This window comes from Anabrus simplex, chromosome 6, assembly GCF_040414725.1.
Source record: "Anabrus simplex isolate iqAnaSimp1 chromosome 6, ASM4041472v1, whole genome shotgun sequence".
Lineage (NCBI taxonomy): Eukaryota > Metazoa > Arthropoda > Insecta > Orthoptera > Tettigoniidae > Anabrus > Anabrus simplex.
In genome coordinates this window covers 245,674,099-245,962,456 of record NC_090270.1, presented here as the reverse complement: position 1 = coordinate 245,962,456, position 288,358 = coordinate 245,674,099, and the positions used below count along the sequence as shown (strand labels likewise).

The 288,358-nt window shown below is 40.6% G+C and overlaps 2 protein-coding genes across 3 annotated transcripts in view; one reads left to right on the top strand and one right to left on the bottom strand.

The window, feature by feature from the left end:
- Positions 1-21,790, bottom strand: part of LOC136875696 (QRFP-like peptide receptor) — a 146,513-nt gene extending 124,723 nt beyond the window's left edge. The window contains exons 1-2 of one of the 2 annotated variants that reach the window (XM_067149255.2): positions 21,440-21,790; positions 20,686-21,319 (exon numbers count right to left, since the gene is read on the bottom strand). In XM_067149255.2, the coding sequence (XP_067005356.2) occupies positions 20,686-21,006 (321 nt within the window). In that variant the 5' untranslated portion in view covers positions 21,007-21,319; positions 21,440-21,790. Of the gene's footprint in view, positions 1-20,685 lie in introns of both variants that reach the window. The other variant, XM_067149254.2, reaches the window with a different exon arrangement.
- A 56,823-nt stretch (positions 21,791-78,613) lies between these two features.
- On the top strand, positions 78,614-213,933 carry LOC136875694 (serine protease inhibitor 42Dd). The gene is made up of 8 exons (XM_067149253.2): positions 78,614-78,735; positions 139,340-139,452; positions 147,981-148,160; positions 155,533-155,746; positions 181,403-181,644; positions 190,514-190,699; positions 202,229-202,364; positions 213,692-213,933. The coding sequence occupies exons 1-8, from the start codon at positions 78,708-78,710 to the stop codon at positions 213,826-213,828; spliced, it is 1,236 nt and encodes a 411-aa protein (XP_067005354.2). The 5' UTR covers positions 78,614-78,707; the 3' UTR covers positions 213,829-213,933.
- Positions 213,934-288,358: the final 74,425 nt, after the last annotated feature.

Here is a 288,358-nt window from a genome sequence, read left to right as displayed (position 1 = left end):
CAGCTATTGAGCTCGGTGGTTTTAATAGTAGGAAGGATCATAAAATGAAGATAAAGTTGGAATTCAGGAGGACAACTTGGGACAAATAGACTATTCGTTTATAGGAAGAGAGAAGCCAGCGATTAGATTAATTTTCCAAGGGAGAATTTCGATTTCCAACTTCCTTAAAACCATTTTAAAAAAGCCTAGGCAAGCAAGTAATAGGGAATCTATCACCTCGCCGACAACCCTAAATGCAAATCAGTGGTGATTCAATGAATGAATGAATGAATGAATGAATGAATGAATGAATGAATGAATGAATGACTGATCCGCCTCTGTGGTGTAGTGGTTAGTGTGATTAGCTGCCACCCCCGGAGGTCCGGGTTAGATTCCCGGCTCTGCCACGAAATTTGAAAAGTGGTACGAGGGCTGGAACGGGGTCCACTCTGCCTCGGGAGGTCAACTGAGTAGAGGTAGGTTCGATTCCCACGTCAGCCATCCTGGAAGTGGTTTTCCGTGATTTCCTACTTCTCCTTCAGGCAAATGCCGGGATGGTACCTAACTTAAGGCCACGGCCGCTTCCTTCCCTCTTCCTTGTCTATCCCTTCCAATCTTCCCATCCCCCCGCAAGACCCCTGTTCAGCATAGCAGGTGAGGCCGCCTGGGCGAGGTACTGGTCATCCTCCACAGTTGTATCCCCTGACCCAGAGTCTGAAGCACCAGGACACTGCCCTTGAGGCGGTAGAGGTGGGATCCCTCGCTGAGTCCGAGGGAGAAACCGACCCGGGCGTGTAAGCAGATTAAGAAAGAATGAATGACTGAAAATGGCTGAAAACTCCGACACTGCTGGGAATCACAGCCGGGAAACTTTGAACCGCAATTTGACGATGAGCAATTTCCTCAGCTACTGATATCTTATGGATGCTCAGTGAGTAAAATCTTCCGGTTTCATTTAGAAATTGTCATTTGTATTTAAGTTTATTAGTCATTTAAAATGTATTTAACTCGTGGTACATTATTAATGTTTTCTTCTTCCAAAAAATATGGTGGGGGGGGGCACATTTCGTCCCCTATAAGGATTTCCAGTTTGCACTGTTGGTACCTAACGTTTAGCCGCACGCACACGCGCAGCCTCATCCGGCTGACCTGTGAGAGTGGATTGAGCGCACCACGTTTAATTTCCGTGTACAAGGAGGATTCATTTTTCATTCCGAGCTGAGTCAGTGCAGCATTCAAATTAAGATCCTGTTGCTGCTAGAGTGAGCACTGATATGTGTATGAAATACTGAATATATTTCAGTCGTGTGGTGTAGTTACTGGCATGTAATGGCTCCAATGAGGTGGCTGGCGTGAGTTACTGTAGCCGCCAGTGTAATAAATGTTCGTAATTACGTCCTCTTCATTTTATTTGTTATTTATGTTATTTTCAGACGGTAAAATGCAAGCAGTGGGATAAGGAGGCTATGAAAAACGCTATTAAGGCAGTGAAGGATAAGATAATGAGTAACGAAGGAGCAAGTAAAGCGTTAAATATCCCACGGCAACTCTGAAAGACTATGTTATAAAGAGTACCAAGAAAACATTTTTTATAAATGGCCTTCAAGTAGTTAATAATAAAGAAAGTGTTTGGTAAGGTTAGAAAGGAAAAATACATTAAAATTAATTATAATTTTCGTAAATTTTATAAGAGGCGAAATTACGAATACATTTTAGGCAGTTAAGTTTTTGTAGTGTTTATGCTTGGGCCTATGTCAAATATTGGCTACCTTTACCGCCTCAAGGCAGTGACCTGGAGCGTCAGACTCTCGGTGGGGGTTACAACTGGGGACGATGACCAGTATCTCGCCCAGACGGCCTCACCTGCTATGCTGAACAGGGGGCCTTGTTGGGAGATGGAAAGTTTGGAAGGGATGGACAAGGAAGAGGGAAGGAAGCTACCGTGGCCTTAAGTTAGGTACCATCCCGGCATTTGCCTGGAGGAGATGTGGGAAACCACGGAAAACCACTTCCAGGATGACTGAGGTGGGAATAAAACCCATCTCTACTCAGTTGACCTCCCGAGGCTGAGTGGACCCCTTTCCAGCCCTCGTACCACTTTTCAAATGTCGTGGCAGAGTCGGGAATCGAACCCGGCCCCCGGGGATGGCAGCTAATCACACTAACCACTACACCACAGAGGCGGACCCAAATTTTCTTATGGGACGAATTATTATTATTATTATTATTATTATTATTATTAGTATTATTATTATTATTATTATTATTATTATTATTATTATTATTATTATTATTTTCATATCGTTATGCCCAATTTAGGAGCAGGATTGAACTTATTTAACTGATGATTTTGCTTTCATCTCTTCCCAAAATCTCTTCATCCTCTCACTGAAATTCTTCTTACGTTCTTCTGATCAGATTTTATTAGTTCTGGCTTTTAGCTCCGCTCCAGATCGGTTCTTCACAGTTTCCTGATCTGATTCTATTTCATTTAGCCAGTTGTTCTTGACTTTCCGTGTGAGGGCAAGATTTACAATTTTTTGGTCAGTCTATCATTGTTCATTCTTCTTCTACCGGGCAAGTTGGCCGTGCGGTTAGGGGCGCACAGCTGTGAGCTTACATCCGGGAGACAGTGGTTCAAACCCCACTGCCGCCAGCCCTGAAAATAGTTTTCCGTGGTTTCCCATTTTCACACCAGGCGAATGCTGGGGCTGTACCTTAATTAAGGACGCGGCCGCTTCCTTCGCACCACTGGACCTTTCCTATCACATCGTCGCCATAAATCGGTGAGACGTAAAGCAACTAGCATTCTTATTCTTATTCATATTATTATGATTTTTATTATTTAGATACTTATGGCCACTAGAGGCCACAAGAAGCAACATTTACACATTTTTAGAAGATTTCTTTGCTGCCCAGTATCGTTGAATTCTCTCTCTGGCAGCCTGTCTCCTCTTTGCTTTTCACCCGCTGCTCTGCTGTTCTTCTTCATGAAAGCTCTTGAAGTTAATGATATAGTGTCAATATTTGGTTCTGTTAACAACCAAAACCAAACCAAACCCCATGGCACTACAACCCTTGAAGGGCCTTGGCCTACCAAGCGACCGCTGCTCTGCCCGAAGGCCTGCAGATTGCGAGGTGTCGTGTGGTCAGCACAACTTATCCTCTCGGCCGTTATTCTTGGCTTTCTAGACCGGGGCCCCTATCTCACCATCAGATAGCTCCTTAATTCTAAACACGTAGGCTGAGTGGACCTCGAACGAGCCCTCAGGTCCAGGTAAAAATCCTTGACCTGGCCGGGAATCGAACCCGGGGCCTCCGCGTAAGAGGCAGGCACGCTACCCCTACACCACGGGGCCGGCTCTGTTAACAATGTCTTCACGATTTAGTCCAATTTATTTTTAAGATCCTTCCTGGCCTCCCTGAACCACTTATCACGTCATGTGTTAGGTCTACTACCGAGGATGGTAAAAATGTTCTTAGTCAACCACTTGTCATCCATTCTAAACAGGTGGCTATAGAACTTGAATCATCGCTTCTTGATGGATTCCAATATTCGTTCGGTTTTCTGGTACAGTCCCTCTCGTCCTAGTAATCTGCATTGTCCAGCCACGATCTTTCGAAGGAGCTTCCTCTCAAACTTCTCATCTTCTCACAGACCAGCTTTTCCAGTAACTCGAGAGTTTTCACTTCCATAGAGACATTCGGTTTTAATCACCGTGTTGTAATGTTTGAGTTTAAGTTGCATTGAAATCGCCTTTCTCTTGTACAGGTCGTGTGTTCTGCGAAACGCTGCGGCTATCGTATCTCGTCTACTGCTGTTAACTTCTCTTTCGTTAGATCCCATCCGCACAATACTTCTTGAAGCTATTAACTCTTTCATTCTTACCATACCTTCTACTTAATTGTTGGGGAGCAGTGGGGATATTATTCCTGTGCGTGTATGCTTCTTCTTCTTCTTCTTCTTCTTCTTCTTATTATTATTATTATTATTAGTAGTAGTAGTAGTAGTAGTAGTAGTTGTAGTAATATTGGGGGGTACATTGTCACTCTTTGAGTTTCCATGATTGGTTTTCTACTATATCCATCTCTGCTAAAGACTCTGAACTTGGATATAGTGTAATAGTTTTTTCTTCAATGTATAGATTGCTCTACCATCGATATATAAGAGACCACTTGAGGGCAAAACCCTAATTAAACCTTAAGGGAAGTCTCTATCTCTATGTTGGTAAACTTGTTGGCATGCTGTTGTTATTATTTCTATTTCCGAAGTTGCACGTTCTTCCTTTACCACCTCTTCTAATTCTATCTGCCTGTCTTAGGTAGAATATCATATTTCTGACCAATCTGGGTCTTTCTTGGTTAATGGAAGCCGTCCAAACCAATCCTTGGATTGTAACCAACCAGATCTTTCGGGCGCTCTCTCTATATAAGCTGAGGCATTTTCACTCTCATTGTCTTGCATTGCTGTTGTAATTGTGTGCACGTAGTGTCGGAGGAGACATAGGGTTCCCCTCGGGGATATATATAGGCGGACGTTTCGCCCTGAAGGAATTCCCAACTAATAAGGTATGGCGGAAAGAATTGTGTAGCTTTCATTTGAATGGAACTGTTAGGGCTTTCTTTTCTATTTTTCTTTTCATTTAAAGCGGTCTCCGGACTTAAATAATTATTTCCCTTATGGGAAGTTGGTTGAAAGTAAAGGAGTATGAGTGGTTACCCTCGTAATCCTCTCATTCAAATTGAATTGGGTGAGTAGGCTTTTGTAGCTCTAAAATTGAACTCGTGTTTTTCGGCCAAAATGTTTCTCCTACTTAATCACCCCGTAGTATGGGATTATCCTTTGCTTCATCAGGCCATCAGTCCACTTACGGTTCGAATATTTTCATTTTTGAGTGCTTGATGTCCACCTCTTTTCAAATATAGTTATCGGCCATTTGTAAAGATTTCCTTTTCTAAATTCGTTTTGCCGTGGCCAAGTAGCATAGACCTTTGGCCTCTATATATAAGTTCCTCAAAGGGTAACCTTAGTAAGTTAGCTAGATCTGTGTGCTTCAACCTAATGGGTAAATTTGGTGTCACTAATGTAATTTTTAATACTGTATCAATAGCCCATTATGGGGCTGAAATTAGTTGTGACCCATGTTCGGAAGTGTAATAAAAGAGACCCGGTCTCTTTCTCAAATGTCAAGGCTAGCCTCTATTTGATTTGAGAATGTATCAAATCGACCTTATTAAGAGTGATCATGATCAATATCATGTTATTGTAAATGGGAGCTCAATCCTTTGGTAATTGTACCTGTTAGGAGCTAATAGGCTCATGTTGTAACGTTGTCAGAGCTTCTTAGCTCTTATTTTATTTTTTCGAGCAGACGAGTTCCAGTATTGTTTCAAAGTTGTGGCGGTTTATCGAGCAACCTTGCTCGTCAAAGTATTGCTGACTTCTTGTGATTAAACCAAAGTCTATTAGAGAAGAAAGAAATACAATTTATTGAATTTTGCTAGTTTAACAGAGGAATAGGAAGCGCCTGGGTTGCTAGTTGCTTTGCGTCGCACCGACACAGATAGGTCTTATGGCGACGATGGGACAGGGAAGGGCTAGGAGTGGGAAGGAAGTGGCCGTGGCCTTAATTAAGGTACAGCCCCAGCATTTGCCTGGTGTGAAAATGGGAAACCACGGAAAACCATTCTCAGGGCTGCCGACAGTGGGGTTCGAACCTACTATCTCCCTAATACTGGATACTGGTCGCACTTAAGCGACTGCAGCTATCGAGTTCGATGTGCCTGGTTTGAATGGGCAGACAAACAATATTCACAGTATAAGTTATAGGTTGAAAGTCGGTTTCGATTATTTTTATTATTATTATTATTATTATTATTATTATTATTATTATTATTATTATTATTATTATTATTATTATTATTTGGAGTAGTATTGGTTCTGTTCAAAATAAGTAAACACAGAAAATCAAATCGAGTTAGAGGCTAAGTGTCGCGTTTAGAAACTATAGCCTAATATTCAGTGACCTACTTGAGTTAAAATGGGAACGAGCGATTAGTCTATTACGTTTAAAATCAGTAAAAGCAATACCGTCCGCCTCTGTGGTGTAGTGGTTATTGTGATTAGCTGCCACCCCGGAGGCCCGAGTTCGATTCCCGGATCTGCCACGAAATTTGAAAAGTGGTACGAGGGCTGGAACGGTGTCTACTCAGCCTCGGGAGGTCAACTGAGTAGAGGCGGATTCGATTCCCTCCCCAGCCATCCTCGAAGTGGTTTCCCGTGGTTTCCCACTTCTGTTCCAAGTAAATGTCGGGATGGTACCTAACTTAAGGCCACGGCCACTTCTTTCCCTCTTCCTTGTCTATCCCTTCCAACCTTCCCATCTCCCAACAAGGCCCCTGTTCAGCATAGCAGGTGAGGCCACCTGGAGAGGTACTGGTCGTTCTCCGCAGTTGTATCCCTGACCCAAAGTCTCACGCTCTAGGACACTGCCCTTGAGGCGGTAGAGGTGGGATCCCTCGCTGAGTCCGAGGGAAAAACCAACCCTGGAGGGTAAACAGATTAAGAAGAAGAAGAAGAAAAACCCAGTACCAGTGACACTGACTGCGAAAAGGGCTAGGACTGACAAGATTGCAAAGATGGTGATTGTACCGGGTGGTACACCTCCACGCCGCTAATTTAAAAAGTGCGCCTTTTGAAACTCCTCTGCTGGAGGAACTCTGAACTTTATCTACGCTATTAATTCTCTACCTTCTCAGAAGATGTCACCACGTGGAAAATTTTGAGTTTTAGAACTGTGTCACTTTTGATGTGTTTTTGTTTCGCTTGAAGTAAGAAGTGTGAACCTTCTCTTCTAGAGGACTCTACTGATGATCAACAATAGTGCAACCTAGTGAGGAGTCAAAGAACTATTTTTTTTGGAGAAAATTTAATTTCAAGAGTTTGTTCTTTGTTAAATTGCTTTCTGTCTTTGTTTAAGTTGGCAATATTTACCCCTTTCTTCCCCTTGTTATGAATGTATCCAATCCCGAATTTCTTTATTTAATTTCTGACCAATCAGGGGTATCTTCCCCCAACTTGAATCTGTTGCGGGGTCCTATCCAATAAAAACGTTGTGGGCGGGTGTTTTCATTCCCCTAACGCCTAGAACCTTCCACGAGAGGTTATAAACTGCTGATTTTTGGGTCTCCGGGCCACTTTTGTTCCATCTTTCAGTGTGTTAAGTACATAGCAGGGGGCGGGAAGCGCCTCTTTCTTCGGCAGCGGTCAACAACAAGGTAATGGCCGATTAATAACTTCTTTCTTTGCTAGCTCAGCAGTTTAACTTTCGGGGCGGGTTCTAAGCGTTCTACCATGTAACCTTTTCCTAAAATGTAAAAACAACTGGTATCTATTCTATTTTCAAACGACATATCGGGATAGAGAGTGCTTAACCCTCTCGAGCTCCCACTCACATCGTCTTGAGGTGAACTTATTTTTCTCAACCAATTCTTCCGTAATATAATGTAAATTGCTATTAAGTCACCTCTGTAGTATGGGATTAGCCCTTGTATTAACGGCCTAGTGCCAAGTAGGTCTTAAGCAAGTGTATTAGGAGTGCAAGTTCGCCTCCTCTCAAATTGTATTTTAGAGGTCATGTATTAATCTTCTTGTTATTTAACAGACCTCAGTAGGTTGGGTATTTTGCCCCTGTGGATGTGTCCTTTGAGGACGGCTTAAAGGTGGAGTTCGGAGTGGCCTATGATAGGCTTGTATTTTAGGGGAAAGTTGCCCTTTTTGAAAATTGTGTTTCTGCCTCAAGGAGGCTTTTGGATGTAATTGGAAGCAGATGTTTCTGGCATGTTTGGGGGTTTTCGGCCCCTTTGTTGTATGGTGTTCATTGTAAGGTTGGGCTCATTGCTCAAGAATTATGTTTCTGACTTTTGAAGCCCCAAATGGGGTACCTATGTAAATGTATTTGTAAATCGTGTTTCGGCTACTAAGTACCTGTTCTATTTGTTGTTACCTAATTTTGAAAAGAAAATATAACCTTGTTAGATTTTAAAATTAATTTCACTTCAGTAGCTTGAGACCCGTTCACCACCCCCGCACCTTCTTTCACGCATAACTACCACCAAAAACACGGTAACAAGTGGTAGCAGAGCGTGGTTGAATGGGTCTCAATTTAGCCCCTTTTGACGGCTACACATTGTTTTGATCCGAACTCTAACCATTTTCTCAGTTGCTGGAATTTTTTGACCTTTTCAAAAGTGTTCTGTCATCATGCCAGGCCCTCGCGATGTTCTCCATCTTAATTATTTGCGCAAAGAGGAGTTGATCTATGAATTAACTATCAGAAATGTACAATCTGGAGGCACGGTTGCAGTAGACACAAATAAGCTTAGAGAGTCCCTAGATTTGCCTATTTCCATCCCCAATTTGGGAGAGAAAGAAATTGATGACTCTCTTTCCACGATCGTCGAGAATATTACTGGGCTAGCTTCTGTAGTTAGTTTTTTTGATGAAAATGATCCGTCTCCTAATCAAATTAAGCGTGTGCAAGGCAGGCTATATCATTTTTCGAATAGGGTTAACGATCTGTTGTCTCTAAGCTGAATGACGTTCAGAGGAAGGAAGCTAGTACGCTGCTTGAAAATATTTCTGATTTGTCTAGGAAGGTCACTCTATTGTTGACTGGGGAAGTTCCTCCCAAATCTGATCAACCCACCATAGTAAATGTAGGTAGTGAGGAAGCGCCTCCCAAGGGAGAAGTTAATAGGAAAACCATCGCTGCTCAAACTATCTCTGCCCCATTGGACAACGAGTCTGAACGCCGTGCATCGCTGAGTAACATTCGTTCTGAATTAACTTCTTTGCCATTGAAACCTTTACCTACTATGTCACCCGGGTTTAGCAGCTTGCCTCATCCATTGGCAATGTTGCTCAGAGGTATTTCTAAGTTTTCTGTTAATACCACCAGTGACGTAATTTCATTTTTAAGATTTCTAGTGGAATTTCAGGATCATGCCCTTGTGTTTTCTCTGTCTCCATGTCAAATTTTGCAAATTATCTATCCGTATGCTATTGGTATTCTCTCAGATAAAATTGTAAGAGCCATTGCCGAGCAATCATCTATTGAGGATTTCCATGCCCATTTGCTAGCTAATTTCATCCCGGCTAGGGCCAGGTCCTCCCTTATTCAGAAGTACTATTATCGTGTACAGCGCTTGGACGAAAACTTGGCTGATTTCATACAGGACATTAAGTTTTACACTAGAGTGTTTGCCCTTCATTTTCCTGAAGATCAGATTGTACAGGCTATTGTAGAAGGCATTTCACCATCTTATAGATCATACTTGTGTTTCGCGGCGTGCCCGCAAACCTTCTCTGAACTTGAAGCATTGGCCGTCTCAGCGGAAGGAGTTAGATACGCCGATTCTTTGCGTGTCGCGAAAGAACCCCCGCCTTCCTTTAGTAACACTCGGCCGCCACCTCGCCGACCAGTCAATCCCCGTAAATGTTATGCTTGCGGGTCGCCTGACCATCTGCGCAACAAGTGTCCGCTGATCAAGTCAAGTGGGACAAGGAATGGAGCCGGGTCATCACAAGGCTGTTTTAAATGTGGGGCTTTCTCACATATTGCCAAGAATTGTCCGAACTCAAATAGCACCCCCTCCTGCTCAACTTCTGGTGCAAATTCCATCTATGCCAATAATAAAAAGTGACTAGTGGCTTCGGCTGAGTCGACTAATCCATCTTCCCGAGACTCAGCCCCTGGTAAACAGGTTGTAAATTCAGAGGACGATCAGCCTTCAAATTCATCTTTTGAATGCCCTAAAGAATGTCTTAGGATTGCGGCGGATACCCCCGCACCTGTTCCTTTTCTTAAGATTGAGTTAAATAACGAGCCTATAACAGCTCTCTTAGATTCAGGCAGTGTTTGTTCGATTATTTCGGCTGAATGGTATTCTAAATTGAAAACGGTTTGTAAACTTCCTGACTATGTCTCTTCTCCTGTTCAATACGTTTCGGCTAATTCATCTCCATTAGAAATTCTAGGTTCCTTACTGGTCAAAATTCGTGTTTTTAAGTTTACATGGAAAGTTAAATTGTTTGTGGCCAAGCAATTGTCTAGCCCCATTATATTGGGAGCGGACTTTATTTCTCACACTGGTCTTGTGCTCGATCTCCAGTCTAGGTCGTGCACATTCAAATTTGCTTCTAATTGTAAAATACCACTATTAAAGTGTAATTCTGTGTCATGTTCTTCTATTTCGCCTACCCAGGATGAGATGTTGTTAGACCTTAGACATCTACCTGAGGAGCAGGCTAATAGTATTCGCAAACTGTGTCAGTCGTTTCCCGAGGTGTTCTCTGATACTCTTGGTGTTACTGACCTTATTGAATACAAAATTGAGGTCACGGATTCGATTCCTGTCCGTTTTCCACCTTATAGGCTATCTCCACCTAAAATGAAGGCTCTGAAAGAAATTATCGACCAGATGTTGAAGGATGGTATTATTAGGCCCTCTAAGTCGGCGTATTCATCGCCTATTTTTCTAGTCCCGAAACCCCAAGGAGGCTTCAGGCCTGTCATTGATTACAGGGCTCTCAATCGGAAGGTGGTGTTGCAATCTGTGCCCCTTCCTGACCTTCATTCTTGTTTTTCATGGTTTCGTAAGGCCAAGTTCTTCACCATCTTGGACTTGAATCAGGCCTATAATCAAATTCCCCTTGCCGAAGAGTCTAAACATCTTACAGCGTTTGCTACGGACTGGAATTTATACGAATACAACCGCGTGCCTTTCGGGCTCCCCACCGGAGCAGCTGTACTCACTAGGCTACTAGATAGGGTCTTCTCCGACATCAAATTCGAGTACTTATATCACTACTTAGATGATGTCGTCGTATTTTCAGAGACTTTTGAAGAACATCTAGATCATCTGCGAGAAGTTCTCGATCGCCTTCGTAAGGCTGGGTTAACTGTTAAGTTGTCCAAGGTTGCCTTTGCTAAGCCCTCTATGTCATTCCTAGGGCATATTGTGTCACCGGATGGGGTAGCAGTCGATCATTCTAGAACACAGGCCATCCGTGATTTTAAACCTCCCAAGGACATTAAAGGTATCGCCAGGTTCATTGGTATGGTGAATTTCTTCAGAAAGTTCATTCCTAACTTTGCTAATAGAGCCGCGCCCTTAAACCTTCTTCGTAGGAAAGGCATCAAATTTGAGTGGGGACCTTCTCAACAAGCCGCTTTTGAAGATCTGAAATTAGCTCTCTGTAATGCCCCTGTCCTTGCTATGCCTGATTTCTCAAAGAAATTCATCGTCCAAACGGACGCGTCATCGTCAGCTGTAGCTGCAGTCCTTCTTCAAGAGACTGAACTAGGGAGGCGACCCATCGCCTATGCATCTAGGACTCTATCGGCTCAAGAAGCCAAGTATTCCATCTATGAGCTCGAAGGGTTGGCAGTCTTATTTGCCTTAGAAAAGTTCCGTCTCTATCTGGAACATGTCAAATTCGACCTGGAAACAGATAATCAAGCCCTAAGCTGGGTCTTAGGTAGGCCGCGTCGTACTGGTCGTATAGCCCGTTGGGCCATCCGTATTTCTGCCTTCCAATTTGATGTCAGGCATATTAGAGGTACCGAAAATGTTGTTGCCGATGGACTCAGCCGTATGTTTTCAGACGACGTTGAGAACCATGAACAGGTCGACAGTTCATCACCCCCCGAGTCCATGCTATCTGGTGTTAATGCCATCTTAACAGATGCTCCCATGCTTTTTAGGGACATTGAGAAATACCAACGTGAAGATCCGACGCTGGCTCCGATAATGGAAACCCTTTCTTCTGGGGAACATGTTGTCCCTTATGTTCTGAGGAATGGTGTTTTATGTTGCCCTTCGAGGCAGGACAAGATGATGAAGGTTGTTGTTCCAGCGGTTCTTGTACCTATGATCTTCAAGTATTACCATGAGACCCCATTAGGAGGGCATCTTGGAATCTTTAAAACCCGTGAAAAGATTCGTGAAATGTTCATCTGGAAAGGTATGGACGGTGAAATCCGTGAACTAGTAAAGGCTTGTAAATCCTGTTTGATTAGTAAACCCACCATGTCCACCAAGGTAGGCCTCTTGTCTTCGCATCAAGCATCGCGCCCCATGGAACGCCTGTATATTGATTATGTAGGACCATTCCCCCAGTCAAAGGGTAATGCCAACAAGTTCATCTTTGTATGTGTAGATGGTTTTACCAGATTTTCCTGGTTATTTCCGACTAAGCTGGCTACCGCTCAGTCTACCATTACTTGCTTAAATTCTATTTTTGCTTCTTTTGGTCCGTGCCAATATATTGTATCTGATAATGCTAAGGCGTTCACATCAAATCTTTTTCGTAAATTCTGTTTTGACTTGTCCATCTCTCATGTAACCACTTCTGCTTATTACCCTCAACCATCTCTGGCTGAACGGGTTAATCGCAATCTCAGGTCCGCACTTATCGCCTATCATCATGAAGATCCTTCCAGGTGGGACACGTCCCTGCATTGGTTAGCTTTTGCTTTGAATTCGGCGGTTCATGAATCTCACAAGTTTACTCCAACTTCTTTGATGTTCAAGTTTGTTCCCAACTCGCCGCTCTCTAACCTCTGGTCTCTGAATGACATTCTACCCGAGACAATAGATCCGGATAACATTAAAGATCTTTGGAAGAAGGCTAAAGCTAATCTTAAGGTGTCTCATGAAAAGGTTAGGGAAAAGTATGATCGTGGACGGAGACCCACCACTTTGAAGGTAGGTGACCAGGTGATGGTCAAGAATTTTGTTCCCGCGGGCAAGCTTGCCCCCAGATTTCATGGGCCTTGTATCATTCTCGATTTTCTTACGCCAGTTACGTTGTTAGTAAGCAATCCGGCCACCGAGAGGATATTTAGGGTTCACCTGTCACAGGTGAAACCAGTGTAAATTTCGTGTTAACTTGCTTCATATAATTTGAAAGGAATATGAAGGTTATATTTTTTTTTTTTTTGAGTTCAACTTTTAAGGCTTTCTGCCCCTTCTATAATATTTTGGTCTTATATGTAAGCCTCTTGTAAAACCTTCCCCGATCCGTTAAACTGCCATTCTGTCCTTGCCTCGGCCATTACCACGCTCCCGTCTCCTGCTTCAATACACACTGTGGCTTAATTTGAGTAAATGCCATGGATATCTGCACGCCGCTGACCCCTCAACCTCCTCACCTAGCCTGTGCCCTCAAAGAAACATGATGGTCCAACACAATTCTGCCGCCGAGTTTTTATGTTTCAGTGCCCCCGCAGCCGCGCAGCGCCGTGCAACAACTGGGGAGGGGGATGGGCCCCCTCCTCTCCAGCGAGGACAACATGTGCACGGCGAGCCGGAGCTTTCCTCCCGGCCAAGGCTGATGTGCGGCGCACAACCTGCTACTTGCCCGCAGCCTGTATATGTTCACCGCGGGCGTGGCGTACTTCAACACCTCTGCTCCCCTCATAGTGCGGGCGAGCGGTATCTCAGGGTACTTGAGGGGTCCGAGCGGCCTCCTTTGGACGCAAGCTGCAACGGCCGGTCTGGCCATCCAACTTAGCCTACATCAACTACATGGACAGTCACTATAAGAGATGACTACACTTGGGAATTCAACAACAAATTTGGTGGACATTGCAAAATTTTTCATCACCTTTTAAAAGATTATCTTCAGAAATTCGCCTTCTACAAACATAAAAACCTTACGTTACCAATTACAACAAAAATTTTGGAACTGAATTAAGAATTTCTCAAATACTTCTGCAATTTATTTTAATATCAACATCAAAACTTGGACTTTGTTTTCAAACTATTTCATGTGTCACCCCTGGTGGAACTTTTGGGGGGGGAGGTCTGTACCGGGTGGTACACCTCCACGCCGCTAATTTAAAAAGTGCGCCTTTTGAAACTCCTCTGCTGGAGGAACTCTGAACTTTATCTACGCTATTAATTCTCTACCTTCTCAGAAGATGTCACCACGTGGAAAATTTTGAGTTTTAGAACTGTGTCACTTTTGATGTGTTTTTGTTTCGCTTGAAGTAAGAAGTGTGAACCTTCTCTTCTAGAGGACTCTACTGAAGATCAACAATAGTGCAACCTAGTGAGGAGTCAAAGAACTATTTTTTTTTGGAGAAAATTTAATTTCAAGAGTTTGTTCTTTGTTAAATTGCTTTCTGTCTTTGTTTAAGTTGGCAATATTTACCCCTTTCTTCCCCTTGTTATGAATGTATCCAATCCCGAATTTCTTTATTTAATTTCTGACCAATCAGGGGTATCTTCCCCCAACTTGAATCTGTTGCGGGGTCCTATCCAATAAAAACGTTGTGGGCGGGTGTTTTCATTCCCCTAACGCCTAGAACCTTCCACGAGAGGTTATAAACTGCTGATTTTTGGGTCTCTGGGCCACTTTTGTTCCATCTTTCAGTGTGTTAAGTACATAGCAGGGGGCGGGAAGCGCCTCTTTCTTCGGCAGCGGTCAACAACAAGGTAATGGCCGATTAATAACTTCTTTCTTTGCTAGCTCAGCAGTTTAACTTTCGGGGCGGGTTCTAAGCGTTCTACCATGTAACCTTTTCCTAAAATGTAAAAACAACTGGTATCTATTCTATTTTCAAACGACATATCGGGATAGAGAGTGCTTAACCCTCTCGAGCTCCCACTCACATCGTCTTGAGGTGAACTTATTTTTCTCAACCAATTCTTCCGTAATATAATGTAAATTGCTATTAAGTCACCTCTGTAGTATGGGATTAGCCCTTGTATTAACGGCCTAGTGCCAAGTAGGTCTTAAGCAAGTGTATTAGGAGTGCAAGTTCGCCTCCTCTCAAATTGTATTTTAGAGGTCATGTATTAATCTTCTTGTTATTTAACAGACCTCAGTAGGTTGGGTATTTTGCCCCTGTGGATGTGTCCTTTGAGGACGGCTTAAAGGTGGAGTTCGGAGTGGCCTATGATAGGCTTGTATTTTAGGGGAAAGTTGCCCTTTTTGAAAATTGTGTTTCTGCCTCAAGGAGGCTTTTGGATGTAATTGGAAGCAGATGTTTCTGGCATGTTTGGGGGTTTTCGGCCCCTTTGTTGTATGGTGTTCATTGTAAGGTTGGGCTCATTGCTCAAGAATTATGTTTCTGACTTTTGAAGCCCCAAATGGGGTACCTATGTAAATGTATTTGTAAATCGTGTTTCGGCTACTAAGTACCTGTTCTATTTGTTGTTACCTAATTTTGAAAAGAAAATATAACCTTGTTAGATTTTAAAATTAATTTCACTTCAGTAGCTTGAGACCCGTTCACCACCCCCGCACCTTCTTTCACGCATAACTACCACCAAAAACACGGTAACAGTGATAATTGCTGGTATTAACCTGCTCTATAAATAGGAAATACAGAAAGCTATCTTCAGGGCTGCCAGCAACAGAGTTCGAATACCCACCTTCCAAATACAAATTTACAGTTAGGCCTATACGACCCGAACCGTGTGGCTCACTGGCTCAGCATTTCGAGTCTGTCGGTCTTATAGAAAACACACCATCCTCCAATCGCTATGTATTAAATTCTTTGAACAGTATTCTGCTAGTTAGCATTCAAACCGCACGCGACAAAGTTTTTCAAATATTTCGATGACGCAAAACGACCTGTCAACAAGCTTCATAACCATTGACATGTGGCGGAACAGCAGGAGATGTGCTGGCATGCGATCAGCTCGGCCTCATTGTGTCAATTCAAATGAGCCTAGCAAAATACCATGTGCTGTACATTACGTCGTCTTACTCTGAAACTATTTGTTGTTTCTTGCCTGGTGTGGGGTATGGCTGACTATATGGCTCTATGTGCTGGGCTGGAAGACCCAAGCAGAAACAATGTTATTATTAATTGTTTTTTCTCGTGCATGTCGAGAGCTAAAGACACTACGGAAGGAAGTATCTTCTAAACAATAACATAATTTTCTGAGCTCTTTAGTACCGTTGAGGTTATTTTCTTAAATGGCTGAATGCCAACTGAAATATAAATATCAAATTTCTAAAAAGCTGTAAAAATATACAATTAAGAACGATAGAATGAAAACACGATAATTGGGAAGGAAGTATCAATTACGTGTTGACATCATATGGACAACAAGATCTGTGGAAACTGAAGGGAGGGAGGGGTGGATAACAGATTTTGTGCAGTCACCTATCTTCTGGTTTTCAACCTGGACGGCCGAGTTTTGAATCTCGAAGGGTACTACATAGCAACTCTCCATTCATTAGGAATAGCTCCTTCAAGCAAACAACAATATTTCTTAACGAACGTAGGTTTTCGTGGCTCATTGTATGAAAATAAATACATAAATATGATAACTGGATTAAAGCCACTTTTCTTTTACGAGACTAAACAAAGCCGACTCCTGTTAGCAGAGGGCCGTGTATAATATGGTCGTGACTTCCACGTTCTTTGAAGAATTCCTATACTCACTGTCAGAAGCGGACCTTCATATGCCCTGATGGAGGCTAGTGTAATTTTGCGGAAAGCTCAGCTTTGTTTATTCTCGTAAAATATAAGTGGCTTTAATCCAGTTATCATATTTATTTCTTCTTTTCAATTTGTTTACCCTCCCTCGGACTCAGAGAGGAATCTCACCTCTATTTCTTCAGGGCAGTGTCGTGAAGTGTGAGACTTTGGGCCGGGGTATACAACTGGGGAGGATGATCAGTATATCACCCAGACGGCCTTACTTGTTATGCTGAACAGAGGCCTTATGGGGGGATGGGAAAATTGGAAAGGATAGACAAGGAAAAGGGAAGGAAGCGGCTGTGGAGTTAAGTTAGGTACCAACCCGGCATTTACCTGGAAGAGAAGTGGGAAACCACGGAAAACCACTTCGAGGATAGGTGAGGTGGGACTCGATACCCCCCTCCCCCTTACTCAGTTGACCTCCGAGGCTGAGTGGACAATATTCCAGTCCTCGTATTACTTTTCAAATGTCGTGGTAGGGTCGGGAATTGAACCCAGGATTTTGGGAATGCCAGCTAATCACACTAACCACTACACCACACAGGCGGACGCAAACAATAATCACATATCAAAAATTGAGTTTCCGGAAGGAAACCGTAATTTAATTTCATCGATTGCAAATGTTAAAAACACTGGAGTTCTTTAGGCTTTGACGATCCTACAAATACGCACTTAAAATACGGTACTATTTTAAAAGTAATAATAATATTAAGTTTGAAATCAAGAGGACAAATTAGGGCAAATAATCTGTTATATAGAGAGGAATTAGGGACTGTAGAGATTTACCAAAGTAGATGTACAACTTCTTTGAAATCATTTAAGAAAAGACTATGTATAAACTGGCAGGGAATCTGCCACCTAGGCGACAGCCTTAAATGCAAATCAATGGTGACTGTTTGACTTAATGAATCTGGAATGGAATTTACACTTAAAAAAACAACTGTTTTCAAGGGCATCCAGCTTTCACATCCTACAATCAACCCGGTTAAGCAAAGAGATTAGTGAAGCGATTTACCTGCTAGTTTTACACCCACGTTTCCCACAACTAAGGTTCAAAGTTCTGCGGAATGGTGGAAACAATTCGCCTGAAATACCTTGTGGCTTCAGCAAGAGCATCCGACCTTAACCACCAACCAAAATGTTTAAAGGGCAACGAACCCAAGAACTGAAGAATGTTTCGTAGGCAGAGGGGTGCTGACGTAGTGTTCTTATATGTCAACTCCCACCTTCAGCGGCCCAGGTTTAACCCTGTCAGCGTGCGCGTAGAGGCGCGCGGCTGTGAGCTTGCATCCGGGACATAGTAGGTTCGAATCCCACTATCGGCAGCCCTGAAAATGGTTTTCCGTGGTTTCCCATTTTCGCACCAGGCAAATGCTGGAGCTGTACTTTAATTAAGGCCACGGCCGCTTCCATCCAACTCCTAGGCCTTTCCTATCCCATCGTCGCCATAAGACGTATCTGTGTCCGTGCGACGTAAAGCCCCTAGCAAAATAACCCTGTCAGCTTCGTAGTGTGGTGTGAATTGCTTTAAGAGGGCGCAGAATAAGGTAATCATCCCCTCTTTACATTAATCAGAAGGAAATTGAAACTGGTCCGACTTTTTCAGAATGAGGGTATCGGCAAAAGAAATGAAAGACTCCCTAGGTCTCACAAACCTAACAAAGCTTACACATAACTATCTATTCCGCTCCAACCATTTTTAATTACATGGCGCATACTGAAAATATGATGCTGACAGTCTATCTGTAGTCTGAAACCATACTGCTTTTCATTCAATTTACTCTCAACCACTGATCGCACCCTCCTTCCAAAATGTCAGTAAACATTTTGCCTGATATACTGATCAAGGAGGAGGTAACTTCAGTTCTGAGGTGAGCCGACACCCGGCCGCCTGTGCCTTCAGATATTAATCTGGCTTTTATTTTTGGGCTAGTCTGAATGAACCGGCCTCTTACCCGGAGTCTCCGTGTTCGGTTCCCGGCCAGATCAGGGATTTTTACCCATGTCGAGGTCTACTTAACGTACGTGATTACAAGTGAGGAGCCATCTGATGGTGAGATGGCGACCCCGGTCTAGAAAGCCAAGAACATCGGCCGAGAGGACCACACGACACGCCGTAATCTGCGGGACCTAAGACTGAGCAGCATTCTCTTGGTAGGCCATGGCCCTTCGGGGCCCTTGCACCTTCGTGCCTGAATGAATGAATACCAGAGTAATGTGCCACTCCAGACATTGAATTCTTCGATTTCTTTTTTCTTCTTTTGACGATGAATTGGACCTTCGTCCTTACAGATGAATTGAATTACCCCTTACGACTTCGGCACGGTGGAATGTAGAGAAAAAGGTGTTGGAATACATGGCGTACATTTTTAGGTATATATCCTTTCGAAACCCCTCCTTTATACGGGTTTCTTGTAGGAACATGTAATAAAAATTGCAAATATCTCAGTTTATATTGGGATTAAGGCCAAATGTTAAAGAATCATGTCTTATAGGTAATTCTCTTTTTTTGTTAGTGGCTTTATGTCGCACCGACACGAGACAGGTCTTATGGAGACGATAGGATAGGAAAGGCCTAGGAGTTGGAAGGAAGCGGCCGTGGCCTTAATTAAGGTACAACCCCAGCATTTGCCTGGTGTGAAAATGGGAAACCACGGAAAACCATCTTCAGGGTGCTGACAGTGGGATTCGAACCCACTATATCCCGCATGCAAGCTCACAGCCCCATGCCTCTAACCGCACGGCCAACTCGCCCGTAGGTAATTCTAAGAAACTACTATTCAGCATCAGATTTCGAAAGGATGAAGTTTTTGAATGTTGAGATTATCTCGAGACGATTAAAACGTGTAAATATTAGGTCCATGGAGGTAACTTAAACCGGCCCTTACCGAGCTCGATAGCTGCAGTCGCTTAAGTGTGGCCAGTATCCAGTAATCGGGAGATAGTGGGTTCGAGCCCCACTGTTGGCAGCCCTGAAGATGGTTTTCCGTGGTTTCCCATTTTCACACCAGGCAAATGCCGGGGCTGTACCTTAATTAAGGCCACGGCCGGTTCCTTCCACTTCCTAGGCCTTTCCTATCCCATCGTCGCCAAAAGACCTATCTGTGTCGGTGCGACGTAAAACAAATAGCAAAAAAAAATTTAAAAAATAAACCGGCCCTTCAACGACGAATGCGTCCTGCTTCTATTCTGTAAATCACTCCCCACCCCTCAAGTTACGCCAGTTACTCCAGCATACTCTCTATTATCCGGGCTGATCGCCGGACAAATTCGCACGGATAACAAGAAGTACGAATAACGAAACTTTCAATATTACAGACCATACAACACTGTTTGAAACTGCAATAATGTCAAACAATTAAGACGTTCGATAACCACATTTACCAATAAAGTAAAACCAAACCCAATCCCCATGGCACCACAGCCCTTGAAGGGCCTTGGCCTACCAATAAAGTAGGCCAATGAAATGAAATGGCGTATGGCTTTTAGTGCCGGGAGTGTCCGAGGACAAGTTCGGCTCGCCAGGTGCAGGTCTTTTGATTTGACCCCCGTAGGCGACCTGCGCGTCGTGATGAGGATGAAATGATGATAAAGACGACACATACGCCCAGCCCCAGTGCCAGCGAAATTAAGGTTAAAATTCCCGACCTTGCCTGGAATCGAACCCGGGACCCCTGTGACCAAAGGCCAGCACGCTAACCATTTAGCCATGGAGCCGGACAGTAGGCCAATATGAACATTGCTTACAACGCCTATTGTTGGTAGGTACAAAAACAAGTATACAAAACGTCGTTTGGCCGAAAATAATTAGTAATAATCTTTTCTATGTTTAATGTATTTAACTATCTGAACACCATCCCCATAATCATTCACTAATTTCTTTACTGATTCTCCTTTTTCTAAATTTCGAAGTTTTGTTTTAAAGTTAAAAACACTTTCACTTCGTAGCCATGGCTGCCATCACAGAACACCAACAAAGAACTGTTACATTGTACAGAGTTCAATTCTCGAACAAAGCATGCCGCCATCACGCTTGCTGTTGAGAGCGCGCTCGAATTTCAAGAGCTGTTCACATGTATCCAACATGCCATGACAAAAATAAAGGAAATAAATACAATAAACCTCGGGGGTGCACGGATAACCCGCAAACCTGATAATGCACACTCGGATAATCGGAAGTTTGCTGTATGTAACCTACCTTGACTGGAATACAGATGGTGATGAGCAGCAGATCGGCCGAGGCTAGGTTGGACAAGAATACGTTGGTGGTACTCTTCATTCGACGATACCGACAGATGGTGAAGATGATGAGAGTGTTACCAACAATTCCCAGCACCATGGTGAGACCATACACAGCCAGAGTGGGAATGAGTTCGGACCAGTTGAACTGGAACAGAGAATCCTCATAGTCGTACACGGGGATATACTCGTCTGAAGAAATATTGTAACTTAGACCTAAGTTCTCGTTATCCTTCTCCTCCGCCTTGAGCAGTTCCTGTACCATAGACGTCGCCTGCATGTTGTAAAACCACCTGTTCTCTGCTCTTCATAACAACTTGATCTAAATGTATTGAGCCGACAGCTTCATGCCACACATAGTGGACTAATAAAACACCAATAAGTCTTCTTCAATGGACCAACACGTGTTCAAAATACGTCGAGGAACAAGTTAAACAGGATTTATTATTTATTCTTCTTGATCATCTTATGATTCTCTCTCAGTTACATTACAATTATATTTACGCAGTGTCATATTATAATTATATCGCGTCCTCAAAAACGTTTGTATTTTCGGAATTTGTTCCACAATCTAATGCATACAGCTGGTATTTCTAAAATGCAAAAACCAATAGATTTGTCAGTATATTACTTTACTAATACTCTTCACCTGTGACTCTGCGTTTGCACTGATATTGATCAAATATAAGTTTATTGAATCAAGAATTATTTACTCTTTCTAATTACAACAGTTAAGCACAACGTGACAGCATGATTAGAAAATTAACGTATATCACATAATTAAGTCGGAAGGTATGAAGAACCTAATATTCTGAGATCGTAAAAATCACAAACACATTACGATCTTAGAACAACGCAATAATTGTATTGCTTTTTATGCTTTTCGTTTCGTAGAGTTCGAGATCGGACACCGGCACAAACGAGTGCTTGACAGAACTCAAAGCACTGGAGTAACGATGGTCTTCCTTGCCTAAGAAGAACGCGAAATTCACGATCTGTTTTTATGTTCCATTAGAACTGATGAAACCCGTTTGAGCACGCCCGAGGGTTATACAACGTCTCTACCAGGCGCCTCTTCTGGTTGTTATAATACATGCGTGACTGAAGAATGGTGTGGCACCAGGTGGCTAGGATGACACGCGATTGTCGTGGAGAGTGGGGTGGGGCACTCCCAACCAGTTGGACCACTTTTCGTATCTTCGTGAAGCAATCCAATTATTCCATTCTCCAATTGACCATTCATGCAACTTGATTTGAAATTTAGGTCACCAAATACTAACCAATAATATGGCATATTAGAATATAACTTATGTCAGCCTTACATTTCGGCCAGAAAATTAAAAGACATCCAATAATAATAATAATAATAATAATAATAATAATAATAATAATAATAATAATAATAATAATAATAATAATAATAATAATAATATCTTCCGGTGTTCAGTCTGGAAACCTATGTGAATTAATTAAACTCCTTCACAAGCACCTTTCTGCATTTAGCTCTGTAGCGCCGTCTACTGTTCTTACCAGGAAATCATAAAGAACTCAAGCTGCCTCTGTGGGTCAGTGGCAAAGTGTCGGCCTCCGGATTCAAAGATCGCGGGTTCAAAACCGGCAGTGGTAATCGCATATTTGAAGGGCGGAAAAAGATAGGCCATTCGACACTCTATGCCGTACGAAGTCAAGCATGTAAAAGATCTCTAGTAACACATTTGGTGTCTGCCGGGAAAAATTCATTAAAAACTCAGCCATAGACTCCCAAGAGAGATTCTGTTTGCTCTGCCATCTAATAGGACTGGAGTAAAACGGAACGTCGAAATTGAGGAGCAGACAGTGTTGAACGCCATGTGTTTTTTCGTCAGAGGTCAGCACAATCAGACTGCTACAGCCCCAGTGGAAGAGGGACAGAGTCACGCGCCTCACCGGCGTCAGTGAGTTCAGAGACTTGGACGAGCGTGGGTTATGGTATTGTGTTTGTGCGCTACAACATGGACCACGGCGTCCTAATGTATATTCTGTACAGTGTAAATAGTTTTGTGAATAAATGAAGTATGTAATGTACATTATGTTGGCCTTCCCTTTGCACTTAATGAAGAACATTTCGTGGACTGCGGGAAGAGCTCGGCCTCGTTCAACACGAGTAAGCAATTCGAAAACGAGACAGAACATTTTGGTCCTCCCGTGCCCGATGTGATTCAGTGACGATATTACATCTCATAATCTGCGCATTTAGGCCTATTAGTGATTGCTGTTTATTTACAAGTGTTTACATTTGTGAAGTACGAATGTGTTCGTTTTACCGCCAAACTTACAACCACCCACGTGCTAAGTACTGCGCAGTAAGGTAAAAATGAGTGACTTCAACTAACGTGCCGTGTATGTGATTCACAACCATTTTCTACATGAAACATTGTGACTTGTGATGTGATTAACTGAGTTCTAATACATTTCTCATTCATTTTAAACTTTGACATTGAAGCGTGTGTTGCCGCCATCTTGCGCGGACGAATACAGTCTTGCCAACCTTATTGGTGGAGATTCCAAGGAGTAGTAATCCAGATCCGTAGCAGTAGTTCCAGAAGTGACCACCAGAGTGCAGCCCAGCCGCGCAGTGTTCTTTGGTTTTCAGCCCTGCTGTGGAAGGATACATCCTCCTGATCTGTAAGTAGTCTGGCATTCCCAGTCCTTTATAATATCTCCATTATTTCTTGTTATCCTTCACCATGGATCCTGTCCAGCGAAAAGGTCTCATAAAAAAGAGAGCAGTTATTAAGTCTCGTATAAAGCGTATAGCTAGTTTTGTCAGTACATTTAATGAAGGCTCAAATCTTAATGATATTCGAGTTAGGCAAAGGCTGCTATGTGCAAGTAAGGAAGAATACAACGATGTTCAAACCCAGTTAGAAATTAGCGATACCGAAGAAGTTCATGATGCAGATAGGGAATCCACAGAAGAACTCATCCTAGAAATAGAATCTAATATGGAAACTCTGTTGAATGCAAATTCGAATGCAACTTCCCCCGCTACATCTAGTTCTTCAAATACAAGTAGCATGCATGAAATATAACTACCTACAATTTCACTGCCAAAATTTACAGGAATTATTTCTGAATTTATTCATTTTCGAGATACCTTCCAGAGCCTAGTAATTAATAATCATGCCTTAACAGACATACAGAGGTACTATTACCTACTATCATGCTTATCGGGAGAACCTCATAAATTAATTGAAAGCTTGCCTGTCACTGAAAGCAATTTCAAGGTAGCTTGGGAATTAATCTTTCAGAGATATAATAACCCCAAATTGATTGTAGACCTACACGTTAAGCAACTGCTAGATCTTCCGTCGGTTAAAACAGAATCAGCTAAGGATTTAAGAGTGTTGCTAAATCAACTGCTGAGCAACCTGAGTGCTATTGAAGTAATGGAAATAGATGTGCCTCTGCATGAAATTTTGTTATCTCGCTTAGTGCTAGATCGAATCAGCCTCGATCTAAGAAAACAGTGGGAAGTTAAATCCTCAGATAAGAAGTTCCCTCGCTTGAAGGAGTTAGTAGTTTTCTTGGAGAATAGTTGTCAAACTCTGGAGCTAATCAACTCCGAAAAACACCAAAGTGACAAGCAACAGGTCGTATCCAAACATGGTGGTGCAAATGCCCTACGTTTCGTGAAGCCAGCGTTGGAAATGGAATAGATTTCACCAAGAAGTGTAAACTTTGCTTTAACTGTCTGGGTGCTAATCATACTTCAAAGGAGTGTAGTTCAGGAAATTGTCGAATCTGCAATAATAGGCATCATACTCTGTTGCACAAGGAGCAGAGTACATCCTACAATGCTTCTACTACATCAGAAACCAACCAGACTCAGCAGCAAACCTACTGTGCTGTGAAGAGCAACTATACTCATGTAGACGTTTTATTGTCAACAGCTCTCGCAGTGGTCACAGACAAACGTGGGAATGCACATTAGTGCCGAGCTCTACTTGATAGTGCGTCTCAAATGCATTTCATGTCCAGGCGTTTGGCAGATCGCTTAGGGATTGAATTGAGTCGGCACTCAATGCCCATAAGGGGAATTAGTGATACTAAGGCAACTGAATCATCACATATTTGTCAAATCCAAGTTACATCTAGGGTCACAGACTACACTACCCCTATTGTTTGCGCTGTACTTCCTCGCATAACTGGTCAGCTCCCTACAGTACAGCTTGACACCTCTGACTGGCAGCTACCACAGGACATTCCCTTGGCGGATCCTCAATTTAGTACACCAGGTGAAGTTGATTTACTACTGGGGGCTTCTGTGTTTTTTGACATACTGCGTCGTGGTCAACTCACGAGAGAAAATCATCCTGTACTACAGGACACTGAATTTGGTTGGATCTTATCAGGCAAGATACCACCACACTCTCTAAAGTCTACCAGCAAGAAAGTAATGTCTTGCCTTGTGCGCGGCAATGAACTGCACGTACAGGTCGAACGATTTTGGCAACAAGAGGAAGTAAAGATGTCTCCCTCGCGTTCTAAGGAAGAAAGTCAGTGCGAAGAACACTTTGTGAACAACACTACTAGGGATAGCACCGGAAGATATGTTGTAAGACTGCCTATTAAACCACACCATGAATAACTTGGTGATTCATTTAAATACGCCACTCGTTGCCTCAGTCAAATTGAACAGCGGTTACATCGCCAACCAGACTTGAAGAAGGACTATGTTGAGTGCATGACAGAATATGCTGATCTTCATCACATGGAACTTGTGACAACGCAAACCAATAAGCCAACATATTACCTGCCACATCATGCTGTAATTAAGCAGTCCAGCACTACCATTAAGGTCAGAGTCGTCTTCAACGCCTCTGCTAAAACTACTAGTAACTACTCACTGAACGATGTCTTGATGGTTGGACCTACGGTGCAAGAAGACTTGTATTCTATCATCTTGAGATTTAGAACACATAAGTATGCCTTCACTGCAGATGTTACAAAAATGTACAGGCAAATTCTAGTTCATCCTGATGACCAAGATCTGCAACGCATTGTATGGCGTTCATCTCCGAATGAACCTATCCAGATTTATCGACTTTCCACTGTAACTTATGGTACCTCAGCAGCGCCTTTTTTAGCCACGAGATGACTGGAACAACTTGCCAGCGATGGTGCACTGCAATACCCAAGAGCGTCGGAGACATTACGAAGAGACTTCTATGTTGATGATGTTCTGAGTGGAGCAGATACCATTGGAGATGTACTCAGTCTGCAACAAGAGCTGATCGAACTACTCAGTAGCGCAGGCTTTCCTCTTCGTAAATTGTGTGCTAACCACCCCACTCTTTTAGAGCACATACCTCTTGAGCACCAAGAATCACAACTGCCCTGGAGTCTGGATGACAAGGAAGAGGGTACCATTAAGGCCTTGGGACTACTGTGGCATCCTCTAAAGGACATCTTCCAGTTTGTAGCTACCAGTCACACCCAGAAGACCACAACCTACAAAACGTAGTGTGTTATCCTGCATTTCATCCATTTTTGATCCTTTGGGCCTCTTAGGTCGAGTAATAATAAAAAGTAAAATTTTCTTGCAACACTTATAGCAGGCGAAAGTGGACTGGGATCAGAGTTTGCCTCCTGAGCTATTAACTACTTGGGAACAGTTTCATGCATATTTGCCATCACTCAACGACATTCGCATCCCTCGAAGAGTGACGGGAGACGGAGAGATTAAACAATATGAGTTACACGGATTCTCTGATGCTTCCGAATGGGCCTTTGGAGCATCTGTTTACTTACGGAGTATAGATGTCAAGGATAATGTAACAGTAGTGCTGTTAAGCTCCAAATCCAGAGTAGCACCACTGAAATAGATTTCCCTCCCTAGACTTGAACTATGTGGTGCATTACTCCTTGTAAAATTAATGGATAAGGTTAAAACAGCACTTAACCTCAAAATTGAACAAAACTTCTATTGGACTGATTCTACTATAGTACTAGCTTGACTTGCAGGAGAGCCCGCATCTTGGAAAACGTTTGTTGGTAACCGAGTGTCTGAGGTACAACAACTTTCATCTGTAGAACAATGGAACCATGTGGCGTCACAGGACAATCCAGTTGACATCATTTCGAGAGGGATTGAACCACATCTTCTTCAAGACAATCTGTTATGGTGGGCGGGACCATCCTGGCTCTACCAGCCACCGTCAACCTGGCCTGTCAGCGACATGAAGAAAACTTCCGAACTCACTGATGTACCAGAGCAACGGAAACCAGCTGTTTGCTTACTTGGTGTCAGTCATTTCCTTGAAAGTCCAACGCTTTTCTTCTTGGACACGGCTGGTGAGAGTCATGGCCTTCATACTGAGATACATGAACAACCTCAGGCTTGCTGCTTCAAGGAGACAGGTGGGAAGTCTGACTGTAGTAGAACTTCAAGAGGCATCGCACAGGATCATTCGTACTGCCCAAGAACGAGAATATGGTAAGCTTCAAGATCTGCGACTTGGCAGACCGATCGCAAAGGACAGCAAGTCTTCATCCGTTTGTAGATGCAAACCAGTTGCTTAGGATGGGCGGCAGATTGGAACAATCTCAAGCTCCGTACAGCCAGAAACATCCCATCATCCTACCACCTAATCATCATGTGACCAGGTTGTTAGTAATGTGTGAGCACATGCGACTTCTGCATGCTGGACCCCAACTTTTGCTTGCAACCATTAGACAACGATTTTGGATACCTAATGGTAAGTCTGTAATTAGGCACATAGCACACAAGTGTCTCCCTTGCTACAAGTTGAAGGCAAGTACATCAACTCAACTCATGGGCCAGCTCCCACACCACAGGGTAGAACCCAACAGACCATTTTTGAACTGCGGAGTTGACTATGGGGGTCCACTTTACATTAAGCAAGGGACTCGTAAGAGCAAAACAAAGCTAAAATGTTATATTGATCTATTCATGTGCATGGCTACCAAGGCGATCCATCTTGAACTTGTCTCTGACCTGTCTACTGATGCGTTCCTAGCTGCTCTGCGTAGATTTACATCGCGTCGGGGTATCTGCCAGAATATCTACAGCGACAATGGAAGTACTTTCGTGAGAGCAAGAAACGAGCTACGGGAGCTTCACACCCTCTTCAGATCTCAAGTACATCAGAGGAAGGTGGATGACTTTGCATCTCAATGTGGAATACAGTGGCATTTTATTCCACCCCATGCCCCTCATTTTGGTGGGCTGTGGGAGGCTGGCATAAAGTCTACTAAGTCCCATTTGAAGAAGGTTGCAGGAAATCTTGTACTGACTTTTGAAGAAATGTCCACGTTGTTAGTCCAGATTGAGGCATGCCTGAATTCGAGACCAATAACCAAATTGTCTGATAATCCTGATGACTATTCATTCCTGACTCCCGGTCACTTCCTGATTGGAGAACCTCTCACAACCATCCCAGAGCCAGATTTACTTACAGTTTCAGGTTCTCGTCTGTCCAGGTGGCAACTACTTCAGCGTTGCAGAAAGTACTTTTGGAAGCGGTGGTCAAGGGACTATCTATGTCAACTCCAGCAGCGGACTAAGTGGTCAACAGGAAGAGTCAACCCGGAACACTGGTTCTTCTCAAGGAAGACAACTTGCCACCTCTCGTGTGGCAGACAGGGATCGTGGTAGATACGCACGCAGGTGCTGACGGCTTGGTGCGAGTTGCCACTATTCGCACTCCCAAGGGGACCTTCAAACGCCCAATTGCAAAACTTTGTGTCTTCCCAGAAGAGGTTGAAACTATATATTGAAAAAGTGTAATTAGTGAAAAGGTGTAATCTCTTATGTGCTAAAACTTTGGTTTTTTCATTTGACTTTTTCAGTGTGAGTGCCAATTTTTATTGTTCTTAATAATATTTAAATTTGTAATTTATATATATAAATTAGGTGGGCGGTATGTTGAACGCCATGTGTTTTTTCGTCAGAGGTCAGCACAATCAGACTGCTACAGCCCCAGTGGAAGGGGGACAGAGTCACGCGCCTCACCGGCGTCAGTGAGTTCTGAGACTTGTACGAGCGTGGGTTATGGTATTGTGTTTGTGCGCTACAACATGGACCACAGCGTCCTAATGTACATTCTGTAAAGTGTAAATAGTTTTGTGAATAAATGAAGTATGTAATGTACATTATGTTGGCCTTCCCTTTGCACTTAATGAAGAACATTTCGTGGACTGCGGGAAGAGCTCGGCCTCGTTCAACACGAGTAAGCAATTCGAAAACGAGACCGAACAGACAGCAAGATGAAGTCAAATTTAAATTCCTGCACATTGTAGCTGAGACTATACGATTATTATTATTTATTATTATTGCACGCCTCTGTGGTGTAGTGTTTAGTGTGATCAACTGCCACCCATGGAGGCCCTGGTTCGATTCCCGGCTCTGCCACGAAATTTGAAAAGTTGTACGAGGATTCGAACTGGGTCCACTCAATTTCGGGAAGTCAACTGAGAAGAGGGAGTTCAATTCCCACGTCAGCTATTGTTTTCGTGGTTTTCCAAGTTGTTTATCTCGCTACTTCTTTAACGTTGCTCTAACTCATCGAAGGATTTCGATGACGGAAGATTGGAAAGGGATTTGAAGGGTAGCGGCCGTGGCCTTAATTAGGGGACAGCCCGAGCATTTCCCTGGTGTGAAAATGGTAAACCACAGAAAATCATCTTCAGGGCTGCCGACTACAACTATCTTTGCCAAATAGTTAAAAATAAATATGAAAGAAACGAAGGTATTAAAATTAGGACTATTAGGCAGTACCATATGACTGATAAAACAGGCATGAGGGAGTTTAAAAAAAGTAATTATGATCGCTGGAAAATGGTAAATAGAAATGTAAACAGACCCTGGGATGGGTTTAAAGCAATTGTTGAGGAATGTGAAAATAGGTTTGTTCCTTTAAAGGTGGTAAGGAATGATAAGGATCCACTATATTATAACAGAGAAGTAAAGAGACTTAGAAGGAGGTGAAGACTGGAAAGAAATAGAGTTAGAAATGGTTATGGAAGTAAGAAGAAATTGAAGGAACTTACTAGGAAATTGAATCTAGCAAAGAAGTCAGCTAAGGATAACATGATGGCAAGCATAATTGGTGGTCATACAAATTTTAGTGAAAAATCGAAGAGTATGTATAGGTATTTTTAGGCAGGAACGGGTTTAAAGAAGGACATTCCAGGAATCATTAACGAAAAAGGGGAGTGTGCATGCGAGGATCTTCAAAAGGCAGAAGTTTTCAGTCAGCAGTATGTAGAGATTGTTGGTTACAAGGCTAATGTCCAGATAGGGGATGCGAGTAATACTAAAGAAGTATTAAAATTTACCTATGATAAAAATGACATTTACATTAAGAGAAAAAAGTTGAAAACTAGAAAAGCAGCTGGAATTGATAAAATTTCTAGGGATATACTAAAGGCAATGGGTTGGGATGTAGTACCATATCTGAAATACTTCTTTGATTATTGTTTGGTTGAAGGAGCTATATCATATGAATGGAGAGTTGCTATAGTAGTATAAAGGAAAGGGTTATAGACATAAAGCAGAAAATTACAGGCCAGTCAGTTTGACATGCACTTCATATAAGCTTTGGGAAAGCATTCTTTCTGATTATATTAGACATGTTTGCGAAATTAATAACTGGTTTGATAGAAGGCAGTTTGGGTTTAGGAAAGGATATTCCACTGAAGCTCAGCTTGAAGGATTTCAGCAAGATATAGCAGATATCCTGGATTCAGGAGGCCAAATGGACTGTATTGCGATTGACCTATCTAAGGCATTTGATAGGGTAGATCATGGAAGACTACTGGCAAAAATCAACCCTGCAATAATTAAGAGGGGAATTCCTCCAGGCAGTATTATTGGACCTTTATGTTTTATTATATATATCAATGATATGTGTAAAGAAGTGGAATCAGAGATAAGGCTGTTTGTAGGTGATGTTATTCTGTACAGAGTAATAAATAAGTAACAAAATTGTGAGCGGCTGCAGGGTGACCTCGATAGTGTTGTGAGATGGACGGTGGACAATGGTATGATGATAAACGGGGTTAAAAGTCAGGTTGTGAGTTTCACAAATAGGAAAAGTCCTCTCAGTTTTAATTACTGCGTTGATGGGGTGAAAGTTCCTTTTGGGGATCATTGTAAGTACCTAGGTGTTAAAATAAGAAAATACCTTCATTGGGGTAATCACATAAATATGATTGTCAATAAAGGGTACAGATCTCTGCACATGGTTATGAGGGTATTTAGGGGTTGTAGTAAGGATGTAAAGGAGAGGGCATATAAGTCTCTGGCAAGACCCCAACTAGAGTATGGTTCCAGTGTATGGGACCCTCACCAGGATTACTTGATTCAAGAACTGGAAAAAATCCAAAGAAAAGCAGCTCGATTTATTCTGGGTGATTTCCGACAAAAGAGTAGCGTTACAAAAATGTTGCTAAGTTTGGGCTGGGAAGATTTGGGAGAAAGGAGAAGAGCTGCTCGATTAAATGGTATGTTCCGAGCTGTTCAGAGGAGAAATGGCGAGGGAGGACATCAGCAGAGGAATAAGTTTGAGCGGTGTCTTTAAAAGTAGGAAAGATCACAATATGAAGATAAAGTTGGAATTCAAGAGGACAAATTGGGGCAAATATTCGTTTATAGGAATTGGAGTTAGGGATTGGAATAACTTACCAAGGGAAATGTTCAATAATTTTCCAATTTCTTTGCGATCATTTCCTAGCCTTTTCTTAAATGATTGCAAAGAAATTGGAAATTTATTGAACATCCCCTTTGGTAAGTTATTCCAATCCCTAACTCCCCTTCCTATAAACGAACATTTGCCCCAATTTTTCCTCTTGAATTCCAACTTTATCATCATATTGTGATCTTTCCTACTTTTAAAGACACCATCCAAACTTATTCGTCTACTGATGTCCTCCCACGCCATCTCTCTACTGACAGCTCGGAACACACCACTTAGTCGAGCAGCTCGTCTCCTTTCTCCCAAGTCTTCCCAGCCCAAACTTGCAACATTTTTAACGCTACTCTTTTGTCGGAAATGGCCTAGCCAAATCGAGCTGCTTTTCTTTGTATATTTTCCAGTTCCTGAATCAAGTAATCCTGGCGAGGGTCCGATACACTGGAACCATACTCTAGTTGGGGTCTCACCAGAGACAAATATGCTCTCTCCTTCACATCCTTACTACAACCCCTAAATTCTCTCATAACCATGTGCAGAGATCTGTACCCTTTATTTACAATCATATTTATGTGATTACCCAAATGAAGATCTTTCCTTATATTTATACCCAGGTATTTACAATGATCCCCAAAGGGAACTTTCACCCAATCAACGCAGAATTAAAACTGAGAGTACTTTTCCTATTTGTGAAACTCACAACCTGACTTGTATCCCCGTTTATCATCATACCATTGCCTACTGTCCCTCTCACAACATTATCGAGGTCATTTTAGCAGTTCCTCACAATCTTTTAACTTATTTATTACTCTGTACAGATAACATCATCTGCGAAGAGCATTATTCTGATTCCAATTCTTTACACATATTATTGATATATATAAGAAAAAGGTCCAATAATACTGCCTTTAGGAATTCCCCTCTTAATTTTTACAGGGACAGATAAAGCTTCACGTACTCTAATTCTCTGAGTTCTATTTTCCAGAAACAGAGCCACCCATTCAGTCACTCTTTTGTCAAGTCCAATTGCACTCATTTTTGCCAGTAGTCTCCAATGATCTACCCTATCAAATGCCTTAGACAGGTCAATCGCAATACAGTCCAATTGACCTCCTGAATTCAGAATATCTGCTATACCTTGCTGGAATCCTACAAGCTGGGCTTCAGTGAAATATCCTTTCCCAAACCCAAACTGCCTTCTATCAAACCAGTTATTAATTTTGCACACATGTCTTATATAATCGGAAAGAATGCTTTCCCAAAGCTTACGTACAATGCATGCCAAACTGAATGGCCTGTAATTTTCAGCTGTATGTCTATCACCCTTTCCTTTATATACAGGGGCTACTATAACAATCTCCATTCATTTGGTAAAGTTCCTTTATGCAAACAATAATCAAACAAGTACTTAAGACATTGTACTATATCCCAACCCACTGTATTTAGTATATCCCCCGAAACCTTATCAATTCCAGCTGCTTTTCTAGTTTTCAACTTTTTATCTTACTGTGAATGTCATTGCTGTCATAGGTAAATTTTAATACTTCTTTAGTATTAGTCACCTCCTCTATCTGGACATTATTCTTGTAACCAACAATCTTTACATACTGCTGCCTTTTGAAGATCCTAGCATACACACTCCCCTTGTTCATTAATGATTCGTGGAATGTCCCTCTTGGAACCTTTTTCTTCCTTAAAGTACCTATACATACTCTTCCATTTTTCACTAAAATTAGTGTGGCTACCAATTATGCTTGTCATCAGGTTATCCTTAGCGGACTTCTTTGCTAGATTCAATGTCCTAGTAAGTTCCTTCAATTTCTCCTTACTTCCACAGCTGGAGAAAACCGTGGAAAAGCCGGAAGGGTTTTCCAAGGTTTCTCGGGAAAATAAGAAAGGAGATCAGCAGTTACAAATTTATTATATAAAAGATGTAGAAATAACAACAAGAATTAGGAAAATTTTAACAATGATTAAAATTTTAACGTTATATTTCAGCACTTGGCCTTGAGCTAAAAAGTTGCCACAGGCTGTGCGAATAAAAGATAAATAAGTAAGACTATTTTCTTACGACAGCTGCGAAAGTCAGAGTACAAAGTCTGAACAACTGAATTACTTTGAAGGCTGGTTAAAAACCAGACCGAATTAATTGAATAATTATGAACAATTAATAAGATTAAAGCTATCAAAATAACAAGGTTAAATGTAGCAAATTTTGAGAAAATTTTACGCTGTAGCGCAACAGTTCTTGAATTGAATTTTAGTACACAATTCTCCGCCGGGGAGTAATAAGTTCAAAGAAAAAGGGACCTTTTGTCCAGTAACTTCATTATTCATTAAAGAGCTGCAGTTAATAAGTTTTGTAGACGAACCAGCCGACATCTGGATAAAACGTGTCCATAGACACAATTAGCTAAAATGATCATTAAGAAAATTCAGTAGATCTTGGTGCAAAAAGACCAAACACTAGGCTGGTGTTGTTTTCACGACCAAGTGGAATGCACAAGGCCGACAGGGCCACATCAGTGCAGCTAGCTGGTTGACAGTCATGCATGGAGCGCACCACACATGAGCGAAGAAGGCGAGGTAAATGACCTCGAGTGGACTGCAGCGTGGTGCACGCTGACGAAAAGTCGCTAATCCATTATGCGTGCAGCGAGTATGTTGCTAATAAAAGTACAGCATAGGAGCTGCTGTAGAACACCAGCGGCGATTCCGGCCAGACCCGGAATGTGAAGGCGAAGCATTCCCGTAGGCTTGTCCCTTAAATAGCACTAAGGAAGATTCCAGAAGGGACGCAACATAGTGCTGCAAAACTAACAGAAGTGCATGGAAATCTTAACAAAAAATAACAAAATAGTAAGAAAAAGGGAGCCCAGAAAGAGTATCTTTAAAAATTTACAATTAATAAATATAACAAATACTAAATGCAAATAACGAAAGGGACCAATGAAAGGACAAGAAAGCCCGGAAGGATACACTTTCGGTACCAATCAAAAGAAAAGTTGCCAATGACGTAAGCAGTAATGTTAAAGTGCTGCAACCAATCAAAAACCAAGAAGGAATGACGTAGGGCAGCGCAAAAGTGAAGGAAAATATACGAACAGAGTTCGTTTAACCTGTGACATGATTGCACGTCGAAGGAAACTTGTAATCAATTAACGAAAAGTAGCCAGACCGAAAAAAGTAATTAAGGTAAGAACAACATGTAACACAGATTTAGAAAAATAGGAAAGGTACCGAAAACAGCGAAAGTTATCAACAAAGGGTACGTTCATGAACGCATGAACCAACAGCCATTTTTAACTCTATTTCTTTCCAGTCTTCACCTCCTTCTTAGTATCTTTACATCTTTGTTATAATATAGTGGATCTTTACCATTCCTTACCACCTATAAAGGGACAAACCTATTTTCACATTCCTCAACAATTGCTTTAAACCCATCCCAGAGTCTGTGTACATTTTTATTTACCGCTTTCCACCGATCATACTTATTATGAACTCCCTCATGCCAGTTTTATCAGCCATATGGTACTGCCTAACAGTCCTAACTTTAATCTCTTCCTTTCTTTCACATTTATTTTTAATTACCACAAAAACATCTTCGTGATCACTAATACCATCTATTACTTCGGTTTCTCTATAGAGCTCATCTGGTTTTACCAGCACCACATCCAGAATATTCTTCCCTCTTGTTGGTTCCATCACTTTCTGAATCAGGTGCCCTTATTTGCGCGATCAGATATAATCAGCACTCAGCCTTCGGGGAGCACATCTACGACTGTTCACACCATTTCACAGACATCAACACTGATCTAAAAATTTTACACTTCGAAAATAAAAGTAAATCTTTGAATATAAAAGAAGCAATAGAAATTTACATCGCAAAAAATGTTAATGCAAATAACCTGAATGAGCATACACATTTAAATAATTCCCCCCTATTTGCTCTACTCATATAATATCTGACAACACCTACTCATTAAATTGCTTCTACCGCAATAATAATAATAATAATAATAATAATAATAATAATAATAATAATAATAATAATAATAATAATAATAATAATAATAATAATAATACCGTTCCTTACTTTATTCACTTAAAATATTAATTTTCATTCATCCATATTACATAAAGGTAAAATTAACATGAAATAGGTCAATAACATCTTTCCCCTCTCCAATGCTGATGGAAGGTTCCACAGCGCTCCAGCCGCTCCACCCTACATCTCCCTCCCCTCTCCACTATATAGTCTACTCGATTTAATCATCCAATAGGAGAGATCCACATCGCTCTACAAGGCCCCTCCCTTTCTTGCCCTCCCCTGTCCACGCACAGCGTGACTCACCACAAACTTTCCATGACGACAGTCCTGAAATAGTGTTTGGTGATATCGGACTTAACGTAGGCAGTCTAGATAAATACGTAAGTTTTTCATTATATTAATAATTGTATATATATTTTATTTTTTGTCATTACTGTTTCATGTTATCACTACTCTCTCTATCATTGACAAGTTTACGCTACGTAAACAATACTGTACATATATAAGCTTGTTTTTAAGTGATTTGATAGAATCTGAGGATGTTCTTGTAGAACGAAACATGTCATTCTTTGTATGTTAGTGTGTGTTTTACAGATATGTTTATAGTGTTTTAATCTACATTGTATTTGCTGTGTGTTTGACAGACTGAAAAGCCTTTGTTACATTTAACTAAGTCAACACTGAAAAACATGGCTTCATTTTTAACAAATTATTCGGCCAGTCAGGCAAATTACGAAGCCAAAAAGCTCAAATCACTTAAAATTAAAATCATGAACATTGACAAATCAATTACATTTAATAAGAAATGTCTAGAATTAGAGCTCGTTTCTAAGTACATCCCCATAAAAGCTAAACCCACAACAACTTCGGCTAAAATATCAACATCTCAATCACAGTTAATATGGATCAGAAACGAAATCAAATTCACGTACATAAAGAAATAGCAAATCAATAAACAAATTCGACGCATCCATTTAAACCTAAGCAACTTCTGGCACCGCACAAAATGGACTTCCTATTCCAACTTTTTACACGATTACATTAAAAAGGAAGCAATCCGGAAACAGAAGGTCATTGACAATAAAATACGTAACCTAATGATTAAACAGAAAAGTCCAGAAAACGCTAAGCACAACAAACTCGCGAATTTTCACCCTAGATTAATTAACAGATCAGACACTACCTTTTCAAAGAATGAAATAAATCTGCTAGAGAAATGTCTCAAATTCAATTGCCAGGAACGTCATAACGAAAACAACATAAAACAGCTCATCACTGACATAGAAATTGCTTGCGACAAATTACCCTCTCCACAAAGAGAAATAATAAAAAACGTAGCCACCAACGAAGCCCTAATAAATAATCGCACATGAAAATTCCACTAAACAACCGAATTACGCCACTCAATACTCGGCATTGAAAACAGTTAAGAACAAAATTAAAAACGACAACCTTATCATCACGAAAGCGGATAAAGGTAACACAACAGTCGTAATGAAGAAAGACGATTACATAGAAAAAACAATAGAATTTATCAACAACAACGGTATTCAAGAATTACAACGCGACCCTACAAATAAATTTCAAAATCAAATAAAGCAAGCTATCAAGGAAACAGACTTAATTTTCAAAAAACAAGAAAAAGAAAGCCTCACCATCAAAAATCCTAAACTCCCCACACTAAGAGTCCTGCCCAAAATACACAAAGGGCTGTGTCCCATTAGACGAATAGTAAATTTTAAAGATGCGCCAAGTTACAATTTAAGCAAACAACTGAACATCATTCTAAAAGAGAAAATTTCACTAAAAGGAGACAGATCAATTAAAAACAGCCTAGAACTAATTAAAGAATTAAATAAACTTATTATAACAGAGAGCACACGTATGATATCCTTTGACATCACTAAAATGTACACCAACATACCAATAGATGAATCCATAAGAATTATCGAAAACCTTCTTAAAGAAGACACCTCTCTACAAGAAACCGAAGAAAGTATTAACCTCCTTAGAACAACACTACACCAAAATTGCTTTGCATTTAACGACAAAATCTATTGCAAAAATGAAGGGCTAGCCATGGGCTCACCGTTATCAGGTATAATAGCAAACATTTTTCTGAATAACTTCGAAAACATCTTATTAATGGGCCAGCTTTCAAAAGGAATCTTACAATGGAGCAGATTTGTGGATGACGTCATATGCATATATGATAATGACGTCACTAATGCAGACCAGTTATTAAACACTCTAAATTCTTTACACAAATCCATGAGCTTCACAATGGAGCCAGAAAATAACAAGAAAATAAACTATTTAGACATCACAATAAACAGGAATAATGACAACCTATCTTACAAAGTATACAGAAAGCCCACTCAGACGTCGCACACTATTGACAACAACTCGAGCCACCCATACACACACAAAATAGCAGGACTGAATACAATGATACATAGAGCTATTTCCATACCAATGAACACAACAGATTTCAATGAAGAGGTGCAAATCATTAAACAAATAGCGAAAGAAAACAACCATTCTCCAGGCACAGTGGATAAACTATTAAATAAACATAAGAAAAGTCGCCGGGAAGGCACCACACACGACAAAGAAAACTACGTGGTTCTCAACACATACAAAGTAGCTAACATTTTCAAGAAACAAGAAACAAGGCCTTTCGAACGAATAACTACAGAGACACTTCAGCAGGTGCAACCTAAACAAAAAGGACCCTTTCTCAAAGTCAGGAGTGTATGAACTCAAGTGCCAAGTACCTAACTGCAACGCCACATACATAGGTCAAACAAAACGTAATTTCCATACATGATACAAAGAACACAAAAACGAGATCAGATATAATCGGCATTCAGCCTTCGGGGAGCACATCGACGACTGTTCACACCATTTCACAGACATCAACACTGATCTAAAAATTGTACACTTCGAAAATAAAGGTAAATCTTTGAATATAAAAGAAGCAATAGAAATTTACATCGCAAAAAATGCTAATGCAAATAACCTGAATGAGCATACACATTTAAATAATTCCCCCTATTCGCTCTACTCACATAATATCTGACAACACCTACTCATTAAATTGCTTCAACCGTAATAATAATAATAATAATAATAATAATAATAATAATAATAATAATAATAATAATAATAATAATAATAATAATTTCCCTTACTTTATTTACCTAAAAAATATTTATTTGCATTCATCCATATTACATAAAGGTACATTTAACATGGAAAAGGTCAATAACATCTCTCCCCTCTCCAATGTTGATGGAAGGTAAATTGCTTTTTTCATAATAATAATAATAATAATAATAATAATAATAATAATACCGTTCCTTACTTTATTCACTTAAAAATATTAATTTTCATTCATCCATATTACATAAAGGTACAATTAACATGAAATAGGTCAATAACATCTTTCCCCTCTCCAATGCTGATGGAAGGTTCCACAGCGCTCCAGCCGCTCCGCCCTACATCTCCCTCCCCTCTCCACTCTATAGTCTACTCGATTTAATCATCCAATAGGAGAGATCCACATCGCTCTACAAGGCCCCTCCCTTTCTTGCCCTCCCCTGTCCACGCACAGCGCAGCTCACTACAAACTTTCCATGACGACAGTCCTGAAATAGTATTTGGTGATAACGGACTTAACGTCGGCAGTCTAGATAAATACGTAAGTTTTTCATTATATTAATAATTGTAAATATATTTTATTTTTTGTCATTACTGTTTTATGTTATCACTCATCTCTCTATCATTGACAAGTTTACGGTACGTAAACAATAGTGTACGTATATAAGCATGTTTTTTAAGTGATTTGATAGAATCTGAGGATGTTCTTGTAGAAAGAAACATGTCATTCTTTGTATGTTAGTGTGTGTTTTACAGATATGTTTATAGTGTTTTAATTTACATTGTATTTGCTGTGTGTTTGACAGACTGAAAAGCCTTTGTTACATTTGTTGGTCATGCTTCCTGTCGTTCGCATTACCTTCCCAATTGACATTTGGTAAATTTTGATCACCCGCTACGAACACCTTCCTTTCCTTATCGTTTCCCACATAGCTGATTATCTTATCAAATAATTCTGAATCAGCATCTGTACTACTCCAAAGACATTGAGTTGCCTATTATCCTTAGAAATGAGCCTTACCCCTAGAATTTTGTGCTTGTCATCTTTAACTTTTTCGTAGCTTACAAATTCTTATTTCACGAGAATACCATGGTATATTTCTACCATATACCCTCCAGTTCCGTGAGAAAATTTCTGCATCTATTATATCATTTCTCAGCCATGATTTAACTCCTATTACAATATCTGGTAAGTAAATATCTATTCAATTACTTAATTCTATTCCTTTCTTTATAATACTTCTACAGTTGGGCACTAACAGTTTTATGTCATCCCTACTTGATTTCCAGTTGCCTGTTCCCTTAACATCGCTCCCTAGGCCACCCTGTTTCCCTGAATGTACCTCCCTATAACCCTTCTAAACAAATTTCCTAACTTATATGTACCACTGCGGTTTAAGTGAAGGCCATCTGAGCACAGATCCCTATCTCCTACCCACCCATTAGGATCTAGAAATTTCACTCCCAGTTTCACACTTACCCACTCCATAGTCTCATTTAAATCCCCAATCACCTTCCAGTCAGTATCGCTCCTACACAGTATTCCACTTATAACAATCCCCGCTTCCTTGAACTTTACCCGTGCTGCATTTACCAGATCCCACACATCCCCAAGTATGTTGGTACTTATACCTGCTTGTCTTACGTTGTTAGTACCAACGTGAAACACTACCACCTTCTCCTTTCCCTCCTCCTTCTATTCTACTTTCCTCAACATCTGCCTTAACCTAATTCCTGGATAACACTCTACTCTGGTATAATTTCCCGACATGTCTAACGATAGAATCTCCCATGACCAGAGCCTCAACCCTACCCACCTCATTTGATCCCCTCCCCTCCTGGTCAGTCCTATTTTTCCTGACAGCTGCAGAAGCTACTTCCTCCTCCCTTTTCTCCATCTCATGACCCTGTTCCACCTGCCTTTTCCTATCCACTACTCCACATTTCCCTTTCCTACCTCTTCCCTTTGTCCTACTTCCAAACTTCTCGGCAACAATTCCCTGCTCCTCATCTTCCCACGGTTGTCCTACCTGCAGTGACTCGTATCGATTTCTCACCGACACCTGTCCTGTATTTTAATCCTGAATGGAGCCCTTAGCCTCCAATCTCCTTCCCCTTAAAACATTAAACTACCTGTCTTCTACAATTCCTCCCTTTCCTTCCAATCCCTCTATTACAACTACTGTATCCTGTACATTGTATGAAGTCCTACTTTCCTTCCTGTCCTCTGAGAGAATCCTAATTATCTCCCTCAAGCTCTCCAACTCCTCCCTCATACTCCTTAATGCCTGGCCACACCCACAGTTCCTACACTCGCACTGCTTAGCCATTTTTTACTAAATAATGAAAAGAAAAGGAAAAACAAGATAACTGAATAAGACTGGAACAACCTGGTCTGAAGACAGAAAGGAGGCCCACAGTAAAAGTATGACAGAAATATGGGCACAAATGAAAGCAAATGTACGCCTCTAAGTACTTTGCGTAGTCCTAATGGGCTTATTTATATAATAACGGAAAATCCCAGTCCCAAATATTTCGACTTCCTGACGAGGAATCAAACAAGCGTTATTCCGCGTGAACCGATCATGCCGTTTATACCCCCTCGCCAGGGCAGTCTCTCTAATAATGACAGTAATAATAATAATCTCAATGAGACCAGGAAAAGTTCCGAGGAACGCAAAATAGAGTGCAGACAAAATGAGGGATTACTGGGCAACAGAAAAGGTCAAAGTACAAAGCAGCAGCCAAACCTACTGTTAAGAACACCAGAAGCGGTAACCATAGAAAATAACAACAAAAAGACAGCTAAAGCACAAGCAATTTGGTCCTCAGGCGGCCCAAACGAACTCTAATAATAATAATAATAATAATAATAATAATAATAATAATAATAATAATAATAATAATAATAATAATAATAATAATAGTTTTACTACTCTTTCTTCTTCTTCTTCTTCTTCTTCTTTATCTGTTTACCCTCCAGGGTCGGTTTTTCTCTCGGACTCAGCGAGGGATTCCACCTCTACCGCCTCAAGGGCAGTGTCTTGGAGCTTCAGACTCTGGGTCGGAGGATACAACTGGGGAGGATTACCAGTACCTCGCCCAGGCCGTCTCACCTGCTATGCTGAACAGGGGCCTTGCGGGGGGATGGGAAGATTGGAAGGGATAGAGATGGAAGAGGGAAGGAAGCAGCCGTGGCCTTAAGTTATGTACCATCCTGGCATTTACCTCGAGTAGACGTGGGAAACCACGGAAAACCACTTCCAGTATGACTGAGGTGGGAATCGAACCCACCTATACTCAGTTGACCTCCCGAGGCTGAGTGGACCCCGTTATAGCCCTCGTACCACTTTTCAAATTTTGTGCAGAGCAGGAAATCGAACCCGCACCTTCGGGGAGTGGCAGCTAATCACACTAACCACTACCCCACAGAGGCGGACTTGATTTTACTTACCTCTAATTGTACAGGTTTCGGGGACAACGAATTTTGGGGAGTTTGTCCCGCAGGAGTTCTTTTACGTACCAGCGAATCTGTCGACATGGCACTGACTTATTTGAGCACTTTCTAACACCGACGGGAAGTATGGATTGAACCCATTGACGAGGATTCGAGAAGCGAGCGCTCTACCCTCTGAGCAATTCACCTTCTAGGGCAGTGGGTTCCCATCCGGCTTCTCACTTTCAACTTTCCTCAGAGAAAGAAATATGTATATAGCATCACTTGTAGGGTGGGGACGGAGCGGTTCGGTTCGGAACAAGTACTATGACGTCATTACTTGGTTAAACCGCGTACAGAACCGAGTATAACTTAATAACGGTGAATTTAAACTTCATATTGACCTTCTAAGCTACAGTTTACATATATAAAGAAGATTATAAATTATTATCAGTGGTTCTATGCTCCGTAATTTCTTCGGTTAATTGCACAATTTTTATAATGTAATATAAATTTAACAGATAACATAAAAACGGTGTAATTACAAATATGTGCTTAATATGAGGCATATCAAGTAGACATAAATAAATAATTAAACATACAAATGAATAAATAAACACACAAATAAATAAATAAATAAAATAAAATAAAATAAAAGTAAATATTAATGCGTATAGATAAACGTACCGTATCCCATAATGTGATAATTGACGAAACGAAATCAGGTTCTTTGAAATGCGCCTAAACTCACATAATGTCAAATATTTCATTGATAACTATGTGGTAATGAGTTAAATGACAAATCTGTTTAAGATAACATCAGTAATGGAAATAACTAAAGTATACAAATGAACTCAATTCTTCATCTTGTGACAAGCATTAACATCAGACACAACACGTTGTACACAGACAGTATGGTAAGTATACTGTGTTCTGTATTGCATGGAGCAGGTGTTATATAGGAGGAATTTCTGTTCAGAAATATCAGAGTTTCAGCTCGTTTTGCAGAATGCGACGAGCTTCGGTCTGAAATAATTTGTCCAGCACATGAAAACACTTCCTATGTGGGCACAGATGTAGCAGATACGTCAAGGTAAGCAAGAGCAAGTTCACTTAAGAGTCAATGAATATTGATTTTTCACGACCGCATTGTCATCGAAATCGACTTTCAACCTGTTACGTCGTGTTACGTACATGTAGTACGTGTTGAAGAGATGTTAAGTACAGAACGAAAATGGTCAACCGGACACCAGTGGGATCTGAACCCACACCTCCCGATTTCGCGTTCGTAGCTCTACCAATTGAGCTATGGTGGCCTTGCACATCTTTGTTCTGTTGGAAAGGATCTAAGCTACAGGTCTGGCTGTATCCTCCACAACCCTCAGTGGCTGCATGTCTTCGTATACAAAATAGCCATACTCCTATGCTACTTATTTTTTCCTGCACTGTTTCTTCCATTCGTAGGTAAGGAATTAACTTTGACAATGTGCAACTGCATCTTGTATCATGTCCTTACGATGCGCCCGTTTAATGTGATTCCATAAATTTGACGTTCCTCCACCTGTACAATAGATTTGATAACAAATGTTACAAGTAGCGGATTTTCTACCTGAACTGCTAGTAAAGTACTGCCATGCTAGGGAGGACTTTCGTGGCATTATTCAGTGGCGTATGCTGAGTCCAAGACATGGGCTACCACTAGACTTAAGTTACCATTTTGCGATGGTTGGTCTAGTGAATGTCAAGCCTTTTGAGCGTTTTGAGCTGCAACGAAGAACAGTTGCCTTATGGACAATACAGGATAAACAGGGGCATAATTACCCATACTACATGGCCTTAAGGGTAAAAGAGAGAAGGTTGCACATAAGCGGCCATTAACAAAAGGCAAGGAGGCGAAACTCCAACAATCCATATAGACATTACTAACAACCTAAGTGGGCTTACGGCCCACACATACAGACAGGGGTTAATCCCATACTACAAGAGGGTGATTAAAGAGGAACCTTTAAAGCCGAGACGAGATTTACAAAATTTACAGTTTGAAAACTTTAGTCACCCAGTTGCAAGATTGAATGGGAGACGGCAGAGGGTCACTCTTCTTTCCCTTACATTACATATTTTCCAGAAGGAAATAGAAACAGAGTCCTCAGACTTCGCCGAAAATTCTACATTTAAATCACCAGTTTACGAAATTACATTAAGAGAAAACGCCTAAAACCTTCCCCTCAAAATACCCGCAGGCGCTATCACATATTCAGGAAAATTCTGCCATTACCTTGTATCGCTGGATATTCTTCAAGCAGGTCGCGCTCCTGCCTCCTAGGCCTCCGTCAAGTAACACTCCCAGGCACTGGAGCAATTCAGGCAAGACAGCCCTAAAGTGTCCTGCTTATGTAGTTCCGTAAGGGGAAGCTTCCCGATTAAATAGAACCACACTTTGCTGATAGGCTGGATTCCTGTACACAAGCCCAGTTTTGATTGGCTAGAGAACATATTTTCAAGCATCTGATAGTTAGATTACAGTAGAGGAGGAACCAGCTGAAGTGTTTTTTCATCACAGCCAAGCCATCACTCCCAGTTTATGCTCTGAACAGGCAAGATCTGCAGAGGTCCCAGTCACCGAGCGCGCACCCCGTTAGCCGCCAGGTCGCTCACGTCTCCGGTCAACTGCTGTTTCTGCGGTACGCTAGTACCGCACCCTGCCGCCGATAGCGCTTCACCGGACTGCCTGCCAGTGCGAGCCCCGGCTCGCTCTCCGCCAGCTGCTTCAGAGTCGCCCGGCGACGGCCGCCATCTTTAAATTTCACAGCGCGGTCCGACTTCGTGGATATACTCTGGGAGGCCACCTTTCTGCGGTCTCTCATTTCCACACCAGCTACTCGACCGCCAACAAGTACCAGCTCAGCTGACTGGCCTTATTAGGCCAAATTAAAGCAAATTTGTTTGCGCTCAGTGTGTACCTGCTCGTGCCTTGTCCCGGCGCGATCCGTTAAAACTACACCTGGCACGACTGGTACCCCCTGAGTGCACCCTGGTCCTCCTCGGAGTTTGACCCTAGTGCTAGTTCCTGACCCACCTCCCAGCTCCCCCCCCCCACCCTATCTCTATTTCTATTGAATCTTCTTTTCTTTGCCCTCTCTTTTTTCTTCAACTTTTCTGACCACTGATATGGACACCCCCGGTGGACCGAGTAGCTGGGGCCCATACCATGACTTTAATCTTCCTCTCACCATTGAATTCTCAGATGCACCCACCCGTCCGCATGATAATTATCTGGTCATCCCCCCCCCCTGAAGATATTTCTTCGGCCAAGATAATTCTCCATAGAAGGCTAATTGCCTCTACTCTTCTTCCCCTCACCAAATTCATTCATCGGACATATGAAAATGATGACACTCATGTCATTTTCATCCTCCCGATAGTCCCTAAAGCCATCACCCCTCTATCTGACAAGCTCTCCAGTTGCAATATCCCTTTCTGCCCCGCCGACGAACTGCCTGGGTTTGACTGCGACGTCGTTGAAGAAATGGTGGAAGATGACCCCGGCGAAGCGGATGAAGAAGAAGAAGCCGTCGAAGTCTTCGTCGAGTCTGAAGAATCCCCATTCGAGCATCCCTTCCACTATGTCCATAAAAATTCACCTTTTCCAGTTGGACCTAAGAACAATTTTCTCATCATCCCTCTCACCAACCCTGGCCCCATCCCCCTCACTCGCAAATCTGTCATCGAAGCAATAGAACCAGCCCTTAGTAAGCACATAGCCACCATAGAGGAAACTCACAATAACCATCTCATCCTCACCCCCCTCCACAATAAATCTATTCCCGTTATCCTCCGCAAACTTCAATATGTAGACATCCCCACCCCCATGCTCATCAATCCAGTCACCAACACCTGCCAACCTGCCACTCTTGACCGATCCACTCAAGCCCCCTTCACAAAGCCTAAACTAACCCAGACCGACACTATTCCAAGCCAACCTCAAACCATCCAGACTGACACCGTCCCACCTCAAACCCAGGAAGCCCAAGTCCAACCTGACGAACCAACTTCTTCCCCTGAAACTACCCTGACTCTGACTCCTGACCTAAGCCATAACCCTGAACCAATATTCACCTCCAGTGCCACTCAGACCAGAAGAAGGAGAAGAAGAAGGAAACGCCGGTCATCAGCGCCTCAGACTTCTTCAAGCACCGAACCAGCCCCCCTGCCTCAACCCTCCCCCGCCCCCCACCCCTCCCTGGTCATCCAATGTTATAACTGCTTGCAGTTACACCACACAGCTGCGACGTGCACCAATTCCACCCGGTGCAATAGGTGTGGTGGTGATCATCACCACACTGACTGCGTGGTACCTCGTGCCCAGGCGAGGTGTGCGAATTGTCAAGGGAATCATGCGGCCTCTTTCCCTGGGTGCCCTTTCATGAAGAAGGCCATACGGTCTCACTACAAGAATGCCAGGCACCTCCGCAAGCCAAGTTCTCCACCACCACATTTCAATAGCTTCACTCCCCATCTCTCTCAACCAAGCAACAACAACCCTGCTCTATTCTATCTTCTACTCAACCTCCTCTCCTCCCAACTTACTCATCTCCCAGCCATGCCTCCCCGACAACTCATCGTACCCTAGTCCCCTTCCCACCAAGATAAATCGCCTTGCCCTCACTACTTGCCTTCTTCTTCTTGCAATTTATAATTACACTAACAACTTCTATCTCCTACCTTGCCTACTAGCACTAGCATACTTGATTTTTTAACAGCTGAGTGAAGAGGGGTTTTCAGCTCTGACATGGCGGACTTGCTCCGCCATAGACAGATAGATTTTGCCCCGCTAGCGCTACGCCGTGATGCTGATCCAACGTCGCTGACACAGATGAGTAGAGTGGCCGAAGTGCGCCACGGCACTCCCAACTACTTGAAAGCAACAAAAAAAAAAAAAAAAAAAAAAAAGCTGAAGTGTTGACAACTTCGGTACATTAAAAGAAGCAGTCTTCAGAAAAAAGGTTTACTAATAACCAAAATGAAATTTCATAAGTTCTAGGTTCGTTTTTAGTGCGTGACAGTGGGCTAGCAAATCGATGTTAGAGCCATCTAACTGTAGGAGACGAAATTCTTTGGGAGTTTACAAGTTTCATTTTCAAGCCCTTTATGGTGCTTGTATTTCTTTGGCCAATACATTCATTCTAAGCATTGTTGGACCTCTTCATATTTTGCTTAGGACGGTTGCCCAGTTATACTTCGCCTTGAGTCAGTAGAAACTTGGTAAAATGCATTCCTTCAGACGATTTACAAATGAAACTGACCAATTAAAGGATGATGTACATGAAATACAGGCATTAGTGTAAGTAACCACTAAACACACACTTTCCACTACTACTACTACTACTACTACTACTACTACTACTACTACTTAAATGCTTTCATTCTTCCCCAGAAGTGGGAGGTGGGCCTCTTAGACGGTGACGCCGTCTCTCAGGTAGGGAGATTTGTGACGGTGAAGGAGATGCTCGGAGATGGTGTGGGGGTTGGCGGCCGTGGTCTATACTAGGAACTGTCCCGGCATTCGCCTTAGTGCAGGAGAATGAAAAACCACGGAAAACCACTCTCAGGGCAGCCGGCGGTTGGGGCAACTGTCATGTCCAGCCCTGTCCCACCTCCCGAATGCAGAAGCGTAGAGCCACGGGAGAACCGTGGCCACCCCTCCTCAGCTCGGTTGGCCGGTCATAGTGCAGAGCTGTTGGACCACGGGCCAGCCGTGCCCACTTGAGGGCCGCGACCCACTTTACATCTACCGACGCACTTTTCCCGAAATACAGTATACTGATGATTCAAATTTTGCACTATGAATGATGATGACATTGCATAGATAATAATAGTTCGTATGTAGATACCATAATAAGCTTTTGGGCTTTTTTTTACAGAGAACATTGCTCTGCGTCTTCAAAAGATAATCTCGTTTCTTCACGAGCAAGACTTCTCTAAAAATGAATGAAGGTTTGAATCACTTGAACTTATGTCCCTGGTAAGACCCCAACTAGAGTATGGTTCCAGTGTATGGGACCCTCACCAGGATTACTTGATTCAAGAACTGGAGAAAATCCAAAGAAAAGCAGCTCGATTTGTTCTGGGTGATTTCCGACAAAAGAGTAGCGTTACAAAAATTTTGCAAAGTCTGGGCTGGGAAGAACTGGGAGAAAGAAGACGAGCTGCTCGACTAAGTGGTATGTTCCGAGCTGTCAGCGGGGAAATAGCGTGGAATGACATTAGTAGACGAATAAGTTTGAGTGGCGTCTTTAAAAGTAGGAAAGATCACAATATGAAGGTAAAGTTGGTAATCAAGAGGACAAATTGGGGCAAATATTCGTTTATAGGAAGGGGAGAGGGATTTGAATAACTAACGAAGGGAGATGTTCAATAAATTTCCAATGTCATTGAAATAATTTAGGAAAAGTCTAGGAAAACAACAGATACGGAATCTGCCACCTGGGCGACTGCCCTAATTGCAGATCAGTATTGATTGATTGATTGATTGATTGATTGATTGATTGATTGATTGATGAATCTTTACCATTGTCTATAGTAAGTGGTATGCCTTTGCTAGCAGGACCTAGTGTTTACAGTGCACTATGTCTTCTGGTATAGACTAGAGCAATTTTGTTACTTTCATTGATCTGTCTCTGCCTTATCCTTGGCTTTGACTATATGAAAGTGACTGAGGTATGAGCGATGCTAGTAATGCCATTCCTCCTGCAGCCAGTCCCTGCTATGAATGGTGTGAAAATGTTGCTCATAGGGTCAGTTGGTGCATGCATTTCAGTGGGGTTGGCAGACTGATATGTAATAGCAACTTCTGGCTCGGTGAGGAAAGCAACGGGAAACTAAATCTCTCCTCATTTCCCTAGAAGCCTCTTCAGTGATGCCTAGGCCATCTATGACAGCTGATGGCTGAGCTGTTGAGGATCCAACCGGCCTTTGGGCTGAAGACTGAACATACATACACATAGTAAGTGGGTCCCTGTGCGGAGTGTGAACTATTTCGTGATGAGAATACGAATTTGGAAAAATCGTAAAGACATAATAATAGTGAAAGGACAGGGAAGAGAACTACCTATATAAATCCTTAATGGCTGGCAACCACGTATTACTTAAGTGACAGAGAATGTCCCTGTTGAAATACGTATTCCCGTATAATCCCAGGCCTGTAGTGTTTAGTGTGGGTTAGAGCTCGAACATCTGGTCGGCGAATGCAGGATGAGTCTGGGCCCACAAGTGGCCACGGCTGGTCCGTGGTCCGACAGCTCAGCACTCCGACCGGCCAACTGAGCAGAGGAGGGATGGCCACGGCTCTACGTCTCTGAATTCGGGAGACGGAGAGGGGCGGGTTCCCACCTTCGGCTGTCTTGAGAGTGGTTTTCCGTAGCTTTCCATTCTCCTGCACTAAGGTGAATGCCGAGCTTCCTAGTATAGGCAACGAACGCCTACCCCTTCATTTTCTCCAAGTATCTGCTGGTCTGAGAGACGGCGTGACCGTCTAAGAGGCTCACCTCCCCCTTCAAGGAAGGAATGAAATCATGTTAGTAGTAGTCGAACATCTTGGAACGCGACATTGACCCGTTGATAGGACGTGCTCAGCTATTGCTGATTTGTCTGGCTGGTTGAGACGGATATTACGTTGGTGTTCCTTGATAAGAGTACCAATGGAATCAGAATGTTTGGCCAATGTATACCCTGCCGCAAGTACAGGGAATTTTGTACACCCTAGGGTGTACTTTGTACGGCTTATTACTAAGAGTGGTGCAGCCTTTCTAAGGTAGAACCTTCAACGATGACGGGCACCATGTGTTCTAAGTACAATGTACCTTTAACAAAATAAGGAAACAAGATCTTGCACGGAAAAACTTTATTGTACAGGCAGATAAAATAACACACGGTAGTACACATTGCTATTGAACATATTCACTATTCTTATCCAAGCTCTTGTTCCTCTACATCAAGACATCGATGTTGGCAAGACAGAAATCTGCTTCCAGTTTCTGAAGCCACGTCATGACGTTCATCCTCGTGCTTCATCAACGATCCGAAGAGATGGAAATCACTGGCGGCCTGGGCGGACGGTCATCGCTCAGCCCTCCAGTGATTTCGGGGGAGGGGTGCCGTGAGGCTCCGCCCCGCCTCACAGCCCGTGGTGACCTACCTGTTTGGACAAATGACCGACAAGTGAGTACTAACGCAGGAACATAGCCTAGTACAAGAGTACAGAATAACTTGAGGTGCAAAGGCTAGTCTTCTGCCAGCTACTTCCACCCCTCCGTAAAGGAGAAGTTATGAGAAACCTCCCTAAACCCACCAGGCAATCCCATATCTCCTTTCGGCACTGGTTACCCTGTCGCGGTCATACCAAGACATCCCCGGCGCTAGACCACTGCCGCTCAAGAGCCACTGTCACCCCCGGTCCATGGCCGCCTGCAAGGCTTTCAAGGTAGAAAATGGAGAAGATAATAAAATAAAAAAGAAACTTTGACGCGCGGTCGAGAGAGAATATAAACAAATAAAAAGCAGTCTTGCAAACGACCATGCGGATGGCCAGTAATGCGAAAGCTCTTCCGAAAGGAGCTACTTCGCATACCCCCTTCAAATTAGGATATTATTTCAGCAGCTACTTATAGAATTAAGGACGGACCGCATAGAGAATGTGGTGCCGCACCATTGTTGTCAGAGCGGTGGTGGTGGTGAGTATTGTTTTAAGAGGACGTACAACTGGGCAATCATCCTCCGATAACATTAATCGCGGAGAGGGGAGTAGAGAGGATCCAACCATTAGAAACATGAAGGTTTCGGCCAGAGAAAGACCAAGTCCACTACGGGCATGAAAATGAAAGGCTCCCTAGGCCTCGTGACCTAATACCGTCGGGGTCTGAAATGAACAAGATATGATCAGCTGAGGTCGGGTAGGACAGATGAAAGTGAGGAGCCTGGCACAAGTAATGCCAGGTCTCAGCTAAAGACCCCGTGATCGCCAACCCACGCTCCCAAGTTAAGAGTCCATGGAGCCCCTTTTAGTCACCTCTTACGACAGGCAGGAGATATCTTGGGTGTCATTCTACTGCCCCCACCCACAAAGCAAGTTAAAGTATATTAAAACTCCCACAAACTTTAAGTCAGGTAGAAGAGAAATAACATATGGCGAGCATCACATCTGGACTAGCATTCATCTCTGGGCTTCTGGGGGGTAATTCCCGTAATATTAACGTTGTTACTGCTGATTGTTTGGCTAGATACTAACGAAGAGCGGAAATTATATTAAGGAGGTTGTCAAGAAAGGTTACAGATTTCTCCACATGGTTATGAGAGTATTTACAGGTTGTAGTAAGGACGTAAGGAGAGGGCGTATAAGTCTCTGGTAGGACCTCAGTGTATGGGATCATCACCAGGAATACTTGATATAAGAACTGGAAATAATTCAAAGGAAAGCAGCACGATTTGTTCTGGGTGTTTTCCAACAAAGGTGTATTGTTACGAAAATGTTACAAACTTTGGGCTGTGAAGACTTGGGAGTAAGGAGACGAGATGCTCGACTATGTGGTATGTTTCGAGCTGTCAGGGAAGAATTCGCGTTGGGAAGTTTACATTATAATTGCAGGCCCCATTGCCTACTGCGTGGTCACAATCGATTTCGGGAGTTTTCGTTACAATGGCAGACCCCTTTCACTTCCAGACAGATAACAGTTGAAGAGTTTCTATTATAATGGCAGGCAACTACCCTGCTATCAGTCGAAATTGAGTTGTGAAGTTATCATTATAATGTCAGGCCCCTTTTCCTACTACCAGCCAGCGTACTGCCAGTCACACCAAGTTGGTGAGTTTCCATCAAAATAGCAGGCCACTATGCCTAATGCCAGTCACATTTTAGATGAGGACATTTGTTTATAATTGCGAGCACCCTTGCCTATTGCCAAACACAATCGGGTAGGGGTGTTTTAAACAAAACTGCATGCTCCCTTGCCTTCTGCAAGTCAAATCGAGAAGTGAACTATTCATTAAAATGATAGACCTTCCTTACTACTGCCAGTTACACAGGAGTTGGAGAAGGACCCCATCCCAGTCAAAGTCGGTGTGGGGAGTACTGATTACATTAGCAGACACACCCTTTCTCAATCGCTACAAATCGACATCAGTGAATATATATAGATCGACATACGAAAGTACATGCGTGTTTACAATATTACAGACCTTCATTTACAGATTAACTGCTGCTAAACGTACGTCAAGGGGCTGCCTGGCCGAGGCGGTAAAGGCGTGCTCGGTTCGCCCGGAAGGACGTGGGTTCGAATCCCCGTCAGGAAGCCGTAAAATTTAAGAAACGAAGGACGTGGGTTCGAACCCCACTGTCGGCAGCTCTGAAGATGGTTTTCCATGGTTTCCAATTTTCACACCAGGCAATGCCGGGGCTGTACCTTAAATAAGGCCACGGTCGCTTCCTTCCATTTCCTAGGCCCTTCCTATCCCGTCGTCGCCATAAAACATGTCTGTGTCGGTGCGACGTAAAGCAATAGCAAAGTGGAGGTGTTAGACTAAGGTTTAGCAAATTAAAGTCCGGCTTTGTGACTAAATGGATAGAATGCTTGTCTTTGGTCCGATAGCCGTGGTTCAGTTTTCAGAATCAACCCCCTCATACTGTTAATTCCCTTGGCTTGGGGACTGGGTATTTATGGTATCTTCGCCATTCATTTTATTCTCATTAGGTCACCACCAAGCCTATACAGATGCCATGCACCGTTATTATTATTATTATTATTATTATTATTATTATTATTATATGAAATAAACATGTAGAATTTTATAGTGGTCGTACCCATCGTTCACTGGTTAATTAGCTTCCTCGGGAGGTCGGTGGTGGAGTCCGACCCATGATCACGGATATCGATTCCAACCAACAAAAGATAACACTAAGCCTAAAAGAATGCATTTCATTTTAGCAGATCTACCTATAACAAGGAAACTATATTACTTGTATAACAGCAGCCCTGCAATGTCTTCCTTCCTACAAGAATGAGGAAGTGAACGGGAGTGAAATACCAGCGCTCTGTTAACTAGGAGTATGAGGTGAGGAAGTATGTACAATGAGTAACGCATGTTTGGTAGTTAGCAGTGGCGATCTGGCGGAACGAAGTCTAACACAGCTACCACTCCCGTTCCAGCACATGTCGGACATACGTCAGCAAGTCGCTTGAGGATGGCCGAGGGGAGAGTGACGAGAGTCTGGGCTGCAAAACCAGTCTCCGATGCCTTGCTCTCAGAAATACGTGCGACGTTTTTTCTCACTGCTTTCAAGTTTTTTTTTTTTTTTTTTAATGGAACAATCTGTCAGATGCTTACATTATAATGTGCTTTAGATTTCCATCATTCTGAATTGAGGTTTGGGCTTCACCCACAGCCTTGGTAGCCCTCAGTATACGCCACTGGAACAAACCAAAAGGACTGATATCTATCAAAAGTGAGAGACTGTTGAAGATATCGATCACATCTCAAATAACATTCACTGATCGTTATGATACTGTTGATCAGTTTTAGTGGCTGCAGACATTGTAGCCTATCACATTCAGCACTTCCTTATTTCGTGGTTGTCCATACGTCAAGGTAGCAATCAGGAAAAAAAAAAAAAAACAGACAAAACTCCATGAATATAGACAAGAACACAAGGCATAACCAGCTTACTGTACCTACACACACTGAAACCACGCCAGCCAGATGCGATTGTATTGCATTGGTTAGATTACAAGGCGAAGATCACTGTTTGACGTCGCATTGCGACCAACTAAATGGATTGCGCTTCTCCCATAGGGACAGGGTGAAACTCTGTGTCTGCACAAAGCCGACTCCTGTCGAATAACACCAAAGGATCTGCTCAAGGCTGAAAGTCTCGAACCAACGGACCAATCACCATCAACAGCGTCATATTCTCTTACTTCATTTGATCACTGCAGAGGTTCGGAATTGAATCCAGGATTCTGGTACGAAATCTAGTTGTTAGGAATTGTATACCACCACCTCTCCTGCCCTACCGGTCAACATTCAGATGCTGAATATTCGGCTAACCATAGTGTGACAGACTGTAATTACTTCATTCCTCAACGATAACGGTGGGCTTACGATTGCATTGGCTCTCCAACTGGTGATACAGTAGGTCTGATCCTTTATTCGCTAGAATTAAGTGGTAACCAAAATGGGTGCAACTTATTTTAAATTCTGAAGTAAAATTGAGAAATTCGATACGTTCGACATATAATGACAGTTATGCAACAGTCACATGATCATCAGGGCCAGGATTTTGTTGACCTAATAAATGCTGTTTAATGACCTATAAAATGTCCTAAAAACCTCAAAAATGACTTAAAATGAGAGAGAGAAAACCATCCAATAACCCGAAGGAAAATATACGTATCAAAAATTATAAATATGTGAAATGTCCACATTTCCTATACCTCGCAGTGGAGTGAATACAAATTAATAACTGCCAGCAAATAATAATAATAATAATAATAATAATAATAATAATAATAATAATAATAATAATAATAATAATAATAATAATAATAATAATAATAATAATAACAATAATAATAATAATAATAATAATTCTTTCGTAATCCGTTTACTCTCCAGGGTGGATTTTCCCTCGTACTCGGCGAGGGATCCCACCTCTACTGTCTCAAGGGCAGTGTCCCCGAGCGTAAGATTTTGGGTCGGAGGATATAGCTGGGGAGGAGGACCAGTGCCTAGCCCAGGCGGCCTCACCTGCTATGCTGAACAAGGGCCTTGTATTGGGGATGGGAAGATTGGAAGGAACAGACAAAGAAGAGGAAAGGAAGCGGCCGTGGCCATACGTAAGGTACGCATCCCGGCATTTGCCTGGAGGAGCAGTGGGAAACCACGGAAAATCACTTCGACGATGGCTGAGGTGGAAATCGAACCCCCCTTCTACTCACAATCAGTCAACCACCCGAGGTTAAGTGGACCCCGTTCCAGCCCTCGTACCACTTTTCAAATTTCGTGGCGGAGCCGGGAATCGAACCCGGTCCTCCAGGGGTGGCAGATAATCACACTAACCACTACACCACGGAGGTGGACATAATAATAATAATAATAATAATAATAATAATAATAATAATAAAAAATAGAAAAGCTACCTTGAATTCGCAGATGACCTCGCGACCCTGTTTAGAAACACGGGCACAGCTACAGAGCAGCTAAATATACTAATGCAGGAAGCAGATAAAAAAGGACTCCAAATTTCCTTTAAAAAAATTAACAAATATGTGACTAACATCAAAACAGCCCATCTTCACTGGATGACGGATCATGGTAAGATAGAAAGAGTTGACAGCTTGAAGCGCCCCGGAGAAATCGAACAGCTGACATTTCTTTTCCTTTTTTTTTTTTTTTTTTTTTTTTTTACAATTTGCTTTAAGTCGTATCGACACAGGCAGGTCTTATGGCGACGATGGGACAGGAAAGGGCTGGGAGTGGGATCGAAGTGACCATGGCCTTGATTTACCTACAACCCCAGCCAGCATTTGTTGGTGTGAAAATGGGAAACCATCTTAAGGGCTGTCTACAGTGGGGTTCGAACCCACTATCTCCCGAGTGCAAGCTCATAGTTCCGTGACCCAAACAACAACACAGCCACTTGCATGGTCACAGGTGAAAACTAGCACGAAAGAAGACAACTACACCAGGCGAGAGAACAAGGCCGCTGCTTTTCGCAGGACACATGCTTTATACACGAGAAAGGCCATCTCAGAGCGAGCTAAACTAAGAGACTACAACGTGGTGATTAAATCATAGCGTCTGTATACTAGTAAATGCCTCCGATTGACAGGAATGTCCGGATTAAGAGAAGCCGAGAAATTTGAGAGAATGATCCTCTGCAAGAGAATGGGTCTAAAATCGTGTGTATTGTTCTTTCCCAACAATGAGTCTATCAGTCTCATCCTTCAGCATATTCACTCTAAGTTGATATCCCTTCTTTACTTGCCCAACCCCATGGAAGAATTTTCTACCTTGTTTGTTTTCAAAATTCTTCTGCATTTCATCCACTCTCTTCCTTTCTTCTATTCTTTTCTTGTTCCTTATCAATGTCTTTGCTATTCTCCGTTTCTCTTTAAAAATTGCCATATTATTTCGAGTGGGTCTCTGTAGCATTCTTTGTTGGGCAAGATTTCTCTCTTCCAGAACCTTACCCACTTCTTCGTCAAACCATTTATTTCTACTCTGTTTCCGTCTCTCTCCAAGTACTTCCTGCGCCGTTGTATTTATTGCTAGCTTGGTTTCCTCCCACATTGTATTGATGTCCACATCTCCGTTTCTGCCCATCTGTAGCTTTCTTTGCAGCCGGTCTCTATACTCTTCCTCCTTCTTCCCATCCCGTAACAGTTCTACATTATAGATCTTGCTCTGCTCATCTCTGTCCCTGGGTTTAATTGCCAGTCTTTCTCGGAACTTGATCCTCACTAGTATGTGATATGAATCACTGTCTGCACCACGCATGCTTCTCACATCCATTATATTGGAGGCATGTCGCGCATCTATCAGCACATGGCCTATCTGGTTCTCTGTCAGACCATCCGGTGATATTCATGTCTCTTTATGGATCTCCTTATTAGGAAAACATGTGCTCTTAATCACCATCTCCTTGCTAAAGGCAAAGTCAATCAATTTCCACCCGTTTTCATTGGATTCTTGGTGTTTACTGTGATATCCTACCACTGGGTGGTTTTCTTTCTCTTTGCCTGCTTTGGCATTATAATCCCCTATGACAACTTTAACATCATACTTGGGCAACTTGTCATATACTTGCTCCATTTTTTCATAGAACTGTTCTTTCTCTTCCTCTTCGGCATCCTCTGTTGGGGCATGGACACTAATTAGTGATATGTTGGCAAATCCCCCTCTCAATCTTAACCGGCATAGTCTGGGGCTTATTGCTTCACATTCAATCACATTATGACTGACCGATTTCTTGACCATAAACCCTGTTCCTATTATATTTTCTTCCTCCCCACTATTGAACAAAATATAGTGCTGTAGATCTGTCACCTCGATTGTCTTCCATCGTATCTCCTGTAATGCTGCTACATTAATCTGATATTTAAGTAATTCCTCCTCCAATTTTCTACTAGCCCCAGCCTGAAAGATACTTCTCACATTCCATGTTCCAATATATCCGTATCGTTGCCATTTAGCGCGCTTTAGTCGTCGTAAGTTTGGGACCGTCCGGTTATGAGATGAAGAGAAATAATTTGGATGTACTTGGAATGTGTGAAGTGAGATGGGGTGGATGTGGAGAACTAGAAAGTGGTGACTTCCGAATGTACTATTCGGGTGAAGATAAAAATGGATTGCATGGAGTGGGAATACTGATTGGAAAACGACTGAAGAACAAAGTTATGAAGGTTGAATATATCAATGGAAGGATTATGATGATAAGACTGAAAGGGAAAAGAAAAGACTTAGTGATCATTCAAGTTTATATGCCGACCTGTACTCATTCTGATGAAGAGGTAGAAGAGTGTTATGAGAAGATGGATCAACTCGTTGAGAAAGAGGAAAAGAATGCATGTATTGTTGTAATGGGTGATTGGAATGCGGTTGTTGGTGAAGGATCAGATGGTAAGACCATTGGTGAATTTGGATTGGGAGACAGAAATGAGAGGGGAGAAAGGTTGATTGAATTCTGTAATGAAAGTTGCATGGTGGTTGGAAACACTTTGTTTGACAACCACAAGAGGAGAAGGTATACTTGGATATCTCGATTAGATGACAAGAAATATCAAATTGATTATATAATGATACAACAACGGTACAGAAACTGCCTAAACAATGCTAAATGTTACCCAGGAGCAGACATTTATTCTGACCATATATTAGTTGTAGCAGAGGTAATGATTAAATTGAAAATAGTATGGAAAGGAAAGAAGAGAGAAGAAATTAATATTGAGAAACTGAAAGATAAAGACAAGTGAAGAGAACTAGAGGATGAGTATTGTAACAATAATACATTAGGAAATAAAACAGAAAATGTAGAAAGGAGATGGGAAACTTTTAAAAATGGGATAAAAGAAGCAGCTAAGAAAACGCTTGGAGTCAAGGAGAGGAAAAGGGCAAAGAAGGAATGGATAACATCAGAAATGATAAGTAAAATGGAGGAACGCAGGAAATGGAAAACAGTAAATAAAGAAGAAGGAAAGCGTAACTACAGGAAGTTAAATAATGAATGAAGAAGAGAAACAGAAAAAGCAAAAAAGAAATGGTTGACAGAAAAGTGTGATGAGATAAAGCAACTGGAGAAAGAAGGGAAATATGACTTGATGTACAAAGAAGCAACAAATGTAGTATTCAGAGAAAAGAGAAGGAACAACATCAATAAGGAAATACAGGCTACAGATGGCACAATGATATATGAACCCCAAGAAATAATGAAAAGATGGGAAGAATACATAGAATGGCTATATGATCGGGACAATCGACCAAATGAAGAAGAACTTGAATTAGAGGAGGAAGATATGGTTAAAGAGGATGATAAAGGGGAAACCTTACTGAGAAGAGAGATCGAAGCATCACTGAACGAGTTGAAAAATAGAAAAGCAATGGGAATAGATGAGATTCCTGTTGAACTGTTAAAAGCGTTAAATAATGAAGGAAGAAAGGAGTTGGTTGGATTATGTAATGAAATATACATGACAGGAAAATGGCCAAGGGACTTTAGTGAAATCATCTTAATCCCTATGGAAAAGAAAAAGAACAGCAAAAAATGTGAAGAACATAGGACATTGAGTCTAATTTCACATGCAGCCAGTCTCACTGCGAACGTTCAACAGAAGGATATATGGAAAGCTGAATAACTTTATAGGTGAAAAACAGTTTGGTTTCAGGAGAGGAGTTGGAACAAGAGACGCCATTGGACTTCTGAGGGTGATATGAGAGAGGTATATAGAGAAAAACAGGAAGGTTTATGCTGTATTTATTAACCTTGAGAAGGCTTTTGACTGTGTCAGATGGGACAAATTGATGACAATACTGAAGAAACATGGAGTTGATTGGAGGGATAGAAGGCTATTAAAGAATTTGTATTTAAACCAGAGAGCAAGAGTGAGAATAGGAGATGAGTTGAGTGAAGAAATTGAATTAGGAAGAGGTGTAAGACAGGGCTGCTCTTTATCACCAACACTGTTCAACATCTATCTCGAAGAAATAATCAATGAAAGTTTTAATGGAAATAGTGGAGTTTGTGTTGGAGGTAGGAGAGTAAAATATAGGGTCTATAAGATTTGCAGATGATATGGTTGTGATGGGAGAAAGCGAACGTGAAATGATACAAATGTTAGATAAACTCAACATGAAACTAGAAGAATATGGAATGAGAATTAATAAGAAGACCAAAAGTATGATAATTGGAGGAAAAGGTAGTTGTCATATTAGTATAGGAGGAGAAGAAATAGAGCAAATCAGTAACTTCAAGTATTTGGGAAGTATGATCAGAGATGATATGTATTGCACAACAGAAATTAAGAAAAGAATTGCCATAGCAAAAGAAGGCTTTAGGAAAAAATCAAAATTATTTTGTGGACCACTAAACAAAGATTTGAGGAAAAGACTTGCTAAGTGTTACATTTGGAGCATAGCGCTGTATGGCGCAGAGACTTGGACATTGAGAAAGAAAGATGAGAGAAGATTGGAGGCACTAGAGATGTGGGTATGGAGGAGGATAGAACGAGTGAAATGGGAAGACCGGGTAAGGAATGAGGAGGTATTACGAAGAGTTGGAGAAGAACGAAGTATGTTACAAACCATTAGAAGGAGAAAAATGAACTGGATCGGACATTGTTTGAGGAGGGACTGTTTACTGAAAGAAGGAATAGAAGGAATGGTGAAAAGCAAACGAGGAAGAGGAAGGAAAAAATATCAAATGTTGGACAATATACAAGGAAATAAATATTCGGACATGAAAAACTTGGCGCAGGACAGGCAACAGTGGAAGAGGTTCATCCCATGAAAGACCTGCCATAAGGCAGAACACCTAGATAGATATAGATAGATAGGTTATCTTGCTTTGGTTTCTGAACAATATGTAGTTTTGTGGTAGTGGAGTTGTTAGCCCCACGTATCAACTCCCAACCTGGAGGACCAGGGTATCACTCTTATTCTGGATCATCACCTTAGACCTGTCCGGCTTGGGTGGCCCTACCAGGAGCATATGCTCCCGCCGGCATAGCTCTAAGGATCATTTGAATACGCAAGCCTCCAAAACACCCGGCAAAATGTATTTTGCCTTCGTCAAGGTGGTGATACCATCGGGAAGTTAGACGACGTATAGGGTTTGCCATAAAGCAAGTGCACTATTTTATTTTCTTATAAAATCGATTTAGATGAACTGTAGGAGTATACAGCAAGTGATTGAAAACTTTTACTTGAACTATCAGATTATTAATGGAAGTGTGTGTTAATATTATGTTTTAAAATCTTAAAAAAACTGTACGTTTGCATCACAAGTGATCGACTTGGGTTTTACGCAATTTGGTTAAATAACTATGTGCAAAGTGTTATTTTGGAATTTAAAGCTATATAAGAGAACCTAGATTAACTGTAGGGTGTTTATGATCTCAGAAAATTGGTATTCATTTTGGACATTTTTAACATCAAGTGGATGTCTCAAAATATAACAGCGTCGATATTTCATTTTTGCATTTTGAAAAGATTGACTGAACATTTAATTTTGACAATTCAACTCCAGGGTGATTTACATGAAAATTTCAATAAATATTGTCAAAACGATTTTATCATCTATTATTCGCCCTGCGAAAATATCTTTCTCTGTACCTGCTCCATTAAGTAACCGCACACTACCTGAGATCCTTCCCATGCTCTGGCCCCATAATGATTTCCCGGTACAATATATATATAGTGTGGTGGAATTATCGCAAAACGTAGGCACAGTTCTCACACGTTTAAACATTTTAAGAGGATTAATAAGGCTCATAGCGGATGAACCAGTACACACCCTCAAGTATACGCTCTGAGAGGGGAAAAATATTATCTTGTTATGTAAATTAGACGGATTCATTTCGTGAACTATGCCGCTCAAACTGCGGGCATTTATTATTATTATTATTATTATTATTATTATTATTATTATTATTATTGTACCGAGCGGTACACCTCCGCTCCGCTAATTCAAACATTGCGCCAGTTGAAACTCCTCTACTGGAGGAAGCCTGAAATTTAACTACAGTGTTAATTCTCAAGTTTCTCAGAAGATGTCCCTACTTGTAAATTTTGAAGTTTTCTGAACTGGGTCGTTTTCGATGTATCTTTGCTTTGCCTGTAGTAAGAAGTGTGGACATTCTCTTCTAGATGGCACAACTGAAGGACCACAATTATGCACCCTAGTGCGAAGTGAACGAACTGTGTTTTTGGAGAAATTTTGGGTTCATAAGTTTGTTCTTTGTTAAATTTCTTTCAGTCACTGTTTAAGTTGGCAATATTAACCCTTTCTTTCCGCCAGTTTTGAATTTGACCAATAAGGAATTTCTGTAATTAATTTTCCACCAATAAGGTGTTTCTTCTTCGTCTAGTGTAGTAGTTTTTGCCATTATCCAATAAAATGCTTGTGGGCGGATGTTATCATCCACGAAACGCCTCGAACTTTCCACGAGGGTATATAAACTGCTGATTTTCGGGTCTCCGGGCCACTTCAGTAACATCTATCATTGTGTAAATTATGTAGCAGGGGGCGGGAAGCGCCTCTTTCTTCGCGCAGCAGTTCAACCACCAGGTAATGGCCTTTTAATAACTTCTTTTCTTGCTAGCTCAGCAGTTTAACGCTCGGGGCAGGTCCGAAGCCTTTTACCATGTAACTTTCCTCTAAAATGTAAAGACACTTGGTATCAATTCTATTTTTTTAAACTACAAATTGGGATAGAGAGTGCTTAACCCTCTCGAGCTCCCACTCATATTGCTTTGAGGTGAACTTATTTTCACAACCGTTTCTTCCCTTCTTATGTAATGTAAATCAGTCACCTCTTTAGTATGAGATTAGCCCTTGCATTAGCGGCCTAGTGCCAAGTAGGTTTCAATAGGGTGTATTTGGAGTGCAGTTTTGCCTCCTCTCAAGTTGGTATTGTGGAGGCCATGTAATATTTCTGTTTCTTCACTGAATAGGCCTCAGTAGGTTGGGTAATTTTTACCCCTGTGTGGATGTCCTTGGAGGACAGCTTGAGCGTGGAGTTTGGTGTGGCCTTTGATAGGCTTGAACTTTAAGAGCGGGTTGCTCTTTCTTAAAATTTGTTTCCGCGTGCCTCGAGGAGGCTTTACGGTGTAATTGGGAGCAAGAGCTCCTGGGCATGATTGGGGTCTTCTGCCCCTTTGTTGAATCTTGTATATCGTAAGGTTGGGTGTATAGCTCAAGAATTATGTGTCTGGCTCTCGGAGCCCAAATCCTGTAACACTGTAATTGTACATTCTCGACTTGTTGCTAGGCTACTGTGTACCTGTTATAATTGTTATTTATTGATCTTGAAAAGAAAATATAACCTTGTTAAATTGTATCTTAATTTTAATTTCGCATTTTGAGACCTGTTCCCCCCAGCACCTTCTTTCACCTCTACCTACCACGGACAACTCCGTAACAATTATTATTATTATTATTATTATTATTATTATTATTATTATTATTATTATTATTATTATTTTGTTGTTGTTGTTGTAGCGGAAGGTACACCCGCCCAGTTCATTCAAATGAAGCACCTTGGAGAATGCCATCTGATATATGAAGGTTGCAATACCTAACGAAAAGAGATTTGAATTTTCTCTACAGATGTCTCTATTACAATCTATGTTATGCCTTCTGGTGGGAAGAGGGACAATTAAATTGTTAAGTAATTTAGTTTTCCTAGGTTTCCTAAACTGAGCCGATTATTCTTTGTTTTTGGTATGTTAAAGTTTCCAACAATTCCATCTCGGCCCGCCAACTTCAAATATTGACCAATAGGAAATTTTGTATATGTATTTTTCCACCAATAACATACATCTTGTACCTATTTAATTACCCAATGGGAATAGGGGGTGTGTCGGGCCTTAGCCAGAGTTTTCTGGATCTTTCCTCTCGGGTATAACAGCTGGCACATTTTTCGACCAGGCTGGCTTATTCATCGCTCCAGTCTAGTGTGTGGTTGTGAGCGGAGGCGGGATTTGCCACTTTCCTCGTCGAAATGTCCATCAGATCAAGTTAATGGCAGTCCTGGCTTAATGAAGTAACAGTCTTTGACAGCTAGCTCGAGGGGAAGGTTCCAAAACTTAATAATGTGACTTCAGTTTTCCTAAAATGTAAATTTCAATCTTCTAATGTAAGTTTCAAACAAGCCTAAGAAACAGAGGCTTGCAGATTGAACGCTGTAAGTAGGGAATTCGATCCCGGCCCTTATTTCTAATCCCAGGATTTCGGGATTACACTTGGTCAGTCCCGGGATCCCGAGATTATCGCGAGATTGAAAGTTACAAATAAAAAAAACAAGATATTCTCACAGAAATCAGCTGTTTAATCAGAAAATCAAAATTTAGACAAAGTAAACATATTTTACTGTATACACCTAGCTAATCTAATCACTCTAACTAATCAGAGTCAGACTAATCAGATTTAAAATCACTCAGTCTCTATGTTAAAATTATTCTTTTCCAAGAATCAGTGAGATCTCTTTAAACTTACATAAAGTTAAGAAACCCTTATGTAACAAAGTATGCAAATTAACTTTAGAAATGAACAACAATCTCTCTGAACATAGACTAAATAGACGACTTTCATTTAGCAACATAATAAGTAGGTAGAAAGTTTCTTAGCAAAAAGTATTTAAAAATAACATTAACTAGTCACATTTCACATTTCTCGTAAATATAGAGAAAACTAATTTAATAGCAACATTCTAGTTTGAATTGCGAAAATATGATCTGAGAAATAACAACGCGTCCAGTGTCTCATCACCAAACCTGCTTCTCAATTTGTTGCACATATATGCAGCTGCTGAGAAAGCGTGTTCAGGTTCGGTGGAAGTTGGAGGAATCATTAGTAAATACTTATAAGCCTGCTCTAGGTTATAGTTCCGAGTAGAATTTGAAGACTCGTATAGGTTTATTTCTTTCTTAACAATTCTGGAAAATTAATTTTCATTTAATTCTTCAGGAGACATAATTTTCATGCTGATTTCTATTTCCAGCTGAAGTTTTTCTTTGAGCGTGAAATCACTTTTTTCTGTATTTCTAGGCTCGACTTGCATATTTTGTTCTCCCTCTTCGTCTTTTTTACCATTTAATCTCTCAATTAAAGAAACAATGTGTTTTTTATCAGGACTTTGCTCAGACTTGAAAATGTACGCTTTATTTCAACGCCACATTGTCACTATGGGGATTTTCTAAGTAGCATAATACGCTACTCAACTCATTTCTTCGGCGATCTTTCATGCGCTTTTTGTAAATGTATCTTGAATTTAGAAGCCAGCTCGGAGCTATTATCATTTAACTGCTTAAAAAGAAACTTTGGGGCAGCACCAGTTGTGCATAAATACGCACGCATCAGTGCGACGGAGTGCTTCTACAGTTAATTTGACTGGAGCCAAGACTTTAATGATTTCATCGATGCGCTCGAAATCGGACTCTTCCAACTGCACTGGATTATTCAAAGCTATAAGCGCCTTTTTGACGCTAAATTTCAAGAAGGCACTCCACTCATCTCACTCACACGGGAGAGGTAATGTACCAATGCACGCAATTGTGGTCAGACTTTCACGCACATAGGGGATGAACTCATGCGCTAAACGAGAACAGGCATTTATACACTGAAAAGACGCATAAATAACGCACTGAGAGTTTCGCTTCACGCAGTCTATTTTGCAAATTTTTAAAAATGATGTCAATCCCGAAAATCGAATCCTCTAGCTGTAAGGCATTACCGTCTGTAATGAAGATGTATGTATAGCAGAACCAGGATTGAACCCGCCAACTCAGCCCGGTGATTCAACATGGATGAGATAGTGCATTGTAATGAGGGCAACATATCAATACAGCATCAGGTGAACTCTTACCAAGAACTTGAGAAACGCTTGACTGATAAAAGGAATATCTTTAAAACCGGTTCAGTGTTAAAGGAAACCATCCTTCTTAAAATTCATACCACAGAGAAAGTATAACGAGGACTATGATGGAAAAGAAATAATGAATGAGGAAATGGAGAGGTGGACACTTGCTAGTGGCTTTACGTCGCACCGACACAGACAGGCCTTATGGCGACGATAGGATAGGAAAGGGCTAGGAGTGGGAAGGAAGTGGCCGTAGCCTTAATTAACCCCTTCAGTCCTGATATTTTCTGTTTAGAAAGAAAAATTATTTCTGACTGGATTTTGATTTTAGGTCATAAAAGTATACTGTACACCTGGACTGAAAGGGTTAAGGTACAACCCCAGCATTTGTCTGGTGTGAAAATGGGAAATCACGGAAAACCATCTTCAGGGCTGCCGATAGGGGGATTGGATCCCACTATCTCCCGGATGCAAGCTCACAGCTACGCGCCCCTAACCGCACGGCCAACTCGCCCGGTGAGAGAGGTTGACAAACAAGCTGCAGGCTCAAAACAGGTGTAGGGGAGGATATGATTGTGATAGAATTGATGATACAAAAATGAAATTCAAATATAGACTAAATGTAAACTAGCTCCGTGGAGTAATGGGGGTTTCGAATGGAGGTTCATTTAGTAGAACGAAACTGGTAATCAGACGACTCAGACGGCTGAGGAGCTGGCCTTCTGACCCCAACTAGGTAGGTTCGATCCTGGTTCAGTCCGGAGGTATTTGAAAGTGCTCAAATACATCTGCCTCGTGTCGGTAGATGTACTGGCACGTAAATGAACTCTTGCGGGACTGAAATGCGGCACGTCGGCGTCTCCGAAAACCGTAAAAGTAGTCAATGGAACGAAACCGAAATACATTACTACTCATTGACAAGATATGAAACGGAAAAGGCTTTTATTTTTATTATTTGCGCAGTTCAACTATCAATCCACCCGCCCGGTGGTCATGATCGTTAAAGCGTCAAGTCTATTTGGTTTGACACCGTGGTTACGTGGTTCGAGTCCCGTTTGTGGAAAAAATCACCATCAGAATGTTGGGCGGGAGGGTTGAAGAGGTGGTGGTATACAATAAATCACTAGATCGCGTGCCAAAAGTCTGGATTCAATTCCAAACCTCTCCACAGTGAGGGCATGTCACGCTATTGATGGCGATTCATCTGTCGGATGGGGACGTTAAACCTTAAGCAGACCCCATGATATTATTGGACAGAGAAAGGGTTAAGAGATAACGTCCTACATAAGAATGGGACCACAGAGTTACGCCTTACCAGGACTGTGATGGAAAAGAAATAATGAATGGGGGCTCTGTACCGACACCGTATTTCATCCTCTCCTTACATCATTATCACCATCATCATCTGCCTTTTTTAATTTTCCTCCTAAGGGTTTCTCCTCACTTACTTGGGGTCGATACTTGATATGGAAGTCCACTTCTTTGGTGTAGTGGTAAGTGTGATTAGCTGCCACACCCGGAGGCCCGGGTTCGATTCTCGGCTCTGCCACGTAATTTGAAAAGTGGTACAAGAGCTAGAAAGAGGTCCACTCAGCTTCGGGAGTCAACTGAGTAGAGGTGGGTTCGATTCCCACCTCAGCCATCCTCAAAGTGGTTTTCGGTGGTTTCCCACTTCTCCACCAGGCAAATGCCGGGATGGTACCTAACTTCAGGCCACGGTCACTTCCTTCCCTCTTTCTTGTCTATCCCTTCCAATCTTCCCATCCCCTCGCAAGGCCCCTGTTCAGCATAGCAGGTGAGGCCGCCTGGGTGAGATCATCATCCCCAGTTGTATCCCGGCCCAGAGTCTGAAGCTCCAGGATACTGCCCTTGAGGCGGTAGAGGTGGGATCCCTGACTGAGTCCAAGAGAAAAACTGACCCTGGAGGGTAAACAGATAAAGAAGAAGAAGACTTGATGTGTATTTAGCCCAGTTCTAGGGCCGAAAGTCTGTCATAACGCTAACCCTAAATGCTGTTTTTAGCGTGATGTGATGTATGTGAATTGAGGCGTACGTTTGGGATAGCACAAACACTCAACCCTCGACCTACAGCTACAGGAATTAAACATACGCACTTCAATACCTAGACCCACCCGTGAATTTAACCGCGGGTCCTTGAAGCGAAGGCCAGTACACTGGTCGTTCAGGCAAATAGCCAGACTGGGCTTTAACTATAACCTTGATTTGAAAATTGGTATTTTCTAAAACCAAACCAAAGTGACAGCAGTCGGGAAGAAACCTAAGAGTATTACTGTAAGAGTGAGGTATGGCAAGTGAAACAGGAACCGGTGAATCATTTCAGTTAGGATGTACGTTCCCCAGGGTAGAAGAGGTGAGGTAGCTATACAATTTATAATCACTAGAGCGTGTGCCAAAATCCTGGACTCAGTTTCCAAACCTCTCCACAGTGTCCATATGGAGTTAGGGCATGTAACGCTGTTGATGGCGATTAGTCTGTCGGATGGAGACGTTAAGCCTTAAGCAGACCACATGGTGTTAATGGACAGGAATAGTGTTAAGGGATACCGTCCTACTTAAAACTGAGACCACAGAGTTACGTCTAACGAGGTGGTGGTGGTGATTATTGTTTAAAGAGGAAGTACAACTAGGCAACCATCATCTATATAACACTAATCAGAGGGAAATATAGAAGGGATCCGACACTTCGAAAAATGAAGATATCGGTCAAAGGAAGACAAGGGCCACGAAGGGCGTGAAAATGAAAGACTCCCTAGCCCTCGCAAACCTAATAGCGTCGGGGTCGGAAAAGAACAAGAGTTGACCAAGAGAGGTCGGATAGGATAGATGAAAGTGAGGAGTCTGGCACAAGTAAGTGGAAGCAATGCCAGGACTCAGCTGAGGGCCCCGTGGTTGCCAACCCACTCCCCAAAGTTCAGATCCCCTGGGGCCCCTTTTAGTCGCCTCTTACGACAGGCAGGGGATACCATGGGTGTTATTCTACCCCCCCCACCCACAGGGGGACGTCTAACGAGGGCTGTGATGGAAAAGAAATAATGAATAAGGGAATGAAGAGGTCGGTGTAGTAAGTACAATAGTATTGTTGTTGTTGTTGTTGTTGTTGTTGTTGTTGTTGTTGTTCGGGTCAACGGCCCATAGATTGGTGTGATGTAGCCCTCCATACCACCCTTCCCTGCGCTAACATTTTGATTTCTACATAACTACTACATCCTTCATCTGCCCTATTCTGTTTGTCATACTTATACCTTGGTCTACTCGTGCCGTTTTTACAGCCTACACTTCCCTCAAAAAATAACTGAACAAGTCCTGGTTGTCTTAAGGTGTGTCCTATCATTCTATCTCTTCTTATGGTCAAATTTCGCAAAATCATTCTCCTCTCACAAAAATTATTCAGTTTCTCTTTATTTGTGCTTCGATCTATCCATCTCACCATCAGCATTCTTCTGTAACACCACATTTCAAAAGCTTCTATTCTCTTTCTTTCTGAGTTAGTTATCGTTCATATTTCACTTCCATACAATGTCACGCTCCAGACGAAAGTCTTCAAAAACGTCGTTCTAATTCCTATATCAATGTTCGAAGAGAGCATTTTTTTTTCTTTTTTAAGAAAGGTCTTACTTACTTGTGCTTGTCTAAATTGTATGTCTACATACTTCTGCCATTGTTAGTTATTCTACTGCCCAAATAACAACATTCATCTACTTTATTTATTTATTTATTTATTTATTTATTTATTTATTTATTTATTTATTTATTTATTTATTTATTTATTTATTTATTTATTTATTTATTTATTTATTTATTGCAGTTTGCTTTCCGTCGCATCGACACACATAGGTCTTATAGCGACAATAAGATAGGAAAGGGCTAGGAGTAGGAAGGAAGCAGCTCGGTACACACAATAGCGAATAGATCCCTCAACAGGGTTGGCGTCAGGAAGAGCATACGACCGTAAAAGATATCGGCGGAGTCTATCATAAAATATTTTTATTTCGTCATTTATTTTAAACTAGCTGATGTACCCGTGCTTCGCTACGGGATTCTACATTGTATACAGAATTCTAGGTTAGGTAGTGTATACGTTGTGAGCAAGACTGTATTAAATTTTATAGCTCTTAACGTTGCCCTATACACGCGACGGGGAAATCACCAAACGTCTTTTCTCACATGAAGACTGGGTTAGGGAATTTTCATTCTAATGGTAGGCCCACTTGCCTACCATCAGTCACAATCAGGTTTGGGAATTTCATTATAAGGCAGACACTCACTCTCCACTTGCCTGTTTAAATTCTCAGAAAGACTATCTTAGTGTTTTTCCCAACTGAAACGAACATAGGTCATTACAATGACGTCAGTAGGAATGGCGCGAGTAAAAGCAATGCTTTCATATGAACTACCTACTCGAATAAATTAAAAACCAACTATTTTCTCACTTTTAACGAACAGTACTACGCTGCCGATCTAACAGTCCAAAGTTCCAGAGCTGGAATGACCAGGCTGCAGACAGCCGTGATCCGTGAACACTCTTAGTTTTTTTTTTGGGGGGGGGGGAGGGGGGTCGAATAGTGGAGAGTCCCAGGGTAACTATGCCCTTTTACTAATCTGTTTCCTAGGAGTACCCGATGAGTCGGAAAATCTCAATTCACTACACTGGCGGCGGAAAAATCTCTCTGACTTGGAGGCAAATTTTTCCTCCAAGCCAGAGGAGAAACGCCCTCTTCGCTGCTAATTTGAACTAAAATGAATGTAGAATTTAATAAAAGTGAAGAGGAAGAAGCTCTTCTTAAGAAACGGCTCTTTCAATGTTGAATTTTGAGTTATTTAGTTAATTGTGGTTCTATAATTTGGAATAGGCTTAAATTGTAATTCTAGACCAGGTCATACTACTACTGCTGCTGCTGCTATTATGATGAACCAGTGTGTTATGTACCAGCAGTATCTGAAAATGTACGAACCAGAGCAATGTCATGCTAAAGAAGACAGTTTTTTAACTCCCCAGCTATTTCCCGCAAATATTCTGTCAGGCTGTTAAACTCGGTACACAGCAGTAATCCCATCTATCGGAGTTGAGCGGCAGCATAAGAAACAAAGAACATCACAACAAACAATGGTCAGTGTAATGTTATTGTTGATCAATGCTATGCGCTTTCGATATTGTAGGTCTTCATATTTAGTTTTCTTCCGACTCTGAAATACTACTCTTATCACAGTCGGTACGGTAAAACTGAATAAAACATAAATGATCGGAAATTGCATTCTCTATAACATTTGTTATTTAATACTTTTCGATGGGACCATTACAATCGGTACTTAAAATTAAATTTTAGGCTCGTCGCCATAAGACCTATCTGTGTCGGTGCGACGTAAAGCAGCTAGCAAAAAAGAATAAAAAAATAGGCGCCTTCCCATAAACTACAATTTCATCCAGGGTGAATACAACTGTTTATAAATTAGACTGTAGTATCTTATTCCCCGACTCTATATATCGATTTTCATTAAATTTTGTCAACCCATTTTCTCGTGGCTCGGCGTTGATATGGACTTAGCAACAAAAATACAAATTCATTAATATCTGTGTTATCTTAGCGGGTACGGTAAAAATGTATAACAGAAATGATCGGAAATGTAATTCTGTATAACTTTAGTTGTGCAATATTTATCGATAGGACCACTAATAATATTTGAAAGTTAAATTTTAGGCCTTCCCCTAAACTACCATTTCACTCAGCGTGAATAAAATGATTTATAGCCTAGATTGTAGCGGCTCATCCCCCGACTTCACATACCGATTTTCATTAAATTCCCTTCAGCCGTTTTCTCGTGATGCGTGTACATAGATACATACATACTGTACCCTGATGAGATAGGCTCTATCTTTCATGATTTGATTTTGATACGAGAAATACTGATAAATAGGAATATTAAATGAATACAGTGTCAGTTTTGTGTGGACGGGATAATTTCAACATAGCTAGACATATCGCGACTCTCAGTCGCCACAGTAAGCTTGTCATTAGGGGGAAAATGTTTCTTGGCCAGAAGATAAGAGGATTAAAGCTAGAGCTCACAACAACGAAGTAATGACTTCGAGGAAGTGAAAGAGTATATATTTCGGACCAAGGGCGAGCAGATGTATCACCAATACCGAGAATGTGACGTGCCAGTTTTTCCACAACCGAGGCATTTGGTGTTGTCAACGTTACAAGGAAGAGATTTCAAACTAACCGAAGCGGTGTTGACCAATGAGAAAATTTATCACAGGCCCGCAGATAAACCAACATAAGAAAAACTCAGAGTGAACTCCAGTTAGCTTCTCCGATAACAATAATTAAATTATTCCAACCACGTAATTGAATAGAGGGGATTTTTGTGATATCATTCCCATGTTGATTAATTGTAATCGTAATAAATTAAAGTAATGAATTCGTGGAAATGACCCACGCTATCTCGCCATTGGTCGAGATGAGCACGCCATCAGGGACGCCGAGTTAGCGCGCGAAAGGTGGAGGACAGAAATTAAGTGATATTTCCATGATCACCGAACGATAGGAGTTCAGAATACGACACATGAATGTGTATCGCCAGTGTATTAAGTAGGATAAAGCAAGAGATCCAAATCCGCCTGCATATGTCGATTTAGGATAACCAACCCCCCTCTCCAGGAGTTGACCGCGGATGACCCCGGCGGGAAATCATATCGTCCATAAAAGTCCAGAAGCGGACCTCACATCACTCAGTTCTTACCAGTCACCAGTCGTTATCGGTCACCAGTCGTGTCAGTCTATGAAGTAGTTGAGACTCTGACACGTTGACTCTGTAAGTCAGTACCTCGGGACGCATTCGAAGTCAGTTAAAGCTGAAAGTGCGTGAATTATTAGGAGAATGAATACGAACAGTGAAATTATCCATAGTACCGAGTGTAACTAATCAGTACAACTGTATGTTGAATTTAATCAATGTCATGTGATTAAATAATAAATAACTAACGGAACGCCGATAGTACCTTTGGAAGGCAGTGTGCGGAGCCTGAAGTAAACACCTCAAGATAGACGGTGAATAACTATCCGAGCAGGGAACCATAGGAGCTAGGCGATTATCAAGACCGCTTAGAAATAAACCAGGAAGTGCCGGTTGAAGACGCGATACGCGCCGGTTCAAATGAACGACATTTCGTCGTAATGTGCCACGACGTGTGTTTCGGACGTATATGAAGATTATATTGTGCGAGTGTCAGGGGTCTAGGAGCACCTATAAGTGGTTTTTTTTTGTTATTAGTATTCTTGTGTAAAATAGTGTAATAAGGTATTAATCATGGGTAGTCACCCAGAAGTGTTTTATTGTGTTAAATTTGTATTGTGCGACATGATGGACGAGTAGATCACCATGGGGCCGTAAGGCCTATATCTCATCTGCTACGAGACAATGGAATTCTACATAGGAATGAGTACACAATTTTGATATTGGGGGATGTTATCGCGACTAAACGGGGTTCAGTGTAAATTAATTATGGTTACTTAACATGGTCCGCTTCCCGAGTCCATGATTTTATTTTTTTGTTAGACGGACGAACTAATTTATATTAACGTAATAATGGGTTAGATTAATTAATTTGAGTATTTGTTTGTTGTATATAATGTAAATATGGGATATATTTCTTTCAATTAATGCATGCTGTTTGTAATACTTTGAATTAAGTTCATTTCAAGTGTTAAATTCTTTTTTTGTGCTAACCCATTTATTTGAATTTCATTCACTGCGGTGATCATTTGTATTTTAATTAGGAATAATTTCTATTAGACAGCCAGATTATGAAAGAGCCAGAGTATGTAAGATTTGTGTTGCGTACGGAAGGTCATTAAAATACTAATAATAATCATGTTTGTGAGTTGACAAAGGAAAGTAAAATAATAATAATAATAATAATAATAATAATAATAATAATAATAATAATAATAATAATAATAATAATAATATTTGGGCGTGTGCAAGTTAAAGTATAATAATAATAATGACGGTGCTTCGCGAGTTAGCCAGTGCAAATATAATAATCAATGTGGAGATGACATGTAGCATTAAAGACTTTCATTCGCGTAGTCAGTTTGATTTTACGTAAATTTTTGATTTTACGTTTTTGGACTTTAATTTAACCATTAAAATTTTGTTTAAAAGCGATATAGGCACGTGAATTAGAATGGTCACGATATGTTAAAAGCCCAGAATGATTTGAGCCCATATTTAGAGTTGGAAGTCATGAGGGACGAATATCCGGCGTGAAATAAATTGAGCCGTATTGTTTGTAATGATGAAATAGATGAGTCTCAAGGCCTAAGATGATATAAATGCATATGCCGGTGTTATTAGTGGTAGAATCCACGCACCGAGGATTATTTTATGAATTAAATGTTTGAAGAGTTCCGATGAAAGGAAATGGACTTCAAATTTGAAGGAATAGTTTAGCAATCGCCGGCATTGGAGGTATTTGCCCAGCCGCGATGTGCCATAGGTTGTGAGATGTGTCTTGGGAGGACAGGTGTCCCCATATAAAATTAACGGCAGTACGAAAGTGAAGGTACGGTCCCGAATACCGTGTTGTCCCGACCGATATAAAGCAGATCTTAGTGGTTCATAACGGGATTTAACATATGTGACTAAATTCTAAAGAGTGGAAATTAAAATATCATCTTTCCATTTTTAATAATAATAATAACAATAATCATACTCCAAGTGAATCTTGTCTTAAATCAAGTGCTTAGTGCCAGGATAAATCGGAATTGTAAAAGGGGTTATGCGTTAAACATATTAAGAGTGGACTACCGTGTAACAGGCGAAATTAATTTTTTTTAATTAATAATAATAATAAATAAAAACTAAGCTACTTTTTTTGTTTTTGAAGAATTTACTTTTTTTATATTTTGGACATAATAATGATGTTGGGAGTAGAAATGAAAGATTTGAGATTTTTAACTAATAATAATAATAATAAAAAATAAAATATTTGAAGAAGGAGAAGAAGAATAACCAATGAAGCTACTTTTTAAATTTTTTTTGATGAAATTAATAAGAGCGAGAAGTTGAAGTATTATAGCAAGGATAATTACGGGTTACGATAATCACGATTTCCACTATTAATAATAATAATAATAATAATAATAATAATAATAATAATAATAATAATAATAATAATGAAAAGTTGAAGGAGCAGAAGATAAAGAACTGGCAATAATAATTTGAGAATAATAATTATGATGAAAGGAAATTAAGATATTTAATGGGCGATGATTCATTGTTACGAATATCATAATAATAATAATAATAATAATAATAATAATAATAATAATAAAATATTTATGAGGAAGCTGATCATTATATTGTGCGGATAAATTAGGAGGAAGAACGACCCTTCGTTTGAAACGTCGGCAAGGGTTGGCATATAATCATCCCGGATGACAAATGATAATAATCAAATACAGGATTATAATTGAAATTAATGATAATAATAAAATTAATTGATGGTAGTCAAAGAATATGATAATGATCAGATAAAGAATGGCAATGATATTATTTAATAATCATAGGAGGATATGATAGGGACAGTCATCCTGTGTCGAACTGCTCTGAACCAGATGTTGAGTTTTCACGGGGAGATTGTTAGCAGTAGATACGTAAATAACCCACGGACGGCACATGTTTTCATGGTCAGAGCATAGTAATGAACCTTTCCGTACGTCTTGTCGTATTGACAAGTGTAAATATTGAAATAGGCTTTGAGTTAATGAATTCTACCTGGCGTGTTTGTGAATCTGGAAATAATAGGCTAGAGTTTGTCCGTATTATAAATTCCCGTTTTTTCGAGGCGATAACATTTTCTTCGGTGGGTGTCCGGCTCACCAGAATGTACATACCGGACAGTAATAAGTTACTGTCGTGCCTTCGTCTCCGAAAGAAGATCTCCAGCGGTGAAACGTCCAATCATACGGATGTGAATTCGATCCCCAGTAACCAATTGGGGCGAATTCACCAGATGTTTTACACTACCAGAGTAGTGAGGTAAAATCCAAGTATTATGTCATTTATTTTTCAGGATGAAAGTGTCCCAATGTAAAATTGTCATCATGTGTAGTATGCAAAATAAGTGAATAAATTGCTCTTCATTGCAATTTCAATAGGAAACAGTTTCCATATCTTTTCATTGTAGTTAGTCCAGTATGCCCATGGAATTTAAGTTGTCACTTCCCAGTCCTATTGTGGAGTCAAAAATTTGTATCCATGAATGAGTCGTCCCCCGTAACCTTAAATTTGCATGCCCCGTTCATCCCTGTGTTCATTTGATGCGCCGATATATATTTTTTTGATTTTCTTTATATATTTTTTTTAATCGTTTTCGAACTGATCACCCCTGAGATAAATGCTAGTCTGGGACTCAGGAGGTGAGCGGGTGCAATACATACATACATACATACATACATACATACATACATACATACATACATACATACATACATACATACATACATACATACATACATACATACTTACTTACATACATACATACATACATACATACATACATACATACATACATACATACATACAGACAGACAGACAGACAGACAGACAGAAATTACGGAAAAGTAAAAAGTGCATTTTCTTGTTACTGTGGTCATGATCGATGCAGAAATACCATTCTTTTCCAATTCTGAGCAATGTACAGACAAAACTCTTATTTTTTATATATAGATAATAGTAATGTTATTGGTTTTATGTCCCCGTGACTACTTTGACATTTTACTGAGATGCCGAGGTGCTGGAATTTAATATCGCAAGAGTTATTTTACGTGCCAGTAAATCTACCGACACGAGGATGACGTATTTGAGCACCTTCAAGTACCACCGGACTGAGTCAAGCTCGAAATTGTCAAGTTGGAGTCAGAAGGCCAGCGCCTCAACCGACTGAGTCACTCAGCGGCTGATTTATTTTATTCTTTAGTTATTGTTCTTTGCTTCTTTACTTTAACTCACATTATTTCAAGAAACATTTACTGAAATTAGGGTAATGATATGAGACGTATGCGGCAGAAAGTTTAGCTATTACGTGAATGTTTTTAGCAAATGTTAAATCACCGCGTGACTTGTTTGTGCGGTTACGGTCGCGCAGCTGTGAGCTTGCATTCGTGAGATAGAGGGTTCGAACCCACTATCGGCAGCCCTGAAGATGGTTTTCCGTGTTTTCCCAATTTTACCCGAGGTAAAGGATGGGACTATATCTTATTTAAGACCACGGTCGCTTCCTTCGCACTCTTAGCCCTTGCCTATCCCATCGTCCCCATAAGATCTATGTGTGTCGGTACACGTAAAGCAAACAGCTAGAAAAAGAATAAATCCATAATTCTTTCGATTGCTGCGCTCTTGATTTTAGTCATGCAGAGCTGTTTTGATCTAATTTTGTTCAGAATTCAGTCGTTTTACCAATGGTGGATTACTCGGATGTTTTTGCGTGCTTTGTTGCTGTTCAAAATTGGACATTCTGAAACATCGTCCAAAATTTCACAAACTATTATCTTCAGAGAGACGTCCCTTGTTAATGGATTCACCAACTGAAATTATTTTTAAGTATTTTTAAAGGGTGTTTTATGGCCTTCCGAACGACACTCTGTTTTCGAAATCGGACAGACGATTCTGAAGGTATAAGATTAACCTCGAGCGTGGTACCGATAAAATGAGGTCTAATTTGACGTCCGTCTTGGATCCAGGAATGTTCTTATATCGAATTGTAGTTTGTTAGTCCGCCTCTGTGTTGTAGTGGTTAGGGTGATTAGTTGCAACCCCCGAAATCCCCGGTTCGATTCCCAACTCTACCGCGAAATTTGAAACGTTGTACGAGGGTTAGAACAGAATCCACTCAGCCTCGAGAGGTCATCTGAGTAGCGGAAGGTTCGATTCCCACCTCAGCCATCCTCGAAGTGGTCTTCCGTGGTTTACCATTCTCCTCCAGGCAAATACCGGGATTGTACTTAACTTAAAGGCCACGGCCACTTCGTTCCCTCTTCCTTGTCCAACCCTTCCAAACTTCCCATCTCCCCACAAGGCCCCTGTTCAACATAGTAGATGAGACTGCCTCGGTGAGGTACTGGTCCTCCTTCCCTGTGTAACCCTCCCCCGACCCAAAGTCACGCGTTCCAGGACACTGCCCTTGAGTCCGAGGGAAAAATCAACCCTGGAGGGTAAATGGAGTGAAAAGGAAAGAAATATTTGTTTCTGTTGGCTTTACGTCTCACCGACGCAGGTAGGTCTTATGGCGACGATGGGAAAGGAAAGGGCTAGGACTGGGAAGGAAGTGGCCGTGGCCTTAATTAGGGTACAGCCCCAGCATTTGCCTGGTGTGAAAATGGGAAACGACGGAAAACTATCTTCCCACTACCTCCCGAATACTGGATACTGGTTGCACTTAAGCAACTGCAGCTAAGAAAGAAATAAGAAAGAGACGTGCTGCGCTAACGAGTTCACCAACTGAAATTAGTTTTAAGACATTTTGTAGGGTGTTATATGTGCTTCCAAACGACACTCTGTTTTTGAAATCGGACTGACTTTCTGAAGTTATAAGATTGACCTCGAGCACGGCACCTACAAAATGGGGTCTAATTTGGCGTTCACCGAGCTCGATAGCTGCAGTCGCTTAAGTGCGGCCAGTATCCAGTATTCGGGAGATAGTAGGTTCGAACCCCACTGTCGGCAGCCCTGAAAATGGTTTTCCGTGGTTTCCCATTTTCACACCAGGCAAATGCTGGGGCTGTACCTTAATTAAGGTCACGGCCGCTTCCTTCCCACTCCTAGCCCTTCCCTGTCCCATCGTCGCCATAAGACCTATCTGTGTCGGTGCGACGTAAAACAACTGGCAAAAAGAAAAAAATTGGCGTTCATCTTCGTCATAGGAATGTCCTTTATGTCAAATTGTAGTTCAAGAGTTATTATTTGCAACGATATAATTACAGTGGTGATATCGTTAATAAATACGGAGATATCAGTGTTGCAAAACGGTGCCATGTTTTGTGACGTGTACGCGGCTAATATACGCTCAGATGATTCACGTCAAAAATGGGCTGAATTCGTACAAGTGCTAACCCAAATTAACTGGGAAAAGCCCAGGAGGACGATGAAGAAGTAGGAGTAGTCATTACACATATTCTGAAATGTTGGTTATTTCCTCATAAATTCGGGCGAAGGAAGTCGGAAGTTTGCTCTGAATGACGTTCACGGGATTGGTAAACATTACAGTGACTTGAGAAATGTTTAGCTGTTACATTACTCTCTTGTACCATAGGTATGTTTATTTGGAAGGAATGATTCATGTTATTTCAACTGGCGTGAAGGCCACCTGTACGGCTCGGACAAGATATCTGGCCGCAAGAGTGCACTGCTGGTCATCACAGTTCAATATATTCAGCAGTGAGCTCAAGCAGAGGATTTGTAACTGACCTGTGCCGTGCAGCGTTCGCCATGCACCTGTATGTAGTGACCATCACTCGTGAGTACTGAATAAAAGCTACTCAATCTAAATATTACGTTCTTCAAGGAAGGAAATATTAATTTAATGTACTCCCGTTCCTTTTGACTGGAATAATACAACTGTTTTATTTACTTATTTAACATATTTCTTCTGTTCATGTGTTGATGGTTTGGTGATCTTCCATTTTACAAATAATAATAATAATAGGCCTACCTATTAATTAATGGAAAAGTATAAAATCATGGATATGATTTTGGGCTTATTAGACGAGAAAGAGAATACAGATTATTTGGTTGTTTCCCTCCTAGTAGACTCTTAAGACATGCAGGGGTGCGGATAACATACATCCTGCGACTCCACCCACAGCGGCGATAACGAGTCCTCTTAAATCGAAAGAAATATGGTTAGGTCTATTAACTATGAGAAAATGAAAGACTTTCTAGACCTCGAAAATATAATATAATAATAATTATTAGTAATAATTAATATATTATTATTATTATTATTATTATTATTATTATTATTATTATTATTATTATTATTATTATTATTATATAATTCGCTGGGGCCATCAAGGACCACGTTAAGTCTTGTTGCATTTGACACTGAACTTGGCCTTCTTTAGAGCCCTAATTTCCCTCATTCTTTGTGAGTGGGCCTGCTTACGCTCCTCTGTTCAAGGGGTACCGTGTCTGCTCTTCGGTTGCTCGTCTCGGTTTAGCCCGTTCGTAAATATTTTCTTGCGGAAGAGATCTCTGTTAAGGGCGTCTTCAGCTCAGATATGTAGCATTTGCAGGTCTTCTTTGGCATTTCTAAACCAGGGAATTGTGGTTTTGGGGTTTGAATCAAAAAAGTGAAAGATTTCTTTAGTTAACTTTATTCCGTCCATTCTTTTCAGATGACCGTAAAATCGTGCCCGTCTTTTTCTGATTGTGTCGGTAATTTTCTCTATTTTGCGGTAGACTTCCTTGTTGGATCTCTTTTGATGGATTCCATTTCTGTACTTTGATCCCAAGATTCCTCTCACAATTCTGCGTTCTCTTTTCTCCAGTTCTTCAAGGAGTCCTTTGTTGGCATTTAGAGACAGGGTTTCGGCTGCATATAGAACTACTGGCTTCAGAACTGTTTCATATTATTATTATTATTATTACTATTATTGTTATCCAGCTGTATGGTGTAGAGGTAGCCTGCTTGTAGAGTAGGGGCAGCGGAGAAATGGCGTGAAAAGACATTAGTAGAAGAATAAATTCGAGTGGCGTCTTTAAAAGTAGGAAAGATCACAATATGAAGATAAAGTTGGAATACAAGAGGACAAATTGGGGCAAATACCGTATTCATTAATAGAAAGGGGAGTTAGGGATTGGAATAACCTACCAAGGTAGATGTTCAATAAATTTCCAATGTCATTGAAATCATTTAAGAAAAGGCTAGGAAAACAACAGATAGGGAATCTGACACCTGGGTGACTGCCCTAAATGCAGATCAGTATTGATTATTTCAAGGAGGATGGTTGCCTAGATGTACTTCCTCTTAAAACAATCACCACCACTATCAACTTATTTCAAGGCCCTGGGTTCGTTTTCTGGCCAAGTCAAGGATTTCAATTCTGGAGTGAGGAGTAGACTGGGGCTCATTTGATAACTTTCCTCAAGCTTTTAGTTACAGAAATAAAGCGCACAGTGAAATGCCGATATCTACCTAGTTTACATAGACGTGCACTGGCTATCGAGAAGATTGTCACGTTAATTCCGGATAGACCCCCACCCTCCTCGACGGGCTGAGTGGCTCAGACGGTTGAGGAGCTGGCCTTCAGACCCCAACGTGGCAGATTCGATTCTGGCTTTTCCGGAGATATTGAAAGTGCTCAAATACGTCAGCCTCGTATCCATAGATTTACTGGCACCTAAAAGAACTCCTGTGGGACTAAATTCCGGCACCTCGGCGCCTCCGAAAACCGTAAAAGTAATTAGTGGGACGGAAAGCAAATACAGTTATTATTCCGGATAGACCCATAAGAATGCAATCGTATACTTATTTTGTCCGCTACCACGAAAGCATAGAATCAGGGGTATGTTTTGGAGGGCTTAGAAGACGAAACAGCAAGTACATACACAGAGTTCTATGCTCAAAGTTAAGAATACAGTAAGTTTACCTACCTGACGGATCATTGCAAACACGTCATTCTTCTGCTGCATCCAGTACTGTATCGAGTTGAGGAGCGAGAATTTCCGCTTTACAAAGTCCTCCATAACTTCCTGTCTCCTACGTCAGCGCGAGTAAGGTTTGAAGTATCACCGGCAGTTTTCAACGTGGCGAACAAATATTCGGTCAAACGGATAGGCCTCCGCGTAATCTTCATCGCCATGTAGAGGACGCGTTCGGACATCACTCCGCGTCTGTCTCGTCCACGAATTTCACTCGTAGCCATCACAAATGGAGTGATGTGCTCAGTCTTGGAAGAATGCGGTTAACCGAGGAAGATTCGTAGGAACGAAAGTTCTTCCGCATGTTCGTTGTATTAAAAAATCAAACTGACCAATGCGAGATCAAAATACATTTCCGACCGTTGTTTAGCGAGAAGCAACTCATGTACACATTTGTTATCGTGTGAAATCCAACTAAGAGCTTGCGTTTTGATATCAATGTATAAATGATTTTACATTTTTGTTCACGTCTTACGAACACATGTAGGTCTTATGGCAACTATGGGAGAGGAAAGGGCCAGGGGCAGGAAGCAAGCTACTATGGCCATAATTAAGGCACAACTTCAGCATTTGCCTGGTGTGAAAATGGGAAACCACGGAAAAACCACCTTCAGGGCTGCCCGCAGTGGGGTTTGAACCCGCTATCTCCCGAATGCAAGCTGATGGCTGCTTGACCCTAAGCGCAAGGTCAAGTTGCTTAGTAGTTTATATATTAATAAGTATTTTTCACTCGCAACTCGTCGGGTGACTGGCGTTATAATTCTGGATTCACGAGCACGATGTTTGGGATTAAATTCTCCATCCATGCATTTTTTCCTTCGTTTATGTCATGAACTTTATTTATAATCCCCCTTTTATAGACATTTTAAGTGCTCTTTTCTAAACTTTCATAAATAATTCCGGAAAAAATAATCACGGAATGATTCGAATATCTAATGTGAATGTCTACATCTTAGTCCCGTTCCTTGATACGGGTTTTGATATGATTTTCCAAATATAATTTCAAATATTAGCAGTTCAAGTATTAAGAGTGATTTATTTAATATAATTATTATGCGTAAATTAAAAGTCGTCCACCTCTATGGTGTAATGGTTAGTGTGATTAGCTGCCACCCCCGGAGGCCCGGGTTCGATTCCCGGCTCTGCCACGAAATTTGAAAAGTGGTACGAGGGCTGGAACGGGGTCCAGTCAGCCTCGGGAGGTCAACTGAGCCATCCTGGCAGTGGTTTTCCATGGTTTCCCACTCCTCCTCCAGGCAAATGGCGGGATGGTACCTAACTTAAGGCTACGGCCGCTTCCTTCCCTCTTCCTTGTCTATCCCTTCCAATCTTCCCATCCCCCCGCAAGACACCTGTTCACATAGGAGGTGAGGCCGCCTGGGTGAGGTACTGGTCATCCTCCCAGTTGTATCCCCGACCCAGGGTCTGAAGCTCCAGAGCACTGCTCTTGAGGCGGTAGAGGTTGGATCCCTTGCTGAGTCCGAGGAAAAAACCGACCTTGGAGGCTAAACATATAAAGAAGAGGAAGAAGAATTCAAAGTTTGGTCTAAAATGAAAAGAAAGAGGGGAAGAACTCTGTGGCTTGGTTCTAAAAGGGCCAATGTCAAAAAACCTGTTTTTGAGCTATGAGCATTTGAAGTTTTTCTTATAGTTTTCCAATTATTTTTTTCAACAACTAACTTTAAATTTTATACTTTCTTTGTGGAAGTAACCTTATTAAACGCTAATTTTTTCTATCGTATTCTTTAAAAATTGCCAGGTCTCTAATCTTTATTGGTAATCTAACATTATTGGCAAGGGCTTATTTAATTAAACGTTAACTGTTCGTTTAGTACTTAACAGAGTCATTGGCCCTTTTAACATGTTGCAAGCCAGGATAAAACGCTTTTGTATCAGTTAATATCTCATTTTCGACAAAAAATGATATTGGCCCTTTTAGACCGAAGCCACAGAATTATCGTCTGAGGAAGCAGAAGAACAGCTAGCGTATTATATTACAGAAGTTACTCTTTCTGTTTAGTTTTAATTGGTGTCTGTTATTTCACTACATTTTTGAAATAATATAATATAGCAGTGTGAAGCTATGTTTGATATTTTTGATTACAGATATCAAACGTCAAAAGGGTTATATTCCGAGATGTCAGTGGAGAAATGGCTTGGAATGACATTAGTAGATGAATAAGCTTCAGTGGAGGTTTATAAGGTAGGATAGTTCATAATATGAGGATAAAAGTTAAATTCAAGACGACATACTGGGGCAAATATTCGTTTATAGGGAGTGGAATTAACGTTTGGAATAATTTATCAAGGAAAATGTTCGATAAATTTCTGAGTTCTTTGAAATAACTAACGAAAAAGCCTAGGTAAATAATTTATAGGGCATATGCCACCTGAGCGACAGCAAAAATACAGGTAAATGATGATTCAATTTGTTAATGTTGTGGGGAAAATTACGTAGATGAGGGGAAATTTGAGTAATATGATGGATATTTCAATTTTAAATACCGGTATCTGGCAATACTAATTGGAGTCGCCGTTCGGCTCAGAATATCACCATTATCTTCCTTGAGCGCTTTTCAATAACGCTGGCTTGTCATTTTCATTTTTAATAATTGTAACCACTGGCATAGCTTGAAATCAAGACCAGTGCGAAGTACGGCGCACTGGTACGGCAGGTACCATTTTATAACACGTCTCACTTTGCAGTTCAGTGCGTGTCGCGGTGCGGTGCTTCGTTGTGACGAGGCGAAAGGAGTGGTGTTAACGAACATAGCTCATACAGTACCACAGTCACGTTCACATTGTCAAGTTCAAGGTTGAGACTGAGGCAGGTCAATGGAAGTAACAAACTTGCCGAAGTCCATACAAGGGGAGAAATGGATCTGGCCTTCTCGAAAATTGTGTTTAGAATGAATATAATTGCAATAACATTTCTCACACAGTTTTGGAGATCAATTAGCAGTTAAGCTTTCGCCGACCTCGGTGTATAGTAGATTAGAACTTGGTAGAAAAATGTCCTTTTGCTATTCCATGCAATCAATCAATGAATCAATCAATCAATCAATCATCGATTTGCATTTAAGACTCTCGCCCAGGTGGCAAATTCCCTATCAGTTGTTTACCTAGCCCCCTCAGATGATATCAAGGAACTTGGAAATCCAGCGAACACCTCCCTTGATAAGTCATTCCATTTCCTTATTCCTTTTCCTATAAATTAATATTTGCCGCAAATGTATTCTCTTTAATTCCAATTCTATCTTTATATTATGATCTTTCCTACCTTTAAGGAGGGCTACGGCGCTGATAGATTTACCGGCACGTAAAAGAACTCCAGCGGGACATAATTCCAGCTCCTTGGCGTCTCTGAAAACCATAGAATTAGTTAATAGGACGTATTATTATTATTATTATTATTATTATTATTATTATTATTATTATTATTATTATTATAACAAACTGGTGGGCAAGGGCACATGCCGACAGGGAGTGCGTTGCTGGTTGGTTTAGGGTACAATAAATAACACAATTACAAGATTACATTTATTTTACAGTTTTGTGTTTCTCTACGGGGTCGGGTATGAGGTGAGATGAAGTCTTGGCGGTCTTTTTATGATCGTATGCCCTTCCTGACGTCAACCCCATCAGAAGAGTTAATGAGATGAAATAAATGACGTGATATGTGATAAAGGGAGAGGGTTAAACCCCGTGCCGGCACATAGCCTACTCCTGTCGAATAGCACCAAGGGGTCCACTCAAGGCTTAACGTCGCCATCCGACGGACGAATCACCATCAACAGTGTCATAGCACTGCGGAGATATTTGGAACTTAATCCACGCTTTCGGCACGCAGTATATTAGAAACTGTATACCAATTGTATTATATGTCAAGAACCCCCCCTACCCTGCCGGCCAATATTCTGATGGTGAAAGTTTTTACGACCAACGGGACTCGAACCGGCTAACCACGGTGTCAGACCGTTTAGACTTAAACACCTTAACGATCATGGCCACCAGGCGGGCTTCTTTTGCAGTTTCAATTATTTCACTAAAATTTAAATTCTTCCAGCTTCTTCATGTTTGCGACGCGAAAGAGTGACGGACGAAGGAACTTCGACCTCCCGCAGTGTCATCTCTTGTTGTTTGCGTGAAGGTCAAGAACCACTTGTGGTTCGTGAACCAGTAAATGCTCTCATGTCTAGGAAACGGACTTTTTGAAAATGCATATGCTCATATGGAAATGCATATTCTGTGAGTTTATTGGATTTATTGCATATAATTTAAATATCTCGAACAAAATTGGTTTCGCCTGCGAGTTAGACATCCATTATTAGAAATTTTCTGAGTAACAGTATTTTACGCAAGCAGGCTGCCTGGTTATTGCAAGAAAGGGATAGGATGGAACATTCCTTTCACAGTCTGGGCAGTCAATAGCCCGAGGTTAGTTTTGTGAGGACTTTCTTCTGTTAATGTGTTACTTTATTCTTAGTCCGCCTAAAGAGAAGAGCAGCAGAGAGTATTTATTAACTCAGTGGGTGTCAGGTAATAGTGATTATTCAACTGATGGCGTTGTCGACATTTGTCAAGTATGCTCGAAGGAAGTGAAATGTGAAAAGAAATTTCAACTTGAACTAACCAAGCCCCATGGCACTACAGCCCTGAAGAGCCTTGGCCTACCAAGCGACCGCTGCTCAGCCCGAAGGCCTGCACATTACGAGGTATCATGTGGTCAGCACGACGATTCCTCTCGGCCATTATTCTTGCCTTTCTAGACCGGGACCGGTTTCAAAACCGACTGCACATATTACGGCAAAGGAGGGAAAGAATCACAGCACACTACAGTTACTTACTACGCATGTAAAACCAAAGCCTCCAGTGAATAAAACTGGCTTAAGTACACATTTTTAATTTTAATGCCTATTTTCTACATTTTAAGTGCATAATTGCCTGTGTATTTTAATTGTTTTCCATACATTAAAGTCCGATCCCTACTCAAAACCTTGATATAGGCCTACCTCGAATGTGCTGATGGTGGTTTAATTTATTCCATGAAAATTATTTTGATCCCACACACTGATCAATAGGGATGGAAATTCGAGCACTGAACCAATTAAATTAACTATGTCACGTGTTACGCATTCATCAATCAATCAATCAATCCCCACTGATATAAATCGTGCTTCTTACATAATCAACATGGGTTGTGCATGCACCTCTATATTCGAATCAAAGCATTGATGGGTATAGTTAGGCGGCTAAAACAAATAGAGTATAAAACACATTAACAAAAGTGACTCATCTCATTCTTTCCTTAGAAGAAAATGGTGATCCGTTATAAATTAAAATGAATGGTGTACTTTTATGTACTTTTAGTGTAATTTTGTTACAATGTACAACTCGCTCCACGTGACGTCTTACATTTTGCATACGAACCTGAAAGTACAGTAAGCAACTCACGTAATCAGTCATAAACGTGTAGTCATATCTGGGCAATGTTTTGGAGTATGGACGTTTCTTCCTTTCCGTTAATTTTCGATATTGTTTGTCCATGTAATTTGTAAATTTTGTACTTGATAAGGAAACTCTTTTTATTCGTTACTTACTACCATATTAAGTAATATTTTATTAGAATGTACATGATGTAACTTACGTCCGACTTCTTGGCTGAATGGTCAGCAGTTCAGAAGGTCCCAGGTTCGATTCCCGGGCACGACGGGGTTTTTAATCGCATCTGATTTAGTCTTCTGGCTCAGGGACTGGTGTTTGTTTGTTCCAACAATATCCTCTTCGTATTCAGACAACACACCATACTACCTACTACCGTACCACAGAAACGCGCAACAGTGATTACATCACTCCACATAGGAAGGGCATCCTGCCGTAAAACAGGGACAAATCAACATATGCGTCACAATTCGCACTCACGGCCCCACATGTGTGGGAAAAGTGCAAGAAGAAAAAAGTGAACTTATACATTAACGGAGAACACAAAGGCACAGCGAAGATTCCGTGGCTCAGACGACAGCTGAACAAAGAGGAGGCGGGGCAGGTTTTCTTCCAGGTACTCCGATTTTCCCTGTCATATATCATTCCAGCAACGCTCTCCAATACCATTTCATCTGTCATTTTTCATTGCCGAGAAGAGTGAGACAGGCTTCGGCAGCCGGCACAGTTCATATCCTCGCCGCTAGATGGGTGGTTTCAATCAATTCCTGACCCGGTCGAATGACTGGAAATGGGCTGTGGATTTCCATTTTCACAAATACACAGCCCCTGAGTAAAATTAACCAAATGTGGATAAAATCCATGACCCGGCCGAGACTCGGACCCAGCGCTCTCTGAACCGAAGGCCGTTATGCTGATCATTCGGCTGAAGAGCCGTACCAGACTTTTTTTCTCTGTTTATCAACAGTATTTGGTTATACACCTAGCTTCAGTTAATTCTGTCCTCAAGAACTTCAGTATATCCTTACTCAGGTTAAAATTTTGGCTGTATTTGGTTTAGTCTGATACTCTCAATATTCATCCTGTTACTCGTTACGTCACTACACTCTTTCTTGTGTGGTTCAGGAAACAGCGTATTTCTATTTAGTTGGGAAATTGGACATGAACCAGTTCTTGGAAATACAGTACTTTCCTCATTGTAATTCGTCTAATGGAGTCGTTTGTTTCTAAAATTAACCCGTTGTCCCCTGTGGTGCAACATTCCTGATTGGCCGAATGGTCTCACCAAGTTATTGGAGTGATCATTCAATAATTTATGATTATTATTAAAAGTTGATTGGACTTAGAGAACTATCAATGCCTGATGATTCGTCGGCAGGTAATTCGGAAGAGGAAAACAAGATATGAAGTAATTCAGTCTTTAAGATCGGACGGACTGGACAAAGCTATTTTTAGTAAACTTTAATACTCGTATAGAGATGATGATGATAATAATAATAATAATAATAATAATAATAATAATAATAATAATAATAATAATAATAATAATGAAATAAGGCGGATCTCCAACAATTGAATGTCATGGACGACATCATAGAAGATCGTGGAGCCTATACTAGCACAAATTCGTGGAGAAATCTAAAAAGAAAACTTGTAGGTAGAGGTCTACTGAAAGCAAGGTGCAACACAGTGCATTCATGAAGAGATTTTGGGAGGATAAGAAGGCGAAAACCATCAGACCAATGTACAAGTTCAAACGCGCTCTTTGAATGGGATTAATAATAATAATAATAATAATAATAATAATAATAATAATAATAATAATAATAATAATAATGATAATAATAATAATATGTACTAAGCTACCACCTGCAGGCATTTTAATTTCACGCAGTCTGTCTGCCTGCTTGTCAATTTCGACGATCCTGCTTACTCTAGGCCTACTAGATGGCAGGGTAAGCCTAATCTCCCATGGGCGTCTTTGATTGAGGTTTTTTTTAAAGATAAATGTTTCTGGTTAACACAAAATGTCACCAGACATATTTTACATGCCAAAATTGTACGACATGGAGTGTCTAATAATAATAATAATAATAATAATAATAATAATAATAATATTGGTTTTACGTCCGACTAACTACTTTTCCGGTTTTCAGAGACGCCGAGGTGGCGGAATTTAGTCTCGCAGGAGTTCTTTTACGTGGCATTAAATCTACAGACATGAGGTTGACGTTTTTGAGCACCTTCAAATACCACCGAAATGAACCAGGATTCGAACCTGCCAAGTTGGTGTCAGAAGACCAGAGCCTCAAACTACTGAACCACTTAGCCAGGCATATGAAGTATCGAATAGACTCTTTTCCGCCCTTCAAATTTCAGACTGCCTCTATCGAGTTTGAATCCTCTATCTTGGGATCCGAAGGCTGACATTCTACCACTGATCCACAAAAAAGGAAAGCAAAACAAAGCAAAGTCATCTCCGTACAGGGCATGAGGGCCCTTGGAGGGTTGGAAGGTAAAGGCTTCTACTATTTGTAACCTCGGCACTTAATGGGGTAGAGTGGTTAGCTCTACGCCCGGCCGCCTTTGCCACCAGAAATTAACCTGGTACTCATTTTTGGTGTAGGCTAAGTGAACCTCAGGGCCATATGCACCTCCGGGGATTCGAACCCTTCCGGGCGAACCGAGTACGCCTTTACCGCCTCGGCCAGGCAGCCCCTACCACTGATCCACAGAGGAAAGTAACGTCCGCAATAGAGTTACCAGGTGTACTTCCGAACATGCGGAAGATATTATGTACATCTGTAGATTAATGCACCCTAACTGAACTGTGAATGACATCAACATATACTGTATACTCATAAAATCTGTTACGGTTTTTTCACTTCCGTTCACCATTTGTCACAGTAGCTGGGTAAAATAACCTTCTTCCGCTGGGTTATTCCGGTATTATTAGCAGACAGCCTCCCTCCATCGAACTTAATCCTATGTTTATTCTCGGTACAAGGAATAGGAAAATGAATTCAGGATTGAAATGACGTGGATAGTGTTCCACACAATCCATCTCTTGATATTATGACAAATTTTCAGTTTATCTGCTGCCATCTAATAACAATAATATGGCTGAGGATAGTAACGCAATTAAGCCATGTGATCACGTGGATTATCAGGCTGCCTTTATCTTCTTGAATTGTTCGCTTTGAAATGACTGTTCGTTGGTACCATCCAAGGGAGACGTGTGTTCTCCCTGTGGTGTGAGCGGTATAAAACATCCACGGAATTCCCTGCCTGTCGTAAGAGGCGACTAAAAGAAGCCGCACGGACTCTCAACTTGGGAGCGTGGGTTTGCGACAACGGGACACTTAGCTGAGTCTGGGATTGCTTCCACTTGCTTGTGCTACGCTCCTCACTTTCATCTATCCTATCCGACCTCACTTGGTCATCTCTTGTTCTTTTCCGATCCCGATGGTATTGGAGCATTCGATACCTAAGGGAGTCTTTCATTTCGATGCTCTTTGGATCCCTTGTCTTCATTTGGCCGATACCTGCATTTTTCGAAGTGTCGGCTCCCTTCAACTTTCCCTCTCTGATTAATGTTATATAAAGGATGGTTGCCTAGTTGTACTTCCTCTTAAAACAATAATCACCACCACGGAGACGCCTGAGTTGTCCCCTGTGATCATCAGCGCTTGGCTTTGTCTACTCTACTCTGCCGTTTGGATAAATAATTGCCACAAAAAAAAAAAAAAAAAACGGATGGACGTCAAATTCAATCAAACAATTACCATCAAAACAGGTAGAGTGAAATTCACCACAAATTTCTAGGTGCCAGCGCTGAGTCATATTCCTAGTTCTCACTCACGAAAGAATCATCTTATGGTCAGCCAGTATAAATTAATTTAACAGCTAGTCCTCATTTGTGTATCCATGAGGATATTTCAGGCACTGAAGTGAATGGACTCCATTCAAGACAACCACCAATCAGAGCAGCTAAGGACCTGACTCCACGTGTTGCTGATTTTTAATGTATATAGAATTTTTCACCTGTCTCTTGGCACAGCCCAAGGAAAACTGTAGCTTCCACCAAAGTCTGTCTCATTTGTGGTTGTGACACTATGGGAAGTGTTGGGGGTACGAGTAGTCCTCAGCAATAACATTTAGAGCATAACTAGCATTTTTACTCGTTCTTCGTATGGGAATTTGGAGTGGATTACATGTTTCCTTCAGGAATTTATCCGAAGTAACACGGCTCTATTCACACGCTTAATGCGACATGTTAAAATTATATTTTCCTACGAAAGCGCGTGCAAGTAACGTGAAATATGATGAAGCTGAACAAACTGGAGAGAGAATGGGGACTATTTCCGAATTCATTGTACGGTACAGTTCCTGTTCCGAAGTTGTGCGAAATTCTCTGTGGTTCTCAGGTTGCATATTGTATCTCTGACCACTTGCGTGCTGCTCTGACGTTGACACCTCCCTTAATATCTGCCCTACCGAAAAGAGAAAAATGGCTCTTTAGTTTTTCCCATTGTCCACCTTGAAGTGACATGCACGTCATGTCCTACGGGACTTGGATTAAAAATGCACTTTTTCGTAATCATCTAAGTTATTATCCTCCGTACGATAAATACGTACATGGTATAAAAGAACGGAAACAGCATATTCTTAAACGTTTGTTATATGCAGTCTTTTGATAGACCTAATGTTAACGAAAATATTTGACAATAATCGTCCTATAAATACCAAATCCAAGTGATTAGCATGACGTCATATGCACTGATAACACAATCCTGAGTGAGTAGAATCCAAATACGTAGTTAAGTCCAGCAGTTTTGCACTTTTAGGAATATACAAACAGATAGTTAACCAGACATACAGACGGACAGACAACAAACGGAAATCTTCTACCTCATGTTTCCTCGGTGTTTAGTTACATTAGGTGGGGTTGATTTTCAACAAAGAGAAATATTATGCACCTCTGATTTTCTCTTGTTATGGATCCTTCAAATAACTGTACGTCTGTGAGGGTGTACATCATTGGCTGCAGAGCACGAAACCCGTAGAAAATAATTTTCTCCGTCATTTGAAGAGTAAGCGAAATTATGTACTATAATGATTTAAAATGAAGGGGAGATTCACATACAGTCTACAGATTTGACCTATAATCAATAGTGTAACGGAAAATTGAAAAAGAAAGCTCTTCTGTTCTTCCTCTAAACTCCCATTAAGTGATTTTTATATTATATGCATATTGAAGCCTGCACCTGGATGAGTAGACTATAGATACGAAGTTTGGCCGAGATATAACCAATTGTGTAAGAGAAAATTGAAAAAAACTCTTCTGGTCTTTCTGTAAACCCCCGTCTGTTTAGTGATTTTTAAATAATATGCATATTGGAACATGCTACTGGATGAGTAGATTCTAAATATGAAGTTTGCTCGAAATATAATCAATAGTGTAGCAGAAAATGGAAGAAAAATTCTCTTCCCGTCTGCATATAAATCGCCAGTTTATTCAGTGATTTTTAAATTATTTGCATATCAAAACCTGCTCCGGGATGGGTAGACTCTTAATATGAACTTTGGTGGAGTTATAGTAAATTAAAAAAATAAACTCGCAGTCCGTTCAGTGATTTTTAAAATTATATTCATATCAAAACCTATGCTTGGTTGAGTAGACTCTAAAAATAAAGTTTGATCTATATTCAATAGTGTGAGAGAAAACTGAAATATACATATTTATTCTGGTCTTCCTATAAACACCCAGTCGATTAAGTGATTTTTAAATGATATGCATATGCCTGCTACTGAATGAGTAGACTCTAAATATGAAGTTTGATCTCGATACATTCAATAGTGTAAGAGAAAATTGAAAAAATCTCTGGTGTCCCTATAAACCCCCAGTCTGTTCAGTGATTTTAAATGATGTGCATATCGCAACCTGCTCCTGGATGAGTAGACTCTAAATATGAAGTTTGGTCAGGATCTATTAAGCGGTTTACCCGTGATGGTAGAACAGACACAGACAGACACGAAAGCTAAAAGCTACTGATAGGATCTTCAATTGACCTGAAACTGAGAAATATATCAGTTTGGCTAAATAAATGACATTACAGACAACGGACCCTGTAGAATTTTATTTATAAGATTAATGCATCTAGGCGTTAGGAAGGAGACACTCATAGTGCTGCAATAGCACTTTCTGGCCGAGTGAGAAAATCAATAGGAAATTGTCTCACACTTCTTAATACCGGGTGAGCAAAATAAATCGGGCCCGGAAAATATTGGTAAGACTGACGCGGAACTGACTCTTGTCAATGAACAGAACTGCCCATCACAGGAAATGCTGGAATCCGTGATTCCGACACACGGCTCGATTGCTGTCACATGTCTGCTCGTGCGCACCTCCCGCATCTCCAGAGTACGTCGCTGTACATGCGAGCGTTTTAGAGCAGCAGACGTGTTTAGTGACCCGTTGAATGCAACACAAAATTGTGCTCAAGATGAAACAGCGCGTGTTCATTGTCGAGTGTTATCCGAAGCACGATTCATGGAAAACGTGTGCGGAACTGTTTGCGAAAGAGTACTTTGGCAAAAACCTCCAGCAGAGTCTGCAATGCAAACCTTAGTGGCAAAATGGCGTGGAAACGGGTTCTGTGGCGAATAAAAACCGTAACTATCCGAAAATAATTCGAACACCAGAAAACATTGCTCGAGTGAAGGAAAGACTGAAACGAAGTCTGACGAAATCTGTGTATTGTAAGTGGGAATTAAGAGATGATCATGTGGAAACATTATCAAAAAAAGAAGCTGTATCTGTATCCTTAAAATGTACTGTTGCGCATGCGTTAAAGCGTCCAGACGAACCTTGGCATATTGAGTACTACCGGTGGCTTCTGACAAGGAGAGGTCACGATGTCCGCATCACCGATTTTGTTCATACTTCGCAGGTTTGTAGTACTACATAAGAAAAACACACTAGCAACGTAGTAGCGTGCAACTCTCAAAAATTTCCGAAGAAAACGATTTTTAAAATGTCGAGAAAAGTTACGGGAGGTTGAGCATGCCAGGTACCATCAAGCGAGAGACTGTGGCGCGGTGGTCGAGTGGTTAAGGTTCGCCACTTCAGATATGAAGATGGCGAGTTCAAGACACGCTCGTCTCAGCTTTTTTTCCTGACAATTCCTGATCCCCTTTTGCGAATGAGAGCAGCAGTTAGTCACTGTCTGCGTTTTGTCGTATGACGGTTGTGTGCGATGTAACCTGACGTGCTCATCATAAGTTCGATCGGCATGGAGATCTCGCATGTTTGAATGAAAGTGTTTTTGAAGGAAGCTACGCAAAGTGCAAGCGAGTTCCTGGGAGAGCAAGCAATAAATAAGCAGTTGAAAAGGGCCATGACTTAAGTCGAGCACCTTCTTTATATAAATCGCTTACTGGATCCCGGCGAATCTGTAGAAATTAAAGAAGAGGCCGAATTACTCGGAAAGAAAATGTTTAAATCTATTTTGACAGTAATAGAAGAAAATAAATTTTAATTGATGAAAAAAGAGGTAAAAGGGGGTAAAACGCTTGTAGCAGCGTGACTCGTGCTCGCCATCTTCATACGGAAGTGGCGAACCTCAACCACTCGACCACCGCGCCAGAGTGTCTCGCTTGATGGTACCTGACATGCTAAACATCTCTTAACATTTTTCAACATTTTCAAAATCGCTTTTTTCAAAAATTGTTTGAGAGCTGCGCGCTCCTACTTTGCCAGTGTATTTTTGTGATGTACTACCAACCTACAAAGTTTAAACAAAATCGGCGATGCGGACATGTGACCCCCTTGTGAGTGAAGTGGAGTCATGACTTCTGGATCCTTAGTTTTTCATTCCTTCAGCTGAGGCCATTTCCAACATTTTCTGTGATATTCATTAACAAGGATCAATCCCGCGTCAGTCCTATTGTAAATATTTTCTGCGCCAGTTTTATTTTCCCTATCCGATACACCGCACGCCTCATTATGGTACCGCCTTCGTGGTTTCCCTTATGACCTCGAACGTTTAAGATTTTAACCTTTCCCAAATATGCTCTTAAAAATAAGTATCACCCAAAAATGGAAAAATAAGACCAGGCTATGTAGCCTACTTCCAGCAAATGATTTTTGCCACTAGTTCTATTACATTAAAGATACAATTTATTATACAATATTATTTCAATACCTTAATGAATTCCATTACGAGTTCTTTTAACTTAAGCCCACTAGTTTCTATAATAAATTCATTATCAATCATTAAACTGTGGCCAGAACCAACGGAATTTTAAATTAATATTGCAGTCTTACATAACGGTGACAGACCCATCACTGCTCATGCATACCGATTCAAATCGGATTAGTTATCGGAATTAAGAGTGCTCTGACAGTCGCCGTGGACACAAAATATTTGAGTAAAATATATATTTTTTTAAATCCATAACTTACGTCTTACTAGTATTCCCCATTTGTTTGAGCACTTGTGTCTAGCAGTGTCGCTATGCTGCTGGACATTAAAACGCTTTATAGCACTTACTTTAACTTCGCACAATTTGCAGAAGAGTTTTCCTTCCGTAGAAAAACACCTCTCCCGAACATCTTTAACGCAGTATCTTAGATTTATTTAACACTCCCTGTCATTACAATTTCTTTAGGTATCTATATGTCAGTTCTATCACTATGAAGCCTTGGATATTGTCTATGTTGAACTTTTTAAGAATTGTGAGCGAAGTAAGATAATTTAGACACTACCTGAAGTGGTCACGAGGTACAAGAGCTAAGACAGGTACACTTGAGAATACAACAAGACGGCCTCAGTGCCTGGAAGCGAGCTGGAAGACAGCAGTCAATCACACCCTGTACCCTGCTGAGTTAACGAGTTCGAAGTGATGCCTGTTTGGTGTGGAGAGGCTGCCAAACAACCTTCTTCCTCACTCTCTTCAGTCTTCACTCTTTCTTCGTGCCGAGTGCAGTAGACAGTTTGGTAACCCCGGCTGCAATAGACATAGTAAATCCTATAAGCCGCCAATAGACACCGGGCACCCGCTGGAAAGTAGTGGTGTGAGGCGAGGTCGTCATGTTTCGTCCCCATGTGTAAGAAGAGCCCTTGTCTCCTAACAAGGGTGACATTCCAGTGGACGTAAATACCCGCACTGCAAGTCTTAAACTAGTGATGTAAACTCAGACGATATACAGTAAGCGTCAACTAGGTGTTCAGCTTACCGGGCGAGTTGGCCGTGCGGTTAGAGGCACGCAGCTGTCAGCTTGCATCCGGGAGATAATGGATTCGAGTCCCACTATCCGCACCCCTGAAGATGGTTTTCCGTGGTTTCCCATTTTCACACCAGGCAAATGCTGAGGCCGTACCTCAATTAAGGCCATGACCGCTTCCTTCCCACTCCCATAAGACCTATCTGTGACGGTGCGACGTAAAACAAATTGGGAAAAAAAAAGTATTCAGCTTTGAGATCCGAGCTTCAAGTTTCGTAAAAAATGCCACATACACATTTAGATAAGCAACATCGGACATCGAATTCAAAGTACAGTACTTTATTCTGTGCAAAATATGACGTTAAGGCCTAAACAACTAAAATTACGGAAATATGGCCGAAACAATTGAAGAAATATTAAAATATGTATTTGTATGACCTATAGATATGTCTAAATATGCTAAGAAATGTCCAATTCGTGCTTAATTCCAACAAGTAGCTAAAACGGAAGACGGGAAGAAAATATGGAAAGATGATATTTCCTCAACATCCGAACCCTGCACATGATGGTGCTAGTAACAGATTTAAACTAACCCGGCCTGAAGACGTGACAGACGATGGCTTGGCAGCTACGAACTATCAAATCATTCCTACCTAGAAGGAAAAATGGGTTATTAGCACTCCATCGCAGCTATATCGTTTAGTCAGAGGCAGGTTAAATGTGATACTCTGAATTTGCCCGCAGAATGTGGTCGACGCTCAACAGGATAAAAAAACAAATCAATGTAATCAAGGTGCAAATGGGAAACTCTTGATTCCAGCAAGATAAGACAATGTCAGAAACAAACAACCAAACGTATTGTCCAGTAATGACCTTTGTCTTCCTACTAAGGATATTTTCTCAATGTGGGTGCTACAACTTCTGCATAATTTAGATGTTAATGTGTAACTTTCTTATTTCCGTTTGTTGGTGATGTTTATGACGTCATACGCCAAAATGATAACGGCCGAGTATGTCTCCTTTAATAGGCTGTATGTGCCGCGTACAGCTGTTATTTCAAGAAGCACTTTTATCCTCTTGCCTTGAGGGTGTGGGATCTGAGTGACATTGCTATTGGTTTCGCAGCCGCAGTTCGATTCGCACCGAAAACACTTAGAATTTTCGAACACATTTGCACATCCATCTTGTTCAGATAAAATCTCTAATCTACAAAGCTCCTGTGGCTCTGATCACGACATCACCAGTGGTGTAAAATTGCAGGCGTCCTTGTCATCAACACCTGAACAAATTTCAGCTTTCACAGGTGTCTCATTGTCAGGTATCATTTACGACTGTGTTAGCACGGAACCTTCCAGTGTCTGGAAAGGTGCTGACTAATGGCATTCAATGTACATCCTGTTGCTTTGTGCTATTCATAGGACCTTCTCTTCTCTAATCTTCCTTTCTTAATCCGTTTACCCGCCAGGGCTGGTTTTTCCTCGGACTCAGCGGGCGATCCTACTTCTACCGCCTCAAGGGCACTGTCCTGGAGCGTGAGACTTTGCGTCTGGGGGATACAACTAGGAAAGAGGATCAGTACCTCGCTCAGGCGGTCTCGCCTGCTATGCCGAATAGGGGCTTTGTGGAAAGGGGGAAAAGGAGGGATAGAAAGGGAATAAGGAAGGAAGTGGCTGTGGCCTTAAATTAGGTACCATCCTGGCATTTGCCTCGATAATGAGTGGGAAACCACTTCGAGGATGGCTGCGTTGGAATCGACCCCCCCCCCCCACAGCTGAGTGGACTCCTTTCGAGCCCTCGTACCTGTTTTCAAATTTCGTGACAGAGACGGGAATCGAACGCGAGCCTCCGAGGGTGGCAGCTAATCACATTAACCACCATGCCACAGAGGCGGAGCTCTTCTTTAATTGCTCAGTGAAAATATCGTCGAAAAACTGCCATTTTCGAAATTGTATAATATGCCTCAGCGTTAATATTGGTTTGTTGAATTTCCGTTCCTCTGCTTCTATGCTATTAATAAAATCTGAACTCCTTGAATCCCTTTTTCTAAAACAAAAGTTCCCCTTTTCTAGCTCAGTGAGAACGTCGAAATCAAAGTATGTCATTTCCTACATTGCATAATGTCTGTCAATAGTGCTACCATGAATGTACAAGAATTGATCAACTTTGCGGTGATGTTATAAGACATGACCTGGAAACTAAGCCATTCTCTGAATACATCAAGGCCTAGAGAAAGTAATGAGGAAAAGATCATCTTTGGATGGAGTGTTGAAGGCTCGCCAGGATTGCTTTGGAGTAAAATCCAAAAGGGGAGGAGATCCAGGACATCCAAGAAACGACGTGTAATGCGAAGCAGAAACAGGCTCTGAGATCTTAAACGGTGTTAAATTATGGTGGTGGTGGTGGTGATGTATGAACAGTGTCGTCACTGTTATTTCTCTTATAACCGATCAAGTGGTCGCGTGGTTTGGGCCACGTAGCTATCAGCTTGAATTCGGGAGGTAGTGGGTTCGAACTCCACTGTCGGCAGCGCCGAAGATGGTTTTCTGTGGTTTCCTATTTTCACACCAGGCTGTAACTTTTATTAAGGCCACGATCGTTTCCTTCCAATTCCTAGCCCTTTCCTATCCCATCATTTCCAGAAGACCCACCTGTATCGGTGCGACGTAAAGCAAAGGGTTAAAAAAGTCCCCGGTTTGTTTTTTCATAAAATTCAAATCATTTCATATTTCATTTCAAAAGGCATAGCCCCTACATTTGGCCATTAATGCGTGAAAGTGTGTGAAATTAACGCTTTATCATGCAGTTTTGTTCTTGTTTGATTTATCACTGCATGGACTAGTGTGATGCAGGTCTCAATTCATCCCTATCTTACGGTAATCTTTTCATCTCTACATGTCTACGACATCGTATATCTACTGAGTCGTTCGTTATATTCTTACCTTTGTCTACCCATACTGTTCTTACCATATACACATCCTTCAAAAACTAATTCAACAAGCTCTGGGCGTCTCATGATGTGTTTTATCATTATCTCTCTTCTTTTCGTCATATTTCGCCAAATCGGCCTCCTCACATCAAACTGATTGAAGTATCTCTTCACTTACGATCCGATATACCCCGTCTGACTTTCAGCATTCTTCAGTAACACCACATTTCAAAGGCTACTATTTTCTTTCTGAGCTAGTCAGTTTCACTTTCATGCAATGCCACGCTTCAGACGAAAGTCTTCAAAATATCTTTTTAACTTCTAACTGATGTTTCAAAACTTCAAAAGGAAGTCGTCCCTTGCTTATTCTAGTCTGCATTTTGTCATCCTTTCTCCTACCATCATTTATTATTCTACTACCCAAGTAAAAGAATGCATCTACCTCCTTTAAGACTTCATGTCTTAATTGAAATGAAATGGCATACGGTATGGCTTTTAGTGCCGGGAGTGTCCGAGGAAATGTTCGGCTTGCCAGATGCACGCACGTCTTTTGATGTGACGTCCGTAGGCGACCTGCGCGTCGTGATGAGGATGAAATGATGATGAAGACGACACATACACCCAGCTTCCGTGCCAGCGGAATTAACCAATGATAGTTAAAGTTCCCGATCCTGCCGGGAATCGAACCCGGGACCCCTGGGACCAAAGGCCAGCACGCTAACCTTTTAGCCATGGAGCCGGACCATGTCCTAATTAATACATCCTATTTCGCCTGACTTTAGCCGACTGCATTCCATTACTTTCGTTTAGAATGCATTTATTTCCGTTTTGTACTTCTCCAAGATTGTTTCCGTGGAAAATAAAGAGCGTGAAAAGTGAGAAAATCCATAATGAAAAGCTGCCATTATATAAGGCTTACCGTAAAGATTGCCTCCTCATTTAATTTTCCAAATAATATTTATTTATTTATTTATTTGTGTAATCTATGTATGTATGTATGTATGTATGTATGTATTTAACCTTAACAGCGAGATGCCGAATGAAACAATTCCGCAGTGAAATAGATACTTACAATGGAGTAGTACAAATAAAATTTTGGATGTAAAATGTCCCTTTTTATGATTAACCCTGAATATGAAACAATATGTCATTTGTAATTGATCGTACTATACAAATGGTGATTGACCATTTTAAGAGTGTCCCTAAGAATCTTGCTGCAATATCTTCTAGTCCCAAAAAACTAATGCCATAATTTCGAAAGAAGTCCACGCAACATTTAGATACCACTCGTAGGCCCGGTTTCTTCATCTCTGTGTTAAATTTTACCTAACAAATGTAAACTAACAATTGTTATTGATTTAACACTTCGGTTAAAAGTACCCTGTTTCACGAACACATTTCCAACATTTGTTACGGAACAATTGTTAAAGACAAATTAACACGTTTCCGTGAGATTTCTGAACGCGTTTAGCAGTGAGCGTCCTTTGTTTTCTGACGTAAAGTGCTCCTAGCGGTGTATTGAAATAGTATTTTGTCACACATGGCTGACATTATAGGTTATGGTTAGCGGAGGCCAATAAGACGTAAACTGTCAAATAAGAGGCAATAAAAGCGTTATGATGAGACACATATTGTTATAGATTTAATTTGAAAGTATACGAGTGTGCTTGAGAAATGAAAGGACTGTTATATCATAACATCCAATATATTGTTATATGAGTGCAATATAAGACTCCTACTTCACCAGGAAAATGTGATAGTTGATATGTCTTGAATGGTTTTGGGCATTCTTTCACTGCGGGGAAAATAATGTAATGCCTTGTTAATGCTGCAATGGCAGCAGGAATTTTTTGAAGAATTCTACACACTCTTGCCTTGTACTCATGAACATAATCGCCTACAATTACATGAAAAGAATGTGAAGCATAGACTAATATCTAAGAACTAAAAGCAACTGCTGAATTGGAGACACTAATAAGTTTAAATCTGTTAGAAACTCTAAGCTATGTTCAATTTCTTCTAGCTCCTTGTTCATGATGGCTTTGGCAATTAGATACCTTTGCAGAAAACTTTCTTCTGATAACTGTACACAAGTCGTTCTTCTTAGTATGGATCGTCCTTTGCCCTTTTCAGTTTATAAACAGTCTTCATACAGCTGTAAACCTTCAAACTTACACCTTCTACAACTTTGACATTTTTACAGCCGTTACGAGGTTTAACACAGGGCTGCTGACATGCTAATTCAACACAAGACGATCATTTTCTTAAGTATCCTTAATGGGAAGTTGTATTTCTCCTTCTGATGCCGTGCTGTTGACGTACGGTGGTCAAGGTCTGTTTAGGGAGATCTGGTCACGCTACCAAAATCCTTTGCGGTGGCGGCCATATTGGGTCTTAAATGTCGTTGTTATGTAGGCGTGCCCGATGTAATGATGTGAGTTATTACTTGTATTTTGAAGGAAAGTGGGATACTGTGTCGCACCAAATTGTCAAAATAAGACAACTGACGGAATTAGTGTTTCGCTTCCCGAGAGATAAGCAAAGGAGAGCTCAGTGAGTACAAAACTGTAGGCGTGACAAATGGCAACCTACAGATAATTCAGTCTTGTGCAAGGTTAGTGAAGTTATACATTCGTATTATTCCTGAATGATAATATGTTTATAAAGGCAATCAATCACTACTGATCTGCATTTAGGGCAGTCGCCCAGGTGGCAGATTCCCTATCTGTTGTTTTCCTAGCCTTTTCTTAAATGACTGCAAAAAAAATTGGAAATTTATTGAACATCTCCCTTGGTATGTTATTTCAATGCGTAACTCCTATGCGCAATGTTTTTGTTTATAGGTTTAATTATGTATTTTATTCTAGCATCATTTTGAAGAATCGCAGTTTGAACAAAAAAGGGCAGATGGACGGAAAATGCTCAAGTGGAATTCCAACCCATCAATTTCCACCGTCCTTAATCCACCCAAGGCTTCGAACCTGCCTAAGAAAGAGAATTGTCTTTCAAAACAAGCAAGAAAAGTAACAGGAAATGTGTAATGGTAGTATTGATGTTTATGGAAATTTCCTTTTCATGTGTCCGGCTCCCTGGCTAAATGGTTAGCGTGCTGGCCTTTGGTCACAGATCCCGGATTGTATTCCAGGCAGGTGAGCCACACCCACCCTCTATCTAACATAAATACATAGACGACGACGAGGATAGAAGAGGAAACTGCACTAGAACCGCGATCAGGAAGAGCGAATAACTCTGCTCTGAACTGGAAATGTTATTCACCTAAATCAGTACAAGCTTAAACTAATACTACTTTGAGTTAAAATTCAAGTAAGTGATAAATGATAGTTTATTAAAATTCAACGTTAATTAGGGAATTGGAAAAGGAAAATATAAGATCATAATCGGGTAATACATACGTATATGGGATAGCTCGAATGAAAATCATGATATCCTGAACTCATCAATACACACATGCACAGTTCCATAATTACGCAAGGGATCTTAGCATTTTTTTTACTCTTGGCAACTTCACATACCACATTTGCGAAGAGAATAGTTTTAGGCTAGGCCTTAAATCGATCGCTCCCATTTATTGAGGGTCAATACTTAATTACAAGTCGGGAGTACCTTATTCATTGCACCTTTTTTCTCTTTTCATTTAAAATAATCTTCTCTATACCCTTCTTTTTTTAAACAATACCACGATCTAATTTCATTAGGGTCCCCCACACCAAGGAACGCACAAAAAGGGGTCGACCCAGGAAAAGATAACCCCAGCGGGCAAGGAGAAAAGATACAAGGGAAAGGAACGGAAAATGAAACAATCAGATAAACACGGGCCAGCGTGCGGCCAAGAAAGAAAATAAATCAACATGGCGACGTCCAGGTCGAAAAAGATCGGGGCGCGCACTAAATAAGGAGAAAAAATAGCACCCGAGATAAAAGGGGCGATAACGAACAGTTAAACATAAATTCAAGAAACCGACACTTCTTCATCTAAATACTCGGCCCATTCATTTATTCATTCATTCAGCCATACGAACAAATCGCCTTAAAGGCAGATAACAGTGACCACTGGTGCAAATAGATAAATCTGGTCATCTCGTAGAGTGCAATATTACTTAATATCAATTAGGCCAAACGTCAATAGTGGTTGAATGTCAGCGGCACATGTCGTGGCTTCAAGGCCACAAACATCGTCGCTGTGTCTCCGGTCGACACACAGACCATAATTCCAAACGAGGATAAAGACGTTTCATAGATAAGTTCAGTATAAGGCTGATGACACACGGAGCGGTTTTCGCCGAGTTGGCAGCCGAGTCGGCGCATGTTTCTATTGTATCAGATGGGATGAAACAGACACAGCGGTGCTCGCCGACAGGCGGCAGATTTGCCGACTCGGCCTGTCGTGTAGCTGGCGGTGCAGCGAGCGTTTTGAAGACTTTGTGCGCGCTCTAGCGCCATAGATTTATTACATTCAGCTGAATCACGGCTGACTTGATGCTTCGTTCTAGTCGGGCTTGGCTGAATTTACGCGGCGATTGCATCATTGGTAGGTATTCTTGTATTAGATATCATGAAGTATCTTTGAAATTCAATAATATACACGTAAAAGGACATACAGAGTAAGTAGTCTTTTGGAATAAGAATAATCCTTTATTTTTCGGTAATTTTAGCTAGCTTCCTCACCTAACGTCACGCTCACGAATGGGTTTTGTCCACTGCCTGCTCGATACGCACCCGATGACTGCTTATAAGCAGTCATTTTAGATGCAGTTCGAGCAGGCAGTGGTTTCGTCACAGTCGGCAAAAACCGCTCTGTGTATCAATCACAGGCGGCGGCCGACTCGGCAAAAACCGCTCCGTGTGTCATCAGCCTAATAGACACAGGCTCAGATTTAGATGCACCACAATTATATCAACAACACGCACACGCCTTCCTCACCCCGCGTATCAAGACGGATTTTCGGTCGGCCATAATAAAAGGAAAAGGGAATGACCATCCACAAGAGATACAAATACAAAATGTTTTTTTTTAACCCACATTATCAATCTTCAGAACACGTTAATCGTGCAGTGATTTAGCAGGCTTTTAAATCTAAAATACATCCATTTGAAAGGTAATAACATTGTTCCTATGTGTGAGGGCTCCATATAATTCTTCTTCCCCATCATCAGAACAAAATAAAAAACAAGGAGAAGATAGTTAAAAGACCTAGTCGAGACAAGATCATCAATGTTCTTGACAGAGGGGGCTGCCCTCTACTGATAAAAGCCGGAAACACATATAGTAACAGTTTGATACCTATTCAGTGAAACATTGGTAAGATATTTTGGAAATCATGCTTGAGCAGCATGTTTCACAGGGTCAGGAATTTTAACCATAATTGGTTAATTTCGCTGGCACGGGGGCTGGGTGTATATGTCATGTCCATCATCATTTCATCCTCATCACGACGCGCCGCGCAGCTCGCCTACGGGATTCAAATCAAAAGACCTGCACCTGGCGAGCCGAACTTGTCCTCCGGCGCTCCCGGCACTAAAAGCCATACGCCATTTCAGTCCATTCCTTTCCATAAATAATGTCGTATGGCCTCCGGAGAGGCCTGGTGCAGGTTTTTTTTTCTAGTAGACGGCCTATTAGGAGACCTGCATGTCTGTGAAGATGAGGGCTCTACCTAGGATGATTTCTAATGTTGATTACGCCACACATACCCAGCCCCCGAGCCATTGGAATTAACCAATTAAGGTTAAAATCCCCGATCCGGCCGGGCATCGAACTCGGGACCCTCTGAACCGAAAGCCAGGACGCTGACCATTCAGCCAACGAGTCGTACATTCCTTTTCATTTAAACTACAGACGGTATCTTTCTAACCCTACATGAAATGTAGAAAGATTTCACGGATAATATTATTTGAAATGCTTGTTCCTGTTCATTTACCAATTACAATCACAACAAACAATAGCCCTATCACATCAAACCAACAATCTGTGTCCAGCTTGCCATCATTCCAACAATTGTTAATAGCAGTCTTGTACGTTACTGTAGTTAATATTTAATGCTAAATTTCATTCGGCTTAAATGCTCTCTAGAGTACATTACATGGCTGGACAAATACTTAAAGACCACAACACTCGCTTCACTCTCACTAACCAACTACTATAATTTAACGTACCGTGGTCAATCAATCAATCAATCAATCAATCAATCAATCCCGATCTACATTTAGGGCAGTCGCCCAGGTGGCAGTTTCCCTGTCTGTTGTTTTTCTAGCCTTTTCTTAAATGATTGCAAAGAAATTGGAAATGTATTGAACATCTCCCTTGGTAAGTTATTCCAATCTCTAACTCCCCTTCCTATAAACGAATATTTGCCCCAATTTGTCCTCATGAATTCCAACTTTCTTCTTCATATTGTGATCTTTCCTACTTTTAAAGACACCACTCAAACTTATTCATCTACTGATGTCCTCCCATGCCATCTCTCCACTGACAGCTCGGAACATACCACTTAGTCGAACAGCTCGTCTTCTTTCTACCAAGTCTTCCCTGCCCAAACTTTGCAACATTTTTGTAACGCTACTCTTTTGTCGGAAATTGCCCAGAACAAATCGAGCTGCTTTTCTTTGGATTTTTTCCAGTTCCTGAATCAAGTAATCCTGGGGAGGGTCCCATACACTGGAACCATACTCTAGTTGGGGTCTCACCAGAGACAAATATGCCCTCTCCTTTACATCCTTACTACAACCCCTAAATACCCTCATATAACCTTGATCAGAGATCTGTACCCTTTATTTACAATCATATTTATGTGATTACCCCAATGAAGATCTTTTCTTATATTAATACCTAGGTATTTACAATGATCCCTAAAGGGAACTTTCACCTCATCAACGCTGTAATTAAAACTGACAGGACTTTTCCTATTTGTGAAACTCACAACCTGACTTTTATCCCCGTTTATCATCATACCATTGCCTACTGTCCATCTCACAACATTATCGAGGCCATTTTGCTGTTGCTCATAATCTTGTAACTTATTTATTACTCTGTAGAGAATAACATTATCTGAAAAAAGCCTTATCTCTGATTCCACTTCTTTACACATATCTATATTTATAAAATAACATGTCCTGACTGACTGAGTGACTGACTGACTGACTGACAGATTCATCATCGCCGAGCCAAAACTACTGGACATAAGGAAATTAAATTTTGAGGATACATTTATATTACAATGTAGGTGCTCCCTAAGGGAGGATTTTGGGATATTCCATCGCTAAGGATGTGAAAAGGGGGGGGGGTGAATTTTTAAAATGTGTGTACGTATATCTCAAAAACTCAACAGTTTAAAGACGTGAAATTTGGTATTTGAAATCTCCTTTAAAAATTAAGAAACACGTAGTTTTGTTTTCGGAAAAACACTTAAGGGGGGTTTAAAAAACTGAAAAACGGTTGAATTATTTTTATTCGGATACTGGATTCTCCAAAACTGAAGATATTACAGACGTGAAAATTGGTATTTGGAATCCCCTTTAAAAATAATGAAACACATATTTTTGTTTTCGGAAAATTCACTCAAGGGGATTGTAAAAAGGAGTCAAAAGTGAGTTGAACTCTTTATGAGGATACTTATATCTCAAAAACTAAAGATGTTACAGACATGAAAGTTTGTATTTGGAATCTTCTTCAAAAATAAAGAAACACGTATTCTTTTGTTTTCGGAAAATCCAACTAAGGGGAGGGGGAAGATAAATGAATTGAAAAATAAGTTGAATTGTTTGTTTGAGGATACATATATCTCGAAAACGAAGGATGTTACAGACGAGAAAATTAACCCCCACCATCGCACTACAGCCCTCGAAGGGCTTGGCCCACCAAGCGACCGCTGCTCAGCCCGAAGGCCTGCAGATGACGAGGTGTCTTGTGGTCAGCACGACGAATCCCCTCGGCCGTTATTCTTGGCTTTCTAGACCGGGGGACGTGAAAACTGGTATTTGGAATCTCCTTTAAAAGTACACACGTAATTTGTTGCGGGGGTGGGGGTGGTGGGATCAACTTAAGGGGGTGTAAAACGAGTTGAATTATTTTCATGAGGATACAAATAAGAAGTGGATTTAAAACCCCTAAGGGGATTTTGTCTGGGGGTGAGGAATGACGACAAAAATATGCATTTATATGAAATCGTATGAATTACGAAGTTAGAATTTCAAATGATAACATACATACATACATACATTATCATTATAGACTGTTATGCCTTTCAGCATTCAGTCTGCAAGCCTCTGTGAATTTACTAAACGTCGCCACAATCCTCGATTTGCAACTAGTGTTCTGGCCTCATTTAGTCCTAGGCGTTAAATAACAGAAGGTTTGAAACAAATTTAACCGTTCAGAGTTAAATGGGGGTTAAGATCCGAAAACAAATATATGCATTCCTTCCTCCGAAACGGTTTAACGTACGAAGACAAAATTCCAATACCAAATCCTATGTGTGAAATAGGAAATATTTTTTAACTTTCCAACCCTAAAGTGTTAAATGAGGTTAGCTCCGTAAACGAAATTATTCATCGCTCCAAAACTGTTCGACGTACAGGGTTGTAGTTTTACGATAAGGGTGTTCTTTTATGTCCTAGGTGTAAATTATCGTATACTTAAAAATATTTCTCCCCTAAAGGGTTTAGATGGTGGTTGACCCTCGAAAACGCAATATCCATTCTTCCGAAACCCTTTCAGGCATTAAGTTATTATTTTTTAAAAATTAAAGTTGTTCTTCTATACTCTAGATGTGAATAAATATTTAAAAACATTCACCCCTTAAGAAGTACTCATTCCTCCGTTACTATTCGACGTACAAAATCAAAATTTCAGAGCTTGGTCAGTTTTACATCCGAGATTTTAAATAAGATAGGGTTTAAAACATTCAAATTCTTCCGTATGGGGTTCAAATGTGTTAGATCAGAAAATAAATAATCATTCCCCCAAACATTTGACGTACAGAGGAGGGCGTATTTTACAGGCCTAGCTGACAGCGGACTTCCCAAAATGTAATACTTTCAGTAAAAATTTTCAGTTTAAAGCCGTAGCGAAGCACGGGTATCATGCTAGTTGATGTATAAAAGAAAACAAAGGTTCAATAATACTGCCTTGAGGAATTCCCCTCTTAATTATTGCAGGGACAGATAAATCTTCACCTACTCTAATTCTCTGAGTTCTATTTTCTAGAAACAGAGCCACCCATTCAGTCACTCTTTTGTCAAGTCCAATTGCACTCATTTTTGCCAGTAGTCTCCCATGATCTACCCTATGAAATGCCTTAGACAGGTCAATCGCGATACAATCCAACTGACCTCCTGAATCCAGGATATCTGCTATATCTTGCTGGAATCCTACAAGTGGAATAACCTTTCCTAAACCCAAACTGCCTTCTATCAAACCAGTTATTAATTTCGCAAGCATGTCTCATAATCAGAAAGAATGCTTTCCCAAAGCTTACATGCAATGCATGTCAAACTGATTGGCCTTTAATTTTCAGCTTTAAGTCTATCACCCTTTCCATTATATACAGGGGCTACTATAGCAACTCTCTATTCATTGGGTAAAGTTCCTTCATGCAAACAATAATCAAACAAGTACCTCAGATATGGTACTATGTCCTGACTGACTGACTGACCGACCGACCAACTCACCATCGCCGAGCCAAAACCACTGGACATAGAGAAACTAAATTTTGGGGATACATTCACACTAGGCTGCAGGCGCTCAATAAGGGAGGACTCCTGGACATCCCATCGCTAAGGGGGTGAAAAGGGGGGTGAATTCCAAAATGAGGATATCTATATCTCAAAAACTTAAGTCTACAGACGTAAAACCGGCATTTGGAATCTCCTTTAAAATAAGGAAACACGCACCCTTCTGCTTTCGGAAAATTCCATTGGGGGATATGAAAAAAGGGAGAAACGGGGCTGAACACCCATTATGAGGAGACCCACATACCAAAAACTCAAGACGCTACAGACATGAAAACTGGTATCTGGAATCCCCCTTGAAAACAAACACGTACTTTTGTGCCCCTGGACAACCCGATGAATACGGGTTTTTTTAAATACGTGGTGAACAGGAGTGACAAACGGGGCGAACGTCGAAAAAGACTGTATACGCAAGTTGTCTCAGACACGTAACATATTAGTGATTTGAAAACTTGTATTTGGAATTTCCTGTAAAAGTAAAGAAACATATATATATTTCGGAAAATCCGCTTAAGGGGAACTGAAAAAGGGGGGTGTATTTTTAAAATTAGCATATCTACAGCATATCTCAAAAACTTAATATGTTGCAGACGTGAAAATTGGTATATGGTATCTCCATTAAAAATAAGGAAACACGTATTCTTTGATTTTCGGAAAAATTTTAACGGGGGCGGGGAGGGGGCTGGTGAAAGAATTGAAAAATTAGTTGAATTATTTGTATTATAATGTATGTATATACTGTATATATATTGAACCCGAGTGACTTAGGCCCATAGTCAGTCATGATTTGATCGGTAAAATAATATGGTACATTTATTGAAATACAGAAGGGACGTTGAAAATATTTCGTTTATGTAATGTCAAAATCAGAGCGAAGGAAGGACGACAGACTGGAGCCTGACGGATTAGCTCAACACGACAACTTTTAGCTACTTCACAGCAGGGAATATCATTAGTTGGCGTACAAGGAAATACAGAGTCCACAAATAAATCTTGGTCAGAAAGAGGAAGGGGGAGAGTCATACAAAGGAAACTCACAACATGAGTAATACCTTGGGATATTTTTGGTAGGACGGAAATTCCATGACCTCATGGAAAATTACAGCGGCTGAGTGTACGTTCGCTAGCCTAAGTTCGAGCAGGTGGAGATTTAAATCACGTGACCGCTTGCCGGCCAATAGTAAAAATTTGATGGGAGACTCAGGGATACCATCTTAAGGAATGATGGATGAGATATTTTCGTAACTACAAAAGTAATCAGTAATAAATTATTATGAGTACGCGGATGGATGTAATGAATTTATTAGAGGTCACGCATGGAAAAATAATCAATACTTATTGGCAAATTAAATAAATTGAAGGCTGGATTTCTTGGGAACCGGACAGCTTGAATCTCATTGGCTGGACGAAGACCACGTTGTCAGAGACGCTTACGAAGGCGCGAAATGTGAGGAGCTAAATCCATCCATATCTCCTAAATCTGTGATCACCAGGAGTTCATATTTTATCCAGCAGATCTGCTAGCGGAGTGGATTAATTTGATGTAAATTTTAACTTCCAATTCGGAGTGCAAGTACCGATATTAAAAATCCACCCCCTCCCTAAGGGGTATGACGTCAACGAATCCGCGGGAAAAAGGCTTCATCCATATATACGGGGCAAGGGATCCTCGCCAGCACACTTGTCTTGAATCGTTGGAGCTGAATTGACGGTCGCCAGCACACGTGAATTGTATATCGGGAGCTGAACTGTTGGTCGCCGCTAACTTAGAATTCTACGGACGTACAGTCATTTAATGGCGCGAGCATTCGCCAGTGTTTGTAAAATGTGATCGCGCTCAAGCAACAGGAATTAGAAATAGTTAACGTAGGACAGTGTTTGTCATTTGTGAGTATCAGTGATGTAAAGTAATTACACTGCAAGAGAGTAGTATAAAATATATCACCATAAGTACGTACATAATAGACTGTGTGACGAACAGTACTTTAAGGAAGTAGTAGCCTGTACTTAGATATACCGAACCGATGTCATGAACACGTCAAGAATGCCGTATAAATCGGGCGTATCGCGACGGGCGTAATAGTTGACACCTCGTCGTACGTGTCCAGGTCCATTGTGCGGTAGGTGGACGAAGATTAAATAGTGTAAATATATTAAATTCTTGGGTCTAGGATAGAAATTTGTTGTATCCAAGTTAAAGTATACAGTGCTAACGTTGTAAATGGTGAAGGTTTGTGGTAATCAAGATATGAGTGTAAAATGGTAATGTGCCAGGAAATCTTTTGTGAAACTACGCCATCAAGGATGGAGGAGTAAAACGCAGAGAGGGGCCGGATGGAGCCTCTCGTCTGCAAAGCTGCAATGGAATACCGATAACTAAGATGAGTACTAAACTGTAAATAATATTTGGGAAATGTTATCGTGATGGGAAAAATGGGAATAATTTGATTATACTTGGTTACCTTCTGTAACAAGATGGGTCGCTTAACGACCCCATCCTAAATTTGTAGCACGGACAGTAGTAAATCATAATAATGTAAATAATCGGGTCTTTTATGTATTCAGTTTGTGGGAGATGTAAATTTGTGTATATAGTGTAGTACGTTAAGTCATGCATGCATTCATATTTTCTTTGTAGTCAATAATTTCTTTACATTTGATTTTGGTTATGCTAGTTAAATAAGACCCGATATGTGCTTTTATGTTTTGTCAATTTTAACGAGCCATTTAATGACATGGAAGGAAAATCCAGCTTCGCCATACCAAGTGTGTTTTGTTGTAATTAATATGGTCATATTTTCAAAGTGAAGTTGTTAAATTTGTGAGATGCGATTAATATAATAATTTCCAAGTAAATCATATCTGGAGTGTTCAGTGCCAGAATAAATCGACTTTGTGAAAGGGGTTATGCGTTAAACATATTAGGAGTGGACTACCGTATTACAGGCGAAATTATTATTTTTTTTAAATAATAATAATAATAAATAAATAATATAACTATTTTTTTTAAGAAGGTAATTTTTTTTTATATGATTCGGAGATAATAATAATTCATGTGACCAAGTGTTGAGTTTATTGGGAATCATTTAATGACGGGAGGTCGTTTTTATTCGGAATTAAAGTGCGTGATAATTTAATTTGGTCAATTAATAATATTGAAATGTAAATCGGTGCTAATAATCCGTACATGTTAATGAACGTGTGGTTTAAATTACGGTCCAATATTTTTTTTACGTATAAATGTCGTGTCTTAAAGTTGCGATTCATTAGCCGGAACACGTAGGGCTAATATTACGAAACCATGATTGTCAAAATTTGGTAAATATAATTTCAAGATGTTACGATTATTTGTGGAGAATGAACTAAAGCGTAGATCAAAATGAGATAGAAAATGTGAAAGAATCTGCAGTCAGATAATAAAAGGTCGTACGATGTCAGAAATGAATAAATAAGTCAGTTGATAATTCTGTGAGAAATAAATGAATCAAGGAATATTGAGATAGAAAGGAAAATAAATTCCGTACGAGAGACACTTAGGATATTGATATGAGTGTAAAATGTACGGGCAGTGTCACAGAGAAATACTGAGTTACGCAGCGGGTAGAATTCGAACCCGTGATAGCATGTACGAAATAGACTGCACAGCTATTCGTTGAGATACAACGGATCTAAGGATAATGAGAGTTCAGATTCCACATAAATGGTCGTATATTGTATTCATTGTAATGACGAGCGAGGACAATCATGATGTCGTGATAATAATAATAATAAATATTGCAGATAAAGGATTGGACCGCCTTAATTAATTGAGCGTTGATAAAGATGTTAAACGGGAATCTAAATGATAATATGCAACCGATAATAATAATAATAATAATGTAAGGACGATGTTAAATTATCGCGATCAGATTAATAATAATTGTCATAATAATAACAGTAATGATGCCGTTGGTTGATCAGTGAAATATTTGTAATTGCGACCGATATCTTAATATATTTTGGCGGAAGTGACCGGTCCATTAATAATAATAACCTCTTAAGTGACGTGAATAATAATAATAATATCTGGAGTCACCTATTCATGAATAATAATAATAATCACAAGAGGGATATAATAATAATAACAGTAATAACCATTTGTGTTTGCATCCCGCATAATAATGATGATATTAATCAAACGTGACAGTGCCAGGAACCGTTGAGTAATAATAATAATAATAATAATAATAATAATAATAATAATAATAATTTCGAGGATGATAATTTCGTGGATTAAATTGTTTGGTGACAACATCCCTCTATTAGTATGTTGAATATAATACGAATGATAATATTTTAGTCATTTGTACCTCTTTATTGTACGATTTCCGCACGGGACGATGTTACAACTTGGCGTGTTTGTTTACTTCGCTCGCGATGCGAGGGGGGCCATTGCCACGGTATTTCCCACCGCTTCTCGTTATCTCATCTGTGGCAGTAGTCTATTGAGGCTAACTGGTAACAATTCAGATCACATGTAAATAATATATAAATGCTAAATCAGTGGTATGGCACCAGCTGGATATCGTAAGATAGGGACTGTCCGTGGAATCCAGTTTTCGCAATTCACGAGAAACATTACCCAGTCCGAGTACCGGTCTCGGAAAAATGTATATAGCCGGAGTACGTCATCTTAGTTAAATCGGGAAACCGACCGTAACATGGGTTATGCTCGGGCTCCCGATAGAAGGAAGCTATATCTTTGAACAACGGTTCGATTCAAATGGAATCGATCCGTAAATTATACCTCCAAAATGTCATTTTATTTCAGAAGCAACGCAGCAAGATATTGATACCACTTGCGGTATGGCAAGTGATTTATATATGTAACATGCGTGGAAATTCAAATATTGTAGCCAAGTGTATCAAAGTTTCATACGTCAGATGGCGTAATAAACCGCTCCTTCTGGCAAATTATTTCAAAGGAAGCCACTCTCATAATCTTTTTATTGTAGTTAGATGATGCCCTTTTTAAAGTAACAGTCACTTCCTAGTCCTATCATGGAGTCCTTAAATTCAAGTTACAATCGAGCCTTCCCCCTTTTAATTTTAAGTTGCTCCGTTCATCCCCGTGTTCTATTATGCCGTTATATATATATTTGATGATTTAAATAATGAACCGACACCCCTGAGATAAATGCTAGTCTGGGACTCGGGAGGTGGACGGGTGCAATATATATATATATATATATACCAAAAAATCTAAATATGTTACAAACGTGAAAACTGGTATTTGGAATCTCCTAAAAAAATAATGAAACACGTATTTTTTGTTGTCGGAAAATCCAGTTAAGAGACTGCAAAGAATTGGAAAATCGGGTGAATTTTTAAAATGAGTACCGGTAGGTACTGTACCAGTAAAATAACCCGACTTTATGAATTAATTTTAAATTTGCATGAAGTATATCTCAGGGCAATACTGGGTGATTTCTATCTAGAGCTTGGTACAGGAGGCAGGGTTCTATCTACAAGAAAATTTTAATTAGATTGAATAATAGTTTCTTATTCAGAAAAGCATTTTACTGTGCACATCGCCTTACTGTTGATAGTCGCTGTCTTCAACATCGCCTTTTGATGACCCGTGCTCCCAGTTTACCACGCTGAACGGGCAGGAACACGCGCTCTGCAAGTTGCCAATATTACGTTGAGATAAGGCCGGAACACCCAGGTCGGTTTGATATGGGTCTGAGTCTCAAACTTTCGACGTTCTGGACTATCTCCGACGATGTTGCGGGATAATTACTCGTCACATAACTTACACGAGTGTCCAAATTTACACAGTCTCCCAACACTTTGGTTTAACAGCACTGTTTCATTTAATAGGGTTGGGATATACAGTCGAATTCACTCTTAATCTTGTATATCTTGATATCGAGAAGTTTCTACAAGCGCACAGAATATAAGTTCAACTCAACTTTTGTCACCTAAGTCCAATACATGACTTGTCATAATCAGTTTACTAAAGATGAAGATGCGGGTAGCATCGAGATTGAAAGAAAATAAACCACAGTTCATGAGTAGAAATAATGAAACTGAAAATTGTTCACGCGCTTGGCACAGTTCGTGGTGATTTTCCACTAAATAAAGTAGCACTTAACATTGAGAGAAATGTATGACTGCTGTAGAGTTTATCAAAGACAATGCTGTCAGACATGAAACAATACCAAACACTTTGACGAAGAAATGAGGTTGAAATTAAAAGCACAGTTCGTTGTTAAGTGCACTTGACATTAAATAAAATAGGTGACTGTTCGAGAGTTTATCAAAGACACCGCTGTCAGTCACACACAAATAATTTACACACTGCTCAGAAGAAATAATACACAATTTTGTTTGAATTGGATGAAGAACACAGTTTGAGTTCGGAGTGAAACCTTAGTGTCGTAGCACACGATTATGGTAATCACTTGCAGTAACATTCATGTGAAAGTTCGAAAACACCCTGTTTATAAATAAAATTATGCTGACTGAGATTTAACAAAATGTCACAGTTAATAGTATAACGTAGTAGTCACACTGAAATTAATGACATGTTTGTTCAGAGGCTAAGTTTCACATAGGCAACGTGGTAATAAACTCAGTTCCAGAAGAACGAAAGTAAGTTATATCGAGAAGTTTCTACAAGAGCACAGAATATAAGTTCTACTCAACTGTAGTCACCTAAGTCCAATACATGACTTGTCATAATCAGAGTTCCAACACACGCAACATTTAAAAGTTCAACTTGACGGGTATAATCCGAGTCTACTATATAAAGATTTCGAATAATTTGATCTTCATCACACGCAAAAATTACAAGTTCAACTTAACTGGTAGACTCAATGTTCATTATAAAGACTTTGTTATACATTAGAGTTCACACGCGCACAATTTATAATTTCAACACGACTGTCAGAGTTTAAGTCCCACATGAAGACTTTGAATATTCGAAGATAGCCTCTGTCAGCACTTCGACGAACACTGCAGCGTGGAGAGTCAGGCTGGACACCCAACTATGACTGTGTGATCACTGATAAGGTCTAGTGAGCTCAGCTTATATTCAGTATGGGGCTCCTACGTCATCAGATAATGTGATCTATTTGAGGCTGATTATCTCGCGAATCCATCGACGGATTTACTTAAGATTCACAACTAGAGACGTTTATGTTATCCTCTTCAAAATGACGTGTCGCTCGCGTCGCTGCGATTATTAGAGAAGTTTTGAAAATTTTCCACATCGAATGTTCGCGAAGGCGTGACGTTCATATCCAGAACATACCAGGCCATGCAGGCTACACGAGGGGTCAGGCGGGTAGTCTATACTGTCCCTGCAGCGACGTTACACTCACAGCTGTCGCTGGCTCGCCTGCTCGCTCCTCCGAACGTAAACAAACCAAGTTCGCTCTGAACGTCTTGCGTGATGAAGTACAATTACTCGTCAAAAAATACGGCATGTACAGGTCGTAACCGGTTCAGTATATCTGCATTATATGTCAAAAACTTAACATGTTAGAGACAAGAAACTTGGTATTTGGAAAGACGTTTAGAAATACAGGAACATGTACCTTTTTGTTTTCAGAGAAAGCACTTAACGGGGGTGAAAATAAGTGAAAAACAGTTGAATTATTTTGTAAGAGGATACTTATATCTTAAGAACTTAAAATGTAACAGACATGAAAATTGGTATTTGGAATCTCCTTTAAAAATGAAGAAACATGTATTTTCGTTTTCGGAAAATACAAGTATATGTCAGTGGGGGTGGGGGAAGGAATGATCAAGGGGTTGAATTTTTTATGGGGATACTTATATATATCTAAAAAACTGAAGATGTTACAGATGTGGGAATAGGTATTTGGAATTTCCTTTAAAAAACATGTATTTATTTTTTCGATTTGAGAGAAGACTGTTTCTGACATGTACCGTTCTATGTCGCATCGTCGTCTTAGCCCCAAAAGGTAATAGCACAAACATAGTTTACAAAGAATTTCTGGGGTAACTGAAACTCAGTTTTTGGTTGAGTTTTTATACTTTAGGAAGTATCAGATAATGCCTCATTACAATGCCGAGGAACAATTACTTTGATCAATTTACGAAATCCACGCGAGCAAAGCAGCGGGTAATTGCTAGTATATATATGGCACTGTGATCCATGTTACTGTACACTGCCACGAGCAATCTGGACATATTCTACCAGATTTTTCCCACATCTCTGGTATTCATAATGCTAAACATCAGCCTAAGCTTTACATTACTATAACGTATTAAAGCAAAAAGTAGTGATTTGAAGGACACTTGAAAAGTTGACACCGAGCTCGATAGTTGCAGTCGCGTAAGTGCGGCAGGATCCAGTATTCGGCAGATAGTAGGGTCGAACCCCACTGTCGGCAGCCCTGCCCCTAACATAATATCCTAATGTAATCCCTAAAATAGCCTAACCTAGGTTAACTCAATAGTGACTGAATTTCTATTGCTTATGGAATAGTGTCTACTAATGGCTTTAATTTTCTTAACAATTATTATTATTATTATTATTATTATTATTATTATTATTATTATTATTATTATTATTATTATTATTATTATTATTATTATTATTATTATATGAATGAATGTTGGGACTCAGCTAAGAGCCCCATGGTCGCCAACCCACGCTCCCTAGTTAGGAGCTCCTGTCGCCCCTTTCAGACGCCTCATATGATAGGCAAGGGATACAGTGGGTGTTGATCTATTGCCCCCACCCACAGGGGGAAATCTATTTTGGCTTGTGACTACGAGGCCCTTAGCTGAGTCTTGACATTGCTTTCACTTACTTGTGTCAGGCTCTCACCTATTCTAGCCCATCCGACCTCCCCTGGTCAACACTTGTTCTTTTCCGATCACGACGGCATTAGCGCATTCGAGGCCTAGGAAGTTTTTCATTTACACACACTTTGTGACCTTCATTTTTTGCCGATACCTTCATTTTTCGAAGTGTTGGACCCCTTCCATTTGCTTTCTTCTGATTAGTGTTTTTAGAGGATGGTTGCCCAGTTGTACTTCCTCTTGAAACAATCACCACCACCACTTTATACTTTATAGCCACATGGGTTATCAATAATGTAGTGAAGAGTAGCTAAGAACATCCCTCTTGTTGCATATGTGCAGAGTACTTTTGCCTTAGAACCCAAAGAAATACCGCATGAATGGATAACAACAGTTACCAAACATAATTTAATCCACTCAACTCAAGAGGCATTCAGTGTTTGTCAACATAGGCCCCTACTGGGATAACCTTTTAGAAACGCAGTATCGGTGATTACTTTCTTAATAAAGAAAACGCTGAACGTAATTTATTACAACTGTCTTTTAGTACTTTAAGTACAGTAATTCAAGTTCAGTATTGTATGTAATCTGTCAATAACCCTCAACTGGTGACGTATTCCGGAAGGAACATAACTGGTGACATGGTGTCTGAGAGACGTCCATAATTTGAACATTTTTAATGGAATCACATTTCATTATGGCGAGGTTTATTCAATTTATATTGAAAAGGTATATCTTGACGAATGGTTTAAAACATTTTATTACCAACTCCATTGCACCAAAAATTTTTAAAAATTCTGAATCCAAGTGTATGTCACTTTATGAAGAAGAAATCTAGGTTTCGACTTAGGTTGCATCATCGTCCCTCATATGCATCCGAATGGCTCAAAAACTACTTTCCTACACAGACTGAAACATAACCATTTCAGAAAACTTAAGTTTATCACACATTCACTGAAACTACAAAAACCTGCAATGCACTAATTTTTGCACTTTCAAAATATTCAAAAATATTACAAATATTTGTAATTTGTCTTATTTGATTTCTTTTTAATCCAATACACACTCGAATCACATATTATATTTGTTTGCATGTTTTCACTAATCTCAGGAAAATACATACAGGGTCTATCTTTTTCTGAACCCTTTGGAGCAAAAGTGGCCTAAGTGTTCAAATTAAGAAGTAATATACATGCCATACATATCTTGTGAAACTTCGTAAACGAACAGAAATATTACTTTTGATAACTGGTTTACATTGCAGAAATATCTTCATTGTTTTATTTGAAAGAAACAGTGTAGAGAAGTAATACTAAAACAGCTTCAAATTCCATGTCATCAGTGTCGTCAATTTCGGAACGATCCATGCGTTTGTATTTCTCTCTCATATTCCGCATTTTGACATTAGTCTATTGAACTATAAATTGCACCATCTCCCTGGAAAATATAAAATTCCAAGCAGTTTTAGTTTCTATTTGATTGCCTATTCTTGCTTGAGCACGTAACGCAGGTAACCGAATTATGTTGTGACTTGGGGTGCGTACATTTCTAGTAGGTTCTTTAGCGGACCATTTATAACGTTTTTTTTACCAAAGTAATAATGCTGTTTTGTGTATTCTTGATCTTCACCATCACTACCTGTGTCTTCTTCTTCCGAGTCAGTACAATGATCACTTTCAATAGCAAAGTCACTGTCCACACCATTTTCAAAATCACTAAATTCTGTATCTAACCACTGTGCTACCTGATCTTCGAACCCAGCACCTTCAGGCCTTATAGGTCGAGATGGACCAGCACGGTCTGCCATTGTTGAATTACGAACAAAAATTAAAAAGCTATGAGTTCACTTCGTACAACTTATGAATCCACACATTAAAATGTTACACAACTGGTGACGTGGTGTCTACGAAGCCACTTGGAAACTTGTCTACACTCTGAGGAGAGAACGATAATACTGAGGGCGAATCTCTAATGATGAAACGTTTGTTGACAGAGAGATAAAAAGGTACTGCAAACCAAAAGTCTCACTTCTGATCGTGTGCTTAGGGGTGTACATGTATCTCCTACAAGGAGTCTGTCAGACACCACGTCACCAGTTGAGGGTTAAGATTACGCATTTGACATATGATATTAATAAGAAACATAGTAAGATCAAGTTGTGAGGAAGTAAAAGGGTATGACATGACGTTTTCTGTTGATTCTTGTTTCTCAAAAAAATAAAAAATAAAAGAATTTCAGGCTCTGTTAATTATCTTCCTATTCAAACAGCTGTGAATGTATTCATATCACTTAAGTGTTTACAGTTATATATACAAGAACAGTAGATGCCCAATTAAATTCTTTATGAAAAATAGTTGGTATTTTGTTTTTATTTCAATGTACGGTACCGAAATCCTCTAAATTCGAATACGCTTGCCTTTGGTTAGGCCCGCTTAAAGACCCAATATGGCGGCTCCATAAGTAGCATTCGTGACTTGACCTCCCCCTAGACAGACCTTGGTGATGGGTAATTGTTTTCCCTCAATAGGGAGTAAATGAAATGTTTTTAGAAATCAATCCCGATTTCTTCAAATCGCAAAGAAATACGACCTAATGTGACTAGTCCAAGTAAATGAAAAAATAACATACATACATACATACATACATACATACATACATACATACATACATACATACATACATTATCATTATAGACTGCTATGCCTTTCAGCGTTCAGTCTGCAAGCCTCTGTGAATTTACTAAACGTCGCCACAATCCTCGATTTGCAACTAGTGTTGTGGCCTCATTTAGTTCTATACCTCTTATCTTTAAATCGTTAGAAACCGAGTCTAACCATCATCGTCTTGGTCTACCTCTACTTCTCTTACCCTCCATAGCAGAGTCCATTATTCTCCTAGGTAAACTATCCTCCTCCATTCGCCTCACATGATCCCACCACCGAAGCCGGTTTATGCGTACAGCTTCATCCATCGAGTTCATTCCTAAATTAGCCTTTATCTCCTCATTCCGAGTACCCTCCTGCCATTGTTCCCACATGTTTGTACCAGCAATCATTCTTGCTACTTTCATGTCTGTTACTTCTAACTTATGAATAAGATATCCTGAGTCCACCCAGCATTCGCTCCCGTAAAGCAAAGTTGATCTGAAAACAGACCGATGTAAAGATAGTTTCGTCTGGGAGCTGACTTCCTTCTTACAGAATACAGTCGATTGCAGCTGCGAGCTCACTGCGTTAGCTTTACGGCACCTTGATTCAATCTCACTTACTGTATTACCATCCTGGGAGAACACACAACCTAAATACTTGAAATTATCGACCTAATCTAGCTTTGTATCACCAATCTGACATTCAATTCTGTTGAATTTCTTACCTACTAACATCAATTTAGTCTTCGAGAGGCTAATTTTCATACCATACTTATTGCACCTATTTTCAAGTTCCACGATATTAGACTGTAGGCTTTCGGCACAATCTGCCAGTAAGACCAAGTCGTCAGCATAGGCCAGACTGCTTACTACATTTCCACCTAATTGAATCCCTCCCTGCCATTTTATACCTTTCAGCAGATGATCCATGTAAACTACAAACAGCAAAGGTGAAAGATTACAGCCTTGTCTAACCCCTGTAAGTACCCTAAACCAAGAATTCATTCTACCATCAATTCTCACTGAAGCCCAATTGTCAACATAAATGCCTCTGATTGCTTTTAATAATCTGCCTTTAATTCCATAGTCCCCCAGTATGGCGAACATCTTTTCCCTCGGTACCCTGTCAGTCCTCCCGTATTAGGCATCGTCCAACATCGGACCTTGGGCAGTACCAGATGTGACCAAGTGGGTATTGCCTTGGCTGCTTGGTTCGGCTGCAGAGACCCCTGATCGGAGTGGGTGGCATTCGGAGAGGATGATTTCGGACATGGCGTTGAAACAACTTCCGCCTGCCTCCTCGGGTAGTTCGCTACCCAAATCCTTAACTTTTGATTCTCAAAGGGGGCAACCCTTTGGGAACAAGCACAGCGTATTAGTCTGGGTTCCAGCTTCCCTAGGTTCCTGGCTGCTACCAGAATCGATGGGCACGATTTCAAGCTGGTCAAATCGATTCTCTTCAGCCGACACATCGAAGGTGTATACGGTGAACTTGAGGATCTTAAGAAAATGCGCAATGGTGGTTTGCTTCTGAAGACGAGCACTGCGCTCCAAGCATATCGGTTGCTTATGTGCGACCATTTTGGCGAAATCCCTGTCAAAGTGTAAGAGCACAAAAACTTGAATCTGGTTCGTGGAGTTATTTTCCACCGTGATCTCGTTCTGAACACTGACGATGAATTGATGGAAGACATGAAGCACCGTGGCGTGACACACGTCCAGCGTATCACACGCAAAGTCAATGGTGAAGACGTTGCCGCAGTTACGTTCATACTCTTCAAATTGTCAGTGTTGCCACAGAAAGTCAAGGTAATGACCTATCGTTGAGATGTGAGGCCGTACATCCCGCCTCCCATGCGATGCTATCAATGCCAGAGATTCGGGCACATGTTATCTCGTTGCTCGAATCAGTCTGTGTGTGGTACACGTGGAAGAGTAGCTCACGGCGCGGAGGAGTGCACAAATCTGAACAAGTGCACTAACTGCTCTGTTCTTCATTCTCCTCGAGATCGGAACTGTCCGACCTATCTGGATGAGAAGAAGATCCAGGAGATTAAGAACCTGGATGGTCTTTCCTACCAGGAAGCGCGCCGTAAGTTTAATTCTATGAATGCACCGGCCAAGACACTGGACTTCAGCATGATAGCACAGTCTCTCCCAAGTTCATCATTTTCAACTGGAACACCTTCCCAGAAGATCACTGCGCCCAAGGCGGCAGTTGCCCCTGTGAGCAACGTCTCCTTGCCTCACGAGGTCGGCGAAAGCCGCGCCTAAGCCTGTAGAGGCGGCATCGTCGATCAGGGCTGGGAAATCCCCTCCCAGCCCGTCTAAACAAGAATCGACGGCGGGGAAGAAATTTCAGACTAGGTCATCATACGGTCTTGAGAAATTTTCGACTATACTCGACAGAACGACATTATGCTCATCAGGCTTCCGGTGGCGTTGGCATTTTTGTCCGTTCTGATACCTACAGCGAAGAGATCCCACTAAGAACGTCGCTAGAGGCTGTAGCAGTTCAGGTTCCGCTGCCCGTCGTAGCAACAGTTGGAAATGTTTATTTTCCACCAGGCCAGCCTCTTAGCATGAATGATGTAATTGATCTTATTGATCAACTTCCTCGTTCCTTCCTCTTATTGGGTATTTTAACGCCCATCACCCCATATAGGGCTCTGATGCGCCCTGCCCCAGAGTAAGGGAGTTGGAAACTTTAGTAACAGAGCTGGATTTATGTCTTTTGAACACAGGTGAACCAATTCATTTCAGTGTACGTTGCGGTACATACTCTCGCATAGACGTAAGTCTATGCAGCCGAACGTTGGTTCCGCTGTTTCGGTGGAATACACACGACGACCTTTGTGACAGGGACCATTTTGCCATTATTCTTACTTTGTTACAACAAATATCCGTCAAGGCTCCTCCTCGATGGATTTTTGAACATGTTGATTGGCCAAAGTTCACATCCCTAGCTGTCTTTAACGCCGATACCATGCGGACCGTAGACGGCGAAATAACTTAAATAACACCAGTTATTCTTGTTGTTGCTGATGAGTCCATTCCCTCTTTCTCAGGGCCTCTTCACCGAAAACTCGTTCCCTGGTAGAACGAAGAATTTGCAGCAGCTATCAAAGAACGCCGTCGAGCCCATAAACATTATCGTAGGCAGCCTACTGTGGCCAACTTGATAACATTTAAGAAACTCCGCGCTAAGGCGCGAGTTCTTATTCGCCAAAGTAAGAAAGCTTCGTGGGAGAGATATGTGTCGTATATGACGTCACATACTCCATCATCTCAAGTGTGTACTAAACTTCGACGTATTTCGGGTTCCCAAGGACCATCTTCTGTACTGGGAATTTCCATTGCAGGCAGTCTCGTCACTGAACCTCTCTCGATTGCTAACCATCTCGCAAGTCATTTCGCGGATGTGTCTGGCTCCGGAAATTACCATCGTGATTTCCTTGCTCTGAAGCGGGAAGCAGAATGTCATCACCTTAGTTTTGCCACTCAAGATTCAGAGGACTATAACGTGCCCTTTACGGAGTGGGAACTCCGCAGCGCCTTGGCGCTTTGCAAGGACACGTCTCCTGGGCCAGACAATGTCCATAACCAGATGTTGAAACACCTTAGTAAGGATAGTCTATTATATCTCCTTCGCGTGTTCAACCGAATCCGGATAGAGGGTGAGTTTCCGTCTCAGTGGCGAGAGGGCATAGTTATTCCTGTCTTCAAGCCTGACAAAAATCCTAAGTATGCAGGAAGCTATAGACCTATTTGTCTCGCTAACTGTTTGTGTAAGCTATTTGAGAGGATGGTAAATCGCCGACTTGTGTGGTGTCTGGAGAAACAAGGACTTCTGTCCGATTACCAGTGTGGTTTTCGAGCCGCTCGCTCGACCACTGACCACCTGATATGCCTGGAGAGTTCTATCTAAGATGCGTTTCTCCGCAAACAGCATTTGGAAGCTGTTCTCTTTGACTTAGAAAAGTCTTATGACACCAAATGGCGATATGGTATCCTTTCAGTCCTGCATCAGTGAAAATTCCGAGGTCCCTTGCCGGTATTTACTGCGAATTTTTTGTCCCTCCGTCTATTCCGTGTCCGAGTAGGGAGGACATATTCGCAATACCACGTTCAAGAAAATGGAGTCTCACAAAGATCGGTTCTTAGTGTCAGTCTGTTCGCGTTTGCCATAAACTGTATTGTTGCTGCTGCTGGTTCAGCAGTAATATGGTCGCTATATGTGGAAGATTTTGCTCTGCACTATAGCTCACGTAATATGGCAGTCGCAGAGCGACAATTACAGCAAGCTATTAGGAGAGTGGAGCAGTGGACCATCGAATATGGCTTTCGGATTTCCACCACAAAGACCTCAGTTGTCCACTTTTGTCGGCAACATACTCTTCACCCACATCCTGAGCTTTATTTAGGAAATATCGCTATTCGTGTAGTTGACACTTACCGATTTCTTGGGCTCCTTTTCGATAGTACATTATCGTGGGAGCCACATGTGCTCCAGCTAAAAGTGCAATGCACCAAGCGGCTTAATCTCTTGAAGTTTCCTAGCAGCACTAATTGGGGAGCTGACCGCACGGTGCTCCTACGCTTCTATAGGGCACATATATTATCCAGGTTAGACTACGGCAGTGCAGCATATGGCTCAGCAAGACCAAGCGTTCTTGCGAGATTGAACAGTATCCATCACATAGCTAGCCTGCTCGCTGAGTCTGGTGTGCCACCTTTACACCTGAGGCGCCAGTAGCTCCTTCTGCCGTATGCTGCAAATGCGACAGATGCCACTTCACCCAAGCTATCCTTGCGTATTCAACAATGGACACCGTCGGCTGTACGCTGCTTGTCCTCGAGCAACGCGGCCAGTTAGAAAGCGCTTGAATAGCAGTCACGGATTGTTTCATGTACCTTCGGTTCCTTGCTTTGTCAGACAACCAAGTGGGGTACCTCCGTGGGTAGTACGACGTTCTGAAAGAATCCTGGATCTGCACACTGGCCCGAAGGGAAACATGGACCGTTCGATTTATCGGAGGCTCTTTCTGTCCGTTGTTGGCCGGTATCCAGGTTCAGTCGCCGTTTACACAGATGGCTCGAAAACACACTAAAGTGGGCTGTACGTTCGTTGTCGACACTAATAGGTTTCCTTTTTCTCTCTCGGAAACCTGTAGTGTATATACAGTAGAGCTCTATGCTATCCGCGAAGCTCTGCGGTATGCACTGTCCGATGAGCGCCGACACTTTCTTCTGTGTACTGACTCCTTGAGCTCGCTACAGTCTATTGATACCTTTTTCCCTCGGCACCCTCTGGTGCTGCGGATCCAGGACCTGCTGGCCGTGTGTACGGATGCCGGCACCAAGACCACGTTTCTCTGGCTCCCAAGCCACATGGGTGTAGAGGGAAATGAGTTAGCAGGTGAGGCTGCCAAGGAGGCAGTAACACTTCCCCCGTTGCCTTCCAAGGTTCCAGCAGCTGATATTCACTGTAAGCTGAGACGCCTGTTTATGTCCCATTGTGAGATGGGGTGGCAGGCCGCCACTCTTCCAAATAAGCTGAGAGCGATAAAAGGTACAGCGAAGGTATGGAGGACTTCCGTTCTGGCTTCTCGGAGGGACGCAGTGGTATTATGTCGTCTTCGGATCGGCCACGGTATACTAACGCACTCCCATTTATTGAAAGAAGAACCCCCTACGGTGTGTATTTGCGGCGATCATCTTACCGTGGTACACACCCTTACGGAGTGTGTGGACCTGATCGGTCTGCGCCATAGTCTAAAACTCCCGCGTACCATCTCCCTCATCCTGCGCGATGATGAGCAGTCCGTAGACCTCGTCATCCGTTTTATGAGGGATAGTGGTCTTTTTTATCGTGTGTAATGATGTCCTTTGTCCTGGTGTATTTGTTTTAACTGCGCTTTGATCCCATTGACTTTATTTTAGTTCGTGTTGCGTATTTCAATGTGTTATTTTAACTTTTAACTTGAATTATATATATATGTATATCTGTATTCCAGACAATGCCTTAATCCTTTGTCACCTGTGTTTTCTATTTTATTAGAAATAAGGCATTGCGAATTAGATCCACTGATTGTTTTAATCTCGTAACCATTGTTCATCACTATGTTTTTAACTCCAGTCAGCGGATACATTTTAATATTTTAATTATCATATACAGTGTCATATATCATGTCGTCCATCTCGTTTCATTGGGGGCCGATGACCTTCGATGTTAGGCCCCTTTAACCAACAAGCATTCATCATCATCATCATCATCATCATCATCAACTAATATCCATGCTTTTTCCTGTAAAGGGTGACGAGAGAGAGAACCTTCCTTTACCGATGTCTGCGTGAACAGGAAGGTGAGAATTTTTCTGTAGTTTTCCGTATTTTTTGTTCTCACAAGTGCATTTCCCCGCCGCATGGAAGGAGGTGGTGTATGGCTAAGTATGGGTAGCCAGAAAGTAGAAAAAGAAAATATCACTCACAGGTTTTTCGATAATAGATTTGGAGAAAAATCGCTGATGTAGCCTAACTAGAATGCTCACTATGTGCTAATCGGGTCTTCACACTGATTTTATTTTACGCAGTGCACCTAAACCTTTGGAAAAAGCCTCCTTACTATTATTGTGATTAATTGAACGAGACTGTATCAGAGCTAATCTACATTGGAAAATATAAAATCCTACATGTTATGTAAAGAGTTCATACTATACCTCAGTTAAAATTAGACATATTGGCTGCTATGTTACTCCATATCGATATGTTTGTTCAATGCTCGAAGACAGTGATTCCTGTACCTCTTGTGGTAGCAGTAGACACTACATTGTGACGCCATCAGTACCAGCTAGATGCCATGCTTTTATCTATTTTATCCTTTACGACAAAATGGAGCCGACATGTAGCAATTTTAATGAAAGAAGTCAAAGAAAAAGCGGATATCCCGGTTCCGTCCCACGAGTTCCATTCCCGTGAGTTCCGAAACCAAATTGTTAGGAAAAACGTCCCATGAGTTCCTATCGCGTATTCACGCCTGAGTAAATAAGGTAATGAGTCCCACTAGTTCCGAATGTCTCTGGAAAACCCAGCTGTCAGTTCTGAGGTTTGATCGACTAATAATAGTACGACGCGACCTCAAGAGTTAATGGCCTTACCACCAGGTACCTAAGGGCTATTTTCAAGTAATTTGTGTTTGTGTTTTTGAGTGGAGCAGATAAACATTGAATTCAAAAGGAAACCAAATTTTGATATTTAATGGTTATCTTTTTTATAAGAAACGCGATAAAAAATCAAGCGAAGTGTGGATTTGTGCTGCAAAACCATGTGCCGGAAAAGTGATTTTTAAAAATCGGGAAATGATTAAAGAAATGGACCATGATGTTGTTCCTGATATGGCCAGCGTTGAAGTGTTCAAAGCAGCTTTCATGGGCAGGGAAAGAGCTCGCGAGGAGAATAACACTTCAATCTCACACGTAAGAATGATTCATATTACTTTCTTATCGCTTATCATTATTTATTTTTCACAAGCTGTTTTATTAATCAAATACAGAAAATGAACACAGGGTTGTTGGACTTTTGAGCCACTTTAAATTATTAAATTAAATATAAAGCTAAGATTAAAACATGACTGATTAAGTAATATAATATTTATCTTCATCTGCTACGCTTAGGAATAATATCATCATGCTTAGGGATCTAAAATGATTCATGTGATATTCTTACTTATTTGCCAATTATTGTAATTTAACAATATTGTAATTATGAATTACATAATTACAAGCGGTAAAGTGAACCATTCAAACGCCATGTATTTTTTTTTTCAGATATACGACGAAGAAATCGGCCACTTGCATCAGACAGGATACGAGTTAGTGACTCGAATGCCTCAGTTCCAAAGTTTAGAGAGTTCATCGTACAGACAACGGAGTAAAGCACAAGGGGTGCAGAAAGAACCAATGCATCGAGATGAAGTAAATTTAGCTGAAGAAACTCTATGTAGGCTATGCCCGATGGCACAAACTTATTATTGGTTGACGTCTGTGAAGGCGACAGATTATTGATATTTGCGAGCCCTAGAGTCAAAGAAATATTAAAACAAAACAAAAACGCTTCTTAACGGACGGGACATTTAAGAGTGGCAGTAGCAAAGTGTGGACCATTCATGTAGACTTGGGAAACAACAAAGAGGAGATAAATGTAACATCTGTTTTCGCACTGCTTCCAAACAAGAGCAAAGCCACTTATGTTCGCTTCTTCAAAAACATCCTTAATGTAAAACCTGAATGGTCACCTGAAATAGTAAACATGGATTATAAGGTTGGAGCTATCAAAGCGATAGAAGAAGTATTTCCAAGAGTCCAAGTGCAAGGTTGCTTTTTCCACTTAAGCCAAAGTATTTGGAGAAAAGTGCAAGAAATTGGGCTTTTGGGTATGTATAAAACTAGCCAGGAAATCGGAAACACCATCAGGCAGTGTGCTGCACTTGCATTCCTCAAACCAGAAAAAGTAGAAGACGGCTGGCTACCCGTTCATAGCGCGCTCCCGGACAATGAAAAGTTAATAGAGTTTTTTGATTACTTTGTCGAGCAATGGCTCAAAAACGTGCATATTCCGATTGAAATGTGGAATTGCCATGGGAAGAGGCATAGAACGAATAACTCTGTACAGAATTGGAACCATATGCTGAATTTGAAATGCGAAAAATCACATCCCCGTGTAAGAGACTTGGTGTTGTGTCTGAAGGAGTCTCAAATTTCAGACGAAGAAATTATGCGGGCAGAGTTGAATTTGCAAGCCACAAAATGGAAAAGAAAATATGTTGCAAAGGATGACAGAATCCAAAGAGCAACTCAACAGTTTGAAGAGACCGGTAATTTAACAGAATTTTTAAGAAATGTTTCTTTTGATGTACATATTGATTAGAGTATAAAGAGAATAATAATTCGGTTAAAAGATCAATTTGACGAAGCTACGTGCTGATTTCTAAGTGACTTGTAAATAAGATAAAATAAGTTCAAAAACGAAGCGGCATGCTGATACTATTTTAAGAACTCCGTAAATATAACTCAAAACTGATTATTTTGACGAAGCCACATGCTGACACAGATACTGACAAGGCGAAAGCTGCTTATGGGAGCTACCGGTCCATGGCGTTCGCCCCCCTCTGTTAGAAGAGCTAATTCATTAAAGAGGGCACGCACTCCCGGCTGGTGCTAACAATGGACCTTATTTGTTTCAGTAATAAACAAATTAATACAATTTTGCTGTAGAAAACTAAGCTGAAACTCGCTCAGGTAGTGTTCGGAACTGACGGAACTCGCTCAAGTAGTGTAATTGGCAGATAACCAATTCGCGGAAGAATTCGGAACTGGTGGGAATCGGAACTAATGGGAGGACACGGGATATCCCAGCCCTGTCTCACCGCGCTTTCTTTTCGCGATTTCTTGTTGCGCGTTTACTTCATAGAATTACTTAACTGCGTAAAGCGACGGATACTTAAACATTGGACAGATGGAAAAACATCATCGTAAAGTACCACTCATTAGCCATATCACCGTCTTTACTACATGTTCGTTGACTTAAGGTCAGAAGGCAAGCATTAGTGATAGGTAAAGCATTTCTAAAGCCATTAACAAGCACTTCGAGTGTAGATCTTAGTAGATAGACGGGACGGAATGCCGATAATAGTCTGCTGCAAATAAACAGGGTACACGTCGAATACAACAGCAGCATCTTTTAAGTACAGGGAAACTTCTAAAACTGGAATTTCGATATCTCGAAGGGATTTTCGTTTCCCGAAGGAATCTTGTATGTTTTACGTGTCATATATTTTCTACAATTCGAGGTTCTAATACTGGATTTTTTTTCTGTTTGCTTTACGTCGCACACACACACATAGGTCTTATGGCGACAATGGGATAAGAAAGGCCTAGGAATGGTGAAGAAGTGAATGTGGCCTTAATTAAGGAACAGCCCCAGCCAGCATTTGCCTGGTGTGAAACTGGGAAACCACGGAAAACCATCTTCAGGGCTGCCGACAGTGGGATTCGAACCCACTATCTCCCGGATGCAAGCTCACAGTTGCGCGCCTCTATCCGCACGGCCAACTCGCCCGGTACTCTAAATTTTAGATACCTCGAAGGACATTTCAAGCCCGAAAGAAAAATGTGTTTCTTATAACTCGTAATCATGCGTGACATTACGCTTAGGCGAATGTCATCCTCACGAAAATCTAGTTCCTCTAGAAGGAACCTGACCGAGCTCGATAACTGCATTCGCTTAAGTGCAGCCAGTATCCCGTATTCGGGAGATAGTAGGTTCGAACCCCACTGTCGGCAGCCCTGAAAATGGTTTTCCGTGGTTTCCCATTTTCACACCAGGCAAATGCTGGTGCTGTATCTTAATTAAGGCCACGGCCGCTTCCTTCCCACTCCTGGCCCTTCCCTGTCCCATCGTCGCCATAAGACCTATCTGTGTCAGTGCGACGTAAAGCAACTAGCAACAACAACAACAAAAAAAGAACCTGAACCTAAGTCATCCCTTTATAACTTATAACTAGGGCTCAGAAGTTGAAGACCTATAAATTACCTAAGGAAGACCTGTAAATAACTCAAAACAACAAAGAAAATATACATAAAAACTTCCAAAAAGGACGTAAACATGTAATCCAACTTAATTCATAATTTTGGTTTTAATTACATATTTACTGAAAGAATATAATGTTTAAAATTTCGAAATTCTGCTGTTATGCAACATGCCTACAGTGCAAAAAATGCATGAGTGAAATAATACTTCTTTCAGACGTTATATATGTTTAGATTAAGGGCCGGTTCTACCATCTGCTGGTAAAGTGGCTGGCAGCTGCCCGGGAGGTAAACTGCCTGGGGGTGTAAAGCAGCTGGTACTTTGCGTTGCGTGCAACCACCTCCGCGCAAGCGCTGGGTAGCTACCAGGAGCTAGACACCGATATACGGAGTTGGCTAGACTGATTTTCAGCGACTTCTCGCTTTCGAGTGTGCTGCTATCTATCGTCAGGTGTATGAAGCTCATTTCGATTGTCTTATTTTCCTGTGCTTGCATCTGTTGATTATCTTCAAAAAGCCTAATAAGGGGAGTCTTAAGAGTTATGGACAACGATTTATGTCAAGCTTTCGTGATTTTAATCTATGAGCTTCAAAATCAATACCTAATTGGGATTAAAATCTCGAGATTACATTTTCTTATGCCAGTTATAACCTGTCATGTAAGGCAGCGTTTTTGGAAAGTATTCTCGTAGTAGATTGGTCAAGTCGCTGGCTCCGTAATAGAAGGTATGCAGGTTTTCATCGTATTTCTAATTTACATTTAAAAAATATTTTCGTTCCTGCCATTGTTCTTAACTCTTTTTCACGCGCTTCCATATACGTATAAACACCCAACATCTTCCTTACGGACTTATTGCCTTTGAGCATTCTATCTGCAGGCTTCTGTGGATTAAGTATCTCCACGATGTTCTATTTGCAACTAGCTCTGTGACCTCGTTTAGTTCCACATGCTTCCATTTATTTATAATGCAGTTAATTCTAATGTTTATGAAGATAAAGTTGGAAGGCACCGTACTGTTAAAGAACTAATCGGGGTAAATATCCATCATAGGAAGAGGCATTCGGGAATGGAATAGTTTCCAATTTCTTCGAAATAATTTACAAGAAGACTATGTAAACAACTGATAGGGAATCTGCTACCTGGGCGACAGTCCTATACGGTATGCTATATTAATCGTATCATCACTTTCTATAGCCTAAGTAGCACACATATAAAGCATTTTCCTAGTAGACATAATATTGTGATTAAACATTTCAATGAAATATTTTATTAACAAAAGAACGTATGAAAAGAGGCAAACAGATTAATACAACGCTAATAATGAGAAAAAAAAGGGTTCGTCATAAAGAAGACTCGAACCTGAAAACCTCGTATTTATGAGCTGTGCACGTTAGCCATTACACTACGGAGTACCTTACGGTAATATAGCTACATAGCAACAACTTATACCCGGAGTTTGAAAACTGAAAATGTATAATGTTAAATCTAATTTGAAATTATTTCCAAATAGGTTTCGATTTTATATCCTTTTAGAGTTTATTTGCGAAAGCTTGACGTGTGAAATGTGTTCCCTACGCTATCAATGCGAGAGGCTGGTGTGACCGTTGTAACTCTTAAGGAAGCATTAATGTTCAAAATCCTGCAATACAATGTCGATCACTGTTACAGTATAATGCTTTTTTCAGTATACTGAGCTAATTTCAGTTTATGTCACCAGAAATACAGCTAATAATGTTCAGCTCTCAAAACTTGCCCGGCAGGTAAAGTCTTATCGGGTCCTCGAAGTGGCCAATAAATTACGCGCCGGGTAACGACGATTTATGCTGCCGATAGCGCTACCTGGGAGTGGTCGAACGGAAACATCCTTTTACGCGGAGGGCAAATTACGCGCTACTTTACCAGTAGGTGGTAGAACCGGCCCTTAATGGCATAATATACAAAAAGGAATTCCGTGTTTGTTAAAAAAGGTAGGCCTACCGTACTTGCAGAATTTAGAATGAAATATTTTTTCCATCTTGAATGAATCCAGCGAACCCACATTGATTGGAGAAGCAACCGTCGCACTCACTCGACTGTATGCAAACTCGAAGGAAAGTAGTACGTCGCATTAATTTTATTTTATTTTACTTTTATTACAGTTAAAGAGTTTGGAAAAGTACCTAATCAAATTAAAATATGGTTGTCATATATACCGATATATATATATGTTTATTTTATTAAAATACTGATTAAATAACGAGAAATGAAGGCACAATGCGTGGTATAATACAGGAAGTCTTCTCGTAGTGGAGGAAAGTCTCAAGCTGTACAGTGTGGCGAAAAGGTGTTGCATCTTGCAGCAGCAGCAGTCAGTGTGTCGGTATTCATAGTGAGAGCAATGGAGCAAGAGGTAGGACCGCCACGTGTAGTGAAGCACAAAAGGGGAAAACCGCTCAGAAGTGACCATAGGCAGTGCAATGTGAATGTGTTCAATAAACTAAGGGAACAGAATCAAGGTTTAGTCGTTTATTCAGAAGTTCAGATCTTCGCACTGTTGTATGCGATGCGCAGCCCTGTACGTCCGAACACGAGATTTTGACGAGGTGGAGGTCGATACTACACGGTCAGCGAATCATAACTATTTCTTTGACGGTGGCGTGGACATACCATGTTTACATCAGGATTAAACTCTCGTAACCTCCAACCTACTACGCTGGCGTAGCAGGGGGAGAGGAGATACTCCCAGGTGGCGGATAGGGGGGTCCTAACCGGCTTGCCGGCGGGCTTGAGGGAAATAAAATACCTCTCGCGGACCAAACACACTACCCCTTGCGGGTGGGGGACGCACATGTAGAATTCACCCGCGGTATTCCCTGCCTGTCGTGAGAGGCAACTAAAAGGGGCGACGAAGGGATGATTGAATTAGAACCATGAAACTACTTATGATTCATACCATCATGCGGGGAACACCATGGGTTGCCTGTACTTGCGAGTAGTACCACTAAATTAGGTACGAAATAGGTTTGTGATTAGTAGCAGTAAAGAGGCTGGCCTGGGGTTTTCCAGTACCCGTGCGTCGTACCCATGTGAGCAGCACCGCGGGTCTGGGCGTAGCCTGAGAGTTGTACCGCTATATGAGCGACACCGTCGGTCTGCGTTGCCTGTGATTGGTGCCCACTATGTGAGGAACACCACGGGAATACCGGCGCCCGTGATTAGTACACCTGGGTGAGGAGCCTGATCGGTTTGCGTTGGCTGTGAGTGGCGCTATTGTGTGAGAAACACCATAGGTCTGCGTTCCCTGTACGAAGTACAATACCTGTTAGTAGTACCAGCTTGTGTGGAACACCGTGAGTCTTCGCTACTTTTGATTAGTACCCCAACATGACAAATACCATGGTTCTACTTTACTCGCGACATGTACCATTCTGTGGGGCCTTAGACGTGGATTTTGCACCCCTTTAGACATCAAGCATCATTGTACTTTGTAAGTGGTCCCTTGGTCACTAATACTATTATTTACGATCCACTGTTTTTGTGTATTTGTTTTTTGTTTGTTTTTATTGGGTTCATGTCCATCCGTTCATTTTTCATGACATTTTTTATTTTATTTTGGTCAGTGGATGAATTTGAATTTTTTTGTTATTTCATTTCCTACTATTAGGGGCGATAACCTCCGATGTCAGGCCCCTTTAAACAACAAGCATCATTATCATCGAACTCTCGTAAAAAGACATATAACTGGAATAACCACATTAGAGTTACAGAAACTGGAATTCCAAAACCTTGCCTCAGTTGGCTTTGCTGTACATCACAATAGTCATCTCTATGTTCTTAGCTGTAAAGCATCGTCGGTTTTCAGACAACACGTTGTAAAACATCGAAAAACTTCTCTCCACATGAACGGATGCTAATGGTTCTTTAAAAATAATGGCATCAATATTTTCACCTTGTACATAATTTGATACCGTTGGTTTCTTCAAGCATTTCACTTCAGTTTCATCCGTTTTCTCTCCTACTACAGAAATCATGTTTAAGAGGTGAGAATGGTGATTCGAATTAAGAATATGTAGTAAAAATGTAGTAGAATAAGGTGAAGTTGCATTAAAAATGTCGCTAAGACGTAAAAAAGGTTAAGAAATGAACTATAAGTAAGGACCTTCGTTTTTCGCGTTTGCGATAACACTGAATTTAAAAAAAATATTCGCTGAAATGCTTGGGAAACAGTTACCTGTACATAACGTTGTTAACAATGCGATAATTGGACAGATTTATTACGCGAAATAAAACGAAATGAGACAATAACGCGAATGTGTCAACTTTATAAATTTTATATTGTGCCCTAGTAAAGGCACCAAAATGCGGTGGTCTTCTTTCTTGAAATGTGCGCCGGCTGCTCCTGTAAATAATGACATTTATCAAAATACCTACCGCTGCATGTAGACTCTTCTTCCTCAAGCGTGATGCGTCCGTATATCCCTCAGATTACTGGGCCACACGTCGATCGGGAGGTGAGGAAATGAAAGATGGGGTAAACTAACTATTAAATGACGGTACCCAAAGACTGAATTAAAATTTAAATAAATAAAATGGTTTATTTAACAAAATGCAAAGTGGAAAATTGAAAGTAAAATGGTGTAAATGAAATAACGTGAAATGAAATTAAATTTTAAGACAAATAAAAGATCTGCATAACAATAAATGAATTATCTGCCTTGATAAAATTTATGACTGAATGTCGATTAAATTTTAGTGTTCAGGATACATCGAACCACTGTCTCCATGACGATGACATGACCACATTTAAACACTGGTCAGAAATACAGTTTCCTTCGAATGAATGATTTTTAATACCTTGAAAAGGTCATCTCACAAATAATCCAGTAATTAATTAATTAAATCATTAATTCATCCAATTAACATTGACGGTAAGGTGTCTGTCAAATATATAATTCATGTTTAAATTCAATTGGGAAACACCCAACTCTCAAGTAATACTAGAAATACACTAACCATGTGTGATAATAAATAAAAAAGGAAAATTAACACAACCATGAACATGGTATTTTTTATCCATTATAAAACCTTTACCACATATTTGAATTGCTCGTGGCTGATAACAAGAAAAATAATTGAACTGAACACCTGAGTGCTACCACCACTCCTTTATTTTATTAAACCTTATTCATCCCACTGTGATAGTCCGGACGTTTTAAACTACTTTAATTATTTAGGCCAAGTGCCTCAGGTTTCCATCTGAAATGAAAGCGATCCCTTTACATTATTAATTCTTATTAGTTTGCCGCTATCTGCATTTTCATTGCGAATTCCTATTTGTGGTACCACCACTAGATGGAGGCAGATCCCATCTCATTTATATAATTCATTTGCGGCACTTATGATACAACTGCTTGTTAAAGATCGCTTCATTTTCCTAACTGAAATGTAGTGGATTTTTAAGACTTGGTGGTTACAAACTCCTTCCTGGTATGAGCATACCACTACTATAATTTTGACTATGAACTAATCGATGATCTCTTACCCTAACACATGAAATCTTATTTACATAAATGAACATGTCAATGGAGAAATACTGCTCCTAAGAAATACTGAAATTAAAATAATCTAACTACGCCTATACTATTCTATTTACACACATTAAATCAAATACTATTCACGTATCGGATCTGGAATAATACGGTGACAAAATGTATACAAAGAAATGATCTCATAAAAATCTAGATCCCAAAAATCGCTGCCTAATAAACATTAAAATAAAAAAATGAATGCGCAATGTAGAAACATAAAATATTACCCTGATTCAAGTAGCAAATAAATACGTGAATTTGATGGCAATCTTCTAACCTCAGACTAAAATGTCTGGACATGACCTTATTCAAATCTTTATGGACAATAATTATTGGTATTACATGTCATCAATAATTATACTAGACTGTCGAAACACGCATTGATCAGTCCCTCTGCTCACAATTTACCTCGGACTATTAATTGCATACTTTCCGAGCATATATTTCCCTGGAAATTATCTGAAGCAATACAGGCTTTCCACCTACAATCATAACACATGTCGTCATATATTTAACACTCTCGGTTAAATTGTTCGTCTCTCAATTCTATTTATTCATCAATATTCTCGACGTAGTAACTCATGATACGGCCTCGCTCGTTATCGTGATTATCCATCTTTCCGCATATTATGTAATATCAGAGCTAACATGTCAATGGCTTCCTGTCACTAATTAATTAACTGTAATAATGAGATTGCCTCTCAAAAACCACGGCTATCGAAATGCGTAAGCACGTTACATAAAGAAATTAACTCCCGCGTATCAACCAACGTTGTGAAATATAAGGTATGAGAGCTACCGGAAACGGTCATCTGAATACAGATTACAGGGCGTGAAATAATAAACTGAATGCGCAAATAGCAGAATAAACATTTAAAACTGACATGGCGGCATCCACAAAATCAAAGCGTCAACAAAAAGTACCGCTCATTACCACAACTATATTATTCTCAACACATAAAAAAAAAATCCGCACTACACCGTATATAAATTTATCAGTAAAATAGGATTCTCACATGTCAAAATGACTTACCTTAAAAGAAACTGTGCAAGTAACACACGCTAACACTTGTTATATTATTATTATTATTATTATTATTATTATTATTATTATTATTATTATTATTATTATTATTATTATATTATAAGCTTACAATTACTATCCGATCCGTGAATTATTTACAGTCCTATCTAAATTTCTAAACTACATTGTTGATCATCGATTTGTTCATAGCCCTAGATGTTTACATATTTTAATATTATGCTCATTACCTTAGTTGGTGCTGGAGGCAGGTCAGATCATCCTCCGGACCCCGTCATGTTGCATTTAGCACCTCATCTTGAAGCTGATGGTATCCAAGAGGTCACACACGCAAACTTGATGCATTATAACACTATCGTTGCACGCGTCCATATTTATTAACACTCCTACGAGGAATACTCAATGACACTTATTGATCACCTGACGTGAAGTCGAAAGTCTGGACCCCGCTACCTGCCTGCCGAAGCTCTCTCTCACTCACCCCTCTCAAATTGTTTGTGTACAGGATTAGCGGTTATTCACCTTCCCCGACCAAGACACTGAACTCAAGGTCTTAGTACGGTTCCAATTATGAAAACACAGTTTCTCCCCTGTACTGGCTGGACCAATTCTGCTCCCGAATATCTCGCTTACAATAAGAGTTCTATTGGAGTGTGGAAAAATTACGTGTAATGTTCCCAATGATGTGGAAAATTTTCTAATAATCGTTCTCCCACATTTGACTTTTCCACGAAAAATGCAAATTACATGTGAAATAGTGAAGATGTTGTGCAGCTACGAGTTACTTCAAGATTCAATGTTCACCTCGGTCCTAGCACTTTAAGTTCATTTATGGCAAGTGTTCTGCATAATCTAAAGTTGAAATAAAGTTTATCAAAGTGTTCATTTCAGCTAAGATATTACGACTCACACAAATAAATCCAGTACTCACTAGAATGTCAACTACTGAATGTGACTACTGAGATTCACCGCGAGACTGAAAACTGTAGACTTGAGACTCAAGACTGCTGAGATTCACACCGCGAGACTGAAGACTGAATGTAGAGACTGATTGACACTGAAGACTCAAGACTGATTGTAGAGACTGAAGTTCACCACACTTGGTGTCTCCGTTTTTGTAAACAGTCCTCCCCCCACTTCGAAAATAGTTCCGTGGAAGGGATGTGGCGTAATAATTCCGCACTTGGGACTGATTTATCAAGTGTCCGTAGGTTAGAACTACAGGAAATGCACTGAAAACATTCCTAATTTTGGTCCGACTTGTGTGTTACATTGCGTTATGAGAAACGATCACAGGTTAATTTCTAAGACGTCGCGCGTCACTGGCTCTATTTTTTGTCAGAGTATGGCGTCTTCCCGCCATGACGGTTCGCTTCCTGGGTGATTCCACTCTTCCATGTACAGTTAAACATTTCTAATTTAGGCACAGATTAACCACACACTTGCGCTGATAAATCCTTAAATATTACTTAGAAGTCAGGACACAATATTTTACGGCTACTTCGGGCACCAGATCGCGAAAAACTAGCTGTAGATTCCCGCTATGACAAGACATTAAAATTTGCAATTTTGTGATTGGCTGAGACGTTCACGCCCTTGGTAGTTTGGGTTCTTCCATTTTCTACTAAGGGATGATGGGTATTATACGTGTCTCACTCACTCTTCTAGGTCAAGTGCATTCCAATCGTGCGAATTCACGTGGGAGCTGGATAGAAAGTTTTCGCTTCCTGTCGGCATCATAAAACATGATTGGAGGTACCACTTAGACTAGCTACTTCCTGTCCGTGCCTTAAGAAGTGTTCTGTGGATATATCTTCCCGTCTGCACGGCGCCTGGCAGTTGCTTTGTTAGACTGCAATCTTCTCCCAGCCTACTGCTGTACTCCAATATGTGAATTATTAAATATTTAGAATATGCATTAATTATGCACATTCGCTTATGGGTGCAATATGCTTAAGTGTTTAGTCCAGTACTCAGCATTAACAGAAATGTCGATTTAGCACTAATCGAATTCTATTCCATTCTTTAAAAATGGAAATTATTTAGTGATCACAAAAGGGTCCAGTGAACTTCAAGAACAATCCAATCAAATTGTGACATGGAAAAATAAATATTGTGAAAGTTCTGATTAGTTTGCTTGACAATCATCCTGAGTCAGTACTCAAGTAGCAGGACGTAAATAAAATGATATTCATTTCCGTATAATCCGAGCTAGCCTCTGTCCCATTCTACTCGAATTATCGAGGTTTTACTGTATTGTCTGTCGTTGGTGTCAGTAACATATTCCTGAATATTTGATTTATGTTAATGGAAAATTGTTTGTTTTGATACTGGTTTCTGAGGTGAAATGAAATTAGTTCAGTTCTCTGTAATTCTCTTTCGTTAATACTGTAGTAATTGATTTGTTGCAGTTCTCCTGGGTCTGTTCCTAGGAACGAAATCCGAAGGAAATGGTACGGCACTGGAAGAAGCACATCTTGCTGTCACAAAAGCTTGCAACGACTTCAGTACGGCACTTTATAAGGTAGTATGAACTCTTTATGTACTGTGTCTGCCGTATGCAGACTGAATATGCTGTTCCTATTAAGGTAATCCATATATTAAAATTGCTGAATATCCAATGCAGACACATGTAGCGCTAGCTCAGCTAAAAGTGGCTAAATATATTTTAAGATCCCAATCTGAAAAATATCGTGTATCAGCTACTGTGTGCAGGCATTTTAATCGAACGCCATCTAGGATACCTGCGCGTCAATTTTGACGTTCATTTTACTCCACCAGATGGCGGAGTAATATGAATTACTATTCAGGAATCTATGGCTGTCTTTCAATTAATTGTGATGTGAAAACACCACCACGTGTGTCACCAGAGATCTTCAACTTGCTGGCATTGTACAATATCAAGTGTGAAAATGTCTCTTTTCCGCTCTTCCGAAATCCGACTACCTTTGGCGCTTTGAACCCGCACTCTTCAGATCCGGAGGTCAACACTCACTGAGGGAACCTTCAAACTGAAAATCTGAAAACAGCAGCAGCTTGGATGTAAACTGCACCACAATAGTTCTATTAGTTTTTTAAAGTGTATTACAAATTATTGACAATTGGTTATGGGTGGGTAATTCTTTATTAGATATACTGTTTCTGTAACAATGTTTTACCATTGGGCTCTGAAATTCTATATACGCATAACAACATTTAAGTAACACACTCATTAATGTTCTTTAAATCACTATAACAGCGAGTTACTTCAATCAATCAATCAATCAATCAATCAATCAATCAATCAATCAATCAATCAATCAATCAATCAATCAATACTGATCTGCATTTAGGGCAGTCGCCCAGGTGGCAGATTCCCTATTTGTTGCCTAGCCTTCCTATAAATGAATATTTGCCCCAGTTTGTCCTCTTGAATTCCAACTTTATCTTCATATTTTATAAACGCCATTCAAACTTACTCGTCTACTAATGTCATTCCACGCCATCTCTCCGCTGACAGCCCGGAACATACCACTTAGTCGAGCAGCTCTTCTTCTTTCTCTCAATTCTTCCCAACCCAAACATTGCAACATTTTTGTAACGCTACTCTTTTGTCGGAAATCGCCCAGAACAAATCGAGCTGCTTTTCTTGGGATTTTTTCCAGTTCTTGAATCAGGTAATCCTGGTGAGGGTCCCATACACTGGAACCATACTCTAGTTGGGGTCTTACCAGAGACTTATATGCCCTCTCCTTTACATCCTTACTACAACCCCTAAACACCCTCATAACCATGTGCAGAGATCTGTACCCTTTATTTACAATCCCATTTATGTGATTACCCCAATGAAGATCTTTCCTTATATTAACACCTAGATACTTACAATGATCCCCAAAAGGAACTTTCACCCCATCAACGCAGTAATTAAAACTGAGAGGACTTTTCCTACTTGTAAAACTCACAACCTGACTTTTAACCCCGTTTATCAACATACCATTGCCTGCTGTCCATCTCACAACATTTTCGAGGTCACGTTGCAGTTGCTCACAATCTTGTAACTTATTTATCACTCTATAGAGAATAACATCATCCGCAAAAAGCCTTACCTCCGATTCCACTCCTACTTTTCAACAGCGTTTGTCTGTCGAACGCAAGATGCAGTTAAAGATCATACAATCAACATTGAAAGACAGATTTTCATAATTTTCGCTCGAAAACATACAGCAGGTCTTAATAAGAAACCACTTAGAATGAAATGATCTTTCTTGTATTGATATCTCAGTGCGAGTTTGCCAACATGCGATAAATTCGTACCACTGGCACATTGACTATTGTTAAAGCAATATTATGTTAACACGGTAACAGAAACGCACCACCCTTTTACTCGGATGCCCAGGGTTCGATTCCTAGCCAAGTAAAAAGATATTACTCCTGTACTGGGGACTTGAAGGGGTGCAGAGACCCCTGGAAGACCAGTTCAGGAACTATCTGATGCGAAACGTAGCGGACTCTGTCAAAAAAGCCATGCAATATGGCTGAGAATTAAGTTACTCGGCCTACGTGGAACTCTAGTAACTGTTAATCTAGCTGATGATCATTGTTTTAAGAGGTAGTGCAACCGGCAAATGATAGTTGATCGACGAGCACGCGTCCAACTCATAGGTCATGGAGGTGGTGCATTCATTCGTCTATCTTGGATCAATTATCTGAAGCAGCTCACCAAGAACTGGCAGAACAGGGCTATCATAAACAGTACAAATATCATCCTTGTTGAAGCACTCGTGTTTACTGTCTTCTTATACGGTTGCGAAAACATCAACTCTCAAAGCCAGAGACAAGCTGCGTATGATGCGTTCGAGCTTTGGTATTGGCTCAGATTGCTACGCATAGAATGGAAAAGAAAAGAACTAACACATCCATTATTAGAGAACTTAACATCTCCAAGCGCCATTCCTCCCGTGTCAGGCAATAAATTCTCAAGTTCCTTGGACATACTGTGAGAAAAGATGCAGAAAACCTGGAGAAAATAATCATAGAAGGGAACGCTGAGGGCACGAGACCCAGCAGGTGGATAGAAAACAGTCTAGAAGATAACCGGTTTACATCTTCAGCAGGCTTTAAGACAAGCCGGGAACCGTTCGGGATGGCGACGTTTAGTTCATGGGGTCATGACGCTCAACAATAAGTTCAACGACGTGTGATGATGATGATGATGATGATGATGGTGGTGGTGGTGGTGACGACGACGACGACAACTGGGCAACCGTCCTCTATTAACACTAATCAAAGGGAAAAAATGGAAGGGGTCGGGCATTTCGAAAAATAATGGTATCGGCCAAAGAAATACAAGACCCCCGAACGGAATGAAAATTAAAGACTCCCTAGGCTTCGGAAATCTAATACCATCTGGGTCGGAAAAGAACAAGAGTTGACTGATGGAGGGCGGATAGGACAAGTGAAAATGAGGAGCCTGACACAAGTAAGTGGAAGTGATGCCACGACTCATCTAAGGGCTCCGTGGTCGCCAACTTAAGCTTCTAAGTTACGAGGCCTGGGGTATTCTGACGACATGCAGGGGATACCATGGATGTTATTCTACCACCCACACCAACAGAGGAATTTGTCATCTGGATGGACGGCATTCGTCTTCGCCTCTTACGTCATCTGTTGTTAAAGAGGGGAAGGAGGTAAAGAGAACGGCCCGAACACAAAGGAAATAATAAGATCCCGGGACTTCTTCTGAATATGTGCGCCTCTGTCGCAAGATATCTACTTGTACGATCCTGGAATGCCATTTTAAAACTCGCTGAAAATAAATGTGCCACACGGTGCGCGAGTGAAAAGTCTACTATGGCTCACTATATTACTGCTCCGCCCGAAATATTTAAAAATCTCAGACTGAACTTCATGAATTTCGAGAAGTTCGCCTAGTTTACTTGACCCACCAAAAGCTTAATATCATGTCTATAACTTGGATGTTCTTCGTTTAGGACAGATCAGAATGCAAGAACATTCCCGTAAATAGCAGAGGCGCTAGAGGAAAGCTATCCACATCGTTCAGTTTACTGCAGACCTTCAGAGCGTTAGCATAATTTACGAGCAGTGTGCTAGTTACAACCTATTATGATCGGTAGCAGAGAATTGGCAATGGCACTTCCAGAGTGCGAAATCAGAAAGAAATAGTGGTGGTGGGGAAGGAACATAGGGCTTAAATACTGGTGTTTATTTCAGGTAGTATCCGGAGGGGGGTATAAAATTCCCTTGGAAATAAAATACCCCTCACTCAGAAAAAAAAGTAAATTACAGATTTTTTTGTTTGAATTTTGCTGTGATAACAAGAATGATAAACATTAAAAAGTTATTCCAACCAGCTGAAAATTTTATGGTAGACTGTCCTTTTCTTATGAAAGGCCAGACGAGGCGCGATTTGTCCTGACTTATTGTTTTATTAGCGGAACCTTCGTCTACCAGGACTAAGTGCTGACGGAACAAATTTGTTGGTTTGTACACACCTTAAGTGAATATTGTTCTATCGATACCTATCGGAAACACGCCCTCTCCAAGAAGTACAGGAGTGGTGTAAGCTCGAGATACTTACAGCAATGACAAGGGAGGGGAGCTTCAAGTAATTTTTGCCCGCGTTTCAGATGGACTTGTCAGAATGAAAAGTGAACAATAGGCTGCAGGTCCAGATTGCCACTGCTGCGTTGTTTTCTTGCTCAAGGAGTGGCAGTCATTTGATTTATTGCTGATGTGTCTATGAAAATATTCACAGTAAAAATAATTAATTTCAGTAATAAACCATACGTGTTCTACATTTTCCTCATTAGTTTATAATGAAATATCCCCTCCCCCCGCCGGGCAATTTTAGTGGAGGGGAAACTTTGAGATAAAAATTGTCGTTGGGGGGGGGGGGGGAGGAGGGGAGGACACCCCCCCCCCTCGCCCGCGATTTCGCACTCTGGGCACTTCACGCTGCAGCTATTTCATTTCTCACTTATTCCTTCCCAGTTCAACTCGGTCGTCAGATGTGTTTCAAGCCCTTGAGCGAAATGTACTCCACCCGTCACTTCAAGGATAATATGTTGATAGTGCGCCTGCCAGCATGAAAATTAAATATTGCCACTAAGACTTTAACTGGGGATGCATGTGAAGTTTATCATTAGAGGGGAAATACGACTTGTTGTTCTGCGCGTGGCTCAATTCTTTGTATAAAGATATACTCCGTCAAATGCGTCGTCTGATGTCAAACGCAGAAACTTCATGCCCTGTTTGGGTCTTTAACTCAGAGGAAGTCTGTGAAATTTATAGATGGTACGCACCATCATGTATCATATTCGGTGCAGAAAGTAGAACATGGATATTTCACAGGGGACATTTTCACGTCCAATTCTTTTCATTAATTTAAGCGATGCCAATTTTTCTTCTGATGGCAACATATGAAATGTGGACAAGCGTGAGATACCCACCCATTCAATATCGCAGCTTACGTATCTCCAAGACGTTTAATCTTCTTATAAATAAAGTTGTTCGTGTCTGTTTGTTTGTTTGTTTGTTCCATCATCACGTCGAAACAGCTGGATAGATCTCAACCAAACTTCATATTTAGAGTATACTCACCCCAGGGAAGGTTTCGATATGCATATCATTTTAAAATCTTTGAAAAGATGGGGGTTTTATAGGAAAACCACAACGGTTTTATACTATTATAGGCAAAATATCGAATTTGTCGTATAAGGACGAGACAAAGCTCAATTTAATTCTCTTGACGCAAAGAACAAAACTCGGTAAGCCCTACGGGCCCGAAAACCATGTTTTAAGGCCCTAAAACCAACCGTTACGGAGATATTGGCACCACACTACCCCTGCTCTAAGAATCGGATAAAGAAATGAACTGCCGTAACTATGGCAACGTCAGCTCCAGGATTCTAGAGCAGTGAGATTATGTATGTACGTTTGGGCATAGCTGCTAACCAAAATTGGTACAAAATAATAAGACTTAATATCTGGAAAAAATATACTGTTGTGTAAGGCACTCATAGGACTCCTTTGGGTGGGGATGGAAAGGGGGTGAAGTACGAGCATAAAAATCTTACTATATATAGAAATGGAAGTGTGTGTGTAAATGACACATCTCCTACGAGCATAAAAATCTTACTATATATAGAAATGGAAGTGTGTGTGTGTAAATGACACATCTCCTCCTAAACCACTGGAGCAATTTCAACCAAACTTGGTACACGTATTACTATCGGAAGACGATCACTGTGGGGGGTAAGCCATCCCAAGCGCCCTTAAGGGAATGGGTCAAGGGGGGGGTGTAGTTACAATAATAATCGAGAATAGTGTCGAATTCATAGTTTTCGGGGTCACTGAGTTGAAAAGTAATACTCTAGAATTTTTTAAAGTCCAGCCCCCTTTTAGGTGGGGAGCAAAGGGGGGGGGGGTGAGATATAGAAATAATTAAAAACAGTTTCGAATCCATAGATTTCAGGGTCTCTGAGATGAATAGTATTACTCCGGATTTTTTGCAAGTCCAAATGGGGAGCGAAGGGGGTGAGATATACAATTAATCGAAAAACTACATATAAAAATATTATCTTCTACTTACTATATATAAAAATTGATGTATGTGTGTGCGTGGGTGTGTGGGTGTGTAAATGACACATCTCCTCCTAAACCACTGGAGCAATTTCACCAAACTTGGTACACAATTAGTATCAGGAGACAAACCGCGTTAGGGTAAGACACCCCTAGCACCCTTATGGGCAGGGGGCGAAGGGGGTGGTATAAAAATAATCTAGAATATTATCGAATCCATAGTTTTCGTGGTAGCTGAAATAATTAGTGACACTCCGAATTTTTTAAAATTCATGTTCAACCCCCTTTGGGGTGTGGGTGAGGGGGAGTGAGATATAAAAATAATCGAAAACAGTGTCGAATCTACAGTTTTCTGGGTCACTGAGATGAATGGTGACAATCTATTAGTGGTGGTGGGCGGGAGGGGGACAGTCTCATTGACAGTTGAAATCCTGTACATCGTATCTATAGTGCGACGGCTAAATACATATAGTTATCACTTATTAATTTTTGACAGGATCAAATACTTCCCAGTCGATTCGAGCTTCCATAAGGACGAAGTTTTACTCGAAAATTAAATAATCTAAAACTTGAAATCAAACACATCTAAATAATTTTAAAACTACATAATAGATCATAACATATCAATCTGCAAGTCAAAAAGGAATTCTATAAAAATTCACATCACACATAACTAACTGGTAATGCAAATCTTAAAGGTAAATATTCAGAAACTATCCGGGCAACGCCGGGTACTACAGCTAGTTGGTATCTATTCTACTTTCTTATGTACTGGTCGACATTCATCTCCACTGAAGGCAACTGAGCGATCTACTGTGTGGCAATTTTTATTTTTATTTTAGGCGTGTAAGTATCCATCTGTCCAAGAGGACAAACGTGACTTCCCTTCAGCATCCACCCTCATCCTTAGATCCACACTGGCTTTGTAATACAAAATATATAGTAAAGGTTATTTCCCATCATATATCTCCTGTACACTTCTTTTATAACCAATAACAAAACTATGTGTCATAGTACAGGGAGAGGCGAGTCGGGGTCACAGATGTGCTTTCCAGTCGATCAATAGGAAATTATCTTTCCCTCAGATATATTCACAACAGATAGTAACACAAGTGTTTTTCATGAGTTTTTCGCATTAATTTTTGAACGATTTCGCGGGAAGGATACTAATTAACGCGTCATTTCACGAAATAGATATTGCCGTATCGCTTTAATGAAATTCTAAAATTAATCATTAAAGGTTAATCGTTGATTGTAAAGGTTTAATTGATAGACTGTACATACATGGTACATACTTTTGAAGCCATTTCCGGACTGCAGGGTCGTCTACCTTCTCCAGCGGGATGTTGGCTTTGAGTAGCATCGCTGCTGTTTCGTGAATAAATTCTATTTTTTCACTCTTAGATTTCTTTTGCATATCTAATGAGAGTTCTATTGTTGCCTACCGTTTCACTGTTGAAATGCTAAATTTACGTTCTGAATATTCCTTATTTTTAAAACAATGTTTTGAGACAGTATCTTTTGTCTCCCACTCGATACGAACATTACAAAATTCACACATTAAAGTATTGCTTTCCGAAACGTATAAACCTTCACTCGCAAACTGTTGAGCTCTGCTGTGCACCGTAACACTTGGCAAGCGGCCCATCTTCCCTACAGTCTGTGATCACCTTAATTTTACCCACCACGAAGCCGAAATACACCAGTCAATTGTGCTACTTGTAAACGTCATTAGGGATTCCAGGATTGCACAATGCCGTGAGGAGACGAGACCAAAAGAACAACATTCCAAACATTTCGTTTGGCAAGAAACCTGGAGCCAACCCCTTTTCTTTGATGCCATGTCATAAAGAGATTCCAGAACATTAATGGTAACATATTTCTTTCCTGTTGAGGAATCTTTGTTCGCTCTACCTTTTCTTTCCATACACAATCTTGGAACAAAATGTCGAGTTCGTTATTTACTACAGATTTCGCTGTAATATCGCACTTATCGCGAAATAATTGAATTTCGTTTTTTAAATGGCCTTGTTGCTGTAATTCGCTTTAATTCGCGAACATAATATCCGTATATTCTTAACGATAAACATATGATTCGTAAATATATCGCAAAATTGCATCAAAATATTTTTTGTCGCGTTTATCGTTAATGCAAAAAAAATCGTGCCTCTACACATAAGGAAGCTGTAATATTTATTTTTAATATATCCTGGGAAATGATAACTGTTAAAGAAATGTTATTTGTATCAAGAGCGTACTTACAGCGAAATATGTTACAGCCGAACATGGTTAATTCGAAGTTTTTAATTCGAAATCATGATTAATTAGAATCTTAGTCTAAGCTGAAGCGGCAAGCCGTGTTATTCCGCCATTCGTTCAAAAGCTGAAAAGTTAAAGTTTGGAGACATAATTTGTTGAAGTTGATAATGTTCCAAAAATAATTCTTGCTTATACCTCTTTTTTATTTTTCAGGCTGTGAGCAGTGAGCCAGGAAACGTAGTGATGTCACCTTTTAGTGTGGAGTCGGTGATGACTTTGGTGTGGATGGGAGCGACGGGAGAGACAGCGAATGAACTTTCTAGAGGTCTTCACCTGCCCGAGAATCGAGATCACGTCGAGATAGGCTTCAAATATCTTCTCTCCATTTTAGAGGTAACTAGCTGGAGTTGTCTGGGATGATTTATATTCCATTCATGTTCAAGGAACAATAGACCTAGTTTACGTCGTCCCATAACAGGCAAAGCATCTTAAGTGCAATTACTTTTTTTTTTTTTTTTTTTTGCTAGTTGTTTTACGTCGCACCGACACAGATAGGTCTTATGGCGACGATGGGACAGGGAAGGGTTAGGAGTGGGAAGGAAGCGGCCGTGGCCTTAATTAAGGTACAGCCCCAGCATTTGCCTGGTGTGAAAATGGGAAACCACGGAAAACCATTTTCAGGGCTGCCGACAGTGGGGTTCGAACCTACTATCTCCCGAATACTGGACACTGGCCGCACTTAAGCGACTGCAGCTATCGAGCTCGGTAAGTGCAATTACTAAACATTACAAGAGAGCCTTAAAGCTGATAACATGATACCAATACTGCTTGTTCGATAACACCGTTGAATCATACTCCATGCTATAGTTGTGAGGACTATTATTACACATTATTTTGAGCTGAGGGTCTGTCAGGAATTAGCGTCATCAATGTGCCGACACCACTGTAACCATGGCAACCAATGTTCGTTATCTGTGTATACTAGGCCAGTAGCGTCATCTATACTTTGCTATACCGAGCTCGATAGCTCCAGTCGCTTAAGTGCGGCCAGTATCCAGAATTCGGGTGATAGTAGGTTCGAACCCTACTGTCGGCAGCCCTTAAGATGGTTTTCCGTGGTTTCCCATCTCCTCACCAGGCAAATACTGGGGCTGTACCTTAATTAAGGCCACGGCGCTTCCTTTCTATTCTTAGCTCTTCCCTGTCCCATCGTCGCCATAAGACCTATCCGGGTCGGTGCGACGTAAAGCAACTAGCAAAAAAATAAATAAATATATATATATATATATATATACTTTGCTATAAGAACGCAGGCTCTTAGTTACATATTTATGGAGGTGGGCTAAACTGTTATTTTCCAATAACATGTTCCAACATTCCAGTTCCACTGAGATAACATGTTCCAGTAAGATGATGTAGAAATAACATGTACCAAAACTAACAAGGCATAATGTTACTGGACGAAGTTTTTGCTAGAAGGTGCCAGATGTTTTGACGGGTGAGTCAATCTGCGCAAACTGTCGAAAGAGTGAGATTTCTTGAGAATCATTAATGTTCAGTCTATCGCCGAATGGCTCTGACCGCACAGCCACGTGTAGCGTAATGTACTACGCAGACAGCTGTATAGACCGAGGTGGAAAAGACCGGAAATTCCTCTACTGATAGCCACGACGTGGCGGTTTCGATTACTACCGTACCGATAAGTGTATCATACAGAAATAGGGCAAAACTTAATGTGGAAACATTTTATATGTACCCGGGGTTCGCCCTTTTCACTAGAACCTCCATATTTCTGTACTGAATTGTAGTAAATAAATAATAAATGCAGTAGATTCAAAAAGACGAAATCTAGATGTACACAAACAATGATAGGCTTTGAACGTAGCTGTGTTAGTATTAGAATGATCGTGGGTCCGAACTCCACTGTCGACGGCCCGGAAGGTCTTCCATCGTTTCCCATTTCTACATCAGGAAAATGACGGAACATTATCTTAAGGCCATGGCCACTTCCAACTCATAGCCCTTTCCTATCCGATCATCGCAAAGAGACATATCTGTGTCGGTGCGACGTAAAGCCCATTAGAAAAGGAATAATCTATCTCTATAATTATAAAAGGAAGTGTTTGTCTGTCTGTGCGCGATGCCCAGCAAAATCTACAGAACGCAGAGATCTGAAATTTTGAACAGAGGTAAATGGAAGGGGTCCGAATGCACCTCGAAGCCGGAATTTTCATTTTCGCTTTCGTTGGTTAGTTATGAACGAAAAACCATCGGAAAACGTGCATTGGGATATGACAATCCAACGTGCTGTCACCAAGATTAAATGCATAGAGTCGCTGTCGCTAGGCAACGTACATAAGATACGTAGAGAACACAATATTCAGGGAGCCATTTTACGTCCAGGACGTAGGAAGATGTTTTTGGTCTTATATGGTTTGAGGGCATATGACGGTGTTGATGATGAATCGTTCGTCGGTTCGGGACGTTAAGTCTTGAGCTATTCGAGAGGAGTGGGCATATGTGCCGGCGCCGGGTTTCATCCTCTTCATTCTTGCTATCATATATCATGTCATTCATTTCTTTCAACAAGCAATTTTTACAAGAATTACCCGGTGTTCTACACAGTTACAAGTCTATCGACTACACGGCAGAGCTTCGAAAGACTTGGAGTCACCGAGAGTACCCTCGAACATCTTAGAGCGGACGATTGTGGCACCAATTATCCTTCTTAAGAATAAGAATCCTGCCCTCTGTAATGAACACGACTCTGAAACTGATGACTAATATTATTGAAGCCATTCTCATGATTGGGCATGTCACGAGCGAAGTAATATTCATTCCTCGGATTCGAATAATTTCTTCGGATATACAGTTTAAGTTTAGATGTCTGCAGTGTTCAAATTAAAATTTCTCCATGTAATAATAAAGCAAGCATAATCTTCTTCTTACTGTATATAAAATGGATGTTGTATGCATGTATGTGTGTGTGTAAATGACACATGTCCTCCTAAACCACTCGAGCAATTTCATCCAAACTTGGTACACTTATGACTTACTATCTGGAGACGAGCACTGTGGGGGGTAAGCCATCCGTAGCTCCCTTAGGGGGAGTGGCCAGGGGGGAAGGGGCAAGGTATAAAAATAATCGAAGAAAGTGCCGAATCCACAGTTTTCGGGGTCGCTGAGATGAACAGTGACACTCCCGATTTTTCAAAAGTCAAAGTTCAGCTCCCTTTCGCATGGGGGGCGAGGGGGAGTGATATATAAAATTAAACGAAAATAATGTCGAATACATAGTTTTCGGGGGTCGCCGAGGTGAATTGTATACTCTGGATTTTTAATATCAGGAGACAAACCACGTGGGGATAAGACAGCCCAGGAACCCTTAGGGGCAAGGGGGGGGCGAGGGAGCTGAGATATAAAAATCATCAAAAATAGCGTCGAATCTATACATTTCGGGGTCGCTGAGATGAACAGTGACACGCCGGAATTTTTGTATCAGGAGACAAACCACATGGGGATAAAACACCCCAGGAACCCTTAGGGGCAAGGGGGGGCGAGGGGGCTGAGATATAAAAATCATCGAAAATAGCGTCGAATCTATACATTTCGGGGTCGCTGAGATGAACAGTGACACGCCGGAATTTTTTAAAGTCCAAGTTCAGCCCCCTTCGTGGTAGGGGGCGATGGGAGAGTGATATATAGAAATAATAGAAAATAGTGTCGAATACATAGTTTTCGGGGTCACTGAGATGAATAGTGACACTCCGAATTTTTTGTATCAGGAGACAAACCACATGGGGGTAAAACACCCCAGGAACCCTTAGGGGCGGCGGGGGGCAAGGGGACTGAGATATACAAATCATCGAAAGTAGTGTCTAATCCATAATTTTCGGGGTCGCTGAGATGAATAGTAACATTCCGAATTTTTAAAGTCTAACTTCAGCCCCCTTTGGCATAGGGAGTGAGAAAGGGTGAAAAAATAAATTGTCAGAAACGACCGAGATAATGGACGTGTGTATGTTCCAGTATGACTTTCAAGTATAACGTACTACCTGGAAAACGTACTGTGGGAGTAAGACGCTCCTAGAACCACTAGGGAAGCGGGTGAAATATAATCCACACTAATAAATGGAAGTCTGTTTGGCGCGATCGATATATACTGTACTATATATATATATAAATTAAGGCATAAAAATGAAAACAGACGTGAATTAGTGAGACCATTCTAGGCGTCTTAGAAATTTGAAACTTGGTACCAGACAAGCTGATGACTTCAGGATCCCTAGAAAAATCTCAAATTCTCATAATTCTCTGAGGGGTACATGCAGGGAGTTTCAAACCTGCATAAGAACACGGTCGGTGACATTTATCCAGAACCTACAGGTTTTATGGGCTTAAAAGTTTCCTGAAACTCCTGATTTTTAACACTCTCTCCCATATCAAGATCGCAGCACAATCTCCCAGACGAGTTAGAAAATTGAAATTTTGCAAAATTATAGCTTTTAGCATGTAACCGACGGAAAATGTACGAGATGTTTAAAAGTCTTATTATTTACCCCCGAAAAATATCGAAATATGGAGGCAATTTTAATGACGGTGCAGTCCTTCCTTTCGATGTATTTCGTGGCTAAACGGTAAGTCGTATCACAAAACGGATGGCACAATCTGCGTTCAATTTGGAGTGATCTACAACTTCGGTCCTATGAACTTTAGTCGTATCTCTATCCCTTATACATTAATTTTTTCTCTTTGTGGATTTACCTAAACTTTACACTTTGTACACATATAATTGATGGTTTGATTCACTTATACGAAAGATTGGATCATTAAATTCTACACGAATATTGGCCCACCCAGTAGCCATATGTGAGCCAAATTCTATGTTTGAAGCTGTCGCATAAGTATCTGAAAAGTAATTCACTGCGTGAAAATCTTACACAAATTTCACCCTTTTCAACGTTTCTAAAACATAATGAATTGTGGTAGACAAGTGCACCTGTCGTTATCAGAACTCCACAACTCGCACTTTACATTGGAAACATCATCTGCGGACCTCCCTATGCTTTTTCTCGGATAACGCCAATTTAAATGCAATTTAAAAATTATTATTCACTTCATGTACAGTAATTTACTTCGACATCCGTATACAATCCGGAATACCGTAGCGAAGCACGGGTACAATTGCTAGTCAAATATAAAATCAGTGAACATGAAATGCATATGGCATAAATTAAAAATTATTATAAATACCTTTTATCGTGAAAATCAGGTCTCGAAATAATACGCAAAACAAATAAGTTGAAACGATTAACGAACTTAACCGCAATATATTCGTAAAGAACTTCTACTATTTCACTAGACAACCGTGCATTAAAATCAAAGTATTACACACTGGAACAAAACCACATATTTTAGGAAAACATTTTTCAGTATGAATGTTACAAAAACAAAAACGGATACATGTTTCCCTGTGATAGGTTGTGATGATTGAGATGACTTGGTGTTTAGTATAATACCAATGTCTGTTCCAGCATTCTCATTTCAAATTGACGACATAATAGGCGTTAAGTGATGTGGAGTCATGTTCGATTAAAGAGTGGTGGCGATTAGGGGGTGGGGGCAGTCGTCCCAGACTTTGCGTAAGAAAACATTACATTTAGGGCTCGGATGTTTAAGACCTAAAAATAGGCCAAATAAGCAAGCGAATATGACCTCAAAAGTGACGAAATATGACGTAAAAATTACAAAATATGATCCGAAAATGATTCATCAAAGTATGGCCATTTGAAAATCAATTATAAATCGAAACGGCAATTCTTCTTATACATATTTGTTAACTAAATTCTTTATTCTTACTGCAATATTAGTTTTCTGAATATACATGTGCACCAATTATTCAGTCTATTATCTTTGATTCACTTACCAAAATTTTGTGAATACATACCTATAGAGTAATAAATTCGCTAAGATCATCAGATTATACAATATTTTAAAAGTCAAAACATGTTTGCACCCTGCATTGGTGGTTTGAAATACGAGAAATCAATCTAGACATGATACTGTATAGGCTTTTAGGTTTATGCCGTGTCAAGAAAATAAGGTGAAATTCTCTACGTTTCGCAGAGAACTCTGCTCTGCGTCGTCAGGAAGAAAATCTCGACCGTCCGCGAGAAAGGCTTCTTAAACAATGACTGTTTGAAATTTAGACGTTATAATAGAAGTTGAAATGGTACGCTCATTCGTCACCAGATGGCTCCCCAGAGATGACTCAGCGCTAGCGTTCGAAACGGAAGCTGACCGAACCGTCAGAATCAGTCAAGAGGGTCACATAACATGTGTACGTAACATATGACATTGACACAAGCCTGGAATAAAACATCTGGTGATGAGGAACGTACCTACAAATTTGGTAAACACCGAGACGAAGTAACAACAGTGAAGGGACAGGGAAGGGAACTACCTACGTAAATCCTTAATGGCTGGCAACCAGGTATTACTTAATTGATAGCCAGTTTCCCTGTTGAAACTGTTACGATTTATACGTATTTCCACAGCTTCCCGTATAATCCTGGACCTGTAGTGTCTAGTGTGGGTAAGAGCTCGAGCATCTTGGAACATGATGTCATGACCCGACGACAGAGCGTGCTTAGCTATTGCTGATTTGTCTGGCTGGTTCAGACGAATATTACGTTCATGTTCCTTGATACGGGCACCACTGGACCGGTATGTTTGGCCGATGTATACATTACCGCAAGTACATGGAATTTCGTATACCCCAGCATGTAAAAGTGGAGACAATTTGCCCTCGGTTTTACTCAGACTGTGAGCAATTTTAGTGGCGGTGCCAAACACGGTTTTTATATTGTGTTTGCAGAGGACCTTCGCAATTAGATCTGTGGTGTTGTGAATGCAAGGCAAGTAGTCAGTTACCTTCACTTCTTCCTTCTGTGAGCTTTGCTTGGTCGTTTCTCTGGGATGCAGGGCTCTATGAATCTGCAAATCACTGTAACCATTACGCTTGAACGTGACTTTGAGTGTGTCCATCTCCACCTGAATATTTGATGGCTCACAAATTCGTCTCGCCCTCTTGGCGAGTGTCGTAAGAATGCCTTGTTTTTGTGCTGGATGGTGGTGAGAATCATGCAGATAGCGATTTGTGTGGGTAGGCTTACGATAGACGGTATGTCCTAAGGAGCCGCCCGGTTTCTTTCTTACTAGAACATCCAAGAAAGGAAGGCATCCGTCCGACTCCATCTCCATAGTGAATTTAATTGAAGGATGTTGCTGATTTAGGTGGTTTAGAAATAGGTGAAGTTTCTCAGGACCTTCTGTCCAGACCACAAATGCACCACGCATTTGGATATCAGAGGGATTTATTTAATAAATATGCAATATTAAAACAAAAATAGAACACTTACGAAGATGTGGGGTCATTAATGTCACCGCCTGAAATTTGCGGCTATGCGCAATGAAAGTAGACGACTCTACTTTGCATATACTACATGTTTACTGAAAACGATGGAATATTCCAACAGAATCAGTTCCGGGAATCTGTACAACTGTCAACAGTTTTTCTTCAGCGTTCTTGCTTTTCAGATTTAAGAATTTCATTTTGCCTATGAATGTTGTCACATATCTAATCTACATTGTTGAGTATAAAGAACGACCACCTAACTATTAAGCTTCACATCCAGAGGTTAAATAATGTTATATCGCTATAATTTTCCGTCACTTGCCTGAAGGGTTTACTTCATGTTTACAGAGCTCGGAGACTATCACTCTGGACATCGCCAATAAGATATACCTCCAAGACGGCTTCAAGCTGAAGGCGCCGTTTCGTCGGATTGCAGTGAACAGTTTTCGATCCGACGCTGAGGAAGTCAACTTCGTGAATGCAACAGAGGAAGCCAGGACCAGTATCAACAAGTGGGTAGAGCAGAAGACTCACGATAAAATTAAGGACCTCATCGCTCCAGGTAGGCAATGTCACCAACTAACAAATACACTCTTATCCAAGAGAAATGTCCATTTCGGTACTGTAAACTCTTGTTCTCAAAGATCGCTAAAACTACATCCAAAACGTTTAATAGATGGCAGAAAATGCATTTTTTTTAAATTATCAATATGCTACAATATTGCAACTATTTAAATAGTTGTAGAAACATTTCTCACTTGATACTCATTAATAGAAGGGCCTATATTCAATCAGTCACCCCTGATTGCATTTTGGGCTGTCGCCCTGGGCTCCCTACAAATCGCTCGCCTAGTCTTATCTTAAATGATTTCAAAGAACTCGGAAATTTATCGAACATCTTCCTTGGTAATTTACAGAGAGAGAATGCGTTACCTCAATCAATCAATCAATCAATCAATCAATCAATCAATCCTGACCTGCATTTAGGGAAGTCGCCCTGGTGGCAGATTCCCTACCTGTTGTTTTCCTAGACTTTTCTTAAATGATTGCAAAGAAATTGGAAATTTATTGAAGATCTCCCTTGGTAAGTTATTCCAATCCCTAAATCCCCTTCCTATAAACAAATATTTGCCCCAATTTGTCTTCTTGAATTCCAACTTTATCTTCATATTGTGATCTTTCCTACTTTTAAAGACACCACCCAAACTTATTCGTCTACTGATGTCATTCCACGCCATGTCTTCACTGACAGCTCGGAACATACCACTTAGTTGAGCAGCTCGTCTTTCTACCAAGTCTTCCCAGTCAGAAAAAATCGGGCTGCTTTTCTTTGGATTTTATCCAGTTCTTGAATCAAGTAATCCTGGTGAGGGTCCCATCCACTGGAACCATACTCTAGTTGGGTCTTACCAGAGACTTGTATGCCTTCTCCTTTACATCCTTACTATAACCCCTAAAAGCCCTCATAACCATGTGGAGAGATCTGTACCCTTTATATACAATAATATTTATGCAATTACCCCAATGAAGATCTTTCCTTATATTAATACCTAGTTATTTACAATGATCCCCAAAGGGAACTTCCACCTCATCAACGCAGTAATCAAAATTGAGAGAACTTTTCCTATTTGTGAAACTCACAATCTGACTTTTAAGCAAGTTTATCATCATACCATTGCTTACTGTCCATCTCTCAACATTATCAAGGTCATTTTGCAGTTGCTCACAATCTTGTAACTTATTTATTAATCTGTACAGCATAACCTCATCTGTAAAAAGCAATATCTCTGATTCCAGTTCTTTACACATATCATTGGTATATATAATAAAACATAAACGTCCAATAATACTGCCTTGAGGAATTCCCCTCTTAATTATTACAGGGACAGATAAAGCTTTGTCTACTCTAATTCTGAGTTTCTATTTTCTAGAAACAGAGCCACCCATTCAGTCACTCTTTTGTCAAGTCCAATCGCACTCATTTTTGCCAGTAGTTTCCCATGATCTTCTCTATCAAATGCCTTAGACAGATCAATCGCAATACAATACAATTGACCTCCTGAATCCAGGATATCTGCTACATCTTGCTGAAATCCTACAAGTTGAGCTTCAGTGTAACAACCTTTCCTAAACCCAAACTGCCTTCTATCAAACCAGTTATTAATTTTGCCAACATGTCTAATATATTCAGAAAGAATGCTTTCCCAAAGTTCATATGCAATGCATGTCAAACCGATTGGCCTATAATTTTCAGCTTTATGTCTATCACCCTTTCCTTTATACTATAGCAACTCTCCATTCATTTGGTATAGTTCCTTCATGCAAACAATAATCAAGTTAGTACTTCAGATATGGTACTATATCCCAACCCATTGTCTTTAGGATATCTCCCGAAACCTTACCAATTCCAGCTGCTCTTCTAGTTTTCAATTTTTTTTTATCTTACTGTAAATGTCATTGCTGTCGTAGGTACATTTTAATACTTCTTTAGTATTAGTCACCTCCTCTATCTGGACATTATCCTTGTAACCAACAATCTTTACATATTGCTGACTGAATACTTCTGCCCTTTGAAGATCCTCGCATACACACTCCCCTTGTTCATTAATGTTTCCTGGAATATCCTTCATGGAACCTGTTTCTGCCTTAAATTACCTATACATTCTCTTCCATTTTTCACTAAAATTTGTATGAGTGCCGATTATGCTTGCCATCATGTTATCCTTAGCTGCCTTCTTTGCTAGATTCTATTTCCTAGAAGTTCCTTCAGTTTCTCCTTACTTCCATAACCATTTCTAACGCTATTTCGTTCCAACCTGCACCTCCTCAGTCTGTTCACTTCTCTGTTATAATATAGTGGTTCTTCACCATTCCTTACCACCTTTAAAGGTGCAAACTTATTTTCATATTCCTCAACAATTGCTGTAAACCCATCCCAGAGTCTGTTTACATTTTTTATTACCGTTTTTCACCGATCATAGTTACTTATTAAAAACTCCATCATGCCTATTTTATCAGCCATATGGTACTGCCTAATAGTCCTAATTTTAATATCTTCCTTTCTTTCACATTTATTTTTAATTACCACAAAAACAGCTTCGTGATCACTAATGCCGTCTATTACTTCGGTTTCTCTATAGATCTCGTCTGGTTTTACCAGCACCACATGCAGAATATTCTTCCCTCTAGTTGGGTCCATCACTTTCTGAATCAGGTGTCCTTCTCATATTGACTTATTTGCCATTTGTTGGTCATGCTTCCTGTCGTTCGCATTACCTTCCCAATTGACATTTGGTAAATTGAGATCACCCGCTACAATCACGTTCCTTTCCTTATCGTTTCCCACATAGCTGATTATCTTACCAAATAATTCTGAATCAGCATCTGCGCTACCCTTTCCTGGTCTGTACTCTCAAAAGACATCAAGTTGTCTATTATCTTTAGAGATGAGCCTTACCCCTAGAATTTCGTGTTTGTCATCTTGAACTTTTTCGTAGCCCACAAATTCTTCTTTCACCAGAATTAATACTCCCCCTCTTACCATTCCTATCCTATCTCTACGATGCACCCGCCAGTTCCGTGAGAAAATTTCTGCATCCATTAAATCATTTTTTCAGCCATGATTCAACTCGTGTTACAATATCTGGTAACTATATATCTATTAAATTACTTAATTTGATTCCTTTGTTTACAATGCTTCTACAGTTGAGCGCTAACATTTTTATGTCATCCCTACTTGATTTCCAGTTTTCCGTTCCCTTAACACCACTCCCTAGGCCACCCCGTTTCCCTGAATGTACCTACCTATTACCCTTCCAAACAAATTTTCTATCTTATACGTACCACTTCGGTTTAAGAGAAGGCCATCTGAGCGCAGACCCCTATCTCCTACCCACCCATTAGGATCTAGAAAACTCACTCCCAGTTTCCCACATACTCACTCCATAGTCTCATTTAAATCCCCAATCACCTTCCAGTCTGTACCCCTCCTACACAGTAATCCATTTTTATCAGTCTCCGCTTCCTTAAACTTTACCCGTGCTGCATTTACCAGGTCCCACACATCCCCAACTATGTTGGTACTTATACCTGCTTGTCTTACGTTGTTAGTACCAACGTGAAACACTACCACCTTCTCCTTTCCCTCCTCCTTCTCTTCTACTTTCTTAAACATCTGCCTTGACCAAATTCCTGGATAATTCTCTACCCTGGTACCCTTTCCTCCATACACTTTCCCGGCATGTCTAACGATGGAATTCCCCATGACCAGAGCTTCAACCCTAACCACCTCATTTGATCCCCTCCCCTCCTGGTCAGCCCTATCTTTCCTGACAGCTGCGGAAGCTACTTCCTCGTCCCTTTTCTGCATCCCATGACCCTGTTCCACCTGTCTTTTCCTATCCACTACTCCACATTTCCCTTTCCTACCTCTTCTCCTTGTCCTACTTCCACACATCTCAGCAACAGTTTCCTGTTCCATTTGTATAGTCCTAATATTGAATACAACCTGACAGTTCTTAGTGGGAGGTCCGAATACTGCCTGCCTAGGTGAGGGAGGAGGGAGTAAGGGGTATGGTTGACCCACTGAGGTTGCCATGGAGATAGGCCTGCTGGACAGCTCGTGTTGCTTGGAGTTGCCAAACCTCTCACTTCTGAGTTTCGTACAACAGAACACAGCGGTTTGAACGAACGAACAAATGAGCCGGAAGCGAAAGGAAGTAGAAAGGAAAGCAGGAATGTGGCAACACCGTGGAATGGCACGTAGAATGTTCCTCCCTTCGGCTCCATCTGTAAGAATGCTTCTTTCAATATCACGGGTATAGTTACTCCAAATAATCACGTTCTAAAGTGATCAACTCGCCCATAACGCTCTGCCTGCCGACCAACAAGCTAAAATGACATAGAGGGGCTGTATGCCTGACATCAGCGCTCCGTGCAGAAGAAAGCTGATAAAGAGCAGCCATGTTAACAGTTGTCAAAACAAAGCTGCCGCTGTCAGCTACCGAACACTCTTGAATACGGAACAAAGTTTTCATTCGTTGCGACTTTATAAAATACGAGCATGAATCAGCTGCTCTGTATTGTAGAGTATTTTGGGAGCAATTTATTAATGTTGATGCGCCTGACAGATATAGTCTACAGTTTGTAAAATAGTGAACAAATTCAAAAGTACAGGATCCGTATTAGACCGGAAAAAAAAATACGAGGTAGAAGAAGACACATTTTACCGGAGGACGAGCTTTACTATTTCTGTGGTTGATTGGTATTGTTGAGTGACGAGGCATGGTTTCATTTGCATGGACGAATTAACGGTCGTAGCCCTCCGAAGGGACTAGAGTAACACACAGCCTTCAGGACCACAGTGGACCCTCCCGAAAGAAAGAACCTGAATATCAAACTTCAGTGATTCATACAGGAGCCTCCGTGGCTCAGACGGCAGCGCGTCGGCCTCCCACCGCTGGATACCATGGTTCAAATCCCGGTCACTTTATCTGAGATTTGTGCTGGACAAAGCGGAGGCGAGACAGGTTTTTCTCCGGGTACTCCGGTTTTCCCTGTCATCTTTCCTTCCAGCAACACTCTATACTCTCCATTCTCATTTCATAGCATCTATCAGTCATTAATAAATCACTTTGGGAGTGGCGACCCCATCGTACTAATAGCCTATATCTGCTTCATTCATTCCATCCCTGACCCGGTCAATGACTGGAAAACAGGTTGTAGGTTTTCATTTTCAGTGATTCATACACCACCAATGGCATATGGTAACAAAAATGAACTCTCAAGGTCAAAAGATAAACAGGTACAAAGAAATCACCACACTTATCATAAATCTGTAAAAAGGGAACATTATCAAGCACCATACAGTGCATATGCAACAACATGGTGACAACATAATAATAATAATAATAATAATAATAATAATAATAATAATAATAATAATAATAAAGGGTTGCATAAAAAGCAACAAAGGTAATATTTCACTACACTGCCATCTACTAAGTTAGTCTTAGTCTGAAGTACATCATAAAATGCACATATCGCATTTCAAGTACAAATAACAGGAGGTAACATTGTAACGTTCCAGACGTTACAGTGTAATTATATTAATTTTATTATGTGTAATTAATTCAGGAATTTAACGTCATGATATTTATCTTGGTATGTAAGTGTATTATAATTCATGTTTAATCATTTGCTCATTATCATTTCATTACTTTGTAACTACGACTTGTAAACGAGGGCTGAATATCCTCATATTCACTTAGATTCTTGCGACAGTCGGTTAAAATTAACTTGCAGTAGATTTCCTCTATCTTGCCACATCACCGAGGAAGTTGGAAGGACAAATTTAGACATCAAGTTCTGAGAAAAGCGAGCACGTGTTCAAGCGTTGCAACGATAGCTACCGTATTTCGACCAGAATTATTCGAACTGTTCACCGCCTATATTTTCAAAGGAGCGTCATGTTGCCATGGATACTGAGTGAAAGGACGAATAGAAGAACAGTTGATATCTTGGTTATGGCCCGTCAACTCTAAAATCTGGAGTGGGGAGAGACGTGTCATCTGATTGGACCACGTGTAGCGACCTGTAATTAGCGCGAGAGAAGGTTATAAAAGGGCGTGTTGGAGCTCTGGGCTTCATCTTCTTATGATCTTCTGATCTTCTACGAGACTCTCGGCATTATTATTGATCTTCTACTGGACTTCTACGAGTTATTCTACATCTTCTACGTGATTTTCTTATTGAGCTTCTACTTGATTTTCTACTTGATTCTTCGTCTCGATACTTAGAAATTCTAAATGAGGGGTGTAGAGCCACTCTTATCAGGAATTACGTACAGCACGGCTACAAGACCGGTTTGAACCAGTCTAAGTCAATAGATAGTTTTAATCTAGATAGAAATGAAACTTCTGAGAACATTTTCAGTAAAGTTGGAAGGATTCTTAATTGAGTATCCTCTCCATATAACCCAAGGTGGTTCTTCTAACTATGACTTAGGGCTTATCTCCAATATATGGGATAGAGCATAATAGGGAGTGTTAGTTTTGAAGTCATCTTCCAATTAGTGGTGGGTGCAATTGGCAAGGCAGGAATGGTACTTAGCTGCAGATGAAGAGATCTCAAAGACGACCGATGATGTTCCCGCTACAAGGATGGAAGCTTTCCCAGGACCAGCAGAACAAGACTACATGGTGAGCAAGCGAGTTAAAGATATCGCAAGTTTTCGCGAAGTAGAGTCATTCAATTTTTTGTTAAATTCATTTTCTATTTTAAATTCAGTTCTCGTTAAACCGTCGTCATTTATATTAAATATAATAAATAGTTTTTTCTAGTTCACTTTAATTAATCTGCTTTAATTAGCCTTTTGATTTCTAATTCTCCTGCTTAATGATTAGTGCACTATCACCCCTGTGATAAGAGTCCGTCCAAGCTTGATTATAAATTTTTATCTTTAAGTCCTCAACTTAAAGATTGGCGCCCTTAGCTTGCTTGGTTGCATTTCTCGTCCGATGATTGTTCTCCGAGAGGGGAAGTCACATAAATGCCGCTCCAACGTGTGGCGAGAAAATCATTAAGTACGGAGCAGTTAATGACAGTAACGATATTAGAATTAGTATTATGGGCAAAATTTGGATATCCACGTTTCATTAAGAGTGTTTGATTGTGGGAAGGGTTATGGCTGATCAGACGAAAGAGGAGAGGATGTTGCGCAGTGGACGGGCGATAAAAGGCAATAATGTATTGAGTTCAGAGGAAGAGTTGTGTAGTCTAGGAGAGGAAATTGAAGATAGAAGTGTAAGTAGTATGGAGAGTGAAGGCAAGCAGAAAGAAGTCAGCATGGAGTCAGATGATAGTAGGATGGGGGGCGAAGCGGAAGTAAACACTAACAATGAAAGTAATAATAATGATCAGTTAATGGGAATGATGCAGTTAATGTTAAGTAAGATAGAGGACAGTAAAACTGAAATAAAAAGTGAATTAGAACAAACTAAATCTGAGCTTAAAGGTGAATTAGAACAAACTAAATCTGAACTGAAAGAACAGTTAGAACAAACTAAAGCTGAATTAAGCAGGGAGATGAGGGAAAATAAGGAGGAAGCGAATCGGAGAATGGACGAACACAGTAGGCAGTTACGCGATCTGGTGGTAAAAAATGAACATTTTAATAAGCGATTAGAGGACCAGGAAAGTGAATATGTACGGCAAGGGAAAAAGGTAGAAGAAAAGTTTGCGGAACAGAGAAGTGAATTCCTGGAATTAATGGGGAAGGAAAACAACTCTACTAGGGAGGAAGTAATGAGGCAGGTCACTAGTATTGATAAGAGAGTTGAGACTCAAAGAGGGGAAATACGGATATTTAAAGACCACGTCCAACAAGAGATTGACACGGTAAAGCTTAGAATAGAAGATGAGACCCGGGCAAGTGAAGAAAGGTTTGCGATAGCTGAAGAGAATAAGATTGAAATTAGGACATTGAAAGAGAAGCAGGTTAATTTGGAGAGAGAAATTGATAGGAGAGACAGAGATGTAGAATGCCGGATGGAGAAAGCAGAAAATAAGTTAAAACAGGTGGCAAAGGATAAACAGGTTTTCACGGGAAGGCAATGTCTAGGAAATAGCTACATTAGGGAAATTGAACTACCTAAATTTAATGGGAAACAAACGAACCCGCTAGATTTCCTTAAGATGATAGAAAAACGATTTGAAAAGCGTCTAGAGGAAGGGTCTATGGACTGGGAAGACGTTATGGAAAATATTGACCATGCTTTTGTAGGAGAAACTCGGGCTTGGTTCATGGCATATAGGCAGACGATGACGAACCTGAAAGAATTCAGAAATAAGTTTAGAGAGAAATTCTGGAATGAAGCGATACAAGCTCGGGAGAGAGAAAGGGTGGTATTTGGGAGGTACAAACAGCATGAAGGAGTTACTATGACCGAGTACTTCCTGGCACATGTCATGATTTGTCAGAACTTAGATGGTATAACCGAAGGGTCTGATGTAGTAAGACTACTTTTAAGACATTTTCCGGACAGGGTGAGAGAAGCGGCCTGCATGCAAAAAGTTGGAACTATTCAGGAGATGGAGAACCTACTAGGCAGTTTTGATGCGTTAGGTAACCTTAGGAGTAGAACGGAGAATATTCAGAACTTTAGTCATCACAACGGAATGAGACATAACGGTAGAACACAGAATCACGAAACTCGCAATCAGTTCAGACCTCAGCAGAACAGCAGGAGCGGAGCACCGGAATATAGGACAGGAAATCCCCAACGGAGGCCAGAGCAATGTACTAATGAGTCCAACGTCAATACACAAAGGGAACCTTTAAACTAACTAGAGGCTGTAATGTTAGGTCAGAATTCCAGCCTAGTACGAAGGTAGCGAAGTGTCTTGCCATGAAAGTGTTACCATATGACCTAGATGTTAGAAACGATTTGTTGGATGAACCCGAGCAGAATAATGGAGATTCAAGTAATAAAGTAGTCAATCCCGTTGTTAAATTGAAAGTCTGGGGGGCGTGGGTTAAAGTTTTGATTGATTCTGGTAGCCAAATATCATGTATTAGTTCTCAGTGGTATGAGTCATTAGTGAAACAGGGTATTCAGTTGGAGGAAATGCCTGTTAAGTCTACTTTCATCATTACGGCTGTTGGAAAGAAGTCTAAGCAAATTTGTAAACAAGTAGCTGTCCCGATCTGTATTAATAATTTTATTAGCGTTCAGATATGTTTGGTAATTCCGCATTTAATATTTGATCTTATCTTGGGATCTGACTGGTTAACGTTAAAATTGGCTCAGTTAAATTACAATGATCTTGTGCTAAATTTGAGGTGGAATAATGAGGATATCAAGGTCAAGTTTGAGGAGGAAATTCAGAGGAAAACGGAAGTTAGTACAGTGTGGAGAATGAGAGAGGTTTCTAAAGTAAATGAAGAGGCTAGTGAGGGCCTGAAGTTGTGTCAGTTGTGGATTCATGAGGATAAAATATGTGGCTTGAAAGAAGCCGTAAGTAGAAATGAGTTAAATGAAATCCAGAAGGACAAGTTATTTGAAGTGTTATGTGAACACGTGGAGATTTTCTCCGAGAAACCTGGTGTTACCCATCTGTATGAACATTCTTTTTCTGTGCTGGATAAGACTCCATTCAGCGGACCGCGGTATCCGATACCACACAAATATGCAAAAGCCGTAAAGGATCAAATTCAAGCTATGTTAGCAGACGATGTGATTGAATTATCAAACAGTCAATATGTTAATCCCTTAATTGTCGTGCCTAAGTCTGATGAATCAATACGTTTGTGTATTGAATGCGAGAGCGTAGTGAGAGTGTTAGGTTTGCCTGAGGAACCACCTCGTAATGCTGAATTTTACGTCCGACTGGCACGGGAAAACCTGATTAAATCTGGAGATAAACGTAAAAGGCAACAGAAACGTAAGGTACTTGATAACTTTGAGGTAGGTGATATGGTTTTGGTGAGAGTTCCCATGTTGTCAAATAGTGAGGATAAGGTAACAAAGAAATTTTTTCTTTTATATCAAGGCCCTTATAAAGTACATAGAAAACTAGGACCCTGTGCTTACAAGTTAGCGGATGGCGAGAGCGTAATGAATGGTTCATATAACATTAGTAGTTTACGGAGATACCTGTCGTGTGAGGTGGCTGAACCGGATTGTAAGATATAGGTCAGTAACGCGGGGAAGTTGCTACTTATTATGTCAGACTACGAGCGAAATGAATTTACGTCTCAATTGTTGTGGTATTTCCTAGTTGTGTTTGTAAACAAGGGAGGTGTTTGTGTGGCGGTAGAGTTACGCTCGTTCATTGACGATAGATCATCTGTTTTCCGTATGTGAGGCCATGAAATTTTATATATTATTTGTTTTCTGAGATGTTACCGAAGGCTAATTAAAGCTGACGACGGCAAATAATTAATTTTCCCGTATGTGCATTTCTAACTTGCAATAATTTTACCGTGAGCTTAAATTACGTGTGTATTTGTGTGAAGTGTATTGCATCCTGCTTCAAGATAAGGTTGAAACATTCGAAAGAGTGATAAAAGTGTAAATTGTGTGTATCATTTGTTTTCCATGGTTTTAATGTAAGAGATTGGAAGAGAACGTGTTACTGCTATCTAGCAAAGAATGTCGGAAAGATGGAAAGTAAAAAGGACAAATAGACACTCGGCAGAGTTTGTAATCTGAATTGTATATATATTATGTTATATTCTCTAGGGTAATCTTGTTTTTTACAAAAATGGAAAGTTGCTTATGTTGGGCATAATTTTGTATCAAAACCTCAAGATGAACTGAAATAACAGACAGTCGCAATGGTAAGCAGTCTAAAAGAGATATGGAAAGAGTGAGAAATAATTAATTGTATGAAAATAATGTCGCTCGTTATGGGCAGGTAATAGAGGTATTTCAAGTCAATGTGGGAGTAAGTGTGTGAGTTCTCAACTCATGTGATATTTGTTAAGAACTCATGGGGGCGTATGTAACGTTCCAGACGTTACAGTGTAATTATATTAATTTTATTATGTGTAATTAATTCAGGAATTTAACGTCATGATATTTATCTTGGTATGTAAGTGTATTATAATTCATGTTTAATCATTTGCTCATTATCATTTCATTACTTTGTAACTACGACTTGTAAACGAGGGCTGAATATCCTCATATTCACTTAGATTCTTGCGACAGTCGGTTAAAATTAACTTGCAGTAGATTTCCTCTATCTTGCCACATCACCGAGGAAGTTGGAAGGACAAATTTAGACATCAAGTTCTGAGAAAAGCGAGCACGTGTTCAAGCGTTGCAACGATAGCTACCGTATTTCGACCGAATTATTCGAACTGTTCACCGCCTATATTTTCAAAGGAGCGTCATGTTGCCATGGATACTGAGTGAAAGGACGAATAGAAGAACAGTTGATATCTTGGTTATGGCCCGTCAACTCTAAAATCTGGAGTGGGGAGAGACGTGTCATCTGATTGGACCACGTGTAGCGACCTGTAATTAGCGCGAGAGAAGGTTATAAAAGGGCGTGCTGGAGCTCTTGGCTTCTTCTTATGATCTTATGATCTTCTACTGATCTTCTGATCTTCTACGTATTCATTCGCTACTTGATCTTCTACGTGTTAATCTACTTGATTCTTCGTCTCGATACTTAGAAATTCTGAATGAGGGGTGTATAGTCACTCTCATCAGGAATTACGTACAGCACGGCTACAAGACCGGTTTGAACCAGTCTAAGTCAATAGATAGTTTTAATCTAGATAGAAATGAAACTTCAGAGAACATTTTCAGTAAAGTTGGAAGGATTCTTAATTGAGTATCCTCTCCATATAACCCAAGGTGGTTCTTCTAACTATGACTTAGGGCTTATCTCCAATATATGGGATAGAGCATAATAGGGAGTGTTAGTTTTGAAGTCATCTTCCAATTAGTGGTGGGTGCAATTGGCAAGGCAGGAATGGTACTTAGCTGCAGATGAAGAGATCTCAAAGACGACCGATGATGTTCCCGCTACAAGGATGGAAGCTTTCCCAGGACCAGCAGAACAAGACTACATGGTGAGCAAGCGAGTTAAAGATATCGCAAGTTTTCGCGAAGTAGAGTCATTCAATTTTTTGTTAAATTCATTTTCTATTTTAAATTCAGTTCTCGTTAAACCGTCGTCATTTATATTAAATATAATAAATAGTATTTTTCTAGTTCACTTTAATCAATCTGCCTTAATTAGCCTTTTGATTTCTAATTCTCCTGCTTAATGATTAGTGCACTATCACCCCACCCCTGTGATAAGAGTCCGTCCAAGCTTGATTATAAATTTTTATCTTTAAGTCCTCAACTTAAAGATTGGCGCCCTTAGCTTGCTTGGTTGCATTTCTCGTCCGATGATTGTTCTCCGAGAGGGGAAGCCACAACATCTGCAGGAGGTTCTTCATCTATTACCTCAGATGACTTTTTGTGGTTACGTTTCCTTGGGGGTGGGCGCTCCATTGTCTGTATTTGTAAATGTGAAGGAAAATAGGGTTGGAGCGGCATTTGTCGGTAATAGCCGTTGGTCGTTTGTTTCATACATGTACTTATCTTCGAAATATACAGAGCATACATAAGCAACTGTATTGAATGGGATATCATTTACCTCTTTTCGTCCTCACAACCCATTGTTGCGTTCATTCCTTGTTCTTACCGAGCTTGATAGCTGCAGTCGCTAAAGTGCGGCCAGTATCCAGTATCCAGTATTCGGGAGATAGTAGGTTCGAACCCCACTGTCGGCAGCCCTGAAGATGGTTTTCCATGGTTTCCCATTTCCACACCAGGCAAATGCTGGGGCTGTACGTTAAGGCCACGGCCGCTTCCTTTCTACTCCTAGCCCTTCCCTGTCCCATCGTCGCCATAAGACCTATCTGTGTCGGTGCGACGTAAAACAACTAGAAAAAAAACATTCCTTGTTCTTTAAAGGAAATCTGAAATATAATCCGACAAATAATTAACGTGGATATCAGTACTTTCGCGGTGTAAGCATTAACATGGGTTTAATTGCAAACAGAATTTACAAAAAGTGATTTCGGGTATAATTCAGTAATACTTACTTAAAATATGATATATCCTTCGTTTTATTACTCCTATTAATACAACCGTACGCTGAACATACGGCTGGCAATCTTGAAAGCGAGAATCTTTCTTTTCCCTTCATAAAACTTACGAAAACTTGCTAAATTAAACTGATGTACAATCTCCCTGTCACCATAACGTAACTTATGTTCTCATGCCAACTCGCTTTGTTTTGACAACTGTTAACATGGCTGTTCTTTATCAGCTTTCTTCCGCAGGGAGCGCTGTTGTCAGGCATACAGCCCCTCTGTTATTTTAGCTTATTGGTCGGCAGGCAGAGCGTTATGGGCGAGTTGATCACTTTAGAACGTGATTATTTGGAGTAACTATACCCGTAATATTGAAAGAAGCATTCTGACAGATGGAGTCGGAGCGAGGAGCCTTCTTCGTGCCATTCCACGGTGTTGCCACATTCCTGCTTTCCTTTCGCTTCCGGCTCACTTGTTCGTTCGTTCAGACCGCTGTGTTCTGTTGTACGAAACTCAGAAGTGAGAGGTTTGGCAACTCCAAGCAACACGAGCTGTCCAGCAGGCTTATCTCCATGGCAACCTCAGTGGGTCAACTCACGTCTCCATGGCAACCATACCTCCTACTCCCTCCTTCTCCACCTAGGCAGGCAGTAAACGGACCTCCCGCTAAGAACTGTCAGATTGTATCTTTCAATATTAGGACTATACAAATGAGAGCGGATGAGAAGCAAGCGCTCTTGTTGACGTTTATCTCTTTTGGCATGCCGGGATTAGTAGCTCAGGTGGTAGACTCCTGGCCTTCTGAGCTTAAGTTGGCGGGATCGATCCCGGCTCAGTCTAGTGGTATTTGAAGGTGCTCAAATACGTCACCCCCGTGTTTGTAGATTAACTGGCTCGTAAAAGAACTCCTAAGAGACAAAATTCCATCACCTCTATCGTCTCCGAAAACCGTGAAAGTAGTAAGTGGCAATTATTATTATTATTATTATTATTATTATTATTATTATTATTATGGCATGTTTTCAGAGCCAAGTCGTTACTACTCATTCTTTTTCTGTCTGTACATTTCTATTTTTGGCAGTACTTAAGTTTTCTTGAATCTACCGAATATAGACTATATAAAATAAGAGTTTTGTCTGTACATTGCTCAGAATTTAAAAAGAATGGTATTTCTGTATCTGTCGTGTCCATGTGTCTGTTAGGTCATCAGCCCAGAGACTGGTTGGATCCTCAAATAGCACCACCAAAGGTTATGCGGTTATAAGGAAACCGCAAAAACCAATGGCAGCACTAAAATGAGGCATACTAGGCAAGACGAGGAGTGAGGTAGTTTGCCATTGCTTTCCTCACTGGGTCAGAAAGTGCTATTGCAGCACGACTGACTCTATGAGCAACACCTTTCATAACACTCAGATGCACTAGTCGTGCTCTGAATGCCATTACTCGGTACCACCCATACCCCAGCAGCTTCCATATTGTCACAGCCATGGATGAGACTGGGACTTCGGTGAAATCTACACTTTACTCTGGCCTGTGCCAAGAGATGGATACAAAAGTACTGTATCCATCAAGAAATGGCAGCAGGAAATCCATAGTAACAAGGAAATGCACTTTTTAATTTTCCGTAATGTCTGTCTGTCTGTATGCGCATCACGAGAAAACGGCTGAAGAGAATTTAATGAAAGTCGGTATGTAAAGTTGGGGAATGAGCCACTACAATCTAGGCTATAAATTATTTTATTCACGCTGAGTGGAATATTGTAGTTTAGGGGAAGACCTAAAATTGAATTCTCAAATATTTATGTTACTAGTGGTCCAATCGATAAATACTGCATAACTAAAGTTATATAGAATTAAATAATCCATCATTTATGTCTTATAAATTTTTACCGTACCGGCTATGATGAGAGATCAATTCATGAATTTGTATTTTTGTCGCCAAGTCCATATCAACGCCGAGCCACGAGAAAATGGGTAAACAGAATTTAATGAAAATCCGTATATAGAGTCGAGATATAAGAAACTACAGTCTAAGCTATGAACAATTGTATTCACCCTGGATGAAATGATAGTTTAGGGGAAGGCGCCTAAAATTTAAGTTTTAAGTGCCTGTGTTGTTTCCCTTATCGAAAAGTACTACATAACAAAAGTTATGGAGAATACAATTACAGATCATTTATGTTTTATTCATTTTTACAGCACCGACTATGTTAAAAATGGTATTTCAGAGTCGGAAGGAACCTAATTGTGAAGGCCTACAACATAGAAAGCTCACAAAATTGATAAAAAAATAACATTACATTGACCATTGTTTTTTGTAATATTCTTTGTCTCTAATACTTCCTCTCATCTCCGATAGATGGGATTACTCCTGCGTATCAAGTATAATAGCCTGCCTGAATATTGGCGGGGAATAGCTGGGAAGTTAGATAACTTGTTTTAGCATGACACTCCTCTGGTTCATGTATTTGCTGATACTGTCGGTACGTAACACACTAGTTCATCATAGTATTCCAGCTATCCGACCCCTACTCTGACTGGAATAATCAACGTGCACATTTAGCGGAGTAATGGCAAAAGCTTACACAAACCACCTATCTCTCCGGAGATAGGTGGAACATACAGATAATCAGGATGGCTTATTTATGATTTGGTCTAGAATTACAATTTCGTCCTATTCCAAATTATAGCACCACAATTCACTAAATAACTCAAAATTCAACCCTGAATAGAGCCGCTAGACCCGCGATCGCTAACCCATACACTCAAGATGAAATCCCCTTGTTTCTCTTTTCCCACAGATAAAAGTTAAACTGAATTCGATACAAGCTATTATTCTTGTCCTCTTAGGTGTAAAAGTCTTTTGAATCCATTTACCTTGCGGGGTTGATTTTCCCTCGGACTCAGCGAGGGATCCCACCTCTACCGCCTCAAGGTCAGTGTCCTGGAGCGTGAAACATTGGGTTGGGGATAAAACTGCGGAGGAAGACCAGTATCTCGCCCATGCTGAACAGGGACCTTGTGAGGGAGATGGGAAGATTGCGAGGAATAGACAAGGCAGAGGAAAGGAAGTATCCGTGGCCTGAAGTTAGGAACCATCCCGGCATTTGCCTGGAGGAGAAGCAGGAAACCACGGAAAACCAGTTCGAGGATGACTGAGGTGGGAATCGAACCCTCCTCCATTCAGTTGACCTTCCGAGGCTGAGTGGACCCCGTTGCAGCCCTCGTATCACTTAATCACTTGTCAAATTTCGTCTCAGAACCATAACACCACAGAGGTGGACGCGAAAAGCAAGAATCAGATCAATGTTCAAAAAGTACACACTGAAATACGATTTTGTATTCAAGGATTTACTTATATAAATATTATTTATTCCAGAAACCAGGTCGAATATACTGTGTACGGTATTTTGAGGGAGATGTGATAATAATGAAGTAACATGTATTATATTGAGAGACTGGTGATTAATGAACGTGTTATCCTTGACGTTATCTGGTAGGGAAGAAGGTGCCCGGACCTCAGGCAACAGCTGACGGAATTCCCCCTCATTCAGCAGCGCGCGCAAGGCACGTTTCCAATGCTTTGCTGGCACTTGACCTTCCACATACCTTGCATCATCAGTCTCCTTGACTGCGGACCGCAGTCAGCTGGCTTTCATTTAACCTATACGAACAAACATGAGAGCAAACCTACATCCTTAACGTACCTTCACCTATGGGTAGATAGATTGACGAAATTCGGGGAATTTATTCCGAGAAGTGAAACCCGGATTGCTTTTCTGGATTGGTTTTGTGTACAGCTGGGAAGAATAGATAAGCCTACGTAGTACAAATATAGTGAAAAAATATATGCAAAGAATGCTCAAAATGCTAGTAGAAACTTTAATAATAATAATAATAATAATAATAATAATAATAATAATAATTGTTACGGAGTTTTCCGTGGTAGTTAGAGGTGAAAGAAGGTGCGGGGTGGTGAATAGGTCTCAGGCTACGAAATTAAAGTGAATTTAAAATTTAACAAGGTTATATTTTCTTTTCAAAATCAAGAAATAACAAATGTGGCAGGTACAGAGTAGCAAGGCAACAAAAGTACAATTACAGTATTTACAGGATTTGGGCTTCGAGCCCCGCGATCACAATCCTTGAGCAATCAGCTCAGTTTTACCCCAAACACAAGTGTCAACAGAGAGGGGAGAACCCCATTCATACCTAGGAGCACTTGCTCCAAAATACACAGTAAGGCCTCCTTGAGGCGCGCAGAAAACAAAATTTTCGGGAAAAGAGCAACTTGCTCTCAAAATTCAGGCCTGTCAAAGGCCACACCTAATTCTACTTTCAAGCTGTCCTCTCAGGACATATACACAGGGGTAAAATACCCAACCTACTGAGGTCTGTTAAATGACAAGAAGGTTAATTACATGACCTCTAAATCAACAATTTGAGAGGAGGCGATTTGCACTCCTAATGTATTTGTTTCAAAACCTAATTTGGCTCTAGGCCACTGATGCAAGGGCTAATCCCATACTAAAGAGGTGACTTTAGAAATTGACAAATTTACATAATGTTAAGGAAGAATAGGTTGAGAAAACAAGTTCACCTCAAAACAATATGAGTGGGAGCTCGAGAGGGTTAAGCACTCTCTATCCCAATATGTAGTTTAAAAGATAGAATAGATACAAGTTCCTTTACATTTAAGGAAGGTTACATAATGGAAAAACTTCGGACCCGCCCCGAGAGTTAAACTGCTGAGCAAGCAAGAAAAGAAGTAATTAATCGGCCATTACCTGGTTGTTGACTGCCGCCGAAGAAAGAGGCGCTTTCCGCCCCCTGCTATGTACTTTACACACGAAAAGATGGAACAGAAGTGGCCCGGAGACCCTAAAATCAGCAGTTTATATACTCTCGCGGAAAGTTCGAGGCGTTAGGGGAATGAGAACACCCTCCCACAAACTCTTTATTGGGTAGGATACAGCAACATATTCAAGTTGGGGGAAGATACATCCGATTGGTCAGAAATTAATAAAAGAAATTCGGGATTGGCTAAATACAAAACAAGGGGAAAGAGAGGGGTATACAGCCAACTTAAACAATAACAGAAAGAAATTTAACAAGAAACAAACTTTTGAAATAAAAATTTCTCCAAAAAATAGTTCTTTCACGTCGCACTAGGGTGCACCATTGTAGTTTTTCAGTAGTGTCCTCTAGAAGAGAAAGTTCACACTTCTTACTACAAGCAAAACAAAATACGTCGAAAATGACACAGTTCAAAAACTCCAAAATTTCCAGGTAGTGACATCTTCTGATAAAGTAGAAAATTAATACCGTAGATAAAGTTCAGACTTCCTCCAGCAGAGGAGTTTCAAGTGGCGCACATTTTTAAACTAGCGGCGTGGAGGTGTACCGCCCGGTACAATAATAATAATAATAATAATAATAATAATAATAATAATAATAATAATAATATTAATAATAATAATAATAATAATAACAAATATTTTGGCCTTACGTCCCACTAACTAGTTTTACGATTTACGGAGACGCCAAGGTGCCGGAATTTAGTCCCGCAGGAGTTATTTTTACGTGCCAGTAAATCTACCGACACGAGGCTGACGTATTTGAGAACCTTTAAATACCATCGGACAGAGCTAGGATCGAACCTACCAAGTTGGGGTCAGAAGGCCAGCACTCTACCGTCTGAGACACTCAGACCGGCAGTAGAAACTTAAGGCGAATTTTCGCATATGTGGACTTGATCTTGTTGTACGACTGGGTGCCCTTCCTGACGCTAACCCTATGTGGAAGGATGCAATGACTATAGCGTGTTTCTGTGGTGATTAGTAGTGCTGTGTGATGTCTGAATATGAGAGGAAAAGTGTTAGGACAAACGCAAACACGCAGTCCCCGACTCACGAGAATTAATCAAACGCGCTTAAAATCCGATCAGGAATAGAAACCGGGGCTCTCTGAACCGAAGGCCTTAACACTGACCATTCAGCCAAGAAGGCGGATGTGATGTAGACTATAACATTTTACGGTATTCGCTTAGTTCCAGACTTCAACGGACGCATAATTCCTGCGTTCGATTCGTTCTAAATGTTCCACTCCATTATTCTCTCACTAGCCCGCCCATTCCACCATCAGCTGTCCTGACCGAGCGAGCTGGCCGTGCGGTTGGGGTCACGGAGCTTTTCGGAGGCCACGCGCCATGTCTTTGTATTATTATTATTATTATTATTATTATTATTATTATTATTATTATTATTATTATTGTCCGCCTGTGTGATGTGATTAGTGTGATTATCTGCCACCCGCGGAAGTCCGGATCCTATTCCCAGCCCTGCCCCGAAATTTGAAAAGTGGTACGAGGGCTGGAATGGAGTCCACTCAACCTCGGAAGGTGAACTGAGTAGAGGGAAGTTTGATTCCCACCTCAGCCATACTCGAGGTGATTTTCCGTGATTTCCCACTTCTCCACCAGGCAAATGTCAGGATGGTACCTAACTTAAGGCCACGGCCGCTTCCTTCCCTTTTCTTCGTCTATCCCCTCCAATTTTTACATTTCTCCACAAGGCCTCTTTACAGCATTGAGCCACCTGGGCGAAGCACTGGTCCTCCACCCCAGTTGTATACTTCCGACCCAATGTCTGAGGCTCCTTGACACTGCCCTTGAGGTGGTAGGGGTGGGGTCCCTCGCTGAGTCTGAGGGAAGAACCAACCTTGAACGGCAAACGGATTAAGAAAGATATTATTATTATTATTATTATTATTATTATTATTATTATTATTATTACTATTATTATTATTATTATTATTTATAGACTGACGGGATCAAACATTTCGTAATACTGTGATACAAGGAAGAAAGAAGGGGGCGCAAGGAATGATGATGTTCCAGAAGAGAACTGCGAGAAAATGTTTGGAAACCACTGCAGTAACCTTTCGTCCAAAATGTTGACGTCAATTTCTTTCCATATGTAGGCTACACAGTACTTCTCGTATCACATAGAACATTATACGTGACATTTGTGTTGGTGTATATATTTGGTCAGAATTAAGAAATCAAACATCAACAATAAAATTTCAAACTCGTACTATCTTGATTTCGACAATAGGGATCACATGGTACATGATGTAGGTCATAATTATTTACCATGACCCCAATACAGCATCACGCGATGTTTTAATATGTATGAGTGTCAGGAAATATTATAATACCAATATAAATGGTCCGTTATTGGACATTATAAATTTTCCAGCTAACTCATTCCTGGTTGCCAGCGTTTCGCCCTCGTGTGCCAGGCTGGGCTCATCAGTTGGTACCTAACACACCTACCAAGACGCTGGCTAGTGCATACCGTGGAAGCCACTGCGTAGGCTAATTGTAGCCACCGGCAGTGCCAATGCACTCTGAGAGACTTTGTCTCATTATCAAAAATTGATGCCTGCTTGGCCATCAGATGATATAGATATTGATTCCCATAGGGAATCTGATATATTTGTTCCGAATGCGTAAATTTATAATACCAATATAAATAGTCCATTATTGGACATTATAAATTTTCCAGCTAACTCATTCCTGGTTGCCAGCATTTCGCCCTCGTGTGCTAGGCTGGGCTCATCAGTTGGTACCTATATCATCTGATGGCCAAGCAGGCATCAATTTTTGATAATGAGACAGTCTCTCATAGTGCGTTGGCACTGCCGGTGGCTACAATTAGCCTACGCAGTTGCCTCCACGGGATGCACTAGCCAGCGTCTTGGTAGGTGTGTTAGGTACCAACTGATGAGCCCAGCCTGGCACACGAGGGCGAAACGCTGGCAACCAGGAATGAGTTAGCTGGAAAATTTATAATGTCCAATAACGGACCATTTATATTGGTATTATAAATGTACTCATTCGGAACAAATATTTCAGATTCCCTAGGGGAATCAACATCTATATCAGGAAATATTATGATAAGGGACGATTCCATTTTTGTCCACCTCCGTAGCGAAACAGCGCTATTAGCCGCTGTCATCGGTGGCCCGGATTTGATTTCCGGATTGCCAGAGATTTAAGGATGGGAGGATCATGATGATGATAGAAAATTTTCATTCCTTGTCTCTTAAAGGGTATAGGGTAGAGTCTCTCTCTGGTCAGGAGGCTAAAGGGGACGTTAAGGAACAAGGAGTTGGATAAAGGGAGGTGGGAAGTTTTGGGGAGACAGATTTCGCCCTCTTACCTTTTTCGGAGAATGAAGTTATAAGATGTGATGGCTAGTTGAGAGTTATTCTTATGTGTGGCATATGGTGATGAGTGGCTGATTGCGAGTGGGCATGGTTTCACAGTGAACAAGTTGACAACAGTGGCGGTTGGTACATGAAAGGCTTTTGGCCGCCTCCTCACCGCCTTTTCAAAAATACTTAACATCATTTCACACTGTAACTGATTACATAAAGAGATGTACAAATGCAGCGAAGTCAAACTTGTGGTGGTGTGCTATTCAGTTACGCAATGTTATCTTTACTATTTTGGCTGTAAGCATTTCGCATACCGGGCGAGTTGGCCGTGTGGTTAGGAGCGTGCTGCTAAGAGCTTGCATCCGGGAGATAGTGGGTTCGAACCCCACTGTCGGTAGTCCTGAAAATGGTTTTCCGTGGTTTTCCATTTTCACACCAGGAAAATGCTGGGGCTGTACCTTAATTAAGGCCACGGCCGCTTCCTTTCCATTCCTAAGCCTTTCCTATCTGTGCCAGTGCGACGTAAAGCAAATAGCAATAATAAAAAATAATAAAAATTCGCTTTTCTATTTTCAAAGAGATGGCAATGGGTTTCAGACTGCGTCAGCCGTTAGGAAGCACGAGGTTTTCTAGACTAGGCTTTTGGGCTTATGCCGTGTCACAAAATAAGTCGAAATTCTTTACGTTTGGCAGAGAACTGTGCTCTGCGTCATCAGAAGAAAACCCTATATGAAGTCTGTAAGTACCGGCCGTAAAAGCATCAATGGCAACGATGTTTTCTTTTTAGTCTTTAGGCGCTAGGGCTCTGGCAGGAGAGCCTTAGTAGTTTCCTAGAGTTTAGCTAGTGTGCAGGATGCGGGGGGAGCCTGAAAAGACGATATGGGCTTGTCAAGGGTAGGAAGAGTGCAGGCGGGTGTATGGTCTGTCCGGCAGAGCCCGTAGCAACATCGCCAACCACTTTACAATGTACCTAGGCTTTTTCCCCAAGGTCTTACATGAACTATTGTTAGAGATTTAATTACAAAACATTGAATTCCATTATATTGACTACTGAAACAATTCAGCTCTACAGAGCAGGTAAAATAAATTTTTAAAGTATAACCACAAGATGACGGCAAAATTTGTAAGTTGGTCATATTGTTAAATGAGTCTTCATGCTTTGTGATTTTGGGCAAGACGAGTGAAATTCGTGCGTACAGTGTTTGTTTTCGCGAATGTCGTTATTGTCGTTTGTGAAGCAGTGTAGTGCCATAGTAGTCGTGATTGCAGTAGCTGTTAGCCAGTTAATGTGTATAGAGTAAGTCGGGGAGAGATGGCGCACATTTTGTAATGATCGTGCAGCAACTCTTCGCCAACATTTCGATTAGCTTATTTTTATGCTAGACGTCATTCCTTATATTTCTCCTCACTGCCTTTTGAAGGAAATGGTCTGAATGTAAGTAGATTACAGAAAGAGATCGTTTATTTGAAAGTGTGTCACCTGCGCCATCTCTCCCGTAGTGTCCGGGTGAGATGGTGTTATGTACTTGATATGCTAAGGAGGGAAGAAATTAAGAAGTAAACTATGATTACAGGTTTAATACATTTATTTACCTTATTTACATTCACTTTTTTATTATTTCTTGGTCATTAATTAATCAATTAATTATTTAAACTTCAAGATTTACCCCTCAGTTCTTTTAGGATATGTTTTTGCTTAATCTCTCTCGTCCACAATCATTACACGAGTTCTTATACACTGAACACAATTCATGCAGCCACTTGTTGCAGACTGTGCACTTAATCCAATCATCCTTCTTTTTTGTCAAATAATAGTTCTCCCAGCACTCCACACACTTGTTGCAATCATCGGATATTGCATTGTTTTGCCCACCTTGAATCATTTTGGCTGCTTCATTGGAATGAGGTTTTTCTCCTTTCCTACTCTTATCCGTTGTGGCAGTGGTTGCAATTTTTCTTTGCAAGTTTTTATTTTCGTTCACTGAAATTTCTCTTTTGTTGGAGATGTTACGCATTAAAGTTTCATTAAAGGCATGTACCACAAACTTCGATTAGGCTGTAGCTGCTTCCTCTTCTCCATAATTAGTATAATTTGACACAGATTTTTAAAAATGCATATAGGCTATATAATATATTTTATATTTTATTAACAAACTGATCGGAGGATGGAAACACATTTTATACCTAAATGGAAATTCAAAGAATACCGCGCTAACTCTCCCGACATTTGGGGAGAGATGGCGCACCCCTGTCCCATGAACTGCGTTGGGCCAATATGGCGTATATCACACCAGCCATAGTCGTTGACTAACCTAGTCACCCGCCTGTGCCAATGCAAAGTTAATTTAACTTGAACAACCCAGTCAGTGGGCTTTTATATCATGCCGTAGCAAAACTTTGAAGGTAGAGAAGATGTGCTTGCCAGAAATATCCAGGATTCCAGGCGAAACCACTCGCACCATGTGACATCCAACAGATAGCTTTTGTTCTCACGAACACACTGTACACACGAGAAGCAGTGGCCGAGCGATCTAGCGGGCGATTGCCGCACTGGCCTACCCTGCGCCATCTCACCCGGTGCGCCATCTCTCCCGGAATCACTATATAAGTGCCATTGTAGTGTAGTGCATGTAGCCTGTTGAACAGATAAAACTACGGCACCCATTCTAGTTTATATAGCCGTGTAAATTCTACCTTCAGTATGTAAGTGTCGTGTAAATATCTCCATTCGTGTGCTTAGTGTTTATCTGTCTAGCTAAAAACTGAGTGTTACGGACTTAATTTAAGAAGACAAAGAAGTTTAAGTCTGTAAATAGCATTTTAAGTAGTGGCGGGAATTTAATTTTACGCCCTTTAATATAGGCTAGAATTAAGGAAGTTAGGGTCTCCTCGACCGAATTTAAATATTACACAAGAACGAAGGGATTATAATAACAAAAATGCATAAACTAGGAAATTCAGTTCATCACGTTATAAGAACGCTGACTGGCTGTGCGTATGTATGTCGTTGAGCCTGCATTCTTAGTAAGTTCATATATGCTGTTCATTTCTGTGAGCAGTTTGAACTGGCGCTCAGGCAGATAAATCTGACAACCCAGGTATTTTTCGAGGTTTCTTCGATTTTATCTGATTTTCGCTACGTGGCCGTTCTGTCTCGAAAGCAGATTTCTATTCAGCCAATGTCATCGATTATTGTTATTGAAAATGAAAACCTACAACCTGTTTTCCAGTCTCTGACCGGGTCAGGGATGTAATGAATGAATCAGATATAGGCTGTTATTACGATGGGGTCGCCACTCCCAAAGTGATTTATATTAATGAGTGATAGATGCTATGAAATGAGAATGGAGAGTGTTGCTGGAATGAAAGATGACAGGGGAAAACCTGTCCCGCCTCCGCTTTGTCCAGCACAAATCTCACATTGAGTGACCGGGATTTGAACCACGGTATCCAGCGGTGAGAAGCCGACGCGCTGCCGTCTGAGCCACGGGGGCTTTAATATTATTATTATTATTATTATTATTATTATTATTATTATTATTATTATTATTATTATTATAGCTAAAATATCGTGGTGTTGGTCAGTGAAAACTGAACTGATTGGGGAGGGGGAAGAGGTGACGGTACAGCCCTTCCAGAGTAAAATGTCACGAACCATCCCTGGTTGACCAAGAGTAATTGGTGGATGGTTGTGCGCAGGGTGCAAAATCAGAAAGAAATGGTGGGTGTGAGAAGGGTAATAGGGCTTTAAATACTGGTGTTTATTTCAGACAGTACCCGGCGTATTGTGGGTGGGTGTATAGAATTCCCCTGTAAGGCCTTCTGAACCGAAGGTGACTACGCCGACCGTTCATTCAAGGAGGCGGACAAAGTAAACTCGAGTATTCGTCCCGAGGTTGTTCAGCTGTTTTTCAGGCACAACCGAATAGAGGCGAGCTGCATGTACCATTTTAACAACATACAATTACTGTCATTCTTAAATCCCTGACAGTACTGGGGATCGGTCTTGGACCTCCAAGGACGGCTGTTAATAGTGCTAACCGTTCCGTTACGAAGCATTCGATATGGGCTTCGATTCCCGACGCGATGGAAATATTACCCTTCAAGGGTTAATTCGCCTGGCTTGGGGGCTGCAACTCACACAACACACTCAACACTATCCTACACTTCAATAACACGTAGTTTCCCATATACTTCAGATGCCACCCACCCTTGTCGGAGGGTCTGCCTTACAAGGGCTGCACCATGCCAGCAATGCCCACCCAGCATTACAATTATTATTCAATGTCTGGTTTTGCACTGAAAAATCAATCAAGTTTTTCTCGTCACCTTAAAATTGTCCTTGCTTAACAATCCAGTCACTTTGTAACAGTTCTGTGCACATTTTCTTTTCAGGTAGTTTGACTGTTGACACGAGAATGCTGGCTCTCAACGCTATCTACTTCAGAGGAGGTTGGCTAAAACCCTTCAACGAAACTGATACATACTTCGAGCCATTTTATACCTCCCCAGGCAAGAGTATCAACGTTGCTATGATGCACCAGACAGAGTATTTCTATCATGGGGAGATCCCGGAGTTACAGGTGCAAGTTCTGAAACTCTACTACCGCGCTACAAAGGACGATGAGTCGTATGAGGTAAGGTTATAGGTTTGTGAATGGTAAATTTTAAAGAATGGGCTATGGGCTATATGGTGCTGGAGATTTCAATCCATATAGTTTTGTTATTATGGCGTGCAGCCTCCGAAGATGTCCGGTGCAGGTCTTTGGAATAGACGTCGTATAGGTGACCTTGGCGTCTATGAGGACATGGCCCTACCTATGATGATTCTAATGATAATAATAATTATAATTTCGTGTGGCTATATCTAGCCGGGTGCAGCCCTTGTAAGGCAGACCCTCCGATGAGGGTGGGCGGCATCTGCCATATGTAGGGTAACTGCGTGTTATTGTGGTGGAGGACAGTGTTATGTGTGGTGTGTGAGTTGCAGGGATGTTGGGAACAGCACAAACACCCAGCCCCCGGGCCACTGGAATTAACCAATCAAGGTTAAAATCCCCGACCCGGCCGGGAATTCAACCGGGACCCTTTGGACCAAAGACCAGTACGCTAACCATTTAACCGGACAAACTCGTGTCCTCATCCCGAGTTGGTGCAGCTTTTTTCAGGCACACCCCCTTTGGAGGTGAGCTGCATGTACCATTTCAACCACATATCAGCCCTCCTGCCATTCTTAAATTTATGACTACCGGGAATCGAACTCGGGTCACCAAGGACGGCAGCTAACCATTGTGCTACGGAGGCAGACAAAAAGTTAACTCGTGTCATCAACCCGAGGTGGACCAGCTCATTTTCAGGCACACACCCATTGGAGGTGAGCTGCATGTTCCATTTCAACCACATACCAGCCTTCTTACCATTCTTAAATTTCTGGCAATACCAAGAATCGACCCTGGGCCACCGAGGACGGCAGCTAATAGTACTAAACGTTACGCTACGGGGGAGGACAATCCATTGATTATGAGATGATTTGATTGTAGTTGATTCACAAAGAGTTGCATGCGTCCTGTAGCCCAGCCAACATGCCTATAAATAGACTTACATTAAAATACCTTCTATTTAGAACTATATATAAATAAAGTTGTAGGGGGTCCGCTGTCTGTAATTTCGTTTTGTTTTTTTGCCAATTTTTCGCATATTTATCCGTTTTAGGTCAACTCAAGACCATGTCAGTGATTTTTATTTTTCGTGTCTGTCTGTCTGTCTGTCTGTCTGTCTGTCTGTCTGTCTGTTCCACAGTCACGGCGAAACGGCTAGATAGATCTCGACCAAACTTCATATTTAGAGTATACTCATCCCGGGAAATGTTTCGATATGCATGCGGTTTAAGAATATCTGAATAGACGGTGTGTTTGTAGGAAAACCAGAACACTTTTCTTCCATTTTCTCTTACACTATTGACTTCCTGTAAAATCTGTGGACTGTACGTGAAACTTCCATTCATTAAAAACAAAAGTAATGTACACAATTTCGCTTGCCACGAACCTGCTACGCTGGCGTAACAGTGGTGATACTCCCACGTGACGCTTCCCAGGTGGCGGATAGGGGGTCCTAACCGGCTTGCCGGCGGACTTGAGGGAAATAAAATACCTCTCGCGGACCAAACACACAACCCCCCTGTGGGTGGGGAACGCCGACGAAGAATACACCCACGGTATCCCCTGCTTGTCGTAAAAGGCGACTAAAAGGGGCGACCAAGGGGTGATTGTCTTGGAACCATGAAACTACTTGTGATTAGTACCACCACGCGAACATCATGGGTTGCTTTTACTTGCGCGTAGTATCGCTGTATTAGGTACCAAATAGGTTTGTGATTAGTAGCACACAGGAGCACCGTGCGGTCGCCTTTTGCAGTACCTGTGATTAGTACCACCATATGAGCAGGACCATGGGATGATAGCTACCATGTCTCTGCCTTGCCTGTGATTAGTACCCACTATATGAGGAACACCACGGGATAGTGGAAGGTCCCTATGGTTAGTACTCTTATGTGATGTACACCATAGGTTTGCGTTGCCTGTAAATGGCGCCGCAAAGTGAGAAAAACATAGGTCTGTATTATATGTCGAATTTCATAACCTCTGAGTAGTACAATAATGTGTGGAATACCTCAAGTCTCTGCTACTTTTGATTAGTACCGCAACAGGACAAATACCATGGTTCTACTTTCCTAGCGATCAGTACCGTTATGAGGGGCTGATAACTTGGATTTTGGACCCCCTTTAGACCGCAAGCATCATCGTTTGTGTTATGCTATAGCAGCAGTTCCTTGGTCAGTAATCCTATTCTTTTACGTCAGTTTGTGTGAATGTAAAGCATTGCGGTCGCATTCACTGATTGTTTTAAATTCATGTCCATCCATTCATTCTTCGTTCTCACGCTTTGAATTCTGGCCAGTGGAGAATTTGACTTTTGTCATTCCATTTCGTCTCATTTCGTACCATTAGGGGCTGATGATCTCGATGACAAGCATCATCATTATCATCATCATCATTATCATCATCATCAATAACACCATAAGTCGTATTCTTATCTGTTTACCAAAGAATGCCTGCGACTAAATTTCTCATTTGTTACCACCTTTTTATATCCGTAACTCATACAATCACCATTTATTAAGGGAGATTTTATTTTTCAGTACATCCACTTGGTATTTACACTTGTCCTCAGTTATAATCCTAACTTTCTATTAATTTCAAATTCCTTAATTATATTACTTTCTTTCTTAATTACTCCGTATGTATGCGAGTGCTAATCTTGAAACCTGGGCACTCTTTTCTTTGAGGAAAACTTCTAATTTCTTCAAATGTGTAACTTTCGGCCCCGGAAAATATCGAAATAGGGATACATTTTAATGACGGTGCAGATCTTTGTTTCGGAGTAGTTGGTGGCGAAACGGTAAGTCGTATTAAAAAACGGATTGCACTCTCGGCGTTCAATTTGGAGAGATCTGCAACTTTGGTCCTATGACTTATTGTTGTGTCTTGATTGTTGATACGTTAGATAGCGCTGCATTTCTCGATTATAATAAAATATCTCCAGCTCGATTGTGACTGACATTAGCAAAAGGGACCTCTCTTTATAATGAAAACTCTCCATCTCTATTGTGAATGCCGCTGCCAAGTGAGCCTGCCGTTATAATAGAAACTCCGGAACTCTATTATGATTGGCAGTAGGAAATGTGGCCTGCCATTATCAACAACACTTCCCCAATGCCTACCTTACATCGGAAACAACGTATGGTGTCCTCCCTGTTTTGTTTCCCAGATAGTGCTAAGAGACATGCATTTTAATATAATATTACTCACTGCCTTCACAGTAATTTTCGGAGATATGCGTATACAATGTAGAATGCCGTAGCGAAGCACGGGTAAATTTGCTAGTTACATATATATATATATATATATATATATATGAAACTTCCTATACAGGTGTGGCTTTTTGACGGTTCTGATAAAAAATATTCTGCATGAATGTAGTAATCTTCGACAATCCCTTATACAGTATATTTGCAACTCTTCCTTCAGAAAAGAAGTACAGGCTGTTTTGTGGGGAGATCTATAAGTAGATATGCGTAAACATTAGCGGTATGACCTTGTAAATTCTTGCAGTTGATTGAAACCTTCCTACAGACTTCAAGTGTAGGATAGAGGACGGCATCGTAAAATGATATGAATATGTATTAGACGGAAGACCTACGTTAGCCCCTACTATATATGCAAATCTTTCTGCAGAACTCTAGTGCCGAATAGCATATATAGACGTGCCAACTCCTCCGATGTAAGCGGGTCACATCCGATTTTCATGCCTCCTCGCACACTCCTAATCATTGAGACCGATCTCCTGATTTTGAAAGGAGATTTATTATTCTTGTATTGTTTAAAAATTCCACGTCTTTTCTCGATCTGTCAATAGCGAAAGAGAATTGATGTTCAGTGGATATTTTTTTTGCTAGTGGTTTAACGTCGCACTAACAGATTGCAGGTTTTCGGCGACGCAAGGGTGAGAAAGGGATATAATTGGGAAGGAAGCTACTCGTGGTCTTAATTAACGTACCTCGTGGAAAACCAGCGGACAGGAACGTGACCACCGAGAAAACTACATCGTGTCAGCTTTCGTATCTCGGTTCCAGGAAACAACAATGTCCCGGAGATTGATGATCGAAAACTTTTGACCGGTAGTGTATCTGTTTGATAAATGCCCGCTGTCTGATTGGAACCTCAAATGGCACCATCAAAAGTGCGTTTATTTGGCGGGCGTGATGAATTTCTTCTGCATGGGAAGTCACGTTCTATAGATTCGGATTCTACTTAAAACAGTAGATCTCATCGCTTACCCTTCTTTAGTACTTTTGAGCCATAACTGCATAATGTTTCGTGGTATATTTTTAGTATCCAACCATTCTTCGGGCTTGCCTTGTACCTTAAATGCTGGGTGGATGCAGTGGCGTACCCACAAAATAATTTCAGTGTGTTGGATATAAGTCCAGGCCAGTGGTGTGGATACGACTTTACCTTGGGAGGGGATATGAAAAGAAAGCCGGTCCTGCCGAGTGTGGTGACGGATCTTCAGTAGATATTGATGGTTTTGATTGTTACCATGTAATTATATCCAACAATAGAAATCATAGCTTCTTTACTCTTGACATAAACCGGCTGCATTATTGAAACTGTTCGTAAAATTAATAATATCGTTCTTCCCATCCCTATTTTACACCTACTGTATCCCGTACATTGTTTGAGGGAGGCCTACCGCCTTTTGTCTTCTGAGAGGATCCTAGCTACCTCCCTCAAACTCTCCAACTCCTCTCTCATACTCCTTAGTGCCTGGCCACACCCACCGTTCATACACTTGCACTCCTTAGCCATTCTTTATGGAATAAAGTAAGGAAAAGAAAAAAATAAAGTAACTTATTCCGTACAAAAAGTAAGGTAAAGAAATATTGTCTAAGACAGTACCCAAAGAACACACGACAATAAGGTAATTAATATACTACTACACTACAATTTCACGTAGTAATGCTAAGTTTGAGACTATTTTAGTACATTTAGAAATACAGTAATGCAGTTCTGTTCAGTGAATGATGAAAAATCTTTGAAAAAACTTGTAACATTAAATTCTATTTAGCTAGGCAGGTGTTTTGAACAATTCATATTTGACCCAAATGGGCGCCTTGCTTGTCTGGGTGCGAGATGATTATAACAATGAGGAAGAAAGGTGGTGATATCGGCACATAGCTTACTTCCGTCAAAAACACAAAGGGGTCTGCTCATGGCTTGATGTCTCCATTCGACGGACGAATCGCCATCAACAGCGTCATATGTCCTCACTCCATATAAACGCCGCGGAAAGGTTTTAGAATTGAATCCAAGCTTTTGATACGCAATCTAGTACTTAGAAATTGTATATCTCCAACTCTCCTACACTTTATTTTTTTCTTTCTTTCTTTCTTTCTTTATCCGTTTACCCTCCTGGGTTGGTTTTACCCTCGGAATCAGCGAGGGATCCCACCTATATCGCCTCAAGAGCAGTGTCCTGGAGCGTGAGACTTGGGTCCGTAGGATACAACTGGGGAGGAGGACATTACACCGTCCAGGCGTCCTCACCTGCTATGCTGAACAAGGAACTTTTTCGGGATAGGATTGGCAGCGATAGAGAAGGAAGAGGGAAGGAAGCAGCCGTGGCCTTAAGTTAGGTACCCGGCATTTGATAAGTGGGAACCACGGAAATAACACTTTGAGGATAGCTGAGGTGGGAATCGAACCCCCTCCACGCAGTTGTCCTGCGAGGTTGAGTGGACCCGTTTCCACTCCTCGTACCACTTTTCAAATTTCGTGGCTGAGCTGGGAATCGAACCCGGGCCTGGCAGCTAATCACACTAACCACTACAGCACAGAGGCAGACCAGATTTCTGATTTTATTTATTTATTTATTTATTTATTTATTTATTTATTTATTTATTTATTTATTTATTTATTTGATAGCCCAAGGACGGGTTCAGCTCGCCTGGTGCAGCCCTTGTAAGGCAAAGCCTCCAACGAGAGTGGGCGGTATCTGTCGAGTATGGGAACTGCGTGTTTTGTGGTGGAGGATAGCGTTGTGTGTGGAATATGAGTTGCAGGAATGTTGGGGACAGTACTAACACACAGTCCCCGGGCTAGTGGAAATAACCATTAAAGGTTAAAATCGCCGACCCGGCTGGGTAAGGAACCCGGTCACCTCTGAACCGAAGGCGGTTGCGCTGACCATTCAGCCAAGGAGCCGGACGATGGTAGAACTGTTTTCCACCAATGGCACTCGAACCTGCCAAACACGGTATCGGATCATATAGACTTGATGTCTTAACTATTATTATTATTATTATTATTATTATTATTATTATTATTATTATTTCGTATCAACCTACTAAGGACCACGCTTTCTCTGAGTTTTGATCTTTGCCCAGTGCTCCTTTATTGGTCCACGTCCTTCCCGTCTTCAACTTGAGCCTTTCTTGAATGCCCTGCTGGTCTTTGTTTCCTCCTGAGTGGGTTACGTTTTTGTATATCTTCGTAAGTGGTCCCCATCTCCTGTAGGTCCCTTTCCACCTCCTTGAACCAAGCTGGATGGGTCTTTTTATCTTAGAAATAGGTAAAGATCTGGTTCGATAATCGTGTTGGTTTCATTGTTATCAAGTGGCCAAAAATGGAATTCTCCTCCGTGTGGCATCAGAGATCGCTTTGGACAGGAGTATTCAGCTCAAGGTTTTTCGGACGTCTACATAATCGTATTAATCTTTGTCTTTAATTGGGGCAAGAATTTTATTGAAGATCTTTCTCGAATTTCCAATTTTTCTATCAGGCCTGTGTTGTTCATAGCGAGGCATTCCACTGCATACAAGGCCTCTGGTCTTATGACGGTGCAATAATGTCTGAGTTTTGCGTTGAAGGATATGGCCATTTTGTTGTAAACGCCTTTGATCATTTGATAACCCATTTCAATTTTATTCATGAGCGATGCGAAAGTTTTTTTTTTTTCAGAGATGCTTCGTTCTATCCACCCAACAAAATACTTAAATTTCTGTCCCTTTGATAGCCCTCTGATTCACTTTTAGCTGTTTGGTGCTGGCTTGATGTCAGTTACGAATTCCGTTTTCTCCAAAGAGATCTGGAGGCCTAATTTTTCCGCCTGTGTCTTGAGGCGATTAATTGGCTTTGTAGCCATGTCCAAAGAGTCAGATAACATTGCTAGATCATCTGCAAAAGCTAGGCAATCAGTTGAAATGTTCATGTTCTTTTAACCCAATCTCACAACGTATTGGGGCCCACCGTTGTTAATTTCGTTGCGCTTTTATTGTTATTGTTATTATTATTATTATTATTATAAAGTATTCATTATTTAAATTTATTTAATATTCAATTTAATATTAATTATTTAATATTTAATAATAATCATCAATATAGTGATAACATTGATCAATTGGTATATTCATTTGACTGATTGCTTGCTTGATTGATAATATATTTTTATACAATTCGTAATTCATTCGTATGCGTTGCTTTTGTGATAATTTCACCCACAGTCAATTAACAATTGACCACAGGCAGAGAATCAGCGTAGTTGCTGTACCACATAAAGAATGAATCCCGTTGACTGAAGTCTCTAAATGCAGAACTCGCATAAGTGAACAGACGATGTTGTATTATGTTCCTGTACTCAATCCACTTGGACGGTTACCAATGAAGTCTAACACAGACATTATTCCATTTGCTGCTGTAAAAGTCGCTGTTCAGTTTGCTGTGTTATTCTCAGTTCACATGTAATATATCTCAAAACAGAGACAAGAAAAATTTAGTTACGTTCCTTTGTAAACAATACTATTTTTTATTAGGCATAAACCTACATTTATCCTTTTTAGTTCGACTTTCATAAAATCGTTGCAAACCCCAGTGACACATCACATTGCATTTTCGGTTGTTTTTCTTACGCAAAGGTTCAGTTGCGTGGTTGGTATTACAACAAGGAAACTGCTTAAATGTATACATTCTTCTGTTGGCGAACGATGTCTGATATGGCAATACCTGAGACCACTTCCAGTATCTAAATTCCCAAGCTGAATTATTATTTGTTTCTTAATTCGTGACAGTTTGAACTTACCTACTAGTGCGAGAAATTACCACAGTTGACTTTTTATAAACTGAGTTCATTTCGATGTCTCCGTAGTTAACCATCTCACGAAAAAACGCAGTACTTGTACAATGCCCCACGACTTAATACCATTTAAGAATATGGTAACAAAATATCGGTATCGTCAATCGATTAGAAAGTATTGCTGTGTAACATCAAAGGTGAATAACACTGTATGTACACCTACAATACAATAGAGAAAAACCACCTCAATATACAGTACAACGATATCGTGGGACATACTCTAATTTATCGCCTACTCGGATCTCCAGTGTGAATACATACATCAATTAAAAGTATTTTGAAATGTTTTAAAGAAATGAGACATTATTTTCTCTATTTTGGTGAAAGAGAAACAGCAAAAAGTTTTTAAAAATCACAATTTTAGACTATTTTATCGCTTTATCTTGTGATAAATTGGATTATGTTAAATATCAAAAGTGAATTTTAATATACAACCTATACTTAATGTACTGTGCTGCAAAGTTATGAACAATGTAATTTTAAATGTTGAACAATTGTGTTTAAATATTTGCTTCTTAAAACAGTGTTTTATTTATTTATTTATTTATTTTTCTATTTATCTATTTATTTATCTATTTAACTATTTATTTGTAAAATAATTCTCCAGTATTCAAGATATACAAGACAGATAGACTATACATACTTAGATATATTGAAACAAAAACATGTACCTCCATTTTCAGGTTTAACGCCTTCGAAATTTATACAGAGTAATCTGGAAGACAGACTGACACTGAAAGTGTTAATGTGTTTCAGGATTCCCCCAAGAGCATGTTACTTCTGATCCCGGACGCCGTGGACGGTCTGGCGGCTCTGGAAGCTAAAATAGTGCACTTCAATGTGAGCCAGATATTTAATTACCTGTCAAAAAAGGAGATCATCTTGTCTCTTCCCAAGTTCAAGGTGGGGTCTACTCTGAAGTTGGTGGACAGCTTGAAACAGGTAATAGTAGACATATCGTATTGTTAATGTACTAATACCGTTATTCTATGCCCGCCTGAGTATCCTAAATTGTACTTACATATTCATCAAAAAATTTTCTCCATCCCTGTTATAACTGTCAGTGTGTTGCGATCTTGAATGTTCATGAACAGTCCATGTAATCGGATTAGCAATTTTGTAGTTTTCGATTTCAGTTTTCAAATGTGTTAACTTCTTTTCTTATGGGGTGTTTTTGTTCTTCAATCTGGTGAGAAAAAGTCCACAGTTCTAGCCCTTCAAGCAATCAAATCAATGTTGGAAAAATCCTAGGGATATGGGCTACGAATTTTAAGTAAATCTGTATATATATACAATTGGATGTTGGTATGTTTGAAGCTAATGGACTCAAAAACTACTGTACCTATTTCGCTGAAATTTTCACAGTTTGTTCTTAATACATCTGAGAGGGATTATGAAGTGGTTTGAACGAAATCTGATTGGTAGTTCCGCACTAAGGGGCAAAAAATAAAATAGGGGAAGATAAGCAAACCGCAAGATAAGTCCGATCAGCGGGTTGCCTACCCAACAGTATGTAAAGATTATAATGTGTTCCTCAAAACTTCTTTATGCTTTTATCTGGAAAAATTACTGTAGGGGCAAGAAACCCCTAGCACCCCTAGAGGAAAGGGGTGAAACTTAAAAATCCGAAAATGGCGATATTAGTGACGAATTCATAGTCTTTGGGGTAGCTGAGATGAACTGTGACACCCTGAATGCCGTTTAAGTCGAAGTTCGTTCCCAATCGGTATGGTAAACATATTATGACTTACTGTTTTGGAAAGAAAACTGTAGTTTAAGACACACATACGAGCGGGATCGTACAACTGAAGATGTTACAGACGTTAAAATTGGTATTTGGAATCTTCTTTAAAAATACACACATTTTATTTTTTTATTTTTGGAAAATCCATAAACTAAATTATCGGTACTAAATGTTCATAAAATTTTTGAAATGGGCAGGAAAAACAATATGACAGGCATACCAAGACGAGTTATCTGACCTATTTATAAGGAATGCTGTGGAGCAGCGCACGGGTCCACTAGTACAATGTAATGAAGTATGCGAATATATTTTATTTATTCCTAAAAATTACAATCCTTTTCTTAATCATCGTGATCTGGTCGATTAGAGTATCAGTTTACCTTTTTTCTACCACTACGAGCGCCTAATATGAATAAATGCAAAGTTTCACAAAAGCCCTTAATAACTACATTCGGTGTGGACATTTTTCAGAAACGCCTAAGGATATTGAACCAAGGAACATATTACAGAAATAATTATGTATATAAGTTAGTTTGTCTAGGATTTGAATAAAAAAGAAAACTAGTAAATAAACAATCGATTTTAGGTTGTTTTTTCGGAACTGCATTTAGGCCGGAAGTAGTTTTCGAAATTTGTGTTTTTAGTTTGATAAAGATATCGCAATTTGAAACCTTTCCGGGCCCTTTAGCCCTTCAACGTTTGGCACTGTACCGGGCGGTACGACTCCGCGCCGCTAATTTAAACATTGCGCCAGTTGGAACTCCCCTACTGGAGGAAACCTGAACTTTAACAACCATGTTAATTCTAAAGGTTATCAGAAGATGTCGCTATCTGTAAATTTTGAAAAGTTCTGAACTGTGTCTTTTTCGATTTATTTTTTGTTTTCTCTGTAGTGAGAAGTGTGAACATTCTCTTCTAGATGGCACTACTGAAGAAATACAACGGTGCACCCTAGTGCGAAGAAAAGGAACTTTTTTTTGAAGAATTTTAGTATGCATAAGTTTGTTCTTTGTTAAATTTCTTTCAGTCATTGTTTAGGTTGGCTGTATAACCCTTCTCTTTCCGCCAGTTTTGAATTCGACCAATGAGTAATTTTTGTAATTAATTTTCCACCAATCCTAGATGTCTTCTTCAGTTTTGACTTCAATCTTTTGGCCGTCCAATAAAAAGCTTGTGGGCGGGTGTTATCATTCATGAAAGGTCTCAAATGTTCCGCGAGGGTATATAAACTGCTGATTTTCGGGTCTCCGCGCCACTTCTGTAACATCTCTCAAAGTGTAATTATGTAGCAGGGGGCGGGAAGCGCCTCTTTCGTCGGGCAGCAGTTCATCCATAAGGTAATGGCCTTTTAATAACTTATTTTCTTGCTAGCTCAGCAGTTTAACCCTCGGGGCGGGTTCGAAACTTTTATCATGTAACTTTCCTTTAAATGTAAAAGACTCTTGATATAAATTCTGTCTCTTTAACTACAAATTGGGATAGAGAGTGCCTAACCCTCTCGAGTTCCCACTCATATTGTTTTGAGGTGACTACGTTTTCATAACCGTTTTCCTTCTCTTCGTAACGTAATAACATTTTCTTATCGTGTCACCTCCTTAGTATGGGATTAGCCCTTGCGTAAGCGGCCTAGTTCCAAGTAGGTTTTAAAAGTGTATTAGGAGTGCAAGATTTGCCTCCATTCTATTTTGTATTATGGGCCAGTAAAGTAACCTGATGTTTGATTTTGCTCACGTAAAGGCCCTGTAGGTTGGGTATCAAATACCCCTGTTTCTTGGTGTGCCTTAAGGGCAGATAGAAATGAAGTTTGTTGTAGCCTTTCATAGGCTTGTATAAATGAGAGCGGGTCTGCTCCTTTTCTTAACTCTGTAATTAGGAGCAAGCGCTCCTTGTTCTTAGAGGTTTTCTGCCCTTCGGCAATGGTGGTTGTGAGCTGTGGGCTCAAGGAATGTAAAACGGGGTTCGAACCGCTGAACTGGTAAAAACTGTAATCTATCATTTCTCAATTTGTTGAATTGCTACTGGGTACCTGTTACGCTTTTGTTACTTGTTGTCACTTGTTAATTTTGAAGAGAAAATATAACCTTTGTTAAAGTTTTAAATTACCTTTAACTTTGTAGTTGAGACCTATTCACCCCCAGTCGCTTCCTTCACCTCTGCTGATCCACCAAAACACGGTAACAGGCACAATTGAGGAAATTGCTTAATTGTACGCTTTTCGTATTATGGAGAGCCCTACTTTGTCTGCTGAGAAATGTTTTTAACATTTAAATAATTACCTTCACTATCTCAAAGCATACGTTTGTAAAATTCCAAAAGCCTTTAAGTCACTTCCTATGTCCTATCTTACACACCCCCATGGGTGGGGGGCGCAGACGGAGAATACACCCCCGGTATCCCGTGCCTGTAGTAAGAGGCGACTAAAGGGGCGACCAAGGGATGATGAAGTTAGAACCATGAGAATACTTGTGATTAGTACCAATACGTGCGGGTCGACGTTACTTGCGACCACCTTGCGAAGAAAACCGATACGTTACATAGCAGTAGAATTATGGGAGGAACACTACGGGTCTGGGCGTATTTGGTGATAAGTCACCCTGAGTATTCTACCGTTCGGTTCCATTGTGTTCAGAATAGGTCTACGTTACTCATAAGTAGCACCAATTTATGAGAAACACCATGGGTCTATGTTGGCTATGATTAGTGCCACTAAGTGGGAAACAACACAGGTCTGGCTGGCGGCCGTGATTAGTCCCACTATGTGAGTAAAACCATCAGTCTGCGTTGTTTGAGAGTAGTACCATTATGCGAGGAACACCATGGGATTTTGTTGCCTGTGGGCGTTACCATAATGTGTGATAAACAGTCGGTCTGTATTGCCTATGATTAGTACCATTATGTGAGCAACTCTATAACTATACGTGGCCTGTGATTAGTTCCACTATGTGAGGAACACCATGGATTTGTGTTACCTGTGAGTGGTGCCATTGTGTGTGACATACTATGGGTCTACATTACCTGTGATTAGTACTGTACCGTTCCAAGGCATCAGTACATGAACCTGATACCATTGTTCATAAATATGACGTTAGAATGGAGCACCATCGGTGAGCCTCGAACTCAGCCCGGTTTGTCGAAGCCTCACCCTCCCCTACTAGAATAATTCGCTAGCCGAGTCGGTATTGCATTTTCTGGTCTATGGACTGTCCGATGGGGCGATAAGTTCTTTAGTAATAGTCTCTATAGTAGGGGGAAAAGTTAATTATGAGAGGAATACCATTTCATTACTAATGAGAAGAGAGACAGTATCTTGTATAACAAATTTTTACTTATACTAGTGAAACACATTATTTACATGGGTATGCCATACAAACACCTTACATATAGTAACTTGGGTGATCTTGACGTTTAAATGTTCGGTAGTCCCTTTCTACACTTCATTATACGTTTAAATATTCAAACTTAAGAAGGCGTTCCCTCTCGAACTATTACACTACCTCAGACTTAGAGAGGCGTTTTCTCCCTAATTATTTCACTCTACACTTATATTAAATCACACACATATTTAATCATTATGGACACACCCCGCTGTAAATCTGTTTACCTGCCAAGAATTAATATCTTCAATTTGCATCAAATTATGATATAAGTTTGCTAGTATCGTATGAACTGAAATAGGCAATTTACACTCCCAATCCTTTGAAAGTCGCGTTACAACCCTTCCTTAAGTTAAACGTTGCCAAATATATAGTATAATAAACACGCTCATTTCATTAGGATTTTATCAACATATATATCAGGACATTATTTACTCAACGATGTTACCTATGGACAAGCATTTAGCGACTTCAATACCAGACATCATAAACAAAGTATTATAGCACTACCTGCAACAAATGGACAAGAATATATACATTTCACATACACACAATGGATTACAGGTGGCCTTAGTCACCTGCCGCTTGTGACAGTAAGCTTTACTGTCTCCTGCAATGAACTCAGGACCTTCTGAGACAGGGTATATCTGAACTGGAATTCCCTACACGCTGTGAATAATTAAAGAAATAAATTGGAGGGATCCTTCCCTTAATGCTCATTTGGAATCTCTGCGACGTTGGCTCTATTTAAATTAACACACGTAATCTCTGTGCCGAAAGGAAAGAAACTCGCTACTTGTATCTGTTCAATTTCACTGAAGAAAACGCCTTCACTCCCCCGTTTAAAGGGGCTCATAAAACTCCAGCTGTTAGCTGCCCGTGACAGACTTTCAAGGGGCGGCCTGCCAAGCACTTCCCAGACAGTTATTTCACGGCAAATAATCTATTCACTTCTTCCAATACTGCCCACAATGGCATCACAACAAATCCCGGCTTTATATTCAGCCATACTCGGCACATTCATATCGCGATATCCATATCGCGTATCTTAATAACAGATTCCACGGGAACTTCACATTTTCATTATATAATATATATTATGGCTACAGCCTGTCCAGCCGTCTCGTTTCCTCTCGGTACATTGACCACGATGCAGATTTAATGATGATCTCCTGCCACCAGGGTCCAAATTAACTTGCGCATTCGCGAACTAATTAATTAACGATGTAAGATACCCACTGTCTCGATGCCTTGTTCCAGGTGCCTTAGTTACTAATTAGGAGGGATCTCTACCAGGTGAAGCGCACAAAAAAAATGAATTACTGAAAAATCTTGATGACTCGTATGTGCTATGGAAAGACGATAACTGGAGTCATTTTTACAGAATATTTAAGCCTTCTCTACTTGACAGCGCTTCACACTTAATTAAGCCAAGGTCCTTATAATTACGTCATGCATTATCGAACTCTTATACAAGGATGGAAGTAAAATATGGTCGTCCCAAAACCATGATGAAAGTATTCTATAAAAGACTCAAATAAAAATGAAATTATAATTATTATCCCTCTGAAATGGCGTGCTTGCAGTCTACGTTACATCTAAGTGGAAAATCTACATATTTACAATGGGACACGACCTTCAAAGATATAAATACTTGAAAATGTACTCAGCCTTCTGGATACCACGTTCACAGCTTTACAGGAGGGCACACCATGGGCTTAAGCTGCTTGCATCACGTCATCGGCGATGTAAAGACCCATGATGACTTCCTGGCAGGTCATACACATGACAGCGACGTTCCAGACGTTCTCGGCTACCAGGCAAAATTCCGGCAAACAGCTAGATGGCTCGTTCACTCCGGTACACAGGCAAAACTCTGGCATTCAGCTGGATGTCGACGTTCTCATAGACATGTAAATGAGAGGAAGTTATCTCATGTGAATGCGTTAGTTTAATACACATCACAATTTGAATATATGGTTGGATCTTCTCAATAGCACGAGCACTCCATCCCAATGCCGGTATTGTCTCTGTAGCCCGGCACTGCTCCCTTCTCATGTACCTATTCTTTTATAAACAGCATACAGCTATTCTAGGTCCTGAATAAAGAATGTCACTGGTTAGGCCGCTACTGGTTTAAAATTTCTCGTCTCACACGACCGCACTTCATGCATATTCTATTTCACCTAGTCATGCGTAAGTCAGGCTCTCAACTGCATTATGGATTTGTAGACGTGACACTACCCTTAATTATGCCGACACTGAGCCGTATCTCTCATTTATGTCGAGAACACACACGCAACTCCACGCACTGAGATACCTGGCTATTGAGGTTAATTGAGCCGTATTAGTTTAGGCACATATGAGGCTCGACGCACGACCTCTTCGACACACGGACAGCGGTCATTACGGTTTCGTACCGTTCCTATTTTCTTAATTAGCGGCACACTGTACGCACTGACATCTCACTCAGATTGTGATTATTTCCACATACTCACAGACTTTAATGAATCACTGTATTACACTGCTCAAATTACAAGATTATTTCTTCACAAACGACTCACACACAAACCACGACGAAATACTACCGTACTGGCGTTACACTGAAAATGCACTGGGTAGTGTCTTCCCCTCAGCTCTTGAATATATAGGCGAGCTACGCTAGAGACCCGAATGCTGAAGGTGGGGGAAAAATGCAACCCTTTCTCACACGTTGGTCCGTTAATACGCAACGTATAGTGACGAATAGGATATCAAATTGTAGCTCTTGCATTCTCATTTCCACTGAGTGAATGTTTTTGAAATAGCTTCGTAGATTCTCAAGCAAACTCAAAAGCGTCCTTTTGTCTCTGGCGGTGAATGATGACGAGCACAGGGTATACCTTGTGTTCGCTGTCACGGTTAGGGTCCAACATCTGTTAGTCATTAAGACGCGCCCTTGTTTACAGCGTAGTTACCGCTCTGTCAGTTAAGTAGAGCACTTCTCGGTCTCATAATTATGCGTAAAATTCCCTGATTCAAATGAATGTTTGCGCTTAATTATCCATTGGGTATTTTGCGATTTATAAAAATTAACAGAAATAAAACAGCTGAATGCGTTAAGTTGGCAGTGGAGAATGAGCGAGGAAAACAGGGTGTAATGTTAGTTTTCACGTTGGATATACTCTCTGGGCTCAGCTAGTGACCTAGATTCTCTGTCACGTGATAACGCGTCTCTTTTCATCTCGCTCGTGGTTGGAGTGAGCAAACTTAGAGTACAAGCGCTCTTGCACCGCCTTGCTGCTAATTACCGGCAACTAGAGCTCGGTAGCGCGACTCTGGATACTGCAAATCGAGTCCTGGAGCGGGTGTAAAAATTCTAACTTGGGCAGTTTTTATCGTAGAATGACGCGGAAAACGGCATATTTCATCTCCTGGATATCATGACATACCATAGGTGACGTTGTGAACGGTCACAGTACCTCTGTAGGAGGAACACCATGGCTCTGCTTTACCAGTGGTTGTACCATTATGAGGGAACGGTGACCTGGATTTTGGACCCTTTTAGATAATGAGAATCATCCCAGTAATTAAGGCATTGTGAATTAGATCCACTATGGTTTTGTTTCAAGATTTATTTTTCATCATCATTCGTTTTAGATTCCAGTCAGTGGATATATTTTGAAGTTTTAATTTTCGTTTCGTTCACCTCGTACCATTAGGCGCCGATGCCCTAGCTATTAGACTCCTTTAAACAACAATCATCATCATCATCATCATCATCATGATCATGCCCTATCCTCCGCAGGGCTGAACTTCTAAACTGGTAGTTCGCAAGCCACATGGCCACCACTTTCCTGCTGCGAAAACAGATAATGCGATACGATCACAGCACATAGGCCTCATAAGACGAAACACTCAGGAAAGGCAGCTAATTACGAGAGAACGTTAACAAAACCTCACAATAATAGAAAACACGGTCTACGCGCTTTCTGACAGCATCCAACATATGAACGAGAAGGTGCTCAAAAACATCAGTCTCGTGTCTGTAAAATACTGGCGCGTAAAAAGCTGCTGACAGGCAATTTTCCGGCACAGGCGTCTCCGCAAAACCGTAAAAGTAGTTCATGGAACGTAGAAACAACAATAACACTAGTTACTCAAACAAAAGATGCACCACGATCAAAAACATCCTTAACGGTCTTTATCAAATTGCAGTTTGAAGATGTGCAATTCACTACTAAGACATGTAAGAGAATCACCAAGAATGAGGCGTCCAAAATCAAGTCTCACAAATGATCTAACACAGAGGTGGGGGTTGAGTTGTGCCACTTCGTTACAGTGTGTAGATGATGTGTTTTAGTACATTCCTCTGTTGTATTAGAGTATTCGCCACGAAATTTATCACTTTGTTGAAGTTTTTATTCTTAATGAGTCATACTTGAGATATAAGGAAGAAATCAAAGGCTAACCACTGTTTAATGTCCATAAACAAGAATATTTCTTGAGTAAACGAGGCATACTTGTTTAGGTGGACTGATTGTCAACGTGCCTGATAACAAATGAATGTTTTGAGAAAAAGGCAGAATAGTTTTCAATATTTCAACTTAAACAACCCATGTCAATTTTCTTGTATTACCGTATCCTTTTATTTAGGAGCCTCCGTGGCTCAGATGGCAGCGTACTGGCCTCTTACTGCTGGGTTCCATGGTTCAAATCCCGGTTACTGCATGTGAGATTTGAGCTGGACAAAGCGGAGGCGGGACAGGTTTTTCTCCGGGTACTCCGGTTTCCCTTGTCGTCTTTCATTTCTGCAACACACTCCAAGATCATTTCATTTTATCTATCAGTCATTAATCATTGCCCCAGAGGAGTGCAACAGGCTTCGGCAGCTGGCAAGATTCCTATCCTCGCCGCTACATGAGGGCTTCATTCATTACTTTCCTGACCCGGTCGAATGACTTGAAACATGCTGAAGATTTTCATTATCATTTTCTTTGGATACTTGTTTCAACCAACTTTAGGCTACGATTACACAACTTCCATCACTTGCTTGAGTTATTCCACCCTTTCTCCCTCTTTTTCCTATACTCCTTCATAATCTTGCTCGTTCTTCTTCTGAGAATATCCTTGCAGTTCTCCTCGATTTCTTCTCGGACACATCCTTTCCTTCCGTGACGTTCTAATGTTCTCTCTCAACACTTTCCTGTTTTCTATCTCTACTGTCTTTACCCCACATTTTTGTAAGTCATGATGGACTTCTTTCCTGTTGCCCTAGAATAGGAGGATCTCATTTGCTATTTCTGTTCTTTGTTTATTCTTTTAATATGTAGATTAAAGGTTTACCTCTTTTATTTCGGAGTAGTTGAGATATTCTTAAACATTTTTTACAGTTCATTGTTTGATGTCAAGCGGAATGTTAACTCATCTGCCTTAATTCTTTTGGTCCCAGAATCTTCCTCGAACACTTCGCCTCTTTTTTTTTTTTGATCTTTTCTATATACTCTCTCTATGTATTGTTTCTAACTTGTATTAACCTTACTGTATTGTTGTGCTTTCTTGTATCTTTCCTTCAGGTCTTGGTCGTTAGTCTGTATAATTAAACTGCCAGTGATTTTTGAAATGAAAAGTAACTCTCAAAACTAGGGTGGCTATCACTGACCAAAAACAGTTAGATACGTAACTTGCTTCGGTGTGGAATGCATTCATTTTCTCCCTTCTTTGCTGTTGTCAAGAACATACACTGATACACATTTGAGTTAGACTTACCTGGTCGGTACCGTTTAGCACCTCCTTTCGTCCTCATCGGAGTGGCGATGTGGTGAGACATGGACTCTACAAGAACCTAAAAGCATTGGAGAGCCATACTGATCCGTAACTGCTGCACAGAGATTGTTCGGAGCAGGGTCCAGGGTGCGCACATCCCTCTGTACAGCACCCCGGATGAGCTCTGTAGGACTGAAGTCCAGTGACCTTGAGGGCCAGACAAGAATTCTCATATCCTTAGAATGTTCAAGGAACCAATCGGGCACAATTTTGGAGCAATACAAATGTGGATTGTCTTGTTGTAAGTATAGGTCTCTCGTCTGTGTGGTTCGCCGATGACAGACATTGACCGATGAACCAGCGGTTTTATTTCATCCCATATGAACGGTACTTGTACTATTACACTTACCTACACTCCGGGCCACCATTTGAACAGACTAAAGCCGAAGTAAAGTCACTGCTTTGTCACATTAGCCTTGGTTGCCAAATGAACCGACGCGCGATTGAAAGTTGTACTCCAACAATACAGGGTAACACAGCACAGCGCACCGGTTGTATCTTGAGAACATTTGAAAGAATTTATGCATTAACGTATTAGTGGAGCCCCATATCACCACTGCTGTTTCAAAGGTAACATGATAGTAGCTGTGCCAACGTGGTCAAGAGAGCTACTGAATAAGAATGGCAACTGCGCATTGGGTACACCACTGCCGTGATTCGTGCTGACAGAAGGCATAAAATGCGCACCTCCTTGCTCCTCTCCTACCGTGTGACAACTCAGCCTCTCTCACCCGTGTCTTCCCCTGCCCTATACTCTCTCTTCCGCTCTAGTCTTCTCAAAAGGTGGCTCGGAGAATAGCCTACCGGAGAACTATTTCGCTAAAACGCAGCTAATTCAATTGCCCATTAGTGTAAGTTATACGACATGGCTTTGTGCCTTTTTCTCCAACAGTTGATTTTTCCACGGACTCGGCGAAGGATCCCATCTCTACCGCATCAAGGGCAGTCTCCTGGAACGTGGGATATTTCGTCGGGGATATGACTGGGGAGGATTGCCAGTACCTCATCCAGGTGGCCTCACCTGGTATGCTGAACAGGGTCTTTGTGTAGGAAGGAAGAGGCCACGGCCTTAACTTGGATACCATCCCGGCATTTGCTTGGAGAAGAAGTGAGAAACTACAGAAAACCACTTCGAGCATGGCTGAGGTGGGAATTGAATTTTCTCTACTTATTTGACCTCTCGAGGTGGTGTGGACCCCGATCCAGTTCTCGTACCACTTTTCAAATTCGTGGCATAGACAGGAATCGAACCCGAGCCTCCAGGGGAGGCAACTAATTACACTAACCACTACACAACAGGGGTGGACCTCTAACAATTAAACGATCAAATAAATAAATAAATAAATAAATAAATAAATAAATAAATAAATAAATACATTCCCTGTGTATTTTGTGAACAAAGTTTACAAAATGAATACTAAACGACAAGACAGTTAATATTTCAAAGTGCATGTATTTATCTATTATCTTATTCTGCACAAAATGTTATTTTCAAGTTATAAATAATATTTATCTCTCATCATTAACATCATCATTCTTTTCTTTCAGCTTGGAATCTCCAAAGTTTTCGGAAGAGGTGCAGAACTCTCTGGTATTACGGATGAGCCGGTATACATCACCGATGTTGTTCAAAAAGCCTTCATTGAAGTCACTGAAAAGGGTACAGAGGCTGCCGCTGCGACATGTAAGTTCTGATAATTATTTTTGTTATTATTAATAGTGAGAAACGGACAGGAGAAAAATACATTCGTATAGGAATCTTTAGACATGTCATAAGTGCTATACTTGTTACACTTACGGTAAAGTTAGGGTAGAAGTCAGGTGCTGTTATGTGAAGTCACTTCATTTAAACTCATTAAAGAAATTAAAGCACATAACAGATTTTAAATATGAAAATCAAAACAGCAAGTATATCGTAAACGTACGCTTCTCGTTAATATGGGACACTCAGTATGTGACTAAACGAAACAAGATGCCCTTCTCTGTTTTGTGTTCAGTAATTTGAGAAGCACCAGTTTAACTCTCCGGCTAACCTTTCGTCGTCATCCAGAAGAAACTGTGCTGCAGCTTTACTTTGGATCAGGGTCTCTCAAACACCCAAAATCTCACGCGTGCAAACCGAGGCGCAGAGGTTCTGTGCATCGCGTATCGGTCAGACTCGACCTTATTCGCTTCGGTTCGGACCAGCGTTATGTCTCGGGGCGACTCGGCTAAGCTCGGCTCAACTCTGCTCGGATGGTGAAGCACTGCAGAGCAAGTGAGGAAGGGGGAGACAGGCGGAGCGAGGGAGACAGGTGTAGAGAAGAGAGACAACGCTATTGCTCAAAGTCGAGGAGTGGAGGTCTGCACCCTGGTCAACATAGCAAAGTCGTCTTTTGCATCTGTAACTGGGCCCATGAGAGTAATACACATATATTATGTATAATAGTGCCAATGGAAAATCTAAGAATAGTTTCCCTCGAGTAGTAAAATTTATGCAGTGGAGTAACAATCAAATTAAGAATGGAGGCCGTGGACTTAGAAATCTCCAACAAGCATTGCAGAGTTACAAGACATGGGCAAAGGGAGTATGCTACATAACCTGGAAAGTTAAAGAGAAATATACGAAGGAATAAGGGACATAAGTGAAAATAGATCAGAAACCAGTATAAGATTTAAAAATAGATATATATATATATATATATATATATATATTGAAACAATAAATCGAACATCTGACAATTTTCATGAAATGAGAACTATATAAATATAAAATTTTCCCAACCACTTACACGGATTAAAATTCATATATCAACAACAACAACAACAACAACAAAAGAGATAAGATATGCAAGAGAAAGAAAGGAAAAAGAGAAGATGCCGCAGGAAAGGAAAAGGGCAAACAAGGAAAGAATGAATACTGCGATAAAAAGAGAAATCGAGAACGACAAGAAAGGGAAGATGTTCAGTTAGCAAATTCGAGTACACCAGCAGAAAAAATTATCTGAACAAAATGCAAATACAATATCCAGGTCACCATTACTTCAGTTATCCCACAGATTAACACTAGGTAACGTAGTTCTACAGCCGAGTAATCACCAAGTAGTTTCATAGAACCAGTTTCACAATATTCTGAAGCACTGAACGAATAGAAGTACGTGTACAATAGAAGTCGCACAGTTGCCAATACACCACACGCACATTTCAAAAGAAAGTTGTTACCAAAGGTCGTGAATGAAAAGTTTTAAATCCAAAAAGGGCAAGTGAAATTTCGGCCTGGAAATGCTATGCTCCCAGCTTAATTTTGCAGGCAAAGTCTATCCCAATGCGATTAAAAGTATTTACAGTAAAGAAATCAGTTTGTCATACCTCATCTTGGAACAAATTGAACTGCCCGCACATGAAGTCTTCTGGGCACATATAATTAAGGACGAAGTTGACGTAGAATGGTGCTCCCTCCACACAGGCCTAAGTCCATCTCAATGTTTCCAGAGGAAGGCCAGGTATTTATAGTGTGGAGTAGAATGAGAAATATATCTGGAAGATTCCAGAGATTAGTGAAGCATGCGCGAATAAACCAGGTGGTCACGTGACGTCAGCCGGCAAAAAGGAAGTTAGTTTATCGAAGATGGTGAAGATGAATAGAGTAGAGTTCATGCAAGGTATGAAGTATGCAAGTTCCAGTTGGAGAAAAATGCAGTTATATCATGGTGAGGGTAAGTCCATACTAATCGTACAAAAAAGGTTATGTGCGTGGCGAGTTTCATAACAGTAGTTGCTGATGAAGTGAAGAGTCCGTTACATTATCCGTCGGGCACCAGAAAAAAATCCAAAGGATTTTATTTATTTTTTCTTGTTGGTTGTTATTTGGTAGTTACTGTAGTTGAAGTTGAAGTAGTTTATATGATTGAAGAGTGAAGATTGTTGGGAGGAGACGAAAAGCCGAAGATACAGTTGGATGGCGACGGCAAGACGGCCCCAGGAACAGCGATGGAGGGCCCTTCCAAAAGCTGGAGCGATGGTCGACGGCAGCCGCAACAGTATATCAAAAAGGAAAAGTACTGCAAAACAAAATAAAAGGCGGCAGAAAAAGTATCCAAACACAAAGAACATGCGTAGTCAGAAAAATAGGAAGACACACAGAGGTAGGGGAAGAAGAAGAAAAAGGAAAGGGCTAACGCGTTAGCAAGGGGAGAAGGGAAGGAGAGGAAAGTAGTTATAAATAGAAATATATACATAGATATATAAAGGTAAATATCACAAACAACAATAAAAATGAAGAACAATTTTAAAAGAGAGAAAGAAAATGGTTGGGAAGCATATTTACACTCCCATTACAACCTGTGCCGACTGGGCTGGGAGGGAGACTGGAGAGACCTGTGTGGAGGGGGAGAAGGAGAAAAAAAAATCCATAAAGGGAGCAAAAGGAAGTGATGAGGTAGACAAACAACAAAGAATAAGAAAAAACAAAGAAAAATAACACTGGGAGCAGTAGACATTTCCAGACTAGAAGCAGAAAAGAGAGAGAGAAAAAAATTTTTTAGAAAGAAGAGGTAATAACAAGAAGGAAAACACAGTGCAAAGAAAAGCAAGATGTGAAAGTTCAAGAAGGATGAAATCGCTTGAGCTGACTCAGATGAAGTTCCTTAGTGTCGAACAAATCAGTCGTAGATTGCAAAAATACAGTGACAGGGGTAGGGAAAGACAAAATACGGTATGGACCAAGCCATCGAAGAGCAAGTTTAGCAGAGGTGGCATTGATTGCCGAGCTGTGCGGATGATTGGCAACGAGGACTAAATCGCCAATTTTAAAGTTTGATGGCTTATGACGAGGATTATAAACGTTTTTGTGCACTTGTTGAGCTTTTAGCAATTGATTAAAGGCGTCTTTCCAGAGTGATGAAGAGGATGGCTGATCAAAAGATTCAAAAAGTTTGTGTAAATCCCAATTTAAGGAAAGAGGAGTTTGAAGATCACGACCAAGAAAGAGCTTAGCTGGAGTTTGAGCAGTAGAACTATTGATGCTGGAATTAAAGGCCAACGCCAAAGAGGAAAGATGAGAATCCCAGTCTTTCTGAAAAGAACTATGAAATATAGATAAAGCAACTTTAAGATTACGGTGGTACCTTTCCACGGTGTTGGACTGAGGATGGTAGGGAGAAGTCAAAATACGTTTGATACCCAGTTGAAAACACATATTAAAAAAGACCCCGGAAGTGAAAATAGAAGCATTATCAGAAACAATATTAGCTGGCAAACCAGTAATAGGAAAAAATTGTTCAGTGAGTAAATTGATGACAATCTTGGTAGAAATTTTACGTAAGGGTCGGAGGACTAGAAATTTGGAAAATGCATCCAACAGGGTGAAAATATACAAGTTGCCACGAGAAGACCGAACAATAGGTCCAACAAGATCAATGAAAAAGGTTTGGGCAGGGTGATTAGGTGGAAGGGCAGAATGAAGACCAGCAGACTTTATGTTTAAAGGTTTAGATTTTTGACACAATTCACAAGTGTGAACAAAGTTGCGAATAGACTTACGCATTTGAGGCCAAAAGAAAAGAGAGGCTATACGGTTGTACGTTTTGGTGATGCCGAGATGCCCACCTACAGGGGAGGAGTGATAATATTGCAAAATCATGGGTTGAAGAGCCTGTGGGAGCACCACTTTAGGAGAAGCTTTCTTGGTGGGTTTGTAGACCAAGAGGTCTTTAAAAATAGTAAACGGACCCTGGTAAGAGGGGTCAGATAAAGATTGTTTGAGTTGGATGCAGAACTGATCGGTGAGCTGATGCGACTGACAAGATTGAAATGAAAGGGGAAAATCTGTTAAGGAAAAAACAGCATTAACAGAGGAAGGTGAAGGCAACATAGAGACATTCAGGGGTAAATCATCAGTGGTACTAGGCTGAGGGGCAGAAGTGTCAAATAAACGGCTAAGAGCGTCCGCTACAAAATTTTCAGAGCTAGAAATGAATTTAAGGGAGAACTTAAATCTGGACAATCGCATGAGCCATCGGCCAGTTCTACCAATCTTAGGTGCATTGTGCAATAACAATGAAAGGGCCTGATTATCAGTCTTTACAAGGAATTCTTTATGCTCCAAATATTCAGCAAAGTGTTCGATAGTATTTAATAGGGCCAGGGCTTCACGTTCAAAGATAGAATATTTCCTTTCAGTAGGAGAAAGAAGTCGACTGAAATAGGCGATAGGTAGAGGGACATCATTCACAACCTGAGTTAAAACACCAGCAACAGCAAGATTAGATGCATCAGTATGAATTTCAAAAGGTAGGGAGAAATCAGGAAATTGAAGAATGGGAGCATGCATCAAGAGATTTAAGCTGAAGAAAGGCATCCTGTTGAGATTGAGTCCAAATAAACGGAACATTTTTACGTTTCAGATAATTGAGAGGCTCAGCAATGTGGGAAAAGTTAGGGATGAACCGGTGATAGAAAGAAACCAGACCTAAAAAGGTGCGCGTTTGTTTGAGATTTTTGGGAGGTGGAATATTAGAGATAGCAGAAGTACGTTCGGGATCGACGGCTACTCCCTGAGGTGACACAATGTGACCTAAGAACTTTATAGAAGTTTGAGCTAGGGAAATTTTAGAGGGGTTAACTGTCAGACCAATAGAACGTAATCTGGAAAGAACTTGGTGGAGATGAGACATGTGGGACTCAAAATCTGGGCTAAAGATTAAAAGGTCATCAATATAAGGATAGAGAAATTTGTACTTGAAATCTGAGAATAAAGAATCTACTAATCTCTGCATGATTTGTGACCCCAAGTTCAATCCAAAAGGAACTTTTGTGAACTGAAAAAGGCCATTTGGGGTGATGAAAGCAGTAAGGCGACTGCTCCGTGAGTCCAAGGGGATTTGGTAGTAAGCAGAATTGAGATCTAAAAGAGAAAAATATTTAGCTTTAGAAAAAAAGTGGAAAGCGTTTTGCATTTTAGGAATAGGATAGGAATCATAGAGGATTTTGGAGTTTAATTTACGGTAATCAATTACCAGGCGCGAAGAACCATCAGGCTTGTCGACAAGAAATGCCGGGGATGCGTAATTGGAAGAGGACGGAACAATAGTACCATCCTGAAGCATTTTGTGAATAATGTCATCCATTTTTGCCATCCGAGGAGGGCTGAGATGGTAAGGAGGTGAACGAACAGGAGTTTGATCAATTAAATCAATGTGAGCCTGATAAGTAACCACAGAGCCTAGGTTATCAGTGATAACATCAGCGAATTCAGATTTTAAGGCATTAATTGCATCTAGTTGGGGAGCAGTGGCATAAATATGCTGATGACTGAAGACGTGGTTCATAGGGAAATTAAGGGGGTCCACCAAAGGAATTTGAACGTGTGGATTGAAAAAAATGAGATAGAAGCCATAGCAGTATTATAAATAAGGCCAGTATGAGCAAAAAAATCATAACCGAGTATGACAGGGAGTGAGCAATTGCTAACTACTTGAAATTCAAATGGCCAAGAAAATTTAGAAATTTTAACACAGAGTTTTAGTTGACCCACAATGTCAAGAGAGTGCTGAGATATGGAGAGACATTTGAGGGTAGAAGAGCATAATTGAAGATGCGGATGTATTTGTAAAAGTTGCTGGAAAAAAGAAAAACTGATTAGGGAAATGACAGAACCAGAATCTAATAAGGCTAAGGAGGGAGTGTTATGTAACTGTACAAGAGTATAGGACTGTGACTGAGTACCAGAAGAGAAAGCTGAAGAAACATGAGGCAGATTTTGCCCATGAGGTCGTGAGCTGCCTACTGACGACGGGAAGTGAAGTTTCCCAAGGAAAAATTGGTACAATCGCGCGCTAAGTGCCCTATAGCCTGACACCGATAACAACGGAAACGAGAGATATTACCCTGAGAAGGTAGACGAGTGGTAGAAGGTGTGCGAATTGTTGAAATGTTGAACTGGGGAGGTGGAGTGGAAGAATAATAAGAAAAGTTGCTATGGGTATTTAGAACATCTAGTTGAGCGATACTGTAAAGCTGAGGAACAGTAGTGGGTGGCGAAAAGGGCTTAATGATTTGACGGAAGGCTGGAGAGGCATAAAATCGAATAAGAGAAATGATTTCCTGGGGATGTTGAGCAATAGCTAACACGTCAGAATAGCCGATGATGGAGTCAAGATAATCATAAGCCGATTCATGGGGACGTTGATGACGTCTGATATACTTGTTACCGAGTTGTTGTCGGATCTCATAAGGCAAAAAATAAGTGTGTAAAACTGAACGAAAATGAGCCCAATCGTGAGAGGACTTCATATATTGAAGCCAAAAGTTACTAAGATGACCAGATGTTTTTGGGTAAAGCAATGAAAGCAATTGGGAAAACGGAGCTAAGTCAGTTTGTAGAAATTTGCGAACTGAAAAAAGCCATTGTGTCAAAGTATCAGGATCAGTAGACTGAATGACGGGTACCTGGTCAAGACATTTAGTGAGAATATGGAAATTAAGTGGTTGATGTGAAGAGGGGTTGTGATGATATGGGGATTCATAAAAATATTGCTGAGAAGGAGATGGTGGTGGAGTTCGCAAATCAGGAGTGTAGTGCTGTGCTGATTGAGTTTTGTCGACAGAAGGCGGAGGTGCCTGGTTAAGTGGAGGTTTCGACTCGGCAGTAAAAAGAGAAAGATCAGGATAGAGAGGGGTGTTAGGTGGAAGTGGGGGTGGTAGAGATTCAGAGCCTGCACTGGAAGAAGCTGTAGTAGTAAAGGTACAAGATGTAGAAGTAACAAAAGGGTTATAAGACAGATTAGTAAAAGGATTGGGATCAGAAAAATTGAAATGAGGATCAAATGAAATATCAGAAGTATCGGAAGCATAGGGAGAAAAATTGTTGGAGAAATAAGCCATGTTGAAAAAGAGGAGAAAAAGAAAGGCAAAGACTAGCGAGGTGAAATACTAAACCAGCCAAGAAAAAATATTAAGCAACTAAGGCCGTAACAAAGTGGAGATTTAAAGTAGTAATGGACTACACAATTCGGGTTTATGCTGCGATATATACTCTGCTACCATGTGTAACTGGGCCCATGAGAGTAATACACATATATTATGTATAATAGTGCCAATGGAAAATCTAAGAATAGTTTCCCTCGAGTAGTAAAATTTATGCAGTGGAGTAACAATCAAATTAAGAATGGAGGCCGTGGACTTAGAAATCTCCAACCAGCATTGCAGAGTTACAAGACATGGGCAAAGGGAGTATGCTACATAACCTGGAAAGTTAAAGAGAAATATACGAAGGAATAAGGGACATAAGTGAAAATAGATCAGAAACCAGTATAAGATTTAAAAATAGATATATATATATATTGAAACAATAAATCGAACATCTGACAATTTTCATGAAATGAGAACTATATAAATATAAAATTTTCCCAACCACTTACACGGATTACAAATTCATATATCAACAACAACAACAACAACAACAACAAAAGAGATAAGATATGCAAGAGAAAGAAAGGAAAAAGAGAAGATGCCGCAGGAAAGGAAAAGGGCAAACAAGGAAAGAATGAATACTGCGATAAAAAGAGAAATCGAGAACGACAAGAAAGGGAAGATGTTCAGTTAGCAAATTCGAGTACACCAGCAGAAAAAATTATCTGAACAAAATGCAAATACAATATCCAGGTCACCATTACTTCAGTTATCCCACAGATTAACACTAGGTAACGTAGTTCTACAGCCGAGTAATCACCAAGTAGTTTCATAGAACCAGTTTCACAATATTCTGAAGCACTGAACGAATAGAAGTACGTGTACAATAGAAGTCGCACAGTTGCCAATACACCACACGCACATTTCAAAAGAAAGTTGTTACCAAAGGTCGTGAATGAAAAGTTTTAAATCCAAAAAGGGCAAGTGAAATTTCGGCCTGGAAATGCTATGCTCCCAGCTTAATTTTGCAGGCAAAGTCTATCCCAATGCGATTAAAAGTATTTACAGTAAAGAAATCAGTTTGTCATACCTCATCTTGGAACAAATTGAACTGCCCGCACATGAAGTCTTCTGGGCACATATAATTAAGGACGAAGTTGACGTAGAATGGTGCTCCCTCCACACAGGCCTAAGTCCATCTCAATGTTTCCAGAGGAAGGCCAGGTATTTATAGTGTGGAGTAGAATGAGAAATATATCTGGAAGATTCCAGAGATTAGTGAAGCATGCGCGAATAAACCAGGTGGTCACGTGACGTCAGCCGGCAAAAAGGAAGTTAGTTTATCGAAGATGGTGAAGATGAATAGAGTAGAGTTCATGCAAGGTATGAAGTATGCAAGTTCCAGTTGGAGAAAAATGCAGTTATATCATGGTGAGGGTAAGTCCATACTAATCGTACAAAAAAGGTTATGTGCGTGGCGAGTTTCATAACAGTAGTTGCTGATGAAGTGAAGAGTCCGTTACACATCTTACGCTGCACAATGTACCGGTGCATGCATTCTGAGAGGCCCTGCTTTTGATAAGAGTGTTTTCCTACTGGTTAGCACTGTTTAACTGTTGTTGTATAGTTATGTTTAGTTCTTGACTGTGTTTGTCTGCGTTCATTACTGGAATGTCTCTGGAGACGAACCAAGGAACAGTGATCGTGTGTTGTGTAGCCAGTAGCACTGTATTCAAACCTAGCCGTTCTCTAATCAAGTTATCCTAGTGAGGTTCCCATAAACTGGAACCATACTCTAATTGTGGTCCTACCAGTGACTTAACCCCTAAATACGCTCATAACCATGTGAAGAGTTCTATAACCTTTATTTACAATCCCATTTATGAGATAACCCTAACAAAGCTCTTTCCGTATACCCAGCACCTAGGTCAGCCATTTCCAAACTGTGATCCACGCTCCCCTGGGGGGCCGCGACGATAATTCAAGGAGTCCGCAATAATAATGTAAATTGTATTTGAAAAGTGAAATTTTATTGTACAGATACAATTCATAGATCTTTAATACTAAATTTAGGAACTCTGTCTTCACTGTTGTATAACTTACATACAGTATATGTAGCTCCTAACTTGGCCGATAGGTGGTACAATTTACACCAGCGGAAAAAGGAATATTATTAGGCAGTATCGTGATTTAATTATGAGAAATGCTAATATCCACATTCAGACCATGTTTTCTGCCTCCGGGTGAGAAAATCTCGTGGATCAGAAATCCCCTCTTCGAAACTGAACATGAACTGCCCTCCCTTGAGAAAGATCAACTACCCGAAGTATCTTGGCAGAGGAAAAGTGAAAATTAAATTGAAGTATGATGAGAATCACATGAAGTGGCATGTTTAGCTCCAGGAATTCCCACGAATGGATCCCAACTCCACGTCTTTGATCGATTTTTGGGTCCGTAACATTCCCCATACCATACAATTTATAGAATGGAAATGATGAGTTAAATGACTTTCATAACAACATACCTGTATGAGTGTACCTTTTCTGCTCTCACACAAATGAAAACGAAGTACAGAAACAGAGCTAATGTAGAGAAGGATCTTCTGTTCGAGTGACTACGCTTGAAAAACGTTTTGTCTTTGGAAATCAGCACCATCTGTCCCATTGATCCAACAACTGCAACAAGTGAATTTTTTCAGGTAACCCTCCAGATCCAGACTGTTGTAATTAATAGGCAACTATTGCATTGCTCTATAATTTATGTTCATTTATAAAGTATCTGTATGTAAAAGAAGTTAAACTTTCAAATAGAGTAAACATTAGTCCTAAATGTTATACAAATAAAAACCAAACATGGTATCATTACGAAATTCTGTATTTCTTTCGTTTTTTGTTTTGTTTTCTGAACACAGTATTATGTTCTGTCCTTGGACATGCTCAGGGTGCCTCAGAGACAAAAAGTTTCGGAAACCCTTACCTAGGTACATTCAGTGATCCCTATGAAGTTCTTTCACCCCATTCAACACAGTAATTAAAACTGATAGGACTCTTCCTCTAGGTGAAACTTACAACCTCGATTTTCACCCTTTTACCAACATCCCGTTGTCTTTTGTCCAACTCACAACTTCATCGAGGTGGGTACAATGGCAGGAAGGCGCTCCGAATGAGGAGATGAAAACTAAATTAGGAATGAACTCGATGGATAAGGCTGCGCGTAGAAACCACCTTCGGTGTAGGTGTCATGTGTGGCGAATGGAGGAGAATAATAGAGGGAGACAAAAGATGACGATGGTTAGGCTCAGCATTTAGTAATTTAAAGATAAGTGGAACTAAGTAAGGCCACAGAACAAGTTGCAAACAGAGGATTGCGGAGGAATTTAATCAATTCACAGGGGCTTGCAGACTAAATGCTGAGTGTTGGAACACTGTATAATGAAAGAGCATGTATACTGATTTCATTTCATGTTAGTCTTTGAAAAAATAAAATCGTTTCTGCAGAACATACTAATGAACATGTCCTGTGAATATAACTTCCTATCTCTAATCTTTCAAGGTGTTCTGTTTTTTTATGGAAATGGTGCATAATAATGTATGAGAATATTTTATTTATTCTTAAACATTTCAATCCTCTTCTTAGTCATCGTTATCCTGTCTATTAGATTAACAGTTTACCTTTCTCGAACACTACGAGCGTTAATGTGAGTCAATGCAGTTTCACTCAAGCCCTTATAACTATATTTTGTGTGAACATTTTTCAAAAATCAAGAAATACCTGAGTGTATTGAACCAAGGATCACATTACAGAATGAATTATGTAAATAAGTTAATTTGGCTAGGATTTGAAGCAAAGGGGAAACGAGAAAGAAACGAGGGATTTTAGGCTGTTTTTTCGGAACTTCATTTAGGCCGGAAGCGATTTTCAAAATTTGTTTTTTTAGTTTGATAGAGCTATCCATGACTCACAATTTGAAAACTCTCCGGGCCTTTTGGCCCTTCAACTTTCGTCACAATTTAGGAAATTGCTTAATTTTACGTTTTTTGTAAATAAGAAAGGTTTTCAACTTTAAGAATTTCTTTGAAAATTAATGAATATTCCCACTGATGTCTGCTTATATTCTTTCAGTTATCGAGCTGGTCAACTTCCTTGGTTCTTCGCCGACGGAGCTGAAAGTCAACCGCCCGTTCCTGTTCTTGGTTATGGACGAGCCCAGTAACACTGTTTTATTCATGGGACGAGTCGTACATCCTGAAATTAGCTAATTAGCTCAGTGTCGTGAACTTATTAAATAGTTTTGGTGTTTTTACAGGGTCACTCTTAGGTTGCATAATGCTTTTACGAATAAAGCGATGTTTCTATTTCTTGTACGTATATTTTTTCTGTAAATTTTTAACTTTAACCCAACTTAATTTTTTTATTACTAATCAGCTGTTGCGACCGTCGTTACAAGTATGAAGGATGAGTTCTCCACCTACCCAATACTTTATTTTACATAGTGTCAATATTATTTACATAAAAACAGTACCGGTTTCGACCCGTAAATAGGTCATCTTCAGCTGCTAGAGAACCTACTTAATACACCACACTATGTAAAATAAAGTATTGATTAGGTGGAGAACTCATCCTTCATACTTGTACTTGAACTATCAATACGGACCATGAAACTAACAGATTATAGTGACCGTCGTTGTTTGTTTTGGTTTTGAACAAATGCAAAAGAACTAACATCTAGCGAAAGTGAGAGGCTGTAGAAGAGAGATTACATCTCAACTAACATTCAGTGATCGTTATGATGCTGTTGATCGGTTTTATTGGCTGTGGACATTGTAGGTTATCACATTCAGCGCTCCCTCATTTCGTGCTTGTCCGTACATTAAGGGAACCGGGAAGTGTGATAGACTCAAAAATGTCAATTTTCGTTTTTGAGCTAAAACAAATCTCCAATCTTTCCTGAAGAATTTGGTGTATCAATTATTGTGCTGAATTTACGTTTGAGGTAATAAAATAAGGTTTAAAAATTCTGCGTGCTGAATATCATTACATGCCAGCTACGAGTCAAACATTATTTTTGGATTTTCCATGAGTCATATATTTTGAAGTTTCTGAGACAAAGGTACACAAAGTATCCCATCAATGTATTTAAAACTTGGTAGTATTTTAGAAACTATATAGATCTGCTTGTAGAAGTAAATTTAATCAGATATCTTTATCGTGGAAGCCAGCTTAAAGAGCACTGAAACTTTTACAGAAAATTTCAGTTTTAAACTAGGATATAAACAAATAATTTCTCAACTCCTGTAAACAATAGGACAATAATTTTACTTCAGAAACTCAAACAAGGTTTAAGCATAGTGCTTGCAGAGGTTCTTGGGTTTGGTTTGAATATTTTCTCAGAAAAAGGTACATCAGTTATGGGAATTGTTAAATATATTTTTGTAAATATTATTCCTATAATGTTTTTCTGTCACAACATATTAAACATAGAAGCTTCATAGTCTATGCAAATAATAATGAATGTATTTTGAATATATCAAAAGAACATTCAAGGAAATATCTCTTAGTTTCTCAAATATGTAACTAAACTTTGGAAGTTACATTTTCTATCGTTTCACAGTTCCCGGTTCCCTCAGATAGCAACTAGGAAAACCAGACAAAACTACCTGAACACAGACAGGAACACAAGACATATACATTTTACTGCACCTTCACACACTGAAACCACACCAGCCAGATGCGATTGCATTGTCTGGGTTACAAAGAGATCACTGATTTACTTTGAACTAGGAAAAATTAGACCTATTGTGCTTCCCCCACAGGGAGAGTTTGAAACCCGGTATCTGTACATAACCAACTCTTGTCCAATAACAGCAAGAGATATGCTGAAGGCTTTATGTCCCCATCCGACGGCCGAAACATCATCAATAATTCATCACTTCATATGATCACTGTGGAGAGGTTTGGAATTGAACCCAGGATTCTGACACGCAGTCTAGTGGTTAGAGATTGTATACCACCACCTCTCCACCCTGCCGGTCAACATTCAGATGGTGAGAATTTTTCCGAATCCGCTAATCACTGAGAGTCGGACACTAAGGACTTTACGCCTTAACGATCACGGCCACCAGGCGGGCTTACGATTGTATTGGACCTCCAACTGGTAACAGGTCTGATAGTGATTCACTAGCATTAAATGGGAACCAAATTCCAAATTACCGGGCGAGTTGGCCGTGCGGTTAGGGGCGCGTGGCTGTGAGCTTGCATCCAGGAGTTAGTGGGTTCGAATCCCACCGTCGGCAGCCGTGAAGACGGTTTTCCGTGGTTCCGCATTTTCACACCGAACAAATGCTGGGGTTGTACCTTAAGGCCACGGCCGCTTTCTTCCAACTGTTAGGCCTTTCCTATCCCATCGTCGCCCTAAGACCTATCTGTGTCGGTGCGACGTAAAGCCACTAGCAAAAAAAAAAAAAAAAAATAATAATAATAATAATCCAAATTCTGAAGTAAAATTGAGAAATGTAGATAGCAACAAAGTCATGCCATTTGATGGGTGATCACTGCGGCCCGCATTTTATTGACCTAATAAATGCCGAAAGATCACCTATAGGCCTAACTCAAACTCAAAACATGACTTAAAATGAACAAGACAATAATCCAAAAATATGAAGGAATAATGTACTTAGTCAAATTAATAAATATGGGCATTGTCCACATTATCTCTAAACCGCAGTGAAGTAAATAAAACTTTTTAATAATAATAATAATAATAATAATAATAATAATAATAATAATAAGTAGAGGATCGAATAAAGGACAACTCGACGTATATGGCGTTCGTAGATTTAGAAAAGTCTTTGGGTAATGTTGATACGACCAAGCTATTTGTGATTTTGAAAATAATCTGGATCAGATACCGAGAAATAAGAATTATCTACTATCTGTACAAAAATCAATCTGCAGTGAAAAGAATGGAGGGCTTTGAAAAAGAAGCAGCAATCCAGAAAGGAGTGAGGCAAGTCTGCAGTTTGTCTTCCTTCCTTTTCAATGTTTATATAGAACAGGCAGTAAAGAAAATCAGAGGAATTTGGAAAGGGAAGCACAATCCAAGGAGAAAAAAATCATAACCCTGAGATTTGCCGATGGTATCGTTATTTTATCTGTGACTACAAAATATCTGGATAAATTGCTGAATGATATGGACGAAGTGTTGGTAAGGAGTACAAGATGAAAATAAATAAGTCCAAAACAAAAGTAATGAAGTGCAGTCGTATTTAGTCAGGTGATGCAGGTAATATTAATTAGTAAATGAAGTCTTAAATGAAATAGATGAATGTTGTTAGTTGGGTAGTAAGATAACAAACGATGGCAGAAGTAAGGAGGACATAAAACGCAGACTAGCACAAGCAAGGAAGAGCTTTCTTAGGAAAATAAATTTGCTCACTTCGAACATTGATATAGGGATTAGAATAAACATTTTTGAGGACTTTCGTCTGGAGCGTGCCATTGTATGGAAGTGAAATATTGACGGTAATTGGCTCAGAAAATAAGAGAATAGAAGCTATTGAAATGTGGTGTTATAGAATAATGCTGAAGGTGAGATGGATATATCGAATCACGAAGCTGAAGCGAATTGGTGAAAGGAGAACGTTGTGGCTAAATTTGACGAGAAGATGATACACCCAAGACATCTTCAGTTGATTTTCTAGGGAAGTGTAGGGGGTAAGAAGTGTAGGGGTAGACCAAGGTATGAATACAACAAGCAGATTAGAGTAAGTGTAGAATGCAGCAGTTAACTAGAAATGAAAAGTTTAGAACAGAATAGGGTGGCATGGAGAGGTGCATCAAACAAGTCTATGGACTAGTGACTCAACACGATACTGAAATCTGAATTTGTACCTACTGCAGTAATAATACCTCCCTATCTCTTCCCAATCCAGATTAGAAGCCATGTCTCGTCGCACTTTAGAGATATGGATTTCCAAAGAGTACAGATAAGAGTTGTAGGAGGCTACTTTATTACAGTTTTCGAACTGGTTACTGAACCTGTTGATGTTTGATTATTCTAGTTTATCGAAAGCCTGGATGATTTATACAGATATGTTAAGAACCCAAAGTAAATGCATACAATGACTAAATAATAACTCAGAACAAACAAAATTTCATTAACAATATTGATGTAAAGAATTGCTGAAAATGACAAAAATTAAGACAAAATTGGTAAAAAGCTCCAAAAGTGAGAAATGGCAAAAAATTACGAAAAAATGACAATAAAAATGCATTTCTATAAGCAGGGGACCATGATAGTGATTTATGTATAAGTTACCAATGTGTGTGATGCACCACCTAAAACACGACATTTAATCAAAATGCGCTTACTGGTGATCACATACAGACTCCTACACAAGGACATGTTGTGAGCGTCCTGATTTGTTCGTTCAAAATAATTTGTGATTTATTGACACTTAATAACCAAGATTTCTATTTTCTTTTGGTATCGTTATATATAAGGGCTTTTTTACTTAAAGCATTTTTATTTAGATCCTCCAAGAGGAGTTTTATAAAAACATACAAACATATGAATTATAAAAATCATCACAAGCACGAGCTGAAAACAAGATGTAGAAAATACAAAATTAAAGTTTACCTTTCAACAAATCTTGAGGTTTTTAAACGTAGTCTATATCACATCAGAACTGAACAAACATGTCATTGTTAAAACATAAATATTTATAAATAATTCCACTATCATTACGTTTACAAAGTTTGAAACAGAGAATAATGATTTTGCAAGAATAAAAATAAAATAAAAATAAAAATAAATTAAACCAGGTTGATAATTTATAGTAGAATTCACTCACTGCTAATGAGAGGGCGTATATTACACACGTCGCCGTTGGCCACAACTCGTATCCAAATACTCGTATATTCTTCAGCGGTTTACATTTTCACACTCGCAATGCTTCATGAATATCTTTCATATGATTTAGTAGCCCAAACTTGACATGACACATTCGTCCAAGCAAATTACATGGAATGGCTGGGGTAGTGAGACGCTGAGCATGACGGAGCTTTCGTGCTTGTCGTTTAGCCTCTTGATGTCTATGTAATTCCTCTTCAAGCACAGTAACTGATGGAGAAACAGTCTGGCACCGAAGTGTATGAATCTCAGCTAGTGTATCCCATCCCAGGTTTGGGTGTTGATTCCAGCCGTGTTCAGAGTATGTTTTAGCTAATCCGAGAAACGCCTCAAAGGACCTCCATGCATTCATGTGCTGGAGCAGAGTTCACCATACAAGAGTTGATGAGGACGGACGTGCCCTATTCACCTGAGACGAAGGCCAATGATGTTAGCCTCAATGCTTACAGAATGCGCTTTTTCTAATACGGCGAAGTTGGTGACACGGTCCTCCCATTTGAATCACACACAACAGTTAAGCAACATTCATCATGGCCAGCCTTTGGTAAATTTTCTTTCGGACTTGCACACACACCTGAAAACAACTAGGAGCTCCATCTCGGTTAGCTACCTGACATTACACAGGCTACGAAATGGAAATACACAGCCTCTTTCCAGTCATTTGACGGGGTCAGGGAAGGATTGAATGAAGCCCCATCTAGCGGCGAGGAGAAGAATTGTGCCGGCTGCCGAAGCCTGTTGCACTGCTCTGGGGCAATGATTAATGACTGACAGATGAAATGAAATGATATTGGAGAGTGTTGCTAGAGTGAATGATGACAGGGAAAACCAGAGTACCCGAAGAAAAGCCTATCCCGCCTCCACTTTGTTCAGCACAAATCTCACATGGAGTGACCGGGATTTGAACCACAAACAATTGAAGCCTCTCCTCAGAGAAAGTTGTACATCGCATTTGGCAACTTTACAGGAATGAAAAGAAACAGGAATTTCTTTATACAATGGAGATCTGGATTTAATTACTGTATTTCTGTAAATATAACTTATACTTTCCCCTTCTTATTTAAATAATATATTTGTATGTAAATGGCATCATAGAAGGACTGCAGTGAGAAAGCTCTCCAGAAGAAAGTTGTATATCACCAGACAGTTAGAACTTGTATATCCCATTTCTGTAGTACTTTTGTGTTTTAAATACATGGCAACTCGAAATATACATTGTTTTGTAAAAATATAGTAGAAAGAAAGGAACATGAGTACTGCTGTAACTCAAATGGCCCCGAAATGAAGGAAAAATACTCCTTTTAAAAACAACCTTTGGTATTGCACACTCGGGCCTTAAAGAAAACACATATTTCAGTAATAAGCTTGTTTGTTAAATAGTAAACGTATTATCTGGTGTGTTGTTATGAAAGGAAAGTTACGCAAATATACTCCTTAAACAACCGGCTAGGTGATATAGAACGTTCTTCCCTTACCTGCGTTGGACGTTGGTTTTCTTCCACCACACACCCTAATGTTGATGTAGAACTTCTTCCGCTGTCACTCAATCGTTTGCGTACTAGTACGTCGTCCTTCCAATTCAGTTTATTAACCTTTCACTTCCTGCTCTTATTCACTGTTGACATCGATGGAGGTGACATACTCAGGTTACCGACGTCGGCCATGTATATTGCACAATATTCTTGCAGAGAAACCAATTTTCAAATAAAAATGTCTCTTTCATTTGTTGGAAGATAAAGTAACCTACTGGTGCCAAGATTTTCCTTAGAATATGTTGGGTATTCAGCCCGAAGGCTGATGTGATCCTCTACAGCTCCACCAACAGCTGTCATAGATAGCCTAGGTGTCACTGAAGAGGCATACTAGGGAAATGAGGAGTGAGGTAGTTTCCCGTTGCTTTCCTCACTGAGCCAGAATTTGCTATTACATATCAGTCTGCCAAGCCCACTGATGCATGCACCAACCGACCCTATGAGCGATATTTTCACACTATTCATAACAGGGACTGACTGAATAAGGAACGGTATTACTAGAATCGCTCAGACCTCGGTCACTTTCATATTGCCAAAGCCAAGGAAGAGACTGAGACAGGTCAATGAAAGTAACAAATTTATTCTAGCCCGTACCAGAAGACATAGTGCACTGTAAACACTACATCCTGCCAGCAAAGGCGTGACTCATACAAACTTCATAGCTGAAATTCTCGAGTTTCAGAGAAGAAATGTTTTCACATCACATTTACAGTATTAACTAGTAATATACAAATATGGAGCGCTTCCCAGTTTCTACATCTAAATTTTGACATAGAAATTAATGTTAAATAACCGCTATACAAGGTATTTTCAAGCATGTGGGAAATAATCGAAGGAAAGGTAGTACAATAGAAAACAACACAAAAAGTACGTACCGAGCTCGATAGCTGCAGTCGTTTAAGTGCGGCCAGTATCCAGTATTCGGGAGATAGTGGGTTCGAGCCCCACTGTCGGTACCCCTGAAGATAGTTTTTTGTGGTTTCCCATTTTCACACCAGGCAAATGTTGGGGCTGTACCTTAATTAAGGCCACGGCCACTTCCTTCCACTTCCTAGGCCTTTCCTATCCCATAGTCACCATAAGTCATATCTATGTCGGTGCGACGTAAAGTAAATAGCAAAAACATAAATATTTAAAATAAATTAGCTTCCTTCCCATTCCCAGACTTTTCCTATACCATCGTCGCATTGACCTACCTGTGTCGGTGCGGCGTAAGGCAAATTGTAAACAAACAAAAAATAGTTTTCAGCTTTCGTGTTTGTTTGTTCCATCATCACAGTTAAACGGCTGCCCCCGTAGCGTAACGGTTAGCAATGTTAGCTGCCGTCCTCGAAGGTCCGGGTTCGACTTCCGGTACTGCGAGAACTTTAAGAATGGCAGGAGGGCTGGTATGTAGTTAAATGGCACATGTAGCTCACCTCCAATGGGGGTGTGCCTGAAAAGAACTGCACTACCTCGGTATGAGGACAGGAGTTCTTTTGTTCATTGGCTGAATGGTCAGCGTACTAGCCTTCGGTTCAGAAGGTCCCGGGTTCGATTCCCGGCCGGTTCGGGGATTTTAACCTTCATTGGTTAATTCCAATGGCCCGGGGGCTTGGTGTTTGTGCTGTCCCCAACATCCTTGCAACTCACACACCACATATAACACTATCCTCCACCACTATAACACGCAGTTACCTACACTTGGCAGATGCCGCCCGCCCTCATCGGAGGGTCTGCCTTACAAGGGCTGCACTCGGCTAGAAATAGCCACACGAAATTATTATATTAGGTAAACGGCTGAATAGATGGCGACCAAACTTAGTCTACTCATCCAGGAGCAGGTTTCGATATGCGAATCATTTAAAAATAATTTTAAAATCACTGAAGAGTACGGGGTGTTTATAGGAAGACTAGAAAAGATTTTAACTTAAATTTTGTTCTACACTATTGATTATATCTCGACCAAACGTCATATTTGGAGTCTACTCATCCAGAAGCAGGTTTCAACATGCATATCGTTTACAAATCATTGAACTGACTAGGGGTTTATAAGAAGACCAGAAGAGGTTTTTTTTTCAATTTTCCCTTACACTACAGTATTGATTATATCTCGATTATGTCGATTATATCACTGGATGAGCCGGTACATAGCCCCAAGTACACGCTCTAAGAGAGGAATGTTCTTAACATATTCTATTCAAATTCGAGTGATCCATTTTGTGAATTCTGTACTCCAAATCAAATTAAGTTTTCAAGAGCAGCACATTTAGGTGTTAGGCTTTGTTAAAGTTATGGTAATATCGGAATATAGAAGCGTTTCATTTTTTTTCACTTCTTTCAACATCCTTGTTTAGTTTGCTGAAAGCTTTCAGTTGGCACGCGTGAGTTCACGAATTATGTTGGTCGTGGGAAGATGCTAACAAGTGATGCATTAGAACACGAGTTCCTTTATGTTACTAGCCTTTCAGTAATTAGAACTAGTTTACCCACTAGCGCTAAAACATTACATCACAGCGTGGTATGAAATAATGGAACACATCACACTGCACGAATCCACACCTCTTTCCATATACAGTGCGTGCTGTACTGATTCACATACCAGATACTTACGCACTTTATAACGAGTACCATATTCAAGTGCAATATATACATTAAACTTCTAAGCCTGACTTTAAGTTATACAATTAACCTGTAATTATTATCTTGCTTTGGAAAAGAATACAAACACGATGAGAACAGTGGATGCGCAATATCTGTTCAAAGTTACCCGGTTACTATTCCATGACAGATTCAGTGTTCTGATATGGATATATTTTTGGGCTGGTGGTCTCTCTGGAATTAGCGCCATCAATTTCCCGACACTATCGTAACCATGGCAACCAGAGTTCGTCAGCTATGTTTACAATGTCAGTAGTGTCATCTCCTCACTGTGCGCTAAGAGCTTGAGAAAATCTCCTATCACGTGAACCTCGTTCTGTTCCTCAGTCCACAATTAACCTCCTTGAACCGGTCGGAAAACGAACGCAGAACCACCTCTAGACCTTGCGGTTGAATAATAATTTTTTAAATAACAAATACATCGCAAATGTGAAATATCCCGGCGGCAATAGTCACTTAGAGTAGTGTAATAGTAAAGTAAACATAAGTGCCCAACAGACAAACAAACAAACAAACAAACAAACAAACAAACAAACAACAGTACAACAAGCAATTCAATGAAAAGAAAATACGACAAGAAATACTACTAGTTTAACTTTCTAAATCCAGCGTCATTATATACAAATTCACACAACGTAAGTATTTCCAGTACTTAACACTACGTCTTACAATTCTATAGGTTGTGCCTACTACAAGTGATAATAAAGTAATCTTAAAACATAACTGCCCAACAACAACTGGAGTACAATAGGCAATTCCATGGGGAAAAAATGAAACAAGAAGTACTGCTAGTTTAAAATTCTAAATTCAACATCATCGCATAAAACTTTATACACACCTTAAGTATTTTCAGTGCTTAACACTACGGCTTATAATACTATAGGTTGAGCTTACTACTAGCTTAACATTACAATGATAGTAAAGTAAAATTAGAAACATAATTACCCTACAAGAACAACAACTACTACAGTACAACAAGCAAATCCCTGGAAAGTGGTGATTATTGTTTTAAGAGGAAGTACAACTAGGCAACCATCCTCTATATAACACTAATCAGAGGGAAAACATGGAAGGGGTCCGACACTTCGAAAAATGAAGATATCGGCCAAAGGAATACAAGAGCCACGAAGGGCGTGAAAATGAAAGACTCCCTAGCCCTCGCAAACCTAATAGCGTCGGGGTAAGAAAAGAACAAGAGTTGACCAAGAGAGGTCGCGATAGGATAGATGAAAGTGAGGAGCCTGCCACAAGTAAGTGGAAGAAATGCCAGGACTCTACTGAGGGCCCCGTGGTCGCCAACCCAAGCTCCAAAGTTCAGAGCCCTTGAGGCCCCTTTTAGTCGCCTCTTACGACAGGCAGGGGCTACCGTGGGTGTTATTCTACCGCCCCCACCCACCGAGAGGAATCTCTGGAAAGAAAATATTACAAGAAATACTACTAGTTTAAGTTTAAAATTGTAAATCCATCATCATCATCTTATACAAAACTTAAGTATTTCCCAGTGCTTAGCACTACAGCTTACACTACTATAGGTTGAACTTACCACTAGCTTAACATTGCAAATGATAATAAAGTTACAAACATTGGTAATCACGCAACAACAACAACAACAGCAGCAATAACAACATGAGTATCTGCTCTATTGTCAGTGCTTGTGTTTTGTTTTTGTAACTGTGGCAACATCTTCTTGAAACTTCTGCTCCTTTGGGAGACTGTGTTTTTGCATTGTTGTATTCACGCGCTAGCATCGAGTTGATGCTCGTTTGCAGCACGGGAATACTAACTTTTGATATGTGCGCGGTTCGTATTTATACGATTATGTTGCCCCATTGTGGCTCCTTTGGTAAGTGTTCCACGTCACATTTTTATGCATTTTTGGAGCAAGCCTGTATTCGTATGTGGTCGTACTGAATTGAATTGGGCGACTGTGTGCACTCTCGCCGAGAAATACAAACACCTACTATGTTATGGTCCTACTCGATATGTTTTTGTATTGTAGCGGGTGGGGGTGTGTGATACCCAACTGAAGGCCACGGCCGCTTCCTTTCCTCTTCCTTGTCTATCCCTTCCAATTTTTCCACCCCCCCCCCCCAACAAGGCCCCTGTTCAGTATAGCAGGTGAGGCCGCCTGGGCGAGGTACTGATCCACCTTCCCAGTCGTATCCGCCGACCCAAAGTGTCATGCCCTTGAGGCGGTAGAGGTGGGATCCCTCGCTGAGTCCAAGCGAAAAACCAATCCTTGACGGTAAACGGGTTAAGAAAGAAAGAAAGTAAGAAAGAAATACTAAATTCGTGTGGCTATTCCTAGCCTGGTGCAGCCTTTGTAAGGCAGACCCTCCAACGAGGGCGGCATCTGTCGTGGATGGGAACTTCGTACATTTTAATAATAACAATAATAATGCTATTTGCTCTACGTCCCACTAACTACTTTTACGGTTTTCGGAGACGCCGAGGTGTCGGAATTTTGTCCCGCAGGAGTTATTTTACGTGCCAGTAAATCTACCGACACGAGGCTGACGTATCGTACTTTTTTAGAGGACAGTGTTGTGTGTGGTGTGAGACTTGTAGAAATGTTGGGAGCAGTACAAAGACCCAGTTCCAGAGCCAGGGGAAGTAGCCTAATCATTTAAGGTTAAAATATCCGACCCGTCCGGGAATGGAACACGGGGTCCTCTGAACCGTAGGCGACTAAGCTGACCATTCAGCCAAGAGTCCATTTCTTCTTCTTCTTCTTCTTCTTCTTCGTCTTCTTCTTCTTCTAATTATTATTAGATTAGTATTTCATTTACGAGTTCTAGAATGCCTTTCATTTTCTCACAATGCATGAACCTTATCATTGTTTTGCGGATGGAGTCAAAAGATGCATTATGTGTACGACCCCCTGCATGTCGTTAGAAGCTACTAAGAGGGGGAAGAACCCAGTGGCGTCTATTGAACCCATCTACCCCAGTGCTGCTGGGCAAAGAATTTTGCATTAATATTTTCATCTTTCTTCAAGGAAGTTTAAAAAACTGCAAGAGCTAAATCAAACTAAGGTTATTAATTTGCGGCTGAAGATGTCCCACTCCTAGGGACGAAACATGTACAACTCTTATATGTTTTAGTGATCTAATTTCACAGATTAAACGTATCGGAAAAGTGGACTGTTACATCTCCTGATCATTTGAATAGTTGGCATCAATACGGAATCAAATTATGATATATATTATATGTAATATAGATTACGATTTGGGGATTTTAACTTTCATTGGTTAATTCTTATAGCTGAAGCTGGATGTACTGCATGTGCCGTCTTCAACAATAGACGTGCTCGGTCGCCTACAGGACGTCAACTCGAAGGTCTGCACTAGTCCTCTTCGGAGGCCTTACGCCATTATTATTCCAGTATTGAGGATTGGCATTGGTAGATCATCAGTGTAGTACTGTTTGTTAAACACGAGAATCCGCTGCTCTCTTCACTTGGTTTCTCTATTTACCTGATCCGCCTACAAGGCCGACCTGTCGGAAAAAAAATAAGCTAGCTACTGTCCATGAATTGTTATGCTACAGTCTACTAGTCTGTGTTAATGATGTTACCACCGACTGAAGTTCTCTCTGCTGAGCACAGCGGCACATTCTATTAGTGGTTGTTCATCTGTATCAAAGATACCACCAGTCAACACTATTTTATTGGCTCGGTTCTAGGTATATGTGAAGCGAAATCGATAGTATAATGGTCCTGATTTGTTTTTACGGTCGGAGCATTGATTTTCATGCTCTAATGTTTTTTACCATTTTTTTAACCCAAAGTTTTCTCCGTATGACCAATAAAGGTTTTCTCCAGCCTAGAAGCCCAGAGGAAGTCTCCCTACACTACAAAAGGTATGGTAAAACCGTCGCGTAGCGAAAAATAAATTTCTATAACATTTTATGAGAGAAAAAAGGAAACACAACAATCTAACAATCTAACAGTATGATGGCAGATTACATTTGGTGATATCTTCGTGAAAGTCCACTGGAATACAAATTAAAGTTGAAGCCACGCGAGTCATTTCTTTTTTTTTTAGAGCCATAGAGGCATCTCATTTCCTCCAAACTGGTTCCTCTTAATCATTCGTATTTTCTTTCTGCAATTTATTCTACCTTCTTTTTATGCATACGCAAGTAGAAGTGTATGTATATCGAATTTCACTAATACCTGTCAAATTTGTTGTTTTTAACAGCTATCCAATGAAAGGGACAAGTCTGGTTCATTACTTGAAACTGCCAATATTATCTGATTAGAATATATTAGTAGCTGTCAATTAAGATTGTTTTGCTATCAATTTTAGTAGTATAAGTGGATATTTCGGCGGCCGCCACAACCACCGGAGTAGTATAATTGGACAGTTCTGGCGCCACCGCCACCTCCGGCTCCCAGTGGCCGCCTCCACCTCAGCCAGTGGCCTCTCACCTCCACCTCAGCCAGTGGCCTCCCAGTGGCCACCTCCACCTCCACCTCAGCCAGTGGCCTCCCAGTGGCCACCTCCACCTCCACCTCAGCCAGTGGCCTCCCAGTGGCCTCCTCCACCTCAGCCAGAGGCCTCTTCCAGTGCTGCCAACTTAACCTAACTAGCGCGAGATAAACAAAGCCACGTGCTTTTTGACAGACAACAACGCACCGCTAACCTCAGTACTGCCATCTTGACGGGCCTAAACCTCAGTAGTGCCAACTTAACCTCACAAGCGCGAGGTAAACAAAGCCACGTGCTTTTTGACAGCCACGTGCTTTTTGACAGATTTGTAAACAAAGCCACGTGCTTTTTGACAGCTGTCATCGACAACAACGCATCGCAAACCTCAGTACTACCATCTTGACGGGCCTAAACCCCAGTAGTGCCAACTTAACCTAACTAGCATGAGGTAAACAAAGCCACGTGTTTTTTGACAGCCACGTGCTTTTTGACAGATTTGTAAACAAAGCCACGTGCTTTTTGACAGACAACAACGCATCGCTAACCTCAGTACTGCCATCTTGACGGGAATAAACCTCGGTGGTACCAACTTAACCTAACTAGCTCGAGATAAACAAAGCCACGTGCTTTTTGACAGCCACGTGCTTTTTGACAGCTGTCATCCGCCATCTTTAAACTACAGAGCGCTGTGCTGCCCTCTTTCGTCACCTGTCATCGGCAGTGCTGCCATCTTGGCGGGCCTAAACCTTAGTGCTACCAACTTAACCTCACTAGCTCGAGATAAACAAATCCACGTGCTTTTTGACAGCCACGTGCTTTTTTGACAGCTGTCATCCGCCATCTTTAATCCATAGAGCACAGTGCTGCCCTCTTTAGCTACTTACCTTTGAAATGTGGTGGCGGATAATTTGAAAAATGCTTTTTGACAGCAGCCATCTTGCATCGCAAACCTCAGTGCTGCCCTCTTTAGCTAGATACCTGTGGTAGCAGACAATTCCACGTGACAGCAGCCATCTTTAATCAAGAGAGCACCGTGCTGCCCTCTATGTGGTGGCGGCAAATTGAAAAATTCCACGTGCTCTTGTTTGGAAACAAACTCACGTGCTTTTTTGACAGCTACCATCCACCATCTTTAATCAACAGAGCACAGTGCTGTACTCTTTAGCTAGATACCTTTGAAATGTGGTGGCGGCAATTTGAAAAATTCTATGTGCTCTTGTCGGGAAACAAAGCCACGTGCTTTTTTGACAGCTGTCATCCGCTATCTTTAATCAATAGAGCACCGTGCTGCTATCATGCGGGCAATTTCGTCACCTATCACCCGCCATCTTTAATCTACAGAACACCGTGCTGCCCTCTTTATAGCTACTACCTTAAGCATGTAGTAGCGGGCAATTTGAAAAGTTCTGTTAGCTATCATCCGCCATCTTTAATCAAGAGAGCACCGTGCTGCCATCTTTAGCTAGATACCTTTGAAATGTGGTGGCGGCAAATTGGAAAATTCCACATGCTCTTGTTTGGAAACAAACTCACGTGCTTTTTGACAGCTACCATCCGCCATCTTTAATCAACAGAGCATAGTGCTGCCCTCTTTAGTTTGAAATGTGGTGGCGGCAAATTCCACATGGTCTTGTTTGGTAAACATAGCCACGTGCAGCTATCATCCGCCATCTTTAATCCAGAGAGCACCGTGCTGCCCTCTTTATCGCAGTAGATGTAAATTCGTCACCTGTCATACGCAGTGCTGCTATCTTTAGCTAGATACCTTTGAAATGTGGTGGTGGATAATTTAAAAAGAAAAATTCTACAGCAGTCCTCTCTCGACGCTAATTGCATAAGATGGCGGCTATACATGACTTCTTAAGGGTGCTTACGCAAGACGGCTGCTATACAAAGGTTCTTATGAGACGCCCTTGGGATGCTTGCGCAAGATGGTGGTTATACAAGGCTCCTTATGAGACACCCTAGTGATGCTTGCGCAAGATGGCGGTTGCTCTTATGAGGCGGCTTAAGGGTCCTTGCACAAGATAGCTAGAGACGCCCTAAGGATGCTTGCGCAAGATGGCGGACACAAGATGGCGGCTATACACGTCTCCTTATGAGACGCCTTAAGGGCGTGGCGGTTGCTCTTATGAGGCGGCTTAAGGGTCCTTGCACAAGATGGCTAGAGACGCCCTAAGGATGCTTGCGCAAGATGGCGGACACAAGATGGCGGCTATACACATCTCCTTATGAGACGCCTTAAGGGTGCTTGCGCAAGATGGCTGCTGCTCTTAGCTTAGAGGCTAACGTGTCGTGCTAGTTCGATTCATTAAATTTAGGGCTTAAATGCAAAATGTTAAATATCTCGAAAGCAGTGCACCGTAGAGCAAAACGGACAAAATTTTTCTGCCTAATACCTAGGTTCGCAGTATGAGGAACAAGAAAATCATAGTCTAATGATGGGATCAACGGTCCGGTTCCTACTTAGGCCCTTTGGCATTTGCTCTGTTTTAGCTTGTATTGAAGCGAGTCTTCGTAACATGATCAGGTTTAGCTATGGTAGAGAGTATAACGTGCCGTGCAGGTTCGATTCATTAAATTTGGAGGCTTACATGCAAAATGTTAAATATCTCGAAAACGATGCATCGTAGAGCAAAACGGACAAAATTTTTCCGCCTAATACGTAGGTTCGTAGTATCAGGAACAATAAAAAACATAGTCTAATGATGAGATCAACGGTTCGATTCCTACTTAAGCCCTTTGCCATTCGCAGCTATCTATTTCTACAAGATGGTGGCTGCTCTTATGAGAAACAAGATGCCTTGAGACGTCCTAGGGATGCTTACGCAAGATGGCAGACACAAAATGGTGACTATACATAGCTCCTTATGAGACGGCCTAGGGGTGCTCGCACAAGATGGCGGCTACTCTTATGAAGAAAGCTAGCTTAGAGGCTACTGCGCAAGATAACAGCTGCTGTTATGCATGTGGTGGAGGGCAATTTGAAATTCTATGTGCTTAAACAACAGAGCACCCTGCTGCCCTCTTTAGCTGAAATGTGGTGGTGGATAATTTGAAAAATTCTTTTGACAGCTATCATCTTTAAACAATGGCGACTATACATAGGCTGTTAAGGCCTTATCATTCTCCTCCTCCTCCTCCTCCTCCTCCCCTCCTCCTCCTCCTTCTCTACCTCCTCCTCCGCCTCTTATGTCAAGGCATAGCTTTATATCGAACAAGTTTAAACCTGCATCGCGAAGGCAAGCGTGTGCAGCGATAACATTATTGCGCATGTTTAGAATTTCGAAACATAAGAAGAGTAGAATCAAACGCTGTACTCGATACGACATGTGATCAGAACATTGATTGATGCGTTCAGAAAACAAAATAAGTGATCAAGACTAGAATCGAACGATGTACTCAATACATCATGTGTTTAGAATATGTCAGGGGATACGCTTGTTCTAAGAAGATCAGATTGAAACATAACAAGACTAGAATAGAACACTGTAATCGATGTTGTTAACTTCAACATGTGATCAGAACATTGATTGATGTGTTCAGAACACAAAATAAGTGATCATGACTAGAATCGAACACTGTACTCGGTACAACATGTGATCAGAACATTGATCGATGTGTTCAGAACACGAAATAAGTGATCAAGACTAGAATCGAACACTGTACTCAATACAACATGTGTTTAGAACATGTTAGGGGGTACCCTTGTTCTAAGAAGATCAGAATGAAACATAACAAGACTAGAATCGAACACTGTAATCGATGTTGTTAACCTCAACATATGATCAGAACATTTGTTTGATGTGTTCAGAGCAAAAGTACAATTTTGATGATTTGCGCAGCTAACTCGCTCGGTAAACGATGTGGCCAAAGTATAACTTCAAATTATTTACCTTCCATCATTCGTCTTGTGTGTAAAAATCAGTCGAACAAGCTATCGCATAAACATAGCTGAAAAAAAATCGTGATAGGGTATGGAACCCAGGGGTTACATCTTGTCAGAAGAGCAAAAAGGATGAAAGGACTCTTCCTCCTCCTTACCGCACATTCCTTGGCTAAAGGGCTAATGGGCTAAAGGGCTAATGGGCTAAAGGGCTAAAGGGCTAAAGGTGCAACAACCTCGTCGATCGCTATCAGCAAGAACGCTTGTACTTTGTAGAAAATTAATCTTTATTTGTAAATGGTTTCATGTTCAGAACAAGGAATGGAACCTAGGGGTTACGTCTTAACGTAATAAAATCCCCGAGGTGCGATGAGTTACGTTTTTCGAACTAGTGTTTGGAACACTGAACTTTTCAAGATGATAGCAGAGAGTTTAGCAATGTTCTGTTGTTGGATTTTAAATTCCGCGCTACAGCATGCATAAGGTGGCAGCCTTGAGGTTTACCGCCGTAAAGATGGCAAGAGTGAGGTTAACAATGTTCTGTTGTTGGATTTTAAATTCCGCGCTATAACATGCATAAGGTGGCAGCCTTGAGGTTTACCGCCGTAAAGATGGCAGCAGTGAGGTTAGCGACGCTCTATTGTCCTTCAAAGTGAGGTTAGGGTTCGTCAAGAAGACAGCTGTCAAAAAAGCACGTGGCTATGTTTACCAAACAAGAGCACATGGCTGTGACGTCACGGTCACGTAGTATACCGCCTCAGCATGCAAAGTTTAATGTCTACAACTACGTAGTAAACATTCTGCTATGTTCACAAGATTTTTTACACATAACTATTCTTTATGCTTTAAGTTCATTCACATAGGCTATGCTAAGATAGCAGCACAAACACATGCGAACTTTGTACATTCTAATGGAATAAGTTTAGTACTATGTGCATCATGGATACATGATGTGTGTACGCATTTAAACTTGACTATACGTAATGCTGCTGCTTTGTTTACAAGATTTTTATACATTGCTATTCTTTATGCTTTAAGTTCGTGCACACACAAGCGATAGTCGTACGCTCTGGCAGGAGAAGTTTAGTACGACAGTCGATGCATACATTATCGATAGGTGATGTGTACACGCTTTAGAACATAGCTCATCTTTATGCTTTAAGTTCGTGCACATGGGTTTGGGATACACAAAAGCGATTGCTATATGCTCTAGCGGAAGAAGTCTAGTACGATAGTCGATGCATGTAAAATCGATAGGTTATGCTAAGATAGCAGCACACTTACATGATTTTGGCACAATCTAGTGGAAAAAGTTTAGTATGATAGTCGTTTCGTGCAAAATCATTAGGTAATGTGTAAACGCTTTGAAACAAGGCTATTCTTTGTACTTTAAGTTCATGTGTATGAGTTATGCTAAGATAGCAGCACGATCTATCTGAAGAAGTTTTGCACGAGATTCGATACATGCAAAATCGATAGTTGATGCGTACACGCTTTGAAACATGAATATTCATTGTACTTTAAGTTCATGCGTACAGGTTATGCTAAGATAGCAGCACAATCTAGCGCAAGAAGTTTAGTACGAGATATGCAAAATCGATAGGTGACGTGTACACGCTTTGAAGCATGGCTATTCTTCGTACTTTAAGTTCATGGGTATAAGTTATGCTAAGATACCAGCACAATCTAGCGGAAGAAGTTTAGTACGAGATTCGATGCATGCAAAATCGATAGGTGATGTGTACACACTTTGAAACATAGCTATTCTTTGTACTTTAAGTTCATGTGTATGAGTTATGCTAAGATAGCAGCACGATCTAGCGGAAGAAGTTTTGTACGAGAGTCGATACATGTAAAGTCGATAGGTAATGTGTACACACTTTGAAACATGGCTATTCTTTTTACCTTAAAGTCATGCGTATAGGTTATGCTAAGATAGCAGCACAATCTAGCGGAAGAAGTTTAGTATGATATTCGATACATACATTATCGATAGGTAATGTGTACACGCTTTGAAACAAGGCTATTCTTTGTACTTTAAGTTCATGCGTCTTAGTTATGCTCGCGATAGTCGATGCATGTAAAATCGATAGGTTATGCTAAGATAGCAGCACACTTACACGATTTTAGCACAATCTCGTGGAAGAAGTTTAGTACGAGAGTCGATGCTTGCAAAATCATTAGGTAATGTGTACACGCTTTGAAACAAGGCTATTCTTTGTACTTTAAGTTCATGCGTCTTAGTTATGCTAAGATAGCAGCACAATCTATCTGAAGAAGTTTTGCACGAGATTCGATACATGCAAAATCGATAGTTGATGCGTACACGCTTTGAAACATGACTATTCATTGTACTTTAAGTTCATGGGTATAGGTTATGCTAAGATAGCAGCACAATCTAGCGGAAGAAATTTAGTACGATATTTGATGCATGCAAAATCAATAAGTAATGTGTACCCGCTTTGAAACATGGCTATTCTTTGTACTTTAAGTTCATGTGTATAAGTTACGCTAAGATAGCAGCACAACCTAGCGGAAGAAGTTTAGTACGATATTTGTTGCATGCAAAGTCGATAGGTAATGTGTACACGCTTAGCAGCACAATCTAGCGGAAGAAATTTAGTGCGATATTTGATGCATGCAAAATCAATAAGTAATGTGTACCCGCTTTGAAACATGGCTATTCTTTGTACTTTAAGTTCATGTGTATAAGTTACGCTAAGATAGCAGCACAACCTAGCGGAAGAAGTTTAGTACGATATTTGTTGCATGCAAAGTCGATAGGTAATGTGTACACGCTTTGAAACATGGCTATTCTTTGTACCTTAAAGTCACGCGTATAGGTTATGCTAAGATAGCAGCACAATCTAGCGGAAGAAGTTTAGTACAAGAGTCGATGTGTGCAAAATCGATAGGTGATGTGTACACGCTTTGAAACATGGCTATTCATTGTACTTTAATTTAATGGGTATAGGTTATGCTAAGATAGCAGCACGATCTAGCGGGTGAAGTTTAGTTCGATGGTCGATGCATGTAAAATCGATAGGTCATGTGTACACGCTTTGAAACATAGCAATTCATACTGCTGCTCTGTTCCCAAGACTTTTAAGCATAGCTAACCCTAATACTGCTCTTAACGACGTCGAGCTAAGGATTGATTACGTGACCGTGACGTCACAGCCACGTGCTCTTGTTTGGTAAACATAGCCACGTGCTTTTTTGACAGCTGTCTTCTTGACGAACCCTAACCTCACTTTGAAGGACAATAGAGCGTCGCTAACCTCACTGCTGCCATCTTTACGGCGGTAAACCTCAAGGCTGCCACCTTATGCATGTTATAGCGCGGAATTTAAAATCCAACAACAGAACATTGTTAACCTCACTCTTGCCATCTTTACGGCGGTAAACCTCAAGGCTGCCACCTTATGCATGCTGTAGCGCGGAATTTAAAATCCAACAACAGAACATTGCTAAACTCTCTGCTATCATCTTGAAAAGTTCAGTGTTCCAAACACTAGTTCGAAAAACGTAACTCATCGCACCTCGGGGATTTTATTACGTTAAGACGTAACCCCTAGGTTCCATTCCTTGTTCTGAACATGAAACCATTTACAAATAAAGATTAATTTTCTACAAAGTACAAGCGTTCTTGCTGATAGCGATCGACGAGGTTGTTGCACCTTTAGCCCTTTAGCCCTTTAGCCCATTAGCCCTTTAGCCCATTAGCCCTTTAGCCAAGGAATGTGCGGTAAGGAGGAGGAAGAGTCCTTTCATCCTTTTTGCTCTTCTGACAAGATGTAACCCCTGGGTTCCATACCCTATCACGATTTTTTTTCAGCTATGTTTATGCGATAGCTTGTTCGACTGATTTTTACACACAAGACGAATGATGGAAGGTAAATAATTTGAAGTTATACTTTGGCCACATCGTTTACCGAGCGAGTTAGCTGCGCAAATCATCAAAATTGTACTTTTGCTCTGAACACATCAAACAAATGTTCTGATCATATGTTGAGGTTAACAACATCGATTACAGTGTTCGATTCTAGTCTTGTTATGTTTCATTCTGATCTTCTTAGAACAAGGGTACCCCCTAACATGTTCTAAACACATGTTGTATTGAGTACAGTGTTCGATTCTAGTCTTGATCACTTATTTCGTGTTCTGAACACATCGATCAATGTTCTGATCACATGTTGTACCGAGTACAGTGTTCGATTCTAGTCATGATCACTTATTTTGTGTTCTGAACACATCAATCAATGTTCTGATCACATGTTGAAGTTAACAACATCGATTACAGTGTTCTATTCTAGTCTTGTTATGTTTCAATCTGATCTTCTTAGAACAAGCGTATCCCCTGACATATTCTAAACACATGATGTATTGAGTACATCGTTCGATTCTAGTCTTGATCACTTATTTTGTTTTCTGAACGCATCAATCAATGTTCTGATCACATGTCGTATCGAGTACAGCGTTTGATTCTACTCTTCTTATGTTTCGAAATTCTAAACATGCGCAATAATGTTATCGCTGCACACGCTTGCCTTCGCGATGCAGGTTTAAACTTGTTCGATATAAAGCTATGCCTTGACATAAGAGGCGGAGGAGGAGGTAGAGAAGGAGGAGGAGGAGGAGGGGAGGAGGAGGAGGAGGAGGAGGAGAATGATAAGGCCTTAACAGCCTATGTATAGTCGCCATTGTTTAAAGATGATAGCTGTCAAAAGAATTTTTCAAATTATCTACCACCACATTTCAGCTAAAGAGGGCAGCAGGGTGCTCTGTTGTTTAAGCACATAGAATTTCAAATTGCCCTCCACCACATGCATAACAGCAGCTGTTATCTTGCGCAGTAGCCTCTAAGCTAGCTTTCTTCATAAGAGTAGCCGCCATCTTGTGCGAGCACCCCTAGGCCGTCTCATAAGGAGCTATGTATAGTCACCATTTTGTGTCTGCCATCTTGCGTAAGCATCCCTAGGACGTCTCAAGGCATCTTGTTTCTCATAAGAGCAGCCACCATCTTGTAGAAATAGATAGCTGCGAATGGCAAAGGGCTTAAGTAGGAATCGAACCGTTGATCTCATCATTAGACTATGTTTTTTATTGTTCCTGATACTACGAACCTACGTATTAGGCGGAAAAATTTTGTCCGTTTTGCTCTACGATGCATCGTTTTCGAGATATTTAACATTTTGCATGTAAGCCTCCAAATTTAATGAATCGAACCTGCACGGCACGTTATACTCTCTACCATAGCTAAACCTGATCATGTTACGAAGACTCGCTTCAATACAAGCTAAAACAGAGCAAATGCCAAAGGGCCTAAGTAGGAACCGGACCGTTGATCCCATCATTAGACTATGATTTTCTTGTTCCTCATACTGCGAACCTAGGTATTAGGCAGAAAAATTTTGTCCGTTTTGCTCTACGGTGCACTGCTTTCGAGATATTTAACATTTTGCATTTAAGCCCTAAATTTAATGAATCGAACTAGCACGACACGTTAGCCTCTAAGCTAAGAGCAGCAGCCATCTTGCGCAAGCACCCTTAAGGCGTCTCATAAGGAGATGTGTATAGCCGCCATCTTGTGTCCGCCATCTTGCGCAAGCATCCTTAGGGCGTCTCTAGCCATCTTGTGCAAGGACCCTTAAGCCGCCTCATAAGAGCAACCGCCACGCCCTTAAGGCGTCTCATAAGGAGACGTGTATAGCCGCCATCTTGTGTCCGCCATCTTGCGCAAGCATCCTTAGGGCGTCTCTAGCTATCTTGTGCAAGGACCCTTAAGCCGCCTCATAAGAGCAACCGCCATCTTGCGCAAGCATCACTAGGGTGTCTCATAAGGAGCCTTGTATAACCACCATCTTGCGCAAGCATCCCAAGGGCGTCTCATAAGAACCTTTGTATAGCAGCCGTCTTGCGTAAGCACCCTTAAGAAGTCATGTATAGCCGCCATCTTATGCAATTAGCGTCGAGAGAGGACTGCTGTAGAATTTTTCTTTTTAAATTATCCACCACCACATTTCAAAGGTATCTAGCTAAAGATAGCAGCACTGCGTATGACAGGTGACGAATTTACATCTACTGCGATAAAGAGGGCAGCACGGTGCTCTCTGGATTAAAGATGGCGGATGATAGCTGCACGTGGCTATGTTTACCAAACAAGACCATGTGGAATTTGCCGCCACCACATTTCAAACTAAAGAGGGCAGCACTATGCTCTGTTGATTAAAGATGGCGGATGGTAGCTGTCAAAAAGCACGTGAGTTTGTTTCCAAACAAGAGCATGTGGAATTTTCCAATTTGCCGCCACCACATTTCAAAGGTATCTAGCTAAAGATGGCAGCACGGTGCTCTCTTGATTAAAGATGGCGGATGATAGCTAACAGAACTTTTCAAATTGCCCGCTACTACATGCTTAAGGTAGTAGCTATAAAGAGGGCAGCACGGTGTTCTGTAGATTAAAGATGGCGGGTGATAGGTGACGAAATTGCCCGCATGATAGCAGCACGGTGCTCTATTGATTAAAGATAGCGGATGACAGCTGTCAAAAAAGCACGTGGCTTTGTTTCCCAACAAGAGCACATAGAATTTTTCAAATTGCCGCCACCACATTTCAAAGGTATCTAGCTAAAGAGTACAGCACTGTGCTCTGTTGATTAAAGATGGTGGATGGTAGCTGTCAAAAAAGCACGTGAGTTTGTTTCCAAACAAGAGCACGTGGAATTTTTCAATTTGCCGCCACCACATAGAGGGCAGCACGGTGCTCTCTTGATTAAAGATGGCTGCTGTCACGTGGAATTGTCTGCTACCACAGGTATCTAGCTAAAGAGGGCAGCACTGAGGTTTGCGATGCAAGATGGCTGCTGTCAAAAAGCATTTTTCAAATTATCCGCCACCACATTTCAAAGGTAAGTAGCTAAAGAGGGCAGCACTGTGCTCTATGGATTAAAGATGGCGGATGACAGCTGTCAAAAAAGCACGTGGCTGTCAAAAAGCACGTGGATTTGTTTATCTCGAGCTAGTGAGGTTAAGTTGGTAGCACTAAGGTTTAGGCCCGCCAAGATGGCAGCACTGCCGATGACAGGTGACGAAAGAGGGCAGCACAGCGCTCTGTAGTTTAAAGATGGCGGATGACAGCTGTCAAAAAGCACGTGGCTGTCAAAAAGCACGTGGCTTTGTTTATCTCGAGCTAGTTAGGTTAAGTTGGTACCACCGAGGTTTATTCCCGTCAAGATGGCAGTACTGAGGTTAGCGATGCGTTGTTGTCTGTCAAAAAGCACGTGGCTTTGTTTACAAATCTGTCAAAAAGCACGTGGCTGTCAAAAAACACGTGGCTTTGTTTACCTCATGCTAGTTAGGTTAAGTTGGCACTACTGGGGTTTAGGCCCGTCAAGATGGTAGTACTGAGGTTTGCGATGCGTTGTTGTCGATGACAGCTGTCAAAAAGCACGTGGCTTTGTTTACAAATCTGTCAAAAAGCACGTGGCTGTCAAAAAGCACGTGGCTTTGTTTACCTCGCGCTTGTGAGGTTAAGTTGGCACTACTGAGGTTTAGGCCCGTCAAGATGGCAGTACTGAGGTTAGCGGTGCGTTGTTGTCTGTCAAAAAGCACGTGGCTTTGTTTATCTCGCGCTAGTTAGGTTAAGTTGGCAGCACTGGAAGAGGCCTCTGGCTGAGGTGGAGGAGGCCACTGGGAGGCCACTGGCTGAGGTGGAGGTGGAGGTGGCCACTGGGAGGCCACTGGCTGAGGTGGAGGTGGAGGTGGCCACTGGGAGGCCACTGGCTGAGGTGGAGGTGAGAGGCCACTGGCTGAGGTGGAGGCGGCCACTGGGAGCCGGAGGTGGCGGTGGCGCCAGAACTGTCCAATTATACTACTCACCGGCCGTCCGCAGAGGCGTCCACCACCCGCAGGAAATTTGAATTTTGGCTGGAGATTTGAATTTTTGCGCGAGATTTGAATTTGTAAACAAAGCCACGTGCTTTTTGACAGCTGTCATTCGACAACAACGCATCGCTAACATCACTGCTGCCATCTTGATGGGCCTAAACCTCATTGCTGCCAACTAAACCTTACTAGCGCGAGATTTGAATTGGTAAACAAAGCCACGTGCTATTTTGACAGTCACATGCTTTTTGACAGCTATCCTTAAACAAAAACGCATCGCTAACCTGAGTGCTGCTATCTTGACGGGCATAAACCTCATTGCTGCTAACTAAACCTTACTAGCGCGAGATTTGAATTGGTAAACAAAGTCACGAGCTTTTTGGACAGCTGTCATCCGCCATCTTGTAACGCTAACCTTAGTACTGCCCTCTTTACGACACTGCGGGTAATTTAAAATCCACGTGACTTTTTTGACAGCTGTCATCCGCTATCTTGCATCGCTTACCTCAGTGCTGCTCTCTTTACGGTGGTGGTGGTGGTGGGAAATTTAAAATCTACATGCTTTTTGACAGCTGTCATCTGCCCTCTTGCATCGCTTACCTCAGTGCTGCTATCTTTACGATACTAAACCTTATCGTGGTGGTGGTGGTGGGAAATTTAAAATCTACATGCTTTTTTGACAGCTGTTAGCTACCCAGTATGTTTTTTTTAATTTTCGCACAAGACAAGGCAAATCACTTACGCAAGCTGTTCAGAATTCTAATCTTATTATTTTTTCTTAGAACAAAGGTGTACCCCAGACATGTATCATGTTCTAAACACATCAGTCCATGTTCTGATCATATGTTGTATCGAGTACAGTGTTCGATTCTAGTCTTGATCACTTATTTAGTGTTTTGAACACATCAATTAATGTTCTGATCACATGTTGAGGTTAACAACATCGAGTGCAGTGTTCGATTCTAGTCTTGTTATGTTTCAATCTGAATTTCCCAGAACAAAGGTATTCCCTGACATGTTCTAAACACACGTTGTATCGAGTACCGTGTTCGATTCTAGTCTTGATCACTTATTTAGTGTTTTGAACACATCAATCAATGTTCTAATTACATGTTGAAGTTAACGGCATCGATTCTAATCTTGTTATGTTTTAATCTGATTTTCTTAGAACAAAGGTATCCCCTAACATGTTCTAAACACATGTTGTACAGTGTTCGATTCTAGTCTTATTACTTATTTAGTGTTTTGAACACATCAATCAATGTTCTAATCACATGTTGAAGTTAACAACATCGAGTGCAGTGTTCGATTCTAGTCTTACGTTTCAATCTGATTTTCTTAGAACAAAGGTATCCCCTGACATGTTCTAAACACATGTTGTATCGAGTACCGTGTTCGATTCTAGTCTTGATCGCTTATTTAGTGTTTTGAACACACCAATCAATGTTCTAATCACATGTTGAAGTTAACAACATCGAGTGCAGTGTTCGATTCTAGTCTTGTTATGTTTCTTTTGTAATCCGCAAGTCTAAACATGCACAATAATGTTATCGCTGCACACTCTTGCCTTCGCGATGCATGTTCGATAAAGCTATGCCTTGACAGAGGATGAGGAGGAGGGAAAGGAGGTGGAGGTGGAAATCGTAGCCATAACAGCAGCCGCCATCTTGTGTAGTAGCCTCTAGGCGCTAATTAGCGTCGGGAGGGGGCATCTTGTCGTAAACTATGGATAGTCACCTTCAAGATGGTAGATGAGAAGTTAGGTTCGCGTATGCACTAAAGTTGATGATAGCTAACGGATTTTTTAAATTATCCGCCACCACAATTCAAAAGTAGTAGCTAAAGATAGCAGCACGGTACTCAGTTGATTAAACATGGCAGCTGGATAGAATTTCAAATTGCCACCACCACATGTTAAATGTATGTAGCTAAAGATAGCAGCACGATCCTTTGTTGATTAAAGATGGGGGATGACAGCTGACGGAATTTTTCTCAAATTAACCGCAGTGCCGTAAAGATAGCAGCACGGTGCTCCCATGAGTAAAGATGGCGGATGACAGCTGTCATAAAAATGCATGTAGATTTTAGATTTCCCACCACCACCACCACGATAAGGTTTAGTATCGTAAAGATAGCAGCACTGAGGTAAGCTATGCAAGATGGTGGATGAGAGCTGTCACGTAGAAATTACCGCTACCACATTTCAAAGGTAAGTAGCTAAAGAGGGCAGCACGGTGCTCTGTTGATTAAAGATGGTTGCTGTCAAATATATTTTTTTTAAATTGTCTGCCACCACATTTCAAAGGTGAGTAGCTAAAGAGGGCAGCACGATGCTCTGTTGATTAAAGATGGCTGCTGTCAAAAAAGCACGTGGAAATTGCCGCCACCACATTTCAAAGGTAAGTAGCTAAAGAGTGCAGCACTGAGGTTTGCGATGCAAGATGGCGGATGACAGCTGTAAAAAAATCACGTGTATTTTAAATTACCCGCAGTGCCGTAAAGAGGGCAGTACTAAGGTTAGCGATGCAAGATGGCGGATGACAGCTGTCAAAAAACACGTGGCTTTGTTTACCAATTCAAATCTCGCGCTAGTAAGGTTTAGTTTGCAGCAATGAGGTTTATGCCCGTCAAGATAGCAGCACTGAGGTTAGCGATGCGTTGTTGTCGAATGACAGCTGTCAAAAAGCACGTGGCTTTGTTTACAAATTCATATCTCGCGCCAAAATTCAAATCTCCCGTCAAAATTCAAATTTCCCGCGGGTGGTGGAGGCCTCTGCAGACGGCCGGTGGCGGTGGCGGCCGCCGAACTGTCCACTTATACTACTCATTTGCATTTTATGATAGCGTAAAAGTCTTTTCATAGTAAATGTACAAAATTACAAACAAAAAACAGGTATTTTTTCAAAACATTATAAACATCTCCTTTTTGCTCGAACATTGTTCTTATTCCACCATGGCTTTTCTAAATTAGGGGGACTCCCTCGGGCTTCATAAACTGGGAAGTACATATTGGTCGTCTGGAGCAAACTTTGGGTAAATATTTCGGAAAATCGCAGAAAAGCGTAATAAATCGATACCCTGACCTTAAAAGCTAACAAGAGCCATTATTATTTCTTTCTTTCTTTCTTTCTTTCTTTCTTTCTTTCTTTCTTAATCCGTTTACCCTCCAGTGTTGATTTTTCCCTCGGATTGAGCGAGGGATCCCACCTCTACCACCTCAAGAGCAGTATCCTAGAGTGTGATACTTTGGATCGGGGGCATACAAAAGAACTCCTGCAGGGATAATTTCTAATACCCCTTCAGCAACTATAACATTAAATTCTTCGTTATATGGCTCCTTGGCTGAATGGTCAGTGGACTGGTCTTCGGACTGAGAGGATCACGGATTCGATTTCCGGGCAGGATGTATATCTTACGATCGACGAAACTTTTAGTGACACTTCGGCTCCCAAGTGCTGAATTGGTAGACCTTGGTTATCTTCGAAGTACGGATTGGTAACCTATGACACCAAAAGTGAATCGATTATGCATCGTTGTAAGACAACTAGCGGTGTAATCGCAAACCTTCGAATACTATTGTAATTTTTACAATGAAACAAAGAAATATAGGTGAAAAATGAATCTTCCGAACCTATTGCAATGGCTGAGGAAAATCCAAGTACATCACATGAATGCCTTAGAATTCGATACACAGTGATGTGAATAATAATAATAATAATAATAATAATAATAATAATAATAATAATAATAAGAAGAAGAAGAAGAAGAAGAAGAAGAAGAAGAAGAAGACTGCTGTGATACAGAAAAAGAAAATAAACCGTTGCTTTTCCCTCCCCCTCCACAGCAAGTCCATTGAACGTTCTGCCACATATACGGGCAGATCTGTTTCCTCAATTAAGAGAATTAAAACATTTCCTGCCTCTCTACGCACCTCTAGTAAAAAGAGCTAGGCCACTTTATAACTATTTCATTATGGTTGATATTATTATGGATAATAAAGAAAAATATACCATCCCCTGTGGGTTGGAGACGCAGGTGAAGAATACACCAACAGTATCCCCTGCCTGTCGTAAAAGGTGACTAAAGGGGGCCCCAGGGGCTCTAAACTTGGGAGCGTGGGTTGGCGACCACGAGGCCCTTAGCTGAGTCCTGGGATTGCTTCCATTTACTTGTGCCAGGCTCCTCCTCACTTTCACCCTGTCCGACCTCCCTTGGACAACTCTTGTTCTTTTCCGACCCCGATGGTATTTGAGCATTCGAGGCCTAGGGAGTCTTTCATTTTCACGCCCTTCGTGGCCCTTGCCTTTCTTCGTCCATTACTTCATTTTTCGAAGTGACGAATCCCTACATTTTCTTCTTTTTTTCCTTTTGTCTACCCCCTGTGGGTGGGGGACGCAGCCAAATAATACACCTACGGTATCCCCTGCCTGTCATAAGAGGAGACTAAAAGGGGCGACCAAGGGATGATTGCATCAGAACAATGAAACTACTTGTGATTAGTACCATCATGCGGGGAACACCATGGGTCGCCTTTACTTGCGAGTAGTACCATTCTGTTAGGTACTGAATAGTTTTGTGATTCGTAGCAGTAGAGCGGGGTTCACTGTGGGTTTCCAATACCTGTGATTAGTACCGCTAAATGCGGAACACCACGGTCTTACGTTGCCCGTGATTTGTACCATTAAGTGAGAAACACCACGACTCTGGCGTTGCCTGTGGTTAGTAACACAATAAGAGCGACACCGTGGGTCTTCGTTGCCTATGATTAGTACCCATTATATGCGGAACACCACGGGAATACCGGCGCCCGTGATTAGTACACCTAGGTGAGGAACACTATGGGTTTGCGTTGCCTATGAGATTCGCCATTATGTGAGAAACACCAGAGGCCTGCGTTACCTGTACGGCGTACAATACTGTGAGTAGTACCAGAATGTTTGGAATACCGTGAGTTTGCGCTACCTTTGATTAGTACCGCAACGTGAGGAATACCATGGTTCTTCTTTACTAGCGATAAGTGCCATTATGAGGAACCGTTGACTTGGATATTGAACTCCTTTAGACAACAAGCATCATCGCTTCAGGATTGTGCTTTGTAAACAGTATCTTGGTCCGTAATATTGTTTCTGGTCAGGTGAGGCATTGCGGGTCGGATCCACTGATTGTTTTAAATTCATATTCATTCATTCATTCATTCATTCATTCATTCATTCATTCATTCATTCATTCATTCTTCATCGTCACGTTTTGAATTCTGGTCAGTGGATGAATTTGTACTTTTAAATTGCCATTGCATTTCGTCTCATTCCGTACCATTAGGGGTCAATGACCTAGATGTTAGGCCCCTCTAAACAACAAGCATCATCATCATCATCATCATCATCATCAAAAATGTACCAACGAGAGATGATATATACATGTGTGCGTGCGTGATGCAATTGTGGGCTTTGGAAAACTGATATCGATCACACTATCGATTCAATTCAGATTTCAATCCCATACCGTTGGCAGTTCTACTGGAACAGTTGAGGTCCCTCCTTGCCCCCGTGAAACGAAGTGTCACTGAAAGTTTCGCGGATTAGTAAGTACGTACCATGGTAAATTCCTATTGCTCGCGGACCGAGTGTTTGTTTTTCTTCCTACAAGTGCATCTACATATTCACACAATATCCACAAAAGTACACAAAAGGGCTCGCGTCTGGAAGGGCATCCAGCCATGAAACAAACTAGGTGCACATGTAGGCCTATGTCATATGTGAATTTGGTCCTGTTTTAAGCCGGATGCCCTTCCTGACGCCAACCCTATGTGGAGGGATGTAATCACTGGTGCGTGTTTCTGTGGTGTTTGGTAGTGTTGTGTGTTGTCTGAATATGAAGAGAAGAGTGTTGGGACAAACAGAAATACACAGTTCCCGAGCTAAGAGAATTAACCGCATGCGATTTAACTCCCAGACCCGGCAGGAAATCGAACCCGCGACCCCCTGAACCGAAGATCTCAACACTGACCATTCAGCCAAGGAGTCTGATAAACATTCTCACCTATTAAGCTTCCGATTTTTTAAACTCCTAGGTCCTCCCGTGCTATTTTTATCCTTTATGGACAAAACTATCTACGTCCCAAGTCACGTACCCATCTTCCGGCATTCCTGTGACCATATCATACAAGTAATTACATATTTTCATCTTCAATGAACCTGTTGTATTCTCAGCTTTGCCTTGACCTCTTCAATGCGAACGCCGTCCTTGAACTTCTCTCACCTGTTCGTACCAGCAATTATTCCCACTTCTTCCGAGGTCTACTGCGTCCATTTATACAACAAATTGCCAGGCTATGAACTGCAGATCTGTACGAACAATCTCGCACTTTTCTATCAGTTTCACCCAAAATATCCAGGAGTGACTCAAAGCAAAACCTTCTTATTGAAGAAATGTGTTGAAATTACGTCCATAAAAATGTGCACACCGGGGTTGTATCTTTTGATGTAAAATGAAAATTCACAGCCTGTTTTCAGTCATTCGACCGGTTCAGGGATGAAATGAATGAAGCCTCCATCTAGCGGCGAGTATAGGAACTGCTCCAGCTGCCGAATACTGTCACACTCCTCTGGGGTAATGATTAATGATTGACATATGAAATAAAATGATATTGGAAAGTGTTGCTGGAATGAATGATGACAAGGAAAACCGGAGTACTCGGAGGAAAACCTGTCTCACCTCCGCTTTGTCCAGCACAAATCTCACATGGAGTGACCGGGATATGAACCACGGAACCCAGCGGTCAGAGACCGGCGCACTGCCGACTGAGCCACGGAAGTGCTGTATCATTTGATACACTTCGAAACTCGTTTCTCTCTTTTTTCTTTTCTTCAGGTGACGATGGGTTAGCCCCAATATTTGCCTGGTGTGAAAATGGGAAACAAGCGAAAATCATCTTCAGAGCTGCCGACAGCGAAGTTCGAATCCAGTATGTCCCGAACGCAAGCTAACAGCAACGTGACCCAAGCCATGCTGCCTATTCGCTCGGTACGCAGAATTATAATATATTTTAAATGTTTGTGCTAATGAATCGAGAATGGGAATACTGTGATCTCTTCGGCAATATGTTCAGCTTCAGTTTCTAAGAAATAACCGTGCAGGAGGGCGGCTCTCTTTGCTAGGGTAGTAATGTTATTGTTTTTACGTCCTACTAACTATTTTCGACGGTTTTCGGAGACGCCGAGGTACCGGAATTTTGGCTCGCAGGAATTCTTTTACGTGCCAGTAAATCTATCGACACGAGGCTGACGTATTTCAGCACGTTTAAATACCACCGGACTGAGCCACGATCGAACCTCCCAAGTTGAGGTCAGAAGACCAGCGCCCTACTGTCTGATCCACTGAGAGCACTGCCGTACTAAAGCTCCGGTGTGCTCTGCCTGTACTACACCACTGATGATGATGATGATGATGATGATGATGATGATGATGATGATGCCGATTATGACAATGATCTATCAGTCACCAATGATCTGCATTTAGGACTGTCACCCAGGTGGCAGATAACATATGTAGGCCCTACTGTTTACCTAGCCTTTTCTTAAATACTTTCAAACAATTTAGAAACTTATTTATTTATTTATTTATTTATTTATTTATTTATTTATTTATTTATTTATTTATTTATTTATTTATTTATTTATTGAGTTTAGCAGCGGCGAAGTTAGGGCTCGTGGCCCTCTCTTACACTTAACCACATAATTCATTTACAGATAATACATGTATAAAAGAAATGTACTATTCTATTATAAAATCAAAGATAAGCTAAAAATTACAGATTTGTACAACATATAATGAAGAAAGAAAGCAGAGTTCAACAAATAAAATAGAACAAAATTCGGAGCATTATGATAATAAGAAAGATACAAAGTCACAATGAAAAAGTAAGATGCAAACTGAAAAAATAAGCGATGCATAAAGAGAACACAATAAGTAATAAAGTAAATGGAAATATAAGTATGGCTATAAAAGTGATCTATGTACATGAGTAAGAAGCTAAATATTATGTACATTACACCAATAATAATAATAATAATAATAATAATAATAATAATAATAATAATAATAATAATAATAATAATAATAATAATAACCACAATCACACAACCTATCATATCGTTATCGAACATGTCCCTTGGTAAATTACTCAATTCCCGAACTCCCCTTCCCATAAACGAATATTTGCCTCAATTTTTCTCTTTTGATTCCAAATTTATCTCCGTATCTTCATATATTTTCTACTTTTTAAAGATCTATTCAAGCTTATGTGTCTACGGACGTCATTCGACGCTATTTTTTCACTGACAGCTCAGAACATACCGCTTAGACGAGTAGCCCTTCCCCTCACTCCCATGACTTTCCAGCACAAAATTTGCAACATTTTCGTTATACTACTCCTTTGTCGGAAATTACCAAGATCAAATCGCATTGCTTTGCTTAGGATCTCTTCTATTTATCGTATCAAGTAGTCCCATATACTGGAACAATACTCTAGTTGGGGGTCTTACCAGAGACTTATACGCCCTCCCGTTTACAGCTTTACTACAGCCCTTAACTCTGGAATGGAAACATGGGGCATGCAGTCCCCCAGAGAAATTTATTTTCGCTGTCATTTCATATTGATACTATCCTGTGAACGCTATATGATTTGACTTCTCATCGGAGGGAGTCAGCACTCGAATATAACGATTTGTTAGTGTACAGAGCTTTGATTCCTGATTCTGTGGTAGCTTCCACGTTCCATTTTACGTGAGTTTGTTACTCTTCCAAGTATTTTATTATCTGTAGAACTGTCATTGTTTCTCCGGCAAGAAAAAGAATTGGTTTGCTTTTTATGGCTCCTTCGATACTTATGGGTTAGTAATATTACTGGAAAATAATGTTATTACTGGGAACTTATGAAGTCAGACCAAGGGAAGAATGTAGATGGAACATCACGCACTTCCGGTGACGAAGAGCAGGACATTGTGATTGAGCACTACGAGGAAGACGAGTGCATATTCGTTCCAGGGGCATGTTAGATGAAAGGAAAGAATGGTCATCGATGGTCATCCAAACCTAGGGTGACCGGACGTCCCGTATTTTAAGGGATCGTCCCTTACTTCTCTTAAGTGTCCCTTTCTCCCGACAAAATACATACGGGACGCAAGTTAACTACTTTTTATGGTTAATGGTTCCGTACATTTTGAGATAGCTCAGCCAAGTGAAGAACAACTGCCATAGCCAAAGAGTAAAGACAATACACCCTTTGATGAAACAGAACAAGATACGAATTTTGAAATTCTTTGGTTGGTAGTACGTAAGGCTTTCACATGACGTGCAGTCTATCTCTGTATTGCTATTGCTTCAGGTTGCTTGCGACGTGTCTTCATTTTGGTTAGAGTCAACAGTTAGTTACTTGATGATTTTATTAAAAAAATTCAAAATGAAAGTGTGTTGATGAAATTAAAGCTGAGTTTCCGTTTCTGCAATTAGAACAGCAAAGCAAGAAATTATTTTCCACGTCGTCTATAAGTTTTTCAATCTACCATGGTGCTCGATCTGATTTTGTGCAACACATTAATGTGAAAAGTCAATTAAAACAATTAAACAAAAACAATGAAATATTTACAAAGTATACCATTTTAAATAAAAATATTTACTCGATTGATAATGCAAGGGAAAATAGTATGTTGCGAAAACAATTATTACGCCATTAAATGGTTAAATTTTGATGTTTCTTTTAGTATGGATTTCAACAAACAGGTACGATGATGATCTAGTTGAAGAATATACCAAGTATTTATGCTGCTATATCATAACCTACTTACTTTAATAGAATATTAATTTAAATCTGCCATAAAACTTTATAGATATAGTAATGACTGTTTACACAAAATTCGATTCATGTCAACTTTTAGTTTGTGTCCCGTATTTTGTTTTTGGAAATTTGGTCTTCCTATCCAAACTTCATAATTTATTATGAATGCTGGAAGACCACCGAGGCGTGTCATTGGCGAAATTGTTTTCATTAGACCCGTTCCTAAAGGCCTAAGGTCATGAAAACAACATCCGGTGCTTTGGAATTTCACTACAAAGAAAATGATTGCACTGCAGATTAAACACGAAGCTGACCAACGAGATAATGGAATACCTATGAAGATTTTGATTTATTATCGTTGAAAGTATGACTTTTGAAAAGTATTTCACACGTGATCATTAAGCAGCATTTCCATAAGTGTTACAGTGTGCTTCAGTTGCAGTAGAGTAGGATGATTTATGAAAATTGTCATTTGAAATGACAGGGTTAAATATCCTCATAACCAAGGGAAGAGATCTGTAACCTCGTTAATGTGTTTATCCCAATGAAGACCATTCCTTGCTTAACAGTGATGTTCAGGAGGTACTGTCATCCCACCAACACAGTTATTATAAGTGTGAAGACTTTTCCTCTTGATGAAACTTACCATCTTACTTTTCACTCCATTTTCCATCATCCCGTTGTGTGGTGTTCATCTCACAACATTGTCGAGATCTTTTTGTAGTCTATCACAATCCTGTGACTTATTTAGAACCAGGGCTGTAGTCGAGGTTATACGCAGGTATACGGCGTATGGCCTCTGCTTAACTCTATTGGTTAGAGTATGCCTTCTGATTTCTAGCGTATACCTTCTGCTTTGATTTCTATTCCTTTTAATTTCGTCATTACTTCAGCGAAATTTTACTCTCCGACTACGCTCATAATCGCGAGCATCGATCAATAACATTATCAGTCATCAGTTCGTAACTTATTTAAGGTCATCACTGTTCGTTGCTTACGTCTCCACCATTATTGATTTAAATAAAACCTCAGCTGACCTATTTAAACCTGTGAAATATGCGAAGACGAGGCTGGAAAACCACCGTACTGCAACACACACCAATTAAAGAGTCCGTTTCCCGTAAGAAGTGTGATCAGAAATCAAAGGAGTCACTTCGGAGATTTTTAAAAATAAATAGCTGGACGTGGGCCCAGTAGAAGACTACTATATAAGCAAAATAGTGTATTAGAATATACAGGTCTTTCCAAAAGTTTAACGACACCTCCGTATTTCGTCCTTAAATTTTCAGTCTCAAGAGTACGACTTTTTACAGGGAATTAGTACATATTTAGGGGAACATTTCCTGAATTTTTTTACTAAAACACAGCTCATTGTTTTGAAGTAACTGATTTTTTTTGTTTATGACCACTGTCGAGATCTCCTCAAGTATTCAAAATATAGCAACTTTCTTTCCAATTATCATAAACAAAAAATTCAGTTACTTCAAAACAAAGAGGGATATTTTAATGAAAATTTCACGAAATGTTCCTCCGAATATTTACTAATTCCCTGTAAAAATGGCTCCTGAGTTTCAAAATTTAAGGACAGGAATCATATTCATGAAATACGCAGGTGTCCTTAAACTTTTGGTAGGACCTGTAGATTTCTCGTTTTGTAAAATCTTATGCCTTATTTAAGCTAAACTGATGGAAGGAACTGTGGTTGTAACCGAATCATTTCAAACGCCAGGGTGGTATGGTACCCCGGATTTGTCGTGCCCTGAGTTAAGAGTCTTCATCTGTCGCTTTTCGTAAACGTCGCCTATGCTAACTTTGATGCAAATCTAAACATGGCCCTCTTTTACGGCCGGATGGCCTTCACTATGTGGAGGGATGTAAACACGAAATATGTGTTTCTCTGATAGTATGGTGTGTGGTCTGAATATGATGAGGAAAGTGTTGGGACAAATACCCAGTCCCCGAGCCAGAAAATTAATCAGACTCGATTAAAATCACCGACTCGGCTGGGAATCGAATCCTGGACCCAGTGAATTGTATGCCTCAACGCTGACCATTCAGCCAAGAATTTGGACACTCTGCCTTAGAGTATACCCGGAAAATATTTTGGGACTACAGCGTTGTTTAATACTGTATACAGTATTACATCATCCGCGGTGAATGTTTCTTGAAAAGTAAATATCACCCATGACAAACCATTGAACGTAAGCTTGTAAATATAGCTTAAGAGGTCGCTACGAGGTACTGACCTTTGTTAAATCCAAATAATGGACTTTCCTCTCTGAACACAACGTATCATACATCTTGTCCGGTTAGAGGTGGTGCCATCTGGGGTTTCCCTTACGGTTGAAACTTGTTAGAAATATTGACATCATCTACGTTCGTGATTCATTTAAAGCACGTTCTGCTTCTACCATTTTTGGATAATCCTTCCTTGACCGTGACCAGTTTCTGCATTAGGGCATGATCACTACTTTAATTGGGGTCTACATTCCAACAGCAGAGCACTGGCCGTGATTACAGGATATCCTCACCCAGTCATTGTACTGCTCAGCTTTGATTCAATACCAGACGAAATACAATGGTTAATAATGATGAAATTTTACTAGCTATTTAGCTCATATATCACTGACTAATACGGTGTAAAGAAATCAGGATTTTCAACCAATTACAGCTTCCTATCCCCACAATATTATCTCAACTACGTGCACTTGATTTCGAAAACCGACATCCCTACACGTATGACAATAAATCTCCTAAATAGACACTCGGACCAAATAGACCACTCTCCCGAACTCAGGACCCCACCCACCGTCACTTCCTTCCCAGCCCCTTCTAATCTCATTGTGCCCATAAGATTTGTTTCTGTCAATGAGACCTAAAACAACAACAACAATAATAATAATAATAATAATAATAATAATAATAATAATAATAATAATAATAATAATAATAATAATAATAATAATAATAATAATAATAATAATAATAATAATAATGTCTTTTGGTTATTGTTCTGTAAGGCAGACCCTCCGATGAGGATGGACATCATCTGCCGTGTATAGGAAATTGTATGTTATTATAGTGGAGGATAGTGTTGTGTGTAATGAGTGAGTTGCAGGGATGTTGGGGACGGTACCAACACCCAGTCCCCGAAGCAGGGGAATTAACCATTTAAGGTTAACATCTTCGACCTGGCTGGGAATCGAACCCGGGGCCTTCTGAACCACCCCTTGGAGGGGTGGAAGGTAAAGGCTTCCACTATCCGTAACCTCAGCACTTCATGGGGTAGAGTGGTTAGCTCTACTGCTGGCCAACTTTGCCCCCAGGAATTAACCTGGTACTCATTTACGGTGTAGGCTGAGTGAACCTCAGGGCCATGTGCACCCCAGGAAGTCGATATCTCCTTTCTTAAAATTTCGACTTCCTGACAGGAATTCGAATCCACGTTCTTCCGGGTGAACCGAGCACGCCTTTACCACCTCGGCCAGTCAGTCCCCATTCAGCCAACGAGCCGGAAATAATAATAATAATAATAATAATAATAATAATAATAATAATAATAATAATAATAATAATAATAATCCACCTCTGTGGTGTAGTGGTTAGTGTGATTAGCTGACACCCCCGGAGGCACGCGTTCAATTCCTGGCTTTGCCACGAAATTTGAAACGTGGTACGAGGGCTGGAGCAGGGTCCACTCAGCCTCGAGAGATCAACTGAATAGAGGGGGATTCGATTCCCACCTCAGCCATCCTCGAAGTGGTTTCCGTGGTTTCCTACTTCTCTCCCAGGCAAATGCCAGGATGGTACCTAACTTAAGGCCACGGCCACTTCCTTCCCTTTTCCTTGTCTATCCCTTTCAAACTTCCCATCGCCCACAGGTCCCTGTTCAGCATAGCAAGTGAGGCCGCCTGGGCGAGGTACTGGTCCTCCTCTACAGTTGTATCCCCGACCCAAAGTCTCACGCTCCAGTACACTGCCCTTGAGGTTGTAGAGGTGGGGTCCCTCACTAAGCGCGGGGGAAAACCAACTTTGGAGGGTTAAACGGATTACGAAATAATAATAATAATAATAATAATAATAATAATAATAATAATAATAATAATAATAATAATAATAATAATAATAATAATAATAATATAAAGGCGGATTCCTATGACATGTGATATTTTTCTAAGTGATTTGTTTTTATTTCTATGTAAGAACATCCGTGTTGCGGGGTATTTCCTTTGCCCTAAAAGTCATATATTGGAGAGTTCTGAGATACTGGTCATATTTATGCCTTATTTTATATCAAGTCACATTTTTTTTTCATATGCCATAGAATGTTACGTTATCGTTACGTGGGTTTCTGCGGAAAACATTCATATACGACGTATTACTTCTGCTACAGGTGTCTTTCTGTAGAAGGAATATTCCTCAGTATAGTCTATTTTTAGCAAGTAGCAGTAAAAGTATGAACTAAGGAGGCTTATTCGAAATTCCTATTAAGTTCAACCTCGGGAGTGAAAGGACGTTATTTTGAATAAGGCAGTTAGGCTAGGGACGTCTTAATCTCACTCTTATCTGAATGTTCACGCTGCCCGGATGTTTGTTTCATGGAAAAGCGAAGGCATTTGAACTTATCTCCCATACACCCTTCAACTGTCCTAGGTTTGACATCGCAACTCAAGTATTTCAGTGAGATTTCAACATGCCAAATGAGAAGTGTTCAGAGAGTGCGAATCTGAGGCAGTTCATTCAAGAATTTGGAGAATGGATGTTTAGTAATGATGGTGTTATACTGTAAATTTTGTGAAGGTAAGGTATCTGATCAAGAGCTTTCTAATGTGCAACAACACTGTGATAACAGGCAGCATCAGGTGTTTAACAAGGTTTTCTGCCGCGGAGAACAGGCAACATCAGTTTTTCGAGGGAGATTAATCAAATTTAGTCCCTTTAGATAACACCTCGGAATGTTATTCTCCGCATGATGATGGTTACTTCCAGTTTTCTTATAAAAAATAAATCCTTCGGATCTTCCATGAAAAAGCACATCAGTCACGCACTTCCCAATGAATCAACACTTGGAAAACAAATGTGTATCCTCTTGCTATGAAGATATGTTAAAGAAGATAGGATCGGCAATTTTTAATAATAAAATATGGGTTTCGGTGGACTAAACTACCAATGTAGATAGAGGATATGTAACTAATGTTATTATTGGTGTAAGAAAAGAAGACAGACCTGGTAAAGTGTTTTCTCTAACATGTGAAGTTCTGAAAAATGTAAATCATTCTGCCACGAAGCTACTCTGACCAGATGGTGCAAAGAGGGGAAACATTCTACTGTTCGTAACAGATGCCGCTTTGTGCAGGACCAAGGCAGAGAAAGGGCTTAAAGTACATTACGTCAAAATGGTCCATCTTTCGCAAGAGGCATTACATGTGGAATAAAACTGGAGTATTCTGAACCAGAATTTTCCACAGATTAAATACCATGTTTCAAATCTGCTCCTACAATATCATGTGACGTCAAGAGGAGTTTCTCCAGGTACAAAAACGTCTAGCTAAAAAATGCAATGTGTAATTTCATTGACAGTGTTAACTAATGACATATATTTACATATAACTAACATCTCATAATAATTACTGATTACATATTAGCCTATTGCTATAATCTGTTAGAAAACTCTTTGTTCTGCTTGGCCTTCAACTATGTATCCTGAAATATAAACAAAAATAATAAACAAATAAATAATAATATAACAAATAATAATAATTGTGCTAAGACTGAAGATCATAGATGACACCATAACTAACAGGGTGGACTTCTGGCGACAGATCACTTCTGCGGATTATCCGCTTTTGCTAATTCGACGTCAACCTCGAAGGGTATTATCGGTGGAACAGGGATAGGTGAACAGCTAACGGAAAGAAGTTCTGGAAAGGAAAGGAAAGGAAAGGAAAGGAAAGGAAAGGAAAGGAAAGGAAAGGAAAGGAAAGGAAAGGAAAGGAAAGGAAAAGAAAAATACTGTATCGTAGTCTTAGGTTCCAAGCGGTCTATAACTGGCCAAATTCTTTAATTATAAAATATCAAACAGTGGCTAGTAATTTACAATTTGCTTTACGTCGCACCAACACAGACACGTCTTATCGCGACGATCGGGTAGAAAAAGGCTAGGAGTGGGAAGAAAGCGACCATGGCCTGAATTAAGGTACATTTGCATTTACGTGGTGTGAAAATAGTAAACCACGGAAGACCATCTTCAGGGATGCCGACTGTAAGGTCGAACCCAATATCTCCCGAATACAAGATCACAGCAGCTGCACGACCCTAATCGCACGGCCACTTGCTCGGTACAAGGGCAAAATAATAAAATAAAATAAAATTGAAAATAAAATATTCATACCTGTCATTAGTTACCACTGTCAATGAAATTACACATTGCACATGATATTATAGGAGCAGATTTGAAATATGTTATTTAATCCGTGGAAAATTCTGGTTCAGAATACTCCAATTTTATTCCACAAGTAATGCCTCTTACGTAAGATGGACCATTTTGAGGTAATGTAGTTTAAGCCCTTTCTCTGCCTTGGTCCTGTACAAAGCTGCATCGGTTACGAACAGTAGAATGTTTCCCCTCTTTGCAGGTATTTAAGATGTGTAATCTCCCGGGATGGTAGTATACTAAGTAAAACTGAATCAAATAGCAGCAAAGCTAATTCCGAGGTGATAGAGCACTGGCCTTCTGAGATCAAGTTAGCAGATTCAGCTCTGGCTCAGTCCTGTGATATTACATATGTGAATGGCCACAAGTATATCTCAGTGACCGCAAATGTCCGGACACCGACGGGGTTGGCGGTCGTGGCCTTTACTAGGAGCTGTCCCGGCATTTGCCTTAGTGCAGGAGAATGGGAAACCACGGAAAACCATTCTCAGGACAGCTGACGGTTGGGGCCAGCCGTGAGGTACAGCCCTGTCCCGTCTCCACGGTAGCGCCGTGGCCACCCCTCTTCTGCTCGGTTGGCCGGTCAGACTGCAGAGCTGTTGGACCACGGACCAGCCGTGGCCACTTGAGGGCCGAGACTCACTTTGCATCTACCGATATTCAACTATTATTAGTATTTTATGAAATTAACATGCGCATAATGCTATTCGCTCATATACGACAAGTATGCTTTCTGTCTACAATCCGTCAATGATTTCTACTTGACTGATTTTCAAGCTGTTTGCTTTAGAGATACATATCTCTACATTCCGCATCACTGCGTTTTTTGTTGTTAATTTCCACTTTAATATGAATTTTTCATTATTCGAATGAAGCTTCCTCTCGGCTTCAATCAGTTCCAATAACTGAAAAGAGATGGCAATGTCGTAGTTCATTCTGAATTCGACAGATGGCACTACCATAGGTGGTGGCAAGGTCTATATCACCTTGAGACGGCGGTGGTCTATATACACAGGTCTGGTCAAGCTCCCAGAAATCTTTGCGTGAGCGGCTATTTTAGGGCTAAAGATCTCCACTGCGTGTTACAGTATCCAGTGCAGTGAGATTAAGTTGTTGTGGGTTATTGTGTCGCTCCATATTATAAAAGCCACTCATGTAAAGCGGCTAGATTATTTACATTCCACAAATGTAAGAATAGAAGGGCAAAATAGATTCAGAACTGCCGACGTGTTAAGTGGCACCCCACAAAACATTCGCAGCTGTGTGAGGTTAATATAACTTTTGCTAGATAAGGAGCAAGTTCATTATATTTGCTTTTAAAAAATCTTGTCTATCAAACTATTTTTACTGACCATATCTTGATTATGATCTTTTCCTGTAGTTTCATTTTGAGGAATGTCAGTTTGAAGTAAAGAGAGAAGATGGAAGGAAGCTGCTAAAATGAAATGTCATCTCTTCGACGTTCCTAATCCTCCGAAATCTTTCTCGTGTGTCAGAAAGGTCCCGAAGGAAATAGAGCTGCCTTCATTGCTTGAATATAAAATTGTGTTTGCAAATATATCGTAATGTATTGTAATAATTATTGTAATAAGTTAAATAATTTAGTAAATTCATATTAACCTGTGACCTCTCAGATTCTTTTACCATTAGACACGGTTTTTCTTAATAATAATAATAATGTAAAATTTGCATAACTTAATCAATAATTATTATACAAAATGTATGTCACTGAGCAAGTGGTTATGCGGCTTGGGCCACGTAGCTCTCCGTTTACATTCGGGAGATAGTGGGTTCGAACCCCAATGTCGACAGCCCTGAGGATGGCTTTCCGTTGTTTCCCATTTTCACACCAGGCAAAAGCTGGGGCTGCACTTTAATTAAGTCCACGGCCGCTTCCTTCCCACCCCTAGTCCTTTCCTATCCCTTCGTCGCCATATGACCTATTTGTGTCGCTGCGACGTAAAGCGAATTGTAAAATGCACATCACTCTATTATAATAGTAAACTCTTGTCCTTATCCCGAGGTGGTGCGGCTTTTTTTCAGACACACCCGCAATGGACGTGAACTACGTGCACCATTTCGATCACATACCAGCCCTCCTGCCATTTTTAATTTTCCGGCAGTACCAGCAATCGAACCCGGGCTCTACTCACGGCGGCTAATAACATCAACCGTTACGCTACGAAGGCAGTTTTAATATATGCATGTATTCCTGCTATTAGGAATGTAGCCTAAATTGCTGGCTGTAATATTTGTTTTAATAATGTTGTGTTAGGCCTCAAGCTTTATGTAATGATTTAATTTTAACCGTCCACACTTCTTTGATCATTATATTACTTTGTTCATGCTTAGGTACCCTAAATTAGGCCTACTGCCTGAGTAATTTGTTATGATAATTTTGTCACATAGTCTTTTTAATAGATACTATTGCAATTGTTTACAATATATGAAAACCGAGTTCTTATAGATGACAAAATATATATCTTAACATTATTTCACAATTCGCAGGTTATAGAAAAAACATTAATTATATGTAATCAAATGCAGAAAACTAATTTTAATAGCTTTAGTGTTTTTAAATCCTTGTTTAGAATCCGAAACTCGCCTATATGCAACATGGAAATGCTGCGGTAAACGCTCAGACTTAGTCCCAAAATGGCGGCTCCGTAAGTAACATTCTTGTCTTGACCTGTGTATATAGACCTTGGGTGGTGGTGGTGATTGTTGTTTTAAGAGGAAGTACAACTAGGCAACCATCCTCTATATAACACTACTCAGAGACAAAAAAGGACCGAGCTCGATAGCTGCAGTCGCTTAAGTGCGGCAAGTATCCGGTATTCGGGGGATAGTAGGTTCGAACCCCACTGTCGGCAGCCCTGAAAATGGTTTTCCGTGGTTTCCCATTTTCACACCAGGCAAATGCTGGGACTGTACCTTAATTAAGGCCACGGCCGCTTCCTTACAACTCCTAGCCCTTCCTTGTCCCGTCGTCGCCATAAGACCTATCTGTGTCGGTGCGACGTAAAGCAACTAGCAAAAAAAAAAAAAAAAAAAAAAAGAGAAAAAAGGGAAGGGGCCAGACATTTCGAAATATGAAGGTATCGGCCAAAGAAAGACAAGGGGCACGAAGGGCGTGAAAATGAAAGACTCCCTAGGCCTAGAGTGCTCTAATACCGCCGAGGCCGGAAAGGAACAAAAGTTGACCGAGGAAGATGAAAGCGAGGAGCCTGGCACAACTAAGTGGAAGAAATGCAAGGACTCAGCTAAGGGCCCCGTCGTGGCCATCCAAAGTTACATTCCAGCAAGGTCTATACAGAGATTGAGACGGCGGTGGTCTATTTCAACGAGCTACCATGAAATAACGTGAGGGGGCGGAAGCGCTGCCTGGCTGAAGCTATTTGAACGAACGTCTGCCATATTTTCAGTAGTCACAAACGCAAGGCGACATGACGAAAACTGTTGAAAATACGCATTATAGAACCACTAGTGCAAAATTAAATACCATTAGGCAAACGCTTAGAGCATTAATAATCATGGAATAGCGCCACTTCATCCATGTTGAGACACGAGGTCATCACGATCAGCTGATTGTTGAGCAGTTCGAAAAGGGTAAGGAGACTCGTCGTACAGTGACATACGAATAGGACATGAAATCGGAACCCGGCTTGGCTGTTGCTTTTAAGAGTAAATTACAATAAAAACCGTGGACATAAATGACGTAAATGCTTAAAACTAAAGGGACCTATGATACGTGACATCTTCATTCTGTTCATATTTTTAAACGTATTGCATCCCCAGCAGTTCCACTACAGTATAATTGTTTATGCTACCAAGCTCGATAGCTGCAGTCGCTTAAGTGCGGCCAGTATTCGGGAGATAGTAGGTTCGAACCCCACTGTCGGCAGCCCTGAAAATGGTTTTCCGTGGTTTCCCATTTTCACACCAGGCAAATGCTGGGGCTGTACCTTAATTAAGGCCACGGCCGCTTCCTTCCCACTCCTAGCCCTTTCCGTCCCATCGTCGCCATAAGACCTATCTGTGTCGGTGCGACGTAAAGCAACTAGCAAAAAAAAAAAAAAAAATTAATGCTTGGTGTACGTTTGACTGAAATAGGCCTAAATCAAACTAAGGCCCAAGCACAAGACAAAGTTGGTCTATATACACAGATCTGGTCACGCTCTCAGAATTCTTTGTGTCGGTGGCCATTTTGAGACTATATAGCTCTACTTTCTGGAGTCCGCATGTTATCCAATGAGACTGAAGTTATAAGTATATTCTGTTGCTCTAAATTGTAAAAGATTATGTAAATTTCCAAGATATAATAACAAGAGGGCAAAATGGGCGCAGAACTTCCGACGTGATAAGTTACAGCCAACAGAACACTCACAGCTATGAGAGGTTTGCTTGATAAAAATGAATTTAATCACCCAAGTGTCAGCCTCCGTAGCGTAAACGTTAGTGTTATTAGCTGCCTTCCTCGAAGGCGTGGTTTGATTCTCGGCAGTGCCAGAGATTTAAGAATGACAGGAGGGCTGGGATGTGAACAAAAATGGTACGCGCACCTCATCTCCACGGGGGGTATGCATGAAAAGAGCTGTACCACCTCGGGACGAAACACGAATTTTGTCCGTTTCCATACCTAAATGGTTAGCGTGCTGACCTTTGGTCCAAGAGTTCCGGGTTAGATTCCCGGCTGGGTTAGCTATTTTAACCTTCTTTGGTTAATTCCGATGGCTCGGAGGCTAGGTGTGCGTACTGTCCTCATCACTAGAATTCGTCATAAGTAGGGCCCCATCTTCACAGAAACGCAGGTCGCCTATAAGGTGTCAAATCGAAAGTCCAGCATCAGGTCTCTCCGGAGGTCACACTGCATTATGTGTATGGTCTGATGTGCGTTAGCAGACTTTTGAAAGACACCATGGGTAATTCCATCCTTTTTTTTTTTAGGGAATGTTATTGTTCTAGGTGGAGGTTTTAGACAAGTTTTGCCTGTTGTTTCGCATGATTCCATACAAACTGTTATTCAGAACTGTATTAAATTTTCTTCCCTATGGTCAGAATTTTAAATATTTCATCTGTTTAGAAATATGCGAGCATGATATGAAAAATCAGACTTTGCTGATTTTTTGCTCAAAATTGGTAATGGAGATTTTCCTTCAGTGAATCATGAATCGCCGGAGCAATCTGTTATTGAATGATCACCTTCTACCATCGCGAAGCAAGACATCGCCTCTGAAATTTACGAGAGTAAATTTGAGTCACCAGAAGATGCGATAAGTTTCTTCGAAATTGCCATTTTTGTCCATATAACGGAGCACTGTGATCAAATCAATTCTAAAGTTACAGCTGCTACCCGAAACGGCCGGATCGTACATCAGTATAAATAACTTAGGTACTGAAACTGAATCTTTCCGATTTCCCACAGAGTTTCTGAACAGCTGAGAAGTACAGTACGGGGTTTGCCTCTTAATGTCCTTAAATTAAAACCTGGAGCAATTTTATTGTTATTATTATGAAACTTAAATGCTTCGCAGAGCCTTCTAAACGGAGCAGGATGAATTGTACGAAAAATGCATGACAGTTATTTGGATCTTGAAATTATTACGGGGTTAAGTGTTGGACAGAAAGTTTGTTTCCTAGAATTGATTTAAGATCATAGACACTACTCTTGCATTTAATTTTAAAGAAGCCAATTTCCTATTCGCCTTGCATTCAGTATGCTGATTAACAAAGCTTAAGTACAGACTTTACTACACTGAAGAAAATGGAAATTGCAACACCCAGAAGGAGTGGTGCTACATTGTTGCAATTGAACATGCAGGACGAGTGTTCGGTTGTGCTTCGATGATTACACTTTCAGGTCACTCTGACCGCAAGTTTGGACAACAATCAATACAGGATTTTCCCACCTCGAGCTGCAAAACATTGATGAATTCGTCGAGGCATGAGGTACGGGGATCTGGCGGGCCATTCTAAGGTTGTGATGTAGTGGGGAGCTTCTCTGGAGATGCGTGCAGTGTGAACCCGGGCATTGTCCTGCTGAAACATCCCATTAGCAATGTTCGCCATCATAGGGACAAACACTGAATTTTTTTTTTTTTTTTTGCTAGGGGCTTTACGTCGCACCGACACAGATAGGTCTTACGGCGACGATGGGATAGGAAAGGCCTAGGAGTTGGAAGGAAGCGGCCGTGGCCTTAATTAAGGTACAGCCCCAGCATTTGCCTGGTGTGAAAATGGGAAACCACGGAAAACCATTTTCAGGGCTGCCGATAGTGGGATTCGAACCTACTATCTCCCGGATGCAAGCTCACAGCCGCGCGCCTCTACGCGCACGGCCAACTCGCCCGGTAAACACTGAATTGAGTACCCTACCAACGTATTGTCGAGCAGTCATAGTGGCCTCAACAAGCACTAAAGCCATTAAAGCCAATAGCTCCCCAGACCATAATGCTTGGTGTTGGCCCTGTGTGCCTATCGACACTAAAATCTGGGCGGCCCCTCTACCCGGTACGTCGGCGCACACGATACCGGCGATCACTGTGGGCAAGACAGAAGCGCGATTCATCACTAAAGACGACCCTGTGCCATTCATCGACCCACGTCGATCTTTCTCGACACCAGGCCAGCCTTACACGTCGCTGTTGTGGGGTCAATGGAACACCTTCTGCAGGGACACGGGCTCGTAAGCCAGCAGAACGCAGGCGATTACCAACTGTTTGTTGTGTAACGTGGGGTGCCACAGTTGCTCGAATTTGCGCTGCTGTTGCGTGGGGTTCCACCCAGGCCATTCGAATGATGCGGCGACCCTCTCTCACAGTTGTCTGTCGCGCTGGGCCTGTGCCAGGTCTACGAGTGTGGGTACCTTCATTTGACTACTGCTGCCATACACGTTGCACCGTAGATGCCTATCGGCCAACACGTGCAGCGACAGACCTTAGCGATAATCCAGCCTCACACAGCCCAATTTTCCGAGCCCTCTCAAACGGCGACAGCGTGCTCTTCTCTGTCGTCGAGGCATGTTTGACGGGGAACACTTCACTGCACAGACTGCAATTCTTCTTCTTCTTCTTCTTCGTTTGTTCTTGGACTCTGCGCAGCGCACTACGTCCAGTCACTGCAGACTGCAAGTCAACTACGCTACACCAGAGTCCGTACACTGGAGTTGATTCTTCCGCGACCAATCACGTGGGGAGACCTGTAGCAACAATCCAACGGGTCTGAAACTTTGATCGTTTACATACCTACATAGCATCGTTCCATATCTTGAAAATCAACACAAATGACCAATGCTTTCATGGTGATGCAATTTCCATTTTCTTAAGTGTACTTTAGAACGTGTTGGTGTACATTTACCCCATCCTGTATTTAGCCCTCGTTAGCTGTACGTAGCAATGTTTGGAGTTCGATCATTTGACAGTCTGAAAGTACAAATAGTGCCAGCGAGCCATAGGACAATAAATGCAATGTTTAAGGAGATGCTGTAAGAGCACTACATTTCAGAGACATTGCGCCTAAAATTCTCTGCAAATGGGTACTACACACTTCAGTCTATAAATTAATTCCTGGAGTTTGTATTTAGCCACTACAAACTACATGTAGTAAATTCTGTCACTCAACAGTTTTTAAGTGCCCGATAAATATACTGTGGGGTAAAAATAATAAATTATCCTCAAGAAAAACACTAGGCTAGTCCCGTAACTATTTTTCTACACAGACCTTACAAGGTAAAATAACAACATAAACATTCATAAGAGAATCAAATGACAAAGGTATTTCTTCGTAATTCAATGACGAAGGTAATATCAATATTCTATGCATCTTGAGGTTAAAAGATTAATTTCCACTACACACTCCCCCACTACATTACCACCAGAAAGTCCACGAATCTGCGGGGGAAATGAACTGTTCGACTAGATCTAGTTCTCGAAGGATATTGAGATGCTACGGGTACAGGAAATGATGGTGCGTGATTTGTCTGTATTTGTCTGCAAGTTCTGTGTTGAAAAATCTTCCTTGAGTATGAAAGCTGGTTTCAGGCGATTTCCACTGACCTCAACAAGACCAACTACAATTACATCAAACCCCGAATCCGTATAAAACATGGCGGACATCGGCGGGCGATATGAAAGTTTGAGGGGAAGGTTATACATGTTTATTCCGAGTCACCTAAAGAAAAGATCACAAGTCGAACGGCATGAAATGCAACTCGCTAACTCAAAATATGAATAATTAAACGCCAAAAGTAGCGTTATCGCGTATTGTAAATGTAAATGTAATTTCAGAGGGGAAAATAACGAAGGGAGAATTATTGTAGCAACGTCAGGTTGAAACAGACACAGAGTATAAAATTATTTCACATATGAAGCTCCGGTCAGCAAATAAGATATATAGACGTCAACAAAGAACATCATTAACCTTACAAGAAATACTATGCAACATATCCATTAACCACAGCCCATTATGTAAAACACGCAAACAAATTTCTCCAACAAAATTTCAACCTTCCAAAATCCACCTGTATTTTTGAGTAGATACAAGCGATATTTGTATGATACACTGACCATCTAAAGCACTCGTCACCTTAAAACTCACCAGAATTCATGGCACAATTTAAGATCATAAAACTCATGTTGACTCACGGGAATTGGGGTTAGGTTTAGTTTACGCACGTTCATTGTAAACGTTGAAAATTAATTACATCATTCTTGCATCTCCCTTTAAGATTAATTTAGTCTCTAAATCATAAATCTTGGTCAGGATTTTCCGTATCTTTTCGGGACTGATTTAATTTTCTTTGTAGTAAGGTACGTTGGCTGATAGGGCAAATTAAAGGCGGAAAAATATTGATAGTGCTATCGATTGTTATCGATAGCGATGACTAGCGTTTGACCAAGACCGACTACAATTTATCAGACCTTAATGTTACTATCGATTAGGAGGAAAATGGCGACTTCGTGGGCGAGCGTTCGAGACATGTGGTTGGTTCATATCTGTGTTTACATTCTGTTAAAGAGGGTTATTTTGATCGAGTTATTGAAGTATAAAGTATATGTTTGGTAAAATAGTAATCTATAACGGTTTATCAGTATGGTGTTTTGTTAGAAATGTATATGATGGTATTTTTTGATGTATAATAGTGTTTATATTGTCGTGCTGTAACATAGCACAAAATGGGTCGTTCCTGCTGCGTTCGTGGTTGTAGATCTAATTATACCGTTGCTGAAGCATTTGAATTCCCTACAGGAGAAATGGATAAGGAATATTAACTGGGAAAATTTGGAAGTCAAAGACCAAACTATCGTAGGCTACGTGTGTAACCAAAATTTGTGGTTAGGGAAGATCTCTTTCCAACCGATAACGGTGAGCCTATTCGTTTTGGTTTCCTCATTCAGTCGGAATAATTTCATGTAAGTTGACGATAAGTATTAGTTTATATGTAGAATATAAGTGTGTGAGTGTATTTATATGGGTCACTGGTCACTAGAATCTGGAATTATACGCAGTCATGTGAGATTATGTTAGTTTTGATCGTGTTTTGAACCGGATTTAAATCGAACTATGACAACGCCTCTCATACATCTATTATTAAGTTCTCTAAGGAATAAAACATTAAGAGAGAAGTGGATTAGGAACATACATCGTGAATATTTCTATAAAACAGTAGTGTGCATATATCATCTGAGAGTAAGTCTGAGATTAGGGAAGACTACTTTTTCTAATTCTAAATGGTTGACCTATTCGTATTCCTCGAAAAAACAAATAATTTAGAGAGTGATAATTGATATGGTGATGTTCCTTCAGTGTCTATGTGCTTCAAAGTGTCGCGTGATTTAGATGTAATTGTATTTTGAAAGAATCTGTGCTTGCCTGCGGGACCATTTGGCTAGATCTTGGTGTATGACAAAACTTATAGTGTGACAGATGGAGCAATCTGAACACTGTTACACAGAAGAAATAATGACTTGCAGGGATGGTGGTGGTGGTGATTATTGTTTTAAGAGGAAATACAACTAGGCAACCATCCTCTATATAACACTAATCACAGAGAAAGAATGGAAGGGGTCCGACACTTCGAAAAATGAAGGTATCGGCCGAAGGAAGATAAGGGCCACGAAGGGCATGAAAATGAAAGACTCCCTAGGCATCCATCGCCTACGTAATACCATCGGAGTCTAAAAAGAACAAGTGTTGACCAAGGGAGGCCGGATATGATAGATGAAAGTGAGGAGCCTGGCACAAGTAAGTGGAAGCAATGCCAGGACTCAGCTAAGGGCCCCGTGGTCGCTCCAAAGTTCAGAGCCCCTGGGGCCTCTTTTAGTCGCCTCTTACGACAGGCAGGGGATAACGTGGGTGTTATTCTACTGCCCCCACCCACAGGGGGGATTTGCAGGGATTAGCTTTGTTTGTAACTCAGGGGTTTTATTGTACCAATACCTTCCGATTCATGCTGTGGATATCTGTTATCAAGCAGTCTACACCAAATTGTAGCTCGTCCATGTAGCTTAAAGACATCATTGTTTAGAATCAATAGAGTTGTTTTACTCATGTTCTTCAATGGGGAAAATCCTATTATATATTTAGTGTCTGAACGCTTCATTGCTAAGTTTACCACCATGGTTGGAAGTGCTACATATGATATATGATATAACAGTTTCCAGTAAGGAAGGCTTAACATCACCGGGGCTGTCCATTGGGCTGACATAATCATTTCGGGTGTACTTCATTTTAATCGAGTGCTGAACATTAGAAATTGTCCGCACTTCGAAACTAAGACAACAGGTTATGTTTCATAGTTCTTATGACAGTGAATAAATTGAGGAATTTCGCACCATAAATTATTTTTAAACATTCAAAATGAGCTTAACAAATATCATTTTAACAGTTTTATAATGTATTTCCATCTATCCAGCGAAGTGTAATCTAAGAGAAAACGTTATTTGACAGTAGTATAATGCAGGGATTCGGCGGCCTCCGCCTCCGCCCGCCTCCTCCTCCCGCGGGAAATTTGAATTTTGGCGGGAAATTTGAATTTTGGCGGGAGATTTGAATTTGTAAACAAAGCCACGTGCTTTTTGACAGCTGTCATCGACAACAACGCATCGCTAACCTCACTGCTGCCATCTTGACGGGCCTAAACCTCACTAGTGCCAATTTAACCTAACTAGCATGAGGTAAACAAACCCACGTGTTTTTTGACAGCCACGTGCTTTTTGACAGACAACAACGCATCGCTAACCTCAGTACTGCCATCTTGACGGGCCTAAACCTCAGTAGTGCCAACTTAACCTAACTAATGTGAGGTAAACAAAGCCACGTGTTTTTTGACAGCCACGTGCTTTTTGACAGATTTGTAAACAAAGCCACGTGCGTTTTGACAGACAACAACGCATCGCTAACCTCAGTACTGCCATCTTGACGGGCCTAAACCTTAGTGGTACCAACTTAACCTAACTAGCATGAGGTAAACAAAGCCACGTGCTTTTTTGACAGCTGTCATCTTTAATCACCGTGCTGCCCTCTTTAGCTACTTACCTTTGAAATGTGGTGGCGGTAAATTCCACATGCTTTACAAACCTATATGCTTTTCTGACAGCTGTCATCCGCCATCTTTAATCCAGAGAGAACAGTGCTACCCGGTGGCGGCAAATTCCACGTGCTTTACAAAGCCATGTGCTTTTTTGACAGCTGTCATCCAGCCATCTTTAATCCAGAGAGAACAGTGCTGCCCTCTATGTGGTGGCGGCAAATTTCTGTTAGCTATCATCCGCCATCTTTAATCAAGAGAGCACCGTGCTGCCCCTCTATGTGGTGACGGTAAATCCCGCGTGCTCTTGTTTGGAAACAAACTCACGTGCTTTTTTAACAGCTACCAACCGCCATCTTTAATCAACAGAGCATAGTGCTGCCCTCTATGTGGTGGCGGCAAATTCCACGTGCTCTACAAAGCTACGTGCAGCTGTCATCCGCCATCTTTGAGCACCGTGCTGCCCTCTTTAGCTACTTACGTTTGAAATGTGGTACGTCATCCACCATCTTGCATCGCAAACCTCAGTGCTGCCCGGTGGCGGCAAATTCCACGTGCTCTACAAAGCTACGTGCAGCTGTCATCCGCCATCTTGCATCACAAACCTCAGTGCTACACTCTATGTGGTGGCGGCAAATTCTAAATGCTTTATAAACCTATGCCCCCTTTTTTTGACAGATATCATCCGCCATCTTTAATCACCGTGCTGCCCGGTGGCGGCAAATTCCACATGCTTTACAAACCTATGTGCAGCTGTCATCCGCCATCTTTAATCACCGTGCTACCCGGTGGCGGCAAATTCCACGTGCTCTTGTTTGGAAACAAAGCTTTTAATCCAGAGAGAACAGTGCTGCCCCGGTGGCGGTAAATTCCACGTGCTCTTGTTTGGAAACAAAGCTTTTAATCCAGAGAGAACAGTGCTGCCCCGGTGGCGGTAAATTCCACGCGCTTTACGAACTTATATGCTTTTCTTGCAAAAAATTCTGCTCTCGAGATACTTACCGAACTAGACGATACTATCCTTACGAATCTGCTCATCACCTTCTTTCTTCTATGAGTAATAAACAAAAACTCTATCTTGCAAATAAGGAGCGGGAGGAAGGTAATACCTAACCTAAAATAAAAGAATATGCCAATTCTACATTATTTATTTACATCTTGTGTGTACAAGTTTTATCCCGAATCATTTTACCCTAGTGATGTTTGCGTACTTCTCGATGCAATTCTTGAATGTACAAGTTTAAACTTGCTGTACTACGCTCTCAGCGTACCTCTTTGTGATGTAAGACAGCGTAACGTAAGTACACACCTCTAGCATAATGTTTATGTAAAGTAGTACCTATCAATACTACTATGCCCCCAGGCTAGCGTGTTGGTAGAATTTGGAATGACAAACCGTTTACAATCATCGCTATTAAGGGCTACCTTACTAATTAAATGAGTGTACAACTGGTGCTTCTTGCTTCTAATGACAGACATTTGCTTATGCAAAACAGGTGGATTACTTTTAATGCAATTGTTATAGTTTTCAAAACTTAGCTGATTCTGAACGACATTCTTTTTAACCCCCTTCAATCTCTTTATTTGTAATTCATTTAAGAGTTTTATGCAATATGACTTGGATTTAGTACCTACAAATGAATCGATAATATTCCCAGCACATTCATCTTTCATTTTACCTAGAACCTTTTTGTTCACTAGCGGTAGATGATATTGATTATCTGCAGGATAGTTACTTGTATCAAACCTACCCAAGTCCGGCTTTATATCATTGTAATAGTCATCAGTTTTGATTTGATAAATAAACGAATCGGTATCTGTGTAGAGCAATTGCGCATTATGCGCGTACTTCTTCTTCATATAATCGTAATGGAATTCATACATGAGTGTTTTAGCCAATTCAAGTACTGCAAAGCCGACGTAGGTAGGTTTGTCATACTTAACCTTAACACGATTCATCTGTATAATAACTAAATTCTCATGTATGATGGTGCAGCTGTGGAAAATTGGTTTACTTATTAAATAGTTAGCACCATACCTTTTCTTAATATTATCCCAGTTTGTAATCAATTTTACATCAACGCGTTTGTCAACATTTTCCATAGTCTTACCAAACACACTGTTATTCATGAGCTTGTAGAAATCTTTTTCAAACTCGTTAACCGCATTCGTTCTTAAATTATTGTTCAGATTGATATATGGCTTTAACCACGGTGACTGATTAAATTCTAGTACGCGGTGAATTTTGGATAACTTCAAACCATGCTGCAAACACTGTTTTAAATTTCGGTAATGAATGATATACTTAGATTTATCGCACAAATTAGCAATGAGCATTTTCGTCGTTGATGCAATGTACGGGGGCTTCATATTTTCAGGGCAGAACGGTAGGTCATTATGAGAAGTGTGTAACTCTTTAGGATACTGTAAGTCAACTTCGAGGAAATAGCCTTTATCAGCTTCATCACCTAGCGCGTGTAGCTGTAAAGCATCAATTTCGCACTGCGTCAGCCAGCGGAAACCACTCACCGGTAGATGCTGACTCATCGCCCACCCATACTGATTATTAGCATCGAGGTAAACGATATACCGAGATTCCTGACTGGAATCGAAACTCGGCATGTACTTATTATTAGCCCTCGAATACCGCCCGCTGCACTGACTCAGACCGCCTCGAATTGATGATTTTATGAAGTGCACCATATCGATATCGGTCAGCAGTTCCAAATTCACATGCGTGTGTTTCAACATCGCATCCCAACTTAACCCAGGTGCAGTAAAATACTGACATGGGTCAAGGCTGTAGGTGTTCATGCAAACACAGCGAAAATTTTCAAAAACATCAGCTAACAAAAGTACATCTGTCTTTAAATATAAATCGGAGTATTCACCTAGCGTTTGAATGTGGAACTGCTCCCAGATATGTTGTGCATGTAAATAGTCATCATCACTAATATCTGCTGAATTCAGCGAGCTGTAAAAGGATTGTTTCGATGGTAAGGCACGTTCTTCGAGGCGGTCTAAGCAGTCGAGATATTCATAACAAAAAACACCCTTACGCCGAAGTAAATTAAACTGCGCTTCTTCGGGGAAAACGCGTCGAATTTCTGTAAATTGTTCAGGCTGTAAATGACTAGAAAGTTTATCGAGGCTACTCGCCATAAAGCGAAACGAGTCAAGGAATCTCAGTTTTATAGAATGCTCAGCATCTACTTTTACAGACTTTGCAAACGCAATGTACCGCTCTTATTCTGAAGGATTATATCTACTTTTTCATCTGAAGCTCCAAATTGTGAAATGATGAAATGAGAGTCGTAACCAGATAAGTTATGAAAAATTACAGGGATAAATTTAGGAACTCTATACTTAAGATTACAGCTATAATGAGCGGCACATCTGTAGAAACCAGTTAAATGATCATGATCAAAAACTTTAGGGTCATTTTCGGAAAATTCCCCATCACAAATGCTACACTTTGTAGCACGTTCATGATCATTTAACTGAATTTCGGTGAGTGGCTTCATAGGAATATTACTATTCAGAATACGACCGAGACGAACTGCATCACTTTCAAGTCTTTCTAAAAATACTTTAGCAGCATCATGTCCTCGATACAGCTCTAACTTGTTAAGCGTACTATCGTAACTACACTTGATGTAATACGCGAAGCTATACGGGACATGCATGTGCGTAGTATTAGTGAAAGAGTTGTCAGGATTAGGTGAGCATGTGTTGCATGGCGTGAGGATGGCTTCAAAGTCTGCATAAATCACGAACGGTACCCACATCTGCTTGTGAAAATTTGTAAATTTTAAAACATTATTGCCTGTAGTAGGTATCTCTGTACGTACATGATTGCAGTCATTCTTGGAATGCTTCGTTAACTGATCTTCAGTTCTAAAATACTGCAAGCATCCATCACATAGCCACTTTTTACACCTTTCTTTGGATAACTGACTACCAACAAGTCTACTCAGATTTTTAATCCAGCAAAAGTGGCTATTCACACTGTTTTCAATATACAGCAAATTAACGTGAGTACTCTTCTTATGACATGTATAATACAGAGGACCTACTACAGACTTTTTCTCTACACCATACACATTAATACTAATGTTATTTAGTTCCTCAAAGCGCTTAATATCCTTTATCTGCATAGGAAATTCTATACTATCGAAATTTAGCTGCGTTGAATAGTGTGGATACGATGATGTTCTCTTAGCTACGTCTGATTTCGCAGGATTTAAAGCCGACATCACCGCCCATGCAAAACATGCTTCGTCATTGTTTTGGATGTTTACAACAGCTTCTTTTCGCTGAATCCATGTCGGCAGCTCGATGTACGATGAACCTCGCATGGGATTGTACTTATTGATGTTAACTTCTAGATACATTATTTCAACTAAAGCCCACCCTGATTCCTTTTCCTGAAATTCCTCGCTCTTAGTTGAAATAATGTTAGAGACATCCCTAAGTACATCACCAAAATTAGTCGACTGACTTATGACAAAATTCTTCGTATTAAATGATTTAATGTCCGTTATTTCGGATTCATCCGTGCTTTTAATGTACAAGGCGAAAAGTTCAAAATTAACTTTAAATAAACTATGATTGGATAAAGATTTAGCAAGAAGCTGTTGTACATCCGGTTGAACGCAATTTAAAAAGTTTGAAGTGCTCTGAAACTTTTGACTGGTGCAAATTCGGTAACTAGCAATCCTACTTTTAAATGCTGTATTAATTTCCTCGATGTTTGCGTTACTACCACTTCTACATGCATTATTTTTATGTGCATTACTCCGTAAGTGCCCCTGAAAATGCGAAGATGGTACATCGGTGTTACAGTGCTCGCAGTGAATAGTTTGAAGTTCATTTTTCCTAGGTTTTTTACTACTAGTACTTTCTACAGCTACATCAGTAGCTGCACGCTTTTTCCCTACTACTACCTGAGGTCAAGTAGATATTTGATGTACCTCTGCTAAGTGAGCCTCGTATCGCACTACGTTAGCGAAATACACACTACAAACTTTACATAAAGCAGATGTTATGCTAGGGTGTTTTGATTTCATATGGCGCATGAAGTTATCACGCCTTGCAAACGTTACATTACATTCCTCGCAGCAGGGGAACATCTGAAAAGAGAACGAGATTAGGTGAAAGTTACGGAAGAAACCAAGTTTCAACGTATAGAGGTTGGACATGGTTGTGAGTTAGGTCTATAGCATGATGATTGAAGAGAACGACTATTTATCAATAGACTAAAGTTACGATGTTTTAGAAGAAACCAAGTTTCAGCCCGTTGAGGACAGACATAGCTATGTGCGCGCGTGTTTGAAATTATACCTCTTCTATAGCGCGAGGATTAAAGAGAACAACTATTTATGATTAGCTTAAAGTTACGATGTTTTAGAAGAAACCAAGTTTCAGCCCGTTGAGGACAGACATAGCTGTGAGTTTGAAATTATACCACGTCTATAGTATGCGGGTTGAAGAGAACAACTATTTATCAATAGCTTAAAGTTACGATGTTTTAGAAGAAACCAAGTTTCAACCTGTTGAGGATAGACATAGCTATGTGCGCGTGTTTGAAATTATACCTCGTCTATAGCGTGAGGATTGAAGAAAACAACTATTTATCAATAGACTAAAGTTACGATGTTTTAGAAGAAACCAATTTTTAACCTGTTGAGAACAGACATAGCTATGTGCGCGTGTTTGAAATTATACCCCGTCTATAGTATGAGGATTAAAGAGAACAACTATTTATCAATAGACTTAAGTTACGATGTTCGGAAGAAACCAAGTTTCAGCCCGTTGAGGGTAGACATAGCTGTGAGTTTGAAATTATACCACGTCTATAGTATGCGGGTTGAAGAGAGCAACTATTTATCAATAGCTTAAAGTTACGATGTTTTAGAAGAAACCAAGTTTCAGCCCGTTGAGGATAGACATAGCTATGTGTGTGTGTGTGTGTGTGTGTTTGAAATTATAAATCGTCTATAGCGTGAGGATTAAAGAGAACAACTATTTATCAATAGACTAAAGTTACGATGTTTTAGAACAAACCAAGTTTCAACCTGTTGAGGGCAGACATAGCTATGTGCGCGTGTTTGAAATTATACCACGTCTATAGTATGCGGGTTGAAGAGAACAACTATTTATCAATAGCTTAAAGTTACGATGTTTTAGAAGAAACCAAGTTTCAGCCTGTTAAGGGTAGACATAGCTGTGAGTTTGAAATTATAAGATTAACTTCTTCTATGACATGCAGATTAAAGAAAATAACTATTTGTCAATAGACTAAAGTTACGATGTTTTAGAAGAAACCAAGTTTCAGCCCGTTGAGGATAGACATAGCTATGTGTGTGTGTGTTTGAAATTATACCTCGTCTATAGCGTGAGGATTAAAGAGAACAACTATTTATCAATAGACTAAAGTTACGATGTTCGGAAGAAACCAAGTTTCAGCCTGTTGAGGACAGACATAGCTGTGAGTTTGAAATTATACCACGTCTATAGTATGCGGATTAAAGAGAACAACTATTTATGATTAGCTTAAAGGTACGATGTTTTAGAAGAAACCAATTTTCAGCCTGTTGAGAATAGACATAGCTATGTGTGTGTGTGTGTTTGAAATTATACCACGTCTATAGTATGAGGATTGAGGAGAACAACTATTTATCAATAGCTTAAAGTTACGATGTTTTAGAAGAAACCAAGTTTCAGCCTGTTGAGGGCAGACATAGCTATGTGCACACCTCGTCCATAGCGTGAGGATTAAAGAGAACAACTATTTATCAATAGACTAAAGTTACGATGTTTTAGAAGAATCCAAGTTGCAGCCCGTTGAGGATAGACATAGCTATGTGCACGTGTTTGAAATTATACCACGTCTATAGTATGAGGATTGAAGAGAACAACTATTTATCAATAGCTTAAAGTTACGATGTTTTAGAAGAAACCAATTTTCAGCCTGTTGAGGATAGACATAGCTATGTGTGCGTGTTTGAAATTATACCCCGTCTATAGTATGAGGATTAAAGAGAACAACTATTTATCAATAGACTTAAGTTACGATGTTCGGAAGAAACCAAGTTTCAGCCCGTTGAGGATAGACATAGCTGTGAGTTTGAAATTATACCACGTCTATAGTATGCGGGTTGAAGAGAGCAACTATTTATCAATAGCTTAAAGTTACGATGTTTTAGAAGAAACCAAGTTTCAGCCCGTTGAGGATAGACATAGCTATGTGTGTGTGTGTGTGTTTGAAATTATACCTCGTCTATAGCGTGAGGATTAAAGAGAACAACTATTTATCAATAGACTAAAGTTACGATGTTTTAGAAGAAACCAAGTTTCAACCTGTTGAGGGCAGACATAGCTATGTGCGCGTGTTTGAAATTATACCACGTCTATAGTATGCGGGTTGAAGAGAACAACTATTTATCAATAGCTTAAAGTTACGATGTTTTAGAAGAAACCAAGTTTCAGCCTGTTGAGGATAGACATAGCTATGTGTGCGTGTTTGAAATTATACCCCGTCTATAGTATGAGGATTAAAGAGAACAACTATTTATCAATAGACTTAAGTTACGATGTTCGGAAGAAACCAAGTTTCAGCCCGTTGAGGATAGACATAGCTGTGAGTTTGAAATTATACCTCGTCTATAGCGTGAGGATTAAAGAGAACAACTATTTGTCAATAGACTAAAGTTACGATGTTTTAGAAGAAACCAAGTTTCAGCCCGTTGAGGATAGACATAGCTGTGTGTGTGTGTGTGTTTGAAATTATACCTCGTCTATAGCGTGAGGATTAAAGAGAACAACTATTTATCAATAGACTAAAGTTACGATGTTCGGAAGAAACCAAGTTTCAGCCTGTTGAGGACAGACATAGCTGTGAGTTTGAAATTATACCACGTCTATAGTATGCGGATTAAAGAGAACAACTATTTATGATTAGCTTAAAGGTACGATGTTTTAGAAGAAACCAATTTTCAGCCTGTTGAGGATAGACATAGCTATGTGTGTGTGTGTGTGTTTGAAATTATACCACGTCTATAGTATGATGATTGAGGAGAACAACTATTTATCAATAGCTTAAAGTTACGATGTTTTAGAAGAAACCAAGTTTCAGCTTGTTGAGGGCAGACATAGCTATGTGCACGTGTTTGAAATTATACCACGTCTATAGCGTGAGGATTAAAGAGAACAACTATTTATCAATAGCTTAAAGTTACGATGTTTTAGAAGAAACCAAGTTTCAGCCTGTTGAGGGCAGACATAGCTATGTGTACACCTCGTCCATAGCGTGAGGATTAAAGAGAACAACTATTTATCAATAGACTAAAGTTACGATGTTTTAGAAGAATCCAAGTTTCAGCCCGTTGAGGATAGACATAGCTATGTGCACGTGTTTGAAATTATACCACGTCTGTAGTATGAGGATTGAAGAGAACAACTATTTATCAATAGCTTAAAGTTACGATGTTTTAGAAGAAACCAATTTTCAGCCTGTTGAGGATAGACATATCTATGTGTGCGTGTTTGAAATTATACCTCGTCTATAGTATGAGGATTAAAGAGAACAACTATTTATCAATAGACTTAAGTTACGATGTTCGGAAGAAACCAACTTTCAGCCCGTTGAGGATAGACATAGCTGTGAGTTTGAAATTATACCACGTCTATAGCATGAGGATTGAATAGAACAAGTATTTATGATTAGCGTAAAGTTATGATGTTCGGAAGAAACCAAGTTTCAGCCTGTTGAGGGCAGACATAGCTATGTGTGCGATTGAAATTATACCTCGTCTATAGTATGCGGGTTGAAGAGAACAACTATTTATCAATAGCTTAAAGTTACGATGTTTTAGAAGAAACCAAGTTTCAGCCTGTTGAGGGCAGACATAGCTATGTACGCACCTCGTCTATAGCGTGAGGATTAAAGAGAACAACTATTTATCAATAGACTAAAGTTACGATGTTTTAGAAGAAACCAAGTTTCAATGAATAGAGGTCAGACATACCTTAAAATCTTCGCGCTGCAAACTGTTACTCGGATAAATAAAATGCGTGCGTTCAAGCCTGAAACTCGAATGTTAATATTCTGGTCGTACCTAAAAAAAAGAAGAAACATATATGAATGTAGTGTAGGGTGCATCATCTAACCTAGTTATCTTTACAACTCAAAGTTCGAAAACATACCTTTAAAAAATGCACGTGCTGCAGGCTGTTACTGGGATGAATAAAATTGCGTACTTTCGAACGGTACCTAAAAAAGAACAAACATATATGAATGTAGATGTCTAGCGTAGAAGTTGCTTTGCAAATAAAAAAGTAACTAACAGTTCTACCTTACCTTAAGATAAAGGCTGAAGAATAATATTCACAGCAGACGGGAGATGTGTGTGTATGTAATAAACGCATACAGAGAACTGTGAGCACTTCGCGCAGACTGCAGCGACTAAATATTCTGCTTGTTACCAAGCGGATGTGAAAAAATCGCTGACAACTGCGGTACAGTCGGAACGAAGTGTTTATGCAACAAGAGCCCTCCCTGTAGTCCCGCAGGCTGACGTATTCGAACCTCCTGTTGATGCCGAGGTGTCAGAATTTAAGAGTTCGAGCCTTGGAAAGTTAGCGCGCGATCCTCGACTTCTCGAGGGTACATCCGCGGTATTCCTTACCTGAAGGTATTGAGCTAAAGCTAGATCATGTAATGACGATCGCGCAGGCCCCTCACCTAGCATTTACGGCTTCTAGTTCGAACCCGCTATCTTCCGAAGTAGCGAGAATGATTGAAGAGTGTTGAGGGTGATTCATTTGTCGGATGGAGGCGTTAAGCTATATGCAGGCTTCTTCGGTAGGAGTAGGCTATGTCGGGATATCGATTTAAAAATCCTAGTCAGGAAGGGTACGCGATTCAAATCCTAGCAACTTATACCGTCGGGAAGGGCATCCGGCTAGATCATGTAATGACGATCGCGCAGGTCCCTCGCCTAGCATTTGCGAGTTCGAACCCGCTATCTTCCGAAGTAGCGAGAATGATTGAAGAGTGTTGAGGGTAATTCATTTGTCAGATGGGGGCGTTAAGCTATGTGCAGGCTTCTTCGGTAGGAGTAGGCTATGTCGGGACATCGATTTAAAATCCTAGTCAGGAGGGGCAACCGGTCGTATAAAACTATGGTGTGAGGCGGGGTGTGCAAAAAAGCTAGCAATAAGTAAGGGCTGTTGATGGGGACGTTAAACCTTGTGCAGACTCCTTCGAAAATGATTTTTTGAGTACAAGACGTTGTGGGTGATTCATTTGTCGGATGGAGGCAATAAGCCTTGTGCAGGCTTCTTCGGTAGGAGTAGGCTATGTTGTAATGTTCGGGAGAAACCAAGTTTCAGCCTACTGAAGTCGGACATTGTCGTGAGGGGTTTGAGTTCAGCTCGAGAAGCTGCTAATAATTTTAATGTGAACTGTACGCGTGTAGCGGACTCTGTACCCTGCTGAGGCAAACACATTCCAGCGAGCCGGATGCAGCTTGCGTGCGCGCGTGTGTGTAGGCATGCTATCCCAGAATATTTTTTCCTCGTTCTAGAGTCTGTTACCCTTCCTGATGTAACAAGACTAGGATTTATTTTTTAGACTGCACTTGGCTAGAAATAGCTACATGAAATATCGCAAGAATTTGTTGAGTTACCCTTCCTGATGCAAAACAGGGAGTATCTAGCCTCTTACACTATGGTTTTCGACCGGTTGCCCTTCCTGACAACTCGGATTAAGAATCTGTCGAGAATCGGGGGTTTTACAGCTAGCTTAGATTTTAAATCACGAACTATTGTTTTACAGCCGGATGCCCTTCCTGACTAAGATTTTTAAATCGCAAGAATTTGTTGAGTTGCCCTTCCTGGCGCAAAACTGGTAGTATCTAGCCTCTTACACTATGGTTTTCGACCGGTTGCCCTTCCTGACGCTGAAAGACCAGGATTTAGCCAGTTACCCTTCCTGATGTAACAAGACTAGGACTGCACTTGGCTAGAAATAGCCACACGAAATTATTATATAGAAAGAGAATTGCTGGGCTGATGACAGCTGTCAGAAAAGCATATAAGTTTGTAAAGCACGTGGAATTTACCGCCACCGGGGCAGCACTGTTCTCTCTGGATTAAAAGCTTTGTTTCCAAACAAGAGCACGTGGAATTTGCCGCCACCGGGTAGCACGGTGATTAAAGATGGCGGATGACAGCTGCACATAGGTTTGTAAAGCATGTGGAATTTGCCGCCACCGGGCAGCACGGTGATTAAAGATGGCGGATGATATCTGTCAAAAAAAGGGGGCATAGGTTTGTAAAGCATTTAGAATTTGCCGCCACCACATAGAGTGTAGCACTGAGGTTTGTGATGCAAGATGGCGGATGACAGCTGCACGTAGCTTTGTAGAGCACGTGGAATTTGCCGCCACCGGGCAGCACTGAGGTTTGCGATGCAAGATGGTGGATGACGTACCACATTTCAAACGTAAGTAGCTAAAGAGGGCAGCACGGTGCTCAAAGATGGCGGATGACAGCTGCACGTAGCTTTGTAGAGCACGTGGAATTTGCCGCCACCACATAGAGGGCAGCACTATGCTCTGTTGATTAAAGATGGCGGTTGGTAGCTGTTAAAAAAGCACGTGAGTTTGTTTCCAAACAAGAGCACGCGGGATTTACCGTCACCACATAGAGGGGCAGCACGGTGCTCTCTTGATTAAAGATGGCGGATGATAGCTAACAGAAATTTGCCGCCACCACATAGAGGGCAGCACTGTTCTCTCTGGATTAAAGATGGCTGGATGACAGCTGTCAAAAAAGCACATGGCTTTGTAAAGCACGTGGAATTTGCCGCCACCGGGTAGCACTGTTCTCTCTGGATTAAAGATGGCGGATGACAGCTGTCAGAAAAGCATATAGGTTTGTAAAGCATGTGGAATTTACCGCCACCACATTTCAAAGGTAAGTAGCTAAAGAGGGCAGCACGGTGATTAAAGATGACAGCTGTCAAAAAAGCACGTGGCTTTGTTTACCTCATGCTAGTTAGGTTAAGTTGGTACCACTAAGGTTTAGGCCCGTCAAGATGGCAGTACTGAGGTTAGCGATGCGTTGTTGTCTGTCAAAACGCACGTGGCTTTGTTTACAAATCTGTCAAAAAGCACGTGGCTGTCAAAAAACACGTGGCTTTGTTTACCTCACATTAGTTAGGTTAAGTTGGCACTACTGAGGTTTAGGCCCGTCAAGATGGCAGTACTGAGGTTAGCGATGCGTTGTTGTCTGTCAAAAAGCACGTGGCTGTCAAAAAACACGTGGGTTTGTTTACCTCATGCTAGTTAGGTTAAGTTGGCACTAGTGAGGTTTAGGCCCGTCAAGATGGCAGCAGTGAGGTTAGCGATGCGTTGTTGTCGATGACAGCTGTCAAAAAGCACGTGGCTTTGTTTACAAATTCAAATCTCCCGCCAAAATTCAAATTTCCCGCCAAAATTCAAATTTCCCGCGCTAGGAGGAGGAGGAGGCGGGCGGAGGCGGAGGCCGCCGAATCCCTGCATTATACTACTTTTGACTAAGTGAAAATTCGAAATAATCAGCTTGTTGTTCTCTTTTGTTGTGGGTTTGTCCATCTATTCTAGCAGAATATGCGTGATTATAGTTGATTATATGTGATGAATACTTATTCGCGAAGCGTTTTCATAGGTGCAACAGTGATTTTCCTTATGATGTTAAATTTATCATGTTAAATTACCTACCACCGTTTGCAAAATATGTATTTGATCTTTTCTTAATTTCTGGCGGATTGAACCAGATATTGTGTAGCTCTTTCAGTTGTATCAACACAAGTAATTTAATGTGACGCCGGGCTGAGTGGATTAGGCGGTTGAAGCTCTGGCCTTCTGACCCCAACTTGGCGGATTTGATCCCGGCTCAGTACGGTAGTATTTGAAGGTGCTCAAATGCGTCAGCCTCGTGACGGTAAATTTACTGGTAGGTAACATAACTCCTTTGGGACTAAATACCGACCTCGCCGAAAATCGTGAGTTGGTTTATCGTCGAAATGATGTTATTGCGTGCTAGCCTAACCTTCATCAGTCGGCAGCTACTGCGCCCACGACGTCCACCATCTTGGTTTTGATATTACGGTCTGATATATTGTAGTCGGTCTTGGTTTGACATAGATAGTTAGTTCCTTATTATCGATAGTCAACGATAATTTTTTTCCTCATTGGCTTATTTTTCGCGCTAACAGAAATTGTACTGGTGAGGAGTTTGTTCCAATTCAAAGGTGTGCATTTAAGTATCTGTGTACCTGCGACTTCAGTGCCGCAGAAAGACGATTTAGCATTTTGGAAGGTGGGATTCTCCATTTAACCTGACCTTAGTTGAGTTGAGGCCAATACGGGGAAAAAATATTAGATTTATAAGTTGTCAGGGATTGTATGTAGGCAAGAGAAGATAAGGCACATTTTTGGTCAAAGACTTCATGAAAGCAAGTGAAAACCTTCCTTCCATCTGTTGAGTATGCTGTAAAATATTTTCCAAAGATATTACAATACCCGAGAAAATGTCGGGCGATCGCAAAATGAACACTGCTGCCGAACGCGAATTTCTCGGGCGGTCACGTTATGGGCAAGCGCGTGCAGCCCGAGAATGTCTCGACGTGCCACTGAAGAGATTTATGAGTGATTCCTGTTTGAATTACAGAAATTACATAGCATGAAATAGTTGTGCTTTCTATTAATTTATTGTGGATAGTGTTCAATAAATGTTCCATTTCCAGGCACAATGATATGATTCGTTCCACTTTTTGAAAACTATCGATTACTATCGATAGTAGAACTCATAATATCGGAAAATATCGATGGCATTACTATCGATAGTTTGCCGCCTCTAGAGCAAATGCTAGGATAGGCATCATTAGTTTTAACTTCGGAAGTTTGCGCGGCACTGGAATTAGATCACCACCTCCTATGGGTATAAAATATCTTCCCTAACAATAGGGTCTACAGTTGATTTCGAAAATGATTAAATGATTATTGCACACATTATTAGGCCTATCATTCGGTTCGAAGTTTTCCTTACGAATGCTCTTAACCCAATTTTGCCTTAATACCGTACTAGGTCTTTTGGAAACGGGAACACTGAAGCTTGTGCCCTATCTATTACTTACATCTAGGCACACAGCACATTAAACTATAAGCATATTGCAGAGGTAACTAAAAGTAAAGAAAATACTTTCTGAGAGGAACACGAGAATCAACATTAACCTAATCAAACAGCTTCTTACGGCACCGAAAGAGGATCTATAACCTTCTTAAGACTATAAATAAATATCATGTACGATTAATAATATTCAAATTCCGTAAATATTTGGTAACAACACGACTTACACAAATCAAAACGAACGCATGCTAGCACTCCAGCTGCCGCCTTTATGGACAGTTTCGATAGGTTGGTTAAGGTCTGAGGTATTGTAGTTGGCCTTGGACCTCAACTTCAAAATACTTGTGGCTGCGTTTCTTCACTTTGTAGGGAGCTGTGTAAGCTGGTTGAAGTGGTGTTGATGCGGCGTTTTGGTATATAAACACATGTGAGTATGATCTCAGATCCTTGGAGACAAAATATTTTCTATTCGCATGTTCGGAGTTTGGAGCAGGTTTTAGTAAGGGTATTGTCTCCTGAAGACGTCTCGCAAAGTCTTGGTGGGTGATGTTAGGGGCATGAAACAGAAATTCACCAGGAAGTCGGATGATTGTTCCATAGACTAACCCTGCAGGTGAACATTACATACCTTCTTTGACTTCAGTACGGAAACCTAAGAGGACAAGGGGAAGTGACTCCACCCAAAAACATGATTTAAGCAGGTGGCATTTAATTGCTTCTTTCAGTGTCCGGCGTTGACGTTCTATTAGTCCATTAGCCCGAGGGTAGTAGGTGTTAGTGATTTTGCTCTGAGAACCTAAAGACTTCGCGATGGTTTTGAAGAGCTCACTCTCAAATTGCCGACCTTGGTCTGTTGTGATTCTGAGTGGTATACCCAATCTTGAAAACCAACACGAAATTAAGGTTCTGGTTACAGTTTCTGCTGTTTGGTCTTCCAAAGGTGTTGCTTCCAACCACTGTGAAAACCTGTCTACAACTGGTTCACCTGCAAGGTGGTAAGGGGCCAGGATGTCCGCGTTGATGTGTGTGAATCGTTCTATAGATACAGGAAAATCTGCTAGAGCTGATTGCGTGTGTTTGTTGAGCTTACATTTCTGGCATTCTAAACATGCTCGAGCCCAAGTCTTGCAATCTTTCCTTATATTCGGCCAAATGACCCTTCCAGTGATCATCTTCGTTGTACTTCGGATTATAGGGTGGGATAACCTGTGGATTGTTGAAAATGCTCTCCTGCGGAAGTCTGGTGGTATGTAAGGACGAATGTGACCAGTTGATATGTCGCAGTAGATAAGTTTCATGAAATTAGGTATGTGAAGTTTTGTCATCTTCAATGTATTACTTTTCTTAAGAAGTCCTATATCATCACATTCCTGTTTATCTGCCGTGACATCGTAGTCGAGGGGTGCAGATGAATTGATGGTGTATATGCGTGACAGAGCATCTGCAACCACATTCTCGGTTCCTGAGATGTGCCTGATGTCTGTGGTGAACTCTGCAATATACTGCAATTGCCGAGCTCGCCTGGGAGGTGCCTTGTTTAAATCTTGCTGGAATGCATAGACTAATGGTTTGTGATCTGTAAAGATTGCGACATTCTGCCCCTCTAATAAACATCGGAACTGTTTGGTTGAGTTGTAGATGGCTTGCAGTTCATGATCATATGCACTGTATTTCGTTTGCATACTGGTTAAGCTTCTGGAGAAGAAATGTAAAGCTTGTTTCATGCCATTTACTTCTTACTGGAGTACTGCCCCAATAGCAGTATCCGAAGCTTCAGTGATCAGTGATAGGGGAGCTTGGTGTTACTGATGAGCCAGTAGCGTCGCGCTGCAAAGGGTCTCTTTGACTGCAGTAAATGCGTTTCTTCTTTGCGCAGTCCACTATAGTACTTTGGTGCTGTTTTTCTTGTGTCCAATTAACATGGTGGTCAGTGGCTGCTGTAATTTTACACAATTTGGAGTGAACCTGTGGTAAAAATTAAGCATGCAAAGGAAGCGCCGTAATTATGTGGCTGATTTGGCTGCTGTAATTTTGCACAGTTTGGAGTAAACCTGTGGTATAAATTAAGCATGCCAAGGAAACGCCGTAATGATGTGGCTGATTGAGGATCGGGAAAGTTCTTGATAGCTTCTACGTTTGATGGAAGCGGTTTTGTACTATCTTGATTTATCAAGTAGCCGAAGAACTGAATTTCTTCTGCACCTAAGTTGCATTTTGCGACGTTAACACAGAGACCATACTCATCAAGTCTCTCAAAAACAATACGAAGGTGGCCTTGATGTGTATTTTTATCAGGCGAAACAACGCGTACGTCATCCAAGTAACAGTAAACGAAGGCAAGTCCCATCAACACAATGTTCATAAACATCTGAAAGGTATGAGCAGCATTTTTCAATCCAAATGTCATGAATGCGAATTCAAATAACCCGAATGGAGTGGTGACCGCTGTTTTAGGGATGTCGGCTTCGTGGACAGGTATTTGTAGGAAAGCCCGAATCAAGTCAATAGATGAAAAGATCATGGCTCCTGATAACATATGGCTGCAATCAGTGAGGAAGGGTAGAGGATATCTACCAGGAACTGTAATACTGTTGAGGACCCTGTAATCACCACAGGGTCTCCAGTCACCAGCCTTCTATTTTGTTAGATGTAGGGTACTGGACCAGTTACTCCTGGAAGGTCTGCATAAGCCTTGTTTGAGCTTATATTCAAATTCTTGTCGCGCTGCTTTCATCTTCTCTGTTATGAGTCTTCTTGGGTTAGTAATTACACGCGGACATTTAGTTTCGATGTGATGCTCTATGTTGTGGTTTTCAATTTTCCTGTTTACTATATTGGGACGTAACAGGTTTGGAAATTAATGTAAAATGGACTGGTATGGGTTTCCATGCTCTGTACCTCTTACCTCTTCTACACTGTTTTGGTAAGTTATGCAATTAGTAATCAATGAAGTATTGTCATCGACTAATTGCTGGCGTTGACTGTCGACCAGTAGATTAAAATGCGAACAAAATTAAATTCCAAAGATGGGTCTGCTTACATCAGCTATGATGAAAGGCCACTGGAATTCTCGGCGTAACCCAAGATCGAGCATTAATTAATTCTGGCCATATGTTTTAATTTTAGTGTTATTTGCTGCGAAGATTAGGAGTTTACTTACAGTGTGCTTTTCGTTGATTAAAGGCGGAACAACTGAAACAACTGCTCCAGTATCTATCAAAAAGAGGGCTGTTGATTTCTTGTAACATATAGGAGACACAGCTGGGTCCCCTTGCTTGCTGTCGCCGTGGAGAGACGGGCAGTTAGTTTTCCGGATTACTTATCTGGGCCTGATTGCACTCATACTGCATAGCTGCAAACATTTATAAGCACGTTCACCGAACTCTGAGTGGTAATATCACAGGTTTGGAGCTGCACGGAAATTACGGCTGTTGGATCTCCTTCTCGAATGATCGGTACAGCTGACGGGAGCTTGACTGGAGTCATCTGCTAAATCTGACCCTTGAAAGGGAAATTCAAATACCTGTTTTTCTAACTCCTCTATGTCGTCTCGGTAGGGATTGACGACATTTATCGGTGCTATCTGGAAGAATGGGGTTGGTTTCAGTTCACAAATTTGATCCGCCATGGTGGCAAGCATCACCAGTTCGTCTCTGCTCACTGATAATATATTGACCGTGCGTATAGCGACTGCTGCCATCTGGTGGCTTAATCTGAAGTAACTGGTAGGAGCGGTAGGAGCATTTTTCCCATCGAGTTAGTGAATAATGTTTTTTTTATCTTACTAGCTGTAAGTCTTTGCCTGTTCACATTGCTTACTGAGGTAGCCTACGTTTTGATTAGGTTCTTTCAGCATATTCTCTAAGCATGAACGAAACTCATAGAACCAGTAAATGCAGTAAATGTCACGTGAACTGTTCCGTGTACGGTTGTAATTACACCTACTAAAACAGCCCACCAGGAACGAATTATTTTTCGTTTTCCAGCCGCAGCTGCCCATAATATCAGAAGGGAAGCATGGATAACTTCTTTAAAACGTTCAACACTTGATGGAAAACCGTGGGTTCCTGCCAGGAATTCAGAATCTGCATCCGACACTTCATTGATGGAACACCTACCAGAGACCCTGATAGCCCTGGATATAAGCCTAATTTTCATATATTACCAGGAAGAACTAATGAGGACGAAATACGGAGGAAACTGACAGTTAGGTACAAGAGGAGGAAAGGGAGACAAAGTGAAATGCAAGAACACACAATTCTGTTCCTGAATCACAATCTCCCCAAACTGTTTGTAGTATAGGTATTCAGACTGATTATTTACCATTTTCACATGGCCAGAGAAATGTAAATGTACTATTTTGTCATTTATAATTGCCCAGTGATAATTCAAAATGTGATTCAGAAACTCTGACAATTTTACACACGAAAGTGTTAAACAAAACGCGTACGGAAGCGCTGCGACGTAGCAGAAAAAATAGTTGTAAGGTACGGTAGTAAAGTATGTATCCATATTATTCACTACAAGTAAAATATTTCGTACTTTTTTTAATTTACCGCAGATTTAACACTTTATTTGAGTAAAAACAATTATTATATTTCATTTGGGACAAATAATAGTGACATTTCGTGGATCGGATTCGTTCACGTAACCGGAAAATTTGAACTGAACATTAAGGTTATATGTTTAATAATGTTAAATCTAAGATTATTACAAATTGATAAAACATTAAAAGGATCTAAATTAAGAATTTTTTAAAAATTCTAACCTTGATGTTAATATTATATGGGGTTTGACTAACATTTGTCTCTCTCAAACATAAACCAGATACTTCCTTTGAAAGTTTTTCTTCCACCTGATACATGTGATGGCTATCATTAAGCTCCCTTCCTTTCCTCAAAGTAGATTTCCTAAAATACTTAGAACTCCACATAATTTTCTGAAAACCTACAAGAATAACAGCATTCAACATAGCTGATTAATTCAAATTATACGTATTCACAACATATTTCAATAAGTAAACAACGACAGCTGATGTTATTCTGGTGTTTCTCCTACCGATAAATAATCGTCTCTTCCGCTAGGGGCGCTGCGGTCGAAAATTTGTTGTTACGCACGGTCCCTATAGTACGCATGTCGGGAGGTAGGCGTTGTAACAATAATGTCTTAAGAAATTGTTCAGCAACCTTGTCATCGGCTAGGTTCCTCATTTCACACAGCGGTAGGGAGGGTTTGCGATCACCGAGTTCCAGTTCTGTTAATAGTTGCTGTGTTCCTTTGTATCAGTGTACACGAAAGCTGATATCAATCGTTCTATAATGGTAAAATATTTTCCGGAGTCGGGCGGCTTAACAAGGATATCGGCTTCTGGGCTCATATTTCCGCGTCGATTGAATTCACTACTGTGTCATATTTAGTCTGATCACGAGTTACGTTGGCCGTACGAAAGTGAGCTTCAAGTTGTATAAACCTTATCCTAGGATCTAGCTTTCAGAAAGTTGGGACGTTAATACTTACGCTTGCTACTGCATGTTCGTGTCCGATATGTCTTAATTTTCTTGCGATATCACGTCGGGGTTACCCATTTGTGGGGTAAAAGTGATAAATTATCCATAAGAAACATATTAGGATAGTTCCGTAACTATTTGTTTACTTTATTCTACACGGAACTTACAAAGTTAAAAACGTGGACATTTATTAAGAAAAACAAATGAAAAAGGTATTTCTTCGTTATTCGATGACAAAGATAATGTAATTATTCTATGCATTTTGAGGTTAGAAGATTCACTTCCACTACAATACTTTACCGAACCAGGCACTTAGTATTCCATTGAATTTCAAAGGGTTCAGCCTAGTAATTGATTTACTTTACATTACGTATTGTAGAATGAAAAATTATAGAAGTATATGATGCTTGATTCTATTATCTAAGAATGTTTTGGTACCTATTTAAAAAGTTTCAGCTAACAGCGTTTCAATCTGGGAAATACATTTTCTCTGTCGATCCCTTTTAGCAAAAACCAAATAGGTCATTGGTTAATACATTCATAGCTGTACCTACTGTGTAGTATAAAGATGTAATATTTCAGCAATATTTTCTTGAACATGTTCATTCAACGTACCGCATTATGTATTTATATTGGTTAGCACCAATTTTCTTGAAACTGAAAATGTAATATTCTACTTAAGAGTTCATTACACACTAAAATGACATGCACTAAATCAAAAGATATTTGGTTAATATTATAAAGTGAACTTTACTAACAAGACGGCTTCAGGCCAGTAGCTGATCAAAGGGCGTTGAACCGTAAGATAGCTCTCCCGTCAGTATCCCTTACTGGCTTGCATTTGAGGTGCCTAGAAGCAAAGTCAGCAACCTCAATTTTTTTCATAACTTACCATATGGCAGTAAGGGATTCTACTTTATGTTTTATAGCAGTTTACAACAGTTATGAGATGCAAAAGCAGCTGCAAGTGGGTTAGTTCCCCTATTGAAAATTGGGGTTAAAAAAAGGCTCCAAACTCCATGATCATTTCTTACAATCTGAGAAGCAAAGCCTGCAATATCTATTTTGGCCAATCAAAGATCCCATTTGGCCACGTGACTGGCAGCCATCGCTTTTATTTTTTTACACTACAGTACGCCAGACCCATAGTGGTATGTTTTGTGTTTATGGTGCTTCCACTGAGTGAATTTTTGATAGTAGCTATTATAAAATACCAAACAAATGGTTCCGAAACTCATCCAATCACAGCAACAAAACCTTATCAATCCTAAGAAAATTGCTGAAGTCAAACGACTGCTTGAAATTCACATTAGTGAGAACTGGCGTCAGAATGAAAAATTGGATTTTTACAAGTCTCTAATTGTCAATGTCAATCCATCCGATTTGCCTAACGAGGCAGACAATAATTACTGTGCATGTGAACTAATGGAAGAGTCTCCAAAATTGTGTGTGTAGAAGATGACTTACATTTTAATCGTTATGTAGTTCCAACAAAACGGACCCAAAAAGTCGGGAGTGTTGATTTTGTGAAACACTATGTCAGAGTATACTTTATTGCACATATACTTTAATAATCTGTTGTAATCCATATTTTAATTTCAAGCCTTCAAATAAATTCATAACTCTGCTAGAAGCCCGACTTTCTTCCCCATCTGAGGTCAAAAGTCAGCAAAATCCACATATGAGAAGCAAAAACAGCTATCTTCTAATTAAAAGCTTTATTATCTTGTCTCACAGTTGATTCACAAAAAAATATTATGTACAATTTCTTTTCTGATGTAAATTCACGTAACGAATTAGGTATTGATCGAATTTTCATTCCATGAACACCTCTAAGCGTTTTTTTTTCTACTGTAAAATTTTCCAAAGTGGAGATTGCTGACTTTGCTTCTAGGCACCTCATTTATGCTTTTCTTGGTTACGTAAGGCTAAATTCTTCACCATCTTAGATCTCAACCAAGCACATAATCAGGCACCTCTTGTGGAAGAATCGAAATATCTGACTGCTTTTGCTACCGAC

What these genes read in the sequence shown, in the direction of transcription:
- LOC136875694 (XM_067149253.2), top strand. Translation starts at nt 78,708, where the DNA reads ATGCACCTGTATGTAGTGACCATCACTC. An exon ending in GTATGTAGTGACCATCACTC is followed by an intron (nt 78,736 to 139,339) that starts GTGAGTACTGAA and finishes GATTTGTTGCAG; the next exon opens with TTCTCCTGGGTCTGTTCCTA. An exon ending in ATCTTCTCTCCATTTTAGAG is followed by an intron (nt 148,161 to 155,532) that starts GTAACTAGCTGG and finishes TCATGTTTACAG; the next exon opens with AGCTCGGAGACTATCACTCT.